The 288358-nt window shown below is 36.2% G+C and overlaps 1 protein-coding gene across 1 annotated transcript; it reads left to right on the forward strand.

Moving 5' to 3' along the window:
• The first annotated feature begins 31019 nt into the window (after positions 1-31019).
• On the forward strand, positions 31020-210153 carry NCAM2 (neural cell adhesion molecule 2). The gene is made up of 18 exons (XM_008501978.2): positions 31020-31185; positions 96534-96608; positions 97327-97533; positions 99786-99929; positions 103213-103350; positions 109792-109909; positions 115043-115203; positions 122901-123046; positions 141279-141429; positions 152318-152505; positions 153462-153558; positions 161875-162048; positions 170618-170737; positions 172013-172134; positions 178046-178226; positions 198942-199146; positions 204332-204451; positions 210042-210153. Exons 1-18 carry the CDS (start codon positions 31020-31022, stop codon positions 210151-210153), a joined length of 2625 nt encoding a protein of 874 aa, XP_008500200.1.
• Positions 210154-288358: the final 78205 nt, after the last annotated feature.

Raw genomic sequence — 288358 nt, forward strand, 5'->3', positions numbered from 1 at the left:
TTTTTATTTTTTATATGAGTGGATAGAACTACTGTACTCAAATGTTGGATTAGCCTGCAGATATATAACTTATATTTGGAGCTGTTATGATGTTCTTAATTGACTGTAATTTTGCATAAGATACTCTGCAATTAGTTAATACCACAAACACTCATTAAAATAATTGGCAGAAAAGGATTGGACCTTCAGTATCTGAAAGAGTTATCTGCTGTAAGAAGTATCCTTTCTCTGCTCTGGAAGAGATGTTGCTAGAACAGTTATGGTTCTGTTTTATCACTAAAATTGCCTCTAATATTTCCAAAATTTCAACATGCATAGTGTATAAATGTTACAATAAAGAAAAATAAAATGGACTTTTTATTTTTTCAGATACTTATTTACTTGTTGGTGTTTAAAATGAGCACTTATTTTAATTGAATTTAAAGTCCTGTTTGTGATAGGAATAACACCACTATATTTTAAAAAAAGAATAATTATGGAAAGGCTTGCTTTTATCTGTAACTTACTAGGCTGCATTACCATATTTATTTTGCCACAGACATTGTCTGTTGGTTATTCCAGAAATACTGTATAAAGTTGTGTTTCACAGTAGTATACTATTAGTATAGCAGAACAGTAGTACAGTACAGTAGTACTATTAGCTATGTTTACAAAAACATGAATAATGTGTGAGGCATTGTAGAATTTTCTATGGCTGTAGTGGAAACCTGCCATAGAAAATTAAACCATTAAAAAAACCCTCAACCAAACCAAACCAACCAACCAAACCCAACAAACAAAACAAACCAAAACCAAAAACCCTAGAAATGGAAAAAGCTAACCATGCTTAGCTAAATTAAAGCCACCCAATCCAAATTAAAAGTGAAAAGTACGAATAAAATCTTAGAAAAAAAAATGGAGAAAGTCAATTATTTTGGAATCAGAGAAAAGTTCAATGCATATGAAAGTGTTTATATGAAAATCTAACTGGCTTATTGTTGAAACCATTTTTTCCCCCTATATATATAATAGCTCATTTAGATTTAGTATTTAGATTACTTTGTTGCAGAATGGTATTATTTCAGTTTGAGGTATTGCATGTCTGGAGTTACCTGAAGGGTAGAAAATCCTTTGGAGCCTTTGTTGGGTAATGAAGATGATAACATGGAAATGGGTTCATGCTGAAATATATGTATTCTGTCACTGCAAATTATAAAGGATTGAGCTGCAGTCTATCAGAATGTTTATTCTGAAATGTGTATATATGAACTGGAAGACTGAGCATTCTTCCCCTGCCCCATCATTCTGAATACAAAATAGAATCACCTTAGCTTATTTAGCAGTGTGGTAATCCTTTCTCTTTTCTGTTTCTCATTTTCTCTGTTCAGTTTCCTTTGAAGGAAGGAAAACTGCATACCAGATAAGATCATTAGAATAACTGAAAAGATTATTTTCTGACTGGATATAAAGACAACAAGTACAATTATCAAATAGATTTACTACATCAGCGCTCAGTGACAAGGCTGATTATAACCTGTTTTTGGTTTCAATTTCATGATTTGAATACCTTACCTAGGCAGTGATGTTACTGGCCATGCTAACTGGAAATATGCCCAAGTGAGGTATGCTGACTGAAATGTGGCAAATCTATAAGGAATAAGGTGTTCTTTTGTTTTAGTCAGAACAAAGTAAGTATTGATTTGACTAAGAACATTCTTCTGATTTAACTGTTCTAATAGTCACTGAATTTGTTGGAACTAACATATGGGTGAGGGTTTGAGGTCTGGCAGTTTTGCAGGCCCCCATGAAGCCATAGGAGACTCTAATACATCTTTTTAAGGCCAGTAGGTAAATTATCTTTTAAGAGGTATAGTATAGTATCTTGCTTTGTGACATTTTTTAGAGAGAGTAGGGCTGTTGAGATGGTTGTTGGCTGCTTAGGTTTTAATTAATTCTCTTCCTTATTTGTTTACCATTAAGTCATATTCTAAAAGTGCATAAGTACACAAGACACATGCACAGGAAGGTACAAAAAGTTATTTTATATTCTCTTTTCAGCTGACTTACATTTTTCAAGAAGAACAGCAGTAATAAATAATAGTTTTTCTGGAAGAAAACATTTGTGTCAAATTGCCTGAGCAAATAAGGGAGTAGCTAGAAGCTCCTTGCTTTTTTTCTGGGCATTCCTGAGTTGAATGCAATTTCCACAGTGTATTCTCAGACTGTGAATAAAAATATTCTCAGACTGTGAATAAAAAAAATTTAAAACTGGACCAGATTGCAGAGGCAGTTGTGGGCTTTGTAAAGATTGTGTTGCCTCTTCATGAATAAAAGCTACTATATAGCATAGTGTACGAGACTGCACAGTGTGTGAAGACTTGAAAGTATCAAAGCCTTTGGTCTGCACTTCATGCTTCGAGACTACTGAAGCCATAAACCCCTCATATAATGGCAAGAAGTAGAGTCCAGAAGCTGTTGATTGTCAATGGACATAAAGGTGTTAAGATGTCTTGCTTTTATTCTGTTCTACAGCTCAAATTATAAAAGGTGAGAAGGGTGAAGGAGAAGATGAAGGGCAGATTTTGATGCATCTGATGGTAGCAGAAGATGCTCTTAATGGCACTTTCTTTCCATCTTCACAGAAACTGCAGACTGCACATGTCATAAATAGAAAAGAAATAATACCAGGTCAGAGTAGGGGAGACTGATACCTAATGGTTGATACTCTAATGTTCATTCCTGTTTACTTAACAAGTGGGGATGTATCTACTTCAAGAGAACCACATTGCTGTTTTTTCAATTAGACTATTAGTTTACAACAAATTCCACTGTTTCTCTGTTTAACTTTTCACCTTATTAGTTAGCATAACCATTTTTTATAGGTAGAAGCAAGTAAATAATAGAAGAACATGTGTGATGTATCACTTATTTGGTAGTTTAAACATAACCAGTGACAATTGCCATATGATTATAGTCTCAAAAAAAACTTTCTGCTTTAATTCTATTACCAGTAGAAGTGAAATCAGTTTTGTAAAAGTTATTATCAGTTTTATATAGCTATGTAGGAGCCTCAAAATAAAATGCATATTGTGTGCTAGCAGCATCTATTTGAAAAATAAGGATTCTTTCAGAGGGGGAAAAAAAAGTATTGAAAGACAAGAGTGATGAAAAGAGGCTATAATCTTTTTTCCCCCCCCACTATAAATCACTGACAGTCAATAAGCTCAAATTAAGCAAACCTCAGCATTACTGGTATTCACAAGTCCTCAGCGCCTTTTAAAAGTTAACATAATGTAAGCTAAATTACAGACCAATGTGCATCAAATTGCTAAGAATACTCTTGTAATCGGTAGCATGTTTGAAAAATATTGGGCTAAAAGAAGGGTAGTTTTTCATAATAATTGCATTGTTCTTGTTCCTAGTATAGCAGTTTAGTTTATGGAAAAATATCCTCTGAACATTTTTAAGTATGTAGAGCTGAATACTGTTCTGGAAATTATTTGTGTAGTTGCAAATCTACAGTTATTTGCATGATTCGGTAATATGAATAATGAAATGAGAATGAATCATAAATCCAGAAATGTTCCTATGCCTGTGTGGAAGAGGCTAGCAAAATGAACAACAAAATATGAACCTTAAAAATAAAGAGCAACCTTTAGCATTTTCTGAGTTACACTAAAAGCTAGTCATTAAAAAATTTACCTTTTTATTTATAAATACTAGATCATGATGAAATACTGTATTTTCTTTGCATAGTTTTCTTAGTCATAATATTAAATAAGATTAAAAGATGAAGATAATTTTTTATGACCTCAATATTCTGTTAAACCTTAGAGATTTTTTGATGGTCATTTAGAGTAAATATAAAGCAGAGAACTAATGTTACTGACCACTGTAGATACTCACCCACACTAAGATGATTCATTAAAATTCGTATTGGAATGGAATAAGTTAAAAATAAAAGAAAGAAAAAAATGCTATCATGTTATTTTTGTTAAGAATCTGACTCAGTTTTTTTACTTTCTCTCATAAAAATATTTATTGCAATTGTGTGAGGGTCCTAAAAAAGCCTAAATTAATTTATTTTAATGTCTTGAATTTCTATGTGTAGACTTTCACATCCTATAAGTAAGACATTAGGTGAGATCTGCTGACTGACATCAATCAGAAAATAACTCTTCAATTTTTATGGGCCTTTTATTGATTACTTGCTTTCAGAATGGTCTGGATTGTAGATACTACAGAATTACAGATTCAAGGAGAGGCCAGCACCCACCTCCCTACAACATTTCTTCAGGTAGTTGTAGAGAGCAATAAGGTCTCCTCAGCCTCCTCCTCTCTAAACTAAACATTCCCAGTTCCCTCAGCCTCTCCTCACAGGGTTTGTTCTCCAGACCCTTCACCAGCTCTTTTGCCCCTTCTCTGATCTCTCTCCAGCACTTCAGTGTCCTTCTTGTTGTGAGGGGCCCAGAACTGAACACAGGACTCCAGGTGCAGCCTCACCAGTGCTGCGTACAGAGGCACCATCACTTCCCTTCTCCTACTGGACACACTTATTCCTGATACAGGCCAGGATGCTGCTGGCCTTGGCTACCTGGGCACACTGCTGGCTCATATTCAGCTGGCTGTCAGCCAGCACCCCAGGTCCTTTTCTGCCTGTCAGCTTTCCAGCCACTCTTCCCCAAGCCTGTAGCCTTGCATGGGGTTGTTGTGACCAAAGTTCAGGACCTTGGCCTTATTAGTCCTCATATTATTGGCCTTGGCTCACTGATCCAGCCTGTCCAGGTCCCTCTGCAGTCCCATGGAAATTTCCAGCATCTCAATATGTGTTAAAAAGCAATATTAACTCTAAGGAGAACTCCTTAACCACTTCTTTTAAATGCCCTTATTACAAATTATCCAGGAATGTTATGTTGAAATAACCACTACAGGCATCTTCCTGAACAGCAGTTACTTAGAAAATCTATTACTGCTATTGATATCATGGTTTAACTACACTGCGTTTCCCCCCCATGATAATTTTATGAACACTTCCGTATGATTACTATTAGCTCTATGACAGTGAGTAACCATTCCATATTTTTTTAGGATTAATATAATTATTTTAAATTGCTCTGGTATGGCATAAAAGTGCATAAAATGTAATGGAACTGAATATAGTTTGTGTATATACATATATATAGATTTTTTTTTTCTCTGTGGATGATTCTACAGTTTTTTGGCTTAACCCTGGTAGGCAGCTAAGCCCTACACAGCTACTTGCTCATTCCCCCCTAGAAGGATGAGAGAGAGAATTAGAAGACCAAAGGTGAGAAAACTTAGGGGCTGAGATAAAACCAGTTTAATATATAAATACAAATTATTCATGCAGAATGAATTCACTGTTTCCCATCAGCAAGCATTTTGGCTACTTCCATAAAGGCCATTGATGTCTTATCATAGGGGATGTCCCTTTGGTCATTTGGGGCCAGCTGTCCCAGCAGTGCTCGCTCAGTGCTTCTTGATCACCTCCAGCCCACTCTCAGGTGGCACAGACTGAGAAGCAGGAAAGGCCGTGAGTGTGACCATGGCCCAGCAACAGCTAAAACACCCCTGTGCTATCAAGGCACAAATCACAAAACAAAGCACCATATGTACCACTATGAGGCAAGTTAACTTCATCTTAGCTACAACCAGCACACACAGTCATAACCAAAAAATGTTAAAAGAAATTGTGAGCAGTATTTATATGTCTCCCTCCAAGAAAAAAAGATGTGTGGCTATTAGTGTGATTTAGTAAAATCTCATCACTGTGAGCTGTGCTTCATAGCTAACTGGTTTTAGCCTTCTTGATTGAACTCTTTGGCTCTTATGCTTCCATAGTTATTCTTCTGAAGTTTTTCATTTATTTTCTGTTTGTTTTTCTTTTAATGTGGACACAGTTCAGTTTTTTTTAAGCATCCCTGCTTGACTGCAGCAGATGTCTGTTGTTCAGCAGTTCAGGCATTCTGTGTCCAGAATGCATTTGTGAAAAACACAGGGGAGCAGAAAAAAATAAGGTAAACATAACAACATATGCAGTAACCATGTGTTGGGTACAATGTAGCAACTCTGAGTTCAGTAATATTTTTTTTTCTAAGCTGTGCTACTAATAAGTAGTTTCCAAACTACTTCATGTTTCATGGGATTGCCATTAGTTGCTGTACATGCCAATATTACTTGATATTGAATTCTTTATCCACAACCATGCTAGAAAACACATCTGAGAATGGAAATGCTCATGTGCATCTTTTGAAGGGGAAAAGATATGGTGAGGTTCTTTGCTGCCTGACAGGAGGTATGGTATGGGCACAGGGATGAACATGCAGAGTTTTAATCCTGCACAAGGTAATAGAGAGTGGTGGAAAATGGGAGATATGAAGGGTAAACTATTAAGGAAATGCAGAAATTTTACAGGGGGGAAAAACCCATATATTCTTACAGCTTGAGAGTGGTTGATTTGGATGTAGAAGATGTGGGACCAACAATGGTACCACCCTTGTTTTTGTTTTAAAACTGATGATGTCAGCAATTCTGCTCTTGAAAAATACTGAGATCATTAAGTAAAAATGTTTACAGTGTGAAGACTATATTAGCATTTCAGATAAGATGCTGATAAACGTTTAGTGTACATTACTGCACAAGGCATAAAATATGCCTTACCTTTAGTCTAACATATTTAAAATCCAGATTTTTTTTCTACTTAATTCCACAGAATCAAATTCTTGCATAAACACTGTGAATCTTGGCTGTATCTCCTCTTTGAGCCTCATTAATTTGGAGTCATGCATATTAATGTTCTATCTGAATGGTAGCATCTGAAGTGAAAAACAGCAAGGGAATGAAGAATTCTGTTAGAAGAGAAACAAATACTCATTCACTGAACTTTTGTGTAGAGAACTTTTAATCTAAAGATGAGAACAGGAGTGAGACAGGTCTATAATGTTAAATGGAAACAGGTTTTATCTGATTTACTGATTCAAACTGAATACTCCAGTATTAAGGCAAAATTAATGATTTTTTTTTGGTTGTAGTTCCACTTATAATGGCCAACATTAAAATATTTTTTTATTTATTTTAATAAAATGGTATACTTGTATCCTCTGATTATTTTGGAGGCAAAAAAGGTAGAAAGAAGAACTGTTGTTTGAAAACAGAAGCCTCTAGAGAAGAAAAATGAGATGTGGAGAATAATTCATCAGTGGAGCTAAGAGCTTCTAAAATATGTTCCTTAATGACTTTTTCTGGGGAAGAATCAGGAGACTCTGCACTAGTTTGGTTACCTCACTGGGTTGCTTTTTGTTGTTTTTTGTTTTGTTCATAATACGCAGATGAGATCTTTCATACTAATAGCTAAAATGACAAAATGTATGCTATAGATAATCCTTTATATCTGTATAATTTGAGGATTGATCACCAGAGCAAAGTTATTACTTGGAATCTCTAAAAATGAAAAAAAAAATCACAAAAGTTAGAGAAGTCCCTGAGATTTTTGCAGCAGTCCTGTCTTTAACTAGCAGAAGAGTACAGCCAAACTAAACTGATGCTCTATTTATATGCATCTAAATAGATAATTAGATCTAGTGACAAAATAGTTTAACTAAACAGGAAGCACATAGGGTTTGTCTTAAGTTCAAAAGTAGTAGTGTCCTTGTTGGCTTAGCAAATGTGAAAACAATATTTATTTAATTTAATTTATGATGGATCAGTTGGTAAGAACCTATAATAACATTCTGCTGCTTGTTGTGCAGGTAGTGGATTGCAGTTTGAAGATTTGACCTTTTTCAAAGACTTGCAGTAAGATGTAGGAGCATATTCTATAGACCTAAACCATTTTGCTCTCCACTCACAGGGATATAATCAAATTACTGTTTTCCTCATGGATTTAGAATAATATACAATCAGAGTATTTTTATATAACTAATCTTATTGTATCTTGACACTGCACAAGAGCAGCACATAGACATAAAGACTGCGTAAGCAATGGAAGAAATCGTGCCCTAGTTTTGGTCCTGCTCTGGCAGGGGTGTTGGACACCATGATCTTCAGAGGTCCCCTACAACCCCTGACATTGTGCAAATTCTGGAAATTCTATGTTGTGTCTTACAATGCTGAAATAGGGAGGAATAAAGTTCCTTCATTAAGTAATGTGATGCAGGCACTTTAATTTGAAGGACTTACTTCAGATCCCATAAACCCCTTTACCTGTGACATCTTATGATAGCATATGCTGAGTGAGAGGGATGAATAAAATCTTTACTGATTTTTTTTTTTATTATTATTTTTGTAATGACCATTTTTTGTTCACTTTTAACAAATTCTAATGACTGCATGAAAAATTTTCCATTAAACTGAAAGGCAGATTGCACCCATCCCTGCCTTTTTTTAAATCTCCATATGTATGCAGATCAGAACTGATGTTAGGTCTGAATAGCAATATTCTCTTTATACTTCAGGATTCATCACTGATGTTAGTTGGAATATAAGTATGTTTTACTAACAATAAGTAGAATCATTTTTGTTTTGCATAAAGAGTACACAACTTTAGGAAAACTTAAGCATGCAGAAGTTTCAGTCTGAATTCACAGGAGAATTCACAGGAAAATATCTAATTTAATTCTTGTTGGTAGATAAAAATTACGTAGAAAGATTAGAGAAAATCCATTATCAATAAAAAAATATTAGATATGCTGGTAAAATGGATATCCATACATTCTCATAATTATTAATGAGTGAACAAGAATAGAAACTTTAATTTCTGTATTATGTAGTTTTGTTGATTGTTCACAAAGAAAAAACTTCAGATTTTTAGAGCTACTTCTCAAGATAAATGCTTCAACAATATTAGATCTACAGATTGTTAAATTGTGTGTTTAAAATGTTCTTTAAGAGGGGCATTTTTTTAAGTGTTTTTTTTTAATGTTGGATCATTTCAAAAGAAAATAATTTTAAGAGCTAACAATGAATTATCACAGTGCGAATTAGTTTTAAATAGGTAATGTTACCATGAAATGTGACTTGTGATTTCACTGTAAAATCTGGTAAGCTTAATTAGCAATCTTTTTATCTATATATAGAAAAGAGTTAATCAAAGTACACAGCTACTTAGAGAACTTATGTTATGAAAGGCTGTCATTAGCTAATTTTTGCTTTTTCCAATCTCCAAAGAAATAGCTTCTCACTAAGCTAAATCTACTGCTGCATTTGAGGAGACTTAGAGGTTTCAGTTACTCAGATAAACTGTGTTTCCAAGACACTGTTTTTCAGAGCATGTTTGGAAGATATTTTAGATTCCTGCATTCTGCAGAGAAACTGAGGATGGGGAAGCAGGCAAATGTTATAAAAAACGAATTTAAATAAATGAAAAATTTTAATGCTGTCAATTTTTAGATAGCTCTGAATGCTAAACATTCTATTGATAGGTATGAATAACACCAAACACATTATTTATATGATAATGATGTTTAAGAATACTCCCACTGATTTTAATATGACTTCATCCCTATCAAGGTGCATTTAATGATTTAATTATATACTAACAGTACTCAAGGAAAAGCTGATCTTGTACCTTTTTGGGATTACTTTTCCTATAGATGTCATCTATAGATCCTTGAAGTCCTCCTGCAGGGGTATTTTTCAGTGAAACACAGGATGGATGAAAATTAGCAACAAACAATAAACAATAAGTATGTTTGTATAAATAATGCAGTAAGGTTGTGTTTATCTTAAAAGTTTTTTCACTTTCATGCCAGAAACCTGGACAGGAAGGGGTAGTACATTTTTTTCGTTTGTTTCTAATTATTCTTGAGTGCCTCTGCTTGTTGACTCCTGTAGGTCAGAGTATGGAAAAGCTGTTCCTAGAGTATTATATTACTTGGAGTATTACCAAGCATCCTATAATGCCACTTACTGACTGTTTTCTTTTTTGTGTAACCCGATTCTCTTGTGACCTTCATTTTTTACTGCTTAGAGACATAAAAGAAGGACATGTTTGTTGTTTAAATGTGAACATGGGAAGATTTTTAGGTTCTTTTGTTCTTTGTTGATTGTTTTTTCTGTTTTTTTTTTCTGGTCTTCAGCTAGCATGTTACAGGCTTTGGTCTGTAAGCAGTATCTTGAAAACCAAAATCCTTTAAGCAGATCAATTAGCTGTAAGTGCTGAATTTTTATTTAGCTCAACACCTTTTCAAAGTCTCTTTCAAAGACTAAGGATTTCAGAAAACAGACTTTGAGATTTCTGAAGATGAAAAGTAGCATATTATGGTATAAGAATGTGTTGGGTGTAGGTGGCAAATTTTTGATAGCAGAAGAGGGAGCCTAAGGCTTTTGTTAGCTGCACAGTTAAGTAACTGCAGGATGTGGCTGAGCCCATCAGCCAAGTTGGTTGTGCCTCAGTGAAAGTATATTTAAGAAAGGATAAAAAGCTGCACAAGCAGCAGGGGGTGGGGAAAAGTGTGAGGAACAATCCTGCAAACACGAAGGTCAGAAAAGAAGCAAGGGGACAAAGTGTGCCAGGTGCTGCAGCAGGGACTCCAGCATAGCCCATGAAAGAGACCATGGTGCTGCACATATCTTACTGAGGCAAGGACCACTACAGTACACGTATTCACTCAGCAGGTCCTGGATGCAGGATCCCACTATGGAGCAGATGGATATTCTGTGAGTGGAGCTCATGGAGTACCCACGCTGGAGTTGTTGATTTTCCTGACGGGATCTGTAGCCCATGGATGACCCATGCTGGATCATAGAATCATAGAACTGGCTGGGTTGGAAGGGACCTCAGAGATCATCGAGTCCAACCCTTGAACCACCGTTGTGGATGCTAGACTATGGCACTGAGTGCCACATCCAGTCTCTTTTTAAATATCTCCAGGGATGGAGAATCCACTACTTCCCTGGGCAGCCCATTCCAGTGCCTGATCACTCTCTCTGTAAAGAAAATCTTTCTAATATCTAACCTAAACTTAAGACTGCAGCCTGTAGGAATAACACACACTGGATTCAAGGATAATATGTGAGGAGGAAGGTTCAGAAGCTGTTAAAGACTGTTTACAACCCATTTTGCATTCCCCTCTGTACAGCTTAGGGTGGGAGAGGAGTTCAGATAGTCACGAGTGAAGGAGTCCAGTTGAGCCTGGGACAAAGGAGGAAAGGGAAAAGTGTTGACTTAATTTTTGTCTTTGTTTCTTACCATCCAACTCTATCAAGTTAATGTTGCCCAAGTTCAGTCTGTTTTGCTCTTGATGGTAATTGATGAGTGACCTTCTTGTTAAACCCACAAGCTTTTTTGTCTTGTTTTGTTCCTCTCCCTGTTGAAGAGGGGGAGTGAGAGGGGAACTGAATTGGTGGCTGGTAGTCAGCCCAGGTCAACCCACCACAGAGAGACCATTGTAAGAAAACACTTTTTTTTTTTTTTTTTTAAAGGTAAGGGTGTTTTAAAACCAAAACAGGGTGCCCACTGAGGCTGTAGTATCCATCCTTGGAAATACTGAAACTCTTACTGAACTTGCCTGGAGCAACCTGCTCTGTCTGATCCTGATCTGAGCAGGGCCTTGGACTCAGTGATCTCTGGGCTTGCCTTCCTGTGTCAGCTGCTTTCTGATGGTTCTGTGAAGTGCTCCCTTTGCCTTACTATGGGAACAGCCCCATCAGTAGCTTGTAACAGATGAACACCTATTCCTTTTTCTTGACATGTACAGAGTTTGAATTAATATGTGCTGTTATGTTATTCATCCATGTAGTTCTATTTTTGAGTCTTTCCTATTATGAAAAATATTTTTATACATTTATTGCAACACAAGTAGTTCACCAAGACAGCTTTATGAAAAAATAAGTATTATAAAGCCTTTCTTTGTAACTCAGGAAAACTGCAGAGTGTTACCAAGAGTGAGGAGGGACTTATCCACTCACAAACTTTGTGATGCTCAGTTCTTGCTGCAGTTGAGGTTTTAGGGTGTTAGTTTGCTTTTTTTGTCTGGTATTTTTTTTTTAGTTGGTTGCTTTAATTTTGGTTTTGTTTTGCGTTTGTTTGGGGTTTTTTGCTTTTGTTTTGGGTTTGTGTTTGGCTTGGAGTTTTCACTTTGTAGGGCTGACACTCCATATAGCACGAGTTTAGTGTGCAGAAAGACTATAAAAATGGTTGAAGCACATTCATTGTAAATGGAATTTTTACTGCCTTAACTGAGGCAGATTTAAAGTACAATTAACTTTTAAAGTTATGGTACAACATGATGATATCAGGTATTAAAAACCATAATCTCTCCCCCTGTCTATATTTAATGTATTTCTGTGCATTTGCTTTGAAATTACATCACTTGGACATTTGGCAAGAGGAAGAAGAGGGAGATACTCCTGTATTTTATTATTTTGAACTTTTATCCTATGCTCTCATTACTGGTTGATTCTGTAATCAAATATATGCTCTGTTAATAGTGCTTGTTTCTGCTTTTAATCAATCATGTCTTTGTCGGGTCAGAGGAAGTATCAGATGATTATTTATGTAGATGTATATTTTATATATAATTTTATATTATGTATATTAAAAACCTATGTCCATGCAAGGACCATGACTTCAAATTACAGGGCAGACAAAGGCTGAATCCTAATGCTTCCAGTTCACCATAAAAAAAATTCAGTGTGACCTTTGTAATTCTATGAGATCCTTAGCTCCCTTTCAGTTCGTTTTATAGGGATGTTATCCAACCTTTTCAACAAAAATATCTTGGACTAGTACTTTCCTTCATGCATTTCACACAGCAGTTTTTGTGGGACAGCATCTATGATCTATGATGCTTTAGTCTGTGAGAGGTCAATTCATTTGGTACCTTTTGCAAAGTCTTATTTTATAAGAGTATCTAATCTCAGATGCTATATAAAATCCCTTCAAAAAAAGAAGAATTTGTCAACAAAAAATGAATTAGCTAAAGGAATATTGTAGCTCAGATAGTGCTGCAATACCATCACAGTATATTTTTTCCCCTTTTTACTCCAGGCTTTAATTCTGTATCTAAGGTGAAAAAAAAATTCCCTTTTCCACTGGTTTATTTTCATACATCTGAGTGTAGCTGACACTCTGCATTTCAACCTGGGGACTAAAAAGCAGTGAATTGGTTGACCTGAGCAGTTTCATTCTTTTTAAAGTTCAGTCTTCATCATGAACTAAGAGGAAAAGATATGTTCACAAAAAATTGAAAACATGTGTTTACAAATTAAGCAGGGAGAATGCTAAAATTGGCTGTCAGTTTGACTGACATCCGGCTTGGATAGAGATTTTTGATTCTTAGCATGATGAACATGATGAATATTATGTTTAAATATGTTTTCTCCCAATCACAGAGGAAAGACAAAATTTAATAAAGAGATGGTCAGTTCTCAAGAATTAACTTGGCTGGAAATTGGAAGGGGGGCTGGTAATTGCTAACCAAGTCACATTCTAGAATAGGCTTTCAGTGAAAATACTGCTCTGGGTGGAGAGGGACAAATAGATCTTGGCTTTGTTTATGGTTACAGTTACATGAATAGGAAATTTTCTGTGATAATGCAGAATGGCTCTCCCATTTATTTTGTTTAGAACTCAATAACTTCTGAAAACATGACTGCTGACTTTTTACATATATATATAAAAGAGATGAAAATTACAACACTTAAATGGGAGCCATTTAGACAGTCATTATCATCACATCATGAAGTTGCAAAAAGATACTGCTGTAGGAGATAAAAGAATATAAAAAAATATTACTTATTTGCTTACAAACAAGGGATATATATCAACAGAAAGAATTAAAATGTATTGTTTGCTCTTCCTTCCACTGCAAAGTTTACATTTAGAATTTCAAGTCCCTCCCTTATATTCAATCCCAACAAGTCTAAAAGAAGCATTTTCATAAATGTTGTGATTCCTTTGGTTGTAGAAATGTACATTATATATTATATTAATAATTGGATATCTCCAATAGATTCCTGTGTGAGAGGCTGGTCCTTTCTGAGTATGTAGTATTTTCATTGTAAATTGACACAATGTCCTATATCTGCATATTCACTGGGGCTGAGAACAGAAATCTCTCTTTTCTTCTTTGTTGAGTGTAACCAGGCTTCTTTATTCTGGTCTTGCTATCTCTGCCCTATGTGAATGAGGAGGATGGTAAAAGGAAGAAAGTAACTTTGTTTTCCCGTGGTGGCTGGAGAGATTCGATGTGTGCCTATCTGTAGTAAAGATAAGAGCATCTTCTGACTAACTGTGGTACCTGAATATGGCAATGTTTTCATTTAAGATCATTACATCACCATGGAATGTACAATAAATGCCCTCTGTATTTAAATATATTTTCACTTTTTTTGTGTGTGTTCAGGAATGCCTCAGTATTAGTGTTCCCTGGGACTGATGCATACAACTTCCCTTACTGCTAATGGCAACTCACTGCATAAATTCTCATTCATGAGAATGAGGAGATATTCCTTTTCATTATTTCTGCTGACATCTGTGGAGCTTCTGTAAAAAATCTTATAGGAAACATTGAGTGCTAGTAATTTAGCAAATGAGCATAAGCTTCCAGAAATTCAATTTAAGATGTTAACATCAAAAGTTAACATCCTTGCATCAAGTGTATTGGCTTTAATTTTTCTTTCTCCTAGTAAATTGCTGCTGAACTAATCTTAAGGTTATAATAAAAGAATAGTTTTAACTTTCAAGCCTGAAGACATCCACAGAGAGAATAAATTTACTTCTCTTTTGTTCAGCACTAGCTGCACTTGTTTGTTAGTGCTCCCTCTTGTATCCAGTTGGAAGAAGGAATAAAGAGATAGCAGGGTGCACAAGGGCTTGGCTTTACTCCAATGTCCTTTAACTGGGGAACACCCTTAGTTATGACAGATCGTTATCATAGGTAATGGTTTTAATTCCCCTTTTAGGTGAGCCTTTCTCTGTTGTCTGCACAGGCAGGGTAAGAGGAATAACCTCTTTATTTTCACTTTTCAAACTGTGCTAATCACCAGAATTTGAGAAAGAATATAGATGACAGTCGATGACTTTTGTATATTTTTCCATGACACATGAGTGAGCAAAGTGTGGGCCTTAGGGTGACTATGACAATGAGTATTTGAAATAAAATTAAAAAGAACTGAAAGCAGACATTTCTAGGAGTGTGTTTTTTCAGGAGTGAACACTTTTACGCACTGGAAGGCATTTGCTTTGGAAGCTTGGTAAAGCAAAAAATGAACATTGCTTTCAATGTTCATTGAAATTTCAAGGAACGAGATAGGAAGTTTATAAGATAAAAATATTACAGAAAATACAGAGCTTTTTAATATGTCTCTGTCTTAAGAATGTTGTTGAACAGCATTTCCCTGGAGACTATTTTGGATAATACTGTGTTCCCACTGTTGACTTTTGAGTCTGTTAATTGAAATAAAAAATATATACTAAAAAAATATATTAAAAATACATTTTATTAAAACCTACCTCTGCTGACTTTTTCCCCTTACATGGTATGATGATGTAAACTGTTATTAATAAGAAATAGTTTATATCAGGCAAAAGAAGTATTTATTGAGAACTTGACTGCAAATGGGAACTCTTATTATCTTTTTCCATCTACCTCATAGAGAATAATTTAGCATACAACAGATTTTATATGGGTTTTCAGAGAGGAATTTTTTCTAGATCTTTATATATTAGTTGTGATTATATTTTCTCTGTCTTTATTCAGCAAAAATTTCAAGGCGGTGCCCCCAAAAAATCCCAAACTAAATCTTTCTCCTTGGAATTTTTCCCTAATATTGTTACTTTCTTAAAAAAAACAAACAAGCAACTGTTCAAGTAGACAGTTTCCTGAATATTTGAATGCTCTGAAATGTTTTGAAAAAAAGTCTTTGCAGATTTTGCATCTATTTTTGCATTGTTTAAGCTCTATTACTGCAGCTCCTTCAGAAGGCATATAAAATCCTATAAGGTCGAAGTTACTTGTGGCATGAATGAGCAAATAATTGAATTTTTGAATAATCAGATAAAACTTAGTAATGTATCAGCAGAGAATGAGAAACAATATGGTTATAAGTTTTCAAGTCTTATTAGGTTTTGTCATTTATGGGCATCAAAGGTGAGCAGAGCTTAAAGGACTTGACTTTCCATAAGTCTGTGCTTAGGCTTTTCTGAGCATGCCTCTAAGTTGTATCAGTGTGGACATCCAGTAGATGCATGTCCAACATTTTTTGATCTTGGCTGTTTTCTTAAGAATAAACATTGACAAGTTTAGTGCTAAAGTCAATGTGAGGAGTATGTAGCTTTTTACTTAATTCCACTCTGAAACTTCAGATGATTTAAGTTCATCCAAGTTAATTATATAAGATCAGAATAGAACCCGATGACTCCTGAAATTTTCCAAGACATGTACTTTTAAGTAAATCTGATATACTACGTTTTTGTTAGCCTAGAAGATGCTGTCATTATTTTTAGATAAGCTTTTTCAGGTTTGCGTGCTAGTGATGGATTCAGACAAAGAAGGCTTTTGAAACAAGAAAAAACTTTCATGACAAAAAGGGATATTGACAATTTGAAGATGTGTAAGGATTTGCAGAAGTTTGTTTTGAAGTGAATATCACTAATCTAGGGAAGCCACTCAAGGCAGGGCATTTTGTTTGAAGTCCAACAAATTAGACCAGAGTGTTTTTATCTCTAACCCTCTGAAAAATTAGGGCAGGGGGTGAGAGGGGGAGGACTCATTAAACTTCATGAGCTTGAACAAAACACAGACTGCTCAGGGAACAACAGGAGACAAAACAATTACAAAATTAGACCTATCCAAGCTTGAAGAGTTATTAACAGGGGAGAAAGCTAATGTCCAGCTTAGAAAGGAAAAAAGAAGAATCTGGAAAACTCTGGACTTAAATTTATAGTGAGCAGATTAGTTATGACAATTATGTCGTGTTCCTTAAATTTGAGTTTTTGGTGAAAAGCTTTACTACGCAGTTTCTGCTAAATTTGGTGTTGGTGTGGAGGATAATTGAATTTTGGAGCTTTTCTTACCCTACTCTAGTTCAAAATCTCTCTCCGTAAAACCATAACTTGTCTGGTTTTCCAACTTCATTAGCTTTAATACAAGCTTGTGATGGTAACTGTTAGTAAACAGAGGGTTTTCTTGAAAAAGGGGTCGGTTTTGTTTTTCTTTTTAAGGCTGTAAGTAAAAAATGAGCCTTGTAGTCCCACAGATTATACTATCGTAGTGTTTAAATTATTATCAATTGGACAGGTCTCTAGGGCTGTATTTCAAAATTAGTTTGTCCCAATTGCTTTTAGAGGTTCATTACACTTTTTTCTCAGGTTTCAGGGAGCTGTATTTCCTTTGGAAGAAAAGTAATGCTCAACAGAGGGAAGCCTTTTTGTTATATATTTTCTGTATAACAGTTTAATGATCCAGTCATTAATGTAAAATTTTGGAGGATATTCAAGTCTATAATCTGCATCCTAGGACTGCGAGTTGTGTCTTCATCAACTAGATGAAGGATTTCTCGATACAGTCAGCTGCTAGATCCGTCTAAGGTTGATGAATGAAAAAACCGTTCTTTTCAAATGACATAGATCTGTTAAATATAGCAGAAATAAACATATTTAGCATACGTATGACATGATTATACTTGCATGAAATCGTAAGCAGACTTCTACATTCAAAGCCATCTGGGGTGTCATCTTTTGTGTTTAGCTGCAAACCAGTCAAGGTTAAATTTTTTTATTCTTTGCAGGTCCTTGACTAGATGGAAAAGGAATTCATGTCTTCAGATGAAAATGAGAAATAATATTTTAGTAATTAGCTATAGAATAGTGCTAAACTTAATGCGTTAAAAAAACCAAACCAACCCAAACCAAATGAAACAAACCTCCCAGCAGCTCCTCCCCACAAATGACGAAAAGAAGCCCCCTTTAAATCATATTGAATAGAAAAGATAGAAAGAAACTACGATAATTTTCTGCTTTAGTGTCTCTTTAGTTTCATCTTATTTTCTTCAAGATTGCCATACTGATATCATGTCTAGATTCAACCAAGAGCGACTTCCCTGTATGAAGTTGGACATCTGGATGGAAGATAGTGTTGAGTAAAATAGCCAATCACATCTGATTACTCTCCTCACATGCTTTTATGTCTATATTGAAAATAGATCATTGTATGGATGCCCATGATTCCATGCATGTGGGTAATGGTTGGACATCTTTTTTCCAATTCAGAAACCCACACCATTTATTGCATAATTAAATTTTAACACCATGGTTCTAAAAGAAACAGTCCATATCTATAAGCATGTAATTTTTCCTGTGCCTGTAGCATTATATTTCTCTTAAAATCAATTTGTTGTGAATAATAGCTAGGAGCATTATTTTCAAAAAATCAGCATGATTGTTGCTTACTACTCAGCATGTAATTTTTTTACTGCTTATGTTTTCTGGATTGTTTTATTTTTGATGTATGTTTGTTTTCTTTCAAACAAAAAACTGGGTAAAGTCCTAATAATAGCTCCTCTATTCACTTATGTAAATATGAGGAAAACCCCACCAAAATTGCCACAGAATATCTGCATAGAATATGCTTAATTAGATAGACTTCAATATCAGTTTGGCCTTTCAGTGCCAGTTTGGCCTTTCATACTGCAGGTTGCAGTATGTCAGATTCATTAATCTGTAGGCTGGGTTCTGCTTTTCTGTTTGGAGAAAACACGTAGAGTAAAATAGCTAACTGCTATAGTAACTTCTTATACTGATGTAGGACATTATCTACATGTCTAAATGTTTGAAATTTATCACTCCTAGAATCATGGAATATTCAGTGTTGGAAGGGACCTTGAAGATCATCTAGTTCCACCCGCCCTGCATGGGCAGGGACACCTCCCACTAGACCAGGTTGCTCAAAGCCCCATCCAACCTGGCCTTGAACACTTCGAGGGAGGGGGCAGCCACAACTTCCTTGGGCAACCTTTGCCAGTGTCTGACCACACTCAAATTAAATAATTTCTTCCTAATGCCTCTTACTACACACCTGTGTAAAAAGCCCTACCGCAGCCTTCTTGTAGTCCCCCTTCAGCTATTGGAAGGTTGCCATAAGGTTACTTTGGCGCCTCCTCTTCTCCAGGCTGAACAACCCCAACTTCATCAGCCTGGCTTCACCGGGGAGGTGCTCCAGTCCACTAAATGTTTTAGTGGCTCTCCACTGGACACATTCTAGGAGCTCCATGTCCTTCTTATACTGGGGACTCAAGAACTGGACACAGTACTCCAGGTGGGGTCTCACAAGAGCAGAGTAGAGGGGGAGAATCACCTCCCTCAACTGGCTGTGTTTCTTTTGATGCAGCCCAGGAGGTGGTTAGCTTTCTGGCCTGCAAGTGCACATTTATGGCTAATAATAACCTCCTGGTCCAATGTTAACCCCAAGTCATTCACCTGAGGGCTGCCCTCAGTTTTTTCTCCTCCCAGCCTGAATTTGTGCATGGGATTGCTTCGATCATAACGCAGAGCGCATGTGGCCTTGTTGAACTTCATGCAGTTTACACGAGCTCACTTCTCAAGACTTAAGTTCCCTCTGGATGCATCCCTTCCCTCCAATGTGTTGACATCACCACAGAGTTTGGTGTTGTCAACAAACTTGCTGAGAGTCCATTTGATTCCACTGTCTATGTTGCTGACAAAGACGTTAAAATAACTCTGGTCCAAGCACTGATCCTTGAGGGACACCACTTGTCACACCTCTTTCCATCTAACAGAGTCTCTTATGCAGTTCATGACCTTCTGCTGGCCACCAGGACAAACTGTTAAGCCATGAGAAGAAACCATATAGGTATATGTTCCATTGCATAGTCCTGTGCTGTTTTGTGTTCTCCTGTTATCCCATGTCCATTTAATGAACATATATATATATATATGTATGTTGCTGCATTCTGATATTAGTAAGTGATATGGAATAAAATACTTGTTACTTTAAACTGATTGTATTCAGTGTTGGAAAGGTACAACTTAATGTGAAGAAAATTGGTTTTGCTATTACACTTCATAAATACTGGTAACCGTAATCTTAAGAATACTGTAGAACAGGGCTATCTGGAAAACACGAAACAGTCCAGAACTTATACTGTAGGAATTCAGCTTGTATATTTACTTGCACTTCTATATGGCATATGCTTGTTACATGAATGAAAAGAGAGTGAAAAGACTTAGCAAATTTCGGTGTCCTCACAGCATTTAATGAAGTCATTTCATCCCTGTATCCTCTAGGAGGCAGTTACTGCATGACTAAAAGCAATTCTTTAATGTCTCTCCAACCCAAACTGTTCTATAAATTTATGATTCTGTGAAATGTTCTATCTTAAAAAAAATTTTCAATTAAATATTTCATTGTAAGTATTTTCAGATTTGAGCAGCAGTGAAAACAGACTGTTCCAAAACACATCATGATGGGAGACCTCATCACTCTCTACAACTCCCTGAAAGGAAGGGGTAGCCAGGGGGGGGGTCGGTCTCTTCTCCCAGGCAGCCATCAGTAAGACAAGAGGGCATGGACTTAAGCTCTTCCAGGGGAGGTTCAGGTTGGATATTAGGAAAAAATTCTTTACAGAGAGGGTGATCAGACGTTGGAATGGGCTGCCCAGGGGGTGGTGGATTCTCTGTCCCTGGAGGTTTTTAAGAAGAGACTGAATGTGGCACTCAGTGCCATGGTCTGGTAACCACAGTGGCAGTGGATCAAGGGTTGGATGTGATGATCTCAGAGGTCCTTTCCAACCCGGATGATTCTGTAATATTCTGTAATCATAATGATCAAAGTGTATCAAAAAAAGCAATACAAATTTGAAGTTCAAGCTGCCTCAAAGACAAGAAATTTCTTAACAATTCCTACAAATTTATCTGCCATTTTATTTTCTGTACATTTTTTTCAGTTTGTTTTCTTCATACTTACTTTTTTTCCTAGTGATTTTTTATACCACTTACATTCATATCAAACATACTTTAATCACATGGTTGTCTTTCTCTAATATCTATAGTTAAGTTTTCTGTAATTCTCCACTGTTACTCATACTTCGTTAGAATCACACTACATCTTAAAGCAAGTGCTAGAAAGTGAGCAAAAATGTTCTGTATATGGTTTAATCAGCTTCTTTTTAACAGCATTTTCTGACTTCATATTTCTCATGTTTGGCTGCAGGATCACCTTTAGTCAACACCCAACAAATTACACAGAAGATAGTTAACATGATTCATGCCTTAAGAGAAATAAATCTTTGGATTTATTATTCTGCCTCTGGAAGTACAGTACATATAATAGAACTGTAGTGCTGTAGTTGCATTTCTAAAGGGAGTATTTGTAAACAGAAATGTTTTTAACATGTAGTATACCATAGGTTTTTCTACATTTTAGCAATAGTACTTTCTTATACAAATAAATAAAATTAAAAGACACAAATATTTTCTTTATACCTGTAAAAATATGTAATATATTCATCAGAAATACTTTTGATGGACCAAAAAATACCTCCTCAGGTTTGTGAGAGTAATGCTTTCAGATGGATTGCTGAATTTTTTTTAGGCAGTTTTCTAAAATAATAACAGCAGTCAATCCAATAAAGCTTTGGAGCAGGGTTAAATTTCTAATTTTGAGTGAAACTGTACCTTTGTTCATATACAACTCAGGAGCCCCTATAAAAGTAAAGAGGAATAATTAAATAGGGAAACAACATGTGCTTAAGGTACTGCTATTGCAGTCCTCGTTTTCCTTTTGGACTATTAAACCTTTAATCTTGTTTGTATATTTATCTCTCAAAAGGCATCAATTTTGAGAAATTGAGGGGTTTTTTGTTGTTGTTATTTGAGATATAATAAGATATATTTGAGAAATAAGTTATTACTTATATTGCTTCTTCATAGAATGTAGATGATTTGGGGCTGAATCTCATTCTAATGCATCTGTGGAACATAGCACTCAAAAAGTACTGAATTGCACCCTAAATGTCTGTCTCGATTTCTACTCGCAGAGATTTAGTTGCGAGTATAAATCTGGTGTTATGTGTAGAGAGCAAGATGCCTGAAATTATTTTAACAAGATGACAGTCAAATTTAAGTATTACTGCTAATGAGTGCTGTTCCCTGCCAGTGATGTCTGGTGTCAGCTTAACATTTTTAATCCTTAATATCAACAAAAGTTGGCCATACATTTTTCAGGCTTTCTAGAAACTTGGACAAAGATAATTTTAGGCTGAGTGACCTTTTAAAACCTGTGAATCTTAAAGTTACTATTATTAAAAAGTAAATCTTCCATATTTTAGTAAGATGTTTATTTTCATATATGTGATGTTAGCCTGTATGCTCCTTATGTTGATCACTGAACTAAGGGATAACTTTTAATAGTGATGGCAAAAGAAGCTATAAATAGACATGTAGTTTTTCTCTAAAAAACAGAGAAGACATCTGCTCTTGGCAAAAAAGCATATTTTGAAGTGTAAAACAAGTGTGAGCAATTTCACTGGAAAAGTTATGTTTAATTTTTTTAATTAGATTTATTCAGTAAAATGTGTAAAAATGGAAATCTTTCACAACTTGACTGAAAGGGAAATGAAAAAACATATTTAATTTGCATTGTGAAACATAATTTAATTTCAGTATTTAAAAAATCCCAGAGGAAAATAAGTAATTTTTTCATTACCAAAGATAATGAAAGATAATATAAGACATTGCTCAAGTTCTAGCAATAATTTCATTAAAAATTGTAGTCTTGGAAATAATCACTATGATATGTGAATATAAGAATTTAGAATGTTGTGCAAAAGCATGCCTTTCTATGACTGAAACATAAGCTAAAACATGTTTGGACCTTCACTGATTTATATATACAGAGACTAGGATTTTTTTTAGGCATATCATGTTTTAATGCTGGGAACCTGTAGAATATTGTTATAGGAGAAACTATTAGACATCCTTTTAATTTGATTTACTGAGGTGCATTCTCAATTTTTTTCCCAGTAAAATAAAAAAATAAATAAAGCATTGTGCATTCATCCCCATAAAATGTCTTTTTGACTTTGGTTTAATCTGAGTCTCTGCAGTAACAAACTGCCATTGCCACAGTATCTTGTCACGAAGTACATTTTATTTCATCAGTAGATTTTTTTTTTTTAACTGAGTTATATTTTCAATGTGTTTGATATTTTTTCAACTCTTTACAGCTTTTTTGTTTTGTTTCATATACACTGTTATTGCTCTCTGTAAATGCTAATGTCAAAGTATGTAGCCTGGGAATATACTGAGGGAATGAAATATCATCACAATAATGTTACATTCATAATATTTCTTGTAAAAAGAATAATTAAATAACACCATGTATAAGTATATGGTTGCATTCATTTTTGGGGAAGAAAAGTAATTGCACTTTCTAAGCCCCTCTGTGTTCACAGCCAACTCCTAATTATAGCCTTTTTAATCACACGAGCTGTGTGTGTATACTAGAAAAGAGTGGTTCAGGTTTTTTTATTGCTGAGTGGGGCAGGGAGAACTGTGTAGCACTTTCTTCTCATCACTGAAAACTTGTCCTTGACATGGGTAGCAAATAAATTATGGGATAACAGAGAGCAGGAAAATGAAAATAGGTTTCAAAGCTGTATTCTGTCTTTCTTAACCTCCTCAACTTTGGACCAAGGTAAAAAATTACTAGGAACAGTCTCTTGCTTCTCAAGGTTATATCCATTTGAGAATGTGCCTAGATTAAAATTCTGTTACCAGATTGGCTTTTCTTTCCTGTCACTTGACCATGACACAGTTGCATGGGTTTCTCTCTGGAAACATCTAATACTGTGTACCTGTTGAAAAAGAAGCTGTAAGTGAGAACCTGAGAATTGTTGGAAGCTGCTTTCCAGCATTGCCTACATGTTTTGAGATTAATCTCTAGTGTCCACCAATTAGTAGTAAGAGTTCTAAAATCAATGAACTGTGGCACAAAAGTTATTAACAGCAGCTGTGCCCTAAATTGGGGAAAGTTTGTTGGATTTGTTTTTTTTTCTGTAAAGTAGTATGGCTTTTACACTGCAGATGTTATTTTTAAATTCTTCTTAAAGTAGATATAATTAAAAAAACAACATTCTAAGCAATCTGAGAGTATTTTGCTATAACAGCGAGTGCTGCTAAAGCTGTCAGTGTAAGTTCAGAAAAAAACCCAAGAGTGATAAATATTAAATAGCCTCAAAAAAGTAAATATTTAAAAGTTTGGTTTGGGGGTTATTTGGGTTTTTTTGGTTTGGTTTGTTTTTTGGGGGCTTTTCCTGTTTTTTTTTTTTTTTTTTTTCTTTTTTTATTGTTTGTTTGTTTTATTTGTTGTCTGTGCCTATCTTTGAAGGAAAGTATTAAATAGAGAAATTAAAATGGAAAAGTGATTTCTAAATAGAGTATTCCACTGAATGAAAGAGACATTGTTAGGCGTAACTTCTGTATTTTCAATAAATATTTTCACTTGCACAAGCAGCCTTTAAACATCTTTTCCAGTTAGGCAGGCTTGTCAGCCTCTTTTTCAGAATTAATATATTCAAAATAACAAACACAGTCATTTTATTTTGGGTTAGTTTTTTTTTTTTTTTTTGCTAGAGCTTAATGATTTCTGTTCTTATCTAATATATTAATAGATGGAATTCATTATTTTATAAATATATTTGGAAGAACAATACCCGTTTATCAGTTGGCAGAATTGTTAGAATTTCTCGTAGAGAAGATTTTTTCCAAATTTCCCTCGTGTCTTTGGTTTGCTTTCAAATGCTTTCAGTTTCTGAGCTGCTATTTTATTTATATAATGACACTATGATCATTTTCCAAGAGTGACTAGGGTTTTTTTCACTCTTTCCCTTCACTGTTTCTCATCTCCTCTATACACATTTCCCATGATGAAGAGCTTTGTTCTTTCCTTTCATCTTACTTCACAAACTTTCTAAGTGGTAATTCTGCTCTCAGACACCTTTCTCATAAAGCAGTGGTGAAACGTCTTTCAATTAAAAACTTGCACAAATTAAACTAGGTTGAAAAATAGGTAGGTTTCTGACAATACTTTTAGAAGTTCTTTCTGACCCGTAATTTCTGGCTTAGGGGAGAGCACTTGGGAGTCAGGAACCTGATATGCAATCCATGACAAAGTCCTTCAATAGGACTTAAGATGTCTGATTGTAGCAGCCAACAGTTAGGTTGAGTTTCTAAGAGTCACTGTTTTAAAAGAGCTAAAAATTTTATGTGGATTACAGAATCAAAGAATCATTATTTGGGAGGAACCCCTAGAGATCATCTAGTCCACCCCCACTCCGCTAAACCAGGATTGCCTAGAGCACCTTATACATAATTGCATCCAGGTGGATTTTGAATGTGTCCAGAGATGGAGACAGCACAGCTTCTTTTGGCAGCCTGTTCCAGTGCTTTGTTACCCTCACAGTAAAGAAGTTTTTCCTCATTTTTAGATAGAACTTCCTGTGTTCCAGTTCATGCCCATTGCCCCCTGTCCCATCACTGGGCACTAATGAAAAGAGTCTGTCACCAGCCTTGACACCAGCCTTTTATATATATATAGACATTAGGAAGTTCTCTCAGTTTTTGCTCTTCTCCAGGTTTAACAATCCCAGCTCTGTCAACGTTTCCTCATAAGAGAGATGCTCCAGTCCCTCAGTCATGTTTTTTTGCCATCCACCGGACTCTCTTCAGTAGTTCCATGTCTCTCTTGAACTGGGGAGCTCAGAACTGGACACTCCAGTACTCCAGCTGTGGCCTCTACTAGGGCAGAATGGAGGGGAAGGATGACCTCCCTTGACCCACTGGCCACACTCTTTCTAATGCATCCCAGAATACCACTGACCTTTTTGGCCGTGAGGGCAGATTTCTGGCTCAAGTTTAACTTCTTGTCTACCAGGATTCCACAGTCCTCCTCCTTGGGGCTGCTTTTTGGATTAGTGGAAATTTTTTCATATCCAGTGCTGAATCAGAAGTGCTCCAGTGCTCCTGTATCACTATTACACTTATATAGTAAAAAACTATTAAGAGGTTTTTGTGTGAATCAGACCATAATTTCCCCTTTGTATACTTCTAACATGTCCCATATGGGGCACGATTACAGACAAGATGTATATGTACAAAATTAAGATTTATTGTTGATAGCAAAGGATCTTTTACTCTATAAATGCATAAATCTGATTATAGATGTTTTTGGTTAATAGGATAGTAAACCAAGGTGTTGGGATAAAAAGAAGATACCTTAATAATCAAATTTGCAAATATTCAAATGTCCAGATAAGTGTTACAAAAGGCTAATAGTTTGAGTGCAAGCAACTTATTAATAGTTCTTATACTAGAACAACGATTAAAATAATACCTATAGGCAATATGATAATATGGCAACATATCAGGCAGTATCATAAAGGATCTAATGGTAATCATTCAATGGTTCTTGATTACTTTGACTGAAGTAATTTCTAATCCTTTTTATATAGAGATTCTATATGCCAGTACTGTCTTATTTTCTGAGATTTAGATATCTATGTCCTTGTATTTTTTCAGTTTGGATAGCATAGCAAAACTTTTCTGTTGATGCTAGGAGAGGATGCTAATTTTTTTTTTTTCCTGAGAAATATGCTTGAATTTTAAAATTTCCAAGCCCTTCTTGTTCACCTTGAGGCCTGCCTGGCTACTGGGGAAAATGGTGGTCAAAATGGAATAAATTTGGTGGTTCATTAGCTATGAAACCCACTGAACTTGCTGTAATTCCCATTAATTTTTCTGACAGCTATGTAGTTCAAAGACAAATTTAATCTATTCATTAATGTTTACAGTCAGTAAATTATACTATGCCCATTTACCACCTCAGGCTCAACACATTCAAATCTTCTGTTATTCAAATATTCTGTTTTCATGTTCTGCTCTACTTTAACTTGAACTGATTAAAATTCACATGTGCGTTATTTAATTCAGGATCCTTTGGTAACTTTTTCTTACAAATCTCTGGTGATATTAGATTGTGTCCCAACTTCTGGAATAATTCATAGACATCGTCTGCCTTTGATGTAGCCATCTGTGAACTCTGAGTCCTCTGAAGCAATCCTGTGTTTAACATCCTATTCTAATTTCCAGTTATTGTGAATATCTTGTTTGATTCACAGTTAGCCATATCAAAGAGCTTACCTCCAACCAAAATGAATCTCATTCAGTCATCAATAATCTGACCATCTGCCAAAATCAAGTCCATAATTTTTATTCTGTCATAGATGAATGCTTCTGAGCTTGCAGTACCTTTTAAGCCAGAAAAAATACAATTCTAAGATCTGTATAATGCCTAACAGTAAGGTGATGAGACATTGCTGGTTCATCAGGCCTGTGACTCTGCAATCAGACTCCATAACCATAGTAGACATATTTATCTGCAGTTAGAAACTGAAAATCCACTAGTAATACCACAGTGAAAACTGCAGTTTTATTGACTTGTCCATGTTTCTTGGTCGAGAAACAAGCTACTTCTCTATGTCCTTGTATGTATTATTGATTTCCCCAAAACTAACCAAATGAAAAAAAACCAGTCCTGCTCATAATCAGTGGCTGTTGGAAAGAGTACATTTTGCCAGGTGTTCACTGCAGTTGACTTCTCAGCGTCTCCAATCTTGTCACCAGTTTCCTCATGGGAAGTACAATTTTAATCCTGGTACAGCACGGACAAGCTTTACATCTCTAAAGTTCCAAATCTCTTAAATGCCTTGAAAGGATACTTTTTACAACAGCAAAAATCTGCTTGGCAAAGCTTTGTCCAACTGACATCAATTTTCACCTATGGTCTTTGGCCAAAATAAATAGTTTCTTTTGGAGGCTTTAATAAAGAGAGTGCATGTGTGTTATAACAGAGAAGATTCATTCTGTTCCTCAGGTTCCTGAGATTAAAATTGCTCTGCAACTGGTTACAGTGGAGGCTAGGAAAGTGCTATTCTTGATGCAAAAACCATTCAGCATTTTCTCATTTTATTACAGCATTGTTTTTCCAAGACCATTAGCTGACAGAAATTTCTGGAGCAGTCCAATTCTATTAAACATCAGAGTTCTGGCCAGCTTTTCAAGTACTGGAGTAGACATTCATGTTAGTATTTATCCAAAAAGCACCCAAGTGCTCTGAAATTGTCCTGTATTGAAAGGAAATTGAGACATTGAAGTCCTGGTACTTGTTACTATTCCAGTATTATTTTTTGTATCTCTAAGCCTACTGTGCGTAAGAAACACATTGCTTTTGTTGCTTTTGTTGGGCTTTTTTTTTTGTTGTTGTTGTTGGGCACTAGGTTCACAACATGAACTTAAAATAAATTTCTCCGTTGAACATATTGAAAAGTGCCAGGAAAGTTACGTGAAAGCATGCTTCAAAGATGATAAGGCTGTTGAGTTAAATGTAGTCAGTTACTGTAATCTCTGTGCCAGGAGTCTTGCATAGTTCCTTTCTGTAAGGAATTACTGAGTACTTCCAGTAATTCTGTTAAAATCTCTGACATAAAATGTAACCTTCTACAACTACTCTAAGGTGGTAGTTTGGTACAGCAATGAAAGAATGAAAATATAACAAAGCCATTTCAGAAAAATGCAGGAGGTAAAATGTCAAATGCTATAGAAATAGATATTAGAGCATTTATATACATCTTATTTCTTTCAGGTGATAAATAAAAAAGTAGCAGTTAATCCATAAGCACTCAGATTGTATGGTTTTAAAACACTGATAGTTTGTTTTCATCTGTCATTCTTAAGGTAACTCTTACAAGACCAAAACAAGCTAAATTATGGCAACTTAAAATATTTCCTTATAGGCCATTATCTGAACTGAAACCTGTTTGGATTCACTCTTTATATAGCAGCAAGAGATACTAATCCCTTGAAAAGGGTGGTGTGAAAATCTTTGAATCAGTTTCTGATAGTAAAGTGGGGGTTAAAACCATACAAAATATAAAAAATGGTTATACTGAAGAACATGTTTGAAATATTTCCTATATTTCTATTGTAAAATCCTTACTAAAATAGTACTGAAAGAGTAATGTTCTTTTATGTAGAGCACCTTGCAGAACTGTGAAGTGGTCTTTGGACACTGCTCACAAGCAACAGAGACTTCTATGGTCTTAAGTTCTTGAATGTTACTCACCTCCAAGGGTCTGATTTTTTTAAAAGGCACATTTTCAATTAAGTCAAAGATCTTCATTAGCTTCTGTTAAATTTCTATTTGTGTGAGTTCTTAGCATCTGTTGATTTTAAACGGATCTTGTTTGAGCTGTAGTTCTATATTGGGATTTATATATGTAAAATAAAATGCAGATAGGGTCTTCACAAGACGTTCTTGAAAATGAATGCTATTGAATTACTACTACATAATAATGTAACTCTATCTTGTAGCTTAAGTCATGATAGGTAGCTTTTCACAAGCCGATGTATTCCAAGAGAGCAAGAACTGATCAACTGAAAGCCCACCAAAGAAAAGAGAAATTTCTTATGCATTTTTAAAGTATTTTTTTAATTTGTATTTGTTCTAATAAAAATTAAAAAAAAAAAAAGAGAAGATCCTGGTTTGGTCTCTTCTTGGTATACAAGCTTTTAAAGAATGAAATGCACTCATTGGAAAAAGTATGCATTAATCAACGATATACAAATATTCTACTACTAAATTTTCATTTTAGCATTTTGTGGTAACATGTAAAGAGGCAAATATCTTCATCTAGCTTAATGGAAAATTAATAAAATGAGTTTTATCTCTTCAGTTTTCTGCAAAAGTTTCTGAAAGAAGAGACATCAAGCTCTGATTTTAGATTTAATAGTCTGGTAAGTTTTGATGAGAAATTATAGTATTATAGCTTTACTGTTTTAATGTACTTGATACTTTTCTTTACTTTTAAATTATTTCCTTCCTAAACACCCAGAGCCATCTCTTCTCCAGGCTGAAAAACCTCAAATCTCTCATCCTGTGGCCTCCAGGCCTCTTCTTGCCCCTTCTCTGGACTTTATCTAATAGGTCCATGTCCTTCATCTGTTGGGAATATTAAAAGTGCTATATGTTTGCTTCTTTTCCTATTATTTTTTTAAATAAAGTCACTTAAATGTATTTAGTAGGAGAACGGTCTTCGTGCCCAATTCAGTTTTGTAAATAGATTAATTTTTCTCTTGCATTGCAATCAGAAAAACAGAAATAAAAGAATAGTAATTTGATAGAGAGAAAAAAATAAACAAAAAAATAGAATATTAAAAAGTAAAATTAAACATTAGAAATACTGACCTACTGATATCTGATGGCATCAGTCTGTCTGAAAAATAATAGCTAAAATTTAGAAGTAAAATTCTGTACAGAAGTCACTAATCCCCTTCTCCAGCTATGTAGAGTTTTAGTAGTGTTATTTGATTGCAGGAACACTGCTAATAAACCTCACTTACAGTGTACCAAAGGACCCATTTGACAAAACAAAAATTACCTTTAACAATGCACATTAGACTCCTAATTAGACTTTAGGTGTATTTGAAACAGAAGTCCCCATACTTTTCTTGTCAAATGTCAAAGGCAGTTCTTAAATTATGCATGAAAGATGGATTTTAACCATTTGAAAATGAAAGCATGATATTGGAATCTGCATGCAAATTATGTTATTTGCCTTAACTGCAAGGACATCAAAATTAGACATGTATAAAATCTACATTAATTTTTCAGAATCTTTCATTCTGTTGTGGTATAAAACAAGTATCCTTCTAATATGCTCCACTTTTACTTTGCTCTTCCCAAATAATTTTGTACCATTGCGTGTAATTAACAGAAGATTGTGTGTCCGCTTGCTGTACATGCAAATAAATTTAAACATTTACCCATGCTTAAACCCATTGAAGTATGTGTTCTACTTGAAGTAATGGTGTGTACACAGGGTCTGCTTAAGTTTTTCTTCCCTGGTGTGTGATCATGGGGCTGCCTTTTTGTGCCACTGATCACACCTTCGTCCCAGCAGTCCAGGCAGTTTTGAGCTGACCTCACTGTCTGCTTACTCGTCCCATGCGTCATCAGTTTCTCTATGAGGCTATTATGCCTTCTGAACATTTAAATATAATAGATTATGGACATAAATCCATGATGACTACTCCCAATTACCTTCTTGTCCTTCGTATCTTTGGAAATGGATTCCAGAATTGCTTGCCTCATCATCTTCCCAGAGATCAAGGTGAGACTGACTGACCTGTACTTTCTTGGATCCTCCTTCTGACCCCTCTTGAAGATAAGGGTGACTTTTGCTTTGTCCCAATCTTGCAGCCACCTCTCTTGATCACACCAGTTTTCCCAAGATGGATTGAGTGGCCTCTGGGTGATACTGGCTGTCTCCCCTCACAGACAGGCCCCACAGACTTATCCAGTCTGTTTAAATATTTCCTGAACTAATTCTCCTCTGTGAAGGGAACGTCTTTCTTCATTTTCTACTTTTCTGGTTTCAGGGACCTCAGATCCCTGAGGGTGAATTTTCTCATTAAAGACTGAGGTCAAGAAGTAACTAAACACATCAGACTTTTCTATATCTTTTAAGACCATGTCCCCTGTACGATTCAGTAGTGGGCCCACATATACTATGGTCTTAATTTTGCTACTCAGGAACCTGTAAAAAGCCCTCTGTTTTGTTTTTTTTCATGTTCCTTGCCATATTCAATTCTAGGTGTATGTTGGCTTGCCTAATTCCACCCCTACACACTCAGAGTGTTTTACCCACAGGTCATCTGAGATACTTCTTGAACCCCTTTTAGGACTGTATCTCATGGAATTTCCCAATATTTTCTTTTCCCTAAGTATGAGATCTCTTTTTCCATCCATTTTTACTCAGATTTTCATTCATCTAAAGCTTTGACTTTTACATAAAAATGATTCTTCCAAAATTTACAGAGCTACAGTAATATCTTTCCCTTCAATACTCACTTTCTTTTACAATCTGTGAATATTTTTATATGTTCAGGTGGCTTCTATGGAATGTTGGTTAATATTTTTTAGTGCTGTATTTTTCTATCCACCAGGAGGTTTTTTTCTATTTTTGGCAATATGTTGGAGAAGCAAAAGAATCTTTTGGTTTTAGTATGGACCACTAGGATAAAAGGGAAAGTAATAGTCACAAGGACAAGTTTAATGGAATACATTCTTATATACCCCAGGCAGCACTACAGTCTTGGGGAGGAGAGGCTGGAAAGCTGCCAGCAGAAAAGGACCTGGGTGTGTTGGTAGATACCTGACTGAATATGAACCAGCAGCATGCCCAGGTGGCCAAGAAGGCCAACAGCATCCTGGCTTGTATCAGGAATGGTGTGACCAGCAGGAGTTAGGGAAGTGAGGGTGCCCCTTTACTTGGCATTGGTGAGGCTGCACCTTGAGTACTGTGTTCAGTTCTGGGCCCCTCACTAGAAGAAGAACATTGAGGTGCTGGAGTGAGTTCAGAGAAGGGCAACCAAGCTGATGCTGATGAAGGGTCTGGAGAACAAGCCCTGTGAGGAGAAGGTAAGGGAACTGGGAATGTTTAGTTTGGAGAAGAGGAGGCTGAGAGGAGACCTTATACCTCTCTATGGCTACCTGAAAGGAGGTTGTAGGGAGGTGGGTGCTGTCCATGTCTCTCAAGTGAACAATGATAGGACCAGAGGAAATGGCCTCAAGTTGTATCAGGAGAGGTTTAGCCTACATACAAGGAAGAATTTCTTTACTCTGAGAAGTTAGGTGTTGGAACAGGCTGCTCAGGGAGGTGGTGGAATCACCATCCCTGGAAGTATTTAAAAATCATGTAGGTGAGGCACTTCAGGACATGCTCTAGCATGCATGGTGATATAGACAAACATATCTTATTTGAGGGTGAGGATGTTGACTGTTGAGTGCCATGATCTTAGAGGTATTTTCTAACCAGGACAATTCCATGATTCTGTGATTACACGTAATTCACTACAGCATGCATCCATTAACGTATACTTTTTAAAGAGGTAAAGAAAAGCTGTATTATTTTAGTAGACATTGCTTTTCAAATGTAAGGGTAAGCTCTTTGTGTTAATATACTATAATTGCAAAACGTTAAAGGAAGATACAAAATATAATGAAAGATAATGGATCGAGATGAAAACATTGCTTCATGAATCTAGTCAGTTATGGTAACTGAGCCAGCACATGAATTTATTTAACTTTGTTGTCCTTCTATGTCTCACTTGTTTTTTTTTGAAAGCAACTGTTAGACATATTTATGTGTTTTTAGGGGTTAAGTAATTATTCCAACCAATGACAAAATATTTTGTATCCACTTAAACACTGCATGCATTTTGGGCATGCTTTCACTGATAATGCATGCTTTTAATGTTAATTTTTTTAAATTGAGTATAGAAATCCCTAATTAGTTTATATGCTGTTTACACTTACTGAGTTTTTGGACTTGTCCCCAAGATTCAATGTACTGACATAATGGCAATGAACTACTTTGTGCTGGCACAACTACAGGTTCAGTATGGTGCCTTGCAGAGGCGAGGAACTCGGGTTCCAAAATAGGGCAATCATGTCTTCAGGATGCACAGATGAATCTAATCAGGCCCTCTGAGGAATGCTTTTCTCATTCAAGTTCTCAATCTAGCTTGGAAAATGCTAGCTTGAAGTCTAGGTTGAGAAGCTATCAGTTACCAACCAAGCTGACAGGTGCTATTCAGTGGTGGTTTCCTTAGCAGTTTGGTTAATAAACTTTAGATTTCTTATAACGAGTTGAAATTGGAAAAATTATTAATCTTGACTTTTTTTTAATTATGAATAACTGGGCTGCATGCTTACTGTGTACGTGGAGCTACTTGAAATTAAATATGAGACAAGTCAGTCTTCGGAACTGTCTGCAGCTTAATCAGTGGCAAAGAGAAGAAAGTATGAAACCATCTAGTAAAGGACTTTGTAGTGTCTGTGTAGGGAAAAGATAAAATAGAAATCCCAGTGAGTATGCTGTAGTAATAAAGGAAGAAAGAAAACAGATTCTATTGATAGCCAACCAGAACAGGATTTTTCTCCATTCTCAAGAAAGAAACAGGTGACAGAAAGTGTCTTGTTACCCTGTGGCATTTAATATGGCAGTTAATAATTTTCTGGAGTATTGTGAAACGGAAGATGTTGCATTGTAGGTAAAAGGAATCCATCTTTAAATCACAGAAAGGAGAAGCTATTTGATTCAGCAGTACAAGTACCAATACACATGTTGTAGCTAAGAGGTTTTTTTTTTTTTTAATTTAGTAATGTGACAGTTCTTAAGAAGACATTATTTGTTTTGTTCCCCCTCTATTTCTGATGTATGTGTCTGGAATTCATAATTAGATTAGAGGATGGAGTAGGGAGGAGGAGAAGGATAAACAGCAATATATATATATATATATACATATAGTATATATTATAATAATGTGGAAAACAAACAAAAAAACATGACTTTAGTAATTTTTCAATATTCCTTCACAAAATCTGGCCTTAAATTAACACTACCCTTACTTAGCTGAAATTTGTTTGTCTTTCCCCCAGATCTGTTTATTTCTCACTTTTTCCATTGTTTCTTAGGGCTAGTAAAAGGTCTAACAACTTTTTTAAGCTTACTGGGATTCAGATGGTTATTGAGGTGATATCACAGTATAGTTTCCATATCCTTTTATGGATAAAAGCAAGATGAAAATTATGTGAACTTGCTTCTGTTGCCTCAAACAGGAAAAGAAGGATGAGTTTTGGAAGAAGGGGGAAAGTAACTAATGTCATTATTGTCTGCCTACTAAGATCGCTTGTTTCCTGAAAAAAATTATTATAGCACTTAAAACACATTGAGATAAGATCTTCTTTGGTTTGCTTACCTTAAATACTTACGGTGTACTACATTTGAAGATTGTATTAAATTTTTTAAAAATCCTTTTGATCTTTCTAATGATCTGTAACCTACATCTCCACTCATTTCATCTCTCAGCAGCTCCAACTGAAATATTTATTAAAAAGGGTTGATTGTAGCTGACTTCTAGAGAAAAAACCTGGTAGAGCACCTTTCCTGACAGGGATTGCTATTAGGAATGACAAGAAAAGTATTACTGGTATTTATCCTGACCATTACCTGGTCGTTGCACAATGAATGAACTGTGAGAGGAATTAAGTAGTGATTTAAACTCATAGTTTCTGTTCTACTGCAGTATCAGTCTCATAATAGCTGGGTATTAAGATAAAAACATGTACCTCAGAAATTATTGTGAACTTTCTTTAAGATAGTCAAAATCTGACATTTTTTTTCAATAGTGTAGAATGTTTATGTCAAGTGTGTTGCTTATGGCTTTTCTTCTCCTTCCTTACTCCATGTGCATATCCTTTTAGCCCATAAAATAATTGTAAACCCAATCTGGTTGTAGATCTAGATGTCAAATATATGTACATATACATACCCATCTGCTGGCAAGTACTGTTGTTTATGGAAAGCATATTACATTCACATTTTAAAAATGCATGAAAAGGTTACCATACAATTGTTAGTTCCTGCCTCAGGGGTAACCACTTCCACAACAGGCTATATGGCTGGTCCCTCACAAAAGCTTACAGATGCATGTTCTGAAAAGCTGGAGCACAGTGGTTTTAGGTGGAAAATTTTCAGCAAATTTTTCACAGATTTTTCAGTACATTTTTCACCTAGGAAAGTGCATGCTTAGTTTATTTTTTTTTTTCCATTGAGTATTTTCATAGAATCATAGAATGGTTTGGGTTGGAAGGGACCTTAAAGATGTAGTGAAATGAGGCAACCAGGTGCCACTAATTGCCAGGGAGTGAGCATGAGCTCGTGTTAAGCCCACCTGTGCCTGATTAGGGTGGGCCCCCACTGCACATGAGCAGGATTAGGGGGGCCAATAAAAGGTAAGGCCTGAGTCACAAACTCAGCTCACACTGGAACTCACAATCTCAGCATGCTTGGCTTTAACTGCTTCTCTCAGCACTGTACTACCTTCATTGCTCCACTCTCATGCCCACTCCCTGGCAATTATTGGCACCTGGTTGCCTCATTTCACTACATAAAGATCATCTTGTTCCAACTCCCCTGCATGGGCAGGGACACCTTCTACTAGACCAGGTTGCTCAAAGCCCCATTCAACCGGGCATTGAAATTGGGATCACTCCATTTAAAAAACATACAGGATGCTTATTCTTATAATGCAGCATCTGAAACTTGATCTCTTGGTTCTCTGACTACTTCTCTGTACTTCTCCCTTGGTATCTGGCCTTGCTTCCAGTCTGTAAACTATGCTTTTACACCTAAGAGTGTCCATGAGTTCTTGCTCATCCATGCAGGCCTCCTGGTACTCCTGCCTGCCCTCCTCTTCATTGGGACACATTGGTCCTGGGCATGCAGGAGGTGATCCTTAAATATGAACCTGCTTTCCTGGGCTCCCTTTCCATCCAGGGCTTTGTCCATTCTACCCTACCAAGCAGATCCTTGAAGAGACTAAAATCTGCCCTTTTAAAATCAAGTGCCATCAGCTTATATTGTACTTTCCTTGCTGCCCTAAGGATCTTAAATTCTTCAGTGCCATAGTCACTGCAGCCAAGTTTCCCATTAAGTTTTGTATTTCTCACCAGCCCATCTCTGTTGGTGAGAACAAGATCTATCAAAGCTCCTTTTCTGGTTGGTTCCTTACTTTCCTACTTCTCTGACAGGTGGACCCCATCTGCCCTCAGCAGACCAGGTTTATCAAAATGATCCTTATGGTCTAGGTAGCCAAAGCCCTGGTTGTGGCACCAGTCCTTCATCTGTTTTTTTACTTTTCCAGTTCTGTTTGCCCTTTCTTGCTGTTTTCCTTTGACTGGGAGGTTTGGTGAGAACACTACCCTGGCTCCTGAGTCCCTCACTGATGCTCCCAGCGCTCTATAATCCTTCCTTATTGTTTTCATGATACTCCTGTACATATCATTGGTTCCCACACACAATATTAAGAGTGGGTACTAGCCAGCAGAATGCATGAGTTTAAGCAATCTTTGAGTAAAAGCCTTAATTCAAGCCCCTGGTAAGCTGCAGACCTCTCTAGTAGTATTACTCTCTAGTCGGTGGGCATTGTCTACAAATGGGTCACATAGTGTCCCTGAGAAAGGAGTTTTCCACTCCAATTATCCTTCAGTGTTTCTTCTGGGCACTGGTTGTTATATGGGGAGCTGAGTGGGCTTCCTTCCTCTGCTCTGGCAGTTTACATTGCGTGGGTTGTTTTTTCCTATCAATCAGCAGAACTGTAAAATGGTTCTTCAGGGGCATCCTGGGTATGGAGGGGAGTCTGTTCTTCCTTTCGGATTTTGACTTAATTTTCCATTCCTCTTTTATTATCTTTTTTCACTTCCCTCCTTTCTCTGTATTTTAGTGACTCCTGTTATCTTTAGAGTCTCCCTTTCCTTGAACATGTTCAAGATACTCATGTACAGTAGCTAATGCAGGAAAATGTGGGGACTACTTAGGGCTGAGTTTTGGGTTTAATGTTACTGAATATGGCATACCTCTTAACTGAGGAAAGCCTACTCAAAAATAGAACCAGAAACATATGCCAGATGATCTGACATTTGTCTGGAAGTTACATTAATAGTAGGATTGCAGCAAGTAGTTAGACTGTATCTTAGGCCCACATCATATGAGAGATGATACTATAATTTACATTATTTAAAAATTATTCTAAATGTGTATGTGAAGGTGATGTTTTCCTATAGTAGGGATGATGGGATGTCAACATGGAAGAGTGCAAATAGCTTATTAGGTTTGTCTGCCAGTTAAATAAGTGGTTTGAAATGTCATTAAATCATCACTGTAGTTAAATAAGTCTTTTAAGCTGGAGTTTCTAAAATTGAGAATGTAACTCCTTAATAGATATAAGGTATTATTCTGTAATTCAAACATTATATTAGTTTTAAACATATGTTATGAATTACACAAATCTTACAGCTGCAGTCTCATGTAGCTGTCATGATGGATGGGGGATGAAATGAGCCACAGAAAAGCTGAAGTTGTCATGTGATTCAACCACATCAGCCATTCATTATTACTGTAGAGAAACAAAAACTGGATATACCAATTGACAGGATATATCCACAACCAAAAGTGTTTATATAATTCCTAAAATGTTTTTCCTATTTACTAACACAACTTTTGGATTAAGTTTCTAAGAGAATGTTTTCTTCACTCAAAGATGTTAATCAATGTCTCTGTCTCTGGCCTTTTTGTGTGTGGGCATGATTTCCTTCCAAAGTTATGAGGAGCATTCAGCTCAGATCACTGATATTTTTCCTACTAAAATAGAAAATGATGGTGTCTAATTTTACAGTGTCTTGACATAGGTGCATTAACCCAAGAAGGAGTGAAATACTGGAACACTGAAATTCTGGCCTATAAGAATACATACAAAAACATTTGCATTCAGAAAATATTGGGAGAATAGTTGTACCAATAATATAAATCGATGCATATTTCTGTGTGGGGAAGATACATAAAATATCTTACTAAAAATAAAAATTGCTAGGTTGGAAGGGACTGCAAGGATCATCTAGTCCTACCTTTCTTGGCAAAAGCATAGTATGGACAAAGCCCTGCACCCTGTCCAGCTGAACCTTGAAAGTGTCCAGTACTGGGGAATCCACTGCTTCACTGGGAAGATTATTCCAATGGCTGATTGTTACTGTGAATTGTTTTCCTCTTGTGTCCATCCTATTGGAATCTCCCAAGAAGTAACTTAGACCCATTACCCCTTAGCTTTTCCATGTGATTCTTTGTAAAAAGTCAGTCTCTGTGATTGTAGCTAGAGTTGGAGTACTGGGACATGTTGATGAGGTCTCCCCCAAGTTTTCTTTTCTCCAAGCTGCACAAGCCTGGCTCTCTCAGCCTTTCCTTGTACAGCAGGCTTCCCAGTCCTCCTTGTTACCCTTCTCTGGACCTTCTCCTGCCTGTCTGCATCTCTGCTTTTTTGTTTGTTTGTTTGTTTGTTTTTGTTTTTGTTTGTTTTTTTTGTTTTGTTTGGTTTGGTTTTTGGTGTTTTGTTTTGGTTTTTTTGTAGTGGGAACTAGAATTTAACATAGGCATGGCCTGAAAATTGCTGAGTAGAGTGGGATAATGACTTTGTCTCTGCTAGTGATGCCCTTGCTGGTGCAACCCAGCATCCTGTTGGCTTCCTTTGCTGCTGCACTGTTCACTCATATGGAGCATTTTGTCCTCTAGGGCCCTTAGGGTCCTTTCCACATAACTACTTTCCGTCCAGGTGGATCCCAGGCAGTGCTGCACTTTTGGGTTATGTTTTTCCAGGTGTAACATCTTGTATTTGTCATTTTTGAACTTCACAAGGTTCTTGCTAGCCCACTCTTCCGGCCTGTCCAGGACTTACTGCAGGGTGGTTCTCCCTCTGGAGTCTCCACTTCTCCACTCAGTTTGGTATCATCAGGGTGTGCTTTATCACATCATGCAGATCACTTACACAGATATTAAACAACTTTGAGCCCAATATCAATTATAGGGCAGCCCTTGTGACAGGTTGCCAATTTTAAAAGGAGCTATTTAGCACTGCTCTTTGTGTCCTGCCCATCAGCCAGCTCCCCATCCACCACACAGACCACTTATCTAGACCTTGAGGCATCACCTATTTTAGGAGGAGGCTGTATCAAAAGCTTTGGAGAAATCCAGAAATCACCCCCTGCCCCACATCAATTGAGCAGGTTACTTAATCGTAGGAAGTTAACAATTTGTCAAGCATGATTTGTTCTTGGTGAATCCCTGTTTGCTTTTCCGTGCTTCATTTGGCTTGTTACAGTCCCCAAGAGGATTCATTCTGTTACTTTCCCAGGGGCTGAATTAAGACTGGTGAGTCCATAATTTCCCAGATCCTCCTTTAAGTCCTTCTTTTCGATAGGGGTTACATTAGCCTTCTTCTGGTATACTGGAAGATTTCCTGATTTCTGTGGCTTCTCAAAGGTTAAGGAGAGCAGCCTTGCAACAGTATCAGCCAACTGTCTTAACACTCTTGGGTGGATATTGTCAGGGCCCATCAATCTGCAGGGGTAAAGCCCCTGTAATAGTTCACAAATGAACTCTTCTTTCACTTACGGTGAATCATCAACCCAAAACTCACATCATCACCTCAAACCTATTCTGGAGCCCAACACTGCTGGTAAAGACAGAGGTGAAGAAACTGATGACACCCTCTGCCTTTTCAGCTTGTTGGTCACTAATTCACCTCTCCTGTTTAACAGTGTGCCAGAATTTTTTCTGTTTCTGCTTGTTTGCATACCTGAAGAACACCTGTAATTTTTAACATCTCTGGCCAATTTCAATTTGAGCTTTAGCTTTTGCTTTTCTAACTGCAACTCTGCATACCCTGATGATGCCCTCATAGTTCTCAGTGGGTATTTGTCTGCTTTTCCTTCACTGGTAAACTTCTCTTTTGGGTTTAAGAAGCTCACAGTTAAGCAAAGGGAGTCTTTTTTTCCACCTAATTCCCTTACCTTTGAAGTGAATGACCTGGTTTTGGGCTTCCAGGAGAGTGATCATAAAAATTCCCAGCACTCACTAGCTCTTTTATCCTGAATGGAAGCTTTCCACAGAGTACCTCCCACATGAGCTCTAAGCAAAGTGAAGTTTGCCCTTCTAAAATACAGAACTTCTGTCTTAGTACTAACCTTTGATGTGCTCAGCAGTATCTCAAACTCCATGATACTGTGATTGCTGCAGCCAAGGATGTCACTAACGAAGGTATCACAGAGCAGGTTTTCTTGATTTGTGAGTAGCAAGTCCAGCAGTGCCTCATTCCTGGTTGGCATATCTAACATTTGTATGAGGAAGCTGTCCTCTGTACATTCCAGGAACTTGATAGATGGCACATGAGCTGCTATGTTTTGTTCCAACAAATTTCTGAAGAGATCATCAGCCATGAGAATGTGGTTCTGTTGAGCTGAAGCTTGCTTCAGTGTTCCAAATATTGTTTCACTGGGCTTATTGTCTAGGTCTGGAGGTCAGCAGCAGATGACTACAGTAAGATCCCTCTCTGATCTTGACCTAAAGTCATTTGATGGGGCTGTCATAATCACAGTAGTTGATGTCTATACATTCAAGCTTCTCCTTAATATAGTTACTCCTCCTTTTCTTCCATTTATGTCTTTATGAAGCAGCCTATAGCCATCCATTATTATTCCCCAGTCAAGTGAGTTGTTTCACTGGGTTTTAGCTACTCCTATAAAATCATAACCTTCTGATAAAATTGGTGTTTAATGAGTTGCTATAATATTGTATAATGCTGTCTCTAAAAAGTGGCATCATTTCTTCCTGAACAATGTGTTGGGAATATAAAATCTGTTCGATTACAAGACTATCAGACTGTATGGAAGAAAACATCAGTGTAATCTAATCTCTTTGTGGCCTGTTTCCTCAAATGTAAACTGGAGATGCTAATCCTTCCTTCACTCTTATTTGCCTTATTTCTTTAGACCACCTGGGATCTCCTCTAACTATGCAAATATCCTGTTTTTTCTCTGACTATAGTAGAACTTGCTCACTTTAAAATGCAGTGGGGTTTTTAGCAGATATGTAATTAATAAAATTTCATATAATTTATACATCTTACCTATGTTATAAAAACTACATTTTTATTAGAAAAATTGTCAGAAAAGAAAAAATACTACTTGAAAATAAGAATGTCTTGATGGGGTTATGGTGTTGCCACGAAAGTCTTCCCCCACCCCCCCTAATTCAAATTGCAGAATTTTTATATATGAATAGCAACCTTAAAATGGCTATTCCTGAGATATTTCAGTTTGATGAAAAGTAATTATGGTTTTTTTTCTTTCTTTCTTTTTTTTTTCTTTTTCTTTTTTTCTTGACTTGGGTTTTATTTAGACTCATAGTTTTTTAGTCTGGTGAAATAATTTGGCATGTCATAAACCACTGGATATGGGAAATAAATAATTTTCTTATGAAAAAGAAAAAAAAAAATAAACCAAAACTGCTTTTTGTTGAGTGTTAGTGACCAAATATTGTAGCCTCTTTTTGTGATCTAAAATTCTCCTTAGGTTATTGGTGCCTTAGTCACTTGTCATTTTCTTTGAAGATGGTGGAGGTTAACTTATTTCTAGAATTATACATTTTCTTTATTCTTTTTCTATAATTTTTCCCCCCCCCTCTTGGCCCTGACATCTTAACTGTTAGAACAGGATACTTCTGTTATTTTCTCTAAATTTATTTTCTCTATATTTACTTTTTAATAATTTTATTTCTATAAATCTTAAATAACACCAATTGCATGGCATGTCAGTGTTTCCTGCTCCCATGCAGGGTTTTACAAGCATTTGTCAAGAACGTGATTTTCTTCCAGCACTATATGGAGTATGTCAGCTAGTTTGAATTGTAATCGTTTTATTGCTTTTTGTTTTACTTCTGAAGAAGAAAAATGCTTTTCCAAATTGCTGACTTCAAAGTAGAGTCTGACTTGTACAATGAGTGTTACTGTACTATGACAAAAAAAATGTATGTTTCATCTGAAAGATTAATTTTCACTCACAGAATTGTGGTTTATCCAGGCTTCCAGCCAAACAATTATTTTAGGTTTATATATTTTGTAATGCCATGTCTCTAAAGAGATGTCATTAAAGTCTAATAATTGCTAGTCTTTTGAGAAGGACATGTAGCTATAAGTAAATGCTTTAGCTTTTATTTTGAGGAACAATCTGGGAGACTTAGTTGTGTGGATTTCATTAATGGGATTTGCACAATGAAAAATGCCTGTGCTTTAGACTGTAAATAACTTCTTTTGTGTTTGCTGCTTAACTTTTAGTATTGCTCCCTGCTATGAGCTGCAGAATGTGAAACTCTGGGAAGAAGATCCAAGATCCCTATTGTATGTGGTGCATATGTTGCAAATCCAAACTTATATTGCAGTGTTACAAGCGGAGAAAACACTAAGCTGGGAACTGGAGGGGAGCAAGCAGCAGAGAAACATATAAAAATCATGTCTCTTGTTTTCTGAACAGATGGTGCTTCCACAAATTTTGGCCATAATATGAGAGGTTCTACTGAAATAGCATGCCCTTGGCTTTTAGCCTGTGATTCTTTTCCCTGGTGGTTGTACCAGGCATCCAAGGTTATCTTCAAGAACAGCTGTTTTTCACAGATTGTAGCCATTTTGATATCTTTCTTTCAGTCCTAGAAGAAATTAAACTGTAGCTGGCAAGTGAGACTGCTCCAGGAGTGTCATAAGCAAAGCATACTCTGGGGTCCAGGACCATAAGCAAATGTTATTATTGGTTGAGGGTGTATATATATATATATATATACTCTCTAGATTAACTCCTATTAAAAGAAAAAAAAACCCTAAAAACAGTCATCAGCAAAGCATCAGAAGTACAAATGCCTCCCTCAGATAATTATGCAACTGCAGAGCATGCAAAATCACAGAACTGCCGGAGTTGGAAGGGACCTCTAGAAATCATCTAGTCCAACTCTTTCACTAAAGCAGGATCACCTAGAGTGCATTACACAAAACACCTAGGTAGGTTTTGAATATCTCCAGAGAAGGGACTACACAGACTCCTTGGGCAATCTGTTCCAGTGCTTTGTCACCCTCACAGTAAAGTTTTTTCTCATATTTAAATGGAACTTCCTGTTTCAGCTTGTGCCTGTTGCCCCTTATCATGTTACTGGGAGCAACTGAGTCTGGTCCATCCTCCTTGCACCCCAGGACCAACATCTTCCTGAGCAGTTCTCATTTTTCATTGCATCCTGAAATGAATCAGAGAAGAGTTTTGCACATGAAAACAAGTGTAACAAAACTGTAGTAACATGAGTTGCATGAATGTGCTTAATGAAATTTAGTATGAGACTACACAAGTAATATTTACTTAAGGTTGTTTGAATGACAGTCTTAAAGCAGGATACAGAACCAATAAGGTTTTGCTTTATATTCCTCCTCAGTTAAAATTGTGGTGTTGAATGTACACAAAAATAGTTTTTAGTGATATGTCTGTAAGTGGAAGGTTTAAAAAATCCTTTAAAATTAAACACATTCTAGGACATACATGTTCTTTTGGGAAAAACAAATTCATTGTATAATGAGTACATCTGTACATGCCCATGAATTCTAATTTGGTATTATTTTTTGTGCTGCGTTTTATAGTTAGTTATCAGCTGCCCTTACTAAGATCTTTCACTTGCTTCTAGGTGAAAGCTTTTGAAATACTGTGTCAGAGGTATGAACCTGGGTGCTACATAGAGAATTTTATTCTAAGTAATTGAGAAATACCTTTATTCTTTAAACAGCTATTCTTGCAACATTGAGTTTTGTTTTGCTTTTTTCTTGGCTTACTAAGGGGTGTAGTTTTTCATGGCCACTCTCTGTCACACTTACAGAGGATTTTCTCTGTCTCAAAAAAAATCACATTTAAGTGAGAATATATAAAATTAATCATTTTATCAAATAGGAGCATTTTAAAAACTGTTGTGTGGACTTCCTCCATATGCAAGCTTTCAGTTTGTTTGATTACAGAATTTCCCTACTTTAATTCATGTTATCAAATCCACATTATATTATCTTTGGGAGATTTTGCAAGGCCATTCAATTACTGTGACCCTTCTAGTTGTTCTGCCACTAAGATTTGATAGTAATTTCTGCTTTGTAGCTGTTAGAGCTTATATGCATTTGGACAGTTCCTGCTTTCTTTTCAACATTCCTTGACATTCTAAAGCAAAATTACTTAGTGACTAATAAAACTAAGCTGATATTTCTTAGATCTTCAAGATAGGACATATAACTGGATATTTGAAAATATGTCTCATGACATACTTTAAATATGATTACTGTCTTTTTTTACAACTCCTGAATTACTGAGCAGTTTCTATGTGATCCTGGATATTTATGTATCTCTCTATTGTTTTAATATTTTTAAAGAGCTTGTGAAACTTTTTAGAGTACATAATTAATTTCTCAGATCTTCATGTTTGTTAAAGCAGTATAAAGATGCTTTTTAGGTCCTTTCCTTCAAGACAATATAGCTAAGGCCAAATTGTATTTTTTAAAAGGATTCATCCAGTATACAGGTTGAGTCATATTCATGATCATCAGAGCAATGTGTTTTTTGTTGAATTGAACTTGTTCCAAGTATGGAATTTTTCCAACTTTAGAAGATTTTCTTATCCTTATAGGAAAGGTATCCATGTGCAGTCTGGTCTTCTCTTATTTCATGCAGTTCCTAGCAGAATAACTGAATCTCAGAAAACATGGTGGAGAAACATAGGAGATGGTGGAAAGTAGGCACATCAAAACATAGACCCATCTAAATCTAAATCAAACAATGTCTAGTCATGCCCTGGCTGCACTGCAGTGGGTAGAGAGGTTAATATGCAGAAGAACCTTATTGCCCTGTAGCTTAAGCATGTTTTAAGATGACTTGGTTGAGTATCTCGTGGGTTCTCCCTTGAGTTGCTTCTTGAATAAAAAATAATAAATCCAGGACCAGTATTTGATGTTTATGGATGTGAAGGATTATTAGCAAGAGTAATAAAACTCATCATTGTTCAGGAGATCATCTCGAGGCTATGAATGAATTCAGAGATAACTTAGTGCCCTGGTCTGTCTGCTTCAGTTAATGCATAACTGTATGAGGAATTTCTGATAGAGGAAGAGAATAAATCCCCTTTGCTTCTGAAAGAATGTTTATTACTGACAGGAAAGAAGGAAAAAAAAGAGGAGCAGAATAAAACCTTAACTAAGACACTGAGGATCCTTTAATAATCAAAGGAACAGTGCCTTATTTACTCAATGACAAATTAAAACAATGGGTTTTGTCCCTAAAAAGGCATTGTTGGTTTTCAAGGATGAAAAAGAAAGTAAAGAAGCAATTTATTGGCTAGTCTATCCTTAGCTGTTATGAGAATCTGAGCAATTACCACATGCCCTTTCTCTGATTTTCAACTGTGGCACTGAGTATTATCATCCATAATAGCTGTGTGGTTTAATGGTGGTGAAAACACAAAACAATTTTTGAATCACCACATTATGTTAAATTCACAGATGTTATAAAATTAGCATAGACTGAAATGTAGCTGATTGTTTCACTGACTATGCATTCTTGCTTGCTTTTAAGTTAATATATGTAGACATTTGTGGAGTTAATTTCTTCCTAGGATGATGTTTTTCAGACCTTGCCATTTGCTTATGTAATCATTCTGTTTTCATCTGCTGGCACATGCAACTATATGAAAACAAGCAGATGAGACTACTGACCTATAATTGGCTATACTGCAAGTTTTAAACATTTTGTTTTCCAATTAGACTGTCCTAATCATCTTTGTATTTCTTCTTACGTTGCTGTGTGCAGCTGAAGTCAAGGACAGGATGGTCTGATTGTAGGCTTGATTTTCCACTGTACTGGAATTTTCTTATGCCAAAGAAATTCATCAGCTCATATCTATCTTGTATCCCTGGTTACCTTTGCAAAGGTAGCCAGGGATCTTTTTAGTCTTCAACAGCATTTATGCATTATGCAGGAAGGGTGAAACAGAACAGAATTTAAAAAACACATTAGAAGAGTTAACTTGTTCCCAGAGTTCCTAGAAAATTTATTTGGCATGTATCATTATTTTGCACAAGTAAAAACATAGCACCTTTGGTGAACTGAAATAAATAATCAAATGAGTTAATTAAAACTCATATATTACGTTGTCCTCTCCATATCTTCTCCAACAGTTGTTTCTTCATCACATGCAAATCAAACCATGTATATGCAATCACAGAATATGAATTTTAAAAATTATATTTCCTCCTGATGGAAATTACCAATCATAAAATTTTGAAGAGTAGACAGTTGCTTGTAGTGTGATTTTGATTGTAATATATATGATCAAAGGAAATAAAGATACGAGGTCTGCTACTTCTAGATGGTTTCTGAGCAGCAAGTATTGAAAATTTGTAAGCCAAGACAAATTTCTTTAAGTCCATAAACCAGAAACCAGATTGTTCCCAGTTAATGTGAGAAAAATCTGGGCCTTCCTTCTGGGTAACCAAGAGCTAGGTAACCTAGGCAGAGTGCTGATGTTTATAACTGGTATAGTTTGAAACTTGCCATTCTTTTATCTGAAGGTTCATCTTCCATCTGTGTTAGTAGACTGGTTTCTCTAGTTGCAATTAGTGTGCCTCAAAAGAGATCAAATGTTTGTCCATGGAAATGGGATGGGTTTGTACTTACTTGTCAACCTGCTAACACCAATTATGCAGGTGCAGGCACCTACTAGACATGTCAAAACTTTAAAAATTTCCTAAAATGTGTGTTTTGTGCATATACAGGCAAGTTCAGGCTGTTTGCTGTCAAAGGCACAATGGGTTCTAGAACTGTTGTTTGCTCAAGTCCGCCCGGTCGGCAGCGCCCTCGGGGTGATGTGAGTCTGGATGTCCATGGGCACACCCTTGGGAGCACTCTGCCAGCAACGAACCAGAGTGTGACAATATTGCTAGAGTACAAAGGAAGATAGAGATTTGAGTACCTCACTTACATGTAATATTTTAGAGATGAGAACTTTTTTCAAAAAGATGAAGGCAGTGAGTCCCCCCAAAATGCAGGATTGTATATTCTACCCTCAAGCAAAGGGGTAAAAACTCCTTTGAACAAGGTTCAAAGCAGAACTCTATCTTACCTACCAGGATCTATGGCTGCTTAGATTCATCAAAGATAACTATATATATATATATATATATATATTGATGAGAAATACTTGTGTACCTTGTGCATGTTCAAAGACTAGGAATACAATGGACTTTGTCCTACCAGTTTCAGAAGATCTTGATTCATTGTTTTCAGTCTTTACAGTTATTAAGTAGGAGAAATGCATACTTTATTTCTAAACGTCCTTATTTTGAAATAGCAGTACACCAAATAAATGCAAAATGAAAATTTTCATGTATAAAGGTTGATTTTTTTTTTTACATAAGATGATACAGCTGCTAAATAATCGCTATTTATTACAGTTAAGATAGAAAAAAAATGTGCAGCTTTAAAATATTTGGTTTTGTGGGGTTCTCATATTGTGAAGGTTAAATACAACTGATAATCAGCTCAAGAGAATCTTTGAAGCAAGTGTTATGTTTCATTTATTTATAGTTCTCTTAGTTTTCTTACTGCCTTTTGGCCTGCATGAATATAGAGATTTGTACTTTTAGACTAGTTTCTTGGCTTTTGTGAATGCAATTAATGAACTGAGAGTTTTTTAAAAGATGGGTTAGGTTTATGCTTAGCATATAGGAAATAGCTATATACAGAATTGTAATTCACAGGAAACTGTCCAATTGCCATTGTTTTTAGATTGTACCTGTTTACCATTTTAAAATGTAATTTAAGCCTTATGTGCATGTAAAAGACATTCAGCTCAGCAAAAGGTAAACAAAAAACAACCAGCCTCTTAGAATGTAAAGGTATTTTTTTTAAAAAACATTGTACTTCTTGTGAAGTTACCCTGGAAATCAGCACACACGGCAAGTTTTTTTTTCTTATGTTTGTCAAGATTAACCAAGCTTACCTCTTCAATCCTTTTTATAGAAAGTGTCCTGTTGAAGACATCTAGCTTTTCTCAGATAGGGAAAGTAGAGGAGATTTTTAATTTTTTTTTTCTGCAGTTTTCAGATGAGCAAATATTGACCTCCTTAGTTTTATGCTTTTTGGGGACTGCAACTGAAGAATGTATCAGCAGTCACTATCAGGAAACACAGATGGCAAACACCAAGGTGGTTTTGGTTTTTTGCAAATAAAGAGTATTAGTGCTGGCACTATTCTATCAGAGTTCAGAAAATAGGATTGTCAGCTTAACCAGGATGAGTGTCCAGGAGCTGATTACCTGGAATGCATTTAATAGCATTTAAATTCTATTTTATCAAGAACTGTGAAACCTTGTGTTGGATTATAGGGACAGCCATATGCTGACTTGGCAGGTTTCTTAAAAATATCTCAGAATTAGACTTATATAGAGAACGCTAAGGCTGTAAGGGTAGCCTTTGACACCTTTTTTTGTGCAGTTACCACAAAGTGGAATCCTTGCAAAGTGGGTTAAGGTTTCTAGCTCACTGCACTTGTAGCTTACTTACTAACTGTCATAAATATTTGATATGCCAGATGTCTTTAATGTAGGAGGAATTTATGATGAAAATAAAATAGCTTTGTCCTTAGCCTGTGGTAGTTCTGAGAAGCTCTTTTGCTGCCTGAGAAATGGGTCATGTTCTAAAGCATGAATGTAGCATAGTTCCGCATTTCCTAACAACCCCCTCTCTAACCTTACACATCATTCTTTCTCCAGCATTGAGGCCTGGGGGAGCACCTCTCTTATCAGCCTCTCACTTGGGTCAGGAGGTTGTCTTGGGTTCTATGCAGGAGATCCCCTGGATTGCTTATGCCCTGTTGTTTTTTTCCTGCAGCGGGTAATGGTGTGGAGTCTTCCATGATGAGCAGAGCCTGTGAGTGTGAGGCTGCTCATAGATACCTGTAGAGGACCTCATCCTCTTGTTCTTTCTGGTCAGGTGCCCTATAGCAAACATCAGCTACAAGCTCACCGTTTGCCTGCCTGTCTTCTCTTTAATCCTCACCCAGAAGTTTTCAGCTGGCTGTCATCTATCTCCAAGCAGAGCTCTATGTATTCCAGCTGTTGTCTCTTGTATTATGGGTATTTTATTTTTCCCCCCCTACTTACAAAGAGCTGTGTAAATACTGTGGGTCAAATAATGTTAGGAAATACTGATATATATTGATAGAGAACTCTTACTAAAAAGACTTCTTATTTCTTTTGACAAGTCACACAAGTTGATACATAATTTAAAAGTTGCAGCTAATCCAGCATAAAAGAAATAAAGCTAGAATAATTTCTGCAGTTCATAAACATTTTGCAATCTGTAAGGGCATATTGGGGTTTAGGGAAAGGGGATGGAAGTTATACGGGTTTTAATGTATATCTGGTAAGATACAGGATTTAGAGGAAATGCCAGCTTCCATTTTATATATTTCTAAACTTTATACATGTAAGTCCAAAGAAGAACCTTTTGGCTGTCTTTTCCTTTAAATTCCTGAGGTACAACTAGAATCATAGGACAAAGTCTGAAACAGTTATGTCATGTTAGAAGTATTTCAAACCCTTTTGTCTGAGTCACTTCTGATCACATTGTCATAAAAAAATGCAATTTTCAGCACCATATCTGAACCATGTGGATAATGGATTTTCTGGGATTTTTTTTTTGCTTCCTTTTATTTATTCTGAAGTTTTGGGAGTAACCGTATGTACCTTGTCTTTCAAATCTGTTTTAGAAGGCTGCAGTTCCCTGTGAATTAAACCAATGGATTTTAGTGTAAAGGTTGGCAATTGTGGGTAAGGGTCTTTATTTCACCTGGAACAGGGAAATGAAAAATTATTTTTCTGGTGTTCATGAGGCAATGGTTAGTGCTGGCAGCTACTTATTCAGTTAGATAAATATTCATGAAAATCAGGCTATTTATGTAGATTTCTAGAGGCATTTCTCTCTACAAATGGAAGAGTGTTAGTACTTCCATTCTTCAGTACCTATGGATATGTTCTGGATGTCTACAAGTTTTTGCAGCTGTGTTAAGCAGGAGAGAGAAAGAACACCATTGAATTTAAGAATGGACTCAAAAGGAGTGGTCCCATACAGGAAAGACAAATGTCATCCTATAATGGGAATATGGGATAAGAGGCTGAGACACAAATATCCACATTTTTAATAAAATCCATGGTATGGGCAAAACCCTGCAAGAACCAGTGCATTCTTGCAGAAAATTAATTCTGACTAATTATCTAAGAAGAAATCTTGCATTGGCTGTGAACCAAAACCAAAGCCAAAAGGCTGTTAGAATAGGAGGGAGGAGAGGTGAAAGGACAGCTCAGGATAAATGACTTACGAACTGCTTCTGGTCCTTCTGTGTTAAGGATACTGTGTTCCAGTCCTTGCTCTCTCAGAATGTTCTTTTGAGCTCTTGGACAAGATACTTTTTTTCTTGCTGCCTCAGTTTACTGAGTAAAACTGAAGATTATTTCACTCTGTTTTACCTTTTTAAAATCTTCTATTTATAGTATTGTTCACATGCATCACCATACAGCTGCCTGTACTGCTTCTCTAAGTAAAAAGCTCTGAGAGGAGGAGGCCACTCATTAAGGGGATGCAAGTAATAATAAAATCATTGGAAAAGGTTAATGTCTTGATGCTATAAACCTACGATCCTCATTTGTAAATTTTTATGAGGATGGAATAGTAAGAATAGAAAAAGTTAATGGAGCAGAGAGTAGTGTATATTTCAGAAAGTATTACCTATTTAAACATTGTTGGTATCATAAAATTTAGATTTATGACTGTTTGATGGGAATTAAAAGGCTAAATGTTTTTTGCTATCTTTGTTAAATGAGGGGGAGTTTTAAAGTATTAAGTGTGCAGTATTGAAGTTGCAAGTAGACCCAAATCCCAGTTCTCCAAAGCTAACCTTAAACTCAGTTGGGTTTTTTGTTTTTGTTTTTTTTACTTTGTTTTTTCTATGATAAGGATGATGATGGATCAGTAGTAGACAAAAATCTGATACAAGTCTGTGAGAAATTCTGCTCTATGAATCTACTGTGACTCTATGATTAAGCACTTCATGAAGAACTATGTTCTTGAAGCACTGCTCATGACATCTTTCATAATGGATAAGCTAGAGGAAAGGGCAAGTTGGGTGGGAGTGTTAATCTTCCCAGTGGTAGGAAGGCTCTGCAGAGGGACATTGACAGCCAAGGCCAATAAAATGAGGTTTAGCAAGGCCAAGTGCCAGGCCCTGCACTTGGGTCACAACAACCCCCAGACCTGGGGAAGAGAGGCTGGAAAGGTGCCAGGCAGAAAAGGACCTGGGGGTGCTGGTTGACAGCCACCTGACTGTGAGCCAGCAGTGTGCCCAGGTGGCCAAGAAGGCCAACAGCATCCTGGCCTGTATGAGGTATGGTGTGACCAGCAGGAGAGGGGAAGTGATGGTGCCCTTTTACTTGGCATTGGTGAGGCTGCACCTTGAGTCCTGTGTTCAGTTCTGGGCCCCTCATTACAAGAAGGACACTGAGGTGCTGGAGTGAGTTCAGAGAAGGGCAACCAAGCTGGTGAAGGGCCTGGAGAACAAATTTTATGAGGAGAGGCTGAGGGAGTTGGGAATGTTTAGTTTGTAGAAGAGGAGGCTGAGAGGAAACCTTATGGCTACTTGAAAGGAGGTTGTAGGGAGGTGGTTGCTGGCCTCTTCTTTCCAGTGAACAATGATAGGACGAGAGGAAATGGCCTGAAGCTGCTCCAAGTGAGGCTTGAACTTGATATTAGGAAGAATTTCTTTATGAAGAGGGTAGTTAGGTGTTGGAACAGGCTGCTCAGGGAGGTGGTGGAGTCACCATTGCTGGAGGTATTTAATAACTTTGTAGACAATGCACTTCAGGACATTCTCTAGTGGGCATGGTGATACATATATATATGTATATATATATAAAAATATATATCCACACATATACACATTTATTTATTTATCTTATTTATTTATTTATTTATTTATTTTTACTTTGGGGATGGAAGTTAATGGTTGGGCACCATGATTGTAGAAATCTTTTCTGACCGAGTCACCTCTGTCATTCTGTGAATGTAGCATTCATTCCAGTGAACATATTCTTGTTCCTTGTATTATCTGTTTGCTTCACTGGCATTCTTCATGCGGTGGGCAGTTTCTGTTTTATAGCTTTTAAAATATTTAATGGTTGTATTTTTCATTTTTTAAAATGTAAATACTGTTTAAGAAAATGTTTCAAAAATTTGCCATGTCTTAATGGCTTGGTAACTTAGGCTAGAGCTTATTACTTGGTACAGAAAAGTTGTTAGTTTTTTGTAAGTTATGGATATATGAATAATTTTTATGTGTATATCACTACTTTTCATATTTTTTAAATTCGTAATTGAAATTAAGAAAAAATTACTTAAGAAAAAAATAACTAGTTTATTAATATACACCAGGGATTATTATGAATAATAATTTTAATTTTTGTTTTCTTTTATCTTCTCTTTAAAAAAAATATTTATATGGACCGGCTTTGTTCATCTTTCACTGAATTGCAATATGGTTGATAGTGTCCTGTTTCCACAAATGGGTAATTTTTTTCTCTACTATATTATAGATATTCTGTTTTGAAGAATTAATAGTTTTTCAGTTCAATATGATATTTTAATCTGCTCATTTAACAATGTATATTATTTTACTAATTCAAATTTTAATGAAGTTTTATGTGTTTTCCTTTCACAGCAGACAGAACAGGATTATTATTCACTCTTCCATAGATACGCTGGTTTATATCGAAAAAATTGACCTTTATTTTTATTGCCACACAAAATAGCTTCTTGGTTTCAGGCTTTATATTACAATAATTATTACTGTTATTCTTGGGATCCTATCCATTGTTTACCTTGTAATGCATTACATTACCATGATTTCTTCCCCCTTCTCACTTCTCCTTGCACAAAATATCCTGGTGGTAAAATTGCAAATTGTAGTGCAGAAATTCTTTTCCTTGCCAAAGAAGGCAATATGTGATACCAAGATAATAGGCTGATTGGGCTTTTTTTATTTAATTCTACTCAATAGACAAATTTATTTTCAGAATAGCTTTTTTGTTGCTCCTGTTTTTAAGTAAGCACAGGAGCACAAATGTGGACTGCTTTTGGTTTTTGACACTAACACATTCACCAGCTAGTTCACAGATATGTATTCTCTAGAAACTGAGTGCTGTGTTGTAAAAGTAAATGCAAACAAGTTTATAAGTGACTGGTGGTGTTCACTGCTGAGGCTTTTCAGTGTTCTTTTTTTATTGTCATATTTTATCTATTGATAACGCATGATTGATTGGTTGAAAAAGGGTTTTCAGTAAATGAGATGAATTCTAATATTAAACAATTCATCAGAATTTCTGTAATGTAAAATCATCTTCAAATCACATTTTTTTGCCCCTTCATTGCTGAATAACTCCCTGGTAAAATAGATTCTGATGGAGGTTATAATGTTTTAGCTGTCAGTCAAATCATCAGTTTTACTTTGGAAGAGCTCTTTGTTTGTGGAGTTCTGATGAGAAAAAGAAGCATTAGCATGACTCTCAGTTCTGTGATATGGTATTCAAGGACCAGTTTTTCCACAGCTTGAAACAATACCTTTCATTAGGAAATTAGGAGAGCCTCTGATGTACAGCCAAAAAAAAGGTAACAAATGACAAATGACAGATAAAAAAAGGCAAAACTGTTCATACTGTTCATACAATTCATCAATTATCTTTACAAGCCTAACTCCAAGGAAAGTTTGCTATGAAAGGTTGTCTCTTGACTGCTTTTTCTAGTGATACGTATTTCTATCCCAAGTACTTATTTATTTATTTTCATGCAGATTACAAAGAATTCAAACAAATCTAAGCATATGTAGTGGGATTAATTCACTTGATTTTAGACATAAATATCTCACCTCATCAGCACTGAAGGGAAGTGCTTTGACAAACTCAGTTGATTTATTTTCTAACAGTGCACACTTTCCCTTGAGTGGAAGGGATTTGTACTGATTCATTTCATCATTATAAAGACAAGACATTAAATTCTCACTCTTAGTGCCAAATATAGATTTAGTGTTATGTTTAGAAACCACAGATAAGCAATATTATATGCCTGAAATTTCATTCCAGTAACTCCTACTTATCAGCTTTTTCTGTGTTTCACTTTCTGGGATCTGACACCTGAGTATCTGCAGCCCTAACCTGTATATATTGATTTGCCAGCAATGTGCTATTAAATGCCATATTCTAGGCATCCATTTTAAAGTTAGTTCCTCAAGTTGTTACACAGAGTATAAAAATTTAAATAGCTAGCTCAGCATAGGAATTTCATTTTAATTTATTTGTGTGCTACTTCTCTCCAAAATAATGCAAAATGATGGGTTTTATTTGAAACTAAATAGCGGTACTTAGTGTTACATTTATAATGGGTAAAAAAGAATTTTAACATCAGGAGACAGTACCTGCTAACAAAATGATTGCCCTTTCAAAAATCATACTGTATATCACAGCCTCTGGCCATTAGTTTCTAATTGTGTTGAACATAGTGAAGGCTGTCTTGCTGAGATTTACCAGAAGTGTAACCATTGGTCCCAGTATGATTGATCCTTCTTTACGTTAGCCGAAATAATTCAAAACAAGAGCAGTTTCAGATTGTCATGTTACATCTCACTTGAAGTCAATGGTGTTTTTTTTCCTCAGAAATTAAAACTTGGAATGTGTCTTCTCCCTGTTGTACATAGTGTTCTTCTTTTGTATTCACTATGTGTAATTTTTGTATTCACTTCTATGTAAATTTCACTTTTTCAACATCCCAGCTAATTCTAATAGTCTGATGGTCTAGATTAATTCTTAGTTGAGATGTGTCCTTGTTCAAGGTCTATCCTAAGAGAGGAGCACTGCACTAGAAAAAAAATGCTTTAAAAATTTGTACTGTCTGAAACTGTAAGAATTTCATTAAAAGCTACCAGATATTTCTGGTGAGATGTGCTTGTAGACACTAAGATAGTAATGTTGCAAGGCCCCATGATGAAGTCAAATAAAATGAATTTTCTTTTTTGAATATTAAATTCTGTAAATTTTAAATTCATCTGTCTAGACTGCATTTATAATAGACAAACTTTTCTTGTTATGTAGAAGTAGGATTAAAAATTGAATACTTACAAATGAGTTCATGTGACTCCCAAGGAGAATAAAATCTTTGAAAGCCAGTTACAGTGGACTTTTTGTACTTATACATGACTTAATCAGTTATGGTGTGTTATAGATTCCTCTCTAGTCGTTCTCAAGTTCTTGGGTAACATTTTAATATAATGGCAACTACAATACAATTATTTAGGTGTCGTTTTGGTTTTCTCCTTCAGAAAAGTATTTTCCTGCTCCTAGCTAGAAATGTAACTATGGCTTTGGAAGCACTGCATCTTCTATTTGTTCGTGTAGGGGAGTGTCATGTGTGCAAGTCTGAATCAGTTTAAGTGGAGGTCAAATTAGACTCAACTCCGTAGGATTATTCAGCTTCTTGGTGTGATGTAATGTATTGCCCCTAATTTCACCCTGTTTTAAAGAGAGATCATGTGCATCTCCTGAAAGAGATGAAATGTAGAAAATGATAGTCAACAGAAGAATTGATGTAATGGAAATGGAATTTATAGGTACATAAAAGCAATCGATTGGCATATAATGTGTTTTGTTTACACTATACATAAGTTTAAATTCAGAAGAATTGAGCAGACATCTTGAAATATCCTTCAAACAGCATTAAACGTGAGCAAATATTTGCAAATAAGATTAAATTATGCAGCTATCAACTACAATTTTCTGTAATTAGTGGGTAAGCAGAAGTTGTTGACTTGTAATTACATGACAATTCCAAAGTAAATTCCCCTTTAATTTGTCTTAGTAAATACCTCAAGGCAGTCAGAATTGAAATACAACAGTTGTACTTCGACTCATTGGCTTTAAGGCTCATTAAACCGTGGGAACAAAGTTATGAGGAGGCAGAATTTTCTGCCTTTGAGACAAAAGTTTTACCTAGTAATAATCTGGAATTTTGTCCTACCAGAACTGAAGCAATGACTCACTGACTGTCTCTGAGATATTCAGCTCTAAGGGAAAAAGGTGTTAAGAAAAGAAGAAAGGTATTGCAATGTGCAACTCAGGAGGCATGTAGATCCTTGTTAAAGTCTGAAGGGAAATCACTGATGTGCAAAGTAGAAAAATATGTTGATCATAAAAAGAACTGGGAAAAAGAAGGAATAAAAATTGCTTGATTTATAAGCTGTGGCATTTTGAAACAAAATAAAAAAGGGGAAAGAATATATTTTTTTAAAGGATATAAACAAAGTCAGTGTTGTTCTGAAAGAAATAAATTATAAAATGTGGAATAAGCCTACAAGGAATAGATGCAGTGACAGAGTGACTGAATTTTTGGTAGTTTTTCTGCATGAAAAAAGAAATATAGAAATAATAAGAACTGAGATGGATGTAAAAAAATCTTAAATCTTTCAGAAAAGAGAGCTAGAGATTGCTGGGTCAATTAGAATGGAATAATTTATAAGCAAAACATATTGGAAAAATCTTGGATCATTAAAAAACAAACTGAGCAGAATATTAGGAAATATACTGAGACATATGCACTGCTGGATGTCTGGATATCCTTCCATATTTTTTCCTATTACATATTGTTACGGTTTAAGTTGGGTCAGCAATTAACCGAATGACAGATGCTCTCTATTAACCCCCATCCCTGATAAAGAAAGGAGAGAGACTTACGGGTTGGAAACTAAACTACACAGTTTTAATGAAACAGTAAGAATGAAAGAAGAGACTGAGCTGAAAGCAGAATTATGAGATAGAAAATTAGCTCTATGGTGGCCCCACCAGGACACATATATATTACTATTAATTACATATTTTTATGTACTATATAGCATATATAGGATTTATTATATGCTATATTGACTATATTATACAATATATATTAGAGGTTTTTAGCCATTGTGTACTTTTTTTTTTACTAGAGTTAAAAAATGAAAGAATCAATTTTTCAATCAAAGAATTCTCTTGTGAACACAAATGTTTCAGCATCCAAAACTGATTATTTTACTGAGATTATTTTAAGCAGTAAGTACCACTTCAAAAGTTGAACCATCTGTCTAGTTTGGAGTACTACTAGAAACAGAATCTTTTGGAAAACACTGTTTTTCTGCTTAGTAGATGTCTTCCCAGTGTCTCCTACATTCATGTTATTATTCCTTTATGACTGCTTTTGCAACTGTTTAAGTAAAATTAAACAGTAAAACACGCTGACATTTTTAGCATGATTCTTAAGATTTTCTTACTCTTCCTTGAGATGTATTTATTCCTTGTTATTATTAACAACAGTAAGGTTGTTAATAGTATCTTCACATGGTGCACAGTGTCGTAGCCTAATGTTATGAGAGGAAATCATAGAATCACAGATTGATGGGGTTGGTCTCTTTTCCCAAGCAGCTCTCAGCAAGACAAGAGGGCATGGTCTCAAGTTGTGCCGGAGTAGATTTAGGTTGGATATTAGAAAGAATTTTTTTATGAAGAGGGTGATCAAGCATTGGAATGGGCTGCCCAGGGAAGTAGTGGATTCTCCACCCCTGGAGATACTTAAAAAGAGACTGGATGTGGCACTCAGTGCCATAGTCTGGTAACTGCAGCGGTAGTGGATCAAGGGTTGGACTTGATGATCTCAGAGGTCCCTTCCAACCCAGATGATTCTGTGATTCTGTGATAGGAAGGTTTGGAAAGAATCTCTGAAGATTATCTAGTCCAACTGCTCTGGTAGAGCAGGATTCCCTAGAGCAGATCACACAGAAACACTTCCAGGTGGGTTTTGAATGTCTCCAGATATGGAGGCTACAACCTCTCTTGAGCAGCATGTTATGCGACACTGCTATTCTCATAGTAATATTTTTCATTTATGTACTAGTTATTCATTCTAAGAAGGTTAGCTTGGGTTCAGTTGCAAAAGGTAAATAAAATAGAACATTTTAATGCTAGTCAGGCTTCGAGAACAGTAACATATTTTGTGTATATTGGTCCCTGGTAACCTAGTTGAAACTGTAATTAAACTAGTTTTTTTAAATAAAAAGACCAGTGGGGCAGCAAATGACTAAAAAAATTTTTAGATACTTCTCATTCACTACCTTTTTTTCCTGCTACTCTAAATGTAGCAACAGAAGAGGCAGTCAGATTTCTTCTTTTTCTCACCTCAGCCATCCTATTAATGTGCTTGAAGTAGTAAATGTACTAGAGCTATTGAACATTGCTCCAAATGTTGGAGCTCTTATTGTTTCAGGCTGGTGGATATGTGATGGGGTGGCTGTCTGAAGTTGCAAGAGCATTCTAAAAGCCAAAACTTACTACTGCATGTGAACAAAAGTTGTTGTTGTTGTTATTGTTATTATTATTATTATTATTATTTTGTTGTATCTGATCCTCATAGTGTCTCCTGTTACTATCAATGGTAAGAGCTGTACTAGCATCCTAAAAATAGGACACTTTTGTGAACATATTTGTGAAAGAAAAGGTTTCTGTCTACTGGCCAGGCCAAAAATACGCGAAATGCTGTCATAATCACCATCTGCAAGTGACTGTGCAGCAAAACACACACAATAGAAATAAAGTAAGATGATATTGCATCAGCTTACTGAAAGGTCAAATTGTGTTCTGCATCTACATGAAGAATTTAAATGGGGATAAAGTGAAGGAGAGAGAGGAAGACTGTCTTAATACTTAGAAAAATAATTCTGCTGAAGTTTGAAGTTGATTTATTTTGGAAACATCGTGACAAAATTGCTACAAAAATGCGTTTGCATTATTTTATCCTCTTTCTAGCTAGAAGGATGAACTCTAGCTAGCCTCAGTGATTCTGCATTACTTGAGAATATCCAGTGGCCTTATTGTGCAGTGCTCTGCTGTTCTTCTATCAGCATTACGGGTTTTACAGTTTTCAATGCCTACCAGCAAAATGTCACTGTGACTGAAGTTTTTATTCCTAACTATTTCTCAGGGTTGTCATACCAACAGTTTTCCTCTACAATTCACCAATCATTTCTTCTACTAATGAAGTCTTCCTAATAGTGAAAAATTTGTTAAGTTCTTAAAATGACATCTGCTATATCTGAGTGTTCTTGTTTTCTGTAAGTTTAAATGCACTGCAGCATCTCTTTTGGGACATACTTCTTCATTGTTGTTTTTCCCTTTATAGCAGAAAGATCAAAGTAGGGGCACAAAAGAGAGAATAATTGAAACTGGAATTATTTAATGAAATCCTGGGCTTTTAGTGACTTTTTATGATTTTTACATTACTAATATAGCCTGTTCTATGATTTAGGTTTTGGGCATAGATTTTTGTGGATTAGGATTTTTTTAATTTTTAAAAAATCTCTAATAAATGCAACTTTTGGGTACAGTTAATTTGGGGACACTATGTGGCTATAATTTACATACAGAACATAGATAAATGGGTGGGCTTCGAAATAAACTGCCTTTTTTATGGTTTGTTTTCTTTTTTTTTTTGATAAATACCTGATATCAATACACTTCATATACAAACATTTTCTCTCTTACTTTGAAATCCATCTCACCAGATAAACTCTCTTTCCTCACCACAGACTGGTATTTGCAGTGTCATAAGCTTCCTTACAGCAATTCATGACTGACTTGGTTGACAAGACCAGAATAAAATACTGAACTGAGTTTCCTGAGGACAGTAAGCTAATGAATTGCTGTGTTCCAACACATATCCTTCGTATTTTATAATGGCTAAAGCAAAGCTTAACTGAAACTTTGTTGAAAAAAAGCTATGTACTCACATTGAGAGAAGACTTTTAAGTACGTCTACTTTATAAGCTGTGTATGTTGAAGTTTTGCTACAAGTGTCAGCTTTACAAGGATGTGCAATGACAGATTGGCAGTCTTTCCAATGATGATTGATAACTGACTCTTATTTTTCTATTATGAGGAGACAGGTTGAGAATTTTGAAATAAAGGCTGTCCTTGAAACAAGAACTTTCCTAAATGCATTCAGCAGAGTAGGATTTGTGGCTTTTTTATCCATATATATTTTCAACAGTTGTTCTTTCATTGATCTTTTTCATTAGACATATAGCCACAGCAATCAAGGAAAATTTTACCTGGGAGAAGATGGTTAGATTCAATCATTCTTTATATCATTACAGAAATGTAGAGATCATAGAATCATAGAATCATAGAATCCTAGGGGTTGGAAGGGACCTCGAAAGATCATCTAGTCCAACCCCCCCTGCCAGAGCAGGGCCACCTAGAGTACATCGTGCAGGAACGTGTCCAGGCGGGTTTTGAATGTCTCCAGTGAAGGAGACTCCACGACCCCCCTGGGCAGCCTGTTCCAGGGCTCTGCCCTGATTTAGATCATAGTTCTGTTTATTGGTAGGTGGTGGCGGTTTGGTTTTTCATTGTGATTCAGATATGCTGCAGCTGAATATAAGAACTAGAATTGTTGACCATGGTATTGCATGAGGGTAGTAGTATATAGTAGTAGAACTACATATAAAGATAATAAAATAGCAGTGACTCCATATTATGATAATAAGAAGAAAGGGCTAGTAGGGCCTTTTGACGCTGACCTTATTTTATGTTTGTGTAAAAAATTCATATAACCTCTTAAAAACGTTGTTATCATTTTTAAATCATAAGGCTAACCCTGTCTATCTTTCCACATTTAATAAAGCCCTTACTTGCCCCCAGATTGCCAGGAAATACACAGTATCTGTGTTTCACTTGCAGCCTTAGTTGGAAGGAAAACAGCTTTAATATTTCTGAGCCTGCATATACTTATATATGTAAGTGAACTAAGAGTACAATTAAATTTTATGACCTGAATATATTCCATTCCAAGTCACAAAGGAAGAATGGTCTGGAAAATATTGGGGGGAAAATGGACAGAGATTTTTTACAATTTTAGAATGGAAGTAATATTAATCAGTGAGTTGCTGGTTTGTTGGGCAGGAGAGTGGTCATCACAAAACTGAAGGAGTCAGGTTTTTACCTCATATTCTATATCCCTGTCCTTGTCATAGTCAGTGACCTCTTTTCCAGGAAGATGTTTTGACACTCCCCCACCCTCTGTATTAATATGTAATACTAAAAATAAGCTACAGGCAGTTTACAGGAAAGTGATTTTCCCTTCCTGCTCACCCTTATTTTCTTGCAGCTTTGCACATTCTACTGCTGGTTGTTTACACATTTGTGCAAAATTAAAAATCCGTTCATGCATAACTAATAATTGTACATGAAACAGGCTTAACAAGGTTACAGTCTCAACACTTCCAACCCCTCAGCATTCAGACTAAGAAAAATAAATAGGCAGCATTTTGCATTGAGGCTATAAAACATGCAGATTTCTTTGTCTGCACAGGATGTTTGTGGTTTGAATGTCACTATGAGAGATTATACAAGCCAGTAAAAAGACCACACACACATGCAACCTAGAACTCAAGGAGAATATCATTATAAAAATAAAAAAATAGGTGAGTTTGATATTAGTTGTTAATTAAAATGGAAAGTGAAAGGCATGAAAGCTGTCACAAAGGTGAAAATCAATACGGGAACAGATGTGATATCGGCTAGAGAGAGTAAGATCTAAAAGCTTGGAATGCAAATAATTTTGATATGTAGAAATACAGTTTACAATAAGAAGCTAAGAAACTGAAGTTCCTTATAATAAAATATTTGCATAACAGACCTGCTTTATATCTCAAACAATCCAATTCCACACCTTCCCTTGAAAATGGAAAAAGAATTATATATATATGTTTATACCCTGTAACATTTAGCAAGTGTTAGAAAATACTAAGATAAATTAAAATGCTTCATAATAACTGTATCTGTGTCTTTAAAGAATTCATTAATGCCTTGTAAGAGACAATGGAATAGAAATTGTGACCTGATATACCCAGTTATCTGTGTGGAAGATCACAAAAAATCATTTAATTCTCAGAGCTTAGGTAAAAGGAACCTGTAATTTCAGGGCAAAAGATCCAAGGATGGTTTTTTGTGACTTGCATGTGAATTTTAGAAAAAAATCACATTCTGTTGGTTTATCCCACTGAATTTCAAAAGCTCCCAACTTTGAAACATCAATCGTTTTTGAACTTTTGCAATTAGAAGCTTTGAGGCAGGATTGAAGCACTGCTAGGCAACGTCATTACCAAATAAATGTTATCATTTTTGTCTTCAGTTTTTTGTTCTGGCAATAATAGCCCCCACGCAGAACTGAGGAGTGGTCATATATGTATGACAGCTATAAATGTTGCTATTCTTTCAAGATTTTCATATAGTGATGAATAATTGGAAAATTAGGTAGTTTAAAGGACTTCTGTTTAAAGAAGAAAATGTTGTTCTTTATATTTATATACATGTATATATATATTATGGTTTCCAGCCACTTCCAGGAAATCTAGGCCTCCACACACATACTTGGGAAGACAAATGCCATACCTGGGAAAAACCTTCCTTCCTCTTCCTGTCTTTGAGATTTTATTGCTGAGCATGACATCATGGGCTACTGAATATTTCTGTGGGCACCTGTCCCTGCTGTGTCCCTTTGTCCACCTCCAGCCAGTTCACTGAGGAAAGGAGAGAATCCTTGAGGCTGAGCAGGCACTGCTCAGCACCAGCCAAAGGCTGTCGGGTTATCAACACTTCTTCAGCCCCAGATGCAAATGACAGCCCCATACAGGGTGCTAGGAACTAAGAATTTTTATCTGCAATTGTGTTAATTCTATGTTTTATTGAGCCATTTGTTAACACAGTAGTAAGACTTTGTGATTTTATAATTTCTTAGTGTTCCTGGAGCCCATCTTAGAAGGTAGGTGCAACGTTTGCCGCCTTTCAGTATATGGGTATCAAGGCAGTTTAGAGAAAAGGTTTCGTATAGCAGTTATTTGTTGCTTTTTCATCCGAGTTCCTCCTGAACTTGGTTGCCTACTCCCTCTTTTAGGTTATTCTTTCCTGCTCACTCTTGATTTATTCCAAAACTTCCACCAGTGCTTCGATTTGAGACAACCCATTTTGTCCTGCATGGAGAAGTCTTCTGATGTAAACCTCTTCCATGGTACCCACAAAAATAAAAACTCTGGTTTTCCCTAGCTTCTTAGAATACTTTCTTTATTCTGTGGTCACATATTGGTCCTATATACTCTTTGGTAGGCATTCATTTGGGATGTATTTTAGAAAGGATTTATGTCTTTTCTAAGCTGCTCATCTGGCCTGGTTTTTTTGGTTTTGTTTTATAGTGATTTTTTGGGTTTTTTTCTTTGGGGGGGGAGGGGAAGTGGGTTGTTTTTTTGAGGAGGGGTTTGGTATTTTTTTACTTTCACAGTCTATTGTTAAAATTCACCTTGCAGAGCTTTTGGTCCTTTCTATTTGGAGGCAGTTTCAGCTTTTAGAAATGATCTTTATTCTCCCATTAGCTATGCTATTTAATTTAGTCTGTCTCATGTCTGTTTTGAAAAGGGAAGAGTACAAATTGGCTCATTGTAGTTTCTTTTTTCACACAGTTATTTTTCATTATTTGTGCTGAATTTCAGACAATATACAGTCTGCTATGCATTGCTGCATTTCATGCAATTTCAGTAGTTTGAGAACACAAGATATGAAACGATGAGACCTTGTTTCAGTGTGAGAGAGAAATCATCCATTTGAAAGAGAAGAGAAAAGGGAATAGAGAAGGAATATTTGGAACAAAATTAATCCAGAAAGTCTCTTGTTTTGCTTTTGTTTAAAAAATAAGACAGCTTTTATAGGTTTCTTCTCTGGAGGTGCTTCTGGGTTACTTATGTAGTACAATTACTCAGGTGAATTGCTTATTCCTTCCATGGATTTGGTGGCAATATGCTAACTTCTTTTAAAAATACAGCTCAAGGGAGAGATGTCAAAAACACTACTAAAATCTTTGGCTACTGCCACTTAGTGTGAAAATTCTTTACTAAGAAAATACTCCTATTAAACAATTAGTGTGTTATGTACAAAGAAGCTTATAAATCTTTTTTCCTCTATTCCACATCTGGCTTAAGTTCTGTATTTGAAATAGAAGTAATTTTAATTTTCTTGAAATTCACAAAAAACTTTAAAATTGATATGGAAAATAATTAGTTTTCAAAATTGTACTCTACTGTGAAAAAACTTCTGTTGTCAGAAATCTTTGAAATAGTGGTGAGGACTTGCAGCTATGTTTGTGTTAGATCTTTTGGTGAAGACCTAGTGTCCTTACTTGATAAAAATTCCTGTTGACTGCAGTGCTTCTTTTCCTGAGCTGTTTTAGTATAGAATCTGGAAAGCAAGGCAAACTTCAGATTAAAACGTGGGAAAAATGAAAAATAGAACCACTTGTGTTTGTTTAAATATTAAAGACAATTTTAATGAGACTATATTACGCCATAACTTTCCACATTCTGTTTAAAAAGTGACTTGCATACTTTTTAATGTTAAGAAAACTGCTTGCAAAGAGTAAAATATTAGTGAGTACTATGTATTTTTCATGGAAATTTTAGTATTTCCAGGGCCCTTTGATTACACCATATTCTGGAAAAGTTTGATTTGGTGATGAGGAAAGGGAAGGTTCCAATAAATGTGACTTCCTAGCTTGATATGTAAATGTAATGTGTGACTTGTTACAATTGTCGTAGTAAATCACATGCTTAATGCCATTTTCAGATTTTCAGATTTAGGAGAATCATTAAATATGTATTTCTCAACTGTAATGTTTAAAAATAATGCTGTCGTAATAGCACAATTCTTAAACATACAAAATTATTGAAAATATCTTTTAAATGTGTTAATGAAAGTTATTTTAGTGTATTCTAAATCTCATTCTAAATTGTGACAAGATCATGTATTGTAACCACATTTCATTTTTATAGAAGCTGAATGACATATCATGTCTTTATTTACTGAAGGCTCCAAAAGTATGTAGATAATGACATATTTAAATGGGTTACCATTTTGATTCCAGGAACATTTTACATGTCTAAACCTACCTTGTAGTTTTTAATTGTGTGCACTTCTGTATAAATTAGAAATAGAGAGGTGTATTCTGTGTGTATACCACTTAATTATGATTCACTACAAGAAAGGATATGAAGCAGCACATAGAAATGTGATATAGGCATGGAAATGTGCAAAAAAAATAATACAACATAAATAGCTTATTTTTGTCCTGAAACTGTTTTTTTCTTCTCACTTTGACAATCTAACTCAGAAAAGTTGTTAAGCTTAGCAGCATTTTAGAATGCTTTATTCAAAATTATTTAAAACCCGTGCTGGTCTTTTTTCTTTCTTAATATTGGTTGATGCATGAAACCTTTTACTGTCTTTTATTTGCTGTAAACACAAGAGATATAAAACTGGATGCGTCTGTAGAGCTTGTTGTGTTTGAACTTATGCAGACAAAGCACAGTAAGGCATGGCAACATAATTTTTTTTACTCCAATGTGGTCTTCCATGTTTTTAATCTGTAAAGTAATTGAGCAGTACTAGATTGAGCTTCTGAGTTCTTTTCTCTATATACAACTAATGAGTTACCATTAATAGATTAAGTAATGAGCCATGCAGACAGGAAGCCAAAGCATGTTAGTTTTGATAATGAGGCTGTCTTGGTAGTTCAGTCACTGTGGTTTGCAGCCAGTTCTGTTCAGCAGAACTTTTATTTAAACAAAAGGCTGAAAAGATGTTCTTGTTACTTTGCTGTCCTAATTTGTAATAATTTCAGAAAAGAAAAAAAACAGAAAAGTAAAAAAAGGCAACAAATGGAAAAAAAACATTTATGAAAATGAATTTGCTGTCTGACCCATATTCAGAAGTCTGTTTATGTCAGAAAAAAAAAATTAATAAAACTTACTATGGATATTTACTCAGAATACAGAAAAGGCTGTCTTTTGAAATTGTATGTACCGTGTGTAATCTATTTTGATGTAGTATTCTACATAGTACTTCTGTAATTAACAAATAGTAAATTGTATGGAAGATTTTAAAAAGAAAACAAAAAAACCCAAACCAGCCAAACAAGCAAACAAAACAAAAAAAAAAACACCTCACCCCAGAACTAAATACATCAGTTTTATAGCAAAGGATAGATGATATACTTAACTGAATATACTATGTCCTTGTTGCGTAAATAAAATCCTAGACATGTTGAGAACTAATATCTAGAAACTCATATATATGAACTTATATTGTAAGTCCCTAGCTTCTTCTCTAAAAAGCTTTCCCATTTAGGGTGGGAATTGTAGACCTTGTCTTTTCTGTGTGATATATGCCCTTTCTTTCACTTGAGAGAAAACCTTGACCTGCATGGGGAACCAAACAGTGGCCAGAAAACCTGATATTAACAAAAACTCAGGTTAAGACAGATCAAGTGTCTGGTGGTTGTCCACGAAATGACTACCTGTTTGACAGGCACAAAGCCTGCTTCAGTTCAGTTCCCTGTTTCAGGGAAAAAAAATAGCTTAGCTATACTAACTGTTACTGTTTGGTAGCTGGTATTGCAATAATACATCTTCATTTTCTCATGTTTTATGTGTGATGTCTTAAGAGAACTCATTACTTTATGTGCATCACAATTAGATGTGTGCAAAGGATATCTGAAATAGCCCTTAAAGAAGCCATGTTAGTCAGAGGAGCAGCACAGTATCAGTGAACAGTGTAGCCAACAGCTGGGACCACAGCAGCAGCAATGTTCTTTTAATCTGATCACCTTTCTTCCACTTTTGTATGCTGAAGGCATACAGGTGAGAATGAAAAGTTGCTTCAAAGTGAAAAGGTGAACACTGAAAAATTGTAATGCAGTGTTCAAAGTGTGGGAAAGTGACAGAGTGAATTAATGGTAAGTAAAATAGCTGTAGAAAGAAATGCACTTCAAAAAGATAACAGCTATGCAGGAGAGGCTGCCAGAACACTCAGAATAATACTCAAAAATATGTTCAATTATAATCAAGAAAATAAACCAAAATTTTCAAAAGTAATCATTCCAGAACAATGGAGAAAATAGAGTTTAAGTGCTAAAGAATAATGCTGATTTATGCATCTGATTGTTTGTAAGTCTGTATTCCCATATTTTAAAACCTGCTTACACATAGAGTCTTCGGGCTGAAATTCATGAATGGACCTAACTTGAGAAAATAATTGTGTTTTAAGAGGACTCTGAAACCCTGCACTGTGTAGTTTTTACTTATTTTCTACAATAGTGCTAAGGAGCAGCTTCATCAATTTAACAAACAGATATTTCTGGCACAGGAAGGTTTTTGTTTGCTTCTATGTTGTCCACAGAGTATCTCTGGTCACACAGAATCATAGAATGCTTTGGATTGGAAGGGAACGCTAAAGGTCATCTTGTCCAACCCCCTGCAGTGAGCAGGGACATCCTCAACTAGATCAGGTTGTTCAGAGCCTTGTCACCTTGAATATCTCCAGGGGTGAGGCCTCAGCTACCTCCTTGGGCAACCTGTTCCATTTTTCCACCATCCTCATGGTAAAGAGCATTTTCCTAACGTAAACTAAAATCCCGAATTCTATGTCAGGAAAGCATTCGTACTTAACAAATTCAAGAGACAGCTGTATCAGATTTTAAAGCTATGAAATTACCCATAGATATTTTCTCTTAGGAAGACAGAATATGCTGCAGTTCTTTATGTATGGTACAGACATTCATAAAAAAGACTCCTGAATGTAAAAAAAGGAAAGTGGTTGTACAAGTGACCCGAAGGAGGAATTTACAGCATGGAGCTTAATTTTGCCTAAGACATATGGGATGGGGATAGTGCTTACAGTTATTTGCTCGTTCAGTCTGTTGTTTTAGGGACAAAGCTCTGATCTATTTTAGTGCTTTGAGTTTATTATCAGTAAAATGTAACTATTTTTATTTTACAGTTATTTGCTAACAGTTGAACCACTTCAGAGGTCTATGTAGTACTGAATTCACTAGGAAAAGTTAAATGGGTGTGGAAATATCTTGAAAATGTACTTCTTAATGTTCAATATTACTATATTTATTTTCAGAATATACATATTATGCAAACTACTAATATACATAATATGCAAACTAATATATTATGTATCAGGAACAGTGTGTCCAGCAGGACTAGAGGAGTGATTGTCCCCCTGTACTTGTCACCGGTGAGACCACATCTCAAATACTGTGTCCAGTTTTGGGCCTCACAACAAGAAGGACCCTGAGCTGCTGCTGTCCAGAGAAAGGCAATGAAATTGGTAAGAAGTCTGGAGAACAAGACTTATTGCCCAGTGGCTGATGGAAGTGGGGATGTTTAGTCAGAAGAAAAGGAGGCTTAGGGGAGACCTTACAGCTCTCTACAGCTGCCTGAAAGGAGGGTATAGTGAGGTAGGTGTTGGTCTCTTCTCCCAGTTGAGAAGCAATAGGAAATGGCCTCAAGTTGCACCTGGGGCAGTTTACATTGCATACTAGTAAAAAAATTACTCACCAAAAAGGTTGTCAGGCACTGGAACAGGCTGCTTAGGGAAGTGGTTAAGTCACCATCTCTGAAGGTATTTGAAAAATACATAGATGTGGTGCACACAGACATGGTTTAGTGGTGGATTTGGCAGTGTTAAATTTATGGTTGGATTCAATGATTCCGAAAGGTCTTTTCCAACCTAAATGGGTCTGTTCTGTAATTCTGCATCAGTAGGAAAAGAAAGTATTGAATAGCTGAGTAGAGGATAAGGGATTATGAAGTAGCAGAACGTTCTGCAGAGCAAAGTATTAGTACAGTCTCTCCAAGCAAATAGAAATGAATGTTGTGTTTGGGTGGTATGTCTAGATTGTAAATTCGTATACTTTCTATATAATAACAGATTACTACTATAGAGAACTAACAAATTAGCTTAGTGGTCAGGCTTGTCTCATAAAAAGACATGGACTCAAGTCAGAGCTGCTTCCAAAGGCAGTAAAATTCTCACTGTGAGCAAATTGTCTTTTGTGCAGTGTCTAAAAAATTTTAAAACATGCTATGAAATTCACTTTTTTATGAGCAGAAGATAACATAAGATAGAGGGAAATTGATATTGCTTACTGTAACTTAGGCATATACTGACTACCTGCTGAAACAGAGAAATAATTTTCTTTGTTAGTTATTTTTTGTGATTGTGCCAGAAACATTTTGGGATAGATGAGAACTTAATTTGAAAACATACAGCATACACGTTTCACTTAATTACAGGTGTATGTGTATCTTTTTAGTGAGTCTTCATTTCTTACTTAGAAACTTAGAGTACCACTGCACACTATTTGGAGGAAAACAACATATGGAGAATCATTCTTAGGTGACTTTCAAGGTTGCCCTGGAATACAGGTGTAGTGGGTTGACTCTGGCTGGATTCCAGGTGCTCTATCACTCTTCTCCTCAGCTGGAAAGGGGAGAAGAAAATATAACAAAAACCTCAAAGGTCAAGATAAGGACAGGGAAAGACCACCAATTACTGTAATGAGCAAAATAGATTTAACTTGGAGAAATTAGTTTAATTTATGACCAGTGATTTCAGACCAGGGTAATGAGAAATAAAACCAAAGCTTAAAACATGTACCCTCCAATCACTCCCTTCTTCCCAGGTCCAGTTTCACTCCTGATTTGCTCTACTCTCTTCCTCACCAGTATCACGGAGAGATGGGGAATGGGGATTGTGAGCAGTTCATGACACATTTCTACTGCTCCCTCTTCCTCGGGAGTATGACTCTAGCACAGTATCCCTCCCATGGGAGGCAATCCTCCACAAACTTCTCCAGTATGAGTCCTTCCTGCGGCCTGCAGCTCTTTACAAACTGCTCCAGAGCAGGTCTCCTCCACAGGGTGCAGTCCTTCAGGAACCAACTGCTCCAGGATGGGTTCAGCACATGGTCACAGTTCCTCCCAGTAAACCTGCTTAAGTATGGGCTTCTCTCTCCACAGGTCCAGAAGTTCTTTACAAGAACTGTCTTATGCTTCCACAGGGTCATGGCCTCTTTTGGGCATCTGTCTGCTCCTCCACAGACAGCAGATGGATGTCTGTGCCACTGTTACCCATCATGGCCTGCAGGTGGATGGTTTGCCTCACCGTGCTCCTCACTGCAGGCTGCAGGGGAATCTCTGCTCCAGAACCTGGGGCACCTCGTCCCTGATCTGCAAAGTTGTTTCTCACAAATTGTCACTCCTCTCTTACTGCTGATGGATTTGATCAGTTTTTTTCCCCTCTTCTTAAATATGTTATCGAAGAGGTGCTACCAGCATCACTGATGGAGTTGGCCTTGTTCAGTGGAGGGTCCGTCTTTGGAGCCATCTGGCATTGGCTCTATCATGAAAGAAAGTTCTAGCAGCTTCTCACAGAAGCACCCCCCTAGACCTCCCCCTCTACCAAAGCTTTGCCACGCAAGCTCAGTACAGCATAAAACAAAGGATGAAATCTTTAGGGGAATTCTTGACATGGATATCTTTTGTAGATTAAAAAATACCCTGTCAGAGTATTTTATGATTCGTTTTAATTCTGGTATGTAAGGAGAAACTAGGACACTGATAGTATAAGCTGCTCTTGTAGTAATTTGTTACTTGCATTGGTCACAAAAAGAAATTTGAAAATTGAACAGGCTCCAAGAGAGGAATATAAAAATGTTGCCTGAATTTTCACTGATGCTGATGGGAAAGCCAAAGCTCAGACTGGATTGAGAGTGATGAGTGATATCAATGGCAGAAAGAGCTGCCATTACATTAACAGAAGAAAAATTTGCAAAAATATGCAAGTGTGCTAATGAACAAGCCATTTAATAGCAGATACAGCTAACATTGAGGTCTTCAAAGCCTCCTTTGCTTGTTTTTCATTTCCATCGACATCTAGCCTTTGTACTTAGTGACTGAGTTCAAGATATGATCTGCAGGAAATGGAGGATGATCAAATAAGGATTATTTTGAGAAATCTTGGCCAGTACAAGTACACAGAACCAGACAGGATGCATCTGAAGTAATGAGAGAGCTCTTTTGTATTGTTACAAGAGTACTCTCTATCAACTAAAAAGTTGTGTACACTGGGAAAGAATCAGCAAGAATGATCTTACGACTTCCAGGCCATTCAGCATCATGTTAGGCCCATTAAAAATCTTGGAGTTATTTCCTTCAGAAGCCATTTCTGAGCACATTAAGGAGAATAAGATGGTTTGGGATAGCCAAAGTTTAACAAGATAGCCAATAGTTTAACAAGAACAGATTGTACTTGACCAGTCCAATTGCATTCTGTGATAAAATTATCAGATCCATGGATGTGGAAATACCAGTGGATGTTCCTCACTTTGACTTTAGCAAGGTTTTTGACATCATCTCCCATAAAACCCTTATGTCCGCTTTGGTATGTTATGTCTGGGTGAGTTCATTCAACTAAATGTATGGAAAAGTGGCAGTATCATTGGACCCAAAAGAAGCTAGCTAATGATTTGGATTCCACTTGAAGGCTTATTTCTAATTAGAATATCTTTGGGTTCTGCCCTATCTTGCTTGATGTCTTTATCAGTGACCTGGAGGAGGACACGGTGCACTCTCAGTTTGGTGTTGCAGATGGAGGGCAGTGTTTTCATTCAGAGAAATCTGAACAGGCTGGATGCATGGGCCAGAACCATCCTTGTGAAATTCCACAAGGACAGATGCAGAGTTTAATACCTGGTATAGACTTAAACACCTGCAATTGTACAGAGTGGAGACTTACTGATAGGGGAGCAGCTTTGCTGAAATGGACTTAAGAGTCCTAATGGACAGCAAAATAACCATGGTTCAGGAGTAGAGGAAGAGATGAATGCAGACATCACGAAAATAAATGGATAGGATAAATGGATGAGGAAAAATCTGATTTGAATTAGACCTGAATAGGAGGAAGGAAGGTCAGATAAGTTTCAAAGGAAACGTAATACATCACTTCACAGATACCTGTACAGAATTTTTGTAACAGATAATTCAAATAGCCGATGATAACTTCTCTTTTTCTTTCTCCCTCTTCTCACATTTCTAAGCAACAGAGAATTCTGTCTTGTATCAGAAACTGGTATCTTCAGATTAAAAAAAATGTGTGAAGAACAATGCAATATTAAAACAAAGGTAGTGAGTGGTTCAAAGCCTTGAGTGACATAACCAGTATTTTGTGGTTTTTTATTAGTGGAGTTTTTTATATAACTGTAATTTTTGTAAATTATTTGCACAAACTTTGATCTTTAAAACTTTAGTTATTTTAATGTTGCTACTTTACTTCCTGAGATACTAAAGAGAAAACGTTACTAGTATGGGTTTTGCAATGACCTGGCAAATTAGTATTTTTTAAAATCAAGTCTATTTATTGAATTTCAATTAAAGAGAATAACAATAAGAATGTGGAAAAATACCATAAGCAGCCTTTGTCTCATTTGTGTAGGGTCATAGATTTGATTCACTAGCTAAAAGTTTGAAAGATGTAATAAAGCTGCTTGTGTGTGGTGAACATACTGCAAAGAAGTCAATATAACTTTTCTATTAAATAAGGGGAACTGTATTCCTCAGTATAATTTTAGCTCTGTAGGCAAAATTTATAGGGACGTTCATCAATCGTTTAACCTTTCTTATTGCATAATGTAAGTGTGTTTTCACTTTATTCTGAGAAATGAATTAAAAATAATTAGCAAGCAAAATCTAATGTTCTGCATTTTGTTTTCATCATAGATTCGAGTATATGATCCAAATTAAATCAATAGAAATTATAAATGGTGTTGCACTGAGAAGCAGTAATATGAAATTAGAAAGATTAACATGTTAAATGTGTTTGCTTATCTTTAGCATTTATATTTAGCTGTTCTTTCTTTCACAGGTGTTTATTTGCACTTTCAGATTTGTAAGTAAATGTCACATAAAGCTGCACTCCACTGAAGATATCTTATATTATGCACAGGGGTGGCTAATCTGTTTGTTACACTGCTCTTTCTTTTCCTAAATCTTTTGGAGTCTTGCCTTATTGTGATTATGCAGAAGGTACTGCAGAGCACCTTTTGGGCTTTAAAGCATGTTAGAACTCCAGTTCTCCTTCCAAAGCTGAGTCAATGTCATACAGAAAGATTCCCTTTAGGGTTTTCGTGTTTGCAATACGGATTGCAGTAACAATTACGAAAAGAATGGGAAGGAAATTTTTGACACAGATAAGAGTCATCTGGTTCAACTCAGTTTTCTGGAAAAATCCATGCTTCATCAAAAAGGTCAATGAATATTTTAGCATGATAATTCCCAAAGTAATGGAATTTGTTGTCAAGAAGTCTCAATCTCCTGGTAGCACTGTTGCTTGCTTCCTCTCTTCTGTGCACAAAACCATCTTCTTCTAAAAAGAACTCTAGAAACAGGCTCTAAGAACTTCATCAGTTTATGCAATATTCCACTATTTGCCTATGTTCAGAAGTATAGTTATATAATAGAGTCGTGTACACTTGGGTTTGCATTTAAGTACCTCTTTTCACTTGAAGCATACATTTTTGTTTGTTCTGTGTACTTCATGTGTGGGTAATGATCCTATTAGACTCATGTTTCTATCAGTTTCTTTTTTTCTCAGCTATTTTGTAAGAGTAATTAATTATTTCTGTCACTTTTAATACCTGGCAACGAAACCTGTCATTAAGTTAAATGATGTCTGTAGAGTAATTAGCAGCCATTTTTCTGGAAGGGGACTTCTAAAGCTGAAGATACTAACTTTGCAACTGTTCCCAGGAAGCCCAGCACTGTGACAGGATGTTGTACATTTCACTCAAGGCTTTATGATTATAGGCACTGTGAGAATTTTTAAACACGAGCAGCAATATCAATACGGTAGGCAACAGGAGCACCAGTATCAAAACAGACAGAACACCAACAGGGAAAAAAAAAAAAAAAAAGTGATATCTTAGCAATCTATTTATCCACATCACAGGAATACATGAAATTTGATGAGCTGGCTTCCTCCATCTGACACAAAAAAAAGGTTTCCTGAGATACTTTTCTAAACTGGATTTCTTCGGTGTTCTACCTCTTGACCTGAGTGCTGGATTACTTTCATCACTTTATGTCTTCCCTGTGAAACAATCCCTAAAGACAAATTTTACGAAGCATGCTTATCTAACAACATGGAATTTATGGAATTTTCTCTTGTCTTAATAGTCTCCTGTTCCTGTAAATCTGCTTCATTGTGAGAGATAACACTTTATACCGTACTAATACACTTAATGTAACAGAAGAAGTCTAATTTATCTCTTGGTTCAGTTAAAGAACCATCACTTACCCTGGTAGAGTATCTCAATTTCTGTAACAAAAGATTGCCTTCAATCTGCCTGTGAAAGGGACTCAGTCCTGTGGAAGAATGAATCCAAACCTGATATCCCTGGCAGTCTGATCTCTGCTGATTTACTTACCACTACAGTCTTGATACAGTTGCCCATGTCAATGAAAATGTCCTTCTATAAGAAGGTTAAAAAGGAATCAGACTTTCTGTTTAATTTCCTATATAGCCATATTCTTTCCAGATAAAGCACTCTGTAGAAGCTATTTACAGCTCTCTTAAGGTGATTTGAGAATTCTAGCTGAGCAAGGAAATTAATCTACCTGTCTCCTTTTTCTAAACATGATGCTTACAGAGTTTATTCTTCCTAATCTCAGTGTCATTTGGGGGACTGGTCTTTCTCTCATGCCTTATTGAAATGTTTAAAAATACTTCCAAGGCTGTTGCCTTGAAGGATAAGAAGTTACTGTAATCTGTATGCCAAGACTTTTAAGTGGATAATGCTGGCTGTGAGATCTCCAAATTCATACTGGGAGTGCAATTCTCTAGAGTTCAGCCTACATGGGAGGTATCACTGGGAAATACATGGGACAACAGCCAAGGTGCAGACAGCTGTTCTGCAAAAAAATTACCTCTGTAATTCTGCTGATGAGAGTGGCAGAGTGGGTTTTATATGCTTTCTGTTATATTTTCATGAGCTGACCATAAGTACCTGAAACAACAGAATCCTAGTGTTCAGTGATGCACACAGTGAATAGACATGTAAACTTTACATCTCATGAGTTTGATACATGTGCACAGGTTACTCACTAGTATGGAAACTTTATCTTTTCTCCTTATATGCTTTGGCAGGAAAGACCCAGCATAAGCCATCTAAGTATTTCTCCTTCCCTGTTTTCATACTTTGGATCCTGATTTCCTATAGGTAATCAAGCTCCAGAAATCCAAAAGGGTTTTTGTGATATCAATGAGGGGACCACTAAAAAATCAAAGTATAAAGGGTTATCAGTCTGAAGGAGGAATTAAAAAAATCTTTTAGATGAGAAATTGTCTCATGTTTCAAGAAATATGTACAATTTTAATTAGCATTCCTCTAAAAAGTAGACATGGTAAAGACTGGCTTAAGCTACCCTTAGTAGCATGCTGAGCAACATTTATAGTATCACTAAAGCATTTTGCAATGAATGATACTATGGACACAAAAGTTTATATTTGAAGTTTGAAATTATCTTATATAGTACCTGCTTTTATGCAAAATGTGTCACACTTGGCTTATTTAGTATTATAATTGTCTGATTATAGTTTTTTTCAGAGAAAAAATAGAGCAGATTATTTTGAATGTACTGCTGCAGAAGTCAAAATGATAATTAGTTTTCAGAATCTGATTAGGCTTTTTAATTTTCTAGTAATAGTGATGGCTTGCAATTCTAAACAATATTAGCAGATTCAATTCTTTGAATCTCGTCTCCAAAGCTTATTCAATCTGCATAAATACAGACTTAATATCTTGGTTAATGTTTAAAAAAAATGAATTGACTTCATGTGATGAGTCTTTGGGCTAATGCTACTTTTTTTGTAGAGTACTGACTCTCCTGTGAAATGTCACATTTAGTGAAGTATACACACATATTGCATTTATTTATATGCATCCTTTATATATTATAAATATATAAATATATAATTTTATAAATAAATATATCCCCTATACATTTATATTTTCATTTATCATTTAAAAATAAAATTGAAATGGAATTGAAAATTAATAGTTATATCCCAGCCTTTTTATACAAATAGCTGACGTTGGTCAAGCATCTGTTTTTCAGTGGTTCCACAGTTAAGATGCAATTGCTGCGTAGTCCTTATTTAGGCTTTACTAGTCCATCTTTAGCATTTAGCCAAGGCAAGTCTTCGTAACTGAAGATGTATAACTTTGTGAAGACAGGCAACTAAATGTTTCATTTTATTATTTTAATTTCTTCAGAAGATTAAATATGAAAGCAAAAATACAGTCTTTTTAATGGAGTATTTTTGTGTAATTTAAGCTTCAAGGAAATTCATTCACTGTTTACTATGTTTTATCACAATAATAGGGACAGTATTAACTTTTCAGTTCGATATCAAGGATCCTATCTTTCCCTCATGTGATACCTCTAACCAAGCTAGCTTAGACTATGTTACATTTATAGTGGTTTTTCATTCTGCTTAGCGTAAAAACAAAATTCAAGATGGATTAATAATTGAATACTAAAGGTATTTATTAATACCTTGTTATAATTACATTCAATTTTTCATGAGTTTTTTGTGTATAGACTGGATTCTTCAAGTTGATTTGATATATTAAGGTGATTTTCCAGTTGAATGACAGTTATAGGATAAAGAAGACCAGAGAAGATGCATTTCAGACTCAGAGGAGCAACACTTGACATTTGTTTAAGTCATCTACAAGCTGTGCTAGTAGAGACAGGTCAGTAACTCGTGGTAAGGATTGGTAACCATGGTCTTAGGTGGAGCAGCTTCCATTCAGGGTGTTAAAGTGGTAACTCTATGTCTTCTGAGCTTCAATCCTAGACAAGGAAGACTTATTCCTACCTCTATTTCACAACCTTGATTTCCTTTTGAGAAAACATTTTCAAGGATAATTTTACATAAACCTCTCATTTCTATCTTTGACATGAAAAAATCCTCTGTTAGGTTTTGTTAATGCATGTAGTCCCTGTAATCCCTTCTCTTGTTTTTTAATCAAGATTCTATGTTATTAAGGATCTGTAACCAAGAATAAGTAATTTCTGAAATTATTTTCCAATATTATTTGTTCTTTGAGTCAGTGTTCTGTATCAGCCAGGATGGGAGAAGAAACTTAAGTTCCAGCCATCAAAATTAGTCAAATTATTCTTGCAATAAATACTTTAAAACCAGAATATGTATTATTATATATGTGGACAAGTACTTAATTTATGTTGGCAATTATTGCATAATATATCCAAACTGTGGAAAGGATCAGTTAGTCATTTAGTTCTCCCTGGGTTTCCTCAGGCACTGAGCTGGAAGAAATGTAGTAAATCATTATGCATTAGGTCAGTTAAGTAAAACCAGAGATTATTTATTAATCAGTTCAGTAGACAAAATACATATTCATAAAAACGGAAAGTACGTTGAAAGATGTATAGGAATTTCTCAGGGATTTCTTTATAACTGAGAAAGCATTTTTATTTTTTATAATATCTGTAATTGTACTTTTATTATTGCATTATACTAGAAAATAATTCAATTTTTTCTGTCTATATATAAAATGACAATCTGCATTTTTCCTTGGAGTAGTCTGAATGAGAGTTTTCAGTATTACAAGCATTGATCTCTGCTACTTAAGGTGCTGAAGCTTACCCTTTTCTGCAAACCATGGGTCAGAGGACATGTGAGAAGCTCTGTACTGAGTTATATATCAAGATATGGTTTATTATGTAAGCCACATACACCACGTGGATGTTGCTGTTCTCATGAACATGTGCAAAAAGCTAAAGATTAGGCCTAAGTAACATTTAGTAGAGATGTCTTTAATAATGAAACAGTGAGGAATCTAGCCAGGCAATACATAATCTGTGAGAAAGTAAAAAAGCCAGAATGACACAAATGAGACTATAGATATCTCTGTGGATATAAGAATTATTATTTTATTCCTAATATATTCAATAATTAATAGACCTTCATTTTAATGCAACCAATAATTTTTCATTTTTCATCAAAGCACACAGATTCATTATCTCATTTTCAAATGTTGAATAGTCACCACGTTAGTCAATTGGAACTTTTTAAGTTGTCTCACAAATATATTTTAGAATCATAGAATGGCTTAGGTTGGAGGGAACCTTAGAGATCATCTGCTCCAACCTCCCTGCTATGGGCAGGGATGCCTCTCTACACAAGGTTACTCAAGGCCTCATCCAGCCTGGCCTTGAACACCTCCAGGGAGAGGGCATCTACAACTTCTCTGGGCAATCTGTTCCAGAGTCTCACCACTCTCATACTGAAGAACTTCTTCCTAATATCCAGGCTAAACCTATTCTCCTTCAGTTTGAAACCCCTTGTCCTATTGCTGGACACTCTCGTGAGAAGCCCTTCTCCAGCCTTCCTCTATGTTCCCTTCAGGTACTGGAAGGCAGCTGTAAGGTTACCCTAGAGTCTTCTCTTCTTTAGGCTGAACAATCCCAGCTCCCTCAGCCCAGCCTCATAGGAGACGTGCTTCAGCCCATGGATCATTTTTGTAGTCCTCCTCTGGACTCATTCCAGCAGATCTATGTCCTTCTTATGGTAGCAACACCAGAACTGGATGCAGTATTTGAGGTGGGCTTTCACAAGTGCAGAGTAGAGAGAGAGAGACACACCTCTCTGGGTCAGCTGGCCATGCATCTTTTGGTGCAGCTCAGGCTAGAGTTGGCCTTCTGAGCTGCCTGAGTGCACTGCCAGCTCATGTTGAGCTCCTCATCAGTCATTATCCCCAAGTCCTTCTCTTCAGGGTTACTCTTAACCCACTCTATACCCAGCTTGTAATTGTGCCTGGAACTGGCCCAACCCAGATGCAGGACCTTGCACTTGGAGTTGTTGAACCTCATGCAATTTGCACTGGCCTATTTCTCAAGCCTGTCGAGGTCCATTATATACCAAATATCAAATATATATCAATTAGGGTATAAATCAAGTGTCAAATATATATGAAATATATAGTAAGATCATTATAAAATGTGCATATCAATATTTTTGATATATTGCAATTGATGTATTGCTTTTTGGGAGGTGATAACCTGTTCATGTTGTTTTTTGGGTCAAGTGGTACATTTTAGAAACCTATTTCAGGTTGCAATGTATTGACTCTAGAAGAATTTCTTTTCTTCTGCTGACTATATACCCTTTGGGACATTACCTAAAATAGGTAATTTAAATTTAGCCAGGTGAATGACACAATGTGTCCAGTCCATTACTGTAAGGTAGATCATTGTGATTTGGAGGTTGTGTTTTGGATAACTGATAGTCATCTTAGTAATTTATAAAATTCAAACTATGTTTTAATAATTTGCCTATTTCATTGCCTAAGCTGATGTGCAGTAATTACCTAAAAAAAGAGTGAATAAGTTAGATTTTGTCTGCAAAATGAAATACCAAAATATTTCTAGTATTTTGGCCAATGTCATAGTATGTCTCTAATTCTGTTGTATTTTTTTAAACTTCTGAGTCATGCAGTACTCAGATCCTAGAGCTGGTTTTACTGACTTTTGCTAGTGGGAGGCAACAGTGATCTGTTTCCCTCCTCTTCTCTGAGGGACATATTTAGAAAGAGCTGTTGTACAGAAATGCACAGCATGGGTCTGAAGTCTAATCAGAGAGCAATAAAATGTCTGGCCACTGACCCTGTAAAATAGAGGCTCATAAAACAAGAAAGTCAAAAATATCAATTTTGTCAGCCAAATGAGTGCTTTCCATTTCCTGCAGCTTGGAAAGGTTGAACATTTACAGAATCATATGATGAATTTATTTCTATTTCCATTTCATAAAGGAATAAATAAACCATTACCTTACAAAACTTTCTGCCTCACTGATATTTTCTTCTCAATAGATATATAAAAGGTATGCTAGAACTGACTGATATTAATGAAGAATTTTGTAAAAACCCTTTGCTTTATTTTGTCCATTTTAGGTATTTCAACATTCAGAGTGAAAAAATTAAAATGCTATATTTTTCCTGAAGTTGTAAGAGGTGTCACATCACATCTGACCAAAGTAACCAACTAGAGATAACTGCAGCAAATGCAGCTTGCAGATTTCAGCCTGAAGATGAGAATAGCTTTGTAGTATGCTAAGATGTTGGTGTAAAAGAGCGGACACCTGAGTTCCAGTTCCTATTCAGTACATGTTCAATTATTTATGCAAAGCAAACATCCTCAGGAGAGAGATTGAGAGCACTGTACTGCAAATTACCCTGTAGCTCTGAGGTAGAGATGCTATCTATAAAAGGAGCAGTCCAAATGCAAATCCCCTTGTGTGTTGGCACTCAAAATCTTGTTGTGAGCAAAAAGAGAGTATGTCATGTAAATGGCACTAAGAATTTATTACTACCCCTGTTAAATTTTAACTGGTTGGTAGTCCTAACTATTAAAAAAAAAAAACAAACAACCAAACAATCCTCAAAATTATTATATGAAAAACCTTCCTGTGCTTATCATATTTTGATAGTTTATTCTCTGGATCCCAAGGCTGACAACTGCAGTACTCAGGAAGGAGAGATGAGGATTTTTATGACAAGTCATCACCGTCCTGAGGCCTTTGCCAGGAGGATTTCAGTGCCCGCAGAATGGGAGTTCATCATATTCAAAAGGAGCATGAAGTTGATGCGTTCTTCGTAGTCAGTCTTGAATACACATGGATTTATTTTAATTTTCTTAGCCCTACCTACTGTGCTAGTGGGAGGAAGTGTTGAAAGCTGCCCCACAGCCCCATGTTCTCAGGTTCTGCCTGGTGCTGTCAGCCCCTTCCCTGGTACCACTCACAGGGTGGGAGCTCAGCCAAGCTCAGCACTGGGCTCTGGGCCATGGGCACCTGGTAGACTCATCCTAGCCCTGCACAGGCCAAGGGCAACCCATCCACCCCCTGGGATCTGAAAAATCCTGATGCCTGACCCCAGCAGTGGCAAAGCTGCATTTACTGAGCCAGACAGGTGGTAAAGACACTGAATATAAAAATTGTACACTGTATGTGTGAGAGTGTGTTTAGTGAGCTTATATAAGCCTTGAAAAAAATAGGGACCTTGCAGAGCATGATTTAGAAGAGTAGTACATCCAACTTAACAGAATCCAACTATCCAAGTCTGATATTTCATAGGAAGTCTGGCAGTACAGTAATTTAACAATAAACACTTACTATAGAATGGATTGGTTCAATAGTTATTTTAGGGGCATTTTTGCTGCCGTTATGTATTTACATTTAAAGTGACTGAGCAAACTGACTGAACATCATTGAATTGCATAAAATTGCATACTTAAATTATGAGGCTTGTACAATCATTTGTTCAGTCATTTCTCTTAGTAAGTATAGAAATCAGTGGCCAATTTTAGCCAGACCTGAAACATTCATAGAGGCCTTAAAATACAGTTACGCTTCTGCGTTTATGTGAAATGTGCAGCAGGATATTTACTTATCTAAGGAAGGGCTGTTAGGTAAAGGATGTGAGAAAGTGTTGCAATAATATTTTAGAGGTTTAGGTGCTGGAATTGGAAAACATTTTTGTGTGAGAGGTCATTGAACAAAATGGAGGAAGATGGAAGGAATGTTTGGAAAATTTCTTTAGGGTGCTACTGTCATAGATGTTGTATTGGTGGAGCAACTTAGTGTATTGAATTATAGGGTTTATCACATATTTTGCTCTGTCTTTTCAAACATTTCTTTTGGTGTGCATATTCTTGCTCTCTATTTAAGCTTAACTTTTTCTTCAACAGATAAATATATATCCACATGCAAGTATACTGTACAGTACTGGGAGGTAGTGGGTGAACTGATGTGCTTTCTGTGAAAGAACTAAAGCCTGTGGTTTGGCACAAACATGGCCTTTTAGTTCCTTCCTTTATCTTTCTCATCATTGAGTCCTTTACATCTATAATTTTGAATGCTATAGAAAATCCTATGAAGTTCTCATCTATTGTTTCATCTCTGATCTTAGGGAACTGTTTATTCTAGAGAAAAATAATTCAACAGAATCATAGGAAGATGAAGTGGAACTGACTGTGAAGGAATATGTAATTTAGATTAAGATCTAATAAAACTTCAATCAAAGACATCAGTTTCTCTTCCTATAGAAGCAATGTGTAACATGTAACCAGAAACAATTTTCATAATGGGTTGAATTCAGCATCAGCTATCACTGCCTCTTAAATCAGTTGTCTTCCTTTGTGGTCTCCATTTTCATTTACTGAGACAAGGTAGGGTGGACTGTTTTGGAAATGAGAAGGGACACTACTTTTGAGAAGTGAATTTGGAAATATTTATATCAGTTATTGCAGAAAGAGAAAACAGTGGAAAAACAGTGATGGAACAAAAATATATCTATCTCTAGATATCAGATATTATATAGAGAATATATATATATATTATGTATATAAAAATATACATAGTCTATAGTATGTTGTCATATATATGTCAATGTAACAGTTCTATGTGTCTGATTATCATTACTTGATTTGTTGATCTAGTTTAATTAAGTGTTTCTCTTAGGAAAAAAACCAGAAGACTCAATGGTTGGTTTAAAATTTAAAGAATAGATTTGCAATGGTAGCACATTTCCAAATGGATTTATTTAGAATATGGTCACTGATTATTTTTGCTAGTAGCATGGGGTAAATTCCGAGAAAGTTGGACTGTTGGGGATAGACATATGAAGACAGGAGATTTCTTCTTGGGGTATTAAAAATCAAAAAAGTCTAGAACTGGAGGTTGGGTTTTGGTTTTGTGTTTTTTGTTTGTTTGTTTGTTTTAAATGTTACATCTCAGTATATGAGTATGGATATTAATACTGGTACACAAAAATTTTGCATGATCAGCACAGCATTACTTGATAAATTGTGTTTAGGGATTCAGCTCTGGAAGTAGAAATAAAGTCCAAATTTATATTCCTTACATTCTGTAGTAAATTCATCATGTCATAGTATCATATCATATAGGTTGGAAGGCACCTCAAGGACCAGGTGGTCCAAACTTTCCTAGTAAGAGCACGGCCTAGACAAGATGGCTCAGCACCCTGTCCAGCTGAACCTTGAAATTCTTGAGTATTGAGGAATCCACCACTTCACTGATGAGATTACTCCAATGGCTGATTGTTCTCAGTACAAAAAATTTCCCTCTGATGTCCAGTCAGAATCTTCCCAGGAGTTATTTGCACCCATTACCCCATATCTTTTCCATAGAGTCCTTGTGCGAATATCTTCTTTGTAACCCCTCTTGAAGGTACTGGAACATGGTGATGAGGTCTCCCCTGAGTCTTCTTTTCTCCTGCCTGGACAAGCCCAGCTTTTCAATTTTAATGAAACATGTTTCTTGGTTGCTTTAGCAAACACAAATTATGTTTATTCCTTGCATATTCCAAAGTAACATAACATAGGAAAAAAATTCTAGTTATTTATGAAATATCATCTTTAAAAAGTAGAGTTGTCATGCATACCTGGGAATTGCAGTTCATCTTTCTTCTGATGGTATGTCAGTTGGGAAGTCCTAATGAGTTATAATAATCTGGCTGAGTACTGTGCTTCAGTTACAGAAAATAGGGATTACAGAATTCTATAAAATCAGGACAGAGAAAGGGAACATAAATTATTACATACATTGTTAAAATAGGAGAAGGAAGAAATTCTTAGTCTGGCAACAACTGAAGAACAGGAATTCCTTTTTAAAAAAATAATGTAATTAATTATCATCATCCGATGAGGAAGCCAGAAGTTTAAGGACTTAGATGGTACTGAAAATTAGGTAATGGGCTAAATCCTGAGGGTATGTTAAAATAAATGCTTCAAACATACCTTTGGATGCCAAGTTGCCATCACTTGGATTGGAAAAAAAAGAAAGGTAGAAAACTTGCTGATTTTTTTTTTTTCAACAGCTCTAAGAACTGTGATACTGGCTATCTAGATCTCTGACCTGACCTGTTGTGTTTTATGTCTAAAATTCAAAGTTTATTTGTAATTTCATATAAAAAATATTTATAATGTCTAATCTAGCTGTAGTTAGACCAGTAAAATGTTAAATCAGAGAAGTTACAGCTTAGATTTAATGTCATAAAAAGATGGATTTTTTGAAACTTGGATTGTTTGCTTATTAATTTGTCTGGCTAATTTCGTATTATTGCAACCCTGTTGGTTCTCAATTAAAAAGATTTCAAAGCAATCCTTTGAGAGAAAATTAATTTCCTAAATCAGGATAATTAAAGATAGGAACTTGATAGTACCCATATGATAGCATTCAAAGATCAAAGAGCTTAAGGGTGAAAAAGAAAGCTTGAAAAGCCAGTCTGACTTCGTATGATCTCTGGTAGCGTCACTTATTTATAAGCATCTCCTTGAACTTCTAATTTTTGAAACAGAAAGAATATGCATGCCAGAGACCATTTTTATATTATAGACAGGGCTCATGATGCTGTTCTGTCATTTTCCCACAAGTCAAAGAGAATACTTTACCTGTATTAACAGCACTAATTTAACTTATGTAATACCTTAATAGATAGCCACTCCTTTGAGGTAGATTAACTAGATTTTGCAGTGTTTGTTTTTTTTTTTTTATGGTCTGGAATATGTGTGATACCTATAGGTGGTAATACCTATTCTTGGGCTATTTTTAAAATTTAAGTTTTGAAGTTTCAGGTAATTTGCACGAAAGTAACAAAACTACAGCCATTTTCCTTTTTTCAACTAAAATTGGTTCAGTCAAGGTATTTAAAACAAAAATAGAGGTAGATATTTAAAACAAAAAACCACAAAAATTTAAAACAAAAATAGAGGGTAGATTTAAGTCAGCCATTAGGGAACTACTCTTGTGTGAGAGTGGTGAGATACTGGAACAGGTGCCCCAGGGACAGTGTGGATGCCACCCTGGAAATGTTCAAGGCCAGGTTGGATGAGGCTTTGAGCAACCTGATGTAGTGGAAGATGCCCCTACCCATGGAAGGACAGTTGGAATTAGATGATCTTTAAGGCCCCTTCCAACCAAACCAATTCTATGATTCTGTGATAATGAAAAATCCATTTTAAATAATTTTATAGAATTTTAGACCTATGTAGTTCTCATTATTCTAATTTTAAATCTTAAATTACAGAGTAGCTCTACATTAGCATTTTAGTGTGGCTCACCAGCGTGCTTTGGAACTGTATTTCCTGGATATCTATTCTTGCTATCTTTTGACTCATGGAGTACTGTGTCCAGTTCTGGAACCCCCCCTATAAGAAGGACATAGAGTTCCTTGGACATATCCAGAGGAGGGCCACTAAAATAATCAGAGGACTGGAGCACCTCCCCTATGAAGACAGACAGGAAGTTGGGGTTGTTCAGCCTGGAGAAGAAGAGGCTCTGAGGTGACCTCATAGGGACTTTCCAGTATCTGAAGGGGTCCTACAAGAAAGCTGAGGTAGGGATTTTTGCATGGGTGTGTAGCGAGGGGACAAGGGAAAATGGTTTAAAACTTGAAGAGATTTAGGCTGATGTTAGGAAAAAATTCTTTTCTGTGAGGGTGGTGAGATTTTGGAACAGGTTGCCCAAGGATGTTGTGGCTTTCTCCTCCCTGGAAGTGTTCAAGGCCAGGTTGGATGGGGCCTTGAGCAACCTGATCTAGTGGAAGGTGTCCCTGCCCATGCAGGGTTGGAACTGGATGATCTTTTTAGATTCCTTCCAACCCAAGCCATTCTATGATTCTATGTTAGGTAGTGATGCCAAAGCAATCAGATTAGGTTCTTTTCTGATGAAGCTGAACAGAAACATATATTCATGAAATGTGTTTATGGAAATCTTACTCACTGAAGGCCTTTCAATTCACAGGGCAAACCGAGTGCTAGTCCAAAATAAAATTTCTGAAACTCATACAGTATGGGCTTAAGAGGTCAGCCCCCAAGGTTTTCTGTTGTGCTGTGCTGCTAGCTAATACAGACACAGGCAAGGGAACTGCCCCTACCAACATTCTCCAGTTTGTAGGTCAAGGCTGCATTTAGAGATAACTCCCTTATTAAAGAAACTGAGAACTCTGCTTAAGGAGAACCAGTTGAAAACTTTGCATTTCAGTGTACTATTGATACACTTCTGACAATATCTCATAAATACTATCATTTTTATATGAAACCACACAGAAAATACATTTACTGAGAAACTTGAAATTGACTTAATTCTGCATCTCTAGCAAGGTTTATTGTGAACATTGTGTTATTTCTAATACAGTTCTGGAGCATATTGGAAACATTAAAAACTATTTTTATATTAATAATTATAACATCCCTAGTTTATTTCTACAGGAATGTCCCTTATGCACTATATTTGAGGCTAAGTGAGTAATTTATTTGAATACATAGAAGATACATGCACATGTTTGTATGTATGCATACATATGTATATATATGTGTATATATATCTGTACATATACATATCTTAGCTCCCTGTGTTACTAATGGTAACTGAGCTGCATGAATCAAAGGCTAAAATTGTTATTATCAGTAGAAATGTTGCTTAATGTGTAAGGAAGAAGTCTGACAAATTTTACTTAGGATTAACAAACTTTTTTTTGAGTACTTTGTGTTATCTGTTGAAAGTTCAGTTAAACAGCAACAAAATCTGTTGCATCCAATAGCAGTTGTGTCTCATGACATGTTTTGCAGATAACTGTTCTGTTTTCCTAAGTGATATATTATTACAAGTAATTGCTGATTTTGAAGGCAATGGTAACACCTGACTACTTAAAAAAGTTAAATTGACAAAGCCCTTTATTAGACATCTACATTTTTCATAAGTCAAGGAAGACCTATCTTCTAGTAGATCTAATGAATGTGCAGATATGCCCTATATATTGACTTCTAAATATACTGAATCTCTGGATAAGTATTAAAATGTGATTTGGAATTTAAAAACATACATGAATTTTATTCCAAAATATCAGCACTTATCTTTGTGATCTCAGAGGGCTTTCTATCAATGACAATTCTTTGATTCTGTAAAAATAGTTTTTAGATATCTATAAACTCATTTTTCAGAAGATTGTGATGAATAACAGCTTCCACAGTGAGATTGAAGTAATTATAAATTAGCTACCAAACAATTTAATTTTAGAGTTTGAAAAGCAGGAATTAATGTCAAACAGTAGGAATTGTGTTTTCCCACATGAGAATTCAGTGTCAAATCATACAATTAAAACTGATGTTTCCTTTCCATGGGTCTTGTAAGACCACAGCATACATGTAAGAAAAATCTGTGTCAATTAATATGTGAAATAAAAACTTTCTTTGTTGTAATGAAGTACTTTACGTGTAGGAAATGTTTTTGACATTTATCCAAGCATCAAAAGCTTTCTCCTGTGGTTTGCACTTGAACTGCCTCGCCTTATGCCAACAGGGAAACTGTATAATTAGAAATCCTGTCTTCATGTCTGCAGTTTCAATGTTTCGTATGTAATTTTCAAGGAGGGTTCTTGTGGACATTAAATTACATATTTGCATCATTGAAGATGTGGCCTTTTTTCCCTCAACAGTCAATTGTTCTTTTTGTTCTTGCCTATAATTATGTTATCCAACATACATATGGAGAAAAGCTTGGCTCTGACATCTTTGTAGCTCTGTTTCAGTAAGTTGTAGAAAGTTATTACCTCAACACTTATCCTCCCATTTGCCAGAACAAACAAGCCAGTTTACCTTAGAATTTGTTCATGAGACATTTACTCTAGACCCCTCATAGCCCTTTTCAAGACTCTTCTTTATATCTCTCTTGAACCAGGGACCTTAAAATGCTCCCAAGTACAACCACACCAGCATTGAGCAGAGGGTTGGAGAAGGATTAATTTAAAGTGGCTTCCAGAGGTCATTTCAGGAGTAATTTTTGCTTTTTCAGACAATTTAACATGTATATTTATTTATTTATTTATTTATTTTTACATAATTGCATAGTTTTTTCTAAGATTCTTTCTTTTTTAATGGCATATTTTCAAGACTAATTTGAATCTTAGTCCAGCTCATGAGCAAATATTTTCAGTGAGTCCTAAATGAATTAACATAATGAAAATAGTAAATCTTTAAAATTTCATCTCTATTCATTTTTGCTTCTAGTGTAAGATTCCAAACGAAGCCAGACATGAAAAAAGAAATTTTCTTATTTGACCAGGGTAATTAATCTAAGTTTGGAAGTAAGGCTTTGCTGTGAGCAGAAGGCTTGAAAATATAACTTGTAGAATTCACTTCCAACCAGAATAATTCTACTAGTTTACTTCAGTAATTCAGAGATAAAAAGAAAACATCAAATTTCACAGTTCCACAAGACCATCCCAGATTTTGCTTTGGGTTTTATGTAAACGACCAGTTTTATATTGTATAGAAATAGTTAACTGTAAGGCAATAGAAATACTTCTATGCGTAGATTATTCTTTCTTTTACGTACTTTAATACGCATCCACTTTTGTATATTGATCTATATCCTGAAGCAGCAAGACAATTTCTTAATGAAATTAAACATGTTTTGTGCAATGATAAGCTGTTTATTAAAAGTGTATTAGGAATGTTTCAGCATTATGGAGACTCTGTGTATAAAAGTATATTGTCTTTGCAAAGGACTGTGATGTTAACAGCCATAGAGACCAATATGTTGTGCACAGAACAAGTGTGTTATCTCCAACAGTCACACTTCTGCAACAATAATTGCTGAGCCTTTTGTGGGTAGACATTTGCTAGACACAATTCCGTGTTCTTACAGATTTAACCATTCAGGTTATGACTTGATGAAGGAATATTTTTCAAAGACATTTTCATTTTTGTTGAATGTTGAATAACCTTAGTTGATTACTAAGTAGAAGAACCGGTGACTTAAAGGCTGTCAACTTGCATCTTCTAGCATTTTTCAAGTTGTCACAGTTCAGTGCTGGGCCATCAATTAAACGAATGACAGATGCTCTCTACTAATCTCCATCTCCAACCTGACAGAGGAGAGAGAATAAGGGAGAGAGACTTACAGTTTGGAAACTAAACTACACAGCTTTAATGAAACAGCAATGATGACAAAGAAAAATTATTAAATATATACAAATATACACAAAAGCAATATCACATTCCTCCCTCCTTCCCCCTGATAACACTCACATTGTCACTGAGGCTGCAGGGCAAGCCTTGGAAAATTCTCAAGCTGGGGTCCTGGCGTCAGAAGCAGATGGAAGCTGAAACAGAAACACATGGATTCAGGAGGGCATGGATCAGGATCAAAGGCAGACAAATGGAGAGAATCCTTCCCAGGATGCTGGCCATGTATGATATAAGAACTTGACCCTTGTGATGTCTCAGGTTTATGCTGAGTATAACAACAACAAACAAACCAAAACATTGTTCAGAGTAATCTGTACTGAGTGAGATAATGACTCCATAAATTCACATTCCAGCCAATCTGGAGTCTTTCAGGAAACACCCTACCCTTTATGAGTAGTATGCAGGAAAATGACTAGTGCCAAAATAAAGGCTGGAGGTCCTAGAATTCAGACACTCTCTGGATCGACATGCCTGATAGCAGGAAGTCTCTGTAGCCTTTTCTCCATGCTCTGATGACATCTCTCTTCAGCAAGACAACAGATTTTAAAAATAGACTGAATGGATCAATTCATATTTATCTGAGCTATTAAGTCATTTTGTTGAGATGTCAAACAGACATCCTTGGGTTACATTTCCACATTTTTGTGAACTCATACAATATAAAATGTGGGCTTTGTGTAATTGAACTTTATATTCTGATTTCACTGTATAGTTCTAAGGAATGGCTTATGCCTCTGTTAAAGAAGCATCCTGTCAAATACTGTAACTGATTGTTGAGGCACAAAATATTTTTACTAGATGAATCCTTTTCTGTGAAAGAGGTAATTTTGGGATGTGTTGCATTTCAGAGGGAAAAAAAATTTAAAAAGCAAGCAATAAAGCAAGTCCGTGAGAAAATCCAATGAAGTTTAATTTTTAATGGTTCTTGGAATCAAGGTTAAAAGTCTCTGTTTATCTACAGAGACAGTTATTACTCAGTGTGTTTTAAGATTTAATGAGCTAAATAACTGCTCTTGCTATTGCTGACTTAAGTTTTCTAACTTCTGTAACATTTTATGATGACTTTTTTCTTTTTTTTTTCTTCCCTCCCACAAGCAGTTGCCAAAAGACAAGCTGTATGCAAATGCAGTGGTTGCTCTATCTGGCCATCTGTTTGCTAATATTTCCTAATGACTTTTAACCTCAGAGGTCAATTTCAGCATTTTTCTGGCAAGAGTTGAGGGGAAGGGATTTCTTGCATCTTTCATTGCAAAGGGTTATTTTTTTAAATCAGTCAAGAATTCACAGTGAGATGGATTAAGAACTGGCTACACAATAGAGGCAAGAGAGTGGTTATCAGAAATGTTGTGTCCAGCTGAAAACCTGTGACTAGTGGAGTCCTCCAAGGACCAATGCTGGGTCCAGTCCAGTTCAACGTCTTTATCAACGACCTTGATGTGTCACTGATACAGAGTGTCTTCTCAGCAAGTTTGCTGATGACACAAAACTGGGAGGAGTGGCTGTCACCCCAGAAGGCTGTGCTGCCATTCAGAGGGACCTGGGCAGGCTGGAGAGTTGGGCAGGGAGAAATTTAAAGTATTACAACAAGGGCAAGTGTAAAGCCTTACACCTGGGAAAGAACAACCCCAGGTACCAGTACAGGTTGGGGACTGAGCTGTTGGAGAGCAGCACAGGGGAAAGGGACCTGGGGGTGCTGGTGGATGGAAGGATGACCCTGAGCCAACAATGTGTCCTTGTGGCCAAGAAGGGCAATGGCATCCTGGGGTGCACTAGAAGGGGGGTGGCTGGTAGGTTGAGAGAGGCTCTCCTCCCTCTCTACTCTGCCCTGGTGAGGCCACATTTGGAATATTGTGTCCAGTTCTCACAGCATAATGGTTCTTTTCAACAATATTTCCAAGGTTTGTGACTTTAAGGTAAATGCTCTATGTTTTGGATACTCTATGTTTTTAGTTATTTTTTTCTCTTTGTATTTTTTCTGATTTACTATTCTGCCATAAAAATCTGTCCAGTGGTGCAGAGAGAAAGCAAGGTAGATTTTTATGTTCGAGAGAACACACAGACACATGCAGACTAACTGAGGCTGAAGATACCTGGTCGAGTCCTCAGAGCAAAGTAAGCCTGAAAAGGTTCCTCAGGGCTGTTTCCAGTCAGGTGTTTAATATCTCCAAGGATGGAGAATCAGCTACCACTCCATGCAACCTACTGCAGCATCTGTCCCTCCACACAGCTAAAAAGTGTTTTCAAATGTTTAAACTGTATTTGAGTTTGGGTCCACTGCCACTTGTCCTGTCACTGGGTACCTCTGAGAGGATCCTGGCTCTCTCATCTTTCCTCCCCCTCTCATTTATTCATACACATGGATGAGCTCCCCCCTCCTGAGTCTTCTCTGCTGCAGACTGAGCAGCCCCAGCTCCCTCAGCATCTTCGTGTGGTTGAGAGGTTGCAGCACATTTGTGCCACTGATCCTGTATCCCTGTGAAAGATGTCCAGCAGAAAGGTACCAGGGAGTACTGGTTGACAGCCAGCAAAAGCAGTGTGCTCAGGTGGCCAAGAATTAATTCTTGGTGAAGTATTAATTAATTAATTCTAATTCCTAAAGGCAATGCATTATTGTTTTAATGTTTTCAATTCATCTTGTAGCATTCTCTTTGCCTCCAAGCTTTTAAGGTGTGATCTTATTTTATTTTAAATCCATTTTAGATTATATTAAAATAAAACCTGGATTGTTTTTACTAACAAACTGTTACTTTGAAGATAATGACCCTAATTTTTCAAGTTTATCTTTTCTGAGTTCTGGCTTTTAGAAGATTCTACCTGGGGTGTAGGACAAATTATTCAATTAAGAATTTACTGACTTACTGACTATGTGAGTTTGGGTTTAGGAAGCATGTTTCTTAAAATTTATGAGCTCTTGAAATACTTTTTCTTCTTCTTTATTGCTGCCAAAATGAAACCTTTCCTGGCTGAGGAGATTTTAAGTTGGTATTAAGGTTTCATAAGTTTAATCATCTTATTCTATATTATTTTTTCCCACATTTATATCTATTTGTGTATGGAATCAATACATTGTAAAGATTCCCCAGTATGTTACTATACAGTTAAGATAGCTTAATATTCTATTAGCAGTTAAACTTTGCTGTTCTTTTCATTCGTGATAAGAAGCTTTTCTGAATTTAGCTAAGATAATTTACATAGAATTAAGTATCTGCAATCATGTCATGCCTGACAGAACCTATTTTATAATTAAAGTTCTGCAAAGTTCATGCCTTTCACTTACAGAAAATCTTTCTTTCCACAGACTTGAAGTGAATAAAGATAGATATCTTGATTTTTTTTTTTTAATGTGGATATTTTTTAACTTTGATTCCAAGTCATAACTAGGAGATGTCCATATGGATTAAGTATTAAGACTTTTCTAAAATATCTAAATAAGGCTGAGCTTGTAAATCTGTATTTAAACTCCCTATCCCCTCTCTAAAGTTTTGAGAAAACTGACTTCCCAATATGTAACTATCTAGAAAGCTCAATGAAACTCACAATATTTATATTTATGTGTTTATTTCTAAACTGTAGTTAGCTTTGGGGGGTGGGGAGGGCAGTAGTGAATAACTTCTGTTTGAGATAAGTCTTGCAAATGAGGTTGTAACAAGCAGACTTTGTTAAAGCAGTGTTGAGTTTTATATTTGAATACTAACTCTGCTCAGACATTAATAGCTTATCTGTTTTACTATTTCTGCTGCAAATGTCATAAAGAACAATATTTAACAGTAGATTGTGTGACTGTGCTTCAGGATTTGTGCCATTTTTACTCAAAACTGGATTAGATTGTTCTATTGTCTTGTGCATTTCACCCCTATGACCCCTATGCCTCTGAAGGCAGTTTGAACTTTGTGGGACTTGGAGCTCTTCTCATCAGGAAAAATTACATTTAAATTGATGTAGGAAATTAATTCATGATGAGACAAAGACTGCTCTGTCTACCTAAAAATAAACCCCTCTATTTTGTGAGATAGAAATTCAGGAAAGAATCCATAATGATTCAAATAAAACTTAGCACTTAGTATCAGGACTGTGTTTCCTATTGAGAAATCCAAATTAATGCTTAACATCATGAAATCGAAAGTTCAGCCATACTATTCAGTAATTGTCAATTAATAATGTAACCAACATCTCTCAAACTGTCCTACCCTGAAGAAGTGATGCTTTATGATTTCATAGTAGGTTGCCCAGTAAGAAGTTGAACAATAAACTCCATAGTGTTTAAAGTTTGGTTTACTGACTTTCCAGATGCAGGCAAGAATTCAAGGCCATTGACTGGTAGATACTATATCATTAAACCAATTAATATAACTTTATTCATTAAAAGGAAAGAAAATTATAATGGTACAGGATATTAGAATACTGTCTGAATAGAAAACTTCACATAGCTAAACTGCTAAAACCAATTGAAAAAAAAATATAAAAGTATATTTAAATAATGTAATGTTGAGTGAATTAGTCTGAATAGGGTATTTGGATTAAATTAAAAAAAGAAATATTTATTTTTATTCCCAAAGGATTACAAGTAAGTCAGGTGTTTTTAAACATTACAAGTTTCGTGGGTTTTACAAGCTCAACAAGATCATCTCCTTGTCAGTGGGTATGCAGATGATATGATTTCTTCCCCACAGACAATTCACTTAAGTATAAAAGAGATCTGGAAGTATGCAGTTAAATTCTCATTTTTTTTCCCTAGAATTGTTACGTAAGTTTGCTGCTTAATTATGATAATTTTAGTAATTATGTCACTAGGTTTAATGGTCATGTTTTGGGTAGCATCCAACTTCATGCTGCTCCTTCTTCAAAGGTGTACTCTATTGGAGTCTTCGAAAAATGAGTCCTTTTTTTGTCTGTTTGACATTTTCTGTCTTAATTAGTGTTTCAAATCAACATGACTCCTTTTACCCTTGTTATTGGTTGATGAACATTTATTGTTCAATTTTGTAAGGTAATGCATGTTAAAGAGCTAAAGCTACTTAGAATGGTGATAATGCTGGAATTGCAATTACTGAAGAGTAGATTGGGGTTTTTTAATAAATAAGTCCCTCACAAAAAATACTGTCTGTGTCAAATAGGTTATTTCTAGAGCCATGAGACCACAAGATAGTTCGAGGTGGAAGGGACTTAAAAAGATCTCTTGTCCAACCTCCCCCTCAAAGCAGAGTCAGTTACAAAGACAGATCAGATTGTTCAAGGCTTTACCCTTGAAAATGGAAAGAATAGAGATTGCATAACCTTTCTGAGCAAGCTGCTCCTTATTATTGAATATTATGGTGTTCCTAATAATACATTGTTCCAGTCTCTCTAGGTCAATGACCTCCTTCAGGTCACAGATAAAGGTGTTAAATAGGATAGATCCCAGGATAGAACTCTACTGTATCCTACTTGTTACTGGTTTCAGGTAGAGAGAATATGACCTGCTAGCCATTGCCCATCAAGCCTGACCATCCAGCTATTTTTTGACCAGCCTAGCTGTCCACTCATCCAGACCATAACATCATAACCTGGTGGGCCAGGATGGGCCAGGCACCCATACAACCAATTGGTCATTCCCTTCACCTGCAGCACAACAGGGTTGAAAACAGAAAGACTGGGAGTTGGAAAGTTCATGGGTCAAGGGTAAAGACAGGGAAATCACTGGCAAATTAGTATTGTGGGCAAAGCAGATTCTGGTTGGGAAATTCAACTTTATTTAAAAAACATTAACATAAATGTTTATTTACTGATGTTAGTATTGTGAAACAAAGATGACAAATACTTAAATACTTCGGAAAAACACCTTTCTTCTCCTTTTCTAGGCTCAAGATGCCTCTCTTTCCCTAATCCTAGCCTCCACTCCCCTTGTTATCAGCATCTATTTTACACTCAGGTTACTTTGAGTCTCTTCAGTGAGGTTGGGGTGAGAACATAGAACATAGTGGTTTCTGTCTGTCACAGCTTCTTTCTCATTCTTATCTTCCACTGTTTTTTCTGCCTAACTCACTTACTCTGTTCTGTCATGGATTATCCACAGGTCACAGTCCTTCAGGGGATGTGTTTGCTCTGGGGTGGGCTTACGCATAGGGCCATAGTTCCTTCAGTGGTGCTACCAGCTGTACCATGGAGCACCTCCTGTTTCTCTGGCCTTCTTGTTCATCTCTCTTGGTGTTCCAAGGGGTGCCACAAACTCCCCCAACTGGCTCAGCTATGTCCTGTGTTGGCTTTGCTGTGGAGACAGCTGTGGGGCTGTTGTATTCAGCAGTGTGTCTGCAACCCCCTGACCTTCCTCCCACAGAAATCACCCCTGTGAAAATCCCTAGCTACCGAAAATTTGCTATTAGTACCCAATATGTTTTAATATAAGAATACTCTGGGGAGGCAGAGTCAAAAGTCTTGGTAAAGTCAATGAAATCGCCAGCCACTCTTCTTCCCTAATCCACAAAACTAATAATTTTATCCTAGAAGGCAGTAAGGCTGGTCAGGCACTATATATCTTTGGCCAGTCTATGCTGAGTGTTCCCAGTAACCTTATTCTCACTGAGTTTTTGATGTGTATTTGTTATGCTTGTGTGTATTTCTATCACTTTTTTTTCTTTCTTTCTTTAATTTTGTTTTTGGTTTTAGGATGTGAGGCTGTTATCCTTCATCTAACATCTCTTTATTTTGATTATTTTCTCCACATCTATATATACTCCAGTTCAAAAGATACAATACTTAGCTGAAACTTTTCATATTCATTGAACAGGTTCTATAGTATAGAATGAGAAAATGCAACACATGAAATTGTAAAATTTTAAAATGTATTATGTATTAAAATGCATTCATAACCTATTTTATGTTTTTCAGCTCTACTTCAAGTTACAATTTCACTTAGCAAAGTTGAGCTCAGTGTGGGTGAATCCAAATTCTTCACATGCACAGGTATGTATTTTAGTTGTAGGTATGTATTTCTTTAGAATTTAATTAATTGATTCACAATATTAAATTAGCATATTATTGTATTCTATTGACTTGTGAGAACTGTGACAAATACTAGACCTTCACTGGCTTCCTGTTTTCAGTCTAGAAATTACTCATTTCAGACTAAGACTCGCTCCGTTTGAATTGTCTGTATCAGTACAGGTAATTTAATTCTATTAGGATGCTTCATTAGTTAAAATATTTTCACTTGTCTAAGCTAAGGAGTTAAATAAGTTGCTAGACTAAGATATAGTATCCTATCCAGCCTCACGAGACACCCAAAGAATCTTTTCTGGAGAGGCAGAAATTAGGAGGAGAGTTTGCCTTTATAGATGCCTGATGAAAGTCCTTGATGTTGCTGAGTTGTCATCTTCCACTGACAATTGTGAGCTGTGGCTCCAGTGACTAATGAGAAGTCTGTTTATTTCTTTTAAGAGTTTATAACTGTCTGGTTTTATTTTTTCTGCCTGGAATCCTTGAGCTACTCATTATACCGTTTTAATGATCATACACCTGCCCGCAATTTTACCTTGATTATCTTTCTAAAGATTTTGTCACAGCTCTCATCATTTATCAGTTCTTTGATGCTGCATAAAGATTGTGCCTTAGATACACACACATGTTGCATGGTGTCTACCAGAACCTCTAATGTTGCATTGTTTTTTCATTTTGTCTGTAGCCATCGGTGAGCCTGAGAGCATAGACTGGTATAATCCACAAGGAGAGAAGATTGTTTCTAGTCAAAGAGTGGTTGTGCAGAAGGAAGGTATTCGAGCCCGTCTAACCATTTATAATGCAGATATAGAAGATGCTGGTATATATAGGTGTCAAGCAACAGATGCTAAAGGACAAACTCAAGAAGCTACTGTTGTTTTGGAAATTTATCGTAAGTAAAATATTGTCAATTAACAAATGAAAGACTGTATCATAAAGGCCACTTCTGTTGAGAAAGTAAAGCCTTTTAAAATACCTTTCTACCCTCTGAACTGTATCTTCCGGCTCTAGGTATCTCCCACAGCTTAGTTAATAGATGTCATGATGAAACCTTAAATTTAATGGTTGCTATTTTGTACTATTTTGAATCACTTTTTCTTTGTATCTTAGAACATTGTCTTATGAGCGTGCACTGTATGGCCCTCATGAAAAAGAAGAAATATGATAAAAAACTGATGTCAATATAATTCTTATTACTAATACATCTACAACCTATTACAGATATATGTGTAAATAAATGTGCAGGAAGTGCAGTAGATGCCATTTACAAAGTGCAGTTCAGACTGGATTAGTTATTTTTATGTCAATGTCAGTTTTACCCTAATCTTAGTCTGATAATGGAATTTTTCGTGAACAACCAAAATGCATTTCAATTGCAAACAAGTAATTGAGGACTATATTTAAAAAGTAAATACATTCTATTGTGGTAAGAGAACCTCTAACAAGTCATTTTTTTCCAGTTAAGTTAAATAACTTTACATTGTACTATATTCTTTATATCAATCAAAAATGCCGAAAAGCAGTACATAAAACAAGAATACTTTGAAGATACAAGGTAAGGTTTTTGTTGGTGAAAGGGTGGGCCATATGCCAGAAGACTTTCAAATGGGTTTTGCTCCAGTTTCAACAGAGAATTGTTTTTAATGATCATAAAATAATTTTTTGTCAGTGAACTGAGCACTAAGGAATTGCAATGAGATAGATAATACAATGGAATCATAAGTTCTGAAAGATAATAAAGACAAATTAAAACAAACAAACAAAAACTGATCCATTAAACAAGAATAAAAATGGCTATTGCAGTTACAAGTGATTCCATGATGGCTTGAAAACTGGCATTTCAAAGTGCTTCAAGTTTTGTGGAATACGTTTGTATGCTTAAAAGTGCCAGTCACTTCCCTAGGAGACACCTGAGCAAGGCTGAAATGTTTTGAAGTGTTTACATGTGGTAATGTTAATAATTTGGAGTTAAAGATAAACCTTTAACTCCAGGTTAAATAAAGACCTACACAAGAAGCATGAAAGTTTGTGGGAACTGACATAAAAGTTTCATTAAGCAGATTTATGGTGTGGCATAAGGAAAAAGTGGGATATACTGTGCACCTAGGGTCTGGCTCTGTACTCACTGATACCTGCAAGAGTTTTCCTTTTGACTTACATATGGACAAATATTTCAAACGTGATAAAATAATTTGTAAAAGTATACAGGAGATATACATATATTAAAAAAGTATGCTGCCTCTGCTATGGGAACTCTATGGATTATTTGAGCCTGAATTCATGTAAATACAAAAAGATGTAGGTGGAGTTGCATCTCTTATTTAGGTTTTCCAAATCTACCCATGAAATGTAAGCGGCAGACTTTGATCCTAGAGATTTTTTCATCTCTGTCTAAGAAAATGTTCCAGAATTGTTTCTCAGTCAGTAGTTTCTGCATTAGGTTTTTTATGAGATAATGCACTAATGCCATCTTGGACTTCTAACACTAAATTCTGATAATATTGAACTTACTCATTCCACTAATAAATATCAAGTTTGGTTATTTGGGATTGAAGTAAATAAAAGCTGTGTCAGTCCTAAAAAAATAATGTTGTTTTCTTAAAAAAAAACCTATAAATTATGTTGACTTAATGCTAATTGTTTCATTCGGGTTCTCAATTATTCACAGTCATTGAAAAAGTTCCAGCTAAAGTTCCACCTTTTTATTAAGACTTTTCAAAATAATCTTGGTGGTTTTGATGGAATAAAAGCAAGAAGTTTTAATTAGTAATAAAACAATGAGGAATAAAACACACAAGATAGTAAATAGAGTATTAACCTTTATATAAAGGCCTCTAAAAGGCTAGAGTTTCAATACTGTGCTCTGGAACATTGCAAACCATTAACAATATATTTATGTGTAATTTATATAAATAAAGCAATGACTTTCATAATGCGAAATTATTGTAAAAACATTTCCACTGAAAAAGTCATCTGTCCAGGACCACTTCAGTCTTACCTGAAATAATTACACATGGAAATAATTCTGTGTTTATCACAATGAGAACATGTAATACTCACCTTTATCTGATGTAGTATCACATATAATTTTAATGCTAAGTCAACTAGAAGATGCTTACTATATTCTTTTCTCTTCCTTTCCAGAAAAACTCACTTTTCAAGACATAGTGTCTCCACAGGAGTTCAGGCAGGGAGAAGATGCAGAAGTTGTTTGCCGTGTTACCAGTTCACCTGCTCCTGTTGTCAGCTGGTTGTATCGGAACGAGGAAGTCACAGCTGTTGCTGACAGTTAGTATTTTGGTAACTCTTTAAGCTATACATTCTAATTAATAGTAAAACATTATTGTAAAAGAAGATTAATGACAGTATAGTGGAGGATGGATTTTTGCCCATCAGCCTACATAGAATTTGCCTAGGTTCTGTGGTCTATAGAGAATTTTTATATACAATGGTTTTCTTCAGTGTTTTTTTTGTTTTTTTTTCATTGGTAATATTGTCCATGTGATATGAGGTCCAAATGCCCAAAATATTGCCGGGAGCTCCTTTGCAGGAATTCTTCCTAGATTGCCATGTATGTAGAAGTTGAACACATTTTTAAAACATACACAGATGAACTTTGTTGTGCACACAAAGCTATGACAATGACCAAACACTGCATTGGTTGTGATAAGCTTGCATATTAGTTCAGACTTTCAAGTGCAGAGGCTTTTTGTACTGTCATGAGCATTTACTTGCATGACTGAGAGACCCCTTGGGTTAAAAACAACTGGGGATATAGGTGATCTATTTAGGCTAGATTTCCCCAACTGTTAAACTGATAAAAGTTTGGTGAAGATGAATTTCACCTTTGGTACATTCAAGTACTTATCCTGCAGAGAAGAAGTTAATTAGGCATTTAAAATTAGTGAGATTTACCCCCTATAACTATATATAAAATATAAATAAAATATATCTATATGTAATATAGATATAATATAATATAAATAAAATACATATAAAATAAAATATATAGTTATAAATATATAAAATATATAAAACTATATTTTAACTATAATTTTATATGTTTATATTTTAAACTATATACTTTTAAATAAAATTTTAATATATTTTTAACTATATATTTTAAAGTTTTTAATTAATGCACAGATGTGACTTTTTAACAATTTTCGTTAACAGTGCTTACAATGAGAAAATGTAGAACATGTTCTGATATAAGGTCATATCCAAGTAAGATCCCAGTCATGCTTGGGAGGAAGTGACATTTCAAATAATGTAAAAATAGGACATTCTGAACCTCATGAGTTTTGACAATGTCTATATGGATTTATAATACAGTAGAAAAAGAGCATACCCAAAGTCTTACTGTTCATGTGTTGTGAAATACAAAATCTCAGGTTCATATTGCATTCCCTGCTTCTAAATCTCCAGCTAAGCATCAGTACCTGTAATATATATGCATAATTTCAAATTGAATCACATCAAATTTGCCTGGCATGTTTTAAGTGATGCCTATTAAAAAAAATAATTATTCCTTTGGGTTTTAGTTCATAGTTACATCAACACTGAATAATTTCAAATCCAAACTGAATTGCACATTGCAGTGTATTCTAGGGGTAGAAGAAAGCTGCTTCTCTTTTTAATCATTCAAGCACTAGCATAGTAGGAAGACATGAGAAAATGTTATTGCTCTAATTTATTGGCTTTTCTGTTATTTTCTTGACCATTCTCCTGTTGTATACGTTACAGCTAGTAGGACTTTTGGAGCACACACTTTTGACTATTTTTATTTTGTAAATTCTTGACAGTTCCTAGTACCTGTATTTGTATGTTTGATTTTAAGAGAAGACTGATTTGTTCTGCCAGAAGTCCCATGCACAAAATCAGAAATGAAAATCTATAGAGGTTTTTGCTGTGCAGTAGGCCTGTAGCTGAAAAAGCTATGGATGAAATAACTTCTCACCATTCTCAATTAGTTTCTGTATGTTCCAGGTACCTTATTTGCTCCATATAATTTGTATGTGATAGTGTCTGAAATGACATTAATGTTCAAGCATGACTTAAATAAACTATATATATTTAGTGTAAATGTACTGAAGCCATTGGTGTCCTGTAAACCTCTTACAGGTAAATAGTAACTAAATTTTATGCTTACATTTCTCTCTTCATTTTCTGCTAGAGTTCTTGGTAATGAAACAGAACCCACATGGCATAAAAAGCTGTTTCATTTGTAAATATGTATGCACATATGTTCTCTGAGTAGACTCTTAGCTGTATAATTGACATAAAAGCTTTTCTACCAAGTGTTGTTTATCACTATTTTGGAATATCAGTGCTGTGGGAAATCTAGCATGCTTTAAAATTCTAGCAGAATCAAAAGGGAAAGCAAAGCAAAAAATGACACTTGGTTGCTAGTTGAAACTGAAAGCTAGTAAATCTCATCATCCTCCAGTGCTGAAAGGATTGACACTACTTCAAAGAGAAGCCAAAAGACATGAATAACAAGTGTGCAAGTTCTTCAGCAATCACATACACTGAACTGCAGGAAGTAATTCTCCTCAGAAGAGTCCATTAATATTGAGTGGTTATTGTGGGTTGACCTTGGCCAGCTTCCAGGTGCATACCCAGCTACTCTCTCAGTTCTCTTCCTCAACAGGACAGGGGGATAAAGTAAGATGATAAAAAGCTTGCAGGTCATGTTAAAACAGCGATGTCACTCACTGATTACCAGCACAGACAAAATGGATTTTAACTGGGGAAAAGTAGATGAATTTATTAACAGTTAAAAAGAGTTAAAGGGTGAAAAATGAAGACAAGACTAAAGAAATACCTCCCTTATTTCTTGCGGTCTCAACTTCATTGCCTAATCCTTAATAACCCCCTCCCTCCCCAGGCAGTGCAGGGGGATAGGGAATGGGGATTCTGGTCAGTCCATAACAGGCTTGAGCATGGGTCCTTTCCATGGGCTGCTGCAGTTGTACAGGAAAACTTGCTCCAGTATGATCTCCTCTGTGGCTGCAGTGCGGATTCCTGCTCCATCACAGTCTCCCCAAGGGCTGCAGTGGATTTCTCCTGAAATGCCTTAAGCAACTCTTCCCTCTCCCCCTCAGTGCTTGCAGGGCTTTTTCTCACATTTTGTTCCTCACCCCTCATGGCCCAGCAGCATTTTGCCCTTCCTTACTGAGAAATTATTTAGCATAGTGCCATAAAATGGGAACAAATACAGTTGGTTATATTTTTTTTCATTTCTATAATCTTTTTGATCTTGTAGGTAGGTGTTAATGAATATTCCACTCACTTTGCAATGATTTATAAATTTAACTTGCATTTGGTGACTCCTCAGAGTAAGTAGGAAGTTGTGGATGGAAAATCCAGACTGAATTTTAGAAAATGGCAATGTATTTGTAGTGGGAATAAATCTAAATTTATCAGTTGACATTTTACTTTGAAATTGATGAAGGTTTTTTTTAGATCATTCTGATCCTACAGAAAAAGCACATTAAAAATGCTCTTAATTTAACATTCCTTGTGTTGTCTTCATTTACTTACAGCACTTAATCTCTTACCTTTTTAGATCGATTTGCAGTGTTAGCAAACAATAATCTCCAAATTCTTAACATCAATAAAAGTGATGAAGGAGTATACAGATGTGAAGGAAGAGTGGAAGCCAGAGGAGAAATTGACTTTCGGGACATAATTGTAATTGTGAACGGTAAGGAATAAAAGTTGTTGAATAGAATTCTTGCTTTGCTTGATGATTATAGCCTATTTTAAAATCTATCAGCTTCTAAAAAGTCCCTTCTAAGCTGGTTAGTATAGCTTCCATGCCTGTTTCATATTGTTTTTCTATGAATGTAATAGTTTAATTTTTTTTATCTACTATAATGTGTAAGCAGAACTTATAGAACTTAATTGCATTTTCATAATAACCAATATATATAAATATGTAAAAGCTGGGCTATTTTAATTACTGGAAAACTGGCAATTACTTTAAGACTCGGGTTTCAGATTATATAACACACAGGAGTTCAGTTCACCCTGTATTTTTCAGTATTTTGTCATTTACTGGTAAAAAAGCGCACTTGATTTTTCAGATATTCATCTTCATTGCATTCAACACATCTTATTAAGTGTCCCAAAAGTCACAGATGGATTTTATTAGATTAACAGTATTGCTTATAGATTTTTAACATTTTTGTTTTGTTTTTTGATTTTTGTGTTTTTTTAATGAGGAGTAAAATGTACAAGTTGTCTGGAAGAGGGCATTATACATTTTATAAGTTTATCATAATTCTCTAGGGAGGAATATGAACAGAGTGAGACAAAATATGGGGCACTGAGGTGAACTACTTTTTTGAACTCAGGGTTGACCTGTTGAAAAATGAATATCTCCTCATAGGCTTCTCATAAAGAACACAGTTCCTAAAAGGTATTTGCTATCTAAGAATCCTGTTTAATGTCAGGTTTTCAATGAAACTATTTCTATCATGCCTATTAGGTTCTTAGTTTTAAATGCTTGACTTTTAAAACTTGACTGGTCCTTCTCAGAAAACCTCAGTTTACAGAAGTTATTACATAAGTTAAATTCTCAGTTAATTTCAGGAGGAAAAGCAGCTTCTGGCCAAGGTATTATTCAGTCTATTTAGTCAAGCAGCAGCCTTTGAAGCAGAATTCTTTAGATTGATGTACATAGTATAAAGACATTGCCAAGCAAATGAGTGTTTATCCTACATATTGAGATAGAGTATAACAGCACATGTCCTGTTCACTGTTTTCCTCTCTGTGCATTGTGTACTATATTACCTGGTTCTCTACATTTTCAAAACAGGGCATCTGACAGCATTTGAAATGTTTAGTGACATTTTCCTCTGCTGGTATTTGTGTATATGCATATAGAATGACATTCTGAACACCTTTCAATTCTACCTGATATTTGTGGTTGAGCTAAGAGGAACTTGTATTTACCTAAATTTTGTTGTTGTTCTTGTTGTTGTTGTTGTTGTTGTGCAGATTGTATCCACAAATTTGGCTCAGCAAAAATTTATTATGACTCCAGAAAAGCTAACACTCAATTATTTCTAGACTTTAGTCCACAGTTTTGGGTGGAGAAGGGTGAGTGATTTTGACAAGGTTACTCATGTAGGGTGGTATCAATCAAGATATAGTTTCTGCTTCATTTATAGAAATAAATGATTTCCTACATAAAGCTAAACTTAGCCCAAAATTTCTGTTAGTGTACTGTTAAAAATCAGAAAAAGGAAAGGAAAGGAAAGGAAAGGAAAGGAAAGGAAAGGAAAGGAAAGGAAAGGAAAGGAAAGGAAAGGAAAGGAAAGGAAAGGAAAGGAAAGGAAAGGAAAGGAAAGGAAAGGAAAGGAAAGGAAAGGAAAGGAAAGGAAAGGAAAGGAAAGGAAAGGAAGGAAAGGAAAGGAAAGGAAAGGAAAGGAAAGGAAAGGAAAGGAAAGGAAAGGAAAGGAAAGGAAAGGAAAGGAAAGGAAAGGAGAAAAGAAAAGAAAAGAAAAGAGAAAAGAAAAGAAAAGAAAAGAAAAGAAAAGAAAAGAAAAGAAAAGAAAAGAAAAGAAAAGAAAAGAAAATTGTAGTTGTCTTTGGTGAAATGGAAAACATGAATGAACTGGATTTGGTAAATAAAATTTTTAAACAGCAAAAAAGGAGCAACCTGTAGGACAGTAAAATGTACAGAGTTGTATTTTCACCCTGTCTCCTTTTTGAAATCCTAAACAATATGCTTATTATCCCATGCTTACTTTGGATAATAACACAAGCTTGGTATGAAAAAGGAAGCTATCATGACAGGTTTTGTATGTAGAAACTATTTAAATTTAGAACTTTACTGTTTACTTACAATGCAATAGTGCCTAGAGTATCTATAGAAAGATCTAAGTTCTATGAACACACATAGCAAGAAATATGTGAGATCTCCAAAGCTGGGTAAAGTGCAGCTAAACAACATAGAAAAATTGGTGGTAAATGGCTCCTTTTCAAGCTGACCACCTGTCACAAGTGGTGTTCACCTGGGATGAATATTGGGCTCAATGTTGTTTAGTTTCACAAGTCATCTGGATGATGGGATAAAGCATACCCTACTGAAGTTTGCCTGTGTATCAAACTAAGTGAGGAGGTGAACACTTTGAAGAGGAGAGCCACCCTGAAGGAAGGCCCGGATTAGCTGGAGAAATTGGCTTATAAGAACTTTTTGAAGTTCAACAACATGAAGGGTAAGATCTTTCACCGGAGAAAACAGCCCGGGAGTGAAGCACAGTCTGGGATGCACCTGGCTGGGGAGCAGCTCTGTGGAAAGGCATCTGGGGTTCCTGGTGGACAAAAAGCTCAGTATGAGTGCACAGTGTGCTGCAGCAGCAAAGCCAACAGGATGCTGGGCTGCATCAACAAGGGCATCATCAGCAGAGATAAAGAAGTCATCATCCCACTCTACTGATCACTTGTCAGTCAGCAACTGAAACACTGGATTCAGTTCTGAAAAGATGCAGACAGGCTGAAGAGAGCCCAGAGAAGGGTCACAAAGATGATCAGAGGATTGGAAAGTCTGCTGTATGAGGAAAGGCTGAGAGAACTGGGTTTGTTGAGCCTGCAGAAAAGAAGACATCAACATGTCCCAGTACTGGAAGGGTGGCTACAAAGCAGACAGACACTCCGTTTACAAGGAGTCACATGGAAAAAGATGAAAAATCCTGGGTGCAAGTTACTCCTGGGGAGATTCCAATTGGACACCAGAGAAAATTATTTCATTATGAGATCAGCCACAGGAATGATCTCTCCAGTAAAGTGATGGATTCCCCAGCACTGGATGCTTTTAAGATTCAGCTGGACAAGGCATTGAGCCACCTTGTCTAGCCTGTGCTTTTGCCAAGGTTGGACCAGATGATCCTTGAGGTCCCTTCCAACTTGGTATTCTATAATTTTATATAGGAATGCTTTAGGAGAGGTGGTGTACCTCATGACACATAATTCTACCATCTCAAAACTTTAGATTTTTTTGTGAATCTTTAGGGAGAGGCATATATGAAGAATTACAAGGTTAATAACTAAATCCATAATGGTAGTCCTTGCTCTCATATATGTATTTTGGGTTTACAGTGGAAATGCATTTTCATTAGTAAAATAGTGGCTGGTATTGTGGAAGCATTGCTGACTTATTTGGATGTAGCAGAATGCTCCATGTGTTATGTTTCTTTGCTGCAAGAAGTCCATGAGTACATTGCTTTCTAAATGTCTTTATTGTATAGCAAATACGTTTGGGTTTTTTTTTTAAAGGCTAATACATACTTCACTCAGAAGTGTAAGCTATCATAGAACTATGTTCTCAGATTCCCTTTTGCAAGAATAGTCATAAAGAATTAAGAAGAAACTATCCTTTTACTCACCGCCTTCTAGCTTGAGTGTATTTGTAGTATAGGTGACACACATCATCTCAGGGAAAGGATTCGAACTAATATCAACTCTTCTGGGAACAAGTACTTTATGTAGTATTGCTTCTCTGCTTTTCTACATCTCTGTCCAACTGAGAAGGGGGGACAGAGAGAGTGGAAAAACTCTCACAAAAACATTGTGAGAGTACGCCAGCATTACAGCATCCTGATGAAGACCAGTTTCTCAGAGGCAGATGATACAGTATGAGAGAATAAAGTTAAACCTAGGATGAAATCTCTGATTCTCGTGTTCAAGAACAAGAGATAAGTTCCCACTTGGGCCATTTCGGTCATAACAAGGTCATCTCTGCCCAGTTGGATGATGCTTGTCTATGGAATGATTTCTTGTGCTATGTGGATGTATGAAAAATTGATCACCACCAGAACTATCACTGTAAAATGAAGGCTTAGACCTTGAAATCTCCAAAATGAAATGATGAGAAGGTAGTCCTCAAACAATTTAAGAACATGTTGCAAAGATTCTTTCTTTTCCTGAAATTAGGTGGCTGTATTCATATTTAGGTACCTAAATAGCAGAAATTTTCACAGTTGATGAAGCAATATGTGCAGGTGTTATTGACTAAGTACTGAACTTTTGAACTTAGACACTTGCATGGACTGTTACTATTTTTCTTATTAATAATGACTCCCTAAGAAACAAAAATTAGGTGGCTTTAAGTGTTTTTAATTTTATTTTTATTGTGAGTAGTAATTAATTTCTTAGAAAGTTCTTACATTAAAAATGAAAATTCTTGGTTTGTAATCATGATATAAATTTAATAGTCTAGTCTTGGAGTTAGAATAGAAGGCATTTTTAACAGCAAAAAAAAAGACAGCATTGTAGAAATGTATCTCATTTTGAAGAGGAGGAATTAACAAAGACAATGGTGTGTATTGAGATAATTCAAATGTTTTCTGACTATTATCCTAAAATAATATTCAGATCCTAAACTGGTTGACATATCATTGGCTAAATCACATCTTGGAGAGTTGTAGATAGCAAAAAAGAAGGAATGAAATGGAAAGTATTCTAATCAGGCCAGAGTAGAATATGTTATTTCCTGTACCAGTGTCCAAACTAGTTATACTGACAGCAGTTATTATCACAGGCATATAGTTTTAAAAACTAAAAGCTGTAAAAAAAAAAAAGTATTTTGGAAGTGATATTTAGCATTTAATGTTGCAAGACTAAGCTAAATCGTTTGATGGTGAAGGCCTTGAAATGCAACACAAATCCTCTTTTTACTGACTTACAGAAAAGAAGAAAACAGTAAATTTGCAAAGGAAGTGTTAAATTCTGTTTGCCTGAATCTTTGGTTCACAAATTTAGAGGTTCATTCCTCTGGGGACATGGTATTTCCATATCCAATCTGTAGCCCAGGCAATTTCACTTGTGATTTTGTATAATTAATACTTTAATGATTACATGTGAACAGAATTAAAATTTACTCAAAAAATAGTTAAATATAAATGTTGAAAGAAAGTTTTATATGTAAGACAGAATTTCTAATGCATGGAAATCTAATCTTCAGGGATTAAAATGGATAATAAATTGCAGTACTTTAGGATTATATCTTTAAAATCTAAAGCTTGGGCATTTTGTCTGCTTGCAACAATGAACTTCTTCCAGATTTATTCACTACCCGTTTTTACAGTGAGGTCTAATTGGCACATTTTTCTTAAAATAAATAAATAAATAAATAAATAAGGTCAGTGTAAAATAGAACTAAAAATTCAAGTCCTCCTGAAAATAAACACTCATTTTTTTTCTCTCTCTCTTTGGGTGAATGGGCTTATTAGATTTATTTCTTTAAGTTTTCTTTGCTCTCTGTAAAGTTTCATGAATCACATAGACCTTCTGATCTCATTGGCATAGATAAAAAAGAATCGTTTTCAGCTAATTACCATTTTTCCTTAAATTTTAAATGTGATATACTTGCCAGTATAGCTTAATTTGGTGTTTCCAATGGTTCACACCTATATACATCCAAGGACAGAACCAAAGAAAATCAGATCTCTTCCCAGAACAAATGAAGAGAAGAATAAAATTTTACTTTTTAAAAGAAAAATCGTATTTCTTTTAGTTGTCATTGCACTATGTCCTGGAAGACCGAAACATTAAGTGCAGAGCTAAGCCAAGTAATAGTCCTGTAGCTCTTTCTTACCTTTGGGTGGTGAAGAACCTGTTGCTGCTGGCAGGAATTGTTTCATCCTCTCATGTTCCAGAGTATGTTTTGAGGTCTAGACATTAGAATGCACTGCTAGATGGCTAAAATGTATATAAGGTTTTCTAAGTGACATTTTTTCATGGAAGGTGTTACACGACAGAAGGATTTTGTTTGCTGAGTAATGGCCCATGCAATTTCAGGTGGGAAAGATGTTATCTGTGAAACATTTAAATTTCATCACACCATAAAATAGTGTGAAAAGTACATAGCAACATTTATTGATCATTGCTAATTATGGTACAGGGTTTTTTTTAATAATTTGATAGCTTGGAGGTTCAGTATCTTTGAAGACTTCTTAAGTAGAATACTAAGATTAGAATATTTGCTGCAAAGCAACAAAATTGCAAAGGGAAGCCAAACACAAATTCATTTGGGTTCCCCTTCTTCTTTTTCTTTAGTCTAAGTTAAAGCTGAAAAGGACAACTCTGAGTCACTCTGATAAGATGTACTTGCTAGTGAAATGTACTTTTTTTTTTTCAGTTCCCCCTGCAATTACCCTTCTACAGAAATCTTTTAATGCCACTGCAGATCGAGGAGAGGAAATAACTTTGTTCTGCAGAGCCACTGGATCACCTCCACCTGAAATCAGCTGGTATAGGTAAGTTCAGTTGAAGTCTGCACTCCAGAGTTCATTGTTTTAATATGTTGCCATTAAAGTTGAAACCCCTTCCCTCGTGTCTTTTCAGTGCATGCCTTTGTGAAAAGTCCCTCCCAGCTTTCCTGTAGGCCCTTTAGGTACTTGAAGGCCACAGTAAGGTCCCCCTGGATTTTCTTCCCCAGGCTGAATGACTCCAGCTCTCTCATCCTGTCTTGATAGGAGAGATGCTTAGGCCCACTTGATCATCTTTGTGGCCCTCCTCTTGACTCAATCCATGTCCTTCTTGTGCTGGGGGCTCCAGAGCTGGACACAGTGCTCCAGGTGGGGTCTTACAAGAACAGAGTAGAGGGGAGGAATCACCTCCCTTGGCCTGCTGGCCACTCTTCTTTTGATGTAGCCTAGGATATGCTTGGCTTTCTGGGCTGCAAGCACACATTGCTGTCTCATGCCCAAGTTCTTTTCCTCAGGACTGCTCCCAATCCGTTCTCTACCCAGCCTATAATTGAGTATGGGATTGCCCCAACCCATGTGCAGGGCCTTGCACTTCACCTTATTGAACTTGATGGGGTTGTTATGGACCCACATCTCAAGCCTGTGAAGGTCCCTCTGGGTGGACTCCCTTCACTCCAGCACTCAATTCCACTGTCCATATTGCTGACAAAGAACTGATAGTGCATACAAAATAATACTGAATATTTTAAATGTTTAATGTCACTGAAATATTTTTTTACAATATTTTTCTTTATTGGACTAAAATTCTTAAGAGTTGTCTGAAAACTGATATTTTAAATGGCCAATATTATTGTTTTTATTTTTAAGAATATATAGATTTCCACAATTTGCAGATATCTCTGTTTAAAGTCATCCTTTTCCTCAATATTTTAGTATTTTTAGTGTTTTAGTATTTTTTTTCCTCAATATTTTAGTATTTTAGGGACTTCAGGGTGCTGTGCTGAATGGTTGAGGGTTCAGGAGCATAGGTGGTGTTTTCCTTAATTCCTTCACTGGCAAGGAATGGTGAAAGGAGTAGGAAAGCACACTTGATCAACAGATGGCTTAATTGCTGATGCCGTAGGTTAAATTTTGGGTTCTTTGATCATGCGGATGTTTAGATGGCACTAGACCTGCTCGCATGGGATGGAACAGAATTATCCATGGGAAGAAAAAGGATTTTTGGACAGGAGTTGGCAGGGTTCATCAAGAGGGCTTTAAACTAGGTTTGAAGGGTAGATGAGGTAAAATAAGGCCCACTGGAGATGAGTCTCGGGCTGGCATGGAGATGCTGGGAGTGAAAGTGATGGCCCAGCTGAAGTGCATCTATACCAATGCACACAGCATGGGCAATGAACAGGAGGAGCTTGAAGCTATTGTGTGGCAGGACAGCTATGATGCAGTCACCATCACTGAAACATGGTGGGACATCTCATGACTGGAATGCTGCAAGGGATGGCTATAAGCTCTTCAGCTTACAGGGTGGGCAGGGAAGGAGAGGCAGTGAGGTAACTGTATGTTAAGGAGTGTTTTGGTTGCACGGAGCTTGATGATACTAATGATAAAGTTGAGTGTCTGTGGGTAAGGATGAGGGGAAAGGCAAATAAGGAGGATATCCTACTGGGTGTCTTTTATACACTGCTCAGCCAGGATAAGGAGGCAGATGAGACGTTGTGCAAGAAGCTGGCAGAGGTTTCACAATTGCTGGCTCTTGTTCTGGTCGGGGACTTCAACCTACCAGACATCTGCTGGAAGTGTAATGTAGGAGAGAGGAGACAGACTAGGAGGTTCCTCAAGTGTGTGGAAAAGAACTTCCTGACACAGCTGGTAAGTGAGCCTGCCAGAGGAGGTGCCTCACTACATCTCCTTTTCACAAACAGGGAAGGACTGGTGGGGGACATAGTGGTCAGGGGCCATCTTGGTCTTAGCACCCACTAAATAGTCAAGTTCTCAATCCCAGGTAAAGCAAGGAGTAGGGCTAGGAAAACCCCCACCATCGACTGCAGACAAGGCGGAGTGTTCAGGCCTGCAGGCCTGTTCAGGAAACTGATGGAGAGAGTGACTTGGGAGGCAGTGGTAAAGGACAAAGGGGTCCAGGAAGGCTGGATGTTGTTCAAGAAGGAAATCTTAAAAACTGAATCTACATTGATAGTAAGCTCAATTTTATGCCAATGTTTCTTTAAAAAAAAAGGGGAGAAAAAAAGTGAAAATACATCTTGAATTTTCAGTAAGATGGTTTTGGAAGGCATATAACCTTTGGTTACAGCAAGTTATAGGAGTCGTGTTCAGTTTTATTCCCAACTGTACCATTTATCTCTGTGAGTTCAGTCATTTTATTTGATTTGCCTCAAGTTAATCATTTGTAAAATGGGCATGTGCAATAAAGTGACTTAATGGAAGTCTGTTTCCTGAATATATAAGTATGCTAAGGAAAAAAGTCCAGAGAGATGCAGACTATGATAACAGACAATAAAGTTTTCCTGTAAAACATTCAAAAGTATACTGAACGTTCTGGAGAACTGAGGCAAAGCTATTTAAAAAAAGGATGTAAATTATTTCTATTCCATTCTACAGAAGATATTTTCATTATATTGTATAGAAAATACATCCATGCCTGTGGAAATGGTTCTTCAAAATTAAGGACCTGTTTTATATGCAGTTTAGTCTTCTCATGTCCTTGTTGCCTTTTAAATGTGCTGAGACACTGTCACGGTTTAACCAGGACAGACACCTAGAAATCTCTCATTCAATCCATTAAAGTTTCTTTAGCAAGGCCTGCGTATTTTGGATCTGTCATTGTGTAGTCTTACCTTCCTTACAATCTACTGATTTAGTCCATTAAAGAAATTATCTTGATTTTATTTTGTCTTGTTTCCTTTTCTGTTTACAATGGGTTGATTTAACAGGTCAGCTTCAGTTAGGGTTTGAAAAATGGCTGTATTTTAAAAAGTAAGTAGCATTGAGGTGGCTTATATATACCTCCATGGTGACCATAAACCATATGCTAAATAAAACAGTAGTTTCAAGCTTTAAACTCTTTAAGACACTACCTTATGTGGTAAACGTTTAACTATTTATGTTGACTTTTTTTTAATTTCCATGTACTGCTAACGTTTAAAATTATAAATTTAAATTGGAGGCATCTGAACTAATATGTCAAGGTTTCTCAAAAAATGCTTTGGTTTACTATAATATCAGTTTTAACTACCTAGTCAAAAAGGTCAGCAAGGTTTATTTGCTGTTCTGTTTAATATACATATATACTTTAAGATTTCATGTACCAAGAGAATCTTAATTGTTTCATGACTTAACTAATATATCTATTGGAGCTAATAATACATTAGTGTAAAGTAGAGATGGAATAGTCTAATAGAATTAAATTATCCAGGGTTGAAAGACAAAGATCCAAATGTACAGGTCATGAACTGGAAATCCTTATTCATGTGAATAGTCCTACTAAAAACACTATGATTATTTACATCTCTGGAGATAATTGACATTAGTAAAATTTTTCTGGATCAATCCACTTATCTTTACTGACAGGACTTAGAAGCATCTGACAAAATAAATAATCTGCGTTTAATGTACTACTCATGTGTTTTTTTCTTTTTCAATATCAGCATCAGTTTGAATCTTTCTTATTTCTTAGAGAGTGCCGGGAAATGCTCATAATCTCATTTGTGCTTAGAAATTGCATTTGACAACAGGCATTTGGAAACTAATTCTGGCCTTGAACATAGATTTTTGTCTCCTCACAGAAACCACTAGATTTTTTTGTGTGACCACCTATGTGGAAAATTAGACCTTTTCTGTTCTGCAAAAACAAAATTTCTATGATTTGTTTTGGAAAGCAGATAAAGGAATAGCACAATAATGTCTTAAAGTGGTCAGATAAGAGAACTGAGGCTGTTTACAAATGTGTTGCTAAAATGCAAGCTATCTATATTCCAACATGTTAATGCATGTTAATATTCCCAAGAAAGAAGCAGTATTTTTGCTTTTAGGAAAAATATTATTTTAGAAAATGCTAAATTTTTCTAGTTACCAGCATTATGTGAGCTGAAGAAAAGTGGAAATCATTGTTGCTCAAATGTTGGAATAAATCTAGGTGTTCCTAAACTAGGCATATAGAATATTTCAGTTATGCATATTGGTTTCGTTTTTAAAATAACTTGTTTTCAAGAAATTAGCATTGTTAGCAGAATTATCAATGCTTACAAAAATCAGGCAATTTTTGTGTAGGTGCTTATGGGAAAGGTCTGTTAATAATTGCACATAAATAAGAACAAAAGAAGCCTACAGCAGACAAGGCAGAATGAGAAGAAATTTTTTTTAAAATTAGGGTTGCACTCTCGAAAAGTAAGCTGTTTTGGTAACGATGTGTATGCCAAGGTGCTCAAATGAATTGGTAAAGCATTGGGCAACCCTCAAAATTGTTCACAGGTTTCATTATTTCTGTAGCATCTGGTCAGAACACATTCTAAAATCTGGCAATATGCCTGATTACTAAGTTGTGGCTAGCCAACAAGAACTGAGAGGAAGTAATTTGGAAGGGTTCTTTATGTGCCAACAGAGTCTACTCTAAGTAATTTAAAATATTTTTTATAAGTTGGTACATTGTTACTAATGTGAACTGCAATGCTTACACTTTGAAAATACCCTCTTAAATGTTTCTCACATACAAGTATATATATACTCATCTATCCAATTTGCTCTGTGAGTCTAAGTGGTATGTTAAGAGTTCTATTTACAAGCATTTTACCAACATTGAGTTGATATTGAACATTTAGAATAAAGATATTTTAGTATTTTTAATATGTGTTTCAGAAACCAACAATAAAAGTGTGAAGCTGGGGTACTGAACATCAAAATGTAGTCCAGAATGCTTTGCTTGTGTCTAGGATTTTCAATATTCTTGTGAAAAAACACTGTGATCCTGCAGAACAATTTTTGCCATGCTAAAAATTAACTCCCTTTAATACATACACTCAGTTTATGCCACAGGAGTTAATATGTTTCTGAAGGTAGCATTTTAGCAGTCTCTTTGCTCAAAGTTCATTTTAAACATACTAATTTTTCCATAGCATGATGTTTCAAACTTTGGAACCTGCTAGTTGATTATATATATTTTTTATTTTTTAGGAATGGTAAACTTATTGAAGAAAATGAGAAATATATGCTAAGAGGAAGAAATACAGAACTAACAATAAAAGACATTAAAAATATTGATACAGGTCCTTATATCTGTAATGCTAAAAACAAAGCAGGAACTGATAAAAAACAGACATTCCTTCAAGTTTTTGGTAAGTACTACATAGTGTGTTCCATTCTTCTTTTTTTGAATGTAAACAACAGGGAACTGAGATTGTAATTGACAGTTTTCATAGGAACAGTATTCCTGAAATGTGTCTTCTGATGAAACATACACTGTATAATATTACAGCTTTTTCCTTACTGTTGGCTACTCTAACCTCTATATCTAAATTTAATTTTGAAAAGGCTGTCTTCAGAGTTTGCTTTTCTATTATTCAGATAAAGTATAGTCAAGTGTTAAATTGTTAATTCACTCTGATTTTCCTTTACAAGTTGGCTGCTTGCAAGAAAACCAAGAGCAGAAAAAGGTGAAAATTCTGAAATGGAGTGAAAAACTGATTATTTCACTTCTAAGAACCAGATTTTTAAATAAGAAAACACCATGTTTCCCTGCTTTTTTGTTCGGGTTTGGTTTGGTTTTAATTTGTTTGTCTTGATTTCATTTTTTTTTTAAGTATTTTCTGTAACACAGCATTTCGTCTTTCAGTGGCCAATGTTCTGGAGACTTCCTGGAAAGATAAATCCAAATCATTTACTATAAATAAGGAGTCTGTTTAATCCTTCCTGAACCTACACATCCTTTTTGTTTCCATGACACCCTAAACTCCTAAAATAATTAATTTTGTGCACAAAAAAAAAAAAAAAAAAAAAATTTCTTGTGGTAAATTTGAAGCCTGTATGGAGCCTGTTCATTTCTGTGGCTTAAAATTCTCATTCTAAGATAATATGTGAGGAATAATTCTGCATGTTCTTTACATCAAATGTTTTGGGGTTTTTTTTTTTAATTTTACCAGTTCATTTATTTTCTAAACTGAGAGTTTCCAGTCTATATAATTTTCTCCTACTGTAGAAACCATTGAGTCTGAACCACACATTACTGTACCTGTCTGCTTATAATTCTGTGTCTGTGAAATGGCAAGGCAAGAATGGCACACACAGGATTCATGTCGTGGGGAGAAGGTGACTGTTCAGCATCACAGTGCTACTGCTGCTGCTGTGATCTCTGCTTTCTCTCACCCTCTGCTGTTCTGTCTCTCCACGACTACTGATCTCCTTTTTCCACACAACTCTACACTGTCTGCCAGGCCTCTTTCCTGAGTGGTTATAGCTAATTTAGAATGCATCATTGAATATGTATATTGAGAGTTACTTTTCCCATGTGCTTTACTGCTGGATATATTTAAATTAGATTATAACAATCTATGTGGTGTTAGTTTGACCTTAGGGAAGAGTGTCATAAATTAAGCCTCTTACCTTGTTTGTAATTTCTAAAGTTCAGTGATATTTTAGTCTAATACTGCCTTTACAAAGTTTACCTCTATGAAGCCATGCAAATGTGGAGCAGAGTTGTATTTTTTCCTACACAGAACTTTTTTCTTCTTTAATTTTTTTCACACGGGCTAAATTTTCAGTCATATACATAGCCAACAATCCATTTTACTTTGCCTTTAGTGCATTAAAAAAATGTAACCTGGAAATGGCAAGGCAGAGGGTTCATTAATATAGATAACTAATATATAAACATCCAGTCTGTTTTAAAAGGAGTTACCAAATGACATTTTTCCCACTCTGCTAGCTTGTTTATTTCACATTCCTGCTATCTTTAATTTCAATACACAGTGCCAAATCCTTGAAACAATGATTGTTGTTTCCATTACAGCAGTGCTCTGGTAGGACTGAAACTTGTAATGGCAGTAATGTAACCATAATGCAACAAACCCAACAGTAACATTATAGCATTTCTCAATAAAGGGCTCAATGAAGCTGATGAAGGATTTGGAGGATGTTTTACAAGGAGTGGCTGAGGGAGCTGGGGTTATTTAGCCTAGAGAAAAGTAGGCTGAGGAGAGACCTCTGGAGCTACTGTAAAGAGGCTGAAAGAGGTGGGAATTTGTTCAATGAAGTTACATGTATTAGGACAAGAGGTAATGACCTCAAGTTGTACCAGAGGAGGGACTGGATATTAAGAATTTCTTCACTGAAATGGTTATCAGACACTGGAACTGGGTGGTGGTGGAATTACCACCCCTGAAGGTATTAAGGTATTTAAGACTTGCTTAAACATATTACTTAGGGGTGTGGTTTAGTTAAGGACTTGTTAAGGACAGTGTAAGGTTAGTGGTTGGACTCAATGATCTTGAGGACCTTTTCCAACCAAGGTAAGCCTGTTATTTAAAGGGAAAAAAAAAAATAAAAAAAAAATGCTAATCAAATCAGCCTGATTAACTTTGATTAAAGACATTACATTAATGTTTTAATGTTTTGTAAGACTAATGCTTATATTCTGAGGATAGTTTTTACATCTTATTTTTTTATCTTCTTTAGCTGCTTATTTCCACTCCTTTATCACTCAAATATTTGGTGATACCTTTCAATGATGCATAAATAGTTGAGGTTTCTGTCCTCTGTACATATGCTATATGGAAGGTGACCTGGCCTCAGTGAAAAGTGTTCTTCTCCAGAAAAAAAAAAAGGACTGGGAAGTCCAGTAGAGAAGGCAGTCACAAACAGATGAACCATAATTCAGCCAGCACAAATCCAGAGAAGGGCTCTCTAAGGAGCCATTTTATACTGAGCAGCATAGCAAGGAAGACTGTGATTGGTCCATTTTGGTCACCTGTGCCATCCTCTCCTCCCCATAGTCACAGATGCTCCCCCCACTGTAATTGGCACAGCAAGAAGCTGGTAGCAGCTAGGGTGGAGCGGGTGGGCAGTCTCAGGTTAGTAAACCTATAGAAAATTTTTATCCTGCTTCTTTCAAACCAGGACACTATTTCTAAAAGGAGAAATAGTATTTTTTTAAAATTTTATTAGATTTGTTAAGGAATTTTATGATGAGCTAATTTGAAATTCTCAAGAGTATAGGTCTTTTGCCTACATAATGAATGTTGGGATAATCTGAACTTATAAAAATTTTTAATTGGCATTTTAGTAGTTTCTGACAATCATTGCATGAAAATCAAATGTGGAAAAAATACCATGAGTCACTAAAAAAGACCTTTTATGGTAATTATATGGTTTAAGAATATAATATTTTTATTTTCTGAATGTCTTTAAGTATAATATGAATCTTGTATAGCAAGAAGGCTTTTGCAGCTGTGTCCAATGGAACTTTTATTAGTTACTGAGAAAAGTATATGCTGCTATTAATTTATTTCCTGTAATCAGGCAGATGAGAGGAAATGTAATGGAAATCTCTTGCCTTATCCCTCTTGGTTATGTTCCAAATGTAAAATGGAAAACATATGAGTTAATTTAGGCCCCAAAACCATGCATCTTTGAACTGGAGAGACTGAAGTGAGTCTGTGATGAGACTGGCACCAGAGGCTGCCTAAATTTTTGCATTATTTTAAGGCTTAATGACTGCCTTCTTTTTACATTTCTAGTGCCTGAAGCACACCTAGTTAGTAAGATAAGTAAATAGATTAATGTATGGTTTTATTTTATTCTCTTTTTGCCTAAGATACTACTCAATACATAGATGAAACCTCTTTATTTAAAATAAGTACATTGCTAGGCTTACAAAAGGATTTTCATGAATCTGTATGTGGAGTTTTGCTTGCTCATGCCAGGTATTATGAAGTGTGTACCAAATGAAGCTTCAAAAAAGTGCAGTTCACCAGTTGAAAATGTTATATCAATAGTTCATACATTTCCTGTATTATATCTTCCTCCTTCTTACATCCTTACCTCTTTGGAACATATCTGTTCTTTAAAATAAAAATTATGGAGTCTGTAGAGGCTGTGATGCCAGTTTTCTCAGGACAGAAGTCTTAAATCCCTTTGAGTGCAAAGTAGTAATACTGTTTTAACATGTACAAAGACTTGGGTTCATCATCCAAGTCAGCACTTCACACTGGTGTGTGTGCAAATCCTTATTATGTCTGGAATAAAGTTTCAGATAGTCTTAGATATTTCTTTGGTCTCCAGCTTGTTTACAAAACTGGAGTTGTACCAACAGTTTCCAGGACTGAGTTGCAGTTTTGCTGCCTGATTCAAATGTGGCTGTGCAGGAAGATAGCCTAAGAGTGTCAGAGTAATCATGAGATCCTATCAGGCAGAGATCCAGACATATACTATCCTCTCACTGGTAGATCCATGTTTCTTTTAGTGATAAGCTGTTTCAAGCAGCTCTGTTGATGAGATATAATCCAAACTATCTCAAGCTTTATATATGCATTGCTTCCCAAGTCTGATGAAACTCCTGTCAAAGATATGAATTCTGTCAATTCAGTAAATCGTCTACCTTTTCAGAGAAATCTGTTCTGAGCAACTAATAACAAATCTAGAAACTCAGATTATCTTTTATGTCAGCTTTTTTCTTTCTTTTTTTTTTTTTTTTTTTGGTAGTTCTTTCAACTGATGTAGCTTGTTACACCACTGAAGAGAGTTTCAGCTTTTCTTAGACAAATTAATGTCCTGATGCTCTTGTTACTACCTTCTACTGCATACAATAAAGCAGGAGCCAGTTGACATTTCAGGAGCTTCTCAGGGTATTTTGTTTCTCCAAATGATATCATTTACCACAGATTATATCTTAATGAAGCAGGATATTAGTTTAGTGCTTTGATAGGTAAAATATTACTTGCTTTTCATATCTATGGAATAAACACACAGTAGATTATTTGTAATCGTAATGGGTGAACAAACAGTAGCCAAGCAACAGAAGGAGTTTGGAGGTAAGGAATGAGAAGCGAGACTACAAATGATATGGTTGAAACAAAGGTAGCGAGTCTGAACCTGGTTTTACTTTTTAAAATTTATTTATTTTATTTTATTTTATTGGTGATGCTGAGCGCAGCATCTCTAAGACAATGGTCATAAATGAAAGAGCAGTCACAAAATTTAGAAGGAGACTAGTTATAAATAAAACATTGTTTACCATGAGAACAGCTGGTCACTACAACAAGGCTGCTGAGAAAAGCTACGCAGTCTCTGTTCTTGGCATTTTTCAAGACCATACTCAACAATTCCGTGAGCAGTCTGGTCTGAATAGGGTCTGCTGACCGTTGTGTTGAGGAGGAGAACAGTGAAGATGACCTCCTAGAGTCCCTTCCAACCTGAATGATTCTCTTTCCCCTTTGGCTTCACTAACATAATTCAACATTACTGTTCGACACAGCATGTGCTTTAGCAACTCCAATGTGATACCTGTCAGTCTATTTTCTGGTTCATATAGTATTAGCCATAGTAGTACTTCTTCAAAAACAAAAGTACATGGAAAGTATATTATTTTCAACAACTGTTCCTAATGTTGACAAAATCAATGTTAAGAGCTGGTAAAATTTAGTTTACTCATGTAAACTTAATTCACTGCTTTTGAGTATGAACATTTTGAGTCATTTTCTTATTACATGATTACGTACTAGTTTTTCCAGTGGTATGAGAGTCTTATTTGATGTGTAAAGGGGATAGGTTCAGAAAAAGCTTATTAATCATTATTAATGAGTGAATCTATAGGAGGAAAACATTTTTTATGAAGATTCTTGAATGTTACGGAAGAGAACATAGGACATGCATAGTTCTACAACAGAATTCTTGTATGACATTGTACAGATAAGTCTTCTAAATAAAAGTGTTCATATTTATCCAGAAATTATATTGCATTTGTGACTGATAAGGTACAAATATGTTTGCCTGAGTCTGAGAGTAGTCTGAGAATTGTACTTGCTGTGTACTTGTGGCTACTGTGTGAAAAGATTTGAGGAATGCAAACAATCTGGAATCTTTTAATGTATCTTACTACCACTTCATTTGGTAAGGATTAATAGCTTTTCATCAGAGGACTTTTTAGTTTTTAATAGTGTTAATGCCAGTACAATATCAGGGGATATTGTTACCAACTGCTTTATATAAACTCAGTAATTTGTATAAAGCAGTTGGATATTGCTAAGGATCAAACTCCAAGAATATTAGTAATTCATTATTTTTTGCTGAATGATTTGTGTTTGAAGACAAACATAGATTATCATAAAACCAAAGCTCTCCTGAGGCTGGAAGGCACCTCTGGAGGCCATTTATTCCAACCTTTTGCTCAGAGCAGAGTCAACCACAGGAAGTGTCTCAGGACCATTTTGAACATTGTCAAGTAAGGAGATTCCACAGTCTCCTGGGAAGCTTGTTTTGCTGTTCAGTCCCTCGCCCACTATGAAAGTTTTTCCTCTTGTGCTTCAAATTGTGCCTATTGCCTCTTGTCCTGTCACTGAGCACCACTGAGAAGATTCCAGCTCTATCTGTACTCACATCTAATAGATGTTTATACACATAACTAAGATCCTTGGAGCCTTCTCTACTCAAGGATGAATTTCTGGCTCGTGGTCAACTACATGTCCACCAAGACACACTGGACTTTCTTTGCAGAGCAGCATTCCAGTCATTCAGCACCCATCCTGCTCAGGTGCAAGGTATTTCTGCCCCGATGCAGGGTTATTGTTCAGTTATTGAACCTTTGCTTCATTCTTGAAGTGCCAGAGAATAGTGAGAGTTCACTGGTCCCTGAGGACCAGTCAGGAGCAAAACACATTGTTACAGTTCAAGGTAACTTAAAATTTTTGGATCCATGAGAAGAAAAGTTCAACTACCAAGGGTTGGGTGGAAGCATGAAGTTTTATTTGACAATTAAAACAATCAAAGTGATATAACCCTGTTTCAAGTATTGGAAATATGTTGTGAGGCAAAAGACAGAGAGAAAAGGGAGAAGATACGAGGAAAAGAGAGAGAGACCGAAAGAAAGAGATGGGAAAGGAAAGAGTAAGAAAGTGGGAAAGAAAGACAAGAATAAAGGAGAAAGTCACCATCGTGGGTCTAGCAATGTCTGGTAAGAGTTTCTTGTTCAAGATGGCGTTCTCATCCTGTACAGGGCCAGATGCAAGGTGGTGGGTTGGTGAAGGACAAAATGGGGACCTCAGTTTTGCTTATGTGCCCCCAAATTCCTCCTGTTTGTCGCTGCTCCTTTGTTGGCCCCTAGGAAGACAGGAAACCTGTATTTCCAGCTTGCCTCCCCAGGAGGAGAGATGTCATTATTATAAGTCAATCAGTTGCCCCTTATCAGCAGGTGACCAGGTGTCCCATTCAATTCAGGTCATTGGCAACTGGCCCATCTGAGGGAACCTCCACCCAGCTTATCAGTCAAGGTGTCCTCACCACCACCATCATCAGGGTCATTGAAGTGCCTCCCAGGTGGTCCTATTGCCACATGGAAATGGCCATAGAAGACAGGCTCACCTGAACGGGATGGGATCTCCACCTGGCTTATCAGTTCTTATCTCCTTCAAAGTGCTAGTCCTACTGCTAGCTACCTCCGTTCCAGACAACTTAATTCACTTTAAAATTGTCTTTTGAGGCAAGGGGTATTCTACTGATTGGAATATCACACACATGAGCACAGCCCTCAGGGCAGGGGCCTTATCAGCCTGGACCTGTCCCACACTACCCCGGTGAGGAAGCAGACAGCCTTGACGTATCAGTTCTGCTGAGCCCAGATGGTCAGACATACAGAAATGGTTGTTGTGTAACTTGGAAGTCAGAAAAGGTGGTTTCTCTTATAGGTGGTAATGTTAAACATTTACTTAATCTGAAGTGAAAAACATGAATCTCCTTTATGGGAGAAAAAAAATAATAATTAAAATATAGATTTTTGACATGGTTTTCTTTGCAGGATGAGTAATGTAACTTGTATTTTTTACAGTACAGCCTCAAATAGTGCAACTTAAAAATGAAACCACATTTGAGAATGGGAAAGTCACCCTCATCTGTGAAGCAGAAGGAGAACCCATGCCAGAGATTACTTGGAAAAGAGCCATTGATGGAATAACCTTCTCTGAAGGTGACAAGGTAAATCAGCCTTTTATATATAAAATGTCTAAATATTTATTGTGTGGCTAATCTTTTTGTGAGCAGAAAATAAAAGAGACATTAGTTCTATATTCCTCTGGAACTGGAAGGAATAACTACTTTCTGAGGTATTAAGAGAGCCATAAAGATTGTAAATTAAAAACAAAACAAAACCAAACAAAACCACCACGAAAACAAGCAAACAAGTAAAAAACAGAGAAAAAAAAGTGCTGGAAGGTAATTCATCTCATCAGGCCTCAATTTTCATACATAATTCTCATTAAGGGTTTCCATTTTGTCTTGATCATACTGCCTTACCCATAGACCTTGACTATATTTGGTCTCTTTCCAGTATTTCTCAAAATGCAGCAAAGCTTTTTGAAATCTATAATTAAATCATCATGAATAATTTAGATTTCATCATTTCACACTTCAGATGGAGTATTTTCGTATTTTTCCTATATTATTCTTCAAACAGAGCAAGTAGACTATAACTTAAAATAGAGCCTATTTGACATTTTGTTTTCCCATTTTCATGCTTTATTACAAAAGTAAATTTAGTATACAAAGATTACAGTATGGCAATGAAGAAAGTCTCTAACTGTGGGAACAAGAGCTGTAATTAGATAGAAAAGTGAAAACAAAAGGGGACAGTGTAATGTTATTCCTAACCATGCAGGTAGCAGCTTGTTTCTATAGAGCTCTCTTTCTTTTCTTCTAAAATTGTCTTTTTCTATGTAAACAAGTATTCTTAATTTCCTTACATAAATTAGAGAATTTTCTTTGTGGTGGCTAAAGTATGAGATACCATCTTTTTGGCTGGCTAATGCAGAATTTTTACTCCAGATAATCAAAAGTAAAACAGCCTTCTTACAGATGTTTGCATATTCATAGCTGTTGATTAAACAAACAGTTGACAAACTTATACAACAATCATGCCACTCAGGGAATTAGGAAGATTACAGGTCACTCAGTTAGTAGGGAATTTGCTGTATATTCAGGAATTATGTGCTTCCATGACTTGTGTTTTGAAGGAGAATGTCTCATTTGGTTTAGTCTGCCATTTGGCCTTTCCTAGAGTTGGAGCAGCTTATGTGAGGCTTTGTCTATCATCTGCCTGTGTGATTTCCATTTTGGAGCAACATAACCATATTTGTGTCATATTTTTTCTAATAGTTGTGCATTATAAAAAACCCAAAGAATTTCTCTCTGCCTTAAATATTTCAAGTCAAAGGTCATCTTTCTGACTCACAAAGACTATACTTGGTTCAAAGGTTACAAACGTAGCATTTCATCTTTTTTTGGAATGTTCCTAAGATAACCTTGTTATATCAGAAATTGAAAACTGAAGCAAATCATGGAAACAAGCTGAGAAGCATTGGTACAGTTGAAACCTGAAAATTATGTAGGTCTTATATAGAACAATATTACATTCTTAATTGAAACTGCAGATTATTAAACTGTCTAGATGTGTTACTATAGCATTTTCTGAACTGTGTTTCAACTGAATAATACTGACAAGCAAAATAAAACCTATATTCAGTTTCTACTAGTATGCTGATATACTGAATGTGGAAGACAAAAAGAATGAGAATAAATGCAGTTACATGGTTTCTGCTTGTTCTTGACAATGAAAGAGCTCGATGTGTATTGCTCCTGGAAGAAGGGGTTTTGCTGTATGGTGAATAAATGCTCTGAAACATTGTGTATGTTCTTGAGCTATAAAACATGCTGCTGTATATGCTCTGTGGTTCTCCAGCTGTAGAGTGCCAAACCCTGGGCTTGTGCTTTCCTGCCAGATTAGATTAGGGGGAAAAACTGGCTGTGATTAAATTATTGAATAATTGGTGAATAATAGAGCAATGTTCTGCACACAGAAAAAGGAAAGGGTGAACTGAAGAAAATGCAGAGAGGCATTTCAAGAGTCTTAAAATGAAATTATTATGTGTATGTGATAAATTTTCAAGTGATGGCCAATCACCAGAAATGCTTCTGTAAACATAAAAATCATCTACATTAAATGACTTGATCTTTCAAATTTTTTAGGAGTTTTAAAGCATTTTAACTAAAAACATACTTACGGCATGACTTCTTTCCATATAAGGTGGAAGAATGGCTCCAACTATATTATTAGCCTGCTGATAGTTAAAAAGCATAGGAAGCATTGGTCATATTTTTAAAATATGCTTTAAATATGTAGCTCCTCAAGCATGTTATTCCTGTTTTGCTAAAATGCAAGAACACTTTGTGTGCATCAGGAAAAAGGCTGAATGTGAGAATTCTTAGCCTGCATTGATTCAAAATATATTTTTTCAAATGATAGATCAGGACACAGGCTCTTCTGTGTTTTGAAATTGTTGTGTCCAAAAGAATGGAAAATATTCACCAAAATCAAAGATCAAATAAATAACACTGCTGGGCTGAAGATGGATAATGTTATGAGTATGAAGTCTACAATTATCTCTTAGGAAAATAAAGCTTTGGCAAAGGATTTTTCAGTACATCAGGAGTGTGAAATTTTAAACTTGATGTGAAGTGAGTTCAAGCCAGAAGCAAAGGAGTCTTTTCCTCTTTCTCTTTATTGGTTAGCCTTTGGAACAACCTACCACGTGGTATGTGGTCCCTCTCTGATTGAGAATTTGGGGTCTTTCCCCCCCTTCTGACTTTCAAGAAAAGTTTAAATGGAAAGTTTTTCAAGAAGTCTCTTCAGAGGACCTCTATAATCCTTTTATGGCTCTGTAACACATAAATATGTGAGTCGGTAAGCCTGAGAAAATGAATGATTATGAATGACAGGAAGTCTTTGTCTCATCCTTAAAGATTTGAAAATAGAAATGGACACACAGTCTAAGACCAGAGCTTCATCTGCTCTTCGAGTGTTAAGCCCAAACTCTCTGCTTGGTGCATGTACTCTGCCACTGTGCCTCTAGTCCCTGTCTTCCCAGCATTGCACATCCTTTCACCAGCATGCCAGCCTTACCATACCCCTTTTGGTTGTGATTCTATATTGTATGTTCTACAGACCTCTGTGCATCCATCAGTCCTAGCCCTTTTCCCAGTAAAAAAAGGAGGCAGGAGAAGATGATTGAACAGAAAGAATAATTAATTCATTTGATTTGCTGTAATCACTTATTAAATGAATTTTTGGCATACTTATCTCTGTACATCCCTGAAGGAGAGCTTATCCTGATTATCTTATACAAAAATGTCATTGGTTGCTGTGCATACAGTAGAAGTGTGAGGACAGAGTCTCATACTTGTTTTTCCTAGTCTCTAATTCTAGCAGAAATGTGAAAGCTGACCAGTGTTGTTTGCAGTAACCATTTCAAGCCCTGTTTTGGAGTGCAAATGATAATAACAGATGGGGCTTGATACAAAGCAGTAGCTCTCCTCTATGCTGCAGCATCTGTCCAAAGAGACCCTCTTTACCCTGAAGAATTCATGATCTAAACATGTGAAATGAGTGAAAGAAGTCAGTGAAGACAGGTCACAGTCCAGTATCTGAGCCTCAATTTTGATGGTGCCACATGTGTAAATTGTTAACAAACAAGAAAAACAAAACAAAACAAAACCTCCCCCTCCACAAAAAAATAATAGTAAAATTTGAAAATTTGCAGCTTAGGTGTTAGATTTAATATATGTAAAATTGTACTCTATTTTGTATATATTTGATACAGATTCACCAGATGTATTTGAAATGCTTTATGCTATTCTCTTCATTATACTATTTTGAAATACTTTATACTATTCTTGTATCCACAAGTGAATAAAACCATCTCTAATTTTAACTTCATATGAAGTCTAAAGAGATAGCTTGAGTTGTGCTTCCTTCCATCTACTTAATATTGCAGTAATAATCTGGATGTCTGTCATTTCCTGTGATAGTGTTTCTAAATATTGCAGAACTCAGAACATTAATTAAATTCTTTTCCAAGCTTGAATTCACTTTATATTGACATGCAGATCTTAACTATATGGGGCTTGTAGAGTTTTCTCACATTTTTCATGAATCAGGCAATATGCAAAGGTAAAGAATGTGGCATTTGTTTTGTAGGCAGGTAAACTGATTTTTCCCAAGCCTGTTAACTCCACTTTACCTAATAAAAATGTTAATGAAAAGAATCTGAAATTTTTTTTGGCTCCCTGTGTATGCTCTTGTCACTGCACCAAAAGAAGCAGTGTTACAATGTCAACAAATTCTGTTGCTTTTCTTATGAGGTAGTAATGAGAAATCAGCAATGTTTTTGCTCATCTAGGATCAAGTCTTAATTTGAAATGAATCATGCAAAAGCAGGAAACTCAGATGTTACCAAGGTATTTTAATTGATTCCATAAGATTTTTTATTTTCTTTTCTGAAATACAAAAATCCTGGTCTTTCTAAATAAATTTCAAGAACTGTCCTTTGAAAAGTTGGAAAAATGTCAGAGGTGAGAGTCTGCTTGCCATATTGAAGATAATTCACAGAATCATAGAATTGTATGAATTCTATGTTGGTTGGAAAGGTTGGAAGGGACCTCAATGATCCTTTCTTGGCAAAAGCACAGTCTAGACAAGATGGCTCAGTGCCCTGTCCAGCTGAATCTTGAAAGCATCCAGTGTTGGACAATCCAACACTTCACTGGGGAGATCATTCCTGTGGCTGATCCCATTGTGGAAATATTTTCTCTAGTGTCCAATCGAAATCTCCCCAGGAGTAACTTGCAGCCAGTAGTCCTCATCTTTCCACGTGACTCCTTGTTAACAGAGTGTCTGTCGTCTTGTAGCCACCCTTCAAGTACTGGGACGTAGTGGTGAGGTCTCCCTTAAGCCTTGCTTTCTCCAGGCTCAACAAACCCAGTTCTCTCAGCGTTTCCTCATAAGACAGGCTTCCCAGTCTTTTGATCATCTCTGTGGCTCTTCTCTAGACCCTCTCCAGCCTGTCTGCATCTTTTTTGTATAGCAAGAAGCAGAACTGAATCCAGTGTTCCAGGTCTGGCCTGACAAGTGCTGAGCACAGTGGGGTGATGACTTCTTCCCTGCTGATGATGCCCTTGTTGATTCAGCCCAGCATCCTATTGGCTTGCTTTGCTGCTGCAGCACACTGTTCTCTCAACAGAGAGCTTTTGGTTCAGCAGGACTGCAAGGTCTGTTTCTACAGAGCTTCTCCCCACCTGAGCAGCACTAAGCCTGCGTTGCACTCCTGGGGTGTTTTTTCCCAGGCACAAGATCTTACGCTTGTTGTTGAACTTCATGAAGTTCTTATAAGCCCATTCTTTCAGCCTATGCAGGTCTTCCTGCAGGGTGGTTCTCTATTTCACATTGTCCACGTCTGATTTAGTTTGGTTATCATTAGTAAACTTCAGTTGACTTGTGATGGGCCCAGGAGGATTCATTCCATAACTTCCCCAGGGAATGGACGAATGGGCTCATAATCCTCCAAACTGTCTTGTAGATGAGGATGCCATTAGCCTTCTTCCAGTGTTCTGGGATGTCATATGTATATGTACAAAGTTACAGTTATGACCTTTTTTTACCTACATGTTGTATTAAAAGCTCCTGCTTACAATATCATAGAATATTTTGCTGTTGTAACATTAGCACAGGCCTGCGGGCCAGAATATTTTACCTTGCCAGATGCAATTGCATTTGATTACTCAATTGAGACACTCTTCAAAGAATTTAATCAGACATCAAAGATTTTTTTTAATTTTAACCTCAAAATGAATCATGGTGAGCTTCACATGTTATGGATATGAAGTAAAAGTATACGAATATTGTGACTGGAAGAAGAAGGTAAATACATGGACTTGAGAACAGTAAAAAGCATGTTAGGTAATCAGTGCTGTTGAGAATATACAGATTCATACCCTCTGACACATGCAAAACATGGTGCACATATAAGCATTGAGTGTGCTCTCACCAGTCATCTGACCTATAGAAATTTGCATGTTTGGGGGGGTCCTTCATATTCTCTATGGGATGTTCAACTACATTAATATGAAGTTAGGACAAATGCTTCAGTTAACTAGAAGCTAATAGTAGATTGTGCAGTTTTAGCAGGTGATAGTGTTTTAGTAGGAAGACTGATTTTGAAGGAATAAGACTGTAAGCACTGAGAGAAAAAGAGCAATTTTCCTGTGTGAGCTGATGAAGCATTACAGTAGGAAAGCTGTAAGCCAGTGTGGGTATTTCTGTGTCCTTAAGTATCCCAGTGATTCATCTGCACTCCATCCACTCCTTTAGCTCACAGTATCTGCAGTGGTATGTAACTGAAGCCAGAAGTTATTTTGATGTACCATAGCTTCTTCCAGAATGCAGGCTTGGTTGGCGACTGTGTTGACAACTCAACACTAAATTTCAGCCATATGGCCAGCGGGCCCTTCAGATTTGTTCCTCTTTCAGGAGCAACTTTAAACGCTTTGTTACCCAAAGCAGACCCAAATGGCTTTACATACATGCCTGCACATATATATCCATGTTGTGTGGTTTACTGTATTATTATACGAACTCAAAATTCTAATATTTATCCACTCTGTAAATGGATAATCATATTCCTGCCTAGTTTATATTTCAAACTTTAGAATTTTATCTCATTTAATCCATTGGCTTATGTGCTACCTATATACCACATCAATATTTTTTGATACTTCATTTGGGTTGTGGTGCTGCATTTATTGGCTGAAATAAAGTCATACAGGCTTGGAAATGGCATTTCTTTCGCTTCCAGTATCAGCTTTTTCCATTTAGTAATCAGTGATGGTATTCTGTCTCCTACACAAATGAAGACTGAAATTACCAGGGAATATTTTATGGACCAACATTTCCTATGACACAAGTGCTGCTTGGACTTGAGAATTCATTCATTCCATGCACTACACAAAAGATCATTTCATGAGCTTTTGCTTAAGTATAGGTTGTATTGTCTGCTAACAGTTTAATAATTTTCAGACAGCTATTACTTGACTGATGAAACAGTGATACTGCATCTGATGATACATTAAGTGATACAGCCACAGTTTATAGACTGCATTGATTTGGTAGTGTTCACTGGTACTGTAGGACATTCTTCAGAGACTTCAGATATGTTACATTTTTTATGGAAATTCATAGGAAATGAGCACAATGAACAGCAGAATGCTAGCAAAATGTATTTTATGCTATTATAGTCTGTCAGCAGTTTTTGTGTTCTGAAAGGCAGTTTGAATACCCTTTTATATTAGGAGAAAATAAGCATTTTGATGATTGGCAAAAACAGGACGAAAGCAAGTAGCCTGTATTCTACTTTTCAGTGTTTTGTTTAACAAGTTATCTAAATTCTGTGTAACAGTTACTTCTTACTAATTTATTAATGGCCTTATTATGCTGGTAGAAAACTCAGTTTCCTATCACATTTTCACTGTACTTTCTCAGTGTGTGCATCTACTCATACACTGTCTTCCAAAAAGTCAAGTTATGGCAGTTTAACGTGGTAATAGACCAGTGTATATCTATCATATGAGATAGTTAGGAGGCCATCCATCTCAACCTAAAGCATAATGGAAGAGTTTTATTTCTTTGCATTAGGAAAAGTGAAGACTCATTTGCACCATCCCTTACTGACAGCTTCTGAAATTCAGCAAATAATATTTCTTGTGGCTGTGTAACTAGCCCATAGACCTGAGCTCTGATTTGTGGTCCAAATACCTCCCTTCTATGCATGAACTCAACCGGTGCTGTTAAAATTTCTGAATGTTGCAATGACATAAATAATTCTATCAACAATAAGTCAGTTTTGTTTTTTCTATAAATATCTGTTTGTACAAATCAAATTACTACATGTATGCCAAAGGTTACTGTATTAATAGCATATGGTATTCTTTACCATATGACAGATAATAAGATGATAATCAAACATGCTTTAATTTATCTTGTAACAAGCCGATACATAATGTTAAAGCCCTCAGGATTATATTACTTGGTAAAAACTAATGTAATATTACCCTATAATTTTTTCTCTTCTTAAAATAGCATACAGAAGTGCACATTTAAAATATACATTTGCATCAAGAATACCATTTTGTGAATACCAAACTGAATAAATACCATTTTACCAGTGCATTTCAAAGCTTCTTTTGGAGGTGTGATCTATTGATCAGAATGTTTTAAGCTAGAAATCTGAAAATAAGTATGTAATCACGTAACAAACCAAAGTGGCCTCCTTTAGAGATTTAAATGTATGGGCAAAGAAGAAGAATTAGCATGCATACAAATTAGAGAAACAGATTATTTAAAATATGGAACATGCAACGTTATTTAGACCACAGTTATCCGTGGTCCTTTATCACATATTCAAAATTATTTCAATAATACCAAAAATATAGTAATCTGTATTGAGATAAAAATATTTTATTTAAAATTTTGTGATGAAAATATACAGATTTATATTAAGAGGGGGTTTTTTTTGTCTTTATTACTTTTATAATAATATTTGTTAAATTGAAATTGGGTAGTTATACAACATTACAACTTGCATTCACCTTTTAACAAATGACAGAATTCTAAATAACGTGGAAATTTTTTTACTCCTAAACTACCCTCATCAAATGTATCTTTGGCACTTTTTGTATTTTTGTATTTTTTGCATTTTTGGCACTTTTACTAGTGCCACACCAATAAGGTGTTGGGAGCTAGTTGCTCTGTGAAACAGAGAAAACTCTTACCCCTACCAGCAACCTGTGGTCTGTGGCTGCTGCTCACAGCCTCCTCTGCTCCAACATGGGTTTTCACCCACAGTCTGCAGCTCTTCAAGAACTACTGCAGCATGGATTTTTTTTCCCCACATTCATACATATAAATGTAGAAATGTAAATGATGTATTGCACGATAACAATTACATAAAGTAACTTGAAAAGAAATATTTCTGGGCCCTCTCAGATAAGTCCAGGTTAGCTCATTTTCTTCATTTTCCCTCCTACTGTAATAATTTAATGTTTCTTCAGTTGCAAAAAGCCCTTCATTATTTTGGATGTTTGTAAGCAAAGACTTTTTGATCTGTGACATCTGGATCTGTGTCCTCCTGCAGACAATTCCTCTGCTTATCATGGCTAAAGTTATCCACTTCTCACCTTCTGTGCCTTTCCTTCCTGAAGAGAGCCTTGTTGATTAGATATCCTCTTGCAGAGCTCCACCTCATTGCAGTTTCTAGAAAAACTTCCTATTTGATGTCTAGCCATAATGATTTTAATAAAAATGACCTTTAAAGTAAACTGAAAAGGATCCAAAGCTGCATACTAAAACTGGAATAAATTATTATTAGTCCAGTTCAATGATATGAACACATTAATCCAAGTTATCTAAGTAATACAGGGAAAAATGAACAGTACAGTTAAAATTGTTATGCAAAAGAACACCAGTTTTCATTACTCTTCTGAGAACTGAAGTTGACAGTGCTTATTTTCCTAACTTTGAAATAGATATATAAATGAAAAAAAGGAAGAGAAGGCCTAAGTTTTCATCATCATCCTGGATTTTTCTCCTTACAAATTGCTTAACCTCGCACCGCAAACCCTTTAAAATGAAACTTAATCAGAACTATGTTCCCTTTCCTGTCTTGGCTCAACTATAAGTTCTTTTCGTCCATTTTGTACTGCAGTGAGCTTAAATGCTTTTTTTCATTAATTTTTAGATTTCCAGCTGCAGGTTGTTTTTGTTTCTTTCTAACATTCAGTTATTACAACAGTATTGCCTCCTCCAGTCCTAACTCATATAAAGACCTAATCTTTGTTAGACCTCTGCCATACATAGTACTCAGCACAGAGGTAAGGGGAAACAGATTTTGATAGTAAGCTGATGATTAGGGACTTGCAAGCATAAAAAAAATTGGAATTGCCCCCGACCAAGGCGACCTCTGGCAACGCCTGAGACCCTACACTGGGCTTTTAATAGTAATAGGAGAATCATAGTTTTTGAGCTACAATCCCTGCCTGAAGAGAAGCTGGGATACGAATGCTTGATGTTTCCTTATTCTTTCACAGTTTTCTAATTTAATGTGGACAGGTCAATGTAGTTTAGTGGCATAGTTACACTGTACTAGTGATTTCCACAGCTGAAGTAATGTTTACTTGAGGTTAGAACTGACCAAACCAGAAACAGGACCAGAATGAAATTCCTAGACAGAATGCCCATGTCTCTGCTACTAATGCTACATTTATATGTTATTATTCTTGATCAGATGTACAGAAATTGAGTAATCACTGAAGAACAAATTATGGCAAATCACAGTATTTTAAGTCTGACCAGTCACAGATCTCATATTGATGCCTGTTTGGGGCCCTATGCTTTGATAGAGTCTCCCCTTACTCATGCTTTTCAGTAAGATCTTGTGGATTTGCGCTGATGTTACAAATGTTTTGCTACCATTTTAAAGATTGACAAAGCTGGCGTATGTTAACCTGTGTTTCTTTCTCCATTATCCAACAAGTCAAGTTACAGTAATATTATCTAAATTAAGGTGTAATTGCATAGAAAAATCATTATTTTTAGTGGCTGTTTTATGTGAAGTCTATATTGAAATATTGAAGTGCGCTATACTTAATGGTCTTACTCCTGAGAATTTTCCTGATCTGTACCCATCTGAGTCACCTATGTTAATGCTATCATAACAGTGTTGAAGTAGATTCAGGTCAACAAAATTCTTAGGATTAAAACCATTAAATACAGTATTTATGAGCAAATCAGAATTTCTCTGTATGTGTGTAATCATAATAGGTTTATTATTTCTGTTATAAATACTCATCATTACTATTGCTATTTTTTATGGCCAATAGTAATGCTTGTTTTCCTCTACAAGCTTTTTTTCATATTATACAAATACTTTTGCCATTGATAATCATCAACCTTTTTTTTCTTGTGATTTTCATCTTTAGTGGAAGTAATCTTGAATGGATGATCATATTTTCTCTCATTTTTCTTTCATACTCTTTTGTGAATAAAAAACAATCAAGGAAAGAAGTTCAGTTTTCTGTTTCACGTCTTAGTAAGTGGCTTTAGTGTAATGTATATCCCATGTCACCTCATTACATAATTTAAGTTTGAAAGAAATACCAGAATGAATGAATCAAATATCAAGTTCATAATTTCTTAAAAGTTTATATAAAGCTTTCAAGAATATGTTTTTCCTGAGATTGCACATGCTGTTAACAACCTGCATCAAACACACTACTATTACCAATATAAATTCTTTAAGAGTAACTGCTGTGCCTGCAGATGAACAGGGAATCAAAACAACGTTTGGTTTTTTTCTTCAAGATTATTTTTTGTGACTTCCCTGGTGTAACACTATACATCTATGAACAGTAGGTTCTTCAATAATGTCTTCCTTGTGGAAAAACAAATTCCTAACAAATTCAGGAATTTGCAGCATGCTGACATATATATATATATATATTTAACAAGCTGCAGTCTCCTATAAAAATCAATGAAGCCCAAGACACTGCTGTAGCATTATTCTGATACACTGGACATTAAGGCATATGCACGTAGCAATACTCTGGAATTTTCTGCTGTCTCCAACAGGTGCATGGATAGAATACATTTACCTGAAGAGAATGGGAAATATTGTGAATATACCATCCATAATCCAGAAGGGAGCTTCCATCAGCTTCTACACGATGATGGCTGTTGTGACCAACAGCCCTTTCTCATCATCAAAGGTAGATTTTCAGACTAGGAATTGCTGGTCACTTGCATTTAATAGTCTTCTGGAATTTTTTCATCATTTAGTGTCAGTATGTCAGGTTGCAGGAGTTCTTATCTTTCATGCTGCTTCAAGGAACAGTTTCATAAGGAATTATGATTTGCTTAACTCTCACATATAAGAAATGTCAACATGAAGTATGTCATCTGAAATTTTCCTCTTGTGGATAGCAACACAAGTAGAAATCAGAGAGTTGCCAAAAAAATTGTTATTCCTAAGAATTATGAAATTCCAAATTTGATTCCAATAATCAGTATTTGTTTTTTTCTTGAAATTTCAGTGATGTGTACTTGGAACATGACTAAGACAACGTAATGAGTTAGCAATTTCTGACAATTTGATCTGAAGAAGAAAGAGCGAGGCATAAAATTGAAACAGGTTTTTTTGTGTGTGTGTTTTTGGGGTTTTTTTGGTTTGTTGGTTTTTTCCCTATCCTACCCAAACTCCCTCACCTATTTGAGGATCATGTACATCTACAGCAGCCACTTTGAAGGAATTTGAAAAAGTCCCAGAGTTTTTACCTAAGTTATACATTCTCACAATCACAATTTTTCAGTATGTTTGCACCATGTTTTACAAAAGAAACAACATTCTCAATTCTAAGCCACTGTTTATTCATCTTTTCTGTTGTTAGCACATGCAATCCATGTCCAAACCAGCACTAAATTACATGGTGTCAGAAGACACGTTGGGTAAATATGTGACTGGCAAAACTGACCTGCAGTGTTGTAACTATGGACAGTAGTGGCATTTTGCTCACAAATAAGCTTTAACCATTAGAATAAAAATAACTACGAGTATTTCAACTGATCTAGTTTTTAAACTTAGGTATTTTTTGCTTTCAAATTTGCACTTGGACTTCAAGGGATGAATGAGTACTCTCTCAGCCAAATGGTAACCTCTGTGGGAGGGAAGATAATCAACAGGAAGTCACAGCTTCTCTAACCATCCAAGTAATATTACCAAAATCCAGCTACAAACAAGTCACCAATTTCTGCATCTGTTCTCACTTTCCACTCTTGCTTTCTGCCAACTCAAAATGCACACTTTGGCATCCATACAACTTCATCTCATTTGGTGCTACAGTTCCTCAGTGGGAGTTGGAGAAATGGTTGAAAAAATCAAGCTCAACCAGTAATTGCACCATCCACCTCTCTCCAAGTACAGCTTTCTACAGCTGAAAAAAAAGATGACAATTTCTGAGCACCATAATCAGCTAATTCTCCCCTTCTGAGAAATTAGACTTTTTTACTGCAGTGCTAATGGCAGTGTGCAGATGGAACACTTCATGGTACTTGAACAGGTTATTCTCTCCTAAAAGCTGTTCTTGTCTCTTTGTGGATGTTGCTATCTCATCACATGCCTATTGTCTCTTGCAATCATACCCTAAAAACTGTATATACCTCCTCTGCATGAGGAAACCTTGAAATACTGAGTTATCACCATTCTGGTACTGCCTTGGAAACTCTGGAACATGGTCTATGGACCTGGGCACAAATCAGTCAGGTCACCATCAGCCGGTCAGGACTTTGGGGTTGTTCATGTTTGGAACTACAAATCATGGGACAAGTTGGGGAAGAAAGCATGAGATAAAGAGTTAGGTAGTACAGTGGCATATGTAGCATGACAACAATTTTAGCAAAATAAGAAATATATATTTACTTCACAGAATCTGTATAATTAATCTCAAGCTATGAGATACTTCCCATTTTATGATTACTGCAGGATTCATTTGTCTTGATCTGCATGTCCTTACATGAGTAAGAGTATTGCAAGTGCAGAAAGTTCTCACCCATTAGTTTTGTTTTCTTGTCTTCTTCAGAAGACACCTTGTATACTTCAGTGTTGTTTAGATGGAGAACTGTATATAAGAATTTTCTTTTCTTTGACAGTGACAGAGAACTAGAAACACCTAAAAATGTGTCTCTGCTGAAGATTTGTCTCTTGTGTTTTAACTTTATGCTGGTGATGAGGTTGTGGAGGAAAAAACACACCACTAAAGCCCCTGCCCAAACCATTTGTGAATATTTGTGAATATTTCATTAATGACAAAAAATATTTTTATTTCTTAAGATTTTGTTTTAATTTCCAAAATGCTGTAGAAAAGTAAATTCTGAACCTTACCTGTCTACTATTTTCAGGACCCACAATGGTCTGCTTATTGCAATTATTCTTGTGATGTCTTAGAGTGTAAGCACCTGTTAGCATACATGCTCATTGATCTGTCTAAAGAATTATGTATATCTGCGTGGAACTGTGTTGACTACATATGTTTTTCAGACCTCACTGATTTATTCATGCTCCACAGTGATGAGTGAAATAGAGTAGTTCAGTGGATTAGGAGAAATCATGAATATTAAACCACAGACACTGTTGAATGTTAGAATTTATGTTTTGTCTATTTTTTATTCTTTTTATTAATACTAAGAAATAAAAGCACATGTACTTATTCATCTATCAGAAAATATGTTTGCATTTTGTATCTATCCCGCTATGATGTTTGAAAGGAAAAACAGTCCAGTTCAGTAGGAGTCCATTACTATTTCAGGAAGACTTGAGAGTTACTGACATGAGTAATTTATAGACATTTTATCTATATTTTGATTTATCACCAGTGGAGGCTCCAGTGGTTTTTTTTCCTGGTGGGAATTTCAACTGAGGACTACTGGGCAAGTGCAGTGTACTTTGTGTTCCCTTCATGTGTGCTGTCTCTTCTTGGTTTTGTTGTGTTACTGTGCCAGACATGGTGCTAACGTGGTCTCCATACTTCGTGCAGGAGGGAAATAATCCTCAGAAAGATTTTACCAAGGATTTTAGATTTCTGGTGGGTACAGTCCCCAAAGTTAGTGCTGCCTCTGCTTGACATTTTTTATTTTCTGTTCAATAAACACAGTCTTTAAATGAAATAACTGATAATATGGATCAGTGTGAAGGCAGATTTCTTTGTCAGTATATTCTACTTTTGATAATACCCTATAGAACAACAGTTTCAGTTTTTGCTTTGGGCTAACACTGCAGATTCAATTTTTGTCTCATCTTCTTCATTGCTCTCTGTCATAGTCAATTTCAATGTCTCTGCTGTGTTCTTAATGTTCATTCCTAGCTGTGCTTCAACATGACTGCATGGTTATTGTCCTTTTCGTGTCATCACAATTTGTCCTTGGCATACTTACCCAGATCTTTATTAACCAACTAATACTGTAGAAGGAAGTCCTACAGCCACACTAGTAATGTAGAAGTCCTTGTGAAAATTCATTGTACTATCTAGCGTTTTTCATTTGGATGTGTTAATCTCCAGCCTATTTTGGGAATCTTCTCTAGACATACACAACGGCTTCAAAACATTTTCTTTATTTATTTGACCGTGGCATTTTCTTGGTCTGTATTTGCAGCGATGTTTTCTTTCACATATTTCTTTGTTCAGGAAGGTCAGCCAAACAGGATACTTTTAATTAGGTACTGCACCATGTTTGTGAAAAAATTCATAGAATTGTTGACTAATCCATCTGCAAAATAGGACAAGGGAACAGGACTTCTTAAACTGTTCATGAAGAAGCCAATGTATAATGCACATTCTGAGCAGTGCTGCAGAAAAGTGCTTATTTTATTAGCCTTTTCAAAGAGACTATTTTAACCAGTTTTATACAGAAATAGTAGAAATTAACTTTAGTAAATTAATGTTTTATGGTAATTTGTTTCATTGTTCCATGGTTTTGTGGACTTTTGCTTAACCTAGTAGATTCCTCTCAAAATGCTTCTAACCATGTATTTGATAATTAAAATAAGTTATCTGGTTATGTAAAAATCTCCTGTTTCTCAGAATATTTATTAGGGGGTTTTCTCATACACGAGAACATAGGAAAGTTACTTTGGTTACAGGCCAAATGTTTTTCCAGCAGTATTAGAAGATAGATAAAATAAAAATGGGATTGAGAAATTACTGTAAAAGCTATTTATTTTTAAAGATCTCTGGGCTTATTTTAACTGCCTTTTGTTGGTTTTGAACATCAGTTAGCACTACTGTCTTTGAAATGTATGGAATTTATTGTAGTGAAATATATAGTGAATTATACAGTGATGTAAAGTGTTTGGTATTTGTATTAAACTGAAAAAAAAAAATCCTTTGTTATCAAAGACATAATAGCATTGAATTTTTTTTTACTTCTGTAAAAAAGCTTTAGTGACTTCAGTGAGAGTTATGAATAATTTAACTCTTTTTACAGGAATCCTGTTGACCATACTGCACACAAGGTACAGCTAGTACATATTTGTTTTTCACAGAATGGTTTATTAACATTTGGAATACATAGGTTTAATTCTTTTTTTTTTTTTTTCTTTTTCATATATGTTTCTAAGACCTATTACTAGAACTGAAAAATTGAGATAGCTGAATAACATTCATTTTACTTCAGAAAATCATGGTGATAGAACTTCAGCAAAATTGTTATTACAAGTATAAGGGAAAATAATTTCACAGAAAGCCAGTTTGTATTTTGCAAGGAGAAGGCACCTAGAAACAACTTGGCTCCTTATTGTAGGTTTGTAATACCCATTAAGAAAGGGCAAAGAAAATGTTTTTGTCAAAGTACCTGTTCTCTACTACTTCTGCATATAATAGAACTACCTAAGTGCTTTTGATGGGCAGGTCTTAATGAATCACTAATGCACTATTTAGTACTGTATCTAGGATTCATAGTCACAGGTTGTTTCAGCATATGGCTTCTCACAGATTTAAATGTGACTTCTTAGGGAAATATTTGTAATCAAAGTAAAATTAGAAATAAAATTTCTCAGGAGTATATACATTTTAGGAGTAATATTGACTCACCATTGCATTACTTACATACTTGATGTTTTAGAAAAGAAAAAAATAGTCAGTGGGTAAATAATATATTATTGACTGTGTAATACAAAGTACTTAGATATATGTACATAAAACAAGTGCTTAATGTGTCAGAAACTAAAAAACTATTTAATGTAGGGTGTTTTTAATTGCATTTTAATTATCTCAATAATTCCTTCCAAAACCTATAGCATTCAGTACTGTAGCATGTTTACTAGTAACTTTATAAATGTTCTCTTCCCTTTTTTAAAGGTATTATGAAAATGAAATTTTCAGCATTAGATATTACATAAGAGATAATTAGATGGTCTCATTTATTATTTTTTACCAGTGCAGAGGATTTTAGGTTTATTCTTGCAGTAGAATTCCATAACTTTAATATATGTAGGTGTGCTGTGAACTTTTCCCAGGTAACAAAATTCAGTGTTCTTGGACATTGATGTGGGACCAGAATACGTTTCTTTACATAGAAATTATGGAATGCTTTATATGACTGCTTTATGACAGATATTTCAGTATCTAAATTGTGTGCATTTTTCCTGTATTCAGTGAAGAAACAATTGTACAGATTTAAAAGGTCAATCACTTAAATATCAGCTGCCACTTGGTGAGTATTTAGTGTAAAAAGCAGTAAACCAGAGTGTATATTCTTACAAGATTGAACATTCAAGTATGTTTCAAGTTTAAATGTGATATAATGAAATGCTACTCTTTCCTCCTCCCTTTTTCACCTTCCTCAATTATGAAATTAGGTATTTTTTATTTTTTTTCTCCTCAAACAAAAATGAAACAAAGATGCAAGTTTCCCAAAACTACAAAATAAGTAAGAGCAGAACCAGATTGAAAATAGCTTTCCCCAAGGAAACTGAGGAATATACTGCTCCATGAAGGTTGCATTGTCAAGCAGAGGATTTTTTTAACATTTTTAAATATTTATTTTCCCTAATATTTTATGCTCTTGAAATTGAGATATTCTGGGGGGAGAGGCTGAGGAGGATGAGGATTTGTATGAAGTTTCTAAATATAAAATGTATGTTCTAGAAAATCAGAAGCCAACATTCATTTCTCTCCTGTGCCTTTTTCCATGCAGTGATTTAGAAATGAAATCAAGAAATTCCTGTTGCATTTATGGGTCATGTTTTTAACAGTTGTGAGATTCTGAAAGAAACTGTGAATAACGAAAGTAAATCTATGACTGGATTTGTGTTTTGATGATTATTTGAGGAAGTATTTCTATTCAGTGTCACAGGAACATTTTTAAGGACAAGGGCAATAATGCTAAGTGTAATATAGGATACCATGACTTTATGTGTATGCATTTTCATTGACAATATTATAACAAAATTAGTGAGATCATGAACAGGTTTTGAGTATACAGTTCACTATTCCAGTCATAAGTGGGTACACTTTGTGGTTTACCTTGACAGTGTTCCTTTAAGCATGTACTTATTCCCTTGATTATAGGGCCTAGAGACATATTTTTCTTTATTTTTAAAAAATTTATTTTGAAACTTTAGAAGTTGCTTAGCTGTCAGTAATGACTTCACCATAGGTGAAGAGATGCTTTCAGTCATACTTAATAGTGGTGTTTAATACATAGAACAGAAATAAATACGCATATTTATACAAATATATATATATAAAACCTTTCTTTTTCCTGAATCAATGTAAACAGAGCCCAGATGGCCGTATAGAAGTCAAAGGGCAGCATGGAAAATCGTCACTGCATATTAAAGATGTGAAGTTGTCAGATTCAGGGAGATATGACTGTGAAGCTGCAAGTAGAATTGGTGGGCACCAAAAGAGCATGTACCTTGATATTGAATGTAAGTTCTAATATTTATTTTTCTCTTTTAAATTTGTTCTAAAAAAAAAAAAGAAAGTACATTCTTAATGGAAGGTCATTTTTGTCTGGTAATCTGTGTTTAAACTTGCCTTATTTAAGAAAGCATGTGATACTGTAGTTAAAAATTTCTGTGGAGGAATCTTGTCTTTTCTGAAGCTGACGAGATCCTTGTTGGTGACTGAAGCAGGACAGGATTTCATCTGAAATGGTATTCCAGTGATATAATTCACTAACTTAAGTCTAAGCTTAACTTCAAATCTTTGGGCTATTGGAGACTGCTGTGGGTAAAAAGTATTCAGTATGATAAAGTAAGGACTAGTGTGAGCAACAGCTCAGTCTTGAGCTTAAATTCTACACATTCAACATCTTCTGATTTCTTCCTAGTTCTCTGATTTACTAAGCTCCAGCAAGTCTCTAGCCCCTGTTACGTGCCTCCTGGAATTCATAAGTTTGTGACAATCTCTCCCAGACATTGTCTTCATTCAAAGCTCTTGAATTCTGTACAGGAGACAAGGAGGGCGGGTTTTTGCTTAGAGAAGAGTCTGATGCCTTAGAGGGCAATTAGAGAGTATAAATCTGAAATTTAGGAAAAAAAAAACCCAAAAAAATCATCTCTTCAAACTGTTTTTCAAATTCATGAAGAAAAGATTTTCAAAATATGAGAAGAAACAAAAAAACTTTTGTTTTATATTTCATCATTGTTCTGTTTTGCTGGAGAGTTTAATCTGGACAATATTTGTTTTGTTTGTTTGAAAAAAATTTGTTCTACATTTGCAATATAGCTTGGCTGAGCCTGTTTGAGAATGAGTCTGAATAGAAAAGATCTTTCCAGTGGGAATATAGAAATTGGAATAGGATCTGTTGCACAGAAAGATAAATAATGGTTGCTGACCATTGAGTGATTTCCTGAGAGGTTCTGAAAGTGACTTCAGTATATTGCTTTGTGTTCCATCTTTTTGGTAAGAAAGGAGTGCATTATACATAGGAAATAAATCTGAGAAGAAAATGAGAAATGGTCAGGGTTGTAACTAGATAGCAGGGGTGGAGCAATTTGCCAAGCCACAAGACCTAAGAAAGAAATACAGTATTTATCAGTAGCTCTAACATAGCTTCTTTGCGGTAGACATATGAAGTAATTTGAAACTTTGTAAAACATTATTCATCTTTTGGGGAACAGAGTGATTTTCTGTATCTGTTTCATTAATGAGTGCACTGGTTCGCTGATAATTATTTAGTATATACATAAAGGAAAAAATATCTTAATAAAAATGAAAGTTCAGTGAAGTTTCTGTAGTCCTTAAACTTTAAATATTTAATATTTAATATTAACAGACTTCATATTCAGAAGAGAGAGATGGGATACCTCACATTTTATGAAACATGGGCAATTGAAATTCAAGGATATATAAGCACCACATAATTCCTACTAAAGGGCATAAAGAAATCTCTCGATCGATACATTACACTCTAATAGTCTAAGACATCTTTCAGGGTGAAAGTTTTGGAGCAGATACTAAGAATTTAAAAGTTACATATATGGTTTGGCAGACTCAGTTTTGAATATGTGTGGGAACTATCAAATAAGAAAATGGAATAGCACATAGTTTCAAGCTTGAATTTATGCCTTGGTAGACACACTTTTTGATAGAACATAAAGCTTTCCATAGTTCAATAATCTTCTGAGAACACACAGTTTTTAAAGGAACATAGAAACATGATTCTGTCCTCAGGGATATCGTACATTGTGATGATTATTTTTAATACAAGATTTTTATTTGGTCTACCATTAAACTATGGCATTTCTAAAACTAAAGTTATCAGTCAAATATCAGTTAAAGTTTATTTTAATTTACAATGAGATTTAAGCTCTCTCTTTCTATATATATATTTCATCACAGGTGTTTGAATAACAGAAGTAAATCTTTTTTCCATATCTTTTATATGTAAGGTAATTTTTTTTTTTTATGCAAAGCAAGTATTTTTAGGGCGATACAATACAGATTTGTCTCCATTCATATTCTGATTAAGTCAGAAAAGCTTTTTGCTTGCCTTGGAAAGAACTTCACACTGGTGTATAAACTAAAAATACAGCTTAATTGTCCTGCCCAGGAAAGAAAACACTTGTCTAAGATTTGTCTAATGGTGAAGACTCTTTCTGCTCTTTAGAAGAGTCCTCCCAGGAGAAAGTATCTTCTTTCTAGCTTCATTTCCCATCAGTCTAGCCTATGTCATAACCTTCTGTGATGAATTCTTCCAAGAATCTATCACGACCTCATTACCACCATTCCACCACAACTGTGTTGTCATAACTGTTAACAGTCCTTTTCTCAACTAAAAATACACTATTTTATAAAGCAAGTCTCATAGCTATCCTTCATTTCACTTGTTTCACTTTGTAAGTTGCAGTCTGAAGACATCTGAGCAAAAGGTACAGGTTCAAATTTAAATAATGAACTTCTTGTAGCAAAATGGGAATTTTTTTTTTACTCTCTTTTTGTCATTTTCCAAGTTATATTATTTGAACATGTTAATTGCAGCTACTCCTATCTTTGTAACCACAAATGTTGCAGTCAGGGGTTTTGACATCTTTGTGCTAAATAATCATTTACTCAGTTGCATGAATGAACTATTTTCATTTTCAGATTTAATTGTTTATATTGTTCAATTTTTCCTAGATAGGACTAATCAATGCACCTGTACCATTTTAAGTTATAAAGAAAGCTGCTCTCATTTTGTTACTATGTTTTAACACATTTAACAGTTCGTGTGGTCAGGAGAGGAGCATGCTCCCAGCATGTACTTACGTGTTAGTGAAGTGGAGGAGGCCTAATGGAGACTCAGAGTGTTCTGGTGTCACTCTTATCCTTTTTCTTACTGACTGCTGTCAGAGACTTAAACTGACAGTAGGATTTCACAGACTTCCTGTGCTCTATCCTTGTTCTCTCGTGGGGTTGCCCTTGATGATAAGAGTGGTTCTCCAGGACAGGAAGAGATTATCAGGTTCGATACCTATTTGGCACGCTCAACCCTGCCTTTTATCTGAAGCAAAGCATAGATAGACATGAATTTTAGGGAACCCAGAGGCATTTATAAGAATTTCTTCCTACAAAGCAATTATGTTTAGTTATGTTTAGTTTTCTTTATATTACTTATTAAATATAAAGCAAAATTACATTAAAAATATCCTATTATAAATGTTATTTTTAAATGGTTATCATTAATTGCAAAATTTGGTTATACATAAAAGGCCTAGCTTGTTTTGGATAACGATAATAATAATCATAATAGAATTAACTGAAAGGTTCCTATGTGATCGTATATATGATATATAGTGGGTACTGGGTATTAAAATGTGTCTGTAGTGATTATATATCTATAGATAGAGAAATAGCATTGCTTTTTGAAGTAAAAACCATGGTAGAAATAGGTAAAAAATAGATAAAGTAGGAGATAAATTCAGATGAGGTTTTCAGAAGGAGACGAGGAAGTTAAATGTTCAAATCCCAGTAAATTACAAATTGACTTTGTGAATAATACTATCAAGTGTAAGAAATCTTGAAGAATGTGATACCAATCTGACTAGAACAAGAAAAATTCTGATGAAAGGACACCCTACTTTGGGGGCTTTAGAAATTACTCATTGCAATGGTTAGCTTTTGAGAATATATAATTGTAATTTTGGCATGTTCAGTATTCTGGGTTGTCTTTCTTCATGGTATTATTCTTAGTTAGTGTGCATTGATGGCGTTACTGATTTGGAGAGGATTTAAAGAAGCCAATCAGCAATCTACAGTCCCATTGTTGTGTTCAGACTGTCCTTAGCACAGTCAAAAGTATTCAAAGTACTTGACTGTTTACTCCTAGGTGCACACACTGTGTAAGATGCTGGTCTCCCTAATTTCTCTGTCACCAAGTGCAAATTCCCTGTGGAGAAAACTCCTCTTACCAACGAAAATGGACAAAGCCATGTTTTGTGTTTTCCCATATTACCACCTGGGGAGCACCCTATCTTACAGTCTTTTGTAGCTGCAGTTACTAGTTTCATATCAGCCTATTTCACTCAATATTGATGCTGCAGTAACATATACTTGATAGTCTAAAATGTCTGCTTCTTCACAGACCACTATTTCAGGATATAATCAACCATCACAAACAAACTACATTCAGTAAAGTGCTACATTTTTGTATGCGATCAGCACATGCCTGTTTGTAAAACATTTCTTAGAAAGCAGTTTCTAAAATCATGATTTAAATAATGTGGCTTACAAAAATTAGTTTTCCTACCCCTATTAGATTTTCTATTTTTTCTATTAGTTTTTCTACTACTGTTTTTTTATCCAAACTTGATTTTGTAGTTATATTTCGTATTAGTTAAGTACTGACATTAAGTTGCACAAAAAAAAAAAATGTTTAACATGTGCTGCATAGTCTTTACCCATAGAGAAAACTGTGCAGTATTTATTATACTGGTGTATTGCTTATCAGTCTATTTTCCTTTTTTTTCCCCACCAGCATTTGAAATCAATCTCATTATTATTCAGTATTGAACTTTCTTTCCTACATCAGTTAGTTTGTTTTTAGTAAGTAAATTAGGTAGCATTATTACACTGCAGTTAATGCAGCTACTTTGGATTCATGCTATTTAATTTTATATCTTCACAAAAATATACATTATTACTTAAAAACAAGTTGAACAAGAGCTACTAATTCTATTTTTCTTCATAGAAGCACAGCTTTGAAACAGAAAATAATACTACTGTGTGCAGGATATCACAAATGTAGTGATGAATGTCACAAATGTTTCATTTACCTACTGCTATCGTGAATTAGAATAAAGGAAGACAGTTCATACTTTGGATTTGATTTCTGTTAAAAGAAATCAGTGTGGCCACATCCCATCATGACACACAGAATGGTTGAGAATTGAAGGTATTGTCTCTTGTCCTGTCACTGGACCCCACTGAAAGGAGCCTGGCTTTGTATTTTGTCTTGGTTTGAGCTATTAATCATGAGGGCCCAGCCTAACCTACGTCCAGCAATACTGTTTGGTTTTTTATTCTGTTCTTTAAAGTTTCTTAGAGATTTTTTTATTCGCTTTGATTTGTGGACAGCACTTTCTGTAAAAGTTAAGTAAAGAGATAGCAAGTCTGAGAGTCCTTAAGCCATGTGGGAATGATTACTATGAGAAGAGAAGAGGGGAGGGGAAGGAAGGGGAGGGGAGGGGAGGGGAGGGGAGGGGAGGGGAGGAGAGGAGAGGAGAGGAGAGGAGAGGAGAGGAGAGGAGAGGAGAGGAGAGGAGAGGAGAGGAGAGGAGAGGAGAGGAGAGGAGAGGAGAGGAGAGGAGAGGAGAGGAGAGGAGAGGAGAGGAGAGGAGAGGAGAGGAGAGGAGAGGAGAGGAGAGGAGAGGAGAGGAGAGGAGAGGAGAGGAGAGGAGAGGAGAGGAGAGGAGAGGAGAGGAGAGGAGAGGAGAGGAGAGGAGAGGAGAGAAATGAAATCAATAGGCTATCAATAGGAATCAATAGGAAATCAAAGGCTATCAATAGGAGACATATGGAGGTAGAGATGATAGGTAGGAAAATACAGAAGGTAAAGATATGAAGCTGGACTTAGTTATAAAAATCTGACAAATAGTGTAGGGCAAGAGATAGGGGTTAGGATTCAGTTTTGAAAAAGTCATTGCAGGTTTTCACTTTTGGCTATAAGAGAATTATGTAATCTAATACATGATGTCACAAGTCTGGCTATTACAAATTAATCCAGTAAATCTGTCTTGGAGTACATATAACAGCTGAAATTTTTATCAAATTAGTGCCATCCAAAAACAATGTGTCAGCAATTGGCAACACCTGATCATTTTATTACTAAAATAAAAATTACTGCCACTGTGAGAGATATGCAGAGGAGTCTTCCTGTTCCAGTTCTGATGGCCAGTGCCTTTGGAGATTTACTGACATAAAAAATTACTGATAAATGTATGTGAGCAGTTCGTTTTATTCATCACTGTCAACATACTCAGCTTATTTTACTTAGCTACCATTTCTTTAAAATTCCTTCTCCTGTTTTAGACAAGTTTAGAAAATTTTAAACAGATTTACATGAAACTAAGATTTCTTGGGGTTTTTGTTTTCTTTGTTTGGTGGGTTAACTTGATGACTTTAAATGTTTTTTTTTTAAAATGTGATCAACTAAATGCAGTCCCTTAATGCTATGCAGAACTCAAAGAAAAGTAAATGCATTGAATTTCTGTGACTCCGGCAGCTCTGAGCACCAGAACCATGCATTTGTTAAGTTCGGAAGTCCCATTATCAACACTGTAGGATACCTTATCCTAAGCAGGATACCATATCTTCATGATAATTGATTTTTTGTATGTGTTTATGGACATAGGGAAATAAGAATGGTGTTTGGATATTGCCAATAATATCATAATCAAGGTTACAAGGGACTAGTACTGCTTTCCAGTAAGACATAGCTCTTACTCTTGCATAAACTGTGTAATTAGTAGATGGTACATCACACTACTGACTATCAATGCTTCATGGCAATGCATTTAGAGAGGAACTAAAAGAATGGGGTGGGGAAGAGGAAACATTACTAAAAGTTATGTTTCCTGTCAATTGCTTGAAAGAAATATTTACCTCTGAAAAATTGTTGATCTCTAAATGATTCTGAAAACAAACTTGAGGTTTTAGCTAATAATAATGGCAATTTTAAACCTATTATATGATAAGTTTTGATTGCTTTTCTAATTGGAAACATCACATGCAGATTTTGCAGGTTTTTTCCTTGTAATAACATAATTGTGATAGCATTGGTAAAATTGAGTTAGCTCTGTTTTTCCTATCTTCTTTAAAGTATGATTGTGTATTAAAATCTAATCACCTGACCTCATTTTTTAAAACTTAATATTTCCTGCTCTAAGGAGTATGTTAGAGTTTCTGTACCTGTCTGGGGAGGTTATTCTACCTTATCTCCAATGATCAAAAATATTAGCTATTATGAAACAAGTATGAGGGAGAAAATATAACAGAAAGATACATGACTATTAACCAAATAGCAAAAGAGTTGCAAAAAGTACTTACACAGGTTAAATGGCAAGGAAGATTTTACATTTATTAGAGGATATGATTTATTACACTCCTTGATGGTAGGAAACATGCCACTACTAAGCATCTAATAGAGGGCCTTGAATTAATATACTACATGAAATGTCCCAGCACCTTAGGCATGACAATGAGTCATGTATTTTCATTGCATGATACGGGAAAACAAATTATCTGAGATAGAAATGGCTAGAAGTTTGAAAACCTTTGAGAACCTGTATTCTTCAATTAAGAAGTACAAATCTGATTCTATACAATAGTTTGCTATTATAGCTGACTGGACACATGCTGAATCAGGTAATTTGCCATGTCCAATTTTGTATATAACACTGGACATACACCAGAGATGGATCTTCAAAGTCTTTAATTGAATTACCTTCTAAATGAGACAGATGATGTATTGGTCTCGTTTTGGATAGCTGTTCTTGGACATTATAGCTAGCGAAGATATCTAAATGCTAGAGAGCTTTAAGATCAGAGTTTTGTTCTCTTACATATTCTTCTTAATGCAGGTTATCCAGAATCACTTTCCCTAACTGGAGTGCTGACGTGTCGGTTTCTTTCTTGTCTGGGAAAATAAACAGCATAAGTTTAGCTGATGTGGACATCATAATATTATTTACTTGTGGTTTAGGCCCAGACAGTATCTACCAAGCTCACTTACCCCACACCCCAACTATGGGATTGGGAGGAGGAAACCCACTTAGAGGCTTGTTAATGGAGACAAGCAGAGGGAGGTTTTTACACCCCAATTACGGTAAAAGGTGAAAACAGACAGATTCAACTTGGGAAGAAAAAAAATACTGTTTTAAAATACAAGGAGAAGGAGATCACACAAACAGATCTTTTAACCTTCCCCCTCACCGCTTCCTCCTTCCCAGTCCCGGATCCCTTCCCTGCTGCCTCCCCCTCAGCAGCACAGGAGTCAGGCAGGGGGTGTTCAGGGTCAGTTCCCCACACGGAGTTTCTGCCGCTCCTTCCTCCTCAGGGGGAGGACTCCTCATGTTCTTCCCCTGCTCCAACGCAGGGTCCCTCTCCCAGGAGAGTCCTTCAGGAACCCCTGGGACACGAGTCCCTCCCACAGGTGCAGTCCCTCAGGCACAGACTGCTCCTGCCTGGGCTGCACACAGAGTCACGACTGCTGCGGGAGCAGTCACCTCCCCTGGCACACTTCAGGGGCTACAAATCCACCTCTGCCCCACCATGACCCTTCAGGGACTGCTCTGACAGTCTCTGCCATCTCACCATGGGCTACAGGGAAATTTCTGCTTGGGTGCATGTCCTTTGGGTGAAATATCACTCCAGATTTCTTAATTTCTTAATGAATCCCTGACTAGAAAATAAAAAATTATCTGACTTAAGATAATTTGTCTGAATCAAGCCCTTAGCACAGTCCTCATTTTTTAAAATGCTTTTACATTTTGGAGATTCTGATTTGGGGCTCTCTCTTCATGTGGTGGATTTTTAGGCTGTGTTGTATGATGTTAAAAATGTTAATACTTATAGTTGTGGAGATGACAGTCCATACCTCGCCTATTCTTTTAAATTATAAGAAAGCAAGTACTGTAGGTATGCAAAATGCCCCTATTATCTTAAATGCTTTTACCTGCAATATAGAAGCATAGGCTACCTTTTCAATTATAAGACTTTGTAAATATGATCTGATTTTTCGTGTGTGTTAAATCAAACCACATGATGTTACCTAGGAAGGAAAGGTAGTAAGGTTCAGTATTCATTAAAGGAGTAAACATATTCTGAGAAACCATGCATTGGAAGAAAGTGCTTATCTAGAAATTGTTGTGAAGTAACCACATTTTGTGCCTTATGAACACTGAGATGAGATTTCTGATCCCTGTGTTGAACACATTAGATGCAAAAGCTGTCTTGCAGGAAAAAGTCAATTCATGTAGTTTTCCTTCAAGGGGCTTCCACAACTAACTTAATTTCCAGGAGAAAAGCCAAGGCTCTGAGTCTTAGCACTCTAAGATTCCTGACCATAAAAAAAGTTAGAAAAGAGGCATATACAGTTTGGTTTTTTCTTCTTAGAATTACACTAGCATGAGATGGCACACTATGAAGACTCTTTGATAGTAAATTTTTTGTATTAAGGTGTTTAGCTGATGAAATATATGCAGTTTTTTAAGTTCTATGAAAATCAAGGAGCACTTGAAATGCTTATTAAAACATTTGGAAAAGAAAAATGAGCTTCTGTATCTGGTAAATAAATTTCAAGGAAGACATGCTTTAGTTATTTGGATGAAACAACTTGCTCTCCTATAAAAATAAGGGCTGAATATTTACTTTTAAAATGCTGCTGTCATTGACCAGTGTAGCAGCCTTGATCTGCTTCTACTGATAACAGTTCTTTTCGGTCAAAGCCTCTGTGCTTGCATGCAGCAGCAGCATAATGTCACAACAAATATGCTTTTTTGACAAAGGCAAACACAGAAAGAAGTTGAAAATACACACTTCAGAAACAAGGAAGTGTGTTTAAACCATTCATGAAGTTAAACTTACTACTTAGCTGAATATGCTCAGTCTGGTCTCTGATAAACCTATTAACAACTTTCTAGCCTTAGTTAGACTGCTTGTGAGAAGAGTAAAACAGAATTTCCAGTGACCCATCTAGAAATATCTAGGAGATATTTATCAAAGTAAAAATATATGCATATATATTTTAAATATTAAAAGATATGACACGAGCTGTAATTGACAATTCTCATTTGGAATTAAAGTGCTAGAGGTTTTTTTATTACTTTCAGTACTATAAAGAATATACAATCATTGTACAATATCATAAGAGTGGGATTAAAATAAAAATAATTTACAAATAAGTATTCAGTAGATTAAAAATATTGCTTACCCAAGACATAAATAGAAGAGCAGGAAAAGAGCTACTCTCTGTTTTCTAAACACTGTTAAATTGTTCCTGCTGTTGAGAGAAACAGTAAGTAGAACAGATAATTCTTGTTACAAATGGCATCGTGATCTGGAAATTGTACTTTTGGTTGCAAACCAGTAGTTCCGTAGGTGTCAGACTCTGTGTTGGTCAATATGTTTAACATAATGATTTATAAGCAGGTTTGTAAGGAGGATGCCCCATGTTTTTGCTTCTCTGTAGCTTGTTGATTTCATAAGGAACTGATATAAAGTTTATTCTAAATAATGTACTGATGGCATTTTTTTCCCTGAAGTAGATAGAATACCTTTCAACATTTTGGGTATTCTTTTATTATTTTTTTTTCCTTCTAGATTTATTCACTCAGTTAAAAATGTCTGTTTGCAAAGTTTTCATAAAGTCAGTGAGAATTTTATGAACTCTTATACACTGATGAAAAATTGGAGACTGAATGTGATTTCTCAAGACATTTTGAAATCAGCAAATGAACAGATTAGACATCTAAGTCTTGTAGATCACCTCCCTTTGCCATACAAGGGTCTGGCTTAAAAATTTCTCATCCTCAGGAATAAATGTGATTTCTGGGATAATGTCTTTCAAAGGCTTGATGTTGCCTAATGCTAAATATAATTAGTAGATATTCTCTTCCTGAGAATTTCAGCTCAGAAAGTCTCAGGAGAGGAAAAAAAAATACCAAAATAAAGGCTCAAGAAACTAAAAGCTGAATACTGGTATTTTCATGCTCCATAATAAATGGGCACATCAAGCAATTGAAATGTCTATATGAACATGAACGCTTGGATAGGGGTATACAGCTTTTTGTACTAAAACAGTAACTGTATTTGTACATTACTTGCTTTTTTCAGATGCTCCAACATTTGTTTCAAATCAAACCATGTATTACTCTTGGGAAGGCAATCCCATCAATATAAGCTGTGAAGTGCTAGCAAATCCACCTGCCTCAGTTCAGTGGAGAAGAGGAAAATTAGTTTTACCAGCAAAAAATACAACACATCTGAAGACCTATGGCACAGGAAGAAAGCTGATTCTAGAGGTAAGGCTTAAAATGAAAATCAACATTAATTTCTTCCGCACCATTGCAAGTACTATTGAGTGCATTTCAAGATAAGCCTTGCAATTTAAAAGATTAAAGCTTTTTTTTTTTTGCTTTCTTTTTTTCATTTCTCCCACCAAATAAATACATAAATAACTATGAAACTAACCCATCAGGTTAATAATAAAAACTAAAATGGCTACCTGCTAGGAGCTTAGTATATACAAAATACTTGTATAGCTTCAGAAGAAAAAAAAGATAATAAACTGCAACTTGCTTTGATAACAACTGCCCCCTCTCAGAGGCACTGGACAAATAGGATGCAAGATCCCTTCTGTTATTTAAATTGTAAATGTAAGAACAAAACTGGAGAAAGGCCAAAGGCAAAGAGTGGATGCCCATCAAGGCATTAGTTCCCTGTGAAATCTATTATCTGTTCTGTTTTATATCCTTATTCACCTGTGTTTACAGTTGAGCCACATCCTTAAGTCTTCTTTCACCTCTGACTGTCTGGTGTATTGTGAATCTTGCAAACAATAACAAGTAGAATACGATCCTTGCATCATCTATAATAAATAGCAATTTTCAGACCTTTCATTGTTTATTTCAAAGTATCAGTTAGTATAAACAATGTCTGTAAAAAAAGCACATTTATAATTTTTTTTCTTGTTCAAAAGTAAAACTGTAAAGGTAAACAATATCACCATCTTCCATTATTTGATTTTCTCATTCTATTTTGAGAAAGGGGAGTTTAACATGAAAAAGTGCGTATTTAGGTCTCTCTTTAATGAGATACACTATGAATATTTAATGATATTTAATGAATATACTAAATAGGTTGAAATAAGAACACACCTGCATATTGTGTAAGGAGAAGATATTTGCATTTCCAAATTTTTAAGGAGCTTTGATATTTGATTAGAAATTAATATTTACTAACTATATTCAATTTAAAGATTGCTCCTACATCTGACAGTGATTTTGGATGGTATAATTGTACAGCCACAAACAGAATAGGAACAAGATATCAGGAGTATACACTTCGTCAAGCTGGTAAGTTGCAATGTTATTTCTTTTTCTTTAAATATTTTCTCTATTTTAATAAAATTAAATTCAGTTGCACTTTTCTCCATTTATTTTTTTCCAATGGAATATTTTCAATCAATTGAAACTTTTTTTTCTTTTTGCCTTACTACATCCTACATATATAACAATGTATTTTCATTACTTCAGTGGAGACACCTTGTTTCTCAGCAGTAAAAATATGAAAGAATTAGTAAAGTCTGTCTTCCTTTTTCTCCCGGGTATTTTCTTGATAAACCAAGAATGACAGAAGACTGAAATACTTCAGCAAAGAATTTTTACCCTCATTTGCACTTCCGGTTATTTAAAAGTAGAATTTGTCCAAGAGTGCTATATTCACTTTATTTAAGCTCTGAGATGTCCTGCAACCAATTAATACAGAATTTATGAATATTTTTAGGTCCATTTATTGTTGTATAGGCAAATAGAAATTTATGACTGCATGTTCATTCTTTGGCAGAAATAACTATTAGCTGAGAGTAAATGAGATTCTTGTTATTTCTTTCAATTGTGTTTTCTGGTGGAATGAACTAACACTTGTTCAGTAAGCTTTGAGGTCTCCCTTACTGGAGGGACAGTTGGATTCGCATACTTAAATGATGCAAACTGTTCCAACCTTAATGACACCTGTGGAGTTATAATACAGTTTACAGCACCAAAGTTACAACCATACAGAAAGCTGTACGTCCCTTGTGACCATTATTATAGACCATTTTCACCAAGTAACTTTCAGGTAATACCATATGCCGGACTGCATAATTGTTTTTTTCCTGTATTTCTCCTGTATATATTTTGTTTTTAAAAGTTAAGGCTTGTATATTTTTTGTCATCTTGAATTTTTCTGCTATAACTTTTTGGTTAAATTATAATATTTTTATTTTTTTTTTACTGATCTGAAATGAGCTCACCCAGTCATAGGGAGGCTGTGTTATGTGACCTGGTAATTATTTTCTTTTGGTGTTTCAGGAGTTATAAAAAAGTTGTTTATTTTAAAAATTCGTAGAAGTTGAACCCAGTACTGAAAGTTGTGCCATTGCCTCTGAAGGATAGATTAACAAGGCACACACTTTTACCATAAACACTACACTTTTTTTTTTTGAACAGTGGTCAGAAGAATGAAGCTTCCTAAAGTAGGAAAATGTTGATTTTATTGGGAAAAAACAATGGCACAATTTTATATCACCCAGAAGATCCATTCCCTTTCACTGGACTTTTTTTGGATACTAGCTATTAAAAATCTTATTTCCTTTGATAGCTACAGGAGAATAATGCATGTAACCACCCTTAGTTCCATCTAAATCTTAATTTTGTAAAATATATTCTTTACTTTCCACCTTACAAAAGTCTCCCCAGCACAAGGACTCAAACGATCTAACTCATACCTAATATTTTATTTTTCCTGTGAAAAAAAAAATTCTGGAAGAGACCAGTTTGTAGAATCTTCAGTCATGTTAATGATCATTTACCTGGTTGATTCATTTATTTCAATTGAATTATTTGAACAACTGAGTTTCTGTATTAGTGCTACAATTATAATTGGAGCAGCTCATCATTACTGCATGGGACAGTAAATAGGAAAAATGAGTACTTCCTGTGGTATTAAAAATTGTCGTGATAGTAAACCTCTAAAATTTGAGGAAAAACACAACTAATTCCATACCAACTATTCTGTCTCTAATTAAGAAATCTCAAGATTTGAGGGAAGTTATCATTGATCTGAACAGATAAACTGTATCTATTATATATATATTACTTTTGCCATAATTTAATTTAGGAAGTTGATTTATCTCTAAAAATTTCATGACTTGATTTTCTAAATATTTATGGCTTGCACAGGATTTTCTGGGTTACATTAAATTTATAGAGAAAAAAAAAAAGACTGTACACAATCCTCTGATTTTAGTCAGCTTCACCTATTCAATTGCATACTTTCTCTTTAGAGTAATGCATGCACCTGTTGATTTGACAGCAGCATTGGTTCTGTCTGTCCTGATGGACAAGGGCCTACACTTGTCTCTAGAGTATTGTCTTCAAGATTTTTTACATATGAAGCTTCACTGGGAGGGAGAAGCCGGAAAAGAACAATGTGAAAGCTGCTACAATAATTTCTCAATTTCTCTCAAAAACAGCGGATTTGCAACCAGAAAAGTTTCTTAAAGCTGTAAACATATGTTATAGGAACAGGAAGGAAAGACCCTGCCCGCACCCCTCTGGTATCTTACCTCTCAGGAGAGAAAAATGTGAGAAAATAGAACCAATGAAAACAGAGGAACACAGGCTGTGGTTATTGCTGTGCACTGCTTTTTTCATAAAGATGTACATACATGTAAAAGCATCTCAGCATAGACCTACTGATTTTTCTCTTAGATTTTCAAAACAGTATCCCATCACAATGCATGAGAAAAGAAGGCTGGAAGGAGACTTTGCTCGCTACAGCTGCCTGAAGAAGGTTGTAGGGAGGTGGCTGTTGGCCTCATCTCTCAAGTAACAAGCAATAGGACAAGAGGAATAGGCCTAAAATTTCACCAGAGAATGTTTAGATTAGATATTAGTGAAAATTTCATCACTGAAAAGGCTGTCAAGAACTGGAACAGTCTGTCCAGGGAAGTGGTTGAGTCATCATCCATGGAGATATTTAAATATGGGTATACATGATGCTTGGGGACGTGGTTTAGTGGTGGGCTTGGCAGTGTCAGGTAAATGGTTACACACAAAATGATTCTGTGCTACTTGTGATGGTTTAACCCCAGCTGTGAACTAACCAACTGGCAGACACACATTCTCTCTGCCCTAAGAGGATAGAAGAGAGAATCAGAAGGCTCAAAGTGACAAAAGCTATGGGTTGAGATGCAGATAGTTTTCCAGGTAAAGCAAAAGGCACACTCACACACAAGACGAAGAATTCATTTACTGCTTCCCCTGGGCAGTCAGGTGTTCAGCCATCCACAGGACAGTAGGGCTCCATCATGTATAATGGTTACTTGCTAAGACAAATACCATTACTCCTAAGGTCTGCCCCTTTTTTTTCCTTCCTCCAGCTTTATAGGCTGACCAAGACACGATGCAGTAAGGAATGAGATGCCTTTTGTCAGTTGGAATCAGCTGTCCTGGCTGTGCTTCTGCATGGCTTCTTGTGCACCTGCACAAGAACATGGGAAGCTGAAAAGTCCTTCTTTGCTCAGCAGCAACTAAAATCATCGGTTTATTATCAATATTTTTTGCATACCAAATCCCATGCTAAATCCAAAACATAGTGCTGTTCTAGCTGCTAAGAAGAAAATTAACTCTATCACAGCTCAAGCCAGGGCAGTATTGCATGAGCATTTTAAGCTATGTATTTCTCTCCTGCTTTTATAAGTAATTAAACACAAACAATTCTCATAACTAATTGAAAAAGAACATGACAGTTTGATTATTCATTGTATTTCAGCAAATTCTCACGAGAGCTTCTTGAAATGCAAGTGAGAGCAAATAAGTCCATGCAAGCTATAATCCTGTTTTGGCTTTTTAATATAGCTATATCAGAGATGCTACTGATGCCAGTTGTTCAAACAGCTTGCTATTCTCTACTTTTGCCCATGCCACTTTGTTCAATTAAGTATATTATTTTAAGCATCCTGTATACACAAAGTCAGTGAAGATGGGGAATAATGACAGCAAAGGCAAATGAAGACATGGGAAAGACAAAAATTGACATTTACAGAAATGACATCCTTAACCTGTTTTACAGAATCAAGTCATGCTCAAAATATGACAAGGGTGGTCAATAAATGACAAGGGCTAAAATCATCCAATTTAACAGTATACTAGTCTGGATTTTAGGTGCTGGCACTTTGGTGCTAGTTAATTGATGTTTTCCTTTTTTCTCCAAATACTTGTGTTTTCATACATGCAAAATAAAATCAAAGAGGTAGGACTTAATGCTCCCTGGAGAATTAATGTAATAAAACCAGTAATCATTCTGTTCTGTTCCAAGACAGTGTTACTGCTGCCAAAATCCCATTTACCTCCACAAAAAAACCATGGGCAGATCTAAAATGTAGTTATCTTGCAATCCACATCTTTAGCAGAATATTAACTGAGCGATTTCACTGAAAAGCAAGCAGCATGTTTTCAATAAGCATGTGTGAAACTGTCAACATGGCAACAGTGTTTTTCTTTGTCTACCTGTATCTTACTTTCATTTATTATTTGTGGATTTATTTGCTAGCTGTGGTCCTGTTTCCTAATTAATTCCTTATATTTCTAGAACTCCCAGTGATTTGTTAAAAGAAATCTCTTGCAGTTTTCCCCAAGCAAGACATCAAGGCAAGACTGAGCCTAACCTGTAGATTTAATATTGAATTTTTTCTCCATTCTAAGGATGTACAAACATGAACTATTGCATGGAGATCTTTGAAATCAAAGATCTACTCCCTACCTCTCAAGCCCCATCTCTTTCCGTGCCATGGTCCTGGGACTACTGGGACTACTTAATGTTCAGAACTTAGACATGTTATTTTCAGTCAACATTTTTGCTACATAACCCATGACAGGAAGAACTGTAGAACTGCACAAGGATGATACTAGAAAGAGATAGGAGACAAGAGCTAACTGGAGGATAACTGGAGCTAACTGGATGATAAATCTCTGACACCATTACATGGTCTCACACCTCTACTTCCTTTTCTCCATTTACACTAGGGCTGCTAAGCTCTCAGAAGGAAAAATGTTTTCTTCCATAAAACTATCAAATAAATAGCTTAGAAAAGAAAATTTACAGTGATAAATGGTGGACATTTATTAAACACGTTGGGTAAAAGTAGTAAGAGACTTGAAAGAGCATAAATGTCAGTGAATATAAATATATACTTCTAATTCTGTGTGTACTTTTCTATCAGCTGCAATAATATTTCTGGAATCAAACCAACAGTACTTATTTTAAGCCAATATATCTCCAAGTTCACTAGCTAAATAACTAGCTTTAGGCTCTTAGTACAAAATACATAAAGTACAATTTTATACCTCTTATTTGGGGACATTTTTAATTTAATTTTTAAGGACTTCTTTAACATCATACATGAATACAGTCACACTGAACAGAGGAATAGATACTGTGAAAAGATGAAGTCAATTAAACATCTTTTTTTTTAATGACTTATTTTAATTTAAAAGCTGAAATTTGGTAAATTATCTCTTGATTTGACACAGTATAATGACAGCAGATAGTAGTGGAAGTGCCAAGAAAGTATATCAGAATCTGTGCTACAACTAAGTGATCATTAGACTACAGAAAAGAAATCCCATACTTTTTTCTGCCAGAGTCCTGTAACTTATATCTGTAACAATATATGAAAGAGTAATCACTGCCCATAGCTAAACTCCGCTAAGATTAATTTGTTCACCCACAGATCTCTCCTGCCAGATGTAAGCTTCAGAGTACACAACTTTGCAAATTATTCTTCACTACAAAACACTGAGCCAAAATAATTTAAATTTTAACACAAAATTTTAACTAAAATGCTGGAATGTTTAGCTATATTAGGACCTTTACCATGGGTTTTTTACTTGCATGATCAAAATCATACTCATTAGAGAACTATAGAATTAAATTCCATTCATTATGCCTGTAATGATATTCTTTAGGAAAAAAATTATGGATTTGCATAATCTGAAAGAGATAGTAAATATTTAATTATTTCTTAATGAACTTGCTAGTATTTGTTCCTAATTGTGACTAGGAATGTGTCTCCTGTTGTATCTTCTTCTGGTGATTCATTCTTTTCTTAAGAACTAATAATAGTTCAACTCTGAAAACTGCTAAGTTACTGACATGTAGGTTGCTTGGACTGCGGGATGCATATTTAAAAGTGTGTTGTGGATGTTTTTAAAATTAGTTTTAAACAAACAGCATTGTGCTAGTTATGCAAAATATATTAGTGGGTTTTTTACAGGAAATTCATTTGAAATCATGTCTTCATTTGGCAGAACTTATACTTTAATCTGCAGTACAGAACATCAAGTTCTTCCTGAAGGATATCTTTTTCCCAGTGCCATGCTTATTATAGTGGATCATAATTTGGACATAAACACACAAGGAAAGGATATCTGCCTAACATTTTGAAAGTCATGAAAAGAGAGGATATGTAAATAGCACATTTTTGTTTCCCTACCGTTGACCAAGTAATTGTTTTGATCCAAACTGAAATAACAGTGAATTGCCTTGTAAAAACATGATAGAAAAACTAACATAAAAATAGCCTTAGTAAAAGTAAATATTGCAGTGTCCACAGTAGATTTTAGCTTGCAGTTAATTCCAAAAAATATTCATCTTCACTATTGTAGAGCTATATTAATCATCCCAAGTGATTGGTATCCACATTTCTCATATGATGCCATGTGGCTTTACTTATTCTGAGCTGCTTTGCTGGCCTTTCATAACAGTCATTTGAGCTAAGGAAATAAAGCATCTGTATACAGAATGGTGCTAAGGTATTGTAGCTATCAGGGGGAAAAAAGTATTGCTCTGAGCTCTAATGAGGATCTAAAGGAGACAGCTCTCCGGCTGTTTCTAATCCTCATCCTTCTCTGCTGTGGGTATATGCTTACTTAGCAAGAAATTAATTTAAATAATTCTTCCTCCATGTGATCACCAAAAACAAAAATTGGTTTTTAAATATATTTTATTTTTTTGTAAATAAAAAGAAGCAAACATCTTTATGGTCAGTTTTAAAGGAGACTCAAAAGCCAGGTCTCGGTTCTCCTGGATGCATTGCATACTGGTTAAATTTAACTGTCTGACCATGAATCTTGAATTCCTTTTTGAAGAATAGTAAAGCTTCACTAAGAAGGCTGAAAAATTTCTGCAGCATCCCATATCCTGATGAAATGAATGCTTCAGGGCACAAGAAAGGATTTGAGAATTTGAATCCCTTGAGCTGGGATTTACATTCTATGCTAATTTTTAAAGTCATGGAATCAAGGTGTTGTGTCTTGAAGTTAAATATATTATTATTGTTTGTCCATCTAAGTAAATCTATGATGTTTTGAACTCAATGAGCACCAAGTATTGGAGGTTTAAGGAAACTGATATTCAGAAATGCTAACTGTAAGAATTCTCAGAGGTATGGCACTAGCATTAAGATATTCGATTCTTACTACTGTTAGCGAATTTTTCTGGAAAAACATATGTTCCTGATTATTAAAAGGTTTATACAAATAAGTCCCTTGAGAGAAGCTTTGGTAGGTCTCTGTTTTCTGAGAATTTGTGACTGAATATGTTCTTAAACCCATTCTTTAAAATTTTATAGACATTTTTGTCTCATTTTCATTCATGCACCAGTACTGGATGAAGCTCAGATTGATTCTTTTTATTTCCAAATGTCTTGGAGCCCCTAAATAAAGACTATGTTTTATGTAAATGATTCAGTGCCTGCTAGCCAAATGATAGGTTTTGCCTCAAATTTTACACATCCTTATAAAAATATTTTCCATGCCATGTTGACAAAAAGCAATGTCAAAACTGTAAGCAGGCATGCAAATAATTGTCAGATATATCAGAAGAAAAATTTTTAAAGGAGTTTCAGATTCTTGGTATTCTCTACACAGAACTAAAATAATTCCTAATTTTTTTTTTTTTTTTTTTTTTGTTTAATTATGACACTTTAAACTGTAGGACAGTTAGAAAAGTTAGTCTTTTGTCTTCATTGTGTTAGTTGGTCATAAACCATGAAAGTACTGTGTGGGTTTTTTTAAAGGTCTACTGACCCCAAGGGTAATTTTTTACTTTTTTTTTCATATCTATATTCTCATTGCCTACTGACCTGTGCTTTATTTTCATAGTTCTTTTCTACTTGGAAAAATATGTGCCTGCTCTTGATTTCAGGGAAATGTTTCTTTCAACCTATTCCACACATGATTTCTTAAACTGAAAACCTCCCAAAAGGGGGGATTTTTCAGTTGTATTTCAGTTTCATAAAGATACAATCTTATAATCTCATTTAGAAGAATTCAGACTCTGAATGATCTATTGAACCATAACTGTTCCTTTTGTTAAATTTTATTTAAAGTTTGTTATACTCTTTTACATAATTATACAGTATACAAACTAAGCTCATAGAAAATAAATGTGGCTTTCTTACAGTTCTGTATGAGAAAGCTTGATTTGCTTATCTAACACAAACATTATATATTCAATAGTTGCTTTTTTTCTCCCTTCAAGATGCTAAGGTGACTTTTTGGAGTCCATTATCAACTGTTTAGGCCTAATTGCTGCTGAGTATTAAATTGATGTTTGTACTTTTTTAGATGTGCCATCAAATCCTTATGGAGTACGAGTTCTAGAGTTGTCACAAACCACTGCCAAAGTTTCATTCAATAAGCCAGATTCCCATGGAGGTGTTCCCATTCATCATTACCAGGTAGATGTAAAAGAGGTATCCTCGGAAACCTGGAAAATAGTTCGCTCCCATGGAGTTCAAAGTAAGTAAACAAAAAGCAAATGGAAATGTTTTAGCTGAAAAGAATGTCAAGGGAAAAGAATTAAAGTATATGTAAAGTGATTCGTTGTTTCTCCAGTGCAGTTATCTTAGTTTAGTAGCTCCATTTTCACTTAATACTAACTCAGTCCTCTTTACAAGTTAGAAATCTTGCTGTAATCTTGTAGAAGTCAACGATTACTTTTTAGTTTTAAAAAACCTGTTGAACAAAGTTACATTTATTTTGCATTTTTCACTGTCCAGTTAAGTAGATGTGAAGAATATTTTTGAAGTTATAAATTTCAAAGAGAATGGAAATAACAGAGGACTTAGTTTGAGAATGTGCATTACTTACACAGTTAAACTAAAAATTTTGAGTAAGTTATTATGTGATGTTTAATTCTGGGCACCAATTACTGATTTTGAGCTACTTAGTAACATTTTCACGTGCCTGTTAATGTTTTTGATACCTGTTTCAAAAGCGTATCTATAAAGATTTGTCCAACAGACATCAAATGCCTGCTTTTCACTTCTCTAAAGGCATTAAAACAGAATAAACCTCCTCAAACAAACAGAGTTCTTTAAATACATGCCAGAGTGGGATGTTTATACAGAGTAATGTTATGAAATACCTTCAACAGACCAGTAATCCCTTGCATCCATATTTACCATTTGATATTTTTAACAGGTAGTACACGTATAACTAGCCCAAAGAGTCTTCGGAATTGTACAGCAGGAGAATGGTTTTGAAGGTATCAGAACAGTGGAAAGATAAAAAGTCTAGCAAATGATCTGATGTGTGTTATCTCTTTCCCTTTCATATCCCATGATCCACACACAAAAATTCTTCACCAAGCACAGCATTTTCCAAATTGCAGAATTGTTTCAAAGAAACGCATAATGAGTATGTAATTAATATATGCAAAACATATAATACATAAATATATAATGACTTTTTATCTTTCATTTTTCTTAACCAAACACAATAAGTGTGTATAAATGTAATACTGTAAATCATAGTAGCATTCATTTTAGTCCAGTACATCTTATATTTCTCATATATTAATGGATATTTGTGTACCTCTTCCCCTATTTTCTAGTTAGGTTTCAAACAAAGCTTGAGACTTTTTTTCACAGAGCTGTTTCCTTAGATGATTTGGCAATAAATTTCTCTGATGAGAACAACAGTGTCCCAAATACTAAGACCTGAAATGACTTGTCTGTGTAGTAGGGTGCAATGTACTTGAATGAGAACAAACCCAGTGACTGAAGAGTACAATCACGCAGTTAATTAATTTAAATGTAAAACTAGAACAAAAAAGTTCCTCAGTGTTAACTTCATAGAACAATGTGTTTACCTTACTCTTCATAAAACTTTCTTTCCTGTTATCTGTTTATGTGAAGTTTATGAGAAATGTAATTGATTACATTAGGAAAGATATGTAACTTGACAGACCCTTGTAATTAGAGTTCACTGGAACTTCCTGCTTCAATTAACACAGTTTTGAAACATTCTTCCAGCATTACATGTTTTTAAGTTGTTTTATAGAGGTAATTTTGGAGATTTCTCTATAATATGTATTGATCTTGATATTATTTTATTACAATATGTATGTGATTTGTATGATAAATTGCTCTAAAAACAGAGTAACATAGAAAGTAAAAATAACGAGGCTTGGCAAAGACAGTACCACTGAGAAAGTAGACTGTGATTATTTAGGATCTCTGCTGACATGTCTACTAAAGTTAAACATACAACTTTGATAAAAAGGCTTTATTGTTTCCTAAATGCTGTTACTTCTCCACATCTTCCTTTTGTGCAATTTGCCTTCCTTTTTCCAGTATCTTCTACTTTCAAGAGTTTTCCAAGGGTTTTATTTTCTTTCAATAATATTCTTTCCTCTTCATTCTGTTGTCACCCAACTATAACACTGAGAGGTTTTGTTGACAAAGATAACAAACAAACTACAACAAAACCCACAAACAACTTAGTAAAATAAATATTGGGAAGGTAACTTTACTGAGAGGAGAGGAGGCAATATTAAAAATTAATTCTAGATTCATAATTAATTCATGCTGTTTTCTGAAATCTCTATTTGTATACCAATGCATAGGAAGACTGAGACTGTAATCCTATATTTCTCTGAATTTGCCTCTGACCTACTTTAGAAATCAGAAACTACTTCAGAATTTCAAGTATTTGCTAAACAGGAGGTATCTTGTTTTCACAAATCCTGTTGGTGCTACACTATGCAGTTTGACAGGGAAATCAAAGGGGACCTGGTTGCATTTATTGCAAGTTCTTGCAGATGTTCTATAACAATTTTAAACCTTGTATTTGTGAGATGCTATAGAGCCAAATCAGATAAACAAGATTTGCTACCAAAACACAAACTGAACAGCCCAGAACAGAAAAAATTTTCATAGATGTAGAAGTTGAAAAACAATATTAATGTTCTTGTTTTTAATGTAAATACTGCTAAATGTAACGGAAATCATTCTGATATATTCAGGCTTTGCTTGTTTCCTGAGCATGCAGAGGATTTCAGCAAGTTTTCTTAAATACCTCTTTAAGCTTCTCTCCATTTATATGTTAGCCTACTTCCCTGTAGGATCACATTAAGCTACCCTATTCTAAATCCATACTTTTGGTTCCTAAAAAATGTTTAAAGAAGCTTTTCTTAGTATTAAGGCTTTTCTTTTTTTTCTATATAATTTTTTAAACATTTAGAATACTTTACAGTTTTGAAGAAAAGTAAAAAAATTACATTATTTTGAGACAGTTTCTTATTATGCTTAACATAATTTCAGCTGAGTGAGGACTGTGTTTAGACTACATGCAGTGAGTGTTCTGTATTATGATTTGTAGTTGGGTCATTATAATTTCCATACTTTGTCAATATTCATTGAGATAAATAAAATCACTTTTTCCCTCTATTCACATTTTAGTGACAGTTCTGTGGCTAAGATTTGTTATATAAATGCTATTTACACAAAGACAATTGACTGCTTCAACATCTCAAGTATGATGCATACATAATGCATGAGTCATGTTTTTTTTTCTCAGCAGCCACTGATAAACTATGCTGAAATTTTATAGAATGTCTTCTTATCTGACTGATTTAACTCAGGAGTGATAAAACATCACTGCAGCCCTTTCTTGCCACATCTTAGGTAATTCCAGACCATCTTTTAAGTATAAGAAGCAGAAAAACCTGCAGGCAGGAGAAAGTTGTGCCTGGAAGACTGTTAGCCTTCTCATAGATAGATTATCAAGGCTAACCTGGTTCTTCTGGTTCTTCTTTTGTATGACCTGAAGGAACACTGAAGTTGTCTCCATATTGTCACAGAACAGACATAAGCTCATAAAATTAAAGAAAAACTTATTTTTACATGAAACAAACATCATGGAAATGTACAGAAGATAGTTTATAAATAAGGAATTAATTACTTGTTTCTAGATGTTTAAAAAATTGTTGAAAGGAATTGCTACTTAATCTAGCCATTAATATTTTTATGGTTATGACCCGGTAACATAAAATCTTGTAGAGGTAGAGTTATAATTGTCCGGTATTTGTATGAAAAATACAATAGATGCTTACCAAAGTTGTTAGAAACTGTTATATAATCACTCATCCAGCACATACAAGTAATCAGAAAAAAATCATCATTATTTAATGGTTCTGTGCAAATCTATTAAAAGAGCCTCTAATGTTCTTCAGTGAGGAAGAGTACTACTGGTTTCTTCAAAGAATCCCTCAAAAGGTAGATTTTTTCTCAGACTGCACTAGTTTGAGCTGTTTTCAGATCCGGCTAAGGTGAAAATGAGAGTCTTGGAGCTGTAGCCAAGAATATCTGTTTCCCTATTCCCTCCTTTTTGTCTTTTGTAATGAAGAAGATTTCATTTGAAAGTCTTTGCTGATTGCAGCAAAGGAGGCTACAGGAAGTGAAGCAATCATTCTGATAAACCAACTTCATACTATTTAGAAATTTAAAAGTCATAATCAACACTATCATAGTTCACCAAGAGATCAGTGAGCCAGAGGTTAGACAGATTTTTCTGCACTTGTTAGATGCTCCTCCAGATATGATTTTTTTTTTTCATTTTCTTTTTTTCTTTTTTTTTGTTGCAAACTAGCTGGATATCTCTCTAAAAATTGTCTTTACAAGTAAGGAGCATTGAGGCTCCTTGTGCGACAAAGTGAGAAGGGGAGGTGGGTAGGCAGGGACAGTCAGGGCTGACAGTGCCCTCAGAGCCCAGATATTTGTGACCCTGTCTGTAATGCAAAGAATCCCACCAATCTTGAAGTAAGAGAAGTGGAGATATTCTTGATATTATTGGCAACATTAATTCTCCAAGGAGAATTTGCATCCTTTTATCTGTTAAGTGGGGGATATTTCCTATATTTCCACTGAAGAGCATTTGACATGCTTTCCTTGGAAGACACAAAGAAACCAGTGAGAAGGTGCAAGATATGTGCACTGGAAAAATTTTCTGATGAGAGTCTTAAGTTACTTAATCATGTCTCATTAATTTATTTAAATAAAAATATGTAGCAAAAATAGTCCCTCGAATGACTCCAGGGTGGGTATGCTTATTCTGTTTCAATTTGTGTACTGACATCTTGTAATCCTACCCCATAAAAATAATAAGAATATATATGGACAAAACAAGCTTAATGAGGGGAATGTGTTTTGGGGACTGTACACAGAATATTAAACCAGTTTTTGCCAAGTGCATTTTTTATGTCAACTACTGAAAAGTATTTTGTAAGGAAATTATTTATCTTAGTAAACATTATTTTGCAGTAATTATATCTAAACTACCACTCTCTGTACATTCAGAAGTAATCATTTATATTCCCAGTTAACTAAGCCGCTACAACTTTTATTCCAAAATACTGCAATAATTATACATTACAGTGTAAAGAATTATGGAAATTCCTGGCAGAGTCATTCTTTCTGAATTATGAAATGTTTACATTAGTTTCTGTCTGTACATTTTAGACGACTTAAGTGTCAATATTTTCTATATATATATATTAATGTAAGTTATGTTAATAATTTCACTGGCAGTAGGGTTTCTCTCTTTTTTTTTTTTTTCAAATGATGTGCAACTTGAAATATTTTACTTATTAAAGTTCATTTGTGTTAGTTGAATTGTTGAATTCTGACATTTATAGCCAGGTGCTTGAATCAGTATTTATTAAATTAATTGTTGTTTGGGCAAGACAGACAGATGGAACTGAGACAGTGTGGTTGTTTCCGCATATAAATAAACATTTTTCCTATTGTGTAGCAAATTATTTTTTTCCCTGTATTCCTCCCCTGTGGCAATTTCTGACTTCATTTTTTCAACACTTCTCTAAGCTAACTCTGTGAGGATCAGCTAGAAAAAGAGTTTTTATACTTTTTCTCTTACACACAGTTGAAACAAAACAATGTTGCCCATCCTGGGTAGAAAGAGGCTTTGGGAGAAGTTCCTCAGATTGTGTGATACCTACAAAAATCTGAAACGTGTACCTATTCTTAACATTATACTGACATTTCTTCTCATTCTTCTCACACGTTCTACTGCTAGAGGTTCCTCACTGCCCTCTTGCCATGTCTTTTTCTCCTATGCTTAAAAGAACGAGTCACCACTGCAAAGAAAAATCTGTTTAAGCTTCATAAAAATGCTATTCATTTTTTCCTCAGGAGAAGATTTCCAGGGGACTCGCTTTTTCCCTGAGACTGGTAAAATATTGCCTAAAAGGTGCAACAAATAATAATACTAAATAAAAACACTCTACTTATTAACCTGCACTGTACACGTTTAATCGGTGTAGTAATAGAGGTTCAGATTAGAGGGAAAGAAATAGGAAAAAAAAGCATACTAAAATGCTTCTTTGACAGAAGTTTGCACTGTTGCCACTCTCAAATATGTATGAATGGAGATAGTATTTCAACAATTATATGTCTCAGGTACTTTGGTTCAAAATAAATGTATATCCTACTTTACTGAGATCTGACATCCTCAAGGGATTGAGTTTGGAACTCTAAGAATATTGTTCTATACAATAGAAGAAGCTCTCCAATGAGAACAATATATTGATGTGATATTTCTGTTAATTAACCTCATATAAGACCTATTTTGGGATTAATGTAGTGTAACTGTACTATTAGTTCCACTAAGCTTTCTTGCTTTGGTGATGGTTTATGTAATATATCATAGTCCTTAGAAGATTTCTGACGTAGATTTCCTTTGATGAAAAGATAATTTAATATGCCAGACACCTCCCCTCTCATTCTGCTGTAATAAGGTAATTTAAACCTACCTCTGGTCTGGAAAAACAGCTGGAGATTTTTGTTTTTACTGAGTCAGATTTATATTACAATTTATTTCACAGCAAATCTTTTGTCAGATGTTGTTTTCCTATAGTTCAACTTGACAGTAGATGAAATTCAGAAAAAATAAATTATACTTTTCTAGCTATAATTCTTATGCTCGGTATTTAAAGTAGTATGTAATTCTGCATTTATGTCTATCAATATATATATCATAAGGTTTTTTCTATGTTGTGTTCATCCTTTTATATTTTAGATTTACTTGAATATTAAAAGAAACTGTAGAGTGAAAAATAAGCACTTTATTTTTAATGCTGCTTAAACTATAGGGTTCTTACCACAGAACAGGTTAAGCTAAATTTTGCTATTCAGTAAGGTCTGATACTTTTTAGCTGATGTCCTGCTTCTGAACTTGGAAAGTAATCATGGCTGAAAGGAAAGTCAAATCCAACTACTACTTGATTTAGGTTTTAAATTTCATCTTAACATTACTGAACATTACATATCACAATGCTTCACTTCTTCAAATTGTGTTCTTATTCTCATGATGGCACTTTATTTTTTTATGACATGGTTATATTTTATAGTTTAATATTTTGAAATCTCATTGAAATGACAAAGCTAAAGTTTGCTGGAAGACATACAGGTCTACTGCTTTGTTTACAAGACAGCAGTTACCATGTTTTAATGGAAACACCATGCAAAGTGCTCACAATAGAGTGTGAAATGTAAAACTTACTGTTTTTCCAAAATTCATTATATCCCTTTAGCTCCACATGTAATAGGACCAGTTTCTATTTCTAAAATAATAGAAATTCTAATATATCTGGACTCAAAAGAATAAAAAAGAGCACTGATAAAAATACTTATTCTTTCATTAAATATGTAACTTGAAAAGCAAGCCTCAAGAAACTACTAAAACACTCCTCTATAATGAAAAAAAATAGGCTCCTTGGAGACTGAGAAAGAGACTACTGCCTCTTTCTCAAGACATTGCAATTTATATCCTCTTGCAAGATATTACAGCCTCTGCTTTTTTGGGCAAGACAAGTTCTGTTGTGCTTCAAGTAAAGTCCATTCAATTTATGTCCATCCCCCAGTATGAGTCTGACCTGTGGCTCATCACACAGCTGGAAAACAGCAAGCAGACAATTGCTGTAGAGGCAGTAAAAGAAAACTTTCTTGTAAAGTCAGTGTACTTGTCCAAGAATTCTGTGCGAATCAAAGTTTCTAAGTGTATTTTCATCATTCATATATGTAATATACAGTGCTATGGTAATATATAAAACTGCATTTCCTTAAAGGATCATGGTATATAAGATCTCTTTCCTGAATTTTGTTCCTAGTTTTGTTGCCGTACATTACAGCAACAATATTCTTGGTGCTGTACAATACTCTTTTTTGCAAGCTTCTCCCTCACTTTCTGCTTCTGGTGGCATCACCATGTAGAATCCTATTTCTGGATTCAGGCTGTGTGAAAAAATTCAGTCTTTCACTGTGCCAGGGATTCAGTCTTCATTTCTGAAAGTATATCTTAAGTTCAAACCCGTCTGCTTCTCAAGCGATGTTGGGGTTTTTTTAATAATTTAAAATGCATTTCCATAGACTTCTTAAGTATGTAAAAACATGCCTAATTCACTTTCAGGTCCTTAGTAGATAGCTCAAAACACTTCCTCTGATCATCATAGCAATCTGTCATTTTAGGTCTTAAATCTGCTGTGAAGCTGGCAGAGCACATCACCAGTAATTCAACAGTAAAGTGCATGTATCTGCACTTGGGAGTGCAGACCAAGGGTGGTTCATACTGATCTGCAAGAGGGAAAAGTGGCAAGTTATGAACTGGATCAAGGGGGCTTAGATGTGTGCCACATGGCCATTGCCAGCTAGAAGAAAGGAAACCTGCACAATTTTTTGTCAGATTCATTTCTCCTGTATTCACAATCTGAATGTAAAGTATCAGTCCACATCAAGGTGCATAACTGCTGCCTATGGCTTCTGTAACATTGACATAAAATTCCTTCAAAAGCATAACTTGCTCAGTTACAACAATGACTTTATACAGATAAAAAAGAAAAAAGGACTGTTAGCACTCAGAAAGAAAGTATGGAACCAATGGACTAGAAAAAATAGGCTAATAAGTTGCAAGTGAAGGAAATTATTAAGTTGCCTGACTTTTTTATTTATTTATTTTTATTTATTGCTTCATTAAATTTTGTTCCCATATTTTTTTCTTTCCTTTCCTTTAGCAATGGTTGTTCTCAGCAATTTGGAACCAAATACAACATATGAAATCAAAGTAGCTGCTGTAAATGGAAAAGGGCAAGGAGAGTATAGCAAAATTGAGATCTTTCAGACCTTACCTGTCCGTGAGTAATACTTGTGCTATTAAATGAGAATTTGAATGTTTATTAGAATATGTAATCTCAACATCAGCTAATGATTTAAAGTATGATTCACTGTGAATCTTTAATATTTATACACTGCTTACCAGTGTATAAGATCAGGATTGATGCTGTTTCTCAGAAATCATTATTTATTTCTCTTATTCCCCCCTCAAAATTGTATGAATGCTCTTAAATTGGAAAATGTATCCCATTATCTGTATTTCTGAGGTTTAGACAAATCTTCACTTTATATTCAAGTACACAACCTGTGAAAGATATTAGATTAAGGACTTTACCTCATTTACATCAAGGTATTATAGGCATCTGTGAGATGAATTCTTCCTTTCTGGAGACAGCTCTTTAGCAAACTATGCTACCACAAGTTTTGTAATTATCAGGCCTCAAATGGGAATCTTAAGCTATAGAGAAATTATGAGACTAAATTGTTTTAGCTTAACTATCACAGAATTATCGGAGTTGGAAAGCACCTCTAGAGGTCTAGCCCAACTCTCCCACTACAGCAGGATCACCCAGAGCACATTACACAGGACTGTATCCAGGTGGGTTTCGAATATCTCCAGAGATGGGGGTTCCACAACCTCCCTGGACAGACTGTTCCAGTGCCTTGTCACCCTCGTAGCCCATGACTAGCAAAATGGCTTAAGCTAGTGATTAACCCTTCAATTGTACATTTCAGATTTAATTTTTATCCTTTCATTATAGCAAAAATTGCTGTTGCTTTTGAAAATCTTCATTAAATTTATTCTTACTCCAGACTATTTTAAAAGTATCTAATTTTAACTTGGCACATCTATTGAGGACTATTACAATTCAGATCTTGTACATGGGACTAAAGATCATGGCTAATGTTAAGGATACTAACCTATAAGATGGTGTTAACTCTTAAACTTCAATGTGAATAGCGGCTTGGTGGCCTTGCTGAATTGATAGCTAAATAATTTCTGAAGTAAATTACATTTGAAAGTTTCAAAAGTCAGAAGGTCTCAAAGTAATAAATACATGCTTCTTTGTTACTTCATGTAATTTTTGTTACCTTGTGTGAGATAACTAAGCTACATTAGAACATTACGAAAAATATTTAACATGCTTATTAAGGATGTTCTGCAGTGCTTTGAAGGATTATGTTGATTTTAAAGATTTTGAATAATAATATTGTGGACAAGTTCTCAGTTCTAATTTAAGACTCATCTTATTGCATAATTAGTATTATTATCTACTGTTTGTTCCCTTGTTTAGGGGAGCCAAGTCCCCCTTCAATTCATGGACAACCAGGAAGTGGCAAGAGTTTTAAACTTAGCATAACTAAACAAGATGATGGAGGTGCCCCTATTTTGGAATATATTGTCAAATACAGAAGTGTAAGTATTTAAATTAATCAAAATAGCTGTATTTAATTTAGTAATACCTGCTTTTATGTAGAGAAGACTGTTGATCTGATTTGAAATGCAACAAAGTGTTTTGCCTAGTACCAAGAGAAAAGAAAATATAGTATGTTTCCTTCTGTAAGTAAGTTGCATTAGCACCCTACTGTAAGGGGTTGTATGTTGTAAAAGCACTCAGTTCTTCCTAAAGGAATAACTCAAAGTTATTCTATCAGAAGACTATATTCTCTGTTTTGTTAAATGGTGAATGAAGAACATTTCTGTTCAGTTCTCAAAAGTGCAGTAAGTAGATATTAAAGTTAAATAGTTAGAGGTTGTCTCAACAGTTGTCTTAGCCTGTTAAAACTGCATCTGTATGGATAGATGCTATATTTCAGTGCTACATATTAATTTTAAATGAGATTAATTATCTGATTATGTTTATTTTCTATTTTACTAGATTCCAAGTTTCAGTATTAATAGGGTTCAGTCCTAATCATTGACAAATTGTTCGGAACTTTAATGAGTTCCACCGTATATATCAATTCTTCAACAGCCATTATGCAGTTTGTTTGCTTTCTGTCAGCTAGAGGCTGATCTGGGGTTCTTTCATCAAATCTGGCAAGTTTAGACAACAGCCTTTTCTTCTACATGTAATTGCTTTTACTAAAAAAATTAAATTGTTATGTTTTTTTAATTATTAAAATACCTAAAGTATCTTTCCTTTCCTGATACACTATGCTTAGTGCTTGATGGGGTTACAGATGTAACTAGAGAGCTGCCAAAACCACTGAATTTAACTCAAAAATGTGCATTTTGTAATAACTTCTTTGTGTTCCTTCAGGAAAACTGTGCTACTTTTATCTGGCCAGACCCAGTAAAGAGACATTTTACCAGAGTGTAATAGGAGATTTCCATGTCTGGTTTGAGAATCTAAAAGATATGAGGAATGTAACAGCTGATATTTAAACATGTTAAACAGATGGTAGTGAGGTCTGTATTTAACAAAAATAAGCACGAGTTGAGAAATTAAATGCAGAACCTCATTTAGTTTTCCAAAAACCAAAATGCAAGTTTCTCTTTTGTAATAATATTCACCACGTTTACTGATGTCTCCTATAATGTATCTTTTTTTGTAACTTTCTCATGGAGTTCCAGGATTCTCCAAGTTCTAAACCTGGCATGTACAATTATTTTCTTAAACTAAGTATAACCAAAAAAGATTGGTAGCTCCTATTTTTTGTGAGAAAAATGTGATAGAGCTTTTTTGAGTAGCTTGAGGGAATAACTGGCAGTTATTCTGATATCATTGATCACTGAATCTTAATTGACCTTCTTAAATTACTTTCAGTACAGTGAGTGGGGCTGGCATAAAAGAAAATTAATTGTAAATAAGAGAGAGGGTAGTAAATATGCAATGACACAATGCAATTTTGTGGGCTTGAGTTTCCTAGTTAGATTACAATGCCTCTAAGTATTTAGAATTAAGAAGATAAGAAAACAAACTGTGTGGATGTGATATATGCATTTAATATACAGAATTTAATATACAGAATTTGGTTCTGTGATTTCAGTAAACTGAATGATTTTGAAACTATCCTGAGTATTTTTGAAACCTAGTATTTTGGCTAAGGTACAATACTGTAATCTAAAAGATCACTTTTCATATGTACTGTTGAAAGATAAATGTGCAGTTGAAGCAGTGACTTGAAACTGAGTAGGTTACTGATAAAGATAGCTTTTCGTTGGACCTCAAATACTTATCTCCTTAAGTTTCCAATTGAAAAAGCAATTTGACTAAATTAAAGGCCTTCATGCAGCTAAAAAGCACTATAATTTTTTGTGTTTACATCAGAATGAATGGATGCTATTTAAAGTTCTTAATTATCTGTTGGCTGCTTCACTTCTATCTTCCCAATGGTTGTGTTTAATCAGCTTCCCTGTAATTCTTGCCAGGCTCATTACCAGCACCTGGACCAATGTATTTGCTTGGGTGTTTAAAGAGCATATTAGGTAACAAACTATGTATCAGGGGCTTTTTTTTCTGTGTTCCATAAAAGCTTATATCTCATATTTAAATTTTACATAGATTTTTTTATTTTAAACTGGAAGAACAGCATTTAAGGACAGCATTTAAGATGCTATAGCAATATTATTAACTGGTATAGGGCATTGTTAAGTTTTATTTTTCTGGAAATCACATTTCATTCTGTCAAGTACTGCTTTTCTAACATCAGTTTATTCATATTATTGGCAAGGCTTTCTAACTAATCAGATAAGAAGATTCCAGTTTTTTCTGTATTCCAGAGAAGTAGGTACTATGCAGTTTTTATGCGTATCAGCCTCAAACTGATTCATGCTGTTGCACAAAGTCAAGACATTCTTAAAAAGCTTCACTGATGCAGTCTAAAGCTGATGGCATACATTGAATTCAAAGTTACCTTAGCAAAGAATAGAAGAAGAAGCAAAGGAAAACTGTTCCCCAGAAGCCAGCCAGGAAGAGCATAGATGGGGATTCCCTAGGAAAGCATCCAGTCCAGTGAGAGAGGTGAGAGCCCAACCACATTTCTGCTAGTGACTGTGTTACTTTAACAGTGACCAACTCAAACTTCCCTTTAATTATTCCTGCTTGTGGTGCTATTAAAGTTGGTTTGGGCAAACCTCCTAAGGTGCTGGTGTCACACAATGGATGTTAAGCTTGTAAATGTAAATTACCTGGGGAATATGTGCTGAATTTGTAGTTGGCTGTTATCTGCTGTGTTACTTACCAAGCACTATAGTAATAAACTAAAGGATAAAAGGGAAAGTTGAAGAGATTATACAGACTAAGGGGAAGGTGAGGAGATAAGGAGGGCCAGGAGGAAGGAGCACTTTGGAGACATTTTGACCACGATGTATAATCTGTAGCTGTACATCTTGCAATTGTGAATTTGGACTTGGTGCATAAAGTCGTCTGCTGTTCCTTGAAAATGTGTGGCACTCTATTATCTTGCAGAGATTTGTTCTAAGCCTTCAGTTATGATTGTGGTACTATATCCTGAATTCCTTGGTAATGCTTAAAAAAACAAGACTTGGAATAGGCTTCTTAGCAACTAGAAAAGGGCATTCTATTTTCACACGTTTGTATCACAGAATGCCAATAGTAAGCTAGAAAAAAAGGAGTAGAAAATTGTTGTGGTTTTGTCCCTGGCAGGCAAAGTTTCTGTAAAAATTTGCTTCCATGAGTATTTCTTTATATTTTTCCTTGCTAGCTTTCAAGATAGTGTGGCATCTTCTGTCTTTTCTTTGTAACAGGGACCACTATAATAACAAGTTTGTTTGAGCCTTCAACTCAACAGGTCAAGGAGGATGGAGAAAAAGGAAAAGACTTGAAGGGAGTTAATCACATTTCTCACTCTTTATGAGTTCCCAGAGAGTGTGATCTTGGCTACAATATAAAATGACCATTAAAGAAATATTTTCTTTTGTTGTATTTAATTTTTGTCTTTTTTCTAGACTGGTATATATTTTGGTGCCTATACAGTGGGTTGGCTTTACTTCCACTGTTGTCAGATGTTCTCTCAGCTTCCAGAAGTAGCCATGTCATCGTGTTTCAGCATTATATGAAATAAAATGAAAAGCAATAAAGGAACAGTTTAATCTCTGAGGCTGCAGATCTGATTGCAGTTTCTGATAATGTGCTGTTGTTAGTGGATACTAAAGATACAGCTGCTAATAGTGAATGATTACTGAAGACATTTTTATTAAAGCACCCCTCAAATTAGACTGTAATTTGTGATTTAGACGTTTGTTTGTTTAAGAAAACTGCATATCTAGAGTGTTCTATAAAATTTAGTTAATAGTGTTAGTTTAGTTAATAGCAGTGTTAATAATATAACAGCCTAATAAGTTATGAAGTGTTCTTTGTAGTTCTGTTTTCTTCTCTTTAAGCTACCAATTAGAGGGTCTTAGTATAAACACTGAGATTTGTTAGACTTAACTGACAAAATATTGTACTACAATGATAGTTAAATAAATCTAGACACATTACTGAGCCTTACTTTGTAAAAAGTCTTGAAAATGCATGTGAAATAACAGCTATGGTGAGGGACATTGCAGGTTTTTGGTTGGTTTTTGGGTTTTGTGTTTAAAGTTGCCAGAAGCAGGCTATTCTGGAAGACTTAATGTGTTTATCTTAACAGAAGAAAACTTGCTTTCCAGATACTTTCTTTATTCCTTTTATTTTAGCAGAGCTATACAAAAGCGTATTTTGTAAAAGTAGTTTGATGTAATGATAATACAAGTGGATTCACTCAGTGGAATTTAAATATGCTTGGATGCAGCCAGTGACATGTCAGATGATTGCAACAGAGATAATCCATAAGGATATGGGAAAACATCCTTGACAGAAAATATCAGTATCACTGTATGAATAAACTATTTTAACTCCAGTGTATTTATTTCCGTGATTTGTAATATGACTACTATTCTGATGTTTTTCATTGGTCTGCTACTGCACCAAGTAGGCACATTCACGTTCCTGAAAATGTGTTTTACTGTAATTTTAATCATTTCCAGGACTACCATGCATGCAGATGCAAAAGAGTTTTAAAATAGGTGCAGTCAACATGAAAAAGCCATCACACTCAGCACTGAGAGAGAATAAGTAATTCCAACAGTGCACATGATGGAGCTTGGTCTATCAGTCTGTTTTCTGGAGAATGGGGACCAAAAAGCAAAACCAAAACAAAACCAAAACAAACAAATCCAAAACCAAACCCAAAACAGGCATAAGAAGTATGATTGGACCCTGAATTGTCTTAATTTAGGTGTTATTTTCTTTGACACTTGAATCAGTGAAGAACAATGATCAAGCAAAGAGCCTAAATATAAGCTGCTGAGAAGCATCGTAGTCTGCGGCAAAATCTTATAATTCCCTGTGTTTAACAGGTTATTTTTCTCAGAAAGTTTGTATCTACTGACTGACTTTACATTGCTGTATGGGCTTTATGTCCAGGATTTGGCTCTCAGACATAATTTTTTTGCACTTGATTGTACCTCATTGTTTAGTAAGAATAGGACTGCATGGACTCTTGTTGACTGTTACTAATACTCCTTTGACCATGATAGCTTTTGGCTTTGATAGTACATATTTGTTTATTTTTTGCCTATTTATTATTTTGTAATTATAAAGAATAATGAAATGTATTGCGTACTCCAAAGTTGTGAAATGCCAGAATTACGATTGCAACTGGAGTCCTCAGTTATTCTCTTTGTGTAGATGTCTTAGACAACTATCTGAATTATGAAAACCTTTTCTTTCTCTAGAACACCACCTTAATAATTTACATGTATCTTCTCACCAGTATAGGCACAGGACTGCATAATCTATCAGTGGTGTTCATATTATTGCATACAACGTGGTTTGCAAAATGTTATTTTAGTACTACCTGTTGCTACAGTTAGTGTACATATTCATTATATAACTAATATATGATAAAAGCACAGCTTGCATTCATGAAAAATTCAAGTTTGGGTTTAATGGCAAGCTTCTTTTAAAGAGTATTGATCAAAAGGTAATTGAAATATTGATATAAAATAAATCTTTTGAAGGATTTATTCTTAGCAGCACTTGAAAATAATTATCCTGCTGTTCCCCAAGATAAACATCAGTATTTGAGCACAGTATAAATTGAAGTGGAAAGATCAAAGGGGATTGACTGAAAAATCCCTGTATCCCCACTGAAACAGGATTAGGAGTGGTCAAAATTACAAAAAGCCCAAGTACTTGGATCTCCAGAATTAGATTATTTAAATGTTCCTAACATCTGTAAATGAAACTTGGTATTTTTTGTGCATCATGTAGACACATAGTTTAGACAAATAATATAAGAAGTTCTGAGAATTTAAACTATTTGCATCTTTACAGAAAGATAAGGAAGACCAGTGGCTAGAGAAAAAAGTGCAGGGTAGTAGAGACCACATCATCTTAGAGCATCTTCAATGGACCATGGGTTATGAAGTACAAATTACAGCTGCCAACAGACTGGGTTATTCTGAACCAACACTGTATGAATTCAGCATGCCACCAAAGCCCAACATTATTACAGGTAAGGTAATAGATTGCTTTCTCTATATGAATTATTTGCTACTTGAAGTACACTAATATGTGTAGTGAACATAAGGTAACTGAAGTATTTAGCTAACATATCCCAAGATTTCATACTCTACTAGTGGCAAAGACTCGATTCAAAACCCAAATGGGACCATTTCTTACTTTTCTCACAGTGATAAAGGCATTTTTAAGCGCAGAAGAAACGTCGAATCCTCAACCCACATGATAGTTAGCAAGAAAGAGTATTTTAGGTATCTGCTGTGCATTTTACACTTGCCTTGTAGTTCATCATAGTTGTTTGTTGAAAGTAACTGAGCTGTTAGAGTTGTTAGCATGTTTATTTCAGTTCCCTTCCTGTGCTTCAAGATAGACATGTAATAGAAGCATTTATTTTAGTGTCTGATGAGCTTAAGACTTTGCATAGTCTTAGATGCCAGTTTACTAATCCACTCAAACATAGTGAGCATAGAACCTGTTAGGCCTATTTACAAGCTTTGAAATCATAGAAATGTTAATATTTTTAAGTGTGCAAATATGAAGGTTTGGATTTTTTTTTTAAGGAAAGCTGCATAGTGGTTAAGTATGACTGTTTTTCAATAATTATCAAGTTTTCATGCTTCCCAGTGTAAAGTTACATTTTGTTGAAACAATGAAAAATTATTTTGTTCAGAGTAAACCTGAAATATTATGGAAATTTCTGGTATATCATGGGTAATTTTATTTTTTATAAAACAAATGTTACAATTTCAAACATTTAATCTAAATAATGAGCTAATATATTTAATATTAAATTCCAAATTAAGCATTTCATCATGACTATTTTAAAATCAGGTGCAAAGTCCTCTAACATAGTATTTTCTGTATGCTGTATGTTGAAGTATTAGAATATTAGAAACTAATAAAACCTTGCCAAATAAATATAGTGACCAATATATTAAAATGTAAGCCATTCCAATACTGGGTCATCTGAGTAGAACTGATCTTAATAAAGTGTCAATGAATTTGAATGAGTTGTAGACTACTGTGCCATTAGAAATGTTTGAATTAAAGACTTTTTTTTCTACTGCAATTTTTCTTCAAATGCATTTTCAGGGAATTTATTTTGACATTTTTGCAATAATATTCCATAGCATTTTTAATATATATTGTAAACATTGTTACTTGTACTTATAGAAAGAAATAGGCATTTGTAATATATTAATAGGTTCAGATCCAGTTCTAGTACAAATATTTGATTTATGCACTTCAGTTGCAGTAGTGAGAATTGATTTGCATCTTCATTGAAATTCACGGCCTCAATAAGCTCTGTGTACTTGTTTTTAAACAGATAGTGCCTTGTTATTGCCATCATTCAGAAATAAAATTTGACTAAATGATTGAAAAATAAAACACAAAAAGAAATGTAAGTGTTTATTGTCTCAAGGAAATAGAAATATTTATCAAATAGAGAAATAAATAAAACCTTATTAAGGTGAATGGAAGCAATAAGCTGTTTTTCAATTTTGTGTATTTGAAACACAAATCTTACTTGTTTTGCAATGCAATCTAATTTAAACCTGTTATAATTATTTAAGTATTTCATATTATTGCCAGAGCTGCTGTAACTGAGACAACTGACATATTCCCACAAATGATAATGCAGGTGGTCTCTAGACATTAAAGTGGAAATCAGCTTAGATAATTTAGTTTCAGATGTTAGAAGGAACATTTTTCTCTAAACACAGTTTTAGAGGTATTTAGGGTTTTTCTTTTCTGTGCTCTCCCATAACCTCTAAGGAGCTGTAAGAAATATGCTACACTATTTAAGATCAAGTCTCTTTTAAAAAGAATCATTACTGCAATTATGATTGTGGAAGTAATTAGTTTCCTTGACAACTGTTTTTGCAAAGCCAAAGAGTGTGAAATTCATCATAAGGACATCCTGTAAGCAATTTTAAAAAGTATGTTGGAAGGCACTTAGAATCAATGGAACATGAATGCTCATATTCATGAGTCAGTATGGTTACCTTGTTTTGAAATGTCACAATATTGTTATTACAATATAATATATTTATAACATTTTTGCAAACGTACGAACATGATCTTTTAAAACTTGGTTGTGTGTATAACATGCTTAACTTTGAGCAGAATTCTTTCTGTTACCAGTTAACTTGGATGAGGCACTCTGTCTAATTTGAGGATTGGGTATTTGCAACTAGACATCTACTCCTAGCTCAAAAGAAGGAGACAGGGAACAAGAGTGAGATTTCATAGAGTTTTAAATGAAATCTGCATTACATATGGTGTACTCGCTTAGGGGCTTCTGATGGCTAAAAATCCCTTGGTAATATCTTGGTATCTTATTAATGTAATTAGAAAATTTTCTAAGATTCCTGAAGGTTTTCATCTGTATGTGCCCAGATCTATGGCCCTTCAGCTGAATTGAGTGCTTCTGTTTTGCTCTAAATGTAATTAGAACAGAAAAGGACCTATGGCTGTTTGTCAGCAGCAACTGAATATGAGCCAGCAGTGTGCCCAGGTGACCAAGAAGGCCTGCAGCATCCTGGCTTGTATCAGGAATGGTGTGGCCAGCAGGAGATGTGATTGTCCCCTCTGCTCAGCACTCAAGAGGCTGCACCTTGAATACTCTGTTTAGTTTTGGGCCTTTCACTACAAAAAAGATATTGAGGTTCTGGAACTTGTCCAAAGAAGAGCAACAAATCTGGTGAAGGGTCTCGAGAACAAGTCTTAAGAGGAAGAGCAGAGTGAACTGTTTAGTTTGGAGATGATGAAGCTAAGAGACCTTATTGGTTTCTGCAACTATCTGAAAGGAGGTTTATAGTGATAGGGGGTTCAGTCTCTTCTCCCAATTAAGAAGTGATAAGATAAAACATCCTCAAGTTGTGCCAAGGGAGGTTTAAATGAGATATTAGAAGAAATTTCACCACCCAAAGGGTTGTCAGGCCCTGGAACAGGCTGCCCAAAGAGGTGGTTGAGTAAACATCCCTATGGGTATTTAAGAGACATGTAGATGTGCTGCTTAGGGACATGGTTTATTGGTCGAAATGTAAGGTCAATCATTGGACTTAGTAATCTTAAAAGTCTTTTCCAATCAGATTGATTCTATAAAAAACAAGATAGATATTTGTAGATCCTGCTTGTGCAATCTCATGGATATTACTAACCTACAGAGAATTTTGAGATCCCGTAGGTATCATGATGCAATTAATCAGAAAACTGGGCAGATATGGAGGCAAGGATACATTTATTATGCTTACCAGGGAAATGGAGTTGTTACCAAAAAAAAAAAAATTGGTTCTGATTGCTGCAGAAGGAGCTTGCTTATGCTCTCAAGAGCCATTGGATATAAGGCAGAAGTACTGATCCTTGAGGGCAGGAATCCAAAACTCTTATGTGAAAACACAACTCCTGTGAGCACTGAATCCACAACTTCTGTTTCCTAGGGATGTGTGAACTAGTACCAGCTCCTCGCTGGTTGTCATATTCTATAGTAGCAAAATATGTTGAGTTTCCATTAACAGTCAGATCTGGGAAGGAACTGGAGGCTGCAAATTGCTGTCTGGCATCAGTGAGGTGTATAAATGAGACAAGACATTCCTTTAAGTTTTCTCATGGTTGGCCTCAGCAGCCTCCAACTATGTCACAGAATCATAGAATATGCCAAGTTGGAAGGCACCCTTCAGGATCATCAAGTCCAACTCCTGTCCCTGTGGAGGGCACCCCCAGGATCACACCACATTCCTGAGAGCATCATCCAAAAGCTTCTTGAACTCAGGCAGCCTTGGTGCTGTGAACCACTTCCCTGAGGAGGTTGTTCCACTGCTCAACCATCCTCTGGGTGAAAAACCTTTTCCTAATATCTAACCTAGACCTTCCCTGATTCATCTTCCTACCATTTACAGAGCCACAGCAGCTATTATTGTCCTGCAGTAGTTTACTCCCTTAAAACACCAGACCTGCTTTTCATTTAGAGATGACAGTCAGTATAAAAATGTCCAATGTATGTATATGTATTGTATATATATATTGTATTACATAGACAAAATAGAGCTTTTTCGCTATACCAGCAGTATTTCATTAGAAGGTAGGATGATTAACTTTTTTATCCAGAGACTAAAAACTACTAATTACAGAACAAGAGATAAAGTGTCCCCACTGCCCACAATTTTCTCTGAGTCCTGTTCTTTAATTTTGCTTCTTGTTTGACATTTATAGATAAAAATACATTCTATATGATACCATCTATGTAGATGAGGTAGGTTTTTGTATCCATGATGTCTTGCTGCCAAAGAGCAGACTCTTGCTTCAGGTGCTTTCCTTGTCTCTCACCTCCCATCAGCCTTGATCTATGGGCTGCAAGAGACTACATGGGGCATTCTCCCTGCCTGTAAATGGAGACATAATCTCCCTTTTCTCCAGAAGGATTGACTTGACACTGACCATACATCAGCTAAGAGAAGCCAAAAATCAGCTGCCTTCATTCGTGTCCTACACCCCACTACAAAAGTACATAACATTTGTTGACTTACTGTGACTATTAAAAAACTTCCAATCTGAATAGTTCCTGTGTCATTTGAAGAATTTTCTGTATATTTCAAATAATTTCAGATCTGTTTGAAATCAGATATTGCTCTATGACAAACAAGCCTCAAGGTCCAAGTATCATATAAAAGCATACTGGGAAGCAAGGCCTCTGTTGTCATTACCATTAGCCTTTCTTTCCTCAAGGTGCCCCAAAGATCCTTCTTCCTGGGGTGGTGGTCTGGCCCTAGGTAGGCCAGCAGCCCAGTCCTAGGCTGCAAAGGATGCACGCAGCATGTATGTATGCTTCCAGATGTATGCTTCCAGAGTTTCCATGGCTACACTTCCAGTAGATTCCAAAATTCGGGAATGTTGCTTCTTCAACATTTCTTCCCCCCATATGCTGTTGTCTGGAGTGGCCCTTATCTAGCCCAGAGGTTTGCCACTCTGTACAGGGGAGGGAGCTCACCTCAGGTTTTATCTGGACAAGACCCCTCATCTGACTTTTTGAGTCACTGTGCTTATGAGGAGTCAATTGCCTAACATTCAACTTGCAAGTTTGTTGTTTCAGGTCTGTTGTCCAGGCAAAAGACTGGAAGCTCACACCTTCCCAGAGATGGAGGTGTGGCTGATTGACCTGTAGGTCCCCATGCCCTGGCCCCTTCCTCTTTTAAAGACAGAAATGACATTTGCTTCACTCCATCCTCCAGGATCTTTCCAAATCTCCATGGTCATTTGTAGTGTAATGAGGCAACCATGTGCCACTAATTGCCAGGGAGTGAGCATGAGCTTGTGTCAAGCCCACCTGTGCCCAATTAGGGTGGGCCCCCACTGCGCATGAGCAGGACCAGGGGGCCAATAAAAGGTGAGTCCTGAGACACAAGCTCAGCTCAGTCCTGAGCATGCTTTGCAGAGAGGTCAGTCGCTCTCAGAGCACTGTATTACCTTCATTGCGCCACTAGCGCTCATCGCCCTCAGGGTGAGGCTCTGGTGGCACAGCTGGCTAAGACCCAGTACTGCAATGCCGAGGCCCTGGGTTGGAGACTACTCAGAGCCTCACCCTGTGGGTGATGAGCGCTAGTGGCGATGAGCAACTGACCTCTCTGCAAAGCGTGCTCAGGACTGAGCTGAGCTTGTGTGTCTGGACTCACCTTTTATTGGCCCCCTGGTCCTGCTCATGCGCAGTGGGGGCCCACCCTAATTGGGCACAGGTGGGCTTGACACAAGCTCATGCTCACTCCCTGGCAATTAGTGGCACCTGGTTGCCTCGTTACACTACAGTCATTTAAAGCTTATAGAGAACGTTCTTGCAATGAGAGCTCCCTCAGTGACCATGGGCAAAGCCCATCAGACCCTATGCACTTGTGTATGTCCAGTTTTCTTAAGTGTTCCCTGACCTGCTCCTTACTCCAGGATTTCTTTATGTCTCTGTGTGCCTAGACTTCCAAAGGCAATAAGATCTCTGTTGTCTTTATTTTCTAGGTTTCTATTTACGGTACTTCTTCCCATAAAACCAAGCCAGATTTTTTTTTCCTTCCTCACTTTTGCTTCAGTAGCAACAAAAACATTCTTCAGGACAGGGTAGGCTTCAGTTATATTTGTGGTATTTTTTATCTCAGTACACAATCTGTAACCCATGGGCTTTTGCAGATATAAACTGACTATATGCCTTTTCAACTTAAGTCAACAGTACTGTAGGTAAGGAATAACAAAAAGATGGTAGATATTCTCTCTTGAGAATGTTTTTCAGAACAGCTGGTAACAAAAATAAGACATTAGTGATCATATATAGCTCAGTTGAAGATAAAGCCTTTCCAGGTACAGCATGCTATTTCAGAACAGGGCCACATTCTAAGATACTTAACTGTGAGGTAGTGTCAGCAGCTAATTTTTGGTACTTATCCTTAGTTCTAGGAAAAGTTATGTTGTATCATTAAAAGTTAAGCTAGGAGAATTATGGATGTTTGTAATGTTCATCATGTTTTGTAGTTTCTTTCCATGGAAAAACCTAGAGGGGTTGCCAGTAGCTACCTGGGCCAGGACCACAAGAATTTACTTACGGTTTTTAAAATCCTTGGTTTAATTTCCAGAATGAGATTGTAGAATTATATTATGTACTGATTTTTCAGGAATAACATTTTGGCCTGATTTTCAGAATAAGCCTTGTGACCAGACTGCCTGCCCATGAATGGTTGTATGTAACGGCACAAACATCCACCAATTTGTCTTTAATTAAAATTGGTGCCAATTAAAAGGCTAAATTACATATTTTGTGGACTTATGTACATACTATTGATACCAGTTTTGACAGTGGTCCTGTCAGGTCTCCTGTGATAATTCAGGAACAAGACAGATTTATGAACTAAATGAACTAAACAAGTTTCTCTCCTCTTTCTCCTCATGCGTGATCAGAACCTTTTTATGTGATTAAATCTTCTACTAGAGTTTCTTCTTTCAGCCTATGGGCCAGTGTTGTTGCTTCAAATATTCATTATGTTGGGCAGATGTTGAATTGCACTTTCCTGAGTTCAAAGTACCTTCAACATGAAAGACACACATAAGATTGTATCTAGGTTGGACTTGGCTGAATAGTTTTGAATCTCAAGGGGAAACAAGCAAACTGGTCACACGCTTCAGGTTAAGTTCTTAAATAAATTGAGGTTAGACCGAGGAGTTTACCATTTTGTCTGCTGTGGAGAACCACATGTTGCTGCTATTAAGGTTCACCTTTTCTGTGGTTTGAGTACTTTATTATCCAGATTTCTCCAGAGCACTTCAGTGGTTGCCGTTTCATCCCCACTTCAATCATAATTTGATGTTTCTATTAGCGTAATGTCTTTGAAGTGATTGTCTTTGGCACAATGTAAATATTAATTAATTTTTCTCTTTTTTCTTTCCCACTGTCACTTCTTTTTATTTTGATACTTTATTTTTCATGTTTTATGAACTTATCTTTTTTCTCAAATTTCCTTCATTTTTCATGCTCTTCATTTTCTGTAACAATTCTTATCCACACAGATATATGCTGTGAAGCTACTAGACATGAAAATGGAAGCCAGGCCCTGCAGCTGAATGCTGCTGGTTTCTCTTTCATTGTAGTCATAAGTTTCTGGTGCATGTTTTGATGCTGTTGATAAGGCAAGCAATATGTTTTCTTCCGTTCCTTCTTAATTTCTTATTTACAGGAAAATAAACACAGACTTATATAAACAACTGTACTTTCTATAGTTCTTCTCAAGTTTCTATTCCTAGTTAAGATCCCAGATAGTGTAATTGCTTCAGTCTGTGCATACAAAATCTTTCATCTGGCTTTTTGGAATCATTGTAAATTCTGTGACAAATTGAACAGATGATGCTTAGCTCCTTTGTCCGACAGAACTTGAAGAACGTGACTCATTAAATTTGATCAATGCCATTTGATTCTGTTTTCTCAACTGCATTTTGATTATAAGAAATCTATGCAGACTCTACCATTGTGACACAGATGGCTTTCCAGGCACGCCTTCAATTGGCCTTTCACGTGAGCATTTTGATTCTAAATTGGTAATTTTCACAGAGTTGTGCTTATATTAGCTCCTACCATGATATGCTTAGAACTTTCTGTTTAGCATAGATATGCTTTATATTTTCCTTTGGATTTAACAAACATTTATTCTCTAACTTAGAATCTATTGGTTGCTTCAGTTGTCAGTGTTTATTTTTGTCTACTTTTCCTGTGCATTTCTGCAGCCGTGCCTCAGCACATAATAGAGATCCTTTGCCACCAAACTCATTCTTGTGACTCTTATAGTGCCACATTCCTTTTAATGGCATTCGTTGGAAATGAAGCTCCACAGGCTCAATTTTTGACCTTTACTAAAGAATGGGAAAAACAGTTTTACATGTTTTAAGAATGGCTTATAAATTCTGCCATGGTGTATACAAGACCTCAGAAAAAAATTCATTTAGTGAGAGTCCACATAGACATATTACTGCATGTATTTGTTTTTAGACTTTATGTAGTTAGTCAACTACATGTTTATGGTTCATTCTTCTGTTGCATTCAGAGTAACCTACAAAAGCAATGCACTTCAGAGCTGAAAGAATTAAATATTTATGATACTTCTAATCAAATTCTCACTAAACATATCAAAGCTAATAAATTAACAGTGTATGTTGATTTTTGCCACCTTGTAATTAATTTCTTTTAGGTTTTAATGCCCCTATTTTTTAGATTTGAAACTAGTCGGTCAAATTTTAATTTTTTAGGTATCTTTACTCATGTAGAGGATATTCTTATTTCTTAGAAATAGTGATTATGGTGAGTTTTGCCAGTTGCAATTTATTCTTGGAAGGCTTTGCTTTAAAACATGATTATTAAAGTATCTTCTCATCTAAAAAAATAGAAAATGGGTCTGTATCACAAGTAAGATGTCTTCAGAATGCATATGTGTAAATCTGAAGAGTTAATTTATTGACAGAAAATTTTTTGTATTTTTTTTTAATTACATATTTGGCATGGTGAAGTAGCTGGAATTCAAGCAGATAACATTTTAAATTTCTAAACCATTTTTCTACTCTGGTTAGACATTTGACATCTTAATACTGTTTACCAGTCATAAATTTACTATCTTAGCAAGTCATTCTAACATTGCCAATAAGTATGTAAGAAGCAATACGAAGAAAAGGCAGCAATTAAGAGAGAAGAGATTGATCGACTGTGAACTCTCCAAACGTATCATGAAAGGGCTAGCAAAAAGCCTTGAGAAATTTTAGAAGCTAAATATACATTATAAATGACAGGTTGGCTTTTATCCTTGGTGTCTCAATGCCAATGGGATAAAGAGACAAATTTGGATCACATTTTTTCCAGCTGATAGTAGCTTTCAGCTGGAAACTACATAAGTTTTCCCTGTCAAATGAGAGAAATTTTAAAGTCTATTCCTATTTATATTCTTCTGTGTTTTGTGTTTTGTGGTTGTCAGGTACTTTGAAAATGTTGGGGTTTTTTGTTTATTTGGTTGGTTGGTTAGTTGTTGTTGGTTGTTCTTTTGTAGGTTTTTTTGGCACTAATCTTCCCATCAAAGTCCAAAGAGGATCAGTTAAGCCAATATTATAGGGATTCTGTGACAGCAGTGCCAGGCAGTTCTGGGCAGTGTCCCAAAGCCTCTGTAATGAGAAAGATAAAGGAAGAAAATAATGTCCTTGGGATGTCATATATCTCCTGAGGTGAATAACTAATACAGTTATTTTTGTATTTCTCTTTAAGAATGTTTCAGAATTCCATCTTTTAAAACAATGATAGCAAGACTATTTTACAATATTTTGTACAATCTGTGGGAAGATGCAGAGATTTTAAGATCTTGTCTTTCAAAAGATGAGAATAAGGAAAAAGTGAAGAGAGAAATTTGTAAATTAAATTATAATTGCTAGATACAGACTGAATAGCATTAAAATTGTACTTAAACTGTATTACAATGATCAATATGTCTTCAAAAATGGATTTAATATTCTCTTTTCATTAGTATTTAAATGATAGATAAGTAAATTTGTTCCTTCAAATTTAGAGATTACAAGAGGGATTTTAAGTCTTACGATTGACAGTTACTATATTTTCAACATTGTCATATATTTTGAAATATTAATATTCAACTTTCTGTCAGACTGAATTCCTAAAAAATTATATGCTGAACTCATCCCTTAAATCTAAATTGGTAGCACAGAAGCTTAAAAAGGGTAATGATTATTCTGAGATATAGCAGGATAACTCTAAGGAACAGTAATTTTTTTAATGGTTGATTTACAGCCTTTTGAGTCTAAGGCTGGATTCTTTCCTAATCACATATTACTTGCTGTCTGTCTTGTTTCCAGAGATTTGACAAGTTTCTAGCATTTACGAATTATTCATGAATCAAAGTGTTTACATCAATACAATGTCAAATGTGATCTTTTGGTTTTTCCAGTAGGGTTATTAGAATTTTAATTGCTGTCTGGATAAATATTGAACAGAAAAATCCACAAATGCTGCATACATTGGAAATAAAATATACCTGTCTGTGTGATTTTATGAGGTGCACAAAACATACTAATATCAAGCAACAAAATAACATGCCATTTAACTGTGTAGGAAGAATAAGACCAAGCACTGATGTAAAAAAGTTATGTGCATATGAAAAAATAGATAATGAAAAGATAAGCATATGTAGTGCTTTGCTTACATTAGTAATTGCATGACTGATAATCAAATTCTTGGGACTGACCCTTTATTATTTTTCCAGCATGCAGACATTGTTCAGTAAATTTCATAGCTCCCCTCACATGTGTATAAAACTGTAAACTATTTAAACCTAATAATTTTGGTTTGTATTGTTTTGCTTTTTAAAAAAAAGATGTAATGGACACTCATATACAATTTGTTGTTGTGTTAATAGTCCCATTCCCTTTGTCCAGTACGTTGTTGATTTCTAATTGATCATTTTTTCAGGAGAAAAATCCACTTAATTTTGGGAAGTAGTTTGAATAATATCAAAACAAATATAGCTTCTGAGATCTATAATTACATGACTGAAATCTTTACTATATCTAGAGCTTTTCTCATTGTACTTTATCTATCCCATTTGGCCAGGCATATAAGGAATCTTCAGTTTTTCTTTGGTGCACATTTATCAGTCTCTAGGTATAAGTGATGGACACTCCAAGGGAAAATCCTGTCAGTGCCAAATCCTGGTAAAGCCAATGGTGTTAAAATATCAAATGTGAATACTCCACCAACTTTGCCTGTTTAGAAACAGTAGTTGCATGGTTGAGAACTGCTTTTAGATGTTTTACAAAAACCAGATCAAGCAACTGAGGGAGAAATATCCATTTTTGTTCATTTTATTATGTTTTAAAGTCCTGAGAAACTGTAGTAGTAATTCTGTAATTCCTGCTACTATAGTCTCACTACATTATATAAAATTAATAGTTCTGTATATTTATTTTACATTTTTAACATTTTTGAAGAGTCACTTTCTGGTGCCTATCATTTCTTATGATTTTAATTATAATACATGATAAGTGATTTGTAATACAAGCAAAGTAAATCTTACTGGGTGTTTCCAGCAGAAATGCATTTGCAAATTAGTACCATGTATTAATAGATATATATGTGAAAAATATTGCAAGTAGTTAAGTTTCTTAAAGTTTCTGTTTTCAAAAACAGCATGAAAGTCAAGAAAAAACCCTGCATTTAAAGTAGATAATTTTCATTTCTTAAACAGTGGCTTATTTTTCCATCTTGTTCATGTTTCTCTCTTTCACTTCACTGATTTCTTTCATGCATGCAGTACTTGCTGTCATGTCTGCTTTGTCTCTGAAAAAATGTGTGAATAGGGTAAATGTAATGTCCCTCAGCATCTTTCCAGTGTCAAGAAATGTATGTAACTTTCTCTTTCATCTGTTGTTCAACATTCATTTTAGTTTATTCAGCCTCTGTCTTCATTTTGTAATAAAGAAAACTGACTTAAAGAATTTCAATCTGTATTTTCTTGATTACTGATAAATGCTGTTTTTCATGTATTACCTACATTATCTACTTTTTAACTGAGATTTAGTGTGTATATTTTTGTTTCAACAGTAAACCTCAGTGTTTTGTACAATAGCTAATATTTAAAATAAAACAAAACAAAACAAAAACCCATGAATAAAATCATGACCAAAAGAAAAAGGATAATTAGAATCAGAATGCCTCAATTTGTAGTTTGGTTCATACTGGACGGCTGCCATGCTACTCCACTAATGGAGCAAGTATGTAAAATTTCTGTATAAATATGTAGCCTGGGCACTTGATCCATACAGTTGTAATCAGGCTGATCCATACAGTTGTAATCAGATGAACCAGTTACATCTCAAAAGGCAGATGTTTCAGTACTGGGAGGATCTATATTGGTACACAACACTTGTACAGACAAGTGCTGACACTTGCCATTTTATCACTGTAGCTATTTCAAATAAAAACAGGCACCATATTCTGGCAGTTCTCATTAATATTAAACTTCTCCTTTTGTAGATAATGTTATAAAATTATTATACATTTTAAATATTATTCCAACTAATGCTTCTCAAAACTGTTGTGGTTGCACTTTGTATGTCTTTAAAAGCTTAAAGAAATTGCTGACAAACATGAAATATTGTATAATTTCAAGAATCCAAACATAGTTCAACTTTCTTTCAGCTCTCCTGACTCCAGGAGTCTGGTTACAGCTGTCATCCAGTATAAAGATGCAAAAATTTCCCGGGTCTCTGTGGTGTGTGCACAGTGTGATTTTGAATTTTCATAAATAACACAACTCACATAATTTCTCCTTTGATGTAATAGCAGTACTGAAACCACACATAAGTGCATATTTTCAATACCCACGTCAGTCTTAATTAATCTGCGTAGGTTCATTAGATGTGCTGTCAGACCTAGTTGAGGAAACTGTGACACACAAACTTACTCAGTTCCCTGAGGCCTTCTGAAACTTGGGTGCAGACCTGATGCCACAAATTCCATAAAGTTGTTCTTGCACAACCTCTCCTCCCTCAATGCACTGGAATGCGGGGATGTCTCTTGCCACTGTTCTCTGGGGCTTCCCACAGAAGTAGGCAATGGTAAAAAATCCACAATTTATTAAAGTAACTGAGAATATGCACGAAAGAAGTGACTGTAGCGACCTGATAACCCTTTAAGCACGTTAGGAATGCTGCTGAAGCCTGCTGAGGGATAGCTTGATGATACTGGAAATCATTTTTAAAACTTTGCTTAAAAAATAATAGGCTCAAATGAATCTTTTCACAACCCATCACACCTTTTCTGGTTAACACAGCTTTCTTCCCTTTCTTTTTCTTTTCTTTCCTCACTGGACATGTATAAGACATCATTGACAAGAACACTCAAGCTGCAATTTACATGATAAAATTTGGTTTACTTAGCTACTTTATTTATGTCTTGTTTAAGATAAATTCATATGAAAAATCCTGTGAAGTATCATTAGAGTAAATGAGAAATCAAGTCCTACTTACTCAGTACCCAGAAAAAGTCATAATAAAATAATTTTTCCTGTTAAACTTAGAGGGAAAAATAATTTCAGAAAACTTGCTGGCTGGAGAGCCTCTGCCTTAATAAAAAAAAGTCTTCCTCACTCAGATAAGTATCAGAAAAGCTTTTTGATAGATACCATTTTAGACATGCTCATTTCAGTAGCTCAGATCTCTTTGAGATATTCCAGTGGCACCACAGGGTCCCTTGGCTGTGAATGCCCTTCTCTCTTCTGCATTGTTTTCTGTGGTAGATAGCCTCTTCTTTATGGCTACTCTTGCTGGCAGTGAAACCATTAAAATTCTGCTGCAGTTGGGCTCAGATTTCAGTATGTCATTTATGGGTAGAAGAAAGGTAGAAGAAACCTCTCTGGTCAGTTGAATCAGTATCAGTAGTACTGTCCCCTTATTTTTCAAAGCTATGTACCAAGCATATCTGTCAGAACATATTACTCAGTCATGCACTACAGAGCACAAATCCTCATGTGCTTTTACGCTGCCCTTCAGCAGTATCTTTCTAGCAGAAAGTTATAGGAAAAAATCACTGAGGAAGAAAAAGCATCGAAATTAACGTTGATTATAGCTTTGTTAGCATTTTTTTTGTATTAATGAATGGGATACTAAAGAATATTACTGTTATGGTCTCTTTTACATCAAACATTCCTCCACTAAGTCATATGATGTTTAGAATCTTTTTTTTTTTTTTTTAAGTTGATTCTGCAACTTTATGGATTTGGTTATTTTGTTTAAAGGTAGACATATAGGTGCTGGGCACTTATCTGGCTTGAAAGCCAAGTTTTATTGGTTTAAATTACTAAAAGCCTCTCATGCAGCTCTAGCAGTGTCAGCCAAATTACTGGAGCTGGTTTGGGTAGTGGCTGGTTGTCTACTCCTTTTTGCCTGCTGTGAATTTCGTCTCCTTAAGGAACAGGAGTGCTTAATAATGGGAAGCTCTTGTATGAAGCTAAGAAATCATTCCTCTTCTAATTAATATAGTCTTTCAGAATCATGCCATTCTTGTTAAAAAAGCTGGGCTCATGCTACCTGCTCATGCTACTTGTGATAGAGTTCATTTTAGATACCTGTAACTTGTAAGATTTGGTGAGTGTCACACAGCCCTTGCATCCTGATCATCCACAACAAAGCAAATGGATAACACAGGAGCTTCATTTAAAACCATCTTGGATATTTCCTGTTGGAAAATGAAGGAGAAAGATGCTTTCACAGCAAAGTTATGCAAGACCCGCAGTTTAGATATACCCAGTTTCAATAGAGTAAAACACGGGATATCAGACATAATTATATTTAAAAGAGGAATGTTATTTCCACTTACTGTGTACCAATTCGAATGTATTTCTATCCCCAGAGGGAAAAAAAAAAATAATTAAAAAAGGAAGCATTTCAAAGTATCTGGAAACAAATGTGTATTGCAGTGATTATAATGAAGAGTTGTCCTTTGAGTATTTGCAATACCTCGACTCACTCACCTCACAGTATTTGTATGTTTTCATCTCTGGGATGGACCTGTTAACTGTGTAGAATTCTACAGTACAGCCAGTGAATCCTTTTGGATTTGTAGCTCTTTTGCTCATGATTTTCGTGTTGTTTGGATGTGTATGCTTTTTTTTCTCCAGATCTTTAGTTTGGCAGTGCTTGTTCAAGCAACAGTCTTGGCCTTCTGGTGTTACTGATTAACTGGCAGCAAAATCTTGTACAGATGTTTAACTCTTTGGTACAACATTATGATTGTTTGGATGTTCATCAATGCTTATTCATTTTTTAAATCTGTGTTTTCTGTCTTTTTAGAGGTCTTGAATAAGTACATACATCTGGTAAGTTCTTGATTTTAAGAAAAGTTCCAGATCAGATATAGAATCAAAGACAAAATTCCCAGGCAGTACAGAAGTAACCAGCCTGGTTGGAAAACCTTTTAAGAGTCAATACAACAGGGTAGTTTGAGAAGATGATAAGCAAGGGTATTCTTTTCTTTTGCCACTGCCCAATTCAGTATTTTCTAATACATCCTCCAGCTCATAATTTTCAACTACATTAGCACAAGAGCAGTTCCTAGGATAGCTTCAGACTAACCTGAAAAAAAAGCACAAACTTATGCATAACAAATCTGCACAATCGTTTGCACCATTCAAATCTCCCTGCTAGGTGTTAAGCTGTTAAGATAGGAAAGGGCTTTTTATAACTGTTTTTTTTCCCTTCAAAATGTAAATTACTAATGCCTGTGTAGAAACTTTCACCTTTCCTTTCATCCATGCCTGCTAAGGAGGAGAAGGAAAGAAAGGCACAAAGAGTTGCTAACTTGCTTTTTTTCTCCAGCAAAACTGAATTGTTAATGCTGGAAGGAACCTCTGGATATCACCCTGTCCAGCCCCCTTGCCCAAGCAGAGTACTTATTACAAAGCTTGTAATTATTATTTGATTGTACCAGTAACTGAAAGAATTCAAATTTATTCTGTAAGAGTGTGGAGAAATTCTGTCACATTGAAGGATATACAATCATGTAACATAAGAATGCTGCTTAAGTTCCTGTCTCTGTGCAGAAGCAAAAGCTTTAGTTTTCCATGTACTAAGTGTACATATGTAGATGGTGGCTCTCTCTTTATACCTGCTTCTTTTTTTTAGATCATTGGATATCAGCTTCTGAAAGGAATTCACTCTGAATTTACATTTGAGGATCCATAAATTTTATCCTTCCATTTATTTCTCTTCACGGGGAAATTCTCTTTTACTTGCCAAACTTCTTCATTGCTCTTTCCCTTTCAAATAATGATTTATTCAAAAATTGTCAATTATTTGTTAGAAGTTAGAAATACAACTTACTGAATAAGTGAGAGTCTGAGGATTGCCAATACTTACATAAGCTTGCTTTTTTTTTTTGCTTCTTTTTTTTTTTTTTTTTTTCTTCTTGTTGTTAAATTTCTGAAAGTTTTGTAATCTTATTTCCAAAGTAATTACTGTTACTTAAGCAGTAGCAGTTAGCAGTAAGGTACTTATTTGAAGAAGTGACTGAATAAAGTTGATTTGTTTAATGTTGACATTTTCTGTCATTATCATGGCAGGCTACAGTATATAATTTATTCCACATTCTGCATAACAAAAAAAGGTATTATTTAAAATATATAATATTTTTTAAAATTCAGAACTATGGAGCCTATTTTTTTTTAAACAATATTTTAAAAAACTCCACTATGATTAGATTACTAAGTCAGGTTGCTAAGAACTGTTTCTCTCACATTAACATTGATTTTTTTATTTAAAATAAGTTCATTTTCAGCTAAAAAGAAAAGAGCATGAATATTTTATTGTTTTAGAGAATAAAGTGGTACTAATCTTTTGAGTCCATTTTGTACATACTGGAACAATGTAGAAAAACCAAACCAAACCAAATATCCAAACATTTAAAATTATGCTGACTAGGATGTTGTTGGTTTTTTTTTTTTTGTATTATCTAAAACTTTTCACAGTAAATTAATTCAAATTGCATATCAAAACTTTTTTGATAACAAAGGTGTTTTTCACCATTGCTTGAAAAGCTCTAGGTAATATAAAAGTAACATTTCATCCCCTCACAGAATTAGTATTTCAGTTCTTGTCATAAGATATTAAGACAAAATTTCCCATTGTTTTGATACCGTAGGTGCATTATGATATGACTTTGAAAGCCCTAACTCTGCTTTAATAGAAACTGGCATTAGTTTTACAACTGCAGGAGCAGATGAATTGGCGCAGTCCCAGCAATTTAAGGAATAACAGAATTCAGACAAAGATAAGAGTTTTTAAAAAGTTATTTAATATTTTTCATTAATGTTGAAAGACCATAAAACAGCTACTGTTAAGACTCAAGACACTCAATCTTCTGACTGTCTTCGGAATCAAAAAGTCCAAGAAGAGCATAGGAGAGGCAAGAATGCTGACAACATCCAGGCTGGTCACTCTGCTGCAAGATTTCTGTCACTCTTTGGGGTGCATAAGATAAAGGACAGAAATGCTGGAAAAGTGCTGGCAATTGTAAGAAATCAGACAAATAATTGTTGTTTAACAAAAACATGTATGAACAAACAGGTGGAAGTAGGAAAAAAAGGACTTGGGACAAGAAGTGCAGCAGTAAGGATGGGGATTGCAGAATAACAAGGAAATTAACCATAATAAACAGATAAAAAAATATGTAGCAGTCAAATACTTATCAGGTATCAGGTGTCTCATCAGTACCAAGAACTTTAAAAATTAAAGTCTTCCCTACAGCTATGCCAAATGAATATGACTATTATCGTACCAAGGAGCAATATTGTTACTATAAACTTTTCCTTCACTCACCAGTGAAAATACTGTATAAGCTTTTCTGTCACTGAATCATTGGGTTGGTAAGCTTGCCATATCACAGTGTTTCAGTGACACTGGAAAAGTCAGTGGAAAATGTATCTATCTCCTCACAAGACTTCCTACCAATTCATTAGAAAAAGGAAAAAAAAAAAAAACCAAAACCCAACCCAAAAAACAACAGAACAACCATCACCTAAAAGTACAAAAGCAACAAAACAACCCCAAATCTCTGTAAAAAGATGAGTTAAAAGACCTAAATTTCTCTCTTCTGTGTTCTATTTACTCATTAAGAAGGTACAGAAAGGAAAACTTCCTTGGATGATAAATCTGGAAGTGGACTCTGTAGAATCTAATCGTAGTATATCTGCCAAAACATATGAAATTTTTAATAAACTGGAATTAAATTTCTATTTGTATATTCCTGACAGTTCAAACTGGTAGACACAGATGACTGAATTTTACAAAGGTTGTCATCATATAGTTGGGTACTTGTATGTATTAAAAATTATAACATTTAATTAGGAATGTTGATGTTAAAAAAAAGAGAAAGAAAATAAATTCAGATTCAATGTCAACTTCTAACACTGCTGATGGAGCCATGCATAGATGATACACCATTTCCTCACTGTGCCATTTTTTTTTATTTCTATACATTTTTTAGTCTTTCCAAAGAAAGGAAAATAACCTAAAGCAGTATCTGTCTATTCATGCATGAAATATATACATTGAATTCTGGTTTATTGTATAATAACAATCTGAAGAATAGTTCTATAAGTTCTATAGTTCTATAACTTCTATAGTTCTAAGCCATACAACACACAATTAAATACATTGCATAAGAAGTAAAATGTTGCTCTTATTTTGAAAAAAAATTGTACTTTTCTATTAAAGTGTTTTATCACATAGACTAACAAATAATGTATTTCTGTTAGTATGTATTAATTTAGAAGTCCTAAGGAAAATCATTTTCAATTTGAAAGGAAATTTTCTTAAAAGTTAGTTAAGCAGAAATATGAAAGCTTGAATGGTACTTTTAAGCTAATAACAGTCCACAGTGTATCGGGAAGGTGGAAGAAAAAGAAAAGGGCAATGATAGTAGCAGCCCCATTAAAACATTGGTATTGCATTAAAATTGATTATAGTCAAGGTGGTGATCTTTACCCTCATCACTGCTCTTATGAGACCCCACTTGGAGCCCTGTGTCCAGTTCTGGGACCCCTAACAAAGTACAGACACAGAGCGCTTGGAGAGAATCCAGAGGAGGGACATTAAGATGAACAGAGGGCTGGAGCACCTCTCTTTTGGGGGCAGGGTGAGTGAGTTGGGTCATTCAACCTGGAGAAGAAAAGGCTCCAGGGAGAATTTAGAGCAGCCTTCCAGTATCTGAAGAGGCCAACAGAAAAGGTGTGGAGAGACTTTTTACAAAGGCATTTTGTTAGAGGGTGAGGGAGAAACGGAAAGAGGAGAGATTTAGAATAGATTATTAGAAAGAAATTCTTTACTGTTCGAGTGGTGAGACACTGGCAGAGGTTACCCAGGGAAGTTGTGAATGCTCCCTCCCTTTAGGTTTAAGGTCAGGTTGAGTGAGGCTTTGAGCATGGGCTGGAACTCGATGATCTCTAATGTCCCTTCCAACCCAGACCATAATATGGCTCAATAATCCCATGGTTTTGATGTCTGTTGCTATAGTATTTAAGTAGTCTTGTCAGAAAAATCTTGCTCTTACTTTGGCAAAAGGCTGCAAGTGGACATTTACCACTGCTCTGCTGACTCATGCATCACTTCAAGGCCCAGTAGCACTAAGTAAGCTGATAAACTACACCAACATTTGGTGGAGTTTGCTTAGGAGATAGCATTACATCAGGAAATTGTCACATTTCTAAGATAATCTGACACCATCTTGAATTAGCTGGTTGGATGAACTCTTACTGAGGTGGCTTTTTCCCCCCTGGGTTATTCATCAGATATAAGTCCTCTCCTTTGTAAGAGTCACCTGACTTCACAGACACAATAGTGACTGTTCTGAGAATCATACTATTCAAAGCATTCTGTGGTATTACTGTCTCTTATGGAAATGTAAACTGAGTGAAAAAATTAAAATATTTTTTCTGAGATTTGTAATGAAGTAAAATTAGCTAAGCATTTATTTATTTCGAAGCATGTAAATGTATTTTCACGGTACAAGACTACACAAAATGAGGTCCCAATCCTATAATCATTTAGTAGTATGCATAGTTTTCCACACACTAATTTATTTAAGTCTAAGTGTGTAAAACTGTTTGTATATCAAGTAGCTTGAATTCACTTCTTTGAAGACTTTTCCATTCTACTTTAATTCAAAAAATTACCTTTACCAGAACAAATACTGTTTAGGCACTCTTTTAAGCCTTTTGTTAATTCTGCTCAGCAACACCAATAATTAATTATATTTGAAATTTTGAAAATATCTTATAAAAACAACTTATATTAACTATGCTTATGCTGAACATTCAAAATGTTTTTCTTAGGCTGCGTAGTGATATTCTCGGTCTTGGAATGATAAGATGTGATGTTATTTGTTACTAAATAACATTAGTTATGCTTCATGACCACATAAGAATTTTGACAATTGGAAAAAAAATGTAGTGAAAATATGTTTCAGTGATATTTTTAACCAGGTTGTATTCATGCCTAATCATCAGTACTTTTTATTCCCATTTATTTCTGAATTGTTCATTTCTAAAAAGCCCTCAGACTTGTAACTTAACAGCTTTAGGAAATACATTTTTTTGTGATTAATTTTATTAATAAGTTTTGTTGGTTTTTTTTTTCCTTCAAGACACTCTTTTTAATGGTCTTGGACTTGGTGCTGTCATTGGCCTGGGAGTGGCAGCTCTTTTGTTAATCCTGGTTGTGACTGATGTTAGCTGCTTCTTTTTACGACAATGTGGATTGCTCATGTGCATCACCAGGAGGATGTGTGGAAAAAAGAGTGGTTCAAGTGCAAAAAGTAAAGAACTGGAAGAAGGAAAGGCTGCTTACTTGTGAGTATTAATCACTTATTTTGGAATCTTCACTGGCTATCTGATTTGTATTAACTTTATAGTAATTCTGTTGTGTGGCAAAGAGAATTAGTAAAATGTTTCTATTAATTGACAAAGTGTTCCTCTGAAATGTACAAAACTGTTTGTCATCAAATGTTGCCTTAAAATAAAAAGGGCTACAAAAACAGCATTTACCATACCTCACTTTAGCCTCTTGGGAGGAATTAAATTATAATTCAATAAGAGTTACAGGTACATCTTTGGTCTGTGAGGAACAGATAACAGATCATTTTAACACCCTTTCTAAGAATGCCTCTTTGAGTTGCAAATACCTAAACGCTCAGCATATGGTTGTGACAGTGCTAGTAAACCTGGGAGTGAAAGCATATTATAGAAAATCTGTGAAAGATATTTTCTTCTCAATTACAGCACTTGCTGGAAAATCTTGCTTCTTGCTTATAGACTTTGGAGAGTAAAAATTATTGTTGATTTTAAAAATAGAAATGCTGAATTGGGTGTGGGTGAGAAGCTGATGAGCGTGGTTGTTCTTCACAGCAACAGTCAATGACTGCTTAAGATAAGCAGGGAATAAGCAGTCCTTGTTGTCACAAATACTCTTGTGTAGTGGGTACTTCATCAGACAAATGTGAATGAACTGATCATTTATGTGCAAATATGTTTCTTTAAATGATGGGAGTTGATAATGAGATCTCTGGAAAAGCAGTTCAAGTACTGGTTATGTTAAAAAATAGTGCTTTATTACCCCAATTTTACAGAGTTTTCAAAAGGTAAATTGGAGATAAGATTACTCATGGTGCCTCATTTTAGGCAGTTCCATTTTTTTTTACTTAAAAAATGCTTAATTGCCTCATCATGTTCATCTGATAGAATTCTTAGGCATACACTGTAGTGTTTGTGAGAATGCTGGTTTTGTGTGATTCAAATAATACTTACTGTCCCAATTCCTGTGTGCCATATCTCAGAGTAGTCGGGCATTGTAGTTCATTCTTTGGTAGCACCCCAGATCCCATCCTTCCCCAGATGCCAGTAAACAGATTAGACTTTGCAGCCTTCATTATTCTTAGGTGTATCAGGCTTCTTCATTATCAGTCATGGAGGTGTGAGTGCCTTTTTTTGGTCTTAGTTCTAGCTATTGGTATTCAGAGATACCTTCTTAGATAGTTGATTAAATTTCTTGCCTGTGACCTCAACCCTTTTGGATACAGCTCCATAGAACAAAACCAGTCATAACCAGGCACAGAGCATTTAAACATAGAATAATTAAAGTTGGAAGAGAACTCTAAGATCATTAAGTCTAACCATCAACCCAACACTATCATGCCTGCTAAACCATGTCCTGATGTGCCATGTCTGTAGATATTTTGAATGCCTCTAGGGATGTTGACTGCCACTTCCCTCGGCAGCCTGTTCCAATGCTTGACCACTGTTTCAGTAAAGGAATTTTACTAAAATGAAAATAATGCTTCTGAATAGAAGGCTATATAAATTAGCAAGTTTTCTAATTTCTGAAGTTTTCTAGTTCTCCACAGCTTGCAGTAAGAGAAGGAATAAAAGCATTTTTTCTACTGTGTGAAGCCAGTTGTCTGAGTTAATAGAATCAACATGGAAAGCTTCTAGCTCTGACTCAGCTGTCTTTTCCTATTGAGCGCAGGGCTTCAGTTTATGCTTTCATTGTCCATTCAAGAAGTGACCAATTACTTATTGGTGTACTGACCCTACTGAATGGAAAGAGCTTGGGGAGCTAAAGCTGCAAATCCCACTTGACAGAGTTTATGTTTTTCTATCTACATAGAACCAAACAGCATTCCATGCTGTCCCTGAAAAGCATAAAGCTGGTTACTTAATATTAATTCCTCCATGGCACTCCTTTTGCCAGAACATCTTATTTAATTATATTTCTTTCTTTGTGGGAGTGATCTTCAGTCAGTCAGTTCTTAAAATATTTGGAACTGTTCTTCTGTTAGGAATTTTGCAATAAACTGTCAGGCTGAAATTTCAAGACAGGCTTAAAGAGTCAAAAATTTTAATCTATTTCATGCAAACTAAGACACTGATATTTCCCACTTCTAAGTATGTCAGTCTGCATTCTGGATCTTTGGGTTTATGGTACTTTCTTACATTATGAGTTTAGAATACATGTAGGGATGAATGATGTTCCATTTGTAATTAAGTTAGATTTTACTGTGAATGTAACACACACAACAGTCACCTGAAATAGAAGTGACATCATGTGTTTCTTTCAAATCACCTTCCCTTCTGCAGAATTTTTAATTGTTACAGAGTTTGTACTTCCTGTGCAAATCAATTCCACAATCCTATGTGAATGCTCTTTGTGAATAACATCTTTATTTAGGTTTTTGGTCATGCAATAATATATGTGTGTCTGTAAGACTGTAGATGTACAGTGAAATCAAGTAGAACTTAAACATTTTTTACACCCATCCAACTATGACACAACCTTTTTGCAGACATGAGGTACCCACAACAATTACGTGCATAATCTACAGAAATTACCATTGTGCCCATTTGTATATCGTAAAGTGGAATTTCACTTGCAGGAGTGATTAAGCACATACAGTTGTTTAGTGGGTTTTGGGTTTTTGTGGTTTTGTTTGTTTTTTTACAAAAACAATAAAAAATTGCAAAGACAACACTTTTAGAATGTTTTAGACTTCTACCCATTAATTTTTCACTAGTAAACTTCCTTGTTATGCATTTATTTGTGCCACGCTCTCATTAACCTACAGATTTTCCTTGAGGATGCCTATCAGAAGATGTTATTTTGCCAGGTGCTTCCTCAATAGATGGATTATTGTAGTTGTAACTGCCTGTTCCATTATTATCTTCTGAGGAACAGTATGGAAATGTGACATATGAATTAGACAATGTTTTAAATAAGACTATGGCTATGACATATGGCAGTCTGAAGGGATTCTAGTTCTCTAGAACTTCACAGGTCCAGAAAATAGTCTGTTAAAGTGATTGCTCATCCATAACTCCAAACTGCAGCTGATGAAATGCACTATCTATACGTGTCCTGTGAGCAAAAGCTGAGAGAACTCAGTTGTTCAACCTGGAGAAAAGAAAGCTCCGGGAAGATTTTAGTGTAGAGTTTCAATACTTAAGTTACTTGTAAGAAAGATGGGTATAGACTTCTTAGTAGATCCTAGAGCAGTGAGACAAGGGGTAATTGTTTTAAACTAGAAGAAGGTAGGTTTAGATTGGGCATAATGAAGAAATATTTGTGATGAGTGTGGTGAGACACTGGAACAGTTGGCCCAGAGATGCAATAGATGCCCTATTCCTTGAAACATTCATCATTAGGTTGAATGGGGCTTTGAGCAACCCAATCTCATGGCACAGTTTAGGCCCAGCCGGTACCAGCCCCCCGGGGGGTGGGCCAGGGTGGAGAAAATCCCCCCAAAGGTTTGTTAATGGAGACCAGGATAGGGAGGTTTGAATTCCCCACTTACAGTAACAGGCAAAAAACAGACAGGTTCAACTTGGAAAGGAATCAAATAACTTACTTGACAAGGATAAAGAGAAAACAATGCCAGATCTTAAAACCTTCCCTTCTCCCCACCTCCCACCTTCTTCCCGTTCCTGGATCCCTTCCCTGCTGCCTCCCCCTCAGGGCACAGGGAGGGGCAGGGGGGGAGTTCAGGGTCAGTTCCCCACACGGAGTTTCTGCCGCTCCTTCCTCCTCAAGGGGAGGACTCCTCACGTTCTTCCCCTGCTCCAACGCGGGGTCCCTCTCCTGGGAGAATCCTTCAGGAACCCCTGGGACACGAGTCCCTCCCACAGGTGCAGTCCCTCAGGCACAGACTGCTCCCGCCTGGGCTGCACACAGAGTCACGGCTGCTGCGGGAGCAGTCACCTCCTCTGACACGGGGTCCTTCATGTGCAGATCCACATCTGACCCTCTCCGTGATCCTGCACAGGCTGCTGCTTCACATCTGCCCACCTGTGACACTTCAGGGGCTACAAATCCACATTTACCCCACCAGGATCCTTCAAGGACTGCTCCACCATGCTTCTTCAGAGACTGCTCCACCATACTCCTCCATGGGCTGCAGGGGCACAGCTGCCATCTCACCACGGGCTGTGGGGAAATCTCTGCTCAGGCACCTTTTGCCCCTCCTTCTTCACTGATCTTGGTGTCTTTTCTCTGGCATTGCTCTCTCACCTCCTCCTCTACTCTGCTCTGCAGATCTCTTTTATATTTTTGCAGTTTCATTTACCCTTTCTTGTATATATTACTTGCAGAGGCCCATCCAGCTTCCCATATCTGATCACCCTGGGGCAGATGCGGGGCCAGGATTGGAACCGTAGGAGCTTCCAGCAGATTCTCACAGGAGCCGCTCCTGTGGCCCCCCTGATTCCAAACCACCACTGCATTAAGTCAAGACATCTACTTGAAGATGTCCCTGCTTATTGCAGGGCACTTGGACTAGATGACCTTTAAAGGTCATTTCCAACTCAAGATGTTCTATGATTCTGTGATCATCAACAGCATAATTACAATAATCACTGCTCCGTCTTTCTAAAAATTCATTGTCCAATTAGCACAAAGGTTATTCATTTAATTACATGTGATAGACTAGCATTTGGTCCTAAAATGAGGGAAATATGTCATAGAAACTAAGAGTTTCTTCTACCAGTGCAAATAGAAGAGGCTAGATTATTATCACACAAGGGTTCTTTATCCCATTCTGGCAGCTGAGCTTGTCACAGTCCCAGGATATTAAAATATTCTTTCACAGCGTATGAAGTAACATAAAGGCTCTTTACGCTGCCAGAAAAGTACAAACTTAACTAGGCATCAAGTCCTATATTTATTACACTAGGTTAAGAAAGTTTACATCTATCTATTCCCATGAAGAGACTATCATCTTATTATTTAGTCATAAACAAAATGCTCCTTTGAGATGCTAATCCATGATGTTTGTGGAGCTAGGTAAGTAACCATGGATACAGAGTGCTTTGAAGACTTCAAGGAATTGGGAACATGCTGTTAAATGTGTCTCAGTGGTGTTAGTTACTGCTAATTAGTTCTGCCTTTTCTTTGCTGACTTTTGAGAGAAGAAATCTTGGTAATTAGTTATATGCAATGTATGTGGTTAATATAATGATATGAGACTAAGTCTTTTAAAATAATCTTTAGGAAAGATGGATCAAAAGAGCCAATAGTGGAAATGAGAACAGAGGATGAAAGAATTACCAGTCATGAAGATGGGAGTCCAGTAAATGAGCCAAATGAGACAACTCCCCTCACAGAACCAGAGTAAGTAGCCTTACAGAGTTTCACACAAGGTCCTTCTGACTATGAGTATGAGATGGGTTTCCCATGCTTCTGGAGGTAGATACACATCATTATCAAAGCAATGTGCTGCATAAGTGCAGTGTATGAGTGTGATTGTTTATTTATTGAATTATTTTAACTACAATAATCAGTCTAAATAATGGAAGCCCACATACTATGACTGAGGTTGTCACTAGATTTTTTTTCTCTTCTTTCTGTGACCCAGAGAAAACCACGTCTACGTGTTATCCAGCCCACGGATGGCAACACCACAATAGTGGCAATACTGCATTATATCTTTAATCACCTGTTAGGCTGTTTGGAGGTTAGCAAGGGAAATTTTCTGGCTATCCCTGATGTCGTGACTCCTGAGGAGCTAGCCCTATGTGGAAATAAACTCCATGTCAGGATGGGGAGGTACAAGAATCCCTGCCCCTCCCTCCCCAGCCCACTGCTCTCCCCTGCCTAGGGGTCTGCATCAGCTCATGCCCAGCCCTGGTCCTAGTGGGACATGGATTCACTCCCCGATGCTGCATCCAGCTTTACCTGTTGCATTGAGGGGCTGGAGAGGGAGGGCAAAGCTCTGCCTGTGCTCTCTGGCTCTCAGGCTGCACCAGAGATTGCCTCAGATGCTTCTCTGTCCCTCCCAGCTAACCTCAAAATCCCATAGAGAAATACAGGCAGGTCACAGCCCACCTTTGCTCTCATCTTCGACACCCACCCCCAGACCTCCTGACACTGCAATGGTGGCAGAGCAGGAGTACAAGGATTTTTTTTCAGTCGAGTGCAGCTTATCCTTGCCACCTACTAAGCAGGTGTTATCCACTCTGTGGGAATAATCTCCTGTCTCTCATAAGTGGCCTGAAATTGCATCGTACATACACACACAATGTATGTAGAGCACAAGGATGCTGTGCCTCAGAAACCCAGCTCCTCATGGGGTGGTACCTTCCTGCTTTCATTCACATAACTGAGACCTTAGCTCAGTGTTTAATTCTACATGGTGACCTTAGCTCAGTATTTGATTCTACATGGTGTCATTGGATTAATAGGGCTGGAGGAGAGCCACTTTGTTCAGTTGCCTCGTGCCCCCTTCCTTTCCCTGAAAACTGCTTTCAGCACTAACACTGCAGTGGTTCTCACCCAGGCTCACAGGCTCCAGCTGCCTCCCTAGTCAGGGGAACTGGGTACAGGGCTAGTGTTTGTACCCAAACAGCACTTGTCAAAACCTGTGTGGAGGATAAAGTAACATTTGTGGTAGTGCAAGGCACAAGAAAGCTTAGTATTGCAATGAGAGATTCTGATACTCTCTTTTCTCTTCTGAAAATTTAGTTTGAAGAGAAACCATAGTTCAACAAAGGTGATGACAGTATTATTCCTTCTATTGAGAGGAATACCACTCCCCTAGTGGTATTAAAGGATATGAACTGATTGCTCAAGAGTTTAATTTCTGAGCTTCAGAAGTTGATTGATTTGAAATTATTAAAGAAATCTCCGAGTTTCTTTGGTTTGAGCCCAAAGCTTTTAATATATTTTGAAAATCTTCTACCTCATGAGATCATAAAACTGACAGGGCTGTCACTTCTCTAGTAAATATAGAAACTCACCTGTTGTTTATTTGGTGAAATCAGAGTTTTTTAAAAAGGGAGAATATTCTTGAAAGGCAAGATTTTTTGGTTCCTGAAAATACAACAAAATTATCTTCCTTGTTATTATATGTAAAGACAAAGTCCAGAACCCTTAATAAGAAAAAAGGATGTGTTATTTGATGTCATTGGCATTTGTAATAAAAATGTAGTGGGGAGTGTGACTACAAAGTAAGCACTATACTTCTTTACAGAACCTGTACCTAAAGACTTCAAACTTTTGTTATTAAATGATTATGGAATTGCTGAATCACTAGCAATATATTTTTATTACTGGTGATATATTCATATTAGAATTTATAATGAGGGGCACTGTAGAGAACCTAGAGTTATCTAAGGAGTCAGGGAAATATGGTTGTAAACGTTGTACAAGTCATGTGGGCCTTGAATATGTTAGTGAACAAGGCACCAGGGCTGCATTTTTTTGTTCTTCATTACTATTTTTAGCACTAGACAGTGGGAATACAAATGAGATGCATCTGGCAAGAGAAATTTTATCAGGAAAAATTAAGTCCAGTTCTTCCTGCTTGTCCCCGTTATTAGAACCTCTGACAGGAGTTAAATAGAGGAATTTTAAAACCAAGTATGTTTTAATCTTTAGAGGAAGAGGAAAGAATCAGCTACTGGTGGCATGAAAAGATAACTAAATCATAGGAGCAGCTGATAAGAAGCTTGATGATTTTGTCCTTGGGTCAATAGGACTGCTAAGAGATATTAATAATGATGACAGTTTCCTTCTTGGCAATTTTTTTCTCCTACAGCCAATGGCAAAAGTCAGCATTCCAAGACACAGCTGGGCAGAGGTCAGCTAAAGATTCTGACCAGTGCAACTTAGGAAACCAAAGATGAATCATGCAATCAGGACATCTGGTGCTAGGGGAACATGGAAAGGCCTTCTGCTCAGATACAAGTCATAACAAATAAAACAGAGAAGCAATATAAAGTATGGGTGCCACTGAAGGAAAGGAGGAAGCAATAGGGTAGAAGTAAATCTCTCAGTAGGAATAACACAAAAACACATTGTCAATAGTATGTGCTAACAGCCAGAAAGGAACATGCTGGGCAGGGTGAGAATGGCCAGCAGGGATCTTGGAGGGAAGAGCTTAGCTTACAGAAATGAAAAGTTTCAAGGACATTCCAGGCAGGCAATGTTACTACAAGTTGGGATTCATTCTGAGTAATCATTGCTGTATTAAAGGTATACAAGGTAAGCCTTCTGTTTAAACTAGGTGAAATATTTTGAAGACTTAATTGAATTATTTTGAATAACACCAATTTTTACTCAGAACTATAAAAGAAATCTAAGTCTTTGTCAGGAATAATTAATGAAGATATGACAGTGTTACAATAATAGAATATTTTCGTTGTATTTTTCAGCATATTATCTACATTTTGCCTTACCTCAGAGGTTTCTTGTCAAAGCCAAGTTTGAAATGCATGCATGACAGACATGCACATAGAACTTTTACCTGCAATTATTGACAAATATTGACAGGAGATCAATTTAAACTGCATTTCATATAACATTTCTGTAATATGATTAAAATACCACATGCAACATGGTACTATAATTACATTCCTAATCTGACATTTTTGTGTTTCTAGTATTAGTTGAGTTTTTCTTAGTATTGGTGAAGCTGGGTGAATTTCAGTATAAAAAATGGCCTTTTTTCCTTAAACAGGCAAGTTAAAACAGTTAAAGTTTAAAATAGATAAAGTAAGGGTAATATCAGCAGACTATTGTAATTAGGCCACATGCAGTGCTAGAGGAAGTGTGTTATTTATTAACTAATGATAGACGATAGACAGCAGAAGAACCTTTTAATGTTATCTAGTATTTTTTCTTCTTCTTCTTCAAAAATATTTTATTATAAAATGCTTTAAGATTTGCAATGATTCATCTGCCCAGCTGAAAAACCTAATATTATTTCAAATAGACATAGCTAAAGAATAATAAGGTGTAGAAAAATGGTGTAAGCAGAACATTCAAACTTGATTTAGTTAATTAAGAGAGGAAAAGTATTGAATCCTTTAATAGAGACTAAATAGGAGTAAGTATTTTTTTAAAAATGATGAGGAAAATTCCAAAATAAGAAAATGCAAAGTTACAGTCAAAAGGCATAATGTCCGATTATAACTGAACTGATAACTTCACATCATATTAAAAAAAAAAAAACTCCCACACGTTTTTTAGACAGTAATGTCAAAGAATGGTAGGTGGATTTTTTGATGAGGAAAACATTTTATTTGCCTGTAGTTTCTGTATTTTTTGGTTTTGTTTTTTTTTCCCTTGATTGCATTGAAAGTGAAGCTAATTTTATCACACTGGTTTCATGAACATAGATTTCAGTAATATCTTGTATCCTTCCAGACAGCTCTAGCAAATCTTACTATTTCAAAAATGTTCAAGTATTTGTAACATCCACTTACCCAAAATCAATTTATTAATTTTCCATACAATATATTGTATCACTTGCCCAGTTATTACTGTGACTATGTCCTCCCCTTCTGTACTATCTTTTCAGAAATCACTCTCCCTATACAAAATCACTCTCACTATACAAAACCAGGTTAAATTGGGTCTTTTTTAATACTAGCTTTAGTGCTTTGCATTTCTAGGCCTTTAACTCAGGCATCTACTTACCTAAAATGTGTCTCATGGGCTGTTCTTCCTCTGCCTCAGTGTTTTATCCTCTGTTAAAATTAAATTTGTGTTGATTCTGTTGTTTCCATTCTTTCATTGTTGGCTGAAATCTGTTTCCTTTGAGTGTGCCCTGAAAATCAGACAATTACTGGAGACCTCCATCTGTGCTCAGAGCCAGGCAGCTGATATACATCCCACATATTTTACTGTAATAGAACAAATTAGTCTTCCCTTTGATTTCTCTCAGGTACAGGTTGTGCTTATTGTTTAACTTCTAGGTAAACAGCATCTATCTTAGTTAATTTCATATGACTGAGAATTAATTTTTGTGGGATTTTTTTCTTTGTTGTTATTAAACACTTTTAGTAGAAGACATTCCTAAGGGATTTCTCAGACAGGTTTTGAAAAGTATGTTGCTCTTTGGGACATCAAAGCAGTCACAGTGGAAGTTTACTGAAACATTTAGTAGTTATTATGAATAAAATGCATACTATTGCCTAGTTAAAAACCAGAAAACAAACCCAAACTGCAATCACAATTAACAGTTATTATGCCCAGGAGACATTATTATAGCAACATCTGAGTAAATACCTTTGACAGCTATGTTTTTTGACAGGTAACTTCTGGCAGTAGGAAATCAATTTACAAGACCTTTTTGAATGAAATAAGTGTTTTGTCTTTCATGTAAAATAATGGTTGGAACTCTTTTGCCAGTGAAATTAAGGATTATAAAACTCTTCAGAATTCTCACTAAGTCTTAGAAGAGCTATAAGTTATTAAAACATCTAGATTATGTGATCTAGCAAAATAAAGTGCAGATGTTTCTTACCTCCTTGTGCTGTAAGAAATTCTTTCCTTTATATGTGCCTTGTCATAACCTCCAGTGACAGGTGTCTTTCGTGTACAATTTAAACTACATTAAGAAAAAGACATTAAAAAAAACCCAGTACCTAAGGAACACTCACATCTATACTGTCTTGAGTCAAGGTCTTTGGCATTCTTTTTTTTTTTTTTTTTTTTTTTTCTCTTATTGAAGAAACACCATTTTGGGCAGCATCAGTGTTCTTATCATGTACAATCTAGGTTTTTCTGGCTTTATAGGAATGGAGTTAATACCAATTTCTTCAAAAACAAAGAACTTCATGCTCATAATTAAATACACAATATTTTAAATAAATAATGTTTTTAGAAGCAGTGTGAACTGTATAAGCAATACATTGCAGATTTAAACCCCAGATTATATGTTATTTGTGTTACCATGATTCCTCTTTTCTTCTGATAGGAAGCTGCCACTAAAGGAGGAAAATGGGAAAGAAGCTTTAAATCCAGAAACCATAGAAATCAAAGTTGCTAATGACATCATCCAGTCAAAAGAAGATGATAGCAAACCATAATAAGATAAACTACAGCTCTCTGGATAATGCATTTGGATGAAGTAACCCTGTGACCAAAACTTTACAGCTGACCTTAATTTCCTTGGAAATTTAAGCTTGGAATAGTTAGTACATGTGTACATATGATAAAACAGTTTCTGTCTACAGTTCCTTTCTATTTTTTTGTTAATGGTTTTAGTATGTAGTTTTGCTGACACCAAGTCCCATGGTATAAATTTGAAAAATCTGCAGAATAAGGACTGTAATTTATTATATGATACAGTATGTCTTTTTAGAAGAATAGTCACAAAGCACCCCTAACCATAAGCAACATAGCAGGTCTCTCCAGATCTTACAGTGCAAGCCACATAAAGTGCCATATAGTATTATATTTGTTTCCATTTATAATAAAACAAAAGTCTACATTTAAAAAAAAAGAAAACCAGTCTAAGACCTTAGCACTGGCTATGCTTATAACTTCACCATAGAACCAGGTCCACCTGCAGTTTCACCATAAAATAAAAAGTTGATAACCTTAATGTAGAGATTTAAATAACATTGGCCTCATCCTAACTACATGAGTGTGACTCTGAAAGGCACCAGGATTTTAAGTGCTTCAGGTTTTCTACATTAAAATTTTGGAAGCTGTGTATAAACTAAAATGAATCAAAGGTATAAAAAATCTTCTTTGATCATAATCCTACCTTCAAGTGAAACCTTAAAATAAACATAACCTCAGGTTATTTGTCCCAACATATTTATGCATATACAGCATTTGTTCAGTTAGTCAAGGGATAAAGCTGCATTTTAGTGCAGTAGATACATCTTGTCTCCAGATCAGTACATGAAATATTAAAAGTTATCCCTTTTTCCTTTATAATTTCATACCCTTTGTGGAACAGTTTTTAATTATTTATTAATAACATCTTATATTAGACCAAATACTTTTTTTACTATTGAGTATTCCTTAAGATAATCTTTTTTTATTATTTTGGTTAATATGACTGCTCTGAAATTTGACTGATTCATTTGATACAAAATTCATATTTATTATCATTGATTTAATAGTGCCACTAATTGGATCAATATGTTTTGGTCCATACCAGCATGGGGTCCCCACACCTACCAGAGTCTTCAAAGTCTTGCTTTGGAAGAAGTGAAGAAACCATGTAGAAAACTAGACTGAAAAATTCTACTTGTCAGGAGTAAATTGTAAAGTACCTGGTGGATTTTCCACATCTAAGTCATATGTAAGGTTTAGGTGTAGCTTTACTCAGCAAATTACATCCTCTCCTCACTAGATCTGAATTTTGCTCACATTTGAAGTCCTTATACTTATCAGTTTCCCACAGAATTTCATCAACCCGTAGGTTTTATTTCATAGTTGTGGCAAAGTGGTTGACTTGTGCAGTAAAGCTGTGAAAAGTGGAATGTAAAACAGAGTGTCCTTCAGTTTGAGGAAAGTGGCAGGCTAAACTTCATGTTAACCCAAATTTCAGGGCATTTGAAAAAGCTTGGGAGGACTAGATAGATAGCTAGATCTTTCTTATTTTTGAAAAGTAATTTTATGGGATTTTTTACAACTGTTATTTCCTTAGGGAAATACCTGCAATGAACCAAGTAGTTGAGGACAGAGGCACTGATGTGGCTAGGATGAGAGGTCAAGTTCCCACAAAACCAGTACCAAAGTAAAAAGGAGTAAGAGGAGATAGCAATGTAGGATGAAAGTCATGAAAGAGAATAATTAAAAGCTGCTGCAAAGAAGTTTCTTTAAATACTAAGGCACTGCTTCTGGGTGGAGGAAAGATGAAGACATTCCTTTGTGAACTCTCACTGTTGTTTCCATGTCGTGAGCAGACAGTGCTACCAAATAGCTGCTTGTCTGTTGAATTTTTATTCGGCTTCTTTCTGAGTAAGTACGCAGTGAGAAGGAATGTCCCCTAACCTATGATTAAGAAAACCAATTGTATCATATATATATATATATATATATATGAATATATATTCTTCCTACAAAGTATGCATTTGTAGTTGGGCTTTCTCTTGCTATCAAAATGCAAGGAAGGGACCTGAAAAATTCCAGCACTTGAGGATAATGTGGTTGGTGTGGCTTGAACATCGTCAGCCCGCATCATCTCATGCAGCAAGCTTCCCGGGATGAGGATGAAGGTAGGAAACATCCTTTCCTCCTCTACCTGCTATCACAAAGTTAGGTGGTGCCATGCATAGTCACGTGAGTCAAACTTCACTAAGCAAATGGTGCTTTTTCTGAAGCCAGCATGATCATCTGCACAAGGTTCCTGTACAACACGGGCAGAGTGTCTAGACTCAACTGTAGATACATTTCAGATTTTAGTACTTCTTATTGAGACATACACAAAAACTTCCATGGCCTAATAGCTATATATTTGGGGGGCTTTTTGTTTTGTGGTTTGGTTTGGGTTTTTTTCCTGATGTGGCCTCCAATTACAATGTGAAGGGATTAGAGAATTTAAGAGGTCTTTCCAGTACATTTGTTATTAACATGTCTGTGCTACTCTTTGCAGGTTAATTATACTGCAAAATTATTTCAATATTGGAAGTGAAAGCATTTCCCACTATATTGGAAAACAAATCAAAAGCTATTTTCAGGAGTATTTATTTCCCTCCTGCTGTTAAGTCTCTTGCCATTTGGCTTTATATGAGGACTGAGAATTCAACAGTTTAAATTACTGGTGTACTGTTCCAAGCATACCTTTTGGTCTGTGGATTAATAGGTTATCTCTTGTGCTTTGACTCTATGCCGTGCAGGAGAAAGCCAGACTATAACTATGAAAAAACACTTTAAACCACTGATATTTGCAAATACTTCCAAATGAGGGACAGAGCATAGGAATTTGTAAGATATGTGTAGAATGGGAATAACATAATTTCTTTATTTTCATTTCTTATTCTAGACTAAAAAGAAAAAAAACAGGTATCTGTATAAATGTCACCTTTATTGTCTAAAAGTAATTTTAAGTGTTAGTATGAAATGTCAGAAGAGTTGACAAAATGTAACTATTTGTAAAAGTAATCTGAATTGTTACACTAACATACTCCAGGGGCGAGAGTGGGAGGGTACCATTGAAATTATTAACGATATGGAATGTGGCAGTGACAATCTCTCTTCAACAACAAATAAGGAGAAAAATTAACTAAAGTCACTTAAAATGTCTCATTTTTTAATTTTTTTATTTTAGTAGACCTGCATTCCGATTTACTCCAATAGTGGAAAAAAAAAAAAGTAATTAATGTTTTTCAATATGGTATACAAATGTACCCTGGAGAGTTTTTTCTGGTTGTGTTTGTTTATTTGATTTTTTTGACTTCTAGGATTATTTTGTGGTTGCAGAAGTATTTACTATTCTGGTGATGCTAATGCCTAATGTGACAAGGGTCAATTTATTTAGGCTCAGTTTTGCAAGAAATGTGTGACTGAACCCACCCTTCATGTGGCACCTCACTGACATCAGTGGGGTTGATGTGAGCAGGAGGATAAATATACTTTTATAGGAGATCTTGCAGGATTGTGCCTACTTTTATCTCTTCATAGATATACACAACATAGTTACACAGTGACAGTCATCTACAAAGGCTGATTGATAGCAGTCCCTGATATAGTAAATTCCACCTGCTGTCTTCAGCCTCTGCATTGATGTTCATCAAAAAGTGGCTTTTTTATGATGCTAATTACTTTGATTATTTATTTAAGTGCCAATCATCAAACTGTAGTATAATAATCATGCCATTTTTCTGTTTCCTAGACGGGATAATGGAAATGTATTTGTGCCTTTTGATAGCATGCCACTCTGCTTTATTAAAGAAAAATCTTCACAAATTTGTCTACAAAGCCTGTTTAAAGTATATGAAAGCTTTACCATGACATACTTTTCTGCTCAAATATGCTCAAATACTCATCTAAAGTAAACTGGAGATAGTATTCTCAAGTCACGTAAGTATTTTAAAAACGAATGTGCAAAAACCTGTTGAGATCACAATTCTAGTGAGGTCATAGTGGGTGTATTACTGCTGAAAAGATTCAAGTAGATGGAGTAAATGGGAGGGGTGTAGAGGTGTTTTGACCAATTTATCAAGTTGAAGAGTCATAGAGAAAGTCTCCTTAGTTCCATTTAGGTACTTAGAGTTAAAACATGAAAATCTTTCCTCAAATCTGAAAAACTATTTGGAGCATCTTCCCACCATATTACCTCTGGAGTAAAACTGCAGTGAATATTCGTTTTACAGTCATTTGTGGCCTCACCATCCCTGTGTAAGCTGTCATAAGAAGTAATAACCTTGTGGAGTAATTGTTGTGTCTGTTGGGTGACATTCACTCCTGATTCAAGGGCCTCCAAAAAGACTACTGAAAAAACTCAAGACCCCTGTTACAAACTGATACATGGAGGGGTGCTGAGAGTGTTGCAAGAAGGGGGCCACAGTGGAATCCAGGTCTTACTTTTAGACACCGTATGACTTTACTGAGGCCTGAATTTCATCCATCCATCTCAGCAAGGCACTGTATGTCCTCAGCTGATTCACTTTTGTGAACTGGACTTCTAGGTGTAAGTGGAATTTAAATGTCCTGCCAGGCTCCTGGTAACATTCTGCACAGAGGAAGTTTTCCTACCAGGAGTTTGTATTGATCAGGAAACACTGATAAAAACATCTGATCACAGCTTTATCCCATGCATTACTATACACTCAGAAATAAAAGAAGTACAACATTCCTCTAATAATACATTGTGATTGTGATACTTTTTTAGACAAAGATGAAAACATTTTTTAAATAATATTTGTCTTAAATCCCTTTGCTTAACTTCAAATACTTGTGCTGATCTCTGGAAAGCATCCATGGTTAAAAATTTTTTTTAAAAAAAGAATCCACCCTTCTTTTTAAACCTTTTCATATTTCCTGGAGTGCCCAATCCACTTGACAGCACTTCTGTAATGGTGGTGGGGAGCACACTCACTACATTTTAACTGATCCTCAGTATCTCCACTGCACATATAAATGTGTTCTTATATAGTTTTATTTGAACCTGAGCCGAGAAGAACCCATTCTATAACAAATTTGGCTTTGGCTCACATTCTGAAAAATCCCAGTATACCAGTCTATCTATTCTCTTAACAGGCATCTCATGATGTTTGACTTTCAAACTTGAATATTGGCCATTTTTAGCCCAGAAAAATTATATACATATTTATTGCCAAATTTGTATTGGCAGCTTTTAAGTCACAGGTGAGATGAGGAGCAGGCACAATGACCAGGTGCAGTGCTGACAGAATTCAGGAAAGGCACTGCTGGAGAGAACAGGTGCCAAAGAGTGAGCTGAGAGAGGGTTCAGATCCTGGGAAGGTCTCTCCTTAGCAGTGACGAGGGAAATGGGGAGGTACAGAATGAAGAGAGGCTGCTGGAGGTTACCAAAAGGTATGGTGCTCTGGGATATGAAAACTAGAAGAGGGAGAACATTAACCCTGCTGTATCCCTCACCTCTATTGCATAAGTAGGCTGCATTTTTAAACCTAAACTGCAGGGTTGGGGGAAGGGAAAAGAAACCCTCAGAATCCCTATAGAGAAGTGACGAATATACAAAGTCATCAGAGCCCACGGGAAGATAATTTCATTGCTCATGGTGCAGAGTTCTCACTAAGAATTTTGAACTGCTTAGGCAAGGTTTTTTTTTTAAAATAGCTTTCCTGCTACAATGAGCACTCAGTATGTATTTGTATGCTATGTACAGTACAAGCTAAACCATACCATGTATTGTTTTTGTTATTCCACATGTTGTCAACAGCTCACTTGCAATGTATATCACCTGAATTATATATTGATAAGTTAGCTACCACTGGAGCTAGTTTGTTTATTGTTTCAAAATCTTATGTCCCTATGAAATGCTGTGTATATATATATATCTCTATACTGTAAAAAGAAGTAATATCGCAGATGCTGGTTTTGTATTTATGAAAGACATTGAAAGTATGGCTTAAAGTATATCAATTATTTGTCACTCTTCACCATTTGTATATTAATAGTAAAGATACTTTTACTTTAATGAAGTGTTGTAGTTACATTTATTTTTACTAAGTGTCTTTCTGTCAAGATGTCTGATTCATTAGGAGTCTTACTGCCAAAAAGAAACATATCAATTATTTTCCCCCTCATTATAGAAGTACCGAAAAATGCTAAAGCTGCAATTTATTATTCTCTTTTCTGTCAAAATACATCACTGCTATGAAAAAGCTACTATTGTAGAATCGTGTGTCTCCAGCTGAGCTCGTGGACCATTATGATCAGCCCCCTAAATGTTAATGTTGAAAGATTATGGGTTTTTTCCAAATACAACATTTAAAAGGCATTTAGTGTATGCCTGCAAAAGCTATTATTAGACACTAGCTTGTTTTGCCAAACTTTGAGCCTTCCAAAAGTTTTGTAACTTTGTTAGCATCCTCTTTAGTTTACAGGTGAGCAGTAAATAAAGCTATTGTGAATTACCAATGATGCAAATAATGTATGATATCTTCAGAAAGAGAGTCAACTTTTTAAAATTCAGCCTTGCCACTGTACGTTATCCCCTACTTCATTTCAGACATGTTATTCAAAATGCAAGAGAAATAGTTTTAAAAGTATACTCAGGTACCTTGGTAAGGACAATGTATTTACCCATGTTATTGCTAAATTAGTCACATCTATCACCATGAAAAACATGGACAAAAAAATGTGCCACACTTTTTATTCTTGGTAAAAGATAACTAACTGCTTCATTTGAGCTCTACTGGATCCTGCTATAAATAAAATATATTTGCAAACTCATTCCTACGTGGAAAAGGCTTATGTTTGAGAGTACAGATAAACTTCACTGGTGATTGATTAAACACTCTAAAGTGAGCTTAGTGTCATACTTTATACATATACATATATATAAATAAAGGATTTTTATAGAAATTAAAGATGAAACTATATTTCAACAAAGCAATGAAGCACAGCCAAAGCTAGTACCAATACGAAACATTGTCAGTGGTGTTGCTGAAAAAGCCAAATGAACCATGCCTAGCAGCAGGGTGATCAAGTCAGGCAATGAATTCCTATAATTCATTCAAGCCCTTTGATAGTAAGAAAAGCAATAAAATTTTGAATTAAAAGAAAAGTTATTTTACTAATCAAATGGCATCTTTTAGGACTAAACTGGTGAGGGAGAAATTATAGCTTACTATTCAAATTTAAAAAAGGATTTTTACCATCTTAGGCCATGACATGCCAAACACTAATGTGCATGCACTCTTTTGACACTAATTTTTATCACAGAGTAGGGAAGAAAGTAATCATTTACTTGCATTCTATCAACTAAGTCATCTTTAACAGGAGAAATAGGGAAGTGCTACATACTGCTATGAAAATTTCCAAAGAAATAATAAAAAAAAAAATTAAAGAAATGCTTTCAGCTGGATTTGTGAAATAGAGGTATCTTTAAAAAAAAAATGGAGAAGGATTGTCTCCTTGCACTGCAAGTGTAATTGACAAAGCCCTTGCAATGAAATTGCAACTACTGTGTGGTAAGAAGGGAAGAATAAAAATGTTGATGTGTATTAGAAGTTTCCTATGTAAAGCTTTTCATTGTAGGCAAATTATGTAATGAGGCTATTCCTTAATGGGATGCAAGTATTAATTGTTACACTGGAGTAATGGTTCTGCCCCTCTTGGCATTCATTACATGCCCTGCTGCAGCGTTTTGGTCTATCACTCTCTTCTGTAAAACATATGTTTAGTGGAAAGGAGCGACTTTTGAAAAACTAAAGGCATTTACTCTGTAAAATACAAGTTCTGCTTCCGTGAGTAAAGAAAAACAAATAAACACCACTTTCATAGTCTGGTGATAATACACAGCTATATCACTGCTGTGTACACTGACACTTGCATTTTTCTTAGCGACAAAATAAGCTCCTGAAACTGAAATAAACACCCGATCGCCATCTGCCCAATTATTATTTTCTGTGAGTTTGATTCCAGCATCAATCCAGGATTTCTGATTTCTCTATCTGCTGGATACAGGCGTGAGAGGAAAGCAGTAATGGAGAGGCACAAGAGGAATTGAAGTCGCTCTACTGATTAAAAACACCAATAGAACTAAAATCTGGTATTTGATTTCTCCGATGCTATTAAAAATATCCAGTGCCATCAGGGCTGGAAGCTCCCTGGCATCCAGGTGCTAGGGGACACGTGGAGTCTGGGAGGGTTTGGCAACCAGGGTCTCTCCCACCACCCCTATCTAGGGAGCAGGGTGGCCAGGTTGGCAGCTGGGGCAGTCCCAGCCCCAGTGAACCCATAGGGATGGTGATGGACCAAAACCAATCCAGGACATCATTATCAACCATGTCTGTGGGTGCAGGTGAGTGGGGGACAGGCCTACCTATCGTGCTGCTGGGGCAGGGCCTGATGGTCCCAGCATGCTGACATCAGGTCCTGGGCCATAGGCAGGGCAGGGAAACCTCCAAGGGTGGGCAGGTACTCAGCTGAGCTGCCAGGGCCTGGAGGGTCAGAGAAAAAATGCACAGAGAGGTAAGAAGATTGTATATTCTCAGTCTTGGGTGGAACTTCTGAGGGAAAAATACAAAATATTTTGGAGGCGGGAATTCAGTAAGTGCCCATTGCCAACCTGTTAAAGCAGTAATGTGTTTGTCATTCAGGCAATTCAGGTTAAGCATGTTGCTCAGCTGAGAAAACGTAGTGCTACAAGGAAACTAATTGTGCGCTTTGCAGATTGATTTTTTTTGTATTTTGTATGAGATCCTTCCGAGATAATCTCTTTGTAGTTCTTAATTTGTCTTCAGTGAGAAAGTGGAAGACTGACAGAAAGATTGAAGCACTGAAATAGGGTCAGAGTGTCCAATTTCCATTTTGGGTGCCAGTTGCTTGGATAGAAGAAATCAATTGCTCTACTAGAAAGTAGTGCGTCCATTCGTCTCTTTGTCCATTTTGAACTGAAGATTTATGGACCCATTTATCTTATCATTTCAGTGAAACTACTCACAATAAATACAAGAATAAGCATAAACTGTTGGCAAGATTTAAATCTTAGGTTAAAAGTGGGCTTTACTTGATCTTGTGTCAGAGAAATATTTTTGTTTCTGTTTCATGAAGGGTTAGGATGGTTGTTTTTTTAATGTATCAGAGCATTTGGCTCTTGGAATACAAATATTATTTGTAACCACACATTTAGTAGCTGAGTTGTTACCACTATCTAAGCCAAATCCTGTGCAGAGGATGCAGTCTCTGTATGACGTTTGGGTGGTAAGCCAGACAAAGCAGGCCTATTGTGATATTGCTAACTTTACCCCAAAGAATTCTGAATTCTTTATGAAATTATGAGAAATTATTGTCCATGCTTAGCTTCAAAAACGTGTGTTGTCTTGACAGCTTATGCTGTTGACTGGTACTCTGAAATGGGACCATTTCTTCCCTACACCATAATGCTGAATTTCCCAAGCAACACTAAATTAACATAAATTAAAAGAAACACTTAGTAGGAGTATGTCTCAAAACATCTTTTCTTTTAAAACTATCTATAGTTATATATAGTTATAACTATCTATAACTTCAGAATCAGCCTCTTCTAGGATTGTGTTGTGGTTTGTTGTGTTGATTTGCTGATTTTGGTAGGGGTTGGTTTTTTCTTACTAGGCCTTTTTGAGGGGAGGACTTCAACTTCAAAGGGATTAAACAAACACAGTTTAGGTATGACCATTTTGCATATGGCTTGTACTTTAATTTCACCATTTCCCAGAGGAACATATGGTGCAGTGTTTTTACAGCTTTCTCTCTTGTTTCTAAGAAGTATTGAAAGAGGGATGGTATCAGGCAAGTTTTTTGTTAAGCAACAAGTTCTGGTTTTTGGTTGCAACTTGTATTGCTGAAGCATCTAAAAGCCTTAAGCAGGCTGAGGTGGTGTGGAAAGAGAATTACAGTCCCAAAAAGCAAGAAAGAGAAAGTAGAGGAGGGAAAGCTGACATAGTAAATCAATACGAAATCTCTTCTGGGGGCAAGAATTTTGTCTTTAGTAATATGTAATCACATTTTATTTTGTAAAAGGCTGAGAAGAGTGAGAGAATTAGCAGAAGGATATTAGTAAAATAGTATAGAGTTAGGCAAAAGATATATTGAGTTAGAGAAATAATAATAGTAGGGAGCAGGAGAAGTTTAAGTGAAGTCAAAAAAAGTAATTTGTTGGCAGAAAACATGTTTTCTAAACAATGAAAAGCAAACGTTATATAGAGGGATATCTACCATGCTGACATGTGGAAGAATGAATTGTTGGATGCCATAAGAAACCTTAAATTGTGATGCAGCGTTAAGGTGGCAGGCAGAGGTCTGTATAAATGCTTATTTTTAGAGAATATGTAGACTTCCTGATCAAATACTTTTCACTGGTGACCCCTGTTATTGCTTAGAAGAAGTTTACCTCATTCTTCATTACTTTCTAGATGTATCTTGTCACTCTGTTCCTAATTCTGAGTGGCAATGGGAGGCCAACATAAAAATAGCTGTGTTTCCTGCTTATCTGCTATGGTCTTCTGAGTTTGAACACTGTTTCAAATTGTCAGTGGAGTGACTTAAGCTTGGAATGCTGGTGAAAAACTATGGGCCTGTAGAGTGACTTTTTAAAAACAGATTTCAGGAAAGTAACAGAGGAGGGTAAACCCTGTGTTCTCACCTTTTCCAGTCTTCAGCCTAGATTAACAGGGAAGCCACTGAAAGGAATGACTGACAGATTGTACCAAGCCAAGATGGTCTTTGTCTGGTATACCATACAGTCATACCATACAGTCTGGTATGTTTTTTACTTGTTTGCTTCAGGTTTTGTTTTGTTGGGGTTTTTTTCCAAATATCCCTTCAAGATCCTGACCTATTCTTATAAAACCGCTACTGAAACATTTTCTTTTTTTCTGCAAGCAATTAATTCCCTTCCTCCAAGACTCTATTTTACTAATTTTACCAACAACTATGTAGCTTTTAGGTATGCTGCAAAGCCCTGCCTGAGGTGGATTTTTTTTGCAGTGTTCAGGTAAATCACATTCCTCTCGTCTTTTTGTAGATTTGTTTTAGTACCCTTGGAGGTGGATGAAGCTAAATTTATGTAATTCAATATTTATTTCACTATTTGAATTTTAAAAAAGACAAACATATGAAGCATACTATTTGTTCTTCCTCTCTGGGCACAGGCCCTTTCTTGGAACCTTGGGACATTTATGGACCTATTGAGTTGTAACAATATTGTACACCTTCCAGTTCTTGCTATGCTTGTGGTTATAACAGCTCCATGGCTTCACCTTAAAAAATGAGTCAGTGAGACAGAATTCATTTGAATTTCTATGATTTACTTTGGTCATTTGGCTAAGCAAATAGGCAGATTGTAGCAGGGTGCTGTACAACAGAGTACTTGGGTTTTTCTCCCCAATTGCAGCCTCAAACAGATATGCCCTCTTTGCTGAGTGTACTGGGAGAGGACATGATGGCAGGCTTGTTTTCAGCTTCTTAGACACAGACAGACAAATATGGTTTATTTGGTTTTGTGGGGTTTTTTTTGCTTGTTTGATTTTTGGGGGGGGGGGTGTTGTTTTTTGGTTGTTCTGGTTTATTTTTAATCTTAACAGTTAGATTTCTTCAGTGAGACAAATCTGTGCTTGCACATGAATTGAAATAAATTCATCACTTGCTACAAATATTTCAGAAATAAGCATCATAATTGCTTCCTTTTCATCACAATATTACAGTAGCTTGACTCCAGTTGCCAGCCAACCTCCTCAGACCATCCAGAACTGCCAAAACATCTGAGAAAATACACAATCAATTATAGCATTATAAAGATGAACCATCTGTGCTGAGGTTTCCAGTTTTGCATGAGAATGAAAATAGGAATATGAAAAGTCCCATATAGGTTGTTTTAATTCCCAAAATGACATAAGTGAATTAAGTCAGGTCCTAGCACTGTTAAATAGCCATCACAGATTTTACCACCTACAATTAAAACCAAAATTAGAAAGACTATGTTGGATATACTGTGGAATCCACGAAAGGAAGTAAATTGTTTCAGTGCATTCAACTAGTAGTCATTTTATCAAAGCCCAGCTTTTCTAATGGAATCCAATTCAATCCACACTTAAGGAGTCTGGAAGTAGGCATCTTTCTGTTACGCCTGCTGTTACCCACAGGCATGGAAAGGATAATGGTCACTTTTCATCATTAATACTTACCATATATGTTTTCTCTTAAATCTTGCAGTTAACTTCAATTAATCTGTCTTTTTATGGTTTTAAGACATAATTTATAATGAAACCTCTCTGAGGTTCCTCTTGCAGTGATAGGAACAAAGGTGTGTGCAGAAGATGAACTGCTACATGCTCCACAGTTGGTGCTTTATGTTTTTTGATGGCTTATAAATGTCTGTGTCTCAGTACTGCTCTTTTTTAAGATTTTTATGGACATGTATTTTGAGCTAGATGTGCAATATTTACTAAACTAGGATAAATTTACTAGTATGCAAGATTAAAGGTATTACGCTAATTCAAGCCCATTTCAGTTTTGTTTTTTTTTAATAATCACTGGAATGATTTACAACTTTCATTAAAGAAAATGAACATCCTCCCCTTGTGCAGTGGCATGGGAGTTTGAATAGAAGGACAAGAAAAGTTCACTACCTAGCTAATTATCCTAATGACATTCCCCATGACTTAAATAGAAATGCAGTGCATACAGAATGTTAGCTACACGTACAAAACAATTTATCTTACGTGCATACTGTTTTATGTGAAAAATGGAAAAGGAAAAAATGGAGCAGGAAGGCAGAATGAAAAACTGGATGATGAGCTGCTGGAAAGAGGGTTATTCCATAAGAAAGAAATTTTGGATTTTTTTCTCTTTCTTTTTTCCAGTCATGAAATAACCTATTCTTCCATGACCCAACATTAGCCCATGTAAAGGGCTGTCCACTTGGTGTGTGATTTCCTGTTAGTGAACATAATGAGATATTATAATAATGTGATAATGTGATGCTACAGACCCACCCCTCTCTGTATAGATAAGAGGACTCCATATACAGAGTGGGGGTTTCCTGGCTGCTCTCTGGATTAGTTGGGAGCATAACAGCATCTTCAGCTCTATCTGAACCCACTGGCTACAAGAACAGGAATTCTCACTCTTCTCACTCTTCTCATCCATTTCTTAAGCACAGCTGCTTCAGGAACTCTGGAGAGTACCAAGGTAAGTCCTTTGCACTTGCTCACTTTACAGCAGAGATGGTTGTCAGTACCTTTATGCCACCCTGTTACCATCTCTGATGGCAAAGACTCAGCCTCTGAAAAGAATGGGCTGCTCAGAATAACACAGGCTGAAACTGAACCAGATGCTTCCCAGCATGCTGGGCATTTAAGCTGCATGTTTCACTTTATACTGGGTACATTTAAAGCTTAAATGTGGTGAACCCAGGTGTGTTGTGTTAAGTGTGGTGTCCCAGGTGTTTCTTCTCAACCTGTCTCCGTTTGATTTTTCTTCATTCTCATTTAGGATTTCAGCCCTTGAAAGGATACCTACATGTGTAGGGTAGAGAGGTCTGTTATGTAGATGATTAAGCTGCTGGAGTATGCAGATACAAACCCACCCAAGTCAATCTAGTTCCACTTTACTCCCTTGAAAAGGTCACACCCTTGCAAGTCTTTAATAGAGGCCTTAATCTCTACCACAGAATTTCATACCTTACTTCTCTGTTGCAGGTACTTTAATTTCAGTGTCTCATATCTAACAAGCTGTCATGCATGAAAAGTTAGTTATGATGGTGATGAAGCATAAACCTTTTTAACTGGGTTTTTATTTGAAAAGACTAACTAATGATATCCTATACTTAGTGAGGAATCAAAGATAACATGATATAAAGCACCAAACAAGCTTCTCAGGAAGTCACGTTTTCCCAACCATTTTAAGCACAAAGATTCTGAATCATTTTATAAATCCTCACTGATGTAAGACTGAAGGGGACAACATATGCATATCTCTGGATAAGGACTTACAAGTTTTAGTTCTTTGCTAGAAGGTAATTAATTTATTCTCTTTTTTCTTCAGTTCACTAAATACAATACAATTGTTTTCTTAATTTCTTATGCTGTCCTTTGTCTATTGTATCTAATAAAATTGCAACTTGGGACTTCCAGCTCTTCTGATGCCTATAAGCAGAACCCAGTCCAATGGGACATTTGAGCTATCGCGCTATAGTTAAGTAAAATAAACTTATATATAGGTATGAATTATTATTATAGACAAGAAAGACTACAACATATGAAAGAGTGGGAGAATGAAGAATTTATTTGTTAATGTAACAAAAAACCTGGTGCTGTTTTTAAGTTCAGATGACTGACCCTTCTCTCATTTACCAAAATAGTTTTGTAAAAAGCACTCCCATATGCTGCTGCTGACTCAAGATGATTTCAAAATGAGACAATGAACCTAAATATAAAGGCATTTTGGGAGGTGATTGAATTAGCAGAGTTACCCTGAGAGTTTTAGAGGCCTACATAAACATGCAGTGGTTAATATTCTCTGATTCTGCATGCTGGACCAGCAATTAAACAAATGACAGATGCTCTCTATTAATCCCACTCCTCACCCTGATAGATAAAGGAGAAAGAATAAGGGGGAGAGACTTATGGGTTGTAAAGTACACAGCTTTAATGAAACAGTAATGGTGAGAAAAGAAAAACTATTAAATATTAAAAATATATGCAAAAGTGGTATCATGTTACTCCCTCTTTCTGCCCCCAGTAATGCTCATGTCACCACCCAGGCTGCAGAGCAGGCCTTGGAAAAGTCTGAGGCTGGGATCCTGGAGTTAGAGGCAAGTGGGAGGTAGAGGTAGGAACACAGATTCAGGCTGGCACAGATCAGGAGCAAAGGCAGATGAAAGAAGGAATCCTCCTAGGATGCTGGCCATGGACAAAGAAGAACTTGGCCCTCACTGTCCCTCAAATTTACAAAGAGAATGATGTGAATGGGATGGAGTACTCTGGTCAAGTTTCATCACCTGTGTGTTCCACTCCTCCCTAAAGCAAGGCTGCAGGTGTGGCCCTTTTACTCCCTTTCTCTTTCCAGAGCATAAGATTCTCCAAACCAAGCAGTGGCCTTGGTTCTGCATAGCATTCTCTATCTGTAACTATAAACATCAAGGGTTCTAGAAGCAGACACAGACTGAGAAATTTGCTTTTAGTGTCAGCAAGTACAGCTCTTAAGGGACTCAACTGAAAGTTAAATTACAAGAAACAAAATTAGTTCTATCCAGGCCCTCACCAGGACATATGGTGAGCTGAGCTGGTTTCAATGTTACTGTTTATTAAATGGCTAATTTAGAGAGGTGGAAACTATTACTCCAACAAATCATACCAGTTCTTTTCAGGACTAACCAAGTAGTGTTAATGTAATGAGTAATAACTGTAAGAGTTATAATTAGTCCTCATTTTTTTCTCAGGCAGTGTTTTCATCTTCATACACTTCATCTTGGTACACTTCACGATTCAAATTCAATCATCTCTAAAATTTATTGCAAACTCAGCTGTACAGAAATGTTTCCATACTTTTTTTTTAAAGACGAGATGAGCAGGCTTCACATCTTAAACAGATTTTCCTATATGAAAATCATGTTTATGACAACCCTGTAAACAAGAAAACTTGAAGTCTTGGTCTCCAAGGGAAAAAGAGAGAATGTAATGAAATTTTTAAAAAATCTATGTATATTTGTTAGGGATTGTTGGGATTGTTTAGGATTTCCTTGAAATCCCAAAGTGTAAACTTCTGATAAAATACAATTAGGGAGAGAAAAAAAGTTAAAAAAACCCCAAACCATTCTCTATCTAGGTAGAGAGACAATAAAGAGAATTGTTTTACTACATATGGAGGTGGATGTTTTTTCTAGTAAGTGGGTTTGGTCTATTGGAAGAAAATTAATCCTCCAAGAATGCAGTGGGAGAAAACATGGAATATTAATTCATAGGGCATATTGTCTATGTCTACATATGTGCTGTTACATAGTTTTTCTGTTTGCTTGCACTTAAAACTTCTGATTGGTAGTCACACCACAGAGGTCATATAGCAAGAATTTGGCACAGTCTAAGATTTTATTGGCTACTGCAGTATGAGGAAGGTTAAATTAAAATGTATATTTGTACAGCAGTTTAATGGTGATATATTCCATTTTCCTAAAGGCATATTTAAATATCATTGAAATAAAAGAATGCAGGAAGGAGCGTTTGTGTTTGTTGCTCTTCTTCCCTATTTTTTAACAGGATAATTTAGGCAATGTCTTAAATTACATGAATTAACTGAATCCTTATATTTATTTTGTCCACAGGTAGAAATAATATAGGTGATTGAAACCTGATACTTTGATGTTTAGATTTCAAAACACCCAGTTTAAAATCTGTCTGGAATCTGACTTCAAAAGAAGGCAAGGAAGGAAGGGACTTTGGAAAAATTCTAGTCTCCTCCATGTCAATTTGTAGTTCTATACTAATGGGGGTGTGTTGTCACAATAACCTTGAATCACTTAAAAGACTTTATTGACAACTTCAATCCTTCGCCAAATCTCTATTTTTACACAACTTCTGGCTGGCCTTATTAGGATACTTTAGTGTCAAACAGGAATGCTGATTCGGGAAGATGTCATGTAACATACAAAGCCTAACACAGTCCCATTAAAATGAGGCTATAATATCTTTTGGCTCTGTGAAGCAGATATAATTTTAGATGTGAGCTCTTTCTCCCTTCCTTCCACCTTCTTCTTTGATAAGCAATAGTTTGTTCAACTAAAGGTAATGGTAAAAATTAAGTATCTGCCAAGGTTAAAATTAAATAAGTGTACACAAAAAATCTTAGACTCAAAGCAGGTCAGCAGAGTAGAATACTTTTCTTTTCATAGTGTCATGTAATGGTTTGGATTGGATTGGATTGGTTTGGTTTGGTTTGGTTTGGCTTGGTTTGGAAGGAACCTTAATGATTATCTAGTTCTAACCTTCCTGCATGGGCAGGGATGCCTCCCACTAGACCAGGCTGTTCGAAGTATTGTCCAGCCTGGCCTTGAACACCTCCAGGGAGGGGGCAGCCAGACCTTCCCTGGACAACCTGTTCCAGTGTCTACCACCCTCACAGTCAAAATTTTCTTCTGTTTGTTCAATCTAAATCCATCTTTTTCCAGCTTAAAGCCATTACCCCTTGTCCTATGGCTACCCTCTCTCATGAAAAGCCCCTTCCCAGCTTTCCTGTAGGCCCCTTCAGGTACTGGAAGATTGCTCTAAGGTTTCCCCAGAGCCTTCTCTTCTCTTGAATGAACAACCCCAACTTTCTCAGCTTGTCTTCATAGGAGAGGTGCTCCAGCTGTATGGTCATTTTTTCCAGGGTTTCTCCATGGAAAAACATGCTAGTTTTCTGACTTTAGATTTTACTCAGGACTCAGTAATTTCTCTCTGTATTAGCACATTACTAAGATTGTTGTACAAAGGCCATCTGTTGGACTGTGTTTGTGTTTTTACATATGTGTATGCACAGTGCCCCTAAGAGTGGCTGTCATCACAGTGTTAGTATACACAACTTCCTATTCCTGTCAGTCTGTGCCAATGACATCTTAGTGCTGAACTTCCCAGAATAATTCAGACATAACTCTTCAAGACCATCTTGGTTGTAGACAAGATGATTTATTGCAACAATGCGTCTGAAGATATATAGACAAAAGCAGAAAACTACTTTAATGATGATGGCTTTGGTTCTGCTACTGTCTCCTTCAGTTTTGACAGAAGTGACTTCCAAATATGTTTGGTACTCAAGCAATTTATTAGGTAATGATCAAAATATAAAAACATCTGCACATGCTTGAAAAAATATCAAAGACTTCCTTCATTGCTGATTTAATATTGAGAACTCTAAATTGTCACCTGTTTACAGATTAAGGCGTAAATTACAAATTGACTACAAATTATATCATAAAACAATAGAATTATATGTCTCTCAGTATTCATTGGCATGAATAACCAAAAGAAAATTCAGACTATTCCTGGCAGGGTTCAGGGTTGTTTTTTTTTCAGTTGTTTCTAAATTCTGTATTTAGGGTCTAGGTCTTTAAAAGAGAAAGATTTTCATGCTGCAGTAGAAAAGGAATAACTTCTACTATCGCTATATGGTTTTGCTCTTATAATGCACAGAGGATAGATAAGCTATATTACAGTGCCCCATTATATTAGATACTGTTTACATATGCTCCCCAGAAAAGCTCCACTTATAAGATCTTGGTTCAGTTTGACAAGGCGAAATTGTGCATTTTATGTCTTCATCCATACATTATCCATTGTGATTCAAGTTAAAAAGTATGTCAACCTGCTACTTTTAAAATTTTAAATTGCACATAATTTTACATGAAAAGGGATTCATACCATTTTTTGTCAGTAAGAAAGATCTTGATACAGTAATAGTGAGGTATGGCACCCCAGCAAGAATTTTATTTAAAATTATGGTAATTCTACACTTCAATACAACAAGTACTATTACTGTCATGTTATATCCTGATAAATATCTATAGTGGATTTGTATGACTACAGAGAATACACCTCACCAGACCTGGCACAAACGAGGCATTAACTTCAGCTGTTGGTCTTCTCATAATTTGCATTTTAAAAATCTAATTTTTTTATATTTCTGCTTAAGTAACTTTAAAAAAATTGATAATTTTCAAATTGCACCATAATTTTTTTGTAAGACAGACATGAAAAACAACAAAAAAATCTTTGCTCCTGAATATCATATGCTGCTCAACAGTCTCAATAAAGTAGGTATAAAAATAGATTTTTCAGAACAAAGAGCTACTGCTCAACAAATCTGCACCAGAGATCCTCCCAGCCTTGTATCTGACATGCTTTCAAACTAGCTAGTTTGTATTCCTTGATCCCAAATGTGGCAGTATCGCTGAAAAAGGTAAATAAACTCTCAGGTTATTGATTTACAATTCATTATATATTGCCTTAGCATATATTTATTGAAGTAAGTCCTTCTGGCCTTGTGTCCAATTTGGGAGATTATCTTCACCTAGGAAACTGCTCAAACCATTTATTCAGAAAGGCACATAAAATTTGACTACAGATACTCCTGTACCCTTTTCTATGTTGGAATGTTTCTGTATTACCTAATAAATAGATAATTAATAGGATATTATATATAAATCTATTGGAAACTAAATCTCACATGCAATGACATCACTGATATGTTTTGGTCTGATGTCCAGCGGAAGCTGAGCATTCATACTAGCAAAAAAATCAGGATGAAATACAGATGCTCAGGAGACTACTGATCAGTCCTTGTCCCCATTTAGTGACTCTAAAATTAATTCATTTCAAGTAAACAAGTGTTTTAAAACTTCGATCATCAAGGCCATGATTAATACTGAGCGAGTTGCATTTTTCTTCCACTATATACTTTACTTTAAAAAAGATGCTTGTGTAGTGGTGCAGTTCTTTATGGTTTTGATAACTTTGAACTGACTTTCTTCTCTATTCAAGTAAGTTCATCATAGTAATAACATTTTATAGTCTTTCCAAGTTTTCATTTTCACCTATTTTATGAATACCTTCATAAGAAAATAAAGAGCTCTTCTTTTATGCCAAATTGCTAATCAAATACATCTTCTATTACTAATAAAAAATGTAGGATTTTTTTGCCCTTTACTGAACCTTCTGTGTATATGTGTGTATATATAACACATTTCCTGATGAGACTATCAGGAAAAAGGATAAAAGACTTCTGAAATCCATCTACTAGCTTGTTAATTCAATATTTCAAAGAAGATTAAATCCATGCAACAAATCATGTAGCATGTGAATTTAAGCATGTGCTTATGTTCCTTTCTATGCAGTTCAGTACTAAAATAATGAATTCAAAATTAAATATATGTTTAAGTGTTTAAATAAGTGCTTAATCACTGTTCCCATTAGGGATCCTATTTTGACAGGCAGGCTCTAATGATTAAACATCTTGCCAAATTAGTGTCTTAAGCATCTGCCTAATTTAAGCAGTAAATCCTATTGAAGCCAATGGGACTTAGACTGATTGTCTCTTACTGAACTAGGGTGAAAGTGAGAGACCAATAATCCTGAGCAACCTTAAAGTCTGGCAAGCAGGCACTGAACTAGTTCAGACAGTGAAATATGAATTACAGCTCTCCAGCTAGTCATGTCTGTAAGCACAAATTTCAAATAGTGCCAATCTCTTTATTTAGGAGATGAATCATACTGAAGAACAGCTCTAGAATAAATCTGTTAAAGCAGGCAACTAACTGTAACCTGAAAGAGCAAAAATATGTTAAATTGATTTTATTCAGGACCTCTGTTCCATGCTTTCTTCTCCTGTGCTCTGGAATTTATCAGTATTCTGCTTATACGATTCTTTTCCCAATCTTCTTTCATTCTGTCTTTCAACATTGTCACAAAATAATCCAGAAAAAAATTACAATTGAACAAAAAAACCTCACAATACCATGTATATTTCCTGCTACATTAAATGTTATGAACCGCTTTAATGCCAGACAAAATTCTATTTCCTTATATCTTGCACCAAAAAATAGGAAGTTGATGGCCTTACAGAGATAGGTAGAGGCAGTACAATCGAAATGGCTGCATCTTAGCACAAATGGAGCCTCAGGAGACACGTGTTCTGCAACTTCTGGGGTCAGACATGAGACTGCAAGGTCCCAGGGGACAGACAGGTTGCCCTTGGCTTCAGCAGGGCTGAACTGGGTTCACCAGGTGCCCATGGCCCAGTGCCCAATGCCCAGCCTGGCAGAGCTCCTGCCCTGTGAGTGTCTCTGGGGAAGGGGCTGACAGCACCAGGCAGTCCTTGTCAGATGAATTGTCCCAGGAGTATTGAGGGTGTCACGGTTTAACACTGGCTTGGCAATTAAACCAGATAACTGATGCTCTCTATTAATCCCCCTCTCCTCCCTGATAAAGAAAGAAGAGAGGATAAGGGAGTGAGACTTACGGATTGGAAGCTAAACTACACAGCTTTAATGAAACAGTAATGATAAAAAGGAAAAATTACTAGATATATACAGGAAAATTGATATCACGTTCCTCTCCCCTCTTCCCCCAATAACTCTCACGTCACCACCGAGGCTGCAGGGCAGCCCTGGGAAAGTCCAGGCTGGACTTTTGGGGTCAGCAGCAGTCGGGAGCTGGAGGCAGGAACACAGAGATATGGGCTGGCACGGATCAGGACCACAGGTAGAGGAACAGAATCCTCCCAGGATGCCAAAGCAAGCAGGAAGAAGTGAAGAAGAGAAGGGGGCTGACCCTCATGATCCCTCAAATTTATACTGAGTATGACGTGTATGAGACGGAATACTCTATTTGGTCAATTTTGGCCATCTCTCTTGTCTATTCCTCCCCAAAGCAGAGCTTCAGGTGTGACCTCTTTACTCCTTTTCTCCTTCCAGAGGGCAAAATATTCCTCAGAACTGAGCAGTGTCCTTGGCTCTGCACACCAGTCTCTAGCAATAACTATAAACATTGAGTGTTATCAGTCCCAGAAGCAGACACTGACTGAGAAACTTGCTTTTAATTTCAGCAAGTGCAGCTACTTACAAGAGACTTAGGTGAAAGCAAAAGTACAAGACAGAGAATTACCTTTATCCTGGCCCAAACCAGGATAGATCGTCTGCAGATAAAATTTCATTCCTTCCCTGGGAGCATGGGGAAGTGAGCAAGCCATAGCATGCAAATGTATGCAAAGAAATCTGAATAGACCCTGTCACTGAAAAGAAAGGGACTGCACCACCAGCACCATGACCCCTAGAGTAGGAGCTGAGGACACCAATGAGTGTCTGTGACACCCCTCACAAATCTACTTGGGCAACACTGAAGTTGTTGACTGTCAGACCCAGACAGGCTTCAGGATCATGGGTGTAACATAGAAATGAAGGACTAGGAAGGACTATTTTTAGTACTGGCATACATAAATACATGTATATAAATTTTAATCATTGTGACTTTTCTGTATTAGACAATTTGAACTAATAGAATGCCAAAAGATTAACTAAACTGATGATAAATTCTTGGCTTCATATATATGGTGTGCTCACATTTACCCATAATGACAACGGGAGTGTAACTTTATCTTCCAGTGGGTGTTGAAAACACACATTTAATTTTTTCCAGTCATGCATGAAAAGCACTTTTTTCCAGCTTGCAAGAACTGGGAGAAACCCTGCAAATTCAGTTTAAAGAAGCTAAAGCTGCAGAGGTTGTCCGATTGCCTGATTTTGGATCTTTTTGGCATTTAGGCTTCTTTATTTGGTAAATAGGAATACACTTCAGCTGAATGCTGTCAGGAGTCTAACTGGCATCTGGAATAAAATTTGCTACACCTTTTTTTCTTTTTTTTTGCCTATTTAGAGTTCCTGGGGAATGCAAGATGTAATTACAAGATAGTTGTTTTGGCAGCTATTGCTCTTTTTCCTCTCTTCTGTTCTCAGAATGACATTCACTGCTGCAATGTTGGGGATTTTGTTTTATTTTTGGGGGGTGGATGTTTTTTTTAAGGAAAAAAACCCCACATTTTTTTTAAGGATGGATATGGTACTGTTTGCATTTTTGAAGCATCTGTAAATGCTGTTCAGACACCACTCTCATTTAAATTATTTGGTTTAAGGTTTTCAGCCCCTTTATACCTCTCCCTGCCTCCTCCCACAAGAAATAGCATCTGTCAGTCATGGAGATTATTCTAATCTAGATCTTTTTAATGATCTACTTGATAGTTCATCCCCAGAAGGAGCTGAGGTATTAGAGCTTTCTGAATAACAATGCAGAAAGAGATGTCTTTTTTGGACAGTGTATTTATTTTTGATCCTGTATCTAGAATATATGGAGATTCCTAAAAACCTCTAAAAGGTGTCCCTTAGGATTTCTTTTCTTCCATCAAGAGAGGCAAAGGTCCCTCATCATGTGGTCCCAGTTCCTGCTTAATGGAACATCTGGAGGGAGAGCATGGTCCTTCTTTCTAGTTCAGGCCAAGAACACTTAGCTTGCTCCCAACAAGAAACCTTAAGTTTCAAGTGTGTATGTACATGCGTGAGTTCTCCATTCTCCTGAAAACTATTTGGTTCTGTGTTTTAGTTTTAATTAACTCCATGTTTGTCATCAGGGTAATTTAAGCATAGGCCTGTTTCTATTGAAAGCTATATATGTGTACTAAGAGTGGAGAAAAAACACAAAACCAAAAACTATAGGAAAAAAATCAACAAATCTTTTAAGGAACAGTGAGGCAAGAACATTATAGTAAGACTTTATTTATTTGTAAGAGTTTATTTGTGTGTGCCCCCAGTGGGGCTCTTGGTGTAGCAGAAAAATGGTGTAGCAAACCATTCATGCCCGCAGAAGTTCCTTATATAATCTAGTTTTGGAATTTTGTCATGGCCTAATACTTTAAGCTTTCATTTTATGTACAGTACTAAACTGTTGAGCTGGTTTAGTATTTGTTTCATTTTTGGCATGAGAGAGTACAGCTGGAAGGTGGTGAAAAAACATTGCTTCCAAATTACAGATTTTATTTCTTTTTTCTGCCTCATACTGCAAGAGGCTCAAGGCTAACTGAATTTAGTAAAAATAAGGCAAAAATCCTCACCAACTTCTCAGGTCAGATGTAAACATATCAATTCAATAGTGAGCTGTTGGTTTGCCTTTCTTCAAAAACTGAAATTCAGACATGTTTTCCGCCTTGTAATCTTTTCTGTGGGAAAAAGAAAACAACCCTTCTTTAACTCAGCTCTTATTAGAGGCTTGCATTTTGATACCTTTCACTGCCCTGGTGGGAGAACAGCTGAGCTACTGCAAGCTTTTTTCTTGTTGGATTTCATAAACGAGGTACTCAGCGATTGTAGCAGATGTCTCTGATTTGAGCCTTTTACCTCCTTCCATTGAGTAAATGCTAGGGATGACCTAAACCTGGACATGAGCCCACAGACACCAGGAAACAATGCATTATCATGGCAAGCAGCCCTAGGACTTCAGCCACTATTCCCAACATCTTAATTTTCCAGTCGACCATGCTGATCTCATGTTCCTTTTTTATTTTATTTTTTTTAATAGCACATTCTGATATTTTTCCTCCTGGTCCACTCTACTCCCCTCTCCTTTAATTTATTCCTTTATATTTGAAAGCATCTTTCACTCAGTCCCTAGAGGGCTCACCTATACCCTCACAATCTTTGTTGGAGACATGGGGAGCTGAATTCATCCTCATCAGTTCTGTGGATGACATCAAGCTGAGTGGTGTGGTTGATACTCCAGAGCAACAGGATACTATCCAGAGGGATGTGGGCCCATGTGAGCCGTATGAAATTCCATCAGGCCAAGTGCAAGGTCCTGCATAAGAATCAGGGCAATCCCCCGTATTGATACAGGCTGAGAGATGGCTGGATTGAGAGCAGTCCTGAGGAGAAGGACTTGGGGATTCTGATGGATGAAAAGCTGGGCGTGAGTTTAAAAGACATTCTTTAGTGTAAAGGTGGTGGGACAGTGGCACAGTTTACCTAGAGAAGTAGTGGATGACCCCTCCCTGGAAGTGTTTACGAGGCCAAGTTAGATGGGTTTTTGAGCAGCCTGGACTAGTGGGAGATTTTTCCTGTGTCAGAAGGGTTGAAACTACGTGAGCTCTTCCAACACAAAATGTTCTATGATTTTATGACCTGTGTGACAAACTGACTGCAACAGAATGCCCTGTTGTTGCCACTTAAGTAAGTCATACATTATTGTGCCTGAGGATCAGTTTTGGGGTAGAGGTTTTGGGCCAGACAACTGGGTGCTAAGTGGGGGCATACTCATGCTGTTTATGTGTTCCTGTTTTTAGCATCCCTGCCACTAGTGTAGCAAGAGGAAGTATGGCTTGTATGTGGTGCCTTGTCATTCTATCACGGATATATTCCTGCGGGTAAGCAGGCTTGAGGTGCTCAACCATGACTTGTATGGGGTGCCAAGACTTTTATTAAAAAAAAAAAAAAAAAAAAAGGAAGAAAAAGAAAAGAGGTGAAAGGTTACCCTTTCCACTAGTGTTATTTGCTGCAGCCTTATTTCTGCTTCACCCTCCTTCCCCTGCTGCCCCCAAATCCACTGATTTGGCAGCTCTCCTAATGTCAGGGGTCTCTGCACTGAGTGACAGCTGTGAAATGGTCGGGCTCGTCAGGTTTAAGCAGTGGGGTGTTTGTGCTGTAGCAGTGGTGGGGTTGGGGGTTTTGTTTTGCTTTTGTTTTGGTAGATATTGTACTCAGCGTGAGCTTTGGTGAGGTTGCTGTGCCAGCAGGATTGTGAGCTGAGTGAGGTGAAGCCCTAGATGTTGTAGCTGCTCAGTACTTTACTCGTGAGGCCTGGATTCTGTTCAAATAGAGATATAGGTGGAGGAGGAGGAACATACATAGGTAAAGGGGGAGGAAGACAAGAAAGTGCAAGTGTGTGTGTGTGTAATATATGAAAGTGAGAGAATGAAAGCATGACATGCAAGGTCAGTAAGTAGTCATGATGGGAACTGACGTGGAAAGGACAGGTTTGCTGACTGAATTCAGTGTAGATGTGAGGGATTTTCATTTAACAGTGGAAATCAGAAAGCATAAGTTAAAAAAAAGAATTTATATAATATAGATAGAGGTGAAAGAAGTCAGTCACTGGAGGAAAGACATCAGTTTACATTCTCTAAACCTTTCTTGTGGGGCCATAGAAATACAACCTCAACCTCTATTTGCTGTCCTTATTGCTGTTTCAGCAGTAACTGCTCCAGAAGCATGAAAGCAGAGCAGATATACTTGTAATAAATTTGTAACAACTTTGAAATTTCCAGCCCTCACTGTTGTTTTTTGGCCATAGAATGGTGAATAGTTACAAACTCTTCCTTAATTAAAGCTACAAGCGGTTTTGCCCATTGAACCAAAAGAAAAAGGCTTTCAGTTTTTTAGCATCCACTGGGTGAATTTCAGTCTTCCTTTCAAAGCAGAAAAACAAACTTCCATTTTTATGGCTGATAGCTCAATTTGGTCTAAAACTGAGGCATGCTTCTTGTTAGACTACTGGCTTTGTGAAAGAAATTCTGCCCTTTCTGCAAAAGAAAGTGAAGGAAGTCTAGCAATTAACAGCTGACTAACTAACGGGTGCTGCTGGTAGGGGTGGGGATGTGTTTTGTATGACTGACCGGAATAATTAAGGCTGCCATTGAACAGTGATCTTCAGCAGAAACGCTTGAGGCTTTTTGCTCCTAGTAGACCCTTCAGGGAATTTATATATATCATATAATGTCAGTACCCACTGTTTACAAATTAATACACATTATAAGCATACTACATTCTGGCAAGGCAAGTCTTGTATGTCAAATCTGTTGCAAGGTTTTGGCTTTCTCATAAGCTTGCAGTAATAGCAGGCATTTCATTGCTGATCTTCAGCTGCACTGACAAGCTAGGATAGATGGAATATGAGATTCAGCTATGTATAGTGCTAACTAGTGTTTCGCAGTAAACATTTTTTGCAGGTCTTTTGTTTAATAGTGGCATTTGCCTGGATGAAACTAAAAATCTTTTTTCAGATTAATTGTTGCTAAGAGTATAAACAGTCGTTCCCTGAGTCATTGTGCCTCTAGAGCGATGATAAATACACCACAAAATCCCACATGGAGAATACTTTTATACTCACAACCCTGTATAAAGACACATAAGATTATTTGAAGATTGCTTCCAATGTGGAGCTTTGTGGCTTTTCTGTATGATCTGAGCAATATATATATATTTTTTTCTTCCTCATCATCAGGCTTTTGAAGTATCAGATTTCCCAGCTAGTTGTTATAATTTGCCTGGAAAGATTTCAAGAGGCAGTTTCTGTAGTACCCACGAACACCCCTGGCTCCTCACCCGGGGGTTTCCTCAGATCCAGGGAACAAACTCTCCCTGGCTGGCTCAGCCACTCAGGCGCGGCGGGGGCCAGGGCCAGGCAAGGCACGTGGGCGGGGGCCGTTAAACGGCTCTGAGGAGCGGCTCCCTCAGGGACGTGTGAGGGCGGCTGGCGCAGGCAGGAGGGACCCAGCACTTCATGGCTTTCGCAGGTGAGGTTTGGTTTTTGGTTTTCTTTTCCCCTCCTTTTTTCTCCCCCCCTCTTTTTTTCCCCCCCTCCTTTTTTTTTTTTCTCCACGTCCCTTTTTTTTTTTTCCCGCCTCCTTTTTCCCTTCCTTGTTTCGTTTCCTCTTTGTTTCCTTTTCTATCTTTTCTTCTCTACAACTCCAGTAAAGCCAGCAATGGTTTCCAAAAAAGCGAAAGGTGTTGGTGCTGTTCTCACAAGGGCTGTGTTGACACAGACGGAACTCCCCCGAGAGGGACCCAGCTGTTGAGGCATCTGGCTGCACAGAGGGCTTGAGTCCCGCTTTAGTGGGGACCGTGTGAGCAGTGCCTGTGCGTGATGAGAGCAGGTGAATGATTTGCTGTGCTTGGTGACAGAGCTTGAGGAAGAGAGGCTGAGAAGCATTAAGGAAAGTGAAAGTGAAATTGACTGGTGAAACCACATGCTTTCACCCCCAAGAGAAGTTCAGCAGGATATGGTTTAAAGATAGGGTGTATAATGTGTCAAGTTTACTTGAGAGGATAAATGGCATCATTCCTCCCCTTCCTTCTTCTTCCACCAGCTTTTTATTCCCAGCATGACGTCTTTCTTATGTTTGCCAGTGCAGAGATAGAAGGACTTTTTTTTTGTAGATAATGACCTAAATATGTGGCTTCTGTGATCTATTTGCCTACAGAGGTGGTGATAGGAGGTTTAGAAACCTTGTTTTTGTGAACATTTCTGTTGGACCTCTTATTAAAAGCTTCATTTTGTTATTGTCACACTTTTAGCCAATAACCAGGTGACAGATGTTCTATCATTCCCGCACAGCCCTATTAGGGGAAGATAAAAATGGAACAGATTAAGAAAGACTTTAAGGCTGGAAAAGAAACTTGGATAGGTTTAATGAATTATTCATAATGATGGTGAATTACATACAAATATGTAAATATGGAACCCACACTCCTCAGCTGATAATTACCAGAAAAGTCCCTCAGTGAACTCAGCAGAACATGAGGATGCCCAAGGTTCAGGATCCCGGTGAGAGTACACAAATGCCTTGGAGCTGCTGCATCAGTCCTACTCGGAGAGGCAGGAAAAAGCACCTTTTCCCTGTGAATAATGTTCTACTCCAGCAAGAAAGATGCAGGAACACCAGCAGAACAGGGAACAATGAGAAACAAACATAACCCCAACCCAGCCAGAACACCATCCTGAGAGTCCAGGAGAGGACTCTCAAAGGCTCTTAGGAGTCACTTTATTCTGAGCACCATGCCAAGGAACGCTGTGATTGTTCCATTTGTGTCACCGGACCCAACTTCTCATAGGTACAGCTACTTCCTTTCCCCCCCCACAGCTGCTGATGTCCCTGGCAATCTTAGGTCAGTATGGTTATAAGAAATCTTTATCCTGGTTCTTTCAAACCAGGACAGTTATTATAAAATCATGACTTCCATTAGTTATGGGTTCAATGATGAATAAATTTAAAAATTAATCAATTTCAGAAACCCAGGGAATATAATGAAAGAGGTTTCTTGTGCTGCAAGTTTGACAGTAATTGATGCTAGGAATATAATCTTATGAAAATGAATCATTCAGATTGTGTTGTGAAAGATGAAGCTATTTCTACAAGTTTCAAGAGCTGCAACCCCCAAAAAGTGGAAAGGTGGTGAAAAAGTAATATTTTCAAAAGAAAAGAATTTAGGTCTATTCTAACTGGCATGCTTGAAAGGAATAAAATAGAAACAGCGGATAAAATACTAATGGTTGATATAAGAAGAATTGGTAGTAAGGCTTTTTTCTTCTGAAGTGACAGGTTAATATCATTTGCAATAAAGTTTGTGTTTTCCCAGAAATTTTAATGTTATTTTTTGTTTCTGTAACAAAAATAGAGATATTTAGAATTCTTTTGCTTTGTGAGGAAAAGTGGCAGCCTTTTGGATATCTTCATGACTGTGTTCTGCAATATGAGATTTTGGTCTAGCACATAGTCATAATGAAAACTTAAAAGACTATTGTGATGCTCTCTTGTTTCGTCCAACCTTTGATGGTAAAATAGAACTGTATTATGGAAAAAAAAGTGTTTGTTGACAAGGAGCTTTGTGGGGAAGAGGAATGGATTATAATGAAGATGAAAGTCAAAGAATCAAACTGTCTCTAATACTTTGAGGGGAAAACATGTGTTTGTGTATGTGTTCATAGATCTGTCTCAAAGTATAAAAAGTACAGTGAGAAAAGCAGAGGAGGGATAAAGAGGTTGACGTATGAAAAGGAAAGAGCATTAAGTTTCATGGCTGCTTCACTTAATGACTGTTAGAAATACTTCAAGCAAAGAGTGAATATCTCCAAAGGGAATTTTAGCTCCCATTGGCAGTGAATTTTTGTAAAGAGGCTTCTTATTTTCCCTGTGGAAACATATCTGATTTTAATCACTCTGGTAAGCAATTGGTTTCTTTTATGAGCTTTAATTCAGTTTTCTTTATGAGTCCAAACCTTTCTTCCTCATGTGAGTTTTGGCTGGGTGAGGCTCAAGGAATTAAGCCCTAAAATACCATGATACTTTAAGGGAGTTCTAAATCATATGAGAAAAGCATTTAGAGGTTCATGCTCTCCATAGCATGCATATGTAATTCCTGTGGACATTAATGGAAATTTTTACCATTACTTTCAAGGTTAGAGTTGTATTAAATGCTGAATTGGAGTCCTTAGAGGGTCTTTGCATTTCAGTGGTATATCTGTGTCTTAAGTCAAAGATAATTGCTAGTAGCTCTTTACCTGTGAAGGACAGAAGTGTAAATTCCAAAGGTCAGTTGAGTACTGTTGAATTAGGTTGTATGTAAATTTTGCTCTTATGCAGAGAGCCTTCAGTTGCTACTTTCTAGGGGAAAGTGAGAAGAGCTTATGACCACTCCTAGCAATTTTCCTTTTTTATTAGGCTGATGGAGCTTCTAGGAAGAGTGTCTTTTTGTAAGATGAGCTGCTCTTGTATACCTTTCTGCTACCAGGTGAATCTGCTAATCTGTAGGAATATCTACTAATTTCTAGGAATTAGTGCTCAGCTAGATCAAGAGTAAAAATTTGATGGTTATAAACATGCTTCTGAAGTGAAAAAAAATCCAGGAGCTGGCACAGTAAAAGACTTTATTTGGGACATTTATCTTCTGAGTATTAGGGGAGAAACATGCAGTGCAAGACTAGTGCTTCCAACCAAAATCATAAATAACTCATCCCAGGTTTCTGGGATAAAAAAAGCAATGTGGGATATCTGCAGTTGTGGACATTCAAGCTGAACTTCTGTATGCTACCTAAACACTTTTCCAAAATATATTGGTTAGTGTTTACTGGCATTAACAATTATACCCAGTACTGCTGAAGATGACTTTTATTATGTAATGGAAAACTATTGTACATTGCAGTTTTTTCCCTTTGGTTCCTGAAGATAATACAACAATCCATAATGTAATGCAGAGAATGCACTTATGCAGTCAAAACACTTTGGTTAGAGGCATAGAGTGACAAGAAATGCCATTTTGGTGACAATACTTCAATTTAACACCTGTGTTTCTGGAAAAAGTCATAAGTATTCCCACCCCCCCCCTTTTCCAGCCAAAATTAATCATAAACTATGAAATTAAATTTTGATTTTGTTATTTTCCTAGGTTTTGCTGTCCTTCAGCAGTCTGAGTAAAAGCAGAATAATCTTATTTGGGCAATCTGGGTGTCTCCCGGTAGTCTGTTCAGAAACCCAGGCACAGTTGTATGTATAAGTCATCATAACACAATCCTTGGGCTAGAGGGTAGCTGTAGAGCTAAAAATAATTTTTGAGGTTCTACTGTAATAACAAAGGAATTAAAACACTTTATATGCCATTGGCAAAAATAAGGAACCATGCATAATTATGAACAAGACAGTTTAAAATAAAATACATAAACCTATCTCCATGACTCCATGGACTCTCCATGAGTTACAGCGTCTTCCCAGTAATTGACAAATGTATTCTAAAGAGAAGCTCAGACATTAGATAGGATGAAGGAACAATTGTTTGACTTATCAGAAATTATTGAAGTATATAAGATGTAGGTGAACAGCTTGATGCTGAAGATAATATAGACAGGATCATTCCTGAAGTTATCAGGAGATTTGTCTTTGATCACTAGAAATCTGTATCTTGATTTTTAAATTTTGTTTGTTGGAGTTAAGCCAGCGCCATCAATGGTAGCATGAAAGTTGCACTGCATTTCAGGAAGATGCAACATTCCTAATTTAATCTACTTATTGTAAGCTGTCAATATTCCATGCTTTATCTCAGAACAATGGTCAAGTACAGGAGCAGGAAACATGTTTGGTTTGCCCTTCTGTTTTACCCACATGCTTTTCAGATTTTGTGCAGAGCTGAGGGGATTATTATTTCTATTAACAGTTTTTAAAAATGTGGCAAGCAAGCACAGCCACTGCATTTCTCCTAGAGAACAGGTAAGCAGGTTTTGAAGAATCCTATTTTAATAACTCGCATTCAGTGTAGATGACATAGATAAGAGCAGTTAGCATTGGATAAGGTCCTGAAACATGACAGATTCTCTGTGAATGTCTACAATGCACTTTTAAGTTTTAAAGCAGTTAGTCTGTATGCCAGTTTCAGCTGTTTACACTGCTTTTATGCTGGACATACGTTTTAAAGCCTTGATTGCATACAGTACACCCCAAAAATAAAGTGCTCTCCAGCTCAGCTAGAGCAAAAGCAGCAGTACACTGTCTCTGTACCAGGGCTGCTGACTCCTGACAATACTTTTAAAGGCCAAGACATTTCATTCTGAGCACAATAAATGCAGGTTGTACAGGATAAATTAAATAATATGTGCTTGAAATGCCAGCTGAAGAAAGCATTGCGTATACCTTTTTGTAATGTTATTGTGACAATCTGAGAAAAGTATCTATGTGCAATATTGTCTGGTATTAGGGATTCTGTTTATCAGTGCTAGCTTGAAAACTCCATTTTGAGTGTGCATTTTTTTTCTGCCACATCTGCCTTATATTTTTGTACTAAGCTCAACTCACAGGAGGTGCCAGAACAAGTTATTATACCTACCATGCAGCTAACTCTAGGGGATTGTATAATTTTAACTGTCTTGTTCAAATGATGTATACTTTGGAGAAAAAGATAGCTATAGCCCTTCCTTGTTCCTGCATAGGCTAAAATACCAGTTTTGAACTTGAAAATCACAGTAAACAAATGGTGTATCACCCGGCAGGAAGCTGTGATCTCTCTTGTCTAGAGAATTTCTGAATTGCTTTGACAGGTCAACTGGAAAATTTTCACAGACAAATTTTAATAGGAAAATGAAGACGTGGTTAATTATGTATGCAGTCTATCTTTAGAAAAGTTTGATTGTTCTAGGTAACAAGCTGGATATTGCTGAAAAGCTCAGTTGGTGCTAGTGGCCACTCTGTAATCACTGGAGAACTGCTCTCTGTACTGATGAATGATAAGGCATGTTGTGAAAACTCCCATTTGATACTGACAGTGCTGTTGTGTGCTAGCATCCTTCAGGTGCCCTTTTTCTCCTCTCCATTTCTGTGGCTACAGGGATTACCTAAAATCCCCTATAGGAGAGAGATCCAATGCTATGTAGAGTGAACTTTGCACAGGGTCAAGGGCTTAAAGCACTAGCACTCAGGGGATGATCAGAAGTAGTATGCGAACTGAGGCAAGAAAATACATTTGTAGTTTTGCAGATCTGATCTGAAGTTGCTGTGGCATTTGTTGCAGACTTCAGTGCTTATTTGCTTTCTTTAGTGCATACTTCCAGAATATTTGTCAGAAATTACTTTGGACAGTTAAGTGCCAGAGCAGCAAAGGTGTTGGATCTTGGCATTCTTGTGGATCTCTGACAGATAAAGAGCCCGTGTCTAGGAACACGTCTGGCAATGAAAGACAGCAGAGAGACTACAGCCTGTTGAGACTGATGGAAACTAATCACATAAGCCTCTATTGAAATTGTTTTAGCATTGGTAATGCTCAGCACAAATACATTTACAAGCAACCTGCTGAGGCTTTGGGAAGAGAGAGAAAAAATATTTATGCATTAAATGTGTTAGCAAAATTCGAAGTGTTTTGGGATTTCCCTAATAAAAATGAATATTCCTTATTTCTACATATCTGACATAATTTTATTCTTGTCCTTTTTAAAATAAAGGTCCAAGTGTCTGAAAATACTTCATCAGTGGTCTGAGAATTGCAACAGCATGTTAGAGTAAAACTGTAGGAAGAATTTTAAAAATAAATAATTGAATGCCCTGAATTTTGTGCTTATAGAAATCCCTGAAGGAGGGGTGGGAGGAAGAGAACACAAAATGGACTAAATTATAGAAGAAATCTCAAGTATTCTGGTTGGTTTAGACTCCGGTTATTGTTTTCCTGTAAGGTATTGATTATCTGAAAACATCTGCAGTTGTTATGCAAGAAATCTGGGGAAGCTTATCTGTCGGGGATATGCTGTTGAACAACAGAAGTGCTCTGACTACTGAATAATTGAAATGCATGATCCTGACTATTATAGAATGACCTTTGATTGTAAGCCTGACAAAACCTCTAAATTACAAAGCTGTATTCATACTTGTAAAATAAGAGGGGGTTTATGTCATCTGGCTTGCCCGTGACTGTTGCTGCTGTTTATTTCAAGATGTTTTCAGAGTGATGTGACTGTGTGCTCTCAGTTTTGCTTTTCAATTTTATCCCCTTCAGCTTTTATGCTGATTAATGATCCATAAGCAGTCTCTAAGCTTTGTGATTCTTCTAATGAAGAAACTCTGTCTGATCAGCATCACCTAGATCTCTAATAAGACTCAGAAGGATCCAGACAGACGTTGCTATTTTGGGTCTAAAACAATTGGCTGACCACAACTGGTCACCAGATCAGTTGGCATGGACAACTCGCCGCCAAGACAACTGCATGCATCAGATGATGTTTTTTTAGCACCATGAACAGAACTTTGGTGATCAGGCATCTCTGCTCATGGTGCTCTGATTTTTGCAAGGAAACTGAGGGGATCTAGCGTATGAGTCACATGGTTCAATGATTCTATGATTTGTAATGTGAAAAATTAGCCATGAAATAAGGGCAACTAGATGAAACATGATATATTTTCTAAAAGTAATGTTAAACAAATGCAATTTACAAAAAATAAACCCACAATATTAAAAAGCATTATTAAACAAATGCACTTATAAAACATCTAAAACTTTTTTTGAAGTTATGTTAAGCAAATTAACTGAAAAAAACCATCTAAACACAGTTTTTAGAAGTGATATTCAGGACTAAATTTCAAGCAATCTCTCATAATACATTTGATTGAGTTGCCTTTAACTCTATTAATTTTTCAAGTTACAAATAACATGACTAGTACACTTCCCTATATGTGCCAAGTTTCCTTGCACAAATCAGAGCACTGTGGGCAGAGCTTCCTTCTCTCCAAAGTTCCATGAAGGTGCTGGATGAGCACAGTCTACTGGTCAGCATGGAGTTGTCTCGGTGATGAGTTGGCAGTATATAAATGCCCAGCATTCATTTGGTGGCAGCCAGTTGACAGTCATGTATTGGCATCATCTGTTAGTCCCTTTTCCTTCTCTCTGCACATCTGTCTTTCATCTGACATGTGCAACTTTATTGTTGATTGGTTTTAACTTAATAGGTAAATAGTGAAAATTTTAAAATGGGGAAGAAAGAATCTCACAGAAAAGTGTTTGCCCCTCAGGCTGTGGCTGGCCTTTTAGAACAGGATACTAAACCTACCCAGTGCAAGAACCTTCAGGGTGTTTTTAAAGCCTGTCCAGCACCTAAGAGTGTTGCTTGCTGCTGGAGTTGTGCTTCGGAGGCTCCTTTTGAGTCCAGTGAGCTTTTGGAATAAGTTAAACCTTTTGCATGGTGAAATTCTAGAGTTCATCCTCAAAACCTGCAGTGATTAGGGAAAGCATAGGCACAAAGTACACAACCTACCTAAAAGCCTCACACAGATCATCTGTTTTATAAGAAACATTGCCCACTGTATGTCAAGTGTGAGTGCTCAACTCGGGGGGAGTGGAAACCGAGGAGACTGTTTCAAACATCCTGCTAACTTCTGGAACTTGAAAGGCTAGAGTAAGTCTGTTTTCCAGCATATACCTTGAGTGAACAGAACCTAACATCAGTTGAGCCTTCTGGTCTCCCACCTTCTTGCAGTCTGGGGTGTCCTAGGGAAAGTGAGATCCCTGGCAGTCTAGAGGAGTGTTCTATAATTGTACTAGATGCCAGAAATGGCCAGGAATTTCTCTTTGGCAATTAAGATTATTAACAAAACACAAGGTCACAATGGAGCAGTAATTTTATAAAGTAATGTGGTAAGACATGGAATATCACTTTTTTTTTTCTTCACATTAGAAGAATCTATTGCTTCATCCGTCTTCTACGTAACTATTTATTGATCCTGAGTAACACTATAGAGATACCAATTCACCTGTTTTCATAGCAAAATTGTCTTTTAATGTGTTCTGAAGTTTTATCTTTGAGCAACAGTGATATTCAATGATCATGTACGAAGCATGCATTTGTCTTGAGTGGATAGATTCCAAAACCTTTCCTTGAGTAAAATAATACATTTCAAATAACGACCACTGTTCTTAAGACCAATGCATTTGGAGGACATTCATAAAGCTAAACAGTCTTGTGCATCAGAGTGAAGCCAGCTCTACGTGTTTCAGAATTCTTGAAGTCATCTTTAGTTTTGTGACAAAGTGGTTTCTAATAACACAAGAATATTTACTGAGAGAAATGTGTGTGGAAATTGTCTAGGGGGAGAATTAGAATTTTTATTAATTCAAGATAAACTGTTTTCACTTTTTTGTATTTGCTATGGCAGCTGAAGAATGACAGAATATATTTTATGTATTAAAAAATGTTAGTATATACCCGTACTTCTGTCCATGTATTTTGAAAGACTAAAACTTAGGAAGAAAAGGTGCATTAAAAGTGTGGGCGGCAAAACTTTTTTTTTTAATGTTTATCTTGCAGTACAATTGTCACTGTCCTCTGTGGGTTGTCAGTGTCTTTAATGTGTGTATTTCAGAGTTGCCTTCCTATAAGGAGAAAAGAGCATGATGCACTTAAGTGCTACATTTTCAAATGTATTTTTCCATATTGGAAGATCATGTAGGCTCTGCATGATATGTGGAGAGAGAGAGAAACCTCCAACTGAAGCTGATTTATTCTGTTCTTTTTAACAATAGGTAAGTTAAATGAGATGAATTCTACCCAAATAGTAGAAGTGGCCAAAAAGATTTATGAGTAGTAATATTTGTCCTTTATAAAAACTACTTTTTACTCTCACACGTGTAGTATGTCACTGGAGCTGGAAGCCTGCAGGAAAACAGAAATGGTGTCTTTGCATCTAAAATAAAATAATATGATGGGAGTTAGCCCTAAGGTGATATTGTAAATATACCAGGATGTTGAGTGAATTACAGACCTATTGTGTTATTCTTTTCAAGACATGCAGTAAAAATATTTAAGTATAGCACTGCCACAGACAATGGGATGCTTAGAGATCTTTTTTCTCTAGAAGTGTATATATTTTTATATGTAAAAAAAAAGAAATTACCTTGTCTTCTTTTAAGACATACTATTTTATTTTTGTGTGTTTTTGGGAAATGGTTTGTGGTGATTTAGTAAAATACTTGGGATCCTAATGTATCATATGTATGCAGTATCACACTGGTAATACTGACCATAATTTTTACTCTTCCTTTCTAAGTAGAAATTACTAGCTCTATAAGTCTAGAAAGGTCTGTAATGCTAATAAATGAAGCAATTACTCTGCATTAAAGTCCCTCTTGCACTGAGGTAGAGATAATATTTAGACTTTTGTATCAGAAAAATTTTGGGTAAAAATTCTCTTACCAGCCTTGGAAGGCTTGTACCAAGAGCACAGTGTCTGGTCATTTTCTTGTGTCTTTGAAATGCTGAACAAATGTTGGGGCTTGAAGCCCACTGCATGCTCTATTTTCCAGTGTTCCTGGGCTGTCATACTGGCTCCTGGGGGAAACAAATCATCTTCTCTTAAAGCAAAAGAAGGGCTCCTTTAAATTGCATCAGTATCACAGTTTCCTGAACATTTTCTGACAGTGCAAACTTGCTTTATAGAAACTTTACTTAAGCTGAAGCTCTGGAACATGTAGTCCTTTCTTTAAATACTTGAAGTAAAAAGGTATGTTTTGTCATCAGTAAGATTGACATAGTCATCACTGACTTGTCTAAGACTGATGGAGGGCTGTAGGAGAGATTAATTTTCTCTATTCTCAAAGGACATTTGTTCTTACTCCATAATTAAAGGTGAGTGTTTTTTGTATGGACAGGGAGACTTCGATGCAGGGCATTTACAGCATAGTTTTGTTATTTTATGCTAAAGGTTTTTTTACTGATGAGTAGTTTCTGGATTACTTAAATTCTTAATCAGTTGCATACATTACACCTTAGCTATTTTATCACTTTTATTTGTTATACTAAGGTTTGAGAATCTAGAGGAAAATTGCCATTCTGTGCAATGTTTGTCAGAAGGAGACTTCCTGGATAACCTTAGGAACAGTTTATTTTGTAAGTAGCACAGATATGCATTGTGCTTTCACATGTATGTTCTTATGCAAATAATGACATTCCTCTCTCCCCTTTTATAAATCCTGACTCCATCTTAGTTCTCTGAAGATAGGCTAGAAAACAGTGGAGTATGTATAATCTTGTATTATGGTCTTTAGGATAAATTAATGAAGCAGATGTGCAATGAAATGCAGAAGACCAAAACAAATAAAGAAGTGCTAAGGATGATGGGGAGGGGAAAAATGGACTGTATGCAATATTTTGTATACAAATTTGCAAATGAGAAGTGACTTTACAGTTTTCACAAGCTAGCAGTCTCAAACTTCTTCAGAATAGTGTAAAGCAGATGAAGTGTTGATATAGCCTTAAATAAAAGCGTAAATGATTGAAGAAAAATATATTTTGCTATCTTTATCTGCATCGCTGGCTGTAATAGCTGCCTGCTACAGCTCCTCAGGTCAATATCAGTGTTACTGCATTTTACTTGATGCAGCACAGGTAAAACATGAGACTGGTTTGTGTGTAAGAATGTGTGAGCAAGCATGGCCCTGAGCATTCAGAGAAACCCCTCTGGTGAAGTAATATTCCTGGTTGGGCCGCCTGCTTTTTGGGCACCCAAGTGGAATGCTTGCTTAACATCAGTTGGATGTGGGAGCATGCTATGTTTTTAGCTACTCCAAAGGCTGCTCTGAGTTGCTGAATAAGGAATGTTTTTAAGTGTTTCTCTCCCTTTCCTTCTCTATTGTGTTCATGACATGCTGTTCACAAGACAGGTTAACATATGTATTTTGTCAGATTAGCATACATATTTTGACATATCTGATGCAGTCTTAGCCTCTTCAGTCATATTATTTGGTATTTCTTCTCTTAAAATTTTTTAGCTCAAATACATACTAAAAGCAAATAACCAAGCTGCTAGTGAATAGTGCTGCATGAAAAATAGACTCAAAACTGAAGTAAACCTTAATGATCCTTTGTTGGCTCATTATGCTTGTTTTCTCATGTCCTCTGCAATATATGAAAGACAAGTTTGAAGATCTCAAAGTCTGACAATATGAATTTTGTCAATCACTTGATATTAAACATTATTTCAGTGTCCTCCAGAGAAAAAAATTATGAAAGGATTTTATCAAACTTTAGTTTCTATTAGTAATTTTATGACTAGGCTTTATTACTGAAAAAGAACTTAATTATTTCTGTTAGCTACAAATGATCATTGGTGTAAAGAGTTTTGGTTTGGTTTGGTTTGGGATTTTTTTGAGGTGCATCTCAAGTGATAGACAAACTGTTGACTAACTTCTGTTATATGATTACATACATTTTCCCTATACTTGGCACTGGTGAAGCGTCACATCAAACAAATACTCTGTAGTTTTGGGCCCCTCAGTACAAAAAAGACACTAGGGTGCTGAAAGGTGTCTAAAGAAGAGCAAAAAAGCTGATGAAAGATCTAGAGCGTAAGTATTCCAAGGAGCAGCTGAGGGAACTGGGGGGTTTTAGCCTGGAGAAAAGGAGGTTGAACGCAGACCTTATCACTCTCTATAAGTACCTGAAAGGAGGTTTTAGAGAGGTGAGGGTTGGTCTCTTTTCTCAGTACAAAGAGATAGGACAAAAGGAAATTTCTCAAGTTGCATCAGGGGAGGTTTAGATGGTATATTAGGAAAAATTCATTACTAAAAGGGTTGTCAGGGACTAGAACAGGCTGCCAGGGAGGTGGTTGAGTCACCTGGAGGTATTTAAAAGACATGCAGATGTGGTGCTTAGGGACATAGTTTAGCGGTCAGCTTGGCAGTGTACTAAGTTAATGGTTGGACTTGATTTTACCTGTCTCTTTTCAACCAAGATGATTTTTTAAGTATCTTATTTCATGAGTCTGTGAAACCTAGCGTTATACTTACTGGGGATGTTTTAATCACTCTACTTAGTGTCTAAATATTTGAGTAATAAAAGAATTCTCCTTCTGCCCACTTCTGGAAAACATTGGGATAGGGTGGCAAAAAATTTAGGATGCAATCAGAAATGTTCCATGGAAAATGAATGCTTCAAGAAAATGTTAATTCAGTATGCCAACCAACAACATATTTGACTAGTGATCTGTGCAATACAGTTATACAGTGAATGTTTTCATATTTTTAGCTACTTGGAAAAGTCAGGATTATATGAAGGAAATTTTATTTTTTCTTTCTGCTTAGCATCATGGTAGATCAGTGTAAGTGAGAACAAAAGCATTCACTGGTGTGTAATTGGGCATAAGGTTTCATGAAGATTTGCAACCCAGTGAAACTGCCTGTGGGATTCCAAATAGTACTTGGGTGGGATTGTAACAACTGTAAAGATTTTATCATAGTAATTAAAGCAAGGTATAGGCAAGGTAGAACTCCGTTCAAGCGTGTACAGAAACTGTTGTTCCTGTTGCTCAGATAAAATGTGCAATTTGGCTTGGATAATTGTTTACATGACTCAGAATGAAGAAAGCCAAATCTGGCAGTAAAACTTCCATTGATTATTTTTTGTGCGAGTCCTGACCTGGGTAAGCTCATACATCTCTTATGCCTCATGTATGAGACTTTCTTAAGATGAAATACCTATAAAAATAGCATATTGTGTGCTGTTTATCAGTTGCATTAAAAAAACCAATAGCTTAAACAGCAACAAAAAACACATCAAAAAACAAAAAACCAAAAGCAAACAGGATACATTTTACCTGGATGATGAAATACCCCTATGTAAATAAAAAAAAGAAAAAAAGTATGAACTGACCGCTCACACAGAAGCTGTTCTGCCCTGTTGTGCTGCAATGCCCTGTCTAGAGTTTAATACGATTTGCTGCTTTTCATCAGCTACTCTCCTGTTACATAAAGTATCTTAGCTTTGCTGTTGTGAATGGTTGTAGAAGGGTGTGCTGAGATCTTACTTCTTGCCTGGATTTAGTAGTTAAGTTTTTGCTAATTACTATTTGCCTTTGCTTGTTACTTTTGTTCAATGAAACACTGTTGTCAGCCACATCAAGATGGAAGTCTTTAAAAGGTACGTCTGAAAGCTGGTAGTTTCATAAAAGAACCTGAAATTCGGACAACAAGCTCATGTACTCCAGAGCATCCTCTTTTGTTATTTTTTTTTCTTTGTTTGTTTGTTTTTTACAAAAAAGGACAACTTGCAATGGATTGGTGAGATTTTGCATGTTTTTCTACTAACTCATTCTTGGGAAGAAGTCTTGTGGACAATTGTCTCCTTTCTATATGAGGGTAGTGTTTGTGGTGTCTACATGCTGCTGCTTATGTGGAGATGTCAGACATTGGAAAACAGTACTGAATGCCACTGCCTGCAGTGAACTGTATTTCTTTCTAATTCTTCACTTGTGAGGATCATTTCTCATTTGTGTATGCAGCCTTGACATTCCTGAGCATTTTCCAATCAGTGAGGACCTCACCAGACTGCCATGATCTCTCAGATAGGTCTCAAATAACAACTGCATCCTCCATCTCCCTCAGGACCTGTGGGTGGACCCCATCAGGTCCCATAGACTTGTACACCTTCAGGTTCTTTAGATGGTCATGAACCTGTTCTTCTCCTACAGTGGAGGGTAATTCATTCTCACAGTTCCAGCTTTCACCTGCTGTGGCCTTTGCAGTGAGGCTGGACTACTTGCCAGAGAAGACTGATGCAGTCTTCTGAGTCTTTTGAGTACCTCAGCCTTCTCAATATCCTGTGTAGCTAGGTCTCAAATTTCCTTCAAGAGAGGACCTGTATTTTTCTTAATTGTCCTTTGATCCCCACCATACCTATAGAAGCTTTTCTTTTTGTTTTTTGAACTCTTATCTAATTCTAAATGGGATTTGGCTCTCCTGCTTGGACAACCTTTCTTTAATCCTTCCAGGTTACCTGCTCTAGCTTCTACCCTCTGTATGCTTCCTTCTTAATTTGATCTTTTTTTCTGGGGGGAGCTGCTTGCTTATTCATGCTGGTCTCCTGCAGTTTTTACTTGACTTCTTCTTAGCTGGAATGCATTGCTCTTGGGCCTGGAGTAGGTGATGCTTAAATATCAGCTAGATTTCACAGGTCCCTCTTTTCTCCCGGATGTTCTCCCATGATACGCTCATGAGAAGATTTCTGAGGAGACTGAATGTATATACTTTTAATTCTGTGTATTCACTGAAACTTTCTGTAATCTGAAAGGAAAAGACAAAATACCTGGATTAGTTCTGGGTGTAGCAGAGTCTCTGATTAAGTCTTCATTATTTCTGCTAAAAGATCAGCTTCTTAAGGAAACTACCATTTATTTGTAAAAATTATTTCTAAATTAAACCTCATATGTAACCTATTTGCCCAGGAGCATGTGTAATAAATTCTGCTTCCACAGAAAAGAAAAGAAAAGAAAAGGAAAAAAAAAAAAAAGAAAAAAAGAAAACAAATAGAATATTTCTACTTTATGTTAACATTTGCCTTCAAGTAAATTGCATGCAACATTGAATCATAAATAGCTTTGTGTAATAGCTTTTCACAGTTTTATTGTACTGGGATATTTTTTATTTATTGATATATTTTTGAAAGGGTGCAGAGGAGGAGCAGTGGACAATATTTAACTGAGGAAGCTTTTGACTTTTTAATGATACTACTCTGCAATTTGTAAATGCATGGTTTTCTGATAAGTTTAGTTACATGGTAATCAAGTAGATCTTGGTAATGATGTTTACACACAAATAGATGTTTTGTATATATTAAATGTGCTTTGCATATAGTTTGTATCCATACTGTTTACAGCTGCACTGCTGAACTATCTGAAAGATTTCTGCATGGGTAAATAAAAGTATATGTAAACAACATGTAACATAATTATTTGCCCACTTAAGCCAAAGTATGGAAAAACTACTAGCAAAATGATGCATCTTTTTAAATGAATTTTGTAACAAATTGGTTTGAAACATAGTTACATAGAAATTAGATTCAGACACAGAGTGCTCATCTGAGAATATAAATATACATGTGTTGATTTCATAAGTTTGTGAGCTTTGTGCTTCTATATCATTACTATTCTCATAAGAAGAGTATTCTGAGTTGCTGTTCTAAAGCACAGTATTGTATCATGCAGTGCACTTTTTCACTAGGCAGCTGGTCAAATATAGGTTTTTTAATAATAAATTCTCTTTAGCTACTACACTGAAAATGATTTTTCAGCACTTTTCATCATTTATCCTTTTATAAAGTATTGTAGATGGAATTAAAATCTTCTAACTCTCATACATGTTTGTCCTACTGGTGTGAATTGAGGATCTAAGTTATGGTGTGGGGTTTTTTTTGTAGTATTTAATGACCTATGTAATCACTAGGGTTTAACATGTAGAGGTATTTCAGTTTGAAAGTAACTTAACTCATAACTCAAAGGGTTGATGGTCTTTGGTTAGTTCTGTTAGCAAAGGTGTGCTTTGAACAACTACTAGTCCTTTTCTATGATCATTTTTTTGTGAACCAAGGGTAAGCCATATATGGCTTCTTTGTCTCAGTTAAACCTTCTCTGCATTTACTGGGGAGAACGCTGCTGTTTTGTTTTATTTAAGAGGGAGACATTAGTGATTCTGTGTTTGTCGTTTTAAGTCTATGACTAAGCAAAAGTCCATGTGTGGATCATAAAGGAGCAACTGCGGAATCACTGGGAGATGAGTTATTGAACATGTCAAGTTAGAGATGAAATGGCTGATACATCTGCTTTAGTACAGAGCGGTGACATTTCAACTGCAGAAGCTACTAAGCTGCTCAGGCCAAATGTTTTTGAAGGGGTGGGTTATCCTGTACACAGAAGAGCTGAGTTCATGCTTAGTGTGATATGGTTCTGTATTTCCATCCATGGTCTGTCACAAAGAAGGGATTTCTTGTAAGAGAAAAAGGTAATAAGAAATGTAGGTTTCTGAGCCTCTGTGGAAGGAGGAGAGATTTGAAGAGGAGGTCTTCCACCTGTTATTTCTAACTTTACATTATTTTTATTATTTTTACATGTAGACATCAGATAAGGTCTGTATCCTCCAAAAAGGCATAGAATATAATTAACACTCATTGTGAGGAACAGTAATTAGTTACTGCATATAGAGGCACAAAGGAAAAGTATGCGGTATGCTTTTCATATTATTTTAGAGAAAGAAAAGTTTCTAATGCTATTTCAACCATCCCTTGTTTGATGATAATAATGGTTGACAAGAAGATATTCATACTTCTATTTTAGAGATCACTGAGACAGAAGATCTAATAAATATTTCCTAGGTGTTTTCAGTAGCATCAAAACTTTAATTACTTTGTTTTCACTAAATTTCAGAAAGTGTCAGCAGAAGTTTTCAGTGAACACCAATACATTTTCAAGCAGAGTTTTTTTTCTAATTGAGAATATGAGGTAGATATATTTGTTCTTATCTTCTGTCTGTCAGGTGTGCATATATATCACATGCATAACTGAACATTTTTAGTAGGTGTACAGTAATAAGTATTTTGACAGGAAATTGAAATAAGATACAATTCTTCCCAAAGTAAGTTTAAATGTCCTTTTAAAAATAAACTGATTGATTCATTAATTTGAAGACAATAAAAACAAATGAACAATTATCTGCCTGTCAATATTCCTCACTGTAACTAGTCTCCTTTGAGATACTGCATCTGAGCCAAACACAAATTCTCAAGAGCTATGAAGCACTTTTTAAGAAATATTTTTTGTTGTAATCTCCTCTTCCTAAGTACTGTCTGAGTCACATTTTTTGATGGATGGTTTGAATTGTGTATGGACACACAAGAATTTCAGAACCTGAGATGCCATGTTATATACAATAATATAAAACTTTCATTACCTCTGGGTAATGTGTTCAGTTCAGTCTGATATGGAGCAGCTATAGTGACTAAAGCCAAAGTTCTAGCAAGTCTGTTATTTTGACATTGATTGGAAGTGGCAGTCTTGAGGAGAACTGATAGAGCATTGCCATAGGAGAGTCACAAGGTGAGTCACCAGGACACAACCATGCCACTTTGCACCAGAGAATCCAAGATCTTGTTACTAAGTGGGATGAGTAAAGCAGATACAGAGCAATTTTTATTCTAGCACACTTCTGTCTTCCCCAATGAAGGATTCTTGTTCAGTTATTACCAGCACTGTGGACTTAGGGGAACAAGACATTTATTTGATCTTGGTAAAGTGTCTAAGTCCTGGTCAGGTAGCCTGAATTGATGTTTTTCCCTGTTGTGCTGAAATTACCTGTTTTCATGCTTTGTGGCTTTCTAAACCAGATGGTTGACAAAGCTATTAATGCCCTTATTGGTCATTTGACTTCAACTTTGCAGTCACTTTGCTTTGATATCTTAGTTTACCACCACCTTGAGACTTCTGCCCAAATTATGTCATAAGGTTGTAAAGTTGTAGAGTTTGCCTTTGCTCTTTAATTTCTTTTCGTGGTCTACATTGCATACCAAAATGCAACATGCCCCAATTTTACTAAATTCCATCCTTATGTAAATGTATACAGGCAACCATCTGAAAATTATGATAAACTGTGTTAAAATACTGTGATATTTTGTCATGTTAGCTGACATAGCATCCCATAGTATTGCTATCTCTGTACTAAGTTTACTTAACTCAGACTTCAAGGTGGATTTTGATGTATGAAGCTGGTTGTGCTGTATTTGACTGGGATAGATTTACTTTTCTTTATAGCAGCTTGTATGTAATTATGTTTTGGATTTGTGCTGAAAGCCTTGTGAGCTCTGTTTGAAGTAGTTCCTATATTGTCCCTTCTGTACTATGCTACTCTGGGATTTTAGGTAGGAAAGTTAGGAGGAAATAACTAAGTATATGGTGTAAAGAAAACCTAGTAGTGCAGATACCTTCATCATATTTTGCATGTACCTTCACAATATATTTCAGGGTGAGAAATGAAAAAATTGTAATATAATAATTCAAGAGACTGGTTGTAGTATATTAAATTATTCCACATTACACCTGTCAGAAGTCTTCTGCCTTTAAGAGGCAATGGTCAAAAGTTAAGATACCCAGGAAACCTCTGGTCCTTTTATCTAGTCAGGAAGAAGTTGAATAGCTCAGATGAAACTTGCTTGCCTCTGGAGTGTCTCTCAATCTCAGTGAAACCCATGACTATGAAAATTGCCCATCATGTATTTGTTCTTGTGACACAAAACAAGCCTAGGAAAGAATTAAAAAAAAAAAAAGTTTCCTTTTCTGTAGCTTTAGAAGTTTCTCATCTATCTTTCATTTAATGTCCTCAAAACAGGTGTCAGACACTGAGTGCTCACATGATAGTCATAATGGTTCTGATATTGGCATTTTTATGGGGGAATCTACAGAAGGTTGTTTTCTGCTTGACCTATAATTACTTTGGCATTGCTGCAAAGACAATCTTACCATCAGTAACTGTCTCCATGATCTATTGTGGGCCCTTGGGACTGACTTGGTATGCATTCACCAGCTAAACAAGGTTTATTTGATATAAATAATTCTTATGTTTCTTGGAAAAAAAAAGCAACAACATGAATAGGGTGAAAAATTTATCAAATAACTAAATATCTTACCTCTCATTGCATATATTACTTGGCTTCATTTATAAGATCTCCTAACTGGGTGAGATAGGAAAGCACCTTTGGTTATAAGCAGTTTTGCTGTAGTGGTCCTGTCTGAAAGGTCATAATTAACCTCCCCTCTCTCAGTTGTACTTATTGCTTTCTAAGGACAAATCATAAGGGAAACCAGTCTTGCATTCTGTTCTCTCAACAGTATGGTAAAGGGCCTTTCCTGTGCTTCTGGTCTGTATCAGCAGCCCAGATGATTGATTAATAAAGGAGAAGGGGATAAAACTAGGCCTGCTAGGAATAAGTCCAGGGCTAGCATGTCAGGATCGTGTGCTAGTGAAGAACCTGGCTTTGCCATCCCATCTGTCAGAGAAGCAATTGGAAACAAAGAGGTAAGGGCTATTAATGGTTTAGAAAGCATAGGAATACCTGAGAATGGACAGGTAGGAACTACAGCCCATGCCCACACAATGTTTCTGGATCATGCAACTCTACTTCATCCAGATCTCCAGGCACCTCATCAGGGGCACAGATCAAATGCCTTTATGCTAAATCACACAGCACAGGCAGTAAAAAGGAGGACCTGGAGATGCTTGCATGCCTACAGCACTATGACCTGATCGGCATCACAGGGACGTGGTGGAAGGACTCCCAGGACTGGTGTGTTGGAATAGAAGGGTTTAAACTCTTCAGGAAGGACAGGCAGGGGAGGCAAGAAGGGAGTGTTGCCCTCTGTGTCAATGAACAGCCAGAATGCATGGAGCTCCACCTGGTAAGTGATGAAGAGATTGGAAAAAGGGGAAACATAGCCCCCTTTTTTTTAAAAGGGTCCCAAGAAAACCCAGGGAACTACAGACCAGTCAGTGTTGCCTCTGTGCCAGGTAAAATCATGGAGCAGATCCTCCTGGCATCTGTACTAAGGCACACAAAAAACAAGGTGATGGGTGACAGCCAACATGGCTTCACTAAGGACAAATTGTGCCTGACAAATATAGGTGCCTTCTGCAACAGACTTACATCTCTGGTAGGTGTGGAAAGAGAAACTGACATCATCTATCTGGACTTGTGCAAGGTGTTTCATACTGTCACAGATGACATCCGTGTGTCTAACATGGAGAGATTTGAATGTGATGGATGGACCTCTTGATGGATAAGGAGGTGGCTAGAAGATTGCACTCAAAGAGTTGGGATCAATAGCTCAATGTCCACCTGGAGACCAGTGGTGAGTTCCTCAGGGGTCTGTTCTGGGTTCAGTGCTGTTTAACATCTTTTTCAGCAACATGGACGATGACACTGAGTGCTCTCTCAGTAAGTCTGACGATGACACCAAGCTGTGTGGTGCTGTGGATTCACCTGAGAGAAGGGATGCCATCCAGAGGGACCTTAACAAGCTTGAGGAATGAGCCAGTGTCAACTGCATGAGATTTGTCAAGTCCAAGTGCAAGGTTGGGCCAGTCCCAGGAACAATTACAAGCTGGGTACAGAGTGGGTTGAGAGCAGCCCTGAAGAAAAAGTTTTGGGGGTGTTGATTGGCTAGAAGCTCAACATGAGCTGGCAGTGCACTTGTGCAGTCCAGAAGGCCAACCATATCCTAGGATGCATCAAGAGAAGCATGGCCAGCAGATCAAGAGAGGTGATTCTAGCCCTCCACTCTGCACTTGTGAGACCCCACCTCAAGTACAGTGTCCAGTCCTGGAGTCCTCACCATAAGAAGGACATAGATTCATTGGAATGAGTCCAGAAGAGGGACACAAAGATGATCCAGGAGCTGAAGCACATCTTTTATGAAAACAAACTGAGGGAGCTGGGATTGTTCAGCCTAAAGAAGAGAAGACTCCAGGGAAACCTTGCAGCTGCCTTCCAATACTGAAGGGAACCCACAATAAGGCTGGAGAGTTTTCATAAGAGTGTCCAGCAATAGGACAAGGGGTTTCAAACTGGAGGAGAATAGGTTTAGACTGGATATTAGGAAGAAGTTCTTCAGTATGAGAGTAGTGAGACTCTGGAACAGATTACCCAGAGAAGTTGTGGATGCCTCCTCCCTAGAATAGTTCAAGATCAGGTTGGATGAGGCCTTGAGTAACCTTGTGTAGATGAGAAGCATCCCTGCCCATCGCAAGGAGGTTGGAGTAGATTATCTCTAGGGTCCCTTCCAGTGTAAGCCATTGTGTGATACTATGGTTCTATGATGGCATGACAGCTTTCCACAGACAGAAGTAGATGTTGAAGTTATTTTTCTTACTTATTTTTGCAAGACATTTGTGACTTTTAGATTGTGTTGAAACTTCTGATGCCTCCAGAGGAAGCAGACAAAATTATTATGAATCTGAAAAAAGGGGAGAAAATATAATAAAAAAATAATAGACCTCCTGTAATTTTAATCATATGCAACAATTTATGCTTTGGGATATAATTGTCATGCACCAACTTAATTTTCAATAGTAGTGAAAACTATTGTATTTCACAAGGGTTATTGTGGATACAAACATTTCCTGCAGAAAGCAGGTATTTTTAAAATGTTGACAGCTAGAGGCAATACTGTGTACAGCAGAATCAGTAAAATGAAGAATGGTGTTGCTACACGAAAGCTGTATTTATTGTTTAAACTATTAGTCCTTTAACATGCCTCTGAAAAGGTCAGTCTTCAAGACTAATGGACAAATTACAGGAGTGAAGCCAGGAGGCTGGGAAATAAACTGCAAAGAATGCACTATTAGTGCATTCCAGCTCTATCTTGTTCATAAAGTTGTGAATTACTAGCAGCTAGTTTTGTTCCTTTGGTTATTTTTTTTTCTTTATATTTTTTATGTGTAATAAATAAGAGCTAAGCATTTCCTAAATTTTCTCCAAAACCAGGGATATGCCTGTAGTCAATACCTTCCTATATTTTCTAATTACATTCCTCTAGAAAAATACAATAAGAATGGTTCTTCTTTTTGCCAAGAGGGAACAGAACTATTAACATCTGCTGAGTGGATGTTCCTAGCTCATGCCCTTGTCAGAATTGAGAGTTTGGTTTTGGCCAGGTGCTCAGCATATAGCTGCATCCTTCTGCTTAGGATTTCTGTTGCCAGTATACATTATATAAAACCCATCATCCATGGCTAGTTTTTATCTACTCATTTGAAGATCTATTGATTTTTCTTTATCAAGCTCAGTTATTTTAGGGACTGTTAAATAAGTCTGCAATTTTTCCACCAGATTTGTTTGTGCTTTTATTGATCAAACAGTATGTATATGTTCATGGCTGTTACTGATGTGGAGTGCCCAGTTTGTTAGTTTTAAGTAATTTGTATGAATGTCTTCAGAGATGTGATAAGGACACCTCTTCATGAAATTTTGAAAACATGCTCCATGTATTTATTCCTTAAGTGCACTAATGTGCTCTATTAGTGTTTTTCCGCACACTCTGCCTTAGGATTTGACTGCTGGTGCTCCAGGTCAGCTCTTCTATATTGCAGCTGTGTGACACTGGACATGAAATCTATGTCCTTATGTATGAACATCTGATGGGGTGGGCAGTAAGATGACAAAGCCAGATTTTTGTCAGTGGTTATATGTGGCGTGATAGGAGAAAAGGTAATGGGTGTGAGATGAAACAGAGGCAATTAAATAAGAAATGTGTTTAGGTTTGGCGGTTTTTTTGGTTGGGTTTTTTTTGTTTTTTTTTTTTTTTTTTAATGTGATGGTGATTGAATAGCTGAGCAGCCTGCCCTAGGGGTGTTTTCATGCTTGGAGATACTCACAGTCTGCCTAGCTGTTGATGTGGGCATCCTGCCTTGTGTGTCTGTTCTCTGAGCAGGGGAATTGACTAGATGATCTCCAGAGATGCCTTCCACAGTAAGCTGTCGGATCAAAAGTCGGTGTACAGAGAAAACATGGCATAACAAATATATTTAGCCAAAGCAAGTGACAAATACAGAGCATTTTTTCCCTGTTAGCTTCCATTTAAAAAAGATAGGCAGTGACAGAAAATAAGATACACAGAAAAGACATGCTTAGTTTAAAGTTGCTCATTTTGTAGCAGGTTCAGGGGTCACTTCTGTCTGGCTAAAGAGACATAAAGCTTGCAGCAGATGTTATGACAGCATTTTCTTTTTTTTATTGATATCCAAAAGATGATACTTCTGTGCCTGTAATTTTGTGGGTGTTGAATCTATTTGATTCCTGTAGGTTTTCTGATGCTTTTGTATTATTCTAGAAACTGCTTAGAGGCATAAGAATTACTCAGGACTAATTTCAGTGAGGCTGGGCTTACAGAACAAAGAACTTGGCTATTAAACAGTGCACTGCCTTTAAATCATTGAAATACCTTCTAAAAGGAACAACAATGTTTTTCCAAGTCCATCTGGGAGGTAGAGCATAGCCCATATGTTCTTCAGTTGTCGAGGCATTTAGAGACTAGTGATGTCCCCCAAACAGGGATTTATTTATTTTATTTCTTATTTTAGGATCTGATTTGTCATTTTTTTTGTTCTTTGTTTGGCATGTTCATATATATTTTTGACCTCCTATTTTGGCTCAGAGAATGGTGGTTTAGATCTAGGACCAGAACTGACATGTAGTACATGATTTTGACTTTGTAATGTCCTTCCCTTTCAGGGATGGAAGTCCATAGTTCTAAGATGCTTATTCCCATGTAAAAAAACCAAACCAAACCAACAACAATGAAAACATTAAACTGAGAAAAGATGTAGTGTTTTCAGAATTTGCAAAAATCTGAACTTCTTACTCTGGATATGGAACCAACCAAACTGTAGGGGCTTAGTTCCTGGTCTTCTTACTGATTGTTTGTTAATTTACATACATGATAAAAATCTTTGTTAACTGCTAAATTAAATATTGTGTTCATGTTAAATAACCTCAGCATTAAGAATGATGAACTGGTGTTTGGTCTTGGTAAAGACTTCTTCTGAAAAATAAAATAATTTGAAAAAAATCTTGCATTATACTACAAGTTTAATTCTTCGTATCATTGCTCAAGTGGTTGATAGGGCAAGACATTATGAATTGATGTCAGATAAATATTTGAATTCCTTTGTTTTAGTCATAGAAACAATTTTTTTTCATGAAGCAGAAGTGCTTTTTAAGTTCTGAGATCTGTCACATTTAGTGGCTGAAACTATTTCACATTAATCAGATTACAGATCATAGATCTCAGTAACTCTCTCCTCGGTGTTTCCACACCAAAACTCCAGGGCCATGTGAGCTGACCTTGGGAAGCACATTTGTAGTGTGGAAGTACCCAGATACTTTAGTTTTTTTGCTCCAGAACTATGTAGGCTTCAGGTAACACGTGTGTTGTTTCAGACTAGTAGGCATCAGGAATATTTGTACCCTGCTGAATGCTGTAGTTAAAATTTCTTCAGTAACATCAGTGTATCAGAATCATAGAATCATAGAATTGGCTGGGTTGGAAGGGACCTCAGAGATCATAGAGTCCAACCCTTGAACCACCGTTGCAGTTGCTAGACCATGGCACTGAGTGCCACATCCAGTCTCTTTTTAAATATCTCCAGGGACGGAGAATCCACTACTTCCCTGGGCAGCCCATTCCAATGCTTTATCACTCTCTCCGTAAAGAAATTCTTTCTAATATCCAACCTAAGCCTCCCCTGGCACAACTTAAGACCATGCCCTCATTGTCTTGTTGAAAGTCATCTGGCAAAAGAGCCCAACCCCCGCCTGGCTGCACCCTCCTTTCAGGTAGTTGTAGGGAGCAATGAGGTCTCCCCTGAGCCGCCTCTTCTTTAGGCTGAACAGCCCCAGCTCCCTCAGCCTCTCCTCATAGGGTCTGTGCTCGAGTCCCTTCACCAGCCTGGTTGCCCTCCTTTGGACCTGCTCCAGGACCTCGATATCCTTCCTGAACTGAGGGGCCCAGAACTGGACACAGTACTCGAGGTGTGGCCTCACCAGGGCTGAGTACAGGGGCAGAATCACTTCCTTGGACCTGCTGGCGACACTGTTCCTGATCCAGGCCAGGATGCCGTTGGCCTTCTTGGCCACCTGGGCACACTGCTGCCTCATGTTTAGCTTCCTGTCGATCCAGACTCCCAGGTCCCTTTCTGCCTGGCTGCTCTCTAGCCACTCTGTTGAAGAAGAAGAAGAAGACACATGTAGTTCACTTTCTTCCTTACTGTGAAATAAAATCAAGTTTACTTTAACACATTGTAATCTTTTCCACAAAGAGAATTTCTGCAACTTGGAGTAAACCTTTTGAACATAAAGTTTTCTGAAACTGCTCTCTCTACAAGTCTGGAACAGCAGACATAAGTCTGAAACCTGCATCTTGGCCTTCACAGAAGAAAAATTTACTTAAATTCTATATGAGCATGAACTTTTCTATATGTGAAATGGTTCAAATCTTCTGACATAAAAGACAGCTTTCCCATTAATTTAAAAAGACATAAAATAATGGATGTATTAGCTTTTTAAAAATGTGTAAATTCATTTTTGAAAAACAGGGTCCTCTTTTACTTAATATGGAAGGTTTCTGCTTTTAAAAAACCAAACACCAATTCAAATATTGAGCTGGGGGGAAAAAAAGCAAAACACCTGCACTGAGAAAAGAAAGGTTTGTGAGATTGTATCTCTGGTTGCTAATGCTCTGTGGTTGCATGTAATTTAAGTCATTACCTGAAGACTGCTTAACCTACAATCCTACGTTTACTTTCAATATTTAACTGTTTCACAGAGATTAGTGGGGGGATGGATGTGTCTGTAGAGTCTGTTTTCTGATGTCTGTCCTACCCTTGAATGCCAAATACAGGAACTTCAGTGTATGTCCTGAAAAATAACCTTATAAGTCTCTTTTGGCAAGCATTATAGGGTTTATAAAATCTTCTTCAGGAAACAAAATATTAATTAGCAAAACATCATGATTCATAGAAGTTTGGCAGTGTAAAAGGCAGGCATGGCAGTGTCCTTGTGCTTTATACATTGAACTAATTGAACTTCATTTGTATTCTGCCCTAAATAATCAGTACAGGAAGAGTAATTTCATATGTCTTGATCTCATTGTTTACAAAGTAATTTTCACTTAAAATGGGGGTTACATATCCTTGTAATTAACGATTGCATATTTAGAACTTGGGAAAAAGCTTCAGTCATTCTTTCTCAAAAATGGTAGCAAAAGTATCATGTATTTATCTTAAGCATTAAAGCAGTCTTATTTAACTTCTATTGTCTTTAAAAACCATTAATGTAGAGGCGAAGTACTTTGAAGTAGGTGGAGGGTGCTATATATAGCAGAACACACTCAAGGTTCAGAACAGGAAAAGTATGAAAAGAAAATTGTTTAAAATCTTGACAGGAATTGTTTAGATAAGTTTATTCACTTTAGAAAGGCCTGGGAAAATGGTAGTTTGTTCTTGTCTGCAAAATGGTTTAGAGTGTAATCCAAGAAACAACCTAACCTGTGTTTCTGATGAGAGTTTGCATATTGGAAGAAAGGAATATGACCATACAACTGTAATTATTGCTCTTGAAAATAAATGCAGTGCAAGTTTCATTGAAAATAAGATAGTTAAATTTCTTCCTTAGAAGCTTAATTTTTGAGAAGCTATACATCTTTCACTTCCTAAGGCAGCAAGGTCTACTAGATGTGATGCTATGGATATGCACATCTACTGTGCAGATTGCAGACTATACCCAAGCTGCAAGATAGCTGATAAGCCATACATACTGTACATTAAAGGAGGTATAATTTGTGGCTCTCAACTATGGAAAAATTACAGAAAAAAACTCCTAACCCTCCCCAGTGTTAGAGGCTTATATTTTGATTACAGCAGTATATGGTAGGACCTTGGTATTATGAATATTTTCACCACAGAATTTTATTTGACTTTAGGTTCTCATTCACCAATAGCAGTCATATTCATTGAGAGAATTATTTTACCTTGCTTATATCTCATTTGGAAATAGTGAAAGATAAAGCTTTGACCTGAAACTGCTCTAGAAGAAAAATGTTCTTTCATTATTACTGCAGTGATCTGAATGATGGAGTCCTTGTATTTACTTATTGCTGGAAGATTACATATACATGCCACCAATGATGAGCAAAGGGGCATGATCACTTTCCTTCTCCTTCTGGCCACACTATTCCCAGCTGGACACACTGCTGGCTCATATTCAACTGGCTGTAGACCAACACCCACAGGTCCTATTCTGTCTGGCAGCTTTCCAGCCACTCCTCCCCAAGTCTGTAGCATTGCATGGGGTTGTTGTGACCAAAGTGCAGGACCTGGCACTTGGCCTTGTTAAGCCTAATTTTATTGGCTTTGGCTCACTGATTGAGGCTGTCAATGTCCCTCTGCAGAGCCTTCCTACCACTGGGAAAATTAACACTCCCACCCATCTTGGTGTCATCTGCAAACTTACTGAGGAAGTACTCAATCCTCTCATCTAGATCATTAATGGAGATATTGAACAGAACTGGACCCAAAGCTGAGCCACTGGTGACTGGATGCTTTCTGTATTTAACTGAATTGACTGCACCTCCCTGGGCCTGGCCTTGTAGCCAGTTTTTAACCCAACAAAGAGTGTATGTGTCTATGCCATTTTTGGGAGAATGCTGTGGTAGATGGTGTCGAAGCTTTACTGAATTCAAGGTAGACAACATCCATAGCCTTTCACTCATTCACTGGGCAGGTCACCTGGTCATAGAACCAGGCTGGTCAAGCAGGATCTTGACCCTTCATGAACCCATGCTGGCTGGGCCTGATCCTCTGGGTGTCCTGTACTTGCCATGTGAGCACACTCAATATGAACATCTCCATAATTTTACCAGGCACTGAGGTCAGGCTATGAGACATGTAGTTTCCTAGAGCTTCCTTCTGGCTCTTCTTGTAGGCAAGCATCACAGTGCAAGCCTCCAGTCATCTGGAACTTCCCCTGTTAACAAAGGCTGTTGGTAAATGATGGAGAGAGACTTGGCAAACTCCTCTGCCAGTTCCATCAATACTTTTGTGTGGAGATAGCCTGAAATAGTTTTGAAAGCATTATTGTTATTATCTCTGTGCTATTTTTCTTTGCACCAGGACGGAATGTGATAGGGTAAAATAGAAATAGTTCTTTGAAAAAGGTGTCTTAAGATATCAGTGTCATTTCTATGTCAATGCCTTCACTCTGGTACTGAAGTTCTGTTCCTTTACATGATCTTTAATTTGGGCTGAAAATTATGTAGGATATGAAAGTTTAAGAAAACATATTGCACCCTGAAATTGTACAGTTTTGTCATATAGAGCTATAGTTCGAAGTGTGATAAATTTTCTGCCCCAGTTGGATTCCCTTATGAATTTCCATTATATAGCTCCATGTCCTTTTCTAGCAGTAATGAGAGTTGTCAGGATGCATCATGGGAGATGAGAACAAGCACACCTAAGGCAAGAAAAGCTATATACTCCTGTTCATCATATTCTAACCTCACCTAGAGGTTCAACAAGAAAATATAATTCTGGAGACAGTAGAAACATTTCATATAAAACACTGACATTATCAAGTCTTTCATCCCATTTTGAATTGTTTTTGTAACAAACTATATTTAAAAGAGATGATTTCTAACTACACTTGTGATGTCTTATGTATATTTGTCATAAATTTGCAGCATCTGAGCTTGATAGATATCACAAATAAGGAAAAAAAATAATTATTTCTGAAAATTTCTGGAACTTACTTGAATTCTGTTCAGCACAGGAGGTACACTGTGTATGATCATGTTACCAGAAAAGTATGTCAGGTGTAAGGAAAAACAGAAGTGAATAGAGCACGCAGAGAAAAATCTTTGTAAGAATTGATAAATTTGATTTTCTCATTACCTTGTATTCTGTCTGCAGTTCTGACTGAGGCATCTAACTAACTGGCCAGGCTTCAGAACAAGAAATTTGTTAGAGCATTCTGCACTACAGTTTCAATTTTATCATAATCATATTTATTTAGATGCTTTAATGGGTGTCCTTAATGGAAGATGAAAGAGTTTAGCTGTAGAACACAATGAGATTTTACATTAGTACTTAATAAAAACATGTTTTTCTCATCTGTGAATGTGTTTATAGAACTATACCCTAGGTTGCTAAATTTACCTCAGTCCTCCTCTATTTCTAAATCACATCATATAGGATGTGGTAGGAAGTATTGAATGTATTTCAGCAGTCCACTTTTTTTAACAGTTCTTAGTATAATGTAGCTCTAAAGCTAGCTAAGCTTATTAATCGTTCCTACAAACTGATCAGCATTTGTATGGAAACAGATTTTGTAGCTACATCTGTGATGTATCTAGCAAAACTGTTTTCAGGTGTGGGGTTTCAAACCATTTATTGCTAATAGCAATGTTATTCCTTGAAACAATTCTAATAAAATTTCCTTATTGGTTTTGGTTTCCAAGCCATTACAGTTGACTGCCATTTAGCATTTCCCTTATGCCTTCTCTGAATGCAAAATGGAGAAGCCAAGAAAAAAGCACTGTGCATGAATGTACTTCAGGTATATGGCCAGAGATGTGCTTTCTGAAATGCCTTAACCATTATTTTTGGCTAAATCCTACACCTTGTGGTAATACTTCCAGAACTTCCTATTTGGTTCCCAAAAACTTGTCTACTGCCGAGATCCCATATTCATAGGCATTCACAGGGTTGGTTACTAACCTCTGTTCTCAGTCTTCCTGTCCCTAATACTAAGTCAGAAAAGATGTCACAGAAGTCTTGGGCTTTTATTGCCAGTTTTTGTTCATCTTATTTGCTGAAGTGGCATGAATGGCAGATGTTTCTCTGCAACTGTGCAGCTCTCCCTCAGAGAGAGTTAAGGGTGTTGAATTGACTTACTGGCATCTTGTTACTATTTAGAATAGTGTTTAGCATATTAAATTAAATAAGTGATTGCATTCTAAGGAACCTTGGTTGTTATCATTGTTACTTAGAATAGGATGTCTGTGGTCATTTAAGCTACAAAGAAGGTATTTTGAAACATATATCATTGAAAGGTATTCAAGCATAGTGCAAATGGTGAAGAATGATGATGCTTACTCCATCTATTACCAACTGCCTGTTGGGTTTTTTTGGTGGTTGGTTGTTTTTAACTTCTTTGCATACAGTCTGCTTGCAAGTCCACCTTTAGCTTCTGTTAATTTCTTTCAAAGGCTACAAGTGTTGTTAGGTGTGTCATTTAGTTGAGGAAACACCTAAAGTTTGTTGAGGTCTTATAGCAGCCTAGGTTCCACAAGAAGAATACTAAGTATTAAAACAAACAGAAAAAGCCTGAGAATATCAAGCAGGTGAGTGTTCAGTTAAGTTCTGTGGTATAATCTGAGAAAGAGAACAATATAAAGGACTTAGAAAAAAAAAAAGAAAAAAAATTGCCTGTTTTCTGTAGACAAGCTGGATATAAATACCGTGACATCTGCTGAAAGGAGCCATGTGCTAAAATTTTGTTGTTAACTTGATACATGCTCATGAACTATTTGAACAAAGTCGATTGTATCAAATTGCAGTGATTAGGCTGTTTTTATTGCTATGTTCTGTATTTTTTTCTTCTTCCTGCCCACTCAGTCCCTAGAGATGAGTCCTATAAATCTTTCAGTGGATAATTTTTCTTTACTGTCCCTCACTATTAAGTAGACATTTTCAGCAATCAAGCTATTAAGTCTTATATGTAAGAATTTAAGTAATTTAAACACTTCTTTGCTTTCTGAATAGTAATTTGATGTTTGATGCCATGTTTGGTTGTTTAAGTCAGTGTTCCCTACCTAGAAATAGCAGAACCAGCATTTCTAGAGAAACTTATAATGGGAAGCAAGCTCTGTAAAAATACAGTGGATTTAAAAATTAATTTGATAATCTATAAACTTACTGCTAAAACTTGCAAGAAATGTAAAATGAAATGTAAACATGCATTAAGAATTGAGCTTTACTTTCGTATCATAAAAAATAATTGCATCATCAGATAAAGATCACATGCTGGAACTGAAACACACCATTTCACTTTTAAGAGGAATAGGTGCAGCTGTATTCAAGGTGAAAAAGGGAGAGGATCCTTTTTATGGTAGACCCCTGCTCCATACCAACAAGAGCCTAAGCGATGGCTGAGTCAGACGTGTGGTCTGTCTAGCCTACTTTACCTTGCCCAGTGGCAAAAGGAGAACATAACTATCCTGAGATCATAGAGTCATAGAATCATTAAGGTTGGAAAAGGCCTTCAAGATTATAGAGTCCAACTATGTAATCCAACTACCACAACCACTGAAATGGTATACTGAAGTGACACATCTAAATGCTTCTTGAACACCTCCAACTCCACCACTTCCCCAGGCACCCCATTCCAATGCCTCACCATTCTTTCAGTAACAAGATTTTTCCTAATATCCAATCTAAAACTCCCCTGACACAGCTTAAACCCATTGCCTCTCATCCTATCGATAGTTACTTGGAAGAAGAGACCAAAACCAGGCTCTCCACCACCTCCCTTCAGGCAGTTGTAGAGTGCAATAAGATCTCTCCTGAGCCTTCTCTTCTTCAGACTAAATAACCCCAGTTTCCTCAGTTGCTTCTAGCATAACAATGCGTTCAAAACCCCTCAGCAGCCTCATAGCTCTTCTCTGGACATGCTCTAGGATCTCAGTGTCTTTCTTACGCTGTTGCTCCCAGAACTGAACACAATACTCAATCTTTGGCCACACGAGGGTTGAGTACAGGGCTACGATCACTTCCCTATTCCTGTGGGACTCGCTGATCTCCATCCCTATCACACGAGGGTTGAGTACAGGGCTACGATCACTTCCCTATTCCTGTGGGACTCGCTGATCTCCATCCCTATCACACGAGGGTTGAGTACAGGGCTACGATCACTTCCCTATTCCTGTGGGACTCGCTGATCTCCATCCCTATCAGAAGGCTGAATACCTTGAGGATAATGGGTCTGACTATTAAAGACTGAGGCAAAGAAAACATTCAGTATATCAGCCTTTTCCTCATCCTTGATAGCAGTGTTGCCCCCTGCACGCAGTTAAGGTTGGACATCCTCCTTGATTGTCTATTTGTTCTAAATGTATTTGTGAACACATTTTTGTTTTCCCTCACAACAATGGCCAGATTGAGTTCTAGCTGTGCTGTTGCTGATGTTTTCTCTATGTGACCTAGATAGATCCTTGTACTCTTCTTGAGTTGCCTGCCCCTTTTTCCAAAAGTGGTAGACTCTCCTTTTTTTCCTTTGCCCCTGCAAGAGCTCCCTGTTCAGCCAGGCTGGTCATCTTCCACAACATCTTTTTAACAACACATGGGGATATCCTGCCCCTGCGCCGCTCAGGCTTTCCTCCTAAGGAACATTCAGCCTTCCTGGGCTGCTTCTCCCTTCAGGGCAGTCTCCCAAGAGACACTCCTAACCAGTGAATACTCTGAAGTCTCTCAGAAAGCCCGTGGTAGCATTTTTAATGACCCCTCTCCTTACTTCACCAAGAATTAATAATTCTATTATTTCATGGTCACTAAGGCCAAGATGGCCTCTGACCACCACATCGCCCACCAGTCCTTTCCTGTTTTTAAGCAGTAGGGTTAGCGAGGCACATCCCCTGGTAGGCTCATTTACCAGCTGTGACAGGAAGCTATCTTCCACATGCTCCAGGAACCTTTTAGATGGTTTCTTCTTCTCTGCTATGTTTTTGTGTATTTCCAGTCGACAACTGGTAAATTGAAGTCCCCATGAGAGCAAGGGCTGGTAACTTGGAGACTTCTGCCAACTGCCTTTAGAATGCCTCACTGTCTGCCTTCCGTTCCCTCAATTAGCTTAGTATCCAGGATGAAGTTAAGGGCACTAGAGGCTATTTCTTTGCCTAGTCCTGCTTAATATCCATTAATGAATTCATTCAGTCTTTGGATCTGTCCAAACACTTTCTGAACCTGCCATTAGAGCCTGCAGTCTAAGCATTTCACAGCCTGCTGTGTAATACTTCTTAAATCTGCTATTAAGGGGCACTTCTGGTATTTCAGGGTTTGGTTGTAACAATTTGCCTTTATACTATTCACAATCTTCATCGTTTTTAAGCATTTTCCTATTCAGAAAGATTCTAGATCTTTCTAGCTTTTCCACATGAGGCAACAGTTCAAGCTGTATTTTGACATGGAGATTAGAATTGCCTGCAATGTGGGATTCTGTTTTGTTTTACTTTATCCTTTCTAGTGATTCCCAGTGCACTGTTGGCTTTTTTGCTTGCCACCATACCCTGACTAAAAGATTTCAGAGAACTGCTAGTGGCTATCTGCTGGTTAAAAATTCAGTATTACATTGGCATGATTCAGATAATTTTTTTCATTTGTTTACGACCTAGCATCTGTCTACCCTGAAGCTCATCTGCCATCTGATGCTCACATGCTCAACTTAGTGAGGTACTCACTGTTGTTATGGCATCTCTCTACCTGGAAAATCTTAGCATTGTCTGTAGATGAGTAGATCTAACAGTGCACTTTCTTTTTTGTCATGGATAGTGAATACAATGAGTCAATCACAGCACTGATACCTGAGGAGACCTAAGACTGACTCTTCTCTTCCCTGAAAAGCAAGCATTAAGCTCTTCCTTTGCTTCCTCTCTTTTATAAGCTTTTTTAGTCTATGGAAGGATACCTGACCAGGTGGCAGCTCAGTTTCTGTAGCAATTCAATTTGCGTTGTGAAGCCTTGTTAAATGTTTCTTGAAAATCCAGATACATTATGTCTATTGAATGTTCACATGGTTATTGACCCCCTTTAAGAGATGTGGCAGATTTTTGGGCCAAGATTTACCTTCAAAAAGCCAGACTATCCCTTTTCAAACAGTCTCAGTGACTGTATGTCTTACTGTAGCCTATCCACCTTAACAGGGATGGAAATCAGACTGATCAGTCAGTAGTTCCTGGAATGCCCTGTAAATCCCTTTTGATAGACAAGGGTTACCCTGGCAAGCCAAGTAGTCCCTTGACATATCAATATCTTACACATCCTAGTCTACAGTGCTGCAACTTATGTGTGAGTTCCTCAGAGCTCTTGAGTGAATGGTGATATTCCACATTTAATTTATGCATCTGGTTTAATAATTCCTTTTCTTTACAGAAGGCCAACAAGCTGACAGTTCTTTTGCTCTTTTGTCCTCAATAAATGCATGGGGAATCTCCCTGTCACCTTGAGCTTCTAGGAGTAATACACAACTTGTCTGCTTACGTCCTAATGTTCCTGAGTGTACTGTCTATACCTTTGTCACAGGTTACTCAAACAGATCCTATCTGTCTGCTTTTGAAGAGTTTAAAACCTCTTAAAGTCATCTCTAAACTTGCCTATTACCCTTGTGAATTATTTTATCTGCAGATTAAACTGATGTTGTTTCATACTCAAATCTTTGACGCAAATTTTCATCCCGGTTACAAATGAATGGATGAGGCCAAGAGCATTAAACAAGTGTATGACTGTAAGTACTGAAGTGTCTGGAAACTGCTATTGCAGACCACAGTCTGGATCACTGCTGTTTTCTGTTCATAATTTAAACACACATGGTGACTTGAAGTCACCACAGATGATGGTATAGGAAAAGAAACCAAACTAGTAAACTCCAGCAGTCATGCTTTTCTCCTGTAACATGGAAGTTGTAGAACAACTGAGTGAACACTTTAACCCTTACTGGTAAAGCAAACACTCAGGAAAGCTAGAAAGGCCAGAGAAACCTATGTTACTCATGAAATTTCAGCCTAAAGGATGAAATGAGTTAAGTCATTAAAACATATTGATAACTTATACATTTTGTAATATTTTTTGCTTATTTTGGTGGACAGCTTGAATGTACTTTCTTTTGGGAAGCAGTTTGAGATTTATATTAACAAAACCTCAAACACATTTTTGCAGTTAAAGACTCCAGCTTTCTTTTCTCTGATTGTTTTGTTGTTTTTTTTTTTCCTTCCATAAAATTCTGTATTAACTGTCATTTAAGATTAAATACAGGAAATTCAGATCAGTAATTCTACAAACAAATGTTTGTCTTGAGCAGTATTTAGGATGTTTTATCTTCAGTGTTTTCCATGCAGCTTTGTGAGACAGATGTTGATTTTTAAGTTCTTTAACAAGTTGCTTCTATGCCTGAGGGAATTCAGACAAAGACCTTATGTTTGCTGGGAAATGGATGCTTCTGTTTCACCGCTCTGCTCCTAATTGCCACAAATGCACATTTTACATAGGAACTGTGGAGAATCACAATATGAACTACAAGCTGATATGAAACATCTCAAAAATACAAATCAAATGGATCACTCTAAATTTCATCTAACACAAGTTATTTCACCAGTTCCTCATGTCAGCAGTGAGGGGGAAATCCAGAGCAGTTTGCTGAAGAGCAACTTAAATCACATTAAGACTTAAGACAGTGGAGTCTGAGAAACCTGCATATATGGAGTAGTACTACAGTGCATCACTGTAGTTATACATAAGTACTGTATGAGACACGTGGAAATATGTTAATCTGTTTTTTTTTGGTGTTGCCAGAATTTCTAATTTTTACTAATTGATCTGTGATACCTTTCACCTGATAGTCAAAATATAGTTAAGCATTAACCTATTGTCCATGTGTCACCTTGCTGGAAAATTTAGCTAAATACTGTCTTGGAGCATTTGTAAAACATTTTATTAAAATTTTCTTATTTATTTTACTGACAATTATTCTCTATTTTTTTTTTTTTATATATTTAACAATCCAGAGAGAAGTTTCTTGTTTTTATTTTTTATTTTTAGAAATTCTGTACATCTAGAGAGAGACCATCATACTAAATCTGAGTAGTGGGTCTCATGCCAGTTGCACATTCAAGCTGAAGTTGCAGACAAATGAACACAAGGAGAAAATAAAATTTACCTCCACTAATTCTGATTTCTAGGAATCGCTTTATCATTCAGTAAGCTGTCACAATCAGGATCATAGGGATTTAATTAATTAGTGGTTTATTAATGATGCATAATTAGCCAGCAATCAGTTAATTATGCACTTGGGATCAATATGACTAATACAACAGATGAAACAGAATACTGAAGACTTCTAAAGCATTAATAAACTTCACACATTCAAAACATCCTCTTGCAACTAATTCTCGAAATTACAGGCACCTCTGCGCTGGGTGGTGTTGGTTACAAATGTGCAGATCCTTTTTGTAAATCTGGATGCTCCAGCCTTTCACCTATCTGCTTAGAAAAAACAAAAAAAAAGGAAATAGAAAAACCAGAATGAGATTCCCAATCCTGCTCAGGATTTGGATGAAGGGTTTTACAGTCATTGTTCTGTATTGTCTAGAATAATACAGGCTCTCAGATCAGCAAAATCCTCCATTCTGGCTGAGTGATAAAGGGAAATGTTAGCCATGGTGGTGAGACTTTTGTTCTTAGATCAGTCATTTCCCAAACCCATTTAAAGTAATTGCAGACTAACTTTCCAGAAAGCAGCATCCAGCAGAATCTCATTCTGCAAAATGTACACTAATGTGACTGTTGTCATGGTTTTCCCACTTGTTTTTTGGTGCTACTTTTCCAAGAACCAAGAGTACCTGCAAGTAGTTTCTGTAACTTACATAGCCCAACTGAATATATGCACTGTAGAGAAATAAGTAACTTTTATAGGTCAGCAGAAATTTTTTTATTTTTAGTCTAATTTAGGGTGCTCAAATTACAAGTCTACTGTTAATAATCAGTGTAAGCAGATAGAATTTGTATTATAGACATTGTTCGTTACATTTATCTCAGTTTTTGTAGTATGGAAAGTCTCAATCTTTATCTAAAGTACGTTTATTATTTCTTTACCTATGTGGTAGGAGCATCAGCACCCCAGGGTCTAGGGCTCTTAACCTGGTGATAACCCAATCTCTGGTGCCCTAATTTTTGTGCCAGTAGGGGTGCATGCACCAGGGTCTGCTTCCCATGTGCACCCTGCAAACCAACATGCACTGCCCCTTCAGTGGCAGTGAAAAGGATGTGGGGCCCCTAGACAACAGGCAGTGTACCCAGATAAATGGGGTGGCCCTGCCCAGGGAAGGCTTGGGATCATCAGCAATAGGTGACCACAATTTGGAACCGACCAGGCTATAAAATAAGATCCCCACCAGAGCCCCTTTGGTGTGGTTCTCCTAAGAACAGTGGGTCTGTGATCAAAAGCCCTCCCCTTGCGACTGGGACACCAAGCAAAGAAACTTTTCTTTTAGTGGGTGATCTGGATATATCCTTGAGTGAGCCCTTGCATGCTTCTGGGTAAATATTTTCATTTTCTAGGTACCTTTGAATAGGAGGTTTTCTGTTTTGTGAGTGAGTGTGTGCACATTTTGAGTCATCTTTCTAAAAGGACCATTCATGAAGCTTTGGAATTTTAAAGTAAATTTATGTAAAATATTCCCACCTGACATCCAAACTTGAGGTTTACTTTTGTCTATCAGAGTGATAAATAATTTTGATTGGAATAAATCTTCATTTTGAGTAGCTGCCCTGTCTGTTTTGTGGGTGTTGCTGTGACAACCTATAAAATGTAAATTGCTTTTTTGTGCTGTACTTGGTTATCTCTAGCAAAGATATTTTACATTTATTTCTACCATTTCATCTTAAGTCTCCTGTTGTTATTATAATAGCACATTAACACACATTTTCCTGCAATTACTACATTTAATTTCAAATATGCTTCCTGACATTTTGTTCACTCAATACAAAATAACCTCACTTCATCTATTTGATTTGCTGACAAGAAGTACATAAAATATATTGAATTTTCTTATCTGACTTTTTCATTTATTTACATATCAAAGAAAACTCCTTTAAAAATGTGACCAGAATAACCCTGTTTGCTGAAGTGGGCAACAAACGCTTGAAGACATTTTATGGGAAGTGAAGAGTTGCATATCAAATATCTAATTTAAATATTTCCAATGCTAGTATTTCTGATATCCTGCTGCTTAAAAGTTATTAAATTTGCTGTCCTTCATGGCCACGATAACAGGAGACAGACATGAAATGAAATGGAGTTTTCAGGATGCAATAGAATAATTTCAGATACATTTTAAAAAATAGAACTTCAAAGTTTATTTGGGACCCTTAATTAAAAGTTGTATAAACCCACAGATGACAGCTTAATAGGTTTAGGTAGGAGGACAAGGCTGTGGGAAATCAAGATACATGGTACAGAAACCCACAGATGTATTCAGCAACTGATTTTAAATATCTGTAATGACAGTCATGAGGATGACTTAGAGATAGATATTTTGGTAGTATCTAGGGCTTGTGTAACAATGAATAATCAGAGGATAGATTTAATTCCCAGATGTGTTGGCCTACCAAGTGAAGTGTTACTGTATTTATGTGGAGAAATAGTGTATTCTCTTTCTTTCTTTCTGAATTCTTTCAGGGATCAGTGTTTGGTTAACCAAGACTCTTAATGGAGCTTTTTATATTCAGAAAATACACCTTTTGCTTTATGTATGCTGGGGCTCTATAGGAGTAGAGGAAAATGGTCTTGGCTTTACTCAAACCACCATACGTGGGGTGAGTATGCAAAAGGCATTGCATCATGCATACTACTTTTGGTCTCAAAATGGTGTGAGTCTCCTCTGTAGCCAGTGGTCTCAGTCAAGCTGTGTGCTTTCAGTTGTTATAAATTGGAAGGATGTTTATTTTTAAGATACAGATGTTCATTTCACTGCCTCCAGAGAGACAAGGGAAGATTTGTAGAGGGTCACAGTCAAAATGGTAATGAAGATTGCAAGCAGTCATTTTTAAAAGCCTTTATTAGGAGACGTTTCATTAATGCTAATCATGTTGCTTGTCTTTGTTAGATATATAGTAGCAGCTTAATGTAATCCACTGAAGTACTCTTCCAGAGTCACTGTCTATGGAGTAAATGGTGCCCTCTTTGAAGCCAGAGATCTGTTCCTGATTTCAGTAGAACCAGATTTTCATCCTCAGAACTGAAAACAGAGTTAGATATTTGAATTTTTTCATATTAATCTGTCTTAATTTTTCAAGAAGGTTTTGGATTGATTTGTTGTTTTTTGTCTTGTTTTGTTTTTCCCTTTCTTCATTGAAAGAGGACATTAAGGTGTTACATTTTAGAATTAATTTTTACCTGGCCATTTAAACAAAACTATGAAGTTCTATGTCATCTTAACACTTTATTAATTTGTCTGTTTCCAAGGAGATAGTTCTATTAATAGGTATGATAGGGAAAACTGGTTATTATTAATATTGTTTCATGAAGTTCTTATGAACTCCACTCCTCATGCCTCTGAAAGTCCCTCTGGATGGCATCCATTTCCTCTAGCAAATCAACTGCAGCACTCATCTTGGTGTCATCCACAATCTTTGAGTGTTCATTCAATACCACTATATTATTGATGATGATGATATTAAATAGTTTGTGTCCCAGTAAATGCCCTTAAGGAACACCACCCATTCCTGGTTTCCTCTCAGACTTTAGGCCATTGAATGTAACACTTTGCACTCAGTCATCCAGCCAATTTGTTATACTTAGAACAGTCCACCCATAAACCCCATTTTCTAAAATTTAGAGGTAAAAATGTGGAGGAGTGTACCAAAAGCCTGCAGAAATCCAGGTAGACAATATCAGCTCTTCCACTGTCCACTGATGTAGTCACTCCATTACATAAGGCCACTATGTTGCTGAACAAGTACCTTTGATTTTTGACAAAGATTTTAACGAGTAGGAATAAAGGCTTTCAGAACACCTTAAAAAATGAGGAGGATTAAATGCAATAGCTTGAGAATCACTCAGTGAATTATAGGTTTAAAATTAGTACTTTTAAAGAAATTATGCAAGAGAATAAAAGGTAAAATATTTATGCTAGGTTATGGAATTCTCAATTGACTTCAGTGCTGGGAGAACATGATGGATTATTTAATCTGGTTTTTATTTTCTCTGGAGAAACAATATGCCAAAACCACACCACAATGCCAAAGTACAAGGGACCACAGCTAATTAAAATTTGAAGCCACAGGTTGAGCAAACTGTAGTAGTTAGGGTATACATCGATCACGTACATAACTGTGTTGATAGTATGTTTGACATCAGGCATGGTTGAACAAAGGCATTTTAACAAGTGACTATGATGAGTTTATCTTTCTGCATCCTGAAAAGGCTAGAATAATAACTTCTTAAAAAGGAATGTTAAATTTAATTCTATTGTTGAAATTTTGTGAGGATAGGTAGCTAGGTTTTATATTTTATATTTTAAAAACAGTACATTTCTTTAGAAGGGCTTGAATTACTGTCCTCCATTGAAATCAACAAGAATTAATTCTCCAGACTTAAGTATCATACATTCTTTACTGACCTATGCCCAGATATAGGAAAGAAAATTATGCACCTGTTGTCACTTTCAGCAGAAGCATATGACTAGAAATAGCTGGAAAAAATTCCACTTATTTCTGTAATCTCAGACAGCAGTCCTTCAGTGTCTTCATTTCCACTGCGGCATGTACTAAGAAGCATCAGTGTCAAATAAAACACATTGTTTTATTTGAAATGTGCATAAACAAGTTTTCTACAGCTTAGTCTCCTAAAAGGTAACTCTGACAGCTGTGTGGCTATGCTAGACCTAAAATGAGGAAAAACTGTCATTTTTCTCAACAGCTTTTTTTCTCAACTGGAAGTTTTTGATTATTTTTATTATTATTATTTTTCTTCTAATTTCAGAGAAATTATCCTTAACTGTCAGGTGCATAGCTGAAGAGTTGGCCCCTGATTCATTTCTGGCAGAGGGATGGTAGGTCACACAAAACATCCTGGGCACTCATGGCTCTCCCAATGGTGACAGTGCTTAACAGGGCCCTGGGTCTCCTGCTCACCTGTCCTCTTTCCTCCTTCCCATGCAGTACAAAGCCTGTTCACAGCAATGACAGTGACCATTTCAAAATAAGAAGACTTTGTGCAGTATAAAGCTATTAAGAAAAACAGTGAAGAAAAAAGAACAGTAGTGAAATTCATTTTTTAAATAGGAGTGGGATCTGGGACAGCCATACTGTTGAAAACCAGTGAACTTGTTATATTTTTATAATGGTAAGATCAAGTCCCATATAATATTTCAGGCAAATGGAGAAAGACAGAACAGTGCTAAATCTGATACTGCTTTTGCTAAAGAAAAATCAAAAAATGTTTTTTCCTGTTCTTGCCAATATGTTTATATAAATTCTCTCAGCCTCATAGGTATGTTCCAAAATTAATCTCTTTTCAATGATTGTTTCATAAGGAAAGCTAAACCAGCATGGTAAATGTAAGAGTGTGTACAAAGTGATCCAACTACCAACATTAGGTAGTTGTATTGTAGGGGGATATAATCATTAGGATTTAGATGAAGCTAGTCCAAATGCAAACAGTTTGGTGTAAAGTCTAAAGATTGAGGCTTATTTAGGGGTTGTAAATGGCGACTGAATAAAATCCTTTAATTACAAATAATTCTTGCAAAGGTGAGGAAATGGAATAAGTATGTGTCTCAATGTATTTCTTTGTTAGCATTCAGAGTTATATGAACAAACTTCTGCACAGCCCTCAAAGCTTTGCAGAGTTTCCCCCAACTCATACAATTTTATTGTGTTAATTTATTTTCATTGAAATTACTTTCACACCTCAGTACTTTTTTTTAAGAGTTACCTAGAAACAAGATTGCAGAGCCTGGAGGGCTTTTAACTAAACCTGCTGTTTGGTTATGGAATGTGTGAAAGTGGAAAGGTATTGATACATTTGGGAGATAGGGCAAGTACTTCTAAAACAAAGCCAATGCAGTGCTTTCAGTTCATCAGTCTATTCACTGTGAATGAAGAAGGATACAAATATCAGATACAAATATCAGTTGCTCCCAAATTAGGGATAACAGCCCTAACTTAGAGGATGCCAGATGTTTTTTCCTCAGTACCCAGGAAGATATGGTAAAGGGCAGTTTCAGTTGTTTGTTTGTTTGTTTTCAATAAACAGTGTTCAAAACACTTTTGGAATTGTGGTCCAAAAATGCTTGATATTTTAGTGTTTGCCTCGCAAGATTTCAAAAATCTTAGTTTTATTTGTTGTCCTGGCTTGGGCAAAGATAGAATTAATTTTCTGTCTCATAATTTTACTTTCAGATGAGTCTTCTAACTAGCTGTACTTGCTGAAATTAACAGTAAGTTTCTCAGTCAGTATTTGCTTCTATGGCTGATAACACTCAATGTTTACAGTTACAGATAGAGAATGATACGCAGAATCGAGGCCACTGTTCAGTTCTGAGGAACATCTTACGCTCTGGAAAGAGAAAGGGAGTAAATGGGTCACATGTGCAGCCCTCCTTTAGGGAGGGGTGGACAAACAGGTGACCAAAATTGACCAAATGGAGTATTCCATCCTATATGCATCACACTTGGTATAAATTTGAGGGATCATGAGGGTCAAACCCCTTCTCTTCTTCACTTCTTCCTGCTTGCTTCAGTATCCTGGGAGTGTTCCATCCATTCCTCTGCCTGTGGTCCCAATCCATGCCAGCCCATATCTGTGTGTTCCTGCCTCCAGCTCCCGACTGCTGCTGACTCCAGGAGTCCAGCCTGGACTTTCCCAGGGCTGCCCTGCAGCCCTGGTGGTGATGTGAGCATTACTGGGGAGAAAAGAGGGAGGAAGAAGTTATAATTTTTCTGCTCATTTGTACATTTTTTTTTTTTCCTTTTTTACCACCACTGTTTCATTAAAGCTGTGTAGTTTAGTTTCCAACCCATAAGTCTTTCTCCCTTATTCACTTTCTTTATCAGGGAGTGGAGGAGGATTAATAGGGAGCATCTGTCATTTGGTTAATTTCTGGCCCAGAGTTAAAGTGTGAAGCTTATTCAAACATTTTTGTAGGCAGCTCTGAGCAATCTAAGATATGGTGATTTGTGATAATATTCATCAGTAAGCATTTCAAAACAAAACCATGGAATTTAAAGATTAAATGGGTAATATAGCTGTGATACAGGGAATACACAGTTTGGAAAGCAATCAAACAACAGAAGGGCTATAAACAGCTTTCTCATCATCCAGAATCAGGAAAGAAACACAAAACTCATGCAAATATTTATGAAAAAGTAGTAAAATATCTGTTTGGTTCCCCTAATGAAGTCTGGAACCAAACTAGCCAAATAATAATTCATGTGCTCTAGCCATCAATGATTAATTTCAAATATTCATTCTTCCCAAAAAGTTACATTGTGACTTAGTTTAGCATTAAACTACAAAAATCTCTTTCAGTCTGTTTGTAGTTACAAGAACAGCAGCTTTGATAAATGCATTATTCTTTACTAAAATATTCCAAGGAGAAATTACTGGTCTACAGCTACTTGGATGTTTTTAACAATGCCACTGGCAAAAAGTTATGCACTTTGTACAATGATTGTATCTCTAAAGTCACGTTTGCTGAAGCTACAGCTAGTTCTTCAGCTGTACCATAAATCTTCCTGATGTCTAGCTTTCCATGGTCATGTGGTCTTATGAAGATCACTTTATTTAAAAAAAAAACAAAACAGAAGAATTAATCCCATCCCCAAAAAGTAATAGAGAAGAATGGAATGCTAACAAGTGTGGAAGTTTCAAGAGGGTGGAAGTTTCAGGCCTTGCATATATGTGCAGTTTCTCAGTCTCAGTTTACAGCAATTCTAGGACACTGATGATGAGTTCATCTTCTAATTTGTGAGCATTCATTATTAATGGATGAAAGGAAAGATATCTCCCTTATGTCTGCACTCAGGTATTTATCTTTTCCCCCTTTTACTGCCCACCCTGCCCCCACAACTCCTGCAGGTAATATAATACCTGAGACCAGGAAAACATCTCTTACAGTGCTTTATGCAGTCATGAGCTACCATTATAATATTTTAGAAACATCATAATAGTGAAAGCCTTTACAAATGCCAAGCATCTACAGAATTGTAGCACTTTTATTTCCACTTGTATTTCAGATATAGATGGCATTTAACCATTTTAATTGCTGTTATGAATGTATTTTGTTGTTCCATGAGGTATGTGGTAGTACATTTATGGAGGCTTAAATCAGTTCTTGTATAAAAGAGCAAGTGCATCATGCACTCAGTGGTTTAGGTTTGGTGTCTAGGCTTCATCAAAACATTCAGATGTGAAGAAAACCAAATAAGGTGTTGCTCTGGCATTTTTTTTTTAATTTTTAATGTTTCCTTTTCTAGAAGAAGAAGTGTATCCAACCATGAAAATGTGTACTTTTCCTGGCATCTAAATGGAGAGTATATTTTCATGACTGAGATACATGTAGCAAGTGCAGGGGCAGGGGTAGCAGAATAATTAAATTCTGCCATCAGTTTGTATTCAATACTTTATTATTTGGAAAAAGGGTGTATAATTCTTAGCACTGACTCTCACAGGGTTCTTTTTTTTTTTTTTTTTACTGGTAAGACAAGTTAATTTCAGGCTGTAATTTACTTTATGTTAAGCACAACACATTAAGAATTTGTTGATTGGTTTTGGCTGTTTTTCTGTTTTTCTTGGTTTTAATGATCTTGAGAAAAATCCTCTATCTTCCTGAAGTTGAACAGAAAAATATGATGGTCTTTGGCAAAATTCAGATTTTTCAAGTCAGAAAATCAATTGACAAATCAATTAAATTATTGTAGGTCAGACTGAAATTTGAAGGCTCTTTTTTAATGGATTCATTTAACTAAGACAAAGTAGATTTATGTTATCAGCTATTGTATTATTTTCTAATGTTCCCATTCTGTGCAAAACAATATCAAATTATACAGCCTTTTTGTTGAATTTAAGACTCTTCTTTTATGAAGCAATTTTACCTTTCAGATCTAGGATTAAAATACTATGTTCTAAATAGGAGTATTTCTATCAGTTTAGCTAAAGAGATGCACCTGCCTATGTATTATTTCTTCTTTTTATTATTTCCTATTATTTCACAAATTTCAGTTTATAATGTTTCATATGTACACTTAATTATTAGTGTGAAATTTATTTAGGTTTTTGTTTCTCTGTGGTGTGGGTTTTTTCATTTGTTTTGTTTTCTTAGGATTATACTGTGGAACTCTTCAAAGAAATATTTATGATCTATGAAGGTTTGGTTCTCTGGCTCATGCATGTATTGGCAGAATCAATAATGTTCTCCACCTGCTCACCCTTGAATCAACTGTAATATTCTGAGATTTGACCTTTAAATGCAAGGACTATCATGGTTTCAAAATGAAATAAAAGCCTCTTGATTGATGCTCTAGAGTCAGTACAGGTCTGCTCTTTACTTTGGGAACTTGTAGGACTGAAGTTGCAGATTGCATTACTGGCAAGTTTCCAAATCTTTAGGCAGAACTTGATGGGATCTAATGGAACTGAAAATTAAGACATCTAACCCTGCCACTTGGAGTGTACAATTAGTGTCTTCAGGCCAGATCAAAATGTGAAAGAAAGCACTGTACAAAAAGGGAAATTGTCCTAGCATCAAGCTCTCCTACATAAATTTGATGAGAAAAGAGAACATCTCTATATACTTAACACCGAGGTTTCATTGGTGATTGTAGCCAATTACATTGCACATTAAGTGATTATCCTGCTTCCACAAATCTGCAGATATTAAAAAATTTCATTTCATACAATAGATGTTTATTTATCTATTTTTGTAAGGATTTTACCATCTCTACACTACATATAGAACAGATATTCGTTGAATTTGGCACAAGGAAATGTGCAAAGGATTAAGAAAAGCAGTTGAGAGCAAAACTACTGGTGATGTGCAAGAAGAATTAAATGGGATGAAATCATTGAAGATGTGACTGTCAAATGTATTCCATATACAGGGAGAGTCGATTTGCTGGATGGTAGAAAGGCTTTACAGAGGGACCTGGACATACTGGATTGTTGGGATGAGACCAACTGTATGAAATTCAATCAGTCCAAGTGTTGGGTCCTGCATTTTGGTTACAACAACCCCAGGCAAAGCTACAGGCTTGGAGAGGAGAGGCTGGAAAGCTGCCTGGCAGAAAAGGACCTTGGTGTATTGATTGACAGATGAATGTGATCCAGCAATGTGCCCAGGTGGCCAAGAAGACCAATGGCATTCTGGCTTGTGTCAGAAATGGTGTGACCAGCAGGACTAGGGAAGTGATCCTGGCCCTGTATTCAGCTCTGGTGAGGCCCCACCACGAGTTCTGTGTTCAGTTTTGGGCACCTCTGTACAAAAAGGACTTTGAGGTGTTGGAGCAAGCCCAAAGAAGGGCAACAAAGCTGGTGAAGGGTAACATCCCATATGAGGAGTCACTGAGGGTGTTAGGGCTGTTTAGTATGGGGAAAAGGAGACTGAGGGGAGACCTTATCACTCTTTACAAATACCTGAAAGGAGATTGTTGTGAGAGTGCCATTGGTCTCTTCTCACTGGTGACAGACGACAGAACACGGGGAAATGGCTTCAAGTTGCATCAGGGGAGATTTAGGTTGGATATCAGGAGAAACTTCTTCACAGAAAGGGTTGCTAAATTCTGGAACAGGCTCTCCAGGGAGGTGGTTGAGTCTCCATCCCTGAATGTGTTTAAAAATCATCTGGATGTAGTGCTTGAGGAAATGGTTTAGTGATGGGTCATCAGGAATAGGGTAATATGGTTAGGACAAGGCTGGACTCAATGAACTTGAAGGTCTTTTCCAGCCTGAGCAATTCTATGATTCTATATTGGAATGTTATCTACTTGGAGAATTCACCTTAAGGAAAAGGTTTTGCATTTGTGCTCTGCCTCCAGTAGTGTTCATCTTTGGCTCCATCAGGACTTCAGCTGCTTTATTTGTAGTGCCAGGCAGTATTTTAGTGTAAATTAATGTTGAACTGGGGTCTTTATTATTGGATTTAGAAGAACTCATGTCAATTGTGCCATGAACTATCCTTCTCTCGTGATTGCAGGAGTCCTTTTCCCTTTCTAATCCTTGTAGGTCAGAATTCCAGGTATCTCTTCTGTCTACAGGTTAAGTCGATAATAATGCTTCTTCGTCACATTACATTGTCTCGGAGAACAGATTCATTGTGTGTTATATATATGAGAAAAAAAGGAGATTAATAACTGATTAATAACTGTAGATCAGAAGTAAATGTAATAGCATTCACTTTATAGTAAGAAAATGAATACCTGGATTTATATGAGCTAAGAGAAATGTAGTTTTGTTTAACTAAAGGCTAGCTACAGATTTCATATCCCATAAAATTAATTATAAAACTGAGATGTGTTTATGATTTAAATTAGTGATGGGAGTTCTTTACTGCAACATTTTCAGTTTGTCATTAGTTAAAGACAGTTCAATCTATTTATCACTACGTTAATATCATGCTAATGAGGTTAACATAATTACTAACCCAGAATTTCATTATATTACATTACATTTATTTGAATGTTCAACTTAAGAACATCATATTTAATTGAAACAGTAATTGGGGAAAGTTCATAGGTTAGAAATGAGACTGGAAAGGCAGCTTCCTTTGCATTGCATGTGCAGTTCCTGTTTTCAGCCACAGAAGAAAAAAAAAATGCTGAAACTTAACATGAGCCGTCAATGTGTGCTTGCAGCCCAGAAAGCCAACTGTGTCCTGGGCTGCATCAAAAAAGTATAGACAGACAACTGAGGGAGGTGATTCTCCCCTTCAGCTCTGCTCTTGCAGTGTGGTGAAAACCCACCTGGAGTACTGTGACTCCAGTACCAGAATCCGCAGCATAAAGGCATAGAGCTCCTGGAACATATCCAGAGAAGAGCCATTAAAATGATCAGAGGGCTGGAGCACCTCCCCTGTGAAGACAGGATGAAGAAGTTGGGGGGATTTAAGCAAGAAGGTGTCCCTGTCCATGCAGGGGTGTGTGAACTAGATGATCTTTAAGGTCCCTTCCAACCCAAACCATTCTATGATTCATAATATGGAGAAAATATATTTTCCTTAAATGAGAGTATTTTTAAAGACTCTGGTAATGTTTGCACTTCTTATAAGAAAATCTTACAGCCTACAATGGTCCTCTGATGTTTTTCTTTGTTCCACTTGTTGCAATTATGGTGACAGTTGATTAGTGGTGGCTGCAATTGGAGTACTGTTGTTGGGACACTACTGGTGAGTGCTCCAGACAATACTGTTATCAGGTTGTTAGGAAGTCCACAACTCCCTGTGTGAATAACAGCAAAGGTAATCTGTAGGGGCACTGTTAAAAGGTGAACTTTATTTTCAGAATAGTATCAGTTCTGTCTTTCTCCCAAGTGACTTAAATCTGTTAAATAGGCAGCAAAATTGTGGATGCTTTTTGCTGTGCAATAACTTTTGAGGTTCAGCAAAACTGGCGGAGGCAAGTAACCCCTCTAAAAATTTTCAGCACGTGGAAAGATCTGGGCTTATTATAAATAGTGCCTTATGCTTCGCTGTGATGGAGAGAGAGAGGCAGGGCAGGATTCTGGAGAAGTATGTTGAGCTGCTCAGGTCTTCAGAGATTGGTTTTAGGGTAGTAAAACTAGTCCCTGGGGAGAACAGGATTTTTGAATGATTACATAAAAGCAGAACCATTGTAAAATAATACATAAGCCCAGAAATAGATACCTGAATTTTAACATCCTAGTTTATCTATTTATATATATAAATATCTAACTACATATACAGGTCTCATTTAAGTATGGAAGTAGTTTTGCTGATTGTGTCATAATTACTTAAGTTGAAGTTGAACATACACTGATAGTTGAAGAAGAATTATTTCTTCAAAAGAATTACAAGAATTACATGATCATTTGTTAATGTTTCAACAGAAATACCTGTTTTAACAATCTGTTTAATTTTTTGCCTTCTTGGTTAAAGCAAATACATCACTGTAAATGCATCTTTGTTCAATGAAACACGGTAACTTAAGAGTGAATTACTAGACTGAAATGTTCTGTTCTTCATACTGTTATTTCCTACAAAATCACAAGTTGAACATTGGTGTGATTTTTATAACTGATGATAGATGTTGAAGACTATGGTAAGAATTTAAAATTCTTGAACGAGAGTTGAATTACATGCATTTGATGTTTTCTGATCCTCTGGCAAAACAAACATGAAAATGAGAATAAGGATTCGCTATATTATAAATAGAGCTTGCTGAGCAACCTTTGTTACATGAATAAGGACTATAGGAGACTTTGCAATCTGCTTTATATCACTGCATGTCCCACCATTTCCAGTCTCCGCATAAGAACTAATAACTCAGGTTTTGTAGCCAGTCTGGCAGTTATTTAATTCTGTAGATATGAAATTTTGATAATGTAAGGCAGTTCTCAAACTTATTAGCATTGCAATGAAATGTGTATATGAATGGGAGTTGTTTCAGGTACTACAAGTGGCAGTTCAGTGTAATTTTGTGTAAAATAGGGAAAGCAAGTCAAGTTAATGTGTTGTAGGCAAGGAGTGTGTCCATTCCTGGCACTACAGGATTTTTAGAATGTACATCATACATATTAATGATTTTAGAGGTTCATGTTAAAACGGGATTCTTATTTGTTCAAGGCTTTGCCTATTTTTGTCTTTTATTTAATGCCAAAAAACCCCCACAACTATATTTTTACACAATACTGGATATTTAGTATCTACATTAGTGTCAGTATATTACGTTTCTTGTTCTGAGAGCTGCTTATTAATTTGAAGTCTAATTTTGCTGGGATTATATGGTTTTAGGATAATTGAAATAACTGTGAGAAATGACCCAGACTGCATTTGTACTTTATAAATAAAGGCACAGCATTTAGAGCTGGTGGAATGTGGCTAGTGTACCGTGACTACACTAGATGTTGGCATGATCAGGGTTATTCAGTGTGATAACTCCAAAAGAAATTGTATGGAGGATGGGGTGCCATGGAGATGCCACAGCCATGCTCAGTGGCAACAATACCCACTAGCTGCACTTTTGATATTCTGGGACAACAACCTGCCACCCTTTCACAAATGTTATCCTTGAGGTGAACTTTGCTCATTATAATCCCATTGAAATACAAAAAACACACCTCCATCCCTAAAGTTACCTGCCTCCAAGGTGTGACCAGCCTACACTGAGCCTGCACTCTAATTTTCTCTAGCCTGTACCTTTGAATGCAAAGCGAGAGAATTTTGCACTAATCACAATAAAGATATGCTTGACTAGGTACTGAAGCTCCACCTGTCAGGTTAAATTGTATAAAAATAGGCAATAGCAGGAAGGATGTCAGGGAAGATACCATTGCAGGGACACCCCTGTCCTCTGGGATCAGTCGACTGACTAAACCTCTCTTTCACCACATTGGGATGCCCTTTGGGTGAGATTCTAACATTCGAGTGCCCCCCTCCCCTTCTCCTTAATTCTGTCGAGTCACTTTAATAATATAAATTACACCCAAGGTTTTCGCCCCTTCCTCCTCCCATCCCCGTGAAATCTCTATAGAAGGAGTATAGCCTAGGTATTTTGCATGTGCTTCTTTTGCAGACAATAAATTTATCACCAGATATCCAAAAGAATTGTTACTTTAAGAAATCAAACTATTCATTAATCTCGTAGTAAGAAACTTCATGGAGCGTGACTGAATTCCATGTGTATCCACAACAGTTTTTCACTTGTGTGGTGTTAGTAGTGCATCTGGACCCTTGTTTTCCAGCCTAGTAAACGTGAATTGGCTATCACTCGAAATATAAATTCAGCTCCTCTAATATCTGAGGGTCAGCTATATTGCAACTGGGTTTATTTTCTGCCAAATTTCTTTACTTACTTTGATGCAACAATGGTTGCATTAAGGAAAGTATTTTCCAAGTCATCAAATGCTATTACTTTTGGTTTCAGCTGCTGTGCCATACAATCCTTTTCATAGACCTATGAAGTTCCAAATCCTACACTGGAAAGAAAATATGCAGCTTTGTATGCATTATTTTCCTAGACTGTTGGCATGCCTT

The sequence above is a fragment of the Calypte anna genome, chromosome 1, assembly GCF_003957555.1.
Source record: "Calypte anna isolate BGI_N300 chromosome 1, bCalAnn1_v1.p, whole genome shotgun sequence".
Lineage (NCBI taxonomy): Eukaryota > Metazoa > Chordata > Aves > Apodiformes > Trochilidae > Calypte > Calypte anna.

Bases quoted from the DNA above. Each gene is read 5' to 3' on its own strand.
- NCAM2 (XM_008501978.2), top strand. From the start codon at position 31,020: ATGCGTCATCAGTTTCTCTATGAGGCTATTATGCCTTCTGAACATTTA. The intron at 97,534-99,785 runs GTAAGTAAAATA...CTTCCTTTCCAG, and splicing joins TGTTGTTTTGGAAATTTATC to AAAAACTCACTTTTCAAGAC. The intron at 99,930-103,212 runs GTTAGTATTTTG...TTACCTTTTTAG, and splicing joins AGTCACAGCTGTTGCTGACA to ATCGATTTGCAGTGTTAGCA.